The 221,030-nt window shown below is 48.7% G+C and overlaps 7 protein-coding genes and 2 long non-coding RNA genes across 31 annotated transcripts; 4 read left to right on the forward strand and 5 right to left on the reverse strand.

The window, feature by feature from the left end:
• The first annotated feature begins 23,323 nt into the window (after nt 1-23,323).
• Nucleotides 23,324-27,290, forward strand: LOC143442653 (uncharacterized). The gene is made up of 3 exons (XR_013110988.1): nt 23,324-23,461; nt 23,991-24,147; nt 27,127-27,290. It is a non-coding gene; the product is annotated as an uncharacterized LOC143442653 (long non-coding RNA).
• A 3,898-nt stretch (nt 27,291-31,188) lies between these two features.
• Hexim2 (HEXIM P-TEFb complex subunit 2) lies at nt 31,189-37,622 on the reverse strand. 8 transcript variants are annotated; one of them, XM_076935702.1, is made up of 4 exons: nt 37,296-37,622; nt 36,807-36,902; nt 35,794-35,898; nt 31,189-32,202 (listed from the first exon to the last, which is right to left on the reverse strand). In XM_076935702.1, exons 3-4 carry the CDS (start codon nt 35,854-35,856, stop codon nt 31,324-31,326), a joined length of 942 nt encoding a protein of 313 aa, XP_076791817.1. In that variant the 5' UTR covers nt 35,857-35,898; nt 36,807-36,902; nt 37,296-37,622; the 3' UTR covers nt 31,189-31,323. The 8 variants fall into 8 exon arrangements, with proteins under 8 accessions (XP_076791817.1, XP_076791819.1, XP_076791814.1 ...); XM_076935704.1 differs by having other exon boundaries at nt 35,794-35,901; XM_076935699.1 differs by having other exon boundaries at nt 36,726-36,902.
• An 11,699-nt stretch (nt 37,623-49,321) lies between these two features.
• Nucleotides 49,322-53,159, reverse strand: Hexim1 (HEXIM P-TEFb complex subunit 1). Its single transcript, XM_034507011.1, has one exon. The coding sequence runs from the start codon at nt 52,093-52,095 to the stop codon at nt 51,031-51,033; it is 1,065 nt and encodes a 354-aa protein (XP_034362902.1). The 5' UTR covers nt 52,096-53,159; the 3' UTR covers nt 49,322-51,030.
• A 4,037-nt stretch (nt 53,160-57,196) lies between these two features.
• Acbd4 (acyl-CoA binding domain containing 4) lies at nt 57,197-67,366 on the reverse strand. 10 transcript variants are annotated; one of them, XM_076935693.1, is made up of 12 exons: nt 67,246-67,361; nt 66,230-66,357; nt 65,940-65,997; nt 65,662-65,797; nt 65,391-65,509; nt 65,019-65,139; nt 64,862-64,946; nt 64,488-64,608; nt 64,157-64,243; nt 63,607-63,828; nt 62,855-62,994; nt 61,347-62,202 (listed from the first exon to the last, which is right to left on the reverse strand). In XM_076935693.1, the coding sequence occupies exons 5-12, from the start codon at nt 65,470-65,472 to the stop codon at nt 62,026-62,028; spliced, it is 1,035 nt and encodes a 344-aa protein (XP_076791808.1). In that variant the 5' UTR covers nt 65,473-65,509; nt 65,662-65,797; nt 65,940-65,997; nt 66,230-66,357; nt 67,246-67,361; the 3' UTR covers nt 61,347-62,025. The 10 variants fall into 10 exon arrangements, with proteins under 10 accessions (XP_034362966.1, XP_076791809.1, XP_076791810.1 ...); XM_076935690.1 differs by having other exon boundaries at nt 65,891-65,997; XM_034507075.2 differs by lacking the exon at nt 61,347-62,202 and adding an exon at nt 57,197-57,466 and having other exon boundaries at nt 65,891-66,357; nt 67,246-67,360.
• Nucleotides 67,367-67,383: 17 nt separating this feature from the next.
• Nucleotides 67,384-88,931, forward strand: Plcd3 (phospholipase C delta 3). Of its 5 annotated transcripts, none has more exons than XM_034504672.2 (15): nt 67,384-67,654; nt 78,649-78,810; nt 78,897-79,125; nt 79,447-79,576; nt 80,744-80,972; nt 81,250-81,451; nt 81,570-81,714; nt 82,342-82,494; nt 84,450-84,596; nt 84,744-84,894; nt 85,641-85,757; nt 87,480-87,646; nt 87,883-88,018; nt 88,091-88,240; nt 88,315-88,931. In XM_034504672.2, the coding sequence occupies exons 1-15, from the start codon at nt 67,504-67,506 to the stop codon at nt 88,401-88,403; spliced, it is 2,358 nt and encodes a 785-aa protein (XP_034360563.1). In that variant the 5' UTR covers nt 67,384-67,503; the 3' UTR covers nt 88,404-88,931. The 5 variants fall into 5 exon arrangements, with proteins under 5 accessions (XP_034360563.1, XP_034360567.1, XP_034360566.1 ...); XM_034504676.2 differs by having other exon boundaries at nt 67,531-67,670; XM_034504675.2 differs by lacking the exon at nt 67,384-67,654 and adding an exon at nt 71,154-71,259.
• Nucleotides 88,932-90,132: 1,201 nt separating this feature from the next.
• Nucleotides 90,133-125,719, reverse strand: Nmt1 (N-myristoyltransferase 1). Its single transcript, XM_034507077.2, has 12 exons — nt 125,547-125,719; nt 113,135-113,243; nt 109,934-110,078; nt 106,274-106,392; nt 103,955-104,046; nt 102,674-102,790; nt 101,657-101,827; nt 100,858-100,966; nt 98,852-99,022; nt 95,174-95,341; nt 94,284-94,421; nt 90,133-93,274 (listed from the first exon to the last, which is right to left on the reverse strand). The coding sequence occupies exons 1-12, from the start codon at nt 125,675-125,677 to the stop codon at nt 93,254-93,256; spliced, it is 1,491 nt and encodes a 496-aa protein (XP_034362968.1). The 5' UTR covers nt 125,678-125,719; the 3' UTR covers nt 90,133-93,253.
• Nucleotides 125,720-125,869: 150 nt separating this feature from the next.
• On the forward strand, nt 125,870-162,254 carry Dcakd (dephospho-CoA kinase domain containing). 3 transcript variants are annotated; one of them, XM_076935705.1, is made up of 6 exons: nt 139,126-139,209; nt 142,526-142,597; nt 155,702-155,910; nt 156,233-156,436; nt 158,938-159,025; nt 161,137-162,254. In XM_076935705.1, the coding sequence occupies exons 3-6, from the start codon at nt 155,799-155,801 to the stop codon at nt 161,426-161,428; spliced, it is 696 nt and encodes a 231-aa protein (XP_076791820.1). In that variant the 5' UTR covers nt 139,126-139,209; nt 142,526-142,597; nt 155,702-155,798; the 3' UTR covers nt 161,429-162,254. The 3 variants fall into 3 exon arrangements, with proteins under 3 accessions (XP_034362970.1, XP_034362969.1, XP_076791820.1); XM_034507079.2 differs by lacking the exons at nt 139,126-139,209; nt 142,526-142,597 and adding an exon at nt 125,870-126,100; XM_034507078.2 differs by lacking the exon at nt 142,526-142,597 and having other exon boundaries at nt 139,077-139,209.
• A 517-nt stretch (nt 162,255-162,771) lies between these two features.
• LOC117711886 (uncharacterized) lies at nt 162,772-165,730 on the reverse strand. The gene is made up of 3 exons (XR_004607162.2): nt 165,391-165,730; nt 164,311-164,502; nt 162,772-163,639 (listed from the first exon to the last, which is right to left on the reverse strand). It is a non-coding gene; the product is annotated as an uncharacterized LOC117711886 (long non-coding RNA).
• A 42,722-nt stretch (nt 165,731-208,452) lies between these two features.
• On the forward strand, nt 208,453-215,678 carry C1ql1 (complement C1q like 1). Its single transcript, XM_034507725.2, has 2 exons — nt 208,453-209,307; nt 215,033-215,678. Exons 1-2 carry the CDS (start codon nt 208,711-208,713, stop codon nt 215,210-215,212), a joined length of 777 nt encoding a protein of 258 aa, XP_034363616.1. The 5' UTR covers nt 208,453-208,710; the 3' UTR covers nt 215,213-215,678.
• Nucleotides 215,679-221,030: the final 5,352 nt, after the last annotated feature.

The raw sequence follows: 221,030 nt of genomic DNA on the forward strand, positions 1-221,030 counted from the left end.
CCTAGGCTGGCCTCTCACGGAAGAATGACAATCTTGGCTGATACTTACAGAAAGATTTCTGTGACAGTGCCCATCAAAGGTAGGTATGGCTGTCCTCATTTCAGTAATGAGGAAAGGTGCGGAAAGGGGACTTGTCCAAGGACACACAGCTAATTAGGGCAGAAACGGGCCTCTTCTGTTCATGTCCAAAATCTACATAGCCTGGGTCTCGAACTCTTATTTAGGGTGTGAGAGTGGAGAAGGGCCTTCAGGACCGAGGCTCAAACTCCAGCCTGAATTAACACCTCTAGTTCCCCACTTAATTTGTGGGGCTCTCGAGTTGGCCTCTCCCTGTACTGGCAGGCCATGGGGTGAGGTGCCCTAGACTGAGGGAGCCTTGAACTTTCTGTGTGTCAGCCCAGGGGCTCCAAATGCTTACACTAGATCATCCGCAGCTCTCAACTCAAGAGCCATTGACAAAGGATTCAGCAGGAACTGAGAAATTAATTATCTTACTCATGAAGGAAAACAGACACAAACCAGCACTGTCCCTGGCTTGACCTGATTAAAGCCTTCCTCCTGCCAAGGTCACCATCACCCCTGTCACCATGGGAGAAATACAGTCCCCATTTCATGTCCTGAGCAGGGATTTCCAGGGTGAGCCTGCTGGGAGGGTATCTGTCCTATTCCTACCGCCATCTTCCCTAGCCTAGCCCTTGGGCCTTGCCTGTGATAAGTAGCTGAGAGATATTTTTTTTTTGTTTATTTATTAAAGACTGTACTTCCTGATTCTTCCATAGCTGTCTCTTTCAATTCGTCAACAAATGTTTCCTTCGAGCCCCAGCTGCGTGCCCAGATGTCTGCTTAGTAATGATGGGGTTTCGGGGACTCTTAAGGTGTCTCTAACCTTGGACTGCTCACAGCCTAGCAAGGAACAGATTCAGAACATCTGGGAGGGAGGGTATCTGCGTTGAGGTTGCTAGTGCCCATGCTTCCTCTTGCCCGTCACTACTGCTTTGAGGGACACCGAGAAGCCAGACATTGGCCCTCTAATGCAGTAATTGTCAGCCCGAATCTTCACTGCCAACCACCTCCCACCCAAAACCTGGTGGAAATAAAACTGAAAAGGGCCTCTTGTGTGGAAAATGATCATATTAACAACCCTACATCATCCCCCCTGCTGACCAGGAATGTGGGTTACCAAAGAGATGTAATCAGTTATTACCTATTCAGTTTGGCTGGCTTCATAGGAAGCATCTTCCCAAATCATGGACCACAATGGAGAAAATTCTACCAGCAAGGCTTGGCTGTCACCTTTGGGAACAATGTTTCCATAAGTCTGTGTTGCCCCCTTCTGTGAGCAGGGGGTATGACAGGCAGGACAGACGGGCTTTGTGGTGATGGATGGAATCACAGCCAGGGTGACATTTCCGGACCATTGTCACTTTGTCATCTCTAATGGAAGGAATGTGCAGCCATTGGGGACACTCCTAACTCAGGTGACTGCGCATATATCAGTAGTCAGTAGATGTGTCTTTAAGGAAAGAGGCAGGCTCTGAATGTGGCTCTGTGGTCAAGTGCAAAGTGGTAGCACGCACAGAGCCCTGGGTTCAAGCCTCACTACTGCAAGAGAAAAAGGGAAAGGTTCCCCTTGTGAGCAGGCATGCACGTGATCTCTGCACTCTGGATCCTGAGGTGGGAGAATAGTGAGTTCTATTAAGAAAATCTAGCAAACCCTGCTCTTACAAATAAAGAAAGGCCACAGTGAGTGGTCCTTTGATAAAGTTCTTGTTATGCAGATCCTTGGCACCCAAAGGAAAAAACAAAACAAAACAAACAAACAAACAAACAAACAAACAAAAAAAAGACAGTTACAGCATTGAATGCTTCTAAGCTCAGCCAGCTAGTTTGGGAGGTTCCTGGGAGGTTTGCTGTCCAGCTGGTGTAGCCAATCAGAGAGCTCTCTCTGGGCTCCGTGAGGGGGTAAAATAGGAAAATGTAAAAGGGAGGAGGGAACTGGAGAGATGGCTCATCAGTTAAGAGCACTGTGTGCAGGCCAGGTATGGTTGTGCCCATCTTTAATCCCAGAACTTGGGAGGCAGAAGCAAGTGGATCTCTATGAGTTCAAGGTCAGACTGGTCCACATAGTGAGCTCCAAGCCAGCCAAAACTACATAGTGAGATATTGCCTCAACACCATCCCCCCCACCCAGAAAGAGCACTGGTTGCTCTTCCAAAGGACCTTGGTTCGATTGCCAGCACCCACGTGATGGCTAACATTTGTAACTCCAGTTCCAGGAGTTCTGACACCCTCTTTCTGGCCTCCACCAGGACAGCATGCATGTAATACACAACTATTCATGCAAGCAAAACACCCACACATTTAAAATATGTTTTAAAATAATAAGGCAGAAGCCTAGAAACATGTCTCAGTGGGTAAAGGTACTTGCTACATAAATAAGACTGCAGTTTGATTCCTGGAACTTACACAAAAGTTCAAGAGAACCTATTCCACAAAGCTGTTCTCTGATCACCACTTCATGGTGAACACACACACACACTAATATTAATAAAATAAGTTTAAAAATAAGGAGAAGAGTGGTCAAGGAAGACACTGGGCATTGACCTCTGGCCTCCACATGCACACACACAAGCATGCATACTTGTGCACACACACACACACACAGAGCTTAGTGTAATATCACAAGCCTATGATGTGGCACTAGGGTGGAGGCGCTGAAGATCGGGTGTACAGATCCAGCCTCCACTTCATGGTGAGTTCAAGGCCAGTTTGGGCTACATGATACCCTAAGAAAGAAAAAGAACAGTGCTAATGAATGAATCCTTCCAGAGATGTTTTGTGTGTGTGCAGTGTCCTGCTTTTTATACCTGCTTCTGCACCTCATTCCATCACTCCCTCCTCATGAATATTCATGTTATATCAGTTCATGTTGTTATTATTATAAATATCAAGCTCTCTCCCTCTTCCCTCCGAGACTGTCCTTGGACTTCCCATTCTCCATCTGCCTGCCTCAGATCCTCAAGTGCCGGGATGACAGACATATGCCACCATGTTCCTCCTGGGCTTTAAATTTTTTGACAAATATTCACTGAATTGTTCCCCCCCCCAAAAAAAAAGTTTGACCAACTTGCTGCAGCAGCAATGGAGGAATGTGGTGGCCTCAAGGAAAATGGCCCCCCAGGCTCATTGTGTTTGAATCCTTGGTCCCTCGTTGTGTTTGGCCCTGTTGGAGAAGGTGTGTCAATGGGGTGGGGTTTGAGGCTTCAAAAGCCACCAGCTATCCTCAGAGGGCTCTCTGCTTCCTGTCTGTGGACCTGGATGTGACTTCAGCTGCTGCTCCAGCACTCTGTCTGTCTGCCCATTCCTATGCTTCCATAGTGATGGATGGACTCCTATGCCTCTGGAACTGTAAGCCTCAAATGAACCTTCTGGAAGTTGCCTTGGCCATGGTGTTTTATCACAGTGGTAAAGTAACTCAGTGGGAATGCCTGTTTCTATACATCTTCACACACAGAGTGCTGAGGAGCACACTGACCCCAGGTGAGGCCTTTCTGGAATCACAGATCTATCTCTTTCTTTGGGCTTAGTCTCCAAAGCAGGGACTGCATCTTTTCTTCCCTGCATCCTTGTTTGTTAGCTTTTTGTCAGTTTGACACTAGCTAGAGTCATTTGAAAAGATAGACCCTCAGCTAAGAAAATGCCCCCATCAGATTGACCTATAGGCAAGCCTCTGGGGCCGGTCTTTCTTTCTTTCTTTCTTTCTTTTTTTCTTTCTTTCTTTCTTTCTTTCTTTCTTTCTTTCTCTCTTTCTTGTTTTTCAAGACAGGGTTTCACTGTGTAGCCCTGGCTGTCCTGGAACTTACTCTGTAGACCAGGCTGGTCTTAAACTTGGAGATTCATCAGCCTCTGTCTCCTGAGGGCTGTGATTAAAGTTGTGTGACATCACCACCCAGCATGGGACAGTTTCTTGATCAGTGACTAATGTGGGAAGGCCAACCTATGAAGAAGGAGGAGGAGGGAGAGGAGGAAGAAGAGGAGGAAGGGGAAGAAGAGGAGGCTGTTTGGGCTGTAAGGCCAAACAGGTACCTCGTGAAGATCTATGTCATCACAGAAGCAGATTCCTGATAAAGGGTGAGTTCAGTCCCCTGGTGTATGCTTTTACCACATAATGGCTTCCCCCATGTTGTAAGGCAGTAAGATGTCACCAGAGGCAGCCCCTCACTGTTGGAGCAACAATCTCCAGATTCATAAGAGATAACATTTATATGACCCCCACCTCGGGGGTTCTGTTATAGCATCCCCAAAACAAATAAGGCAGCCTCGTTGTGTTCAGATGGAAAAACTGGGGCCCAGGGAGACTGGGTAACTTGTCCAAAGTCAAGAAATGATAGATCTGAGATGGGAATGGGGAAATAGGGAAGAAATAGACCCAGGGCCGCAGATAGTGGCACATGTCATTAATTTCTGCACTCGGGAGGCAAAAAGATCTCTGTGTGTTCAAAGCCAGCCAGGTCTATGTAGTGAGTTCCAGAAGAGCCAGGACTAGAGAGAGAGAGACTCTGTCAAAAAAAAAAAAAAAGGAAGAAAGAAAGGGAAGGGAAGGGAAGGGAAGGGAAGGGAAGGGAAGGGAAGGGAAGGGAAGGGAAAGGAAGAAGAGGAGACCCAGGCCTCTCCATGAAGAGCCCCTTGCCTAATGAGATCTGTGTACCACAGTCATCATGGAGGAAGGAACACAGGCTAACTTCATACCCACCCTCACAAGTGTGGGTCCAGAAGCCTCTGAGTAAGGAACCTTAGGCATCCAGGTGCCTAGGATAGCCTATTCCTGTGCTATCCAATATGGTAGCCTCTCACTGCTGCATCTTTTGCTCGGCTCCAGGGACAGACCAGACTGGGGTAGTGAGGGAGTGAAGAAATGAGAAAGACAGACAGACAGACAGACACACACACACACACACACACACACACACACACACACACACCCAGGTTGAGGACTGGGCTGCAGAAACGGAAGCACCTTGAAAGTACTGCACATTGAACAGAGAGGCAGGGTTATTGCATACAGGTACACAAGGAGGTGGGGTCTGTGGGCTACAGGTGGATCAAGGACACAGGCTCAGCTAATCTCAGGAGGAGCCGCCTCTGAGGGGAGCAGTCTTCAGGCTGGAAATTTTGAGGGGAGAATGGTGGACATTTTCAACATACCTCACCACCACCTACACAAGGACCAGACGAGAAAGCTTTGCCATTTCCCTATAGGTCTCGGATTAGGGTCCTTGACATGGCCGTCCCCAAGGCAACAGCACACGTTCACACAGGACACTCAGGGCTTCCTCTGCTTCCCACAGCTAGCCACACGTGATTATTGAAAATTTTTAAGACTTGTTTGTTTTGCGTGTATGAGCATTTTATTTGAATGTATGTGTGTCATATGTGTGCCTAGAGCCCACAAACACCAGACAAGCATCTTGGATCCTCTGGAACTGGAGTTACAGACGGATGTGAGCCACCGTTTGGGTGCAGGAAACTGAACCTGTGTCCTCTGCAAGAGCAACAAATGCCTCTAACCATTGAGCCATCTCTCTAATCCCTGCTTATTGAAATATGAAGAATTCAAATGAAGTAAAAATTTAAGATTCAGTTCTTTAGCCAGACTATGCTTCATTTCAAGTTCTCAGTAGTCCCTGTGGTTAGTGGTACCATACTGGACGCGACAAATAGAAACCATTTCCACCATCCACAGAACTTCTGCTGGAGCCCAAAGGAATGGCACAGGCCTAGAATCTGAGTACTTGGGAGGTGGAAGCAGGAGGATACGGAGTTTAAGATCATCTTCAGTTACATAATGAATTTAAGGCTAGCCTGAGCTCTAACAATATGGGATCCAGCCCTCCCCTTCCCCCCCCCCCCAAGAAAACCAACGAATAAATTCTGTTGGACACTGGTAGTCTAGCGAGTGAAGCAGGATGCACAAGGAACTATTTATTCATGGGGAAGGATACAGTTGGCAGAACCAACAGTACCTTCCCTGTCTTGCTGTAAAAGCAGACCACACCGAGGAGGTTAGGAAGGCTTCATGGTAAGAAAGGCATTTGAAGCCTGGTGGGGTTGGGGATGGGGATGAGAGGTGGCGCATGCCTTTAGTCCCAGCACTTGAGAGGCAAAGGCAGGTAGATGGGTCTCTGACTTTGAGGCCAGACTAGTCGGTCTACAGAGTGAGTCCCAGGACAGCAAGGGATACACAGAAAAACCATGCTTCAATATATATATATATATATATATATATATATATATATATATATATATATATATATATATATATATATATAAAACGTTTGATGGAGAAGTGGCGGTGAAAGGAAGAGGAATGGCAGTTCCAGAGAAAACAGCACATGAAAAGCACAAGGGCAGCCAGGAGGTGGCGGTAGCACACACCTGTAGTCCCAGCACTCAGGAGCCAGAGACAGGTCTACAAATGGAGCTCCAGGACAGCCAGGTGACCAGAGTAAGAGGACAGAGCAAAGAGGGACAGCAAAGGATGGATAAGTGTCACTGTATAAAAAGTGATTGGACCAGCTGTGGTTAGTGTCTCCGTGCTCAGGAAGCAAGTACTGGAGAGGCAGAGGTAGGAGGCCCTTTGTGAGTTCAAGGCCCACCTGGTTCACATGGAGCGTTCTGGGCCAGCTACATAGCGAGACCCCTGCTCCAAAAAAGGTGAAGGTGGGGGGAGGGGTTTGTTGGGAGTCGACTCCTAGCAGAAAGCGGCTATCATCTTTGCAGCCATCTCGAGCCATATACCCTGACAAGAGACTTGTTTTTCAACAGCCTACAACAGCTGAGCACACTCTGATAAACATCTTGGTTTTCCCCACATATCTTGTTTTGCTGTTTAGTGACCCCAGCTGCAAGGTGCACGTGGTAGTGTCTTCAGCTGTGTTCCCCTGCTTGTCCACGGCTACAAGGCACATGGTAAAGTGTATACATACCCAGGATTTTCCTTTTAATAAACGGGACTTGATTACACACCCTGTCTTGTCTCCACTGTTCTCATCTCTTGCCCCTCCATCCCCACTCTTCTCTCTTGCTAGACCCTGTTGACTGACCCAAACAGACTGGGTCACTGAGCCCCCAGGTGTGGGGCTGGGCTGTGTGGGCCGGGAAAGGGGTCGAAGCAGGGTTTTAAAGATTTATTTATTTACTTATTTTATCTGTATGAGCACACTGTAGCTGTCTTCAGACATACCAGAAGAGGGCATCAGATCCCATTACAGATGGTCATGAGCCACCATGTGGTTGCTGGGAATTGAACTCAGGACCTCTGGAAGAACAGTTAGTGCTCTTAACCACTAAGCCATCTCTCCAGCCCGTTTTAAAGTTTTTTAAATATTCGTTTTATTCACATGTATGTGTGTATGAATATATGCTACTTCTGTGTATGCCTAGAAAAGCCAGATGAGAATGTCAGATCCCCTGGTGCCTGAGTTATCAGAAACCGTTAAGACCATTTGGAAATATTTTTTTCATTTTTTGTTAAATTAAAATATTTCTTTATTTACTTATTTGCTTGTTTACTTATGGGGGTGACAGAGAGGTGCCTAAGAAGCTAAGAACACTCGCTGTCCCTGCAGAAGACCTGTTTGGTTCTGAGTGCTCACATTGGTGGTTCATAACTGTAACTCCAATCCCAGGGGATCTGATTCCTTCCTCTGGTCTGCAAGGGACCTGCAAAACACTATACACATAAAATAAATTCTTTTTTAAAAAAAAATAAAGAATCCTTTTTATTTTATGTATGTGTATGTACCATAATGTAAGTGCAGTGCCAACAGAGGCCAGAAGGGGGCGTGAGATTCCCCAGATCTTGAAAGAAACCCAATTTACAGAGCTGGGAACCAATTCTGGGTCCTCTAGAAAGGCAATATATGCTCTTTACCACTGAGGTACCTCTCCAGGCACAAATTCCACTGTATTATTATTATTATTATTATTATTATTATTATTACTATTATTATTATTAATTTTAGTCTATTATTAAATTTAAATTATTAATTTATTTATTAATTTAATTTATTTATTTGAGACAGAGTTATTTGACCCAGGCCTGCCACCAAGTCCCAGTTTATGCAGTTCTGGGAGTAGACAAGCATTCTGCAGACATTCCAAGCACCTGTGGAAGTCTTTTTTTTAACCAAAAACTAGTCAGGAACAGTTGAGGGCGACAAGACTGGGAAAGGTGGGGTTTTTGTTTTTATGGAAAGGTGGTGAGGTACTAGAGAAACAGTAGCACCACCATGTGGACAAGGAGGAAAGGGGAGAAAATGACTAACAGAAACAGATGCCTCCACTCCAGATTTTCCAGCTCTGACAACACTGCTGAGGGAGTCTGGGCAGGAGGTGGAGCCAGAAACACCAGAGGGCTGAGCGCTGGGTGGCCGAGCCAGAGGGGGAGGGCGGGGGAGGGCTGCGGTGCTCAGGCCCTTCAGAGGCCAGGAACTGGGGTGGGTGAGAAAGGCTAGGGCCTGGAGAAGGTCCCAGTACCCAAGTCAACAGCCAGGAGAATCCAGGAGTAGTGGCCTGTGCTTGTAAACTCCTCCTGCATACAAACAGCAGGACCCCAGGGGCTTTCCGGCCACCTAGCCCGGTCCCAGTGTGGGAGTTGTCTCAAAAATTAGCAGATGGTTTCTCAAGGAAGGATTCCCAAGGCTGACCTCTGATGTCTACACGCATGCCAGCACACAGGCACGCACGCCTGCCGCTGCACACGCACGTGCACTCACACTGGCACGCCCCAAATAAGAGAAAGCCAGGCCTGGAAGCCTGTGCCTTTAATCTCAGCACTCAGGAGGCAGAGGCAGGTAGATCTCTGAGAGTTTGAGGCCAGCCAGGAGTCCCTTGTCGCAAAATAAGCAAATAAAGAAAAGGAGAAAGACGGTCATAATAAACGCACATGTGATCCCAGTCAAGCTGGTCCACCAAAGGAAATAAATAGTCTGAGAAAAAAGGAACCTCAAGGAATGGTGCCACTGGGTATGGAGAGTGGACTGGAAGTCTTAGGCCTATCGATAGTGTTAATTTCTGAAGGTGAAAAAGTCGTGCTAAAGCAAGACAAAGTTCTTAGGAAATAAATGTCCACGGCAGTATTGGCCGGTCAAGGGTCGTGTGCTCCAGGCCCTGCTGGTGATTAAGTATCCAAGGCCGGGCTCTAGTGAGTGCTAAACCCGGGCCTCTGGCTCTCCTCCTCAAAAATATTCTAATATACTTAATACACAGATAAAAGAGAATAGGGCAACACTTTAACAAAATCTTTTTTTTAAACTCCATAAACTGCCGGGCGGTGGTGGCGCACGCCTTTAGTCCCAGCACTTGGGAGGCAGAGGCAGGCAGATTTCTGAGTTCGAGGCCAGCCTGTTCTACAGAGTGAGTTCCAGGACAGCCAGGGCTACACAGAGAAACCCTGTCTCGAAAAACCAAAAAACAAACAAACAAACAAAAAAACCTCCATAAACTTCCATATCCTAATAAAAAGACTTATAAAAAGATTGAGCAAAAGGCAAGAACTTGCCACTCTAGAAGTTCACATCCTAATACTCATTACATAAAAAACAAAACAAAAAAACAAACAAAAAAACCGTATTAGTGGTGTCTGCCTGGAATCCCAGAGCTGGAGAGGAGACGGGGATCTCTGAGGCTTACTGGTTAGTTCGCTAGTCCAGACAATCCATAAACTCCAGATTCAGTGAGAGACCCTGTCTCAAAAAAATTAAAGGAAGGGCCAGAGAGAAGACTTATGAAGTAAAGGTGCCCGCTGCCAGGCCTGCCAACTTGAATTCAATCCCTGGGACCCACATGGTGGAAAGAGAGAACACTCATGCACACGTGAGCATGCATACATGCGCATGCACACACGCTAATACGCTTTGACACACACAAAAATTATCCAAGTAGCATAGGTCTGGGATCCCATAGGCTGAGCAGAACGGCTGCAAGTCTCTGGTTTATCCAGGCTATGGAGTAAATTCAAGCAACTTGTGAGACCTATCTCAAAAGTAAAAATATAGGTAGACTGCCATGGTGATGCAGGCCTGTGGTCTCAGCATTCAGGAAGCAGAGGCAGGCAGATATCTTGTGAATGTAAGCCAGCCTGGTCTACAATGTGAGTTCCAGGACAGCCAGGCTAAAGAGACTGTATATGAACTCAGCGGTACTGCACTTGCTAGCAGGCATGAAGTCCTGAGTCCAAGCCACTCTAGCCCCAAATTCTGCAAGGAGAAAAAGCAAAACAGCTATCCAAACCAGGAATCTTCGAAAGTTAGAGGATGTTATTGTTTATTTTGCCTCCAGAACTAGCCTAGAATCGGCAGTGTCCCAGGAGCACGCGGTAGAATGAGGGGCACAGGTGGCCGGAAAGGCAGAGTCCTGCCGCTTCAGAGCATTCCTTCCTAAGGCTGCCGACATTTTCTGGTCTGACAGCTGGAGTGGCCAGGGACCCAGGCCAGGAGTGACTCACCGACAGGGTCCCCGGGCTGTGGAGGAGGCCTGCTCTGCTGTGAGGGCCCCAGACGGCAGGTGGCGCTGTTGAGTCAGCACTGGCAGAACCTGACTGAGCGCCATGGGAACCTGGAGCGGGTCAGTCCTTAGATTTTCTTACAGAACCCAGGAGCTGTGTGTTGCCTCGCTCATCCTTCCCGGACCTGGCCTCTAGCTCTCCGGCTGTCAGCTTTCCTATGACTTCCCTCCCTACAGTGGATGCCCCAAGGCCACCAACCCCTCACAGGATGCCAAGTCGAGGATAGGAGGAGGCATGGGAAGGCTTCATTCAATTCCTGGCCTCAGAGTCTAAGTAGCAAATTAATCTCCCCCTTCCCTCCGCCCTATCCTCCCTCCTCCCTCCTCCCTTTCTTCCTCCTGGGCAGCTCTATCTAGTCGTTCAAAACAAACATGTTTTCAGCCCATCCCACGCTTGCCCTGCTGGAACCTATTCGGAAATGCTAAGTCCTGGCTCCAGTTCCTTCTGTGGGATCCAGGGGGCAGGGTAAACATGGGAAAGGGCTGACAGGCAGGTCTAGGTGCTGGGGTGGAGGAGGGGCAGGCAATACCCTCAGTTTTCCTGCAGGACTGTTCATTTCAGCTCTCAGCTGGCCTCCCCAAGTTCAGAGTGAAGGCGACTGAGTCCACCCACCTCTTTTGTCCAGGAAGGACTCGACGATTAGCACCTTCTACACCTTTTCAGGGTTCCCTTCTGGGGATTTACCCGATGCACCCATGCATACAAGGCCGACAAATCTTGACTGGGAGCACCAAAGGTGTCAATACCATATGATGACTTGTCCAAAGGTCCAGTTCCACCTATGCCTTTTAGTAACATTTCCCAACACGGCGGGACTCCTCATTCTTCTTTGGGATCAGCAGTATACCTGGGAGAAAATTCCCTTACTCAATTTGTCTCACCAGATCTATCCAGTGTTCCTCTTCCTGGGGCCTCACTTCCAGACTAGGGAACAGGAAGTCCAGGGCCCTGCAATAGGCTTACAGTGTGTTGTTAATGATGATGATGATGATGATGATGATGATGATAATGTTTGTTTTTTTTCAAGATAGGGTTTCTCTGTGTAGCCCTGGCTGTCCTGGAACTCACTCTATAGACCAAGCTGACCTCGACCTCAGAAATCCACCTGCCTCTGTCTCTCTGAGTGTTGTGACTAAAGGTATGTACCACCACTGCCTGGCTCTTAAAGAAATTCTTTAGGTGGCAGAACTTGTCCTTGGCATTTAAGAGGCTTCTGGGCAGAGGAGGAAAGAGGGAGAGAAAAGGAAAAATGGGGAGGGGGGGATAAAAGGAAGGGAAAGATTATTTTATCTTCTTTAAAGTCAATTTCTCATGCATAAAACACAGCATAAATATACCAGGACAGTACGCAGTAGCAGTGGTGGCGCATGTCTGTAATCACAGTACCAAGGAGGCACAGACAGGCAGATCTTTGAGTTCAAGGCCAGCCTGGTTTACAGAGTGAATTCCAGGCCAGCCAAAAGCTAACAAGTGAGCGCCTGACAAAACAGACATGAAAACCCCAGTAGCCTGGTCCTAATGGAGCTAAGGTGAGAGCAAATAAAAGATGGGTTTCAAGCACTTAGCCAGGACATTTAACCTGGTTTGGGGGGTGTTTTTGTTTGTTTGGTTGGTTGGTTTCCTTGAGACAAGGTCTCATGCAGCCTAGGCTGTCTCCAAACCACTATGGAGCTGAGGCTAGCCTTCTCTTCTGATCCTCCTGCCTCCACTCTAAGAAGGGCTGGGATAACAAGTATATACTATGATGCCTGGCTTCCCAACAAATTTAACTGTAGAAAAGAAGGGAAAGCAGTTAACCAGTCCAGGGGTTAACCAGTTAACCAGTCCAGTCCTGTTGATCTCAGCACTCACAGGCTCAGGCAAGACAGAGAGTTCAAAGCCAGCCTGGACTACATAGGAAAATAAAGTATCACTGATTTTTATTTGGGTTTGTTGTTATTTGTTTTGAGACAGGATCTCGCTCTAGCCCTGGCTGACCTGGAACTGCCATGTAGACCAGGCTGGCCTCAAACTCAAAGAGATCTGCCTGCCTCAGCTTCCCAAGTGCTGAGAATAAAAAAATGTGCAAAACCACACCTGGATTTATTGTTTTATTATTACTGTGTATATGTATGTGGTATATATGTAAATGACGCTGTGCCCATGGCGGAAGCCAGGGGACATTGCAGAGTCACTTCTCTTTTCCCACTCTGTCAGGCCAGAAAGCAGGAAGGGCCAGCACCTTATTCCATGAGTCATCTCACCAGCCCTGTAGCTATGGTTTACAGGTGAAATGTCTGCACAGGCTCCTGTAGAAGGCTTGGTCCCTCTTGGTGGACGCTTTTGGAATTAGAAGCACCTTTAGGAGGTGAATTCTACAGCTAAGGCAAGTCTGTTGCTAGGTGTATGTTTTGAAGATTATACCTGGACCCTGTTTCTGTTTTGATTTCTGCTTCCTGCCCACTGTGAGGTAAACAGCCTCCTCCTACCCCACCACCAGCAACCACCACAATGATGTTCTGCTTCCCACCGGCCCAGAACCAACAGAGCCAAGAATGATGGACCTTACGAGGTCTCTGAAACTGTGAACCAAAATAAATAATTTCTGCCCTTGAAGTTGTTTTTCTTGTGTATTTAGCAGTGCCAAAATAACGAACACAGGAGGAAACAGTGACAGCTAGACAGTAACTAAAAATGTCTGGAGCTGGAGTAGAGTGCTTGCTTTGCACGCATAAAGCCCTGGGTTTGATCCCTACCATTGCATATACTGGGCATGGTAGCACGCGGTACCATGCTAGGGTAGACTGCATGCCTGGAATCCCAGCATGTGGAACGAGGAGGAAGGAAAAATCAAAAATTTAAAGTCTTCCTTAGCTACATAGCAAGTTCCAGGCCAGCCTGAGATACAAAAGATTCTCATTCTTTAATTATATGTTGACTGTGCATGGTAGGTAGTCCAGGCCTTTAGTCCTGGCACTCAAGAAGCAGAAGCAAGAGAGTCTCTTGAGTTACAAGCAAGTCAAGAATATTGGCCACTACCATAGTTAGCCTCTCAAAAGTGGGGGAGGGAGACCTGGAGAGATGCTTCTAACTCAGCAGTTAGAAGCACCTAACTGCTCTTCCAGAGGACCTGAACTGGGCTCTCAGCACCCACATCAGGCATGAGATGCCTTTAAGTCCAAGAAATCTAACTCCCTCTGGCCTCTGAGGGTTCCTGCATGAACACGGTACACAGACTCATGAAGGCACATGCAAATATATATATAATTTATATAATATATATATTAAAGAAAGGAAGAAAAGAAAAGACAGCATTAATTTTGGATAGGTTAAGAAGCAGAGATCTACTCAGCTAGTGAGCATGGTGGCTCTGGGGCAGTTTTTGTTAGAGTTGAATATATGTCTGCAGAGACAAGATGACCCAAAATTCAACTGCTAGATATAATCCCAAGAGGGAAGTAGTCATGAGAACCAGAAAAAGAAGAATTTTCACAGCCGCACACCGTAACAACCCCAACCAGCAAGAACGCACATATCTGGCTCCTGCCTTAAAATTTCTGTTTGTTTGCTTTTGAGACAGTGTCTTTCTATGTAGCCTTACTGGTCTGGAATTCACTATGTAGACCACGCAGGCTAAGAACTCAAGACATGTACCTGCCTTTGCTTCCCGAGTGTTAGGGTTAAAGATGTGTGCTACCCACCACTCCAGACTCCAGGCACATATTATTTTTAACATACTTAATGTATTCATTGTATGCGTGTGTGTGTGTGTGTGTGTGTGTGTGTGTGTGTGTGTGCTCGTGCAGCACATGTATGGAGGGTCTCTCTTTCGACCACGTGGGTCTCAGGATTTGAACTCAGGTCACCAGGCTTGGCAAGCGTTTACCTCCTGGGCCATTTATCATGCTCAGGCAAACGAGCATGATAAATGCTCATTTTAGCATATTCGTACAGCAGAGTTCTATATAGCAATGAGCAATGAAAATGAATACACCATAGCTATTCATAACAGGGAAAAATGTCACAAACAACAGTGAAGGAAAGAAAGCCATAAGAGATGGAAATACCTTGTTTACTTTTTTTTTTTTTTTTTTTTTTTTTTGTCTTTTTCTTTTTAGGGGCAGTGTCGTTAAGTCTGAGGGAGCCAGCAAGAAGAGATAGAAGAGATGTCCCGAACGACCGACATCCCTAAGGGACCCACCACACACACACACACACACACACACACACACACACACACCTTGTTTACTTTCATAGAAAGTTCAAAACAGCCAACTAATCTATGTCAGGGATCAGAGTCCAGGTTATCTTTGGGACCCAGGGATGAAGGGCATGCTTGGGATGTTCTGGATGCTGACACTGTTTCTTCCGTAGGTATGGTGACACAGTGATAGACCTGGAAGAGTCATCAAGTTCTACAGGTGATTTATGAGTTATTTATACTTAAATTTATTTCTTTCTCCTGTGCCTGGAAACCATGAGGACCTGAAATCAATCCCCAACACTCACAAAAAAAAGCCTTGTGTGCCAGGCAGTGGTGGTGATCTCCTTATCCCAGCACTCGGGATAAGGCAGAGGCAGGGAAATCTCCGAGTTCGAGGCCACCCTGGTCTACAGAGTGAATTCCAGGACAGCCAGGGTTACACAGAGAAACAGTTAACTGGAAAAACAACAATCAAATAAATACCCCCCAAACAAACAACAATAAACAAACACCCCAAACAAACAACAATAAACAAACACCCCAAACAAACAACAACAAAAAAAGTCTTGTGCAGTGGCCTGTCCCTATAATCCCAGAAGTCAAGAGGTAGAGACAGAAAGATGCCTAAGACTTCTTTCTTATCCATGTGAATCGGTGAGCTCCAGGTTCCATGAGAGACACTGTCTCTCAGCTGAAGAGATGGCTCACCCGGTACACAAGCATGAGGACATGAGTTCAGATCCACAGACATCACAGAAGAAGCTGGGTGTGGTCACATGCACCTGCAACCCTAGGCCTTGGGGAAGACGGAGTCAGGAGGTTCACTGATGCTTGTCACCGGCCAACCTCAGGTTCAGTGAGAGACTGTCTCTACGGAATTCGGCAGTGATGGAGCAGACCATTCAGTGCCCTCCTCTGGTTCCCATGTACACAACACTGGCATACAAATGCACACACACTCGAAATTAAAATAGAATTAAAATTAAAAATAAATAAAGCTGGCCATGGTGGCATACACCTAATCCCAGTACTTGGGAGACAGAGGCAGGAGGATATCTCTGAGTTTGAAGACGGCTTGGTCTTTACAATGAGTTCTAGGACAACAGCCAGAACTGCCACACAGATGGACTTTATTTGAAAAAAAAAATCTAGATTATCTAGATGGACAGACAGACAGAGAATGTCAAATAAATAAGGTATAGTGCTGGAAAGATGGCTCAGTAGCAAGAAAACAGATTGCTCTTCCAGAGGACCTGCCTTGGGTTCCCAGAACCCACAAGGTGACTTACGAATGTCTGCAAGGAGATCTGATGCCCTCTTTGTCTTTCCCAGGCACCAGGCACACACATGACATACAGACATATAAGTGGGCAAATTACCCACACATACATATAAAATTAAAATACTTTGCCAGGCGGTGGTGGCGCACGCCTTTAATCCCAGCACTTGGGAGGCAGAGGCAGGCAGATTTCTGAGTTCAAGGCCAGCCTGGTCTTCAGAGTTAGTTCCAGGACAGCCAGGACTACACAGAGAAACCCTGTCTCGAAAAACAAAAATAAATAAATAAATAAATAAATAAATAAAATAAAATACTTTAAAAATTAAAATTGTAAAAGTAACAAGGTAGAGAGCAGCTGAGGAACACAACTAATATTACTCTCTGACCATCACGCACACCTGCCCACACACACCCCACACACACACATACACCCCCACACATACACCACACACACACACCACACACACATATACCCCCACATACACACGCACACACACACCCCACACATACACCCCACACACATACATACACACCACACACACACACCCCCACACACATACATACACACACACGCACACACCCCCCACACATACACCACACACACACATATACCACACACACACCACACATATACACACACATATACCATATGCACACATACACCACACACACACATGCTGCACACAGCTTATATTAGAGGGCAATAGAAAGACCCTAGCTTTAATCCCCAGTGTGAAACAGGTTTGTTCACACAACAGACAGAGCCAGGTCTGGTGACACTTGCCTGTAATTCCAGCACTAGAGCAATGGAGACAAGAGGATGAGGAAGTCAAGGCTACCTCAGCCACAAGTGAGAGAGAAGTCTAGGTTACCTGAGATGCTGTTTCAAAAACCAGCACTCAAGAAACAGAGGCGGGCAGACCTTTGGGCTTGAGGCCAGCCTCATCTGCATAGGGAGTTTGGGCTACATAGAGAGACCCCATCTTAAAAAATGAGAGTGAGAGAAAGGCAGGAAGGGTCAGGGAGATGGACACAGTGGCTCAGAACTGGAATTCAGGTCAAGGAAAGCTAAAGAAGAAGACACTTAAATGTTGAGAACAGTTTAGGCTATAAAAATAGGATCCTCTGTGTGTGTGTGTGTGTGTGTGTGTGTGTGTGTGTGCGTGTGTATGTATCTGTATGTCTGTGTGCATCTCTGTGTGTCTCTGTGTATGTCTGTGTGTGTTGCACATGTATACATGTGAATGCATATAAGACCAGAGATTGACATCAGGTGTCAATTGCTCTCCACTTTAGTTTTTGAGATATGGTCTTTCACTGGACCTGGAGCTCAAGAATTTGGCTAGCCTGGCTGGCTAACATGCCCTTGGGATCTTCCTGTCTCTGCGTCTCCAGCCCAACCATTACAAGCATAGGCTGCCAAACCCATCCTTTTGCAAAGGTCCTGGGGATCCAAACTCAGGACTTTGTGATTGAATAACAAGCACTTTACCTACTGACCCATCTCCTCATCCTCCAGAAACACATCTGAAGAAGATATGGTGAAACACTCATCATCCCAGTACTGAGGAGGCCGAGTCAGGATTGCTTCCAATTCCCAGCTGGCCGAGACCCTGTCTCCAAACAGAGGCTGGGGAAGTAGCTCAGTGAGTCAAGTCCTTACCATACAAGCATCAGGTCTCAAGTTTGATCACCAGCACTTACCCTATCAGAGCGTGGTGGCACATTTAAATTTCCAGTTCTGGGAAGACAGAAACAGGAGAGGCTTTGGGGTTTACTGACCAGACAGCCTAGCCTAATTGGAGAGTTCCAGGCCAAAGAGAGAGACCCTGCCTCAAAAACAAAACAACAACAACAAAAAACAAACAAACAAAAAAAAAACAAAATGAAGACGAGAGATGGTTGAGCAGTTAAGAGTGTACCATTTCTGCAGAGGATCAGGGTTTGGTTTCTGGCACCTACACTGGGCAGGCCTGTAACTTCCTGCAGGTGATCTAATGCCTCTTGCTTTTACAGGCAACTGCATGCAGATGCATACCAAATAAATAAATAAAATCTAAAACCAAAAAAAAAAAAGGTGGGAAAAAGAAAAAGGTAAAAGGTCTTGAATGAAATGAAATGACACTTGTGGTTGACCTTTTGGTCTCTAATACACACACACACCACACACACACAAACACACGCACACACACATGCACACACACATATATACAGGCACACATGCATGCACACACACAGGCACAGGCACACATGTACACACACATGCACATGAACACACACAGGCACAGGCACAGGCACACACACATACACACACACATACATACACATGCACACACATGTACATGCACACACATATACACACACATGCACACATATACACACATGTGCATACACACATGCACATACACACACTTGCACACACACTTGCACACACACACATGCACATACACACACACACATATGCACACACATTTCAAAGTAAAGCAAGCAAACCATTTGGAATTGAGCATTATTTGAGCACCTTCTTTCCTATTACAATAAAACCCACTCTGCATTTAAGGTTTTGTATGCACCTGGCACATGCACGCGTGTGCTCGTGTTTGTGGAGGCCTGAGATTGACATCAGTGTCTCTTGAATTACACTCTACCTTCCATATTGAGGCCGGTTCTGTCCCTGGACTTGGAGCTGGCTGTTTTAGCCAGCCTTGCTAGCTAGCTCCCTGTCTCCTCTGCCTTCTGTATGCTGGGAGTCCAGGCAGTCCACCATACCCTCTAAGCTTTCTATGTGAATTCTGGGAGCCCTGAGCTGCAGTCTTCATACGTACATACATGGGAAATGCTTGGCCCACTAAGCCATCTCCCAAGACACACACACAAATGCCCTCTTTTTGTTAGAAGCCTTGAGTTTGAGGTCCTTCGGCCTCAGACTCCAAGTAGCTGAGATTACAGGCCGATCACACCATATCTAGCTAAATTCCGTTTTAATTACAAAATATACTAATCAGTATTCATATTCCCAAACATGAAGTATTCAGAAAAGCAAAATGAACACAGTGCTAGGAACCATTTAGAACAAGAAATAAGGGCTGGAGAGATGGCTCAGTGGTTAAGAGCACTAACTGTTCTTCCAGAGGTCCTGAGTTCAATTCCCAGCAACCACATGGTGGCTCATGACCATCTGTAATGGGATCTGATGCCCTCTTCTGGTGTGTCTGAAGACAGCAACAGTGTATTCATATAAATAAAAATAAATAAATAATACTTTTTTAAAAAAAAAGAACAAGAAATCAAGCTGATGAAGTTAGGGTTTGTGTCTATAATGCCAGCACCAAGACAGGGGCTCATGAGTTTAGGAAGATCTGGGCCCACACAATAGGAACCTGTCTCAAAACACCATAACACACACCTTTAATATGAACACTGGAGAGGTAGAGGCAGTTCCTCTGAATTCAAGGCCAGCCTGGTCTATATTGAGAGTTCTAAGCCAGTTTCAGCTATAGAGTGAGACACTGTTTTAAAAAAACTAAAACAACAGTAACAAAAAACTTCCCCCCCAAAAAAAACTTATGTGTGCGAATACATACATACATACATGCATATTTATATATAGTGGAGGTGTGTGTGTGTATACGCGTGGGCACATATGTGTACACATGCATGTGGAGGCCAGAGGTCAATATACAATGTCATTCCCATGATGTAGGCTACCTTGTTTTTTTTTATTATTTATTTATTTATTTATTTATTTATTTATTTTTATTTTTTGAAACAGGGTTTCTCTGTATAGCCCTGGCTGTCCTGGAACTCACTCTGTAGATCAGGCTGGCCTTGAACTCAGAAATCCTCCTGCCTCTGCCTCCCAAGTGCTGGGATTAAAGGCATGGGCCACCACTGCCCGGCTGCTACCTTGTTTTTTTAAAGCAAGGTCTCTTTACTGTTCTGGAACTCCTCTAGAAGGTGAGACTGGCTGACCAGAGAGCCCCAAAGATCCCCCTGTTACAAGCACAAATCAACATGCCTGGCTTTCCTCTGTATATTTTATTAGTTGTAGTATATGGTGTATGTATGTGCACATGCGCACACAAAGGACAACTTTTCAGTGTAGCTTCTGCATGCTGTCTTCGCAAGCAGACACACCACTAGTTACAAGCACATTTTGTCTGCTACCGGGCCCCACGAGAGGTGCAGCAGCCTCTGAAAGAAGCACCACTCAAAGACCACCGAGCATGCCCAGCTCTGAGAGGGGCTTTGAGGAATACATACCGTAGCGGCCTGAGCTGCAGTCGGAGAGGGAGCTGCCGCCTAGGCATGCTGAAGGTTTCATAGGCTCTGAGAGTGATTATGGAAGAAGAGAAACAGGTCTTCCTTCTGTGGCACCTGATGACCGAATCTCAATCAGGGGAGTAGGTGGAGGGTTGTTAAGCAGTGCCACGGCCGGAGCAAGCCGTGGAAGGCCTACCACAGCACAACCATCCGCAGAGATGTCAGCCTCGCTAACCGGCGTGAAGGTGGGGTCTGCACGAGGTAACCCCAGGGAGGCAGAAGTGTAACTGTACTGAACAGTGACATATCACAATGAGCTCCCAGAGCACCCAGGCAGAGCTTCTGTGTCTTGCCCTCTGATCACCAGCAGCCTCCCTTCCAGGCAGGCTGAGATCAGTGAAACAGTTCCTCCTTCACCCATTTATGGGTCTAATATTTAAAATAAGTCTATTTGTAGGCATGTACTGTGGTACGTGCCTGTCACCCCGGTACTTGCAAGGTGGAGGCAGAAGAATCAGGAGTTCAATATTAAAAAAAAAAAAATCCCTTTTTCCTTTCTTTTTCGAAACAATTATTATTTAATGTCCATGCCATACGTTTGGCTCATTCCCTGACTAGCTTGTAACGAATTTAACCCATTCAAACTCGCTCAGCAACCCCACTCCCACTGATAGGTTACAAGATCCCTTCATTCTGAGCCTGGCTGATCTGGCTAATTCTCACTCACCTCCCAACACTACCACACTGTGGACTGAGTGTCCAGGCCATAGTTGGGCCTGGCTGATGTCTCAGAAGGATGGAGTAGGAGGATCAGAGTTCCAGGCCAGAGCTCCAGAGATGGTTCAGTGGGTACAAGTGCATATTACTCCTGTACAGGGCCTGAGGGCTTAGCACCACACAAAGCCCTGGGGTACAATCCAAGCACCCAACCAGAGACAGACGTGACCCTCTGCTTGAGCCATGAACAGGCCTGACTTGCTGTTGCAAAGCAGAGGGACAAGAAAGACACATCAGGTGTGGGTCACTGTATTGAGCTGTCTAGTAAGAGCTAACCACTGAGCCATACTGCCTGGCCTGTGGCCATCTCTCAGTAGCCACTTGGCTTCAGGCTACTCATGCTTCAACTTATTCCTTTTCCTTCTTTCAGTTATGAGACCCAGGCTGGCCTTGAACTTACCGCATAGCCAATTACTAAAGGTGAGCTTGATTTCTTTACCCTCCTGTGTCTACCTCCATCGTGCTGAGATTATAGGCAGAGCCACTATGGTGGCTTCAACCTCTTCCCTTACAGATCAGCCCTGGTGATCACATGATAAGTAGGGCACACAACCTGTACTGGCTGGCATCTAGCAAGGGCTGAATATTGATTGTTACTTGTTGCTTGTGTTACAAGTTATTCTTCATGGGTCCCTATACAAACTCATCCTGTCCTCTGAAACCCAGTCTCCCCATCTGCAAAGTGGGGACCTGCTAATCAGGCCCAAAGACACACAGAGGAACAAAAACATGGAGAACTCTTCAGAATGCTTCATAAATAAAGGATGGTGTTAAAAGGTGGTTACAAGTGGAGCTGGAAAGATGGCTCAGTGGTTAAGAGCACTGGCTTCTCTTTCAGAGAACCTAGGTTTGATTCTCAGCATCCAGATGGTGGCTCACAACCATCTGTAACTCTGGTTTCAATGGGATCTGATTCCCTCTTTTGGCCTACACAGGCACCAGACATAAGGATGGTGCACAGACAAAATATCCACACACATAAAATAAAAATTTAAATGATAAAAAAGGCCACAAGTTTAAAAAAAAAAAAAAAACTTTTAAAGTAGCTAGAAACATACCTTTGTAAAGTACTCACTACAAAAGCATGAGGCTATGGGTTCAGATCCCCAACATTCTAAAAGCCTAACAGTGGCTGGAACCTGTAACCCCAGAATGGGCTGGCATAGAGACATAAAGATCTCTGAAACTCTCAGGCTGGCCAACCTAGAGAGGTCCAAGTTCAGTGTAAGACCCTGCCAAAAAAAAAAAAAAAAAAAAAAAAAGCTAGTCTATGTTGTTTGTTTATTTATTTATTTATTTATTTATTTATTTGGTTTCTCGAGACAGGGTTTCTCTGTGTAACCCTGGCTGTCCTGGAACTCACTCTGTAGACCAGGCTGGCCTCGAACTCAGAAATCCGCCTGCCTCTGCCTCCCAAGTGCTGGGATTAAAGGCGTGGGCCACCACCGCCCGGCCACTTTATTTTTATTTTTTGTTGTTACTTTTTTGCTTGTTTGCTGTGATAGACCATGGTCAAAAACAACTTGGGGAGGAAGGAGTTCATTCAGTCACTGAGGGATGTTATGAGCTAGAACTCAAGCAGGAGCAGAGGCAGGAACCATGGAGGAATGCTGCTTGCTGGCTGGCTCCTCTTAGCTTATTCAGCTTGGCTCTTCCTCCTCTTCCTCCTCTTCCTCCTGGTTTTTCAAGATGGGGTCTCTTTAAGTAGTCCTAAATGTCCTGGAACTTGCTGTGTAGACCAGGCTGGCCTTGAACACAGAGATCCCCCTATCTCTGTCTCCCAAGTGTTGAGATTAAAAGTGTGCACCACCACACCTGGTCAGGGGTTGAAACACCTAAGGTGGGCTGGGTCCTCCCATATCAATCATTTTAAAAATAAAATTAAAAAAAAAAAAGGTCTCCACACATACATACATACCTACATACCCACAGGAATCTGACGGAGGCAGTTCCCTGAGGTTCTGTCTTCCCAGATGACTCAAAGCTAACCAGGACAGCAACTGAAGACCCCCATTGACTTCTGACCTCCACATGCATATAATGGAACATGTATCACTGCAACACATACACGAGAGAGAGAGAGAGAGAGAGAGAGAGAGAGAGAGAGAGAGAGAGAGAGAGAGAGAGAGAGATCGGTCTGGCAGTGGTTGGGCAAGCCTGAAGGGCATTTTCTTAATTAATGATTGATGGGGGAGTGTGCAGCCTGTGGTGAGTCTATTGTGGGTGGTGCTGCCCTCCCTGGGCTTGTAGTCCTGGGCTCTATAAGAAAGCAGGCTGAGCAAGCCAGTGAGCAGCACCTTCTCCGTGGCCTTTGCATCAGATCCTGCTCCAGGTCCTGCTCTGCTGAGTTCCTGTCCTCACTCCCTTTGATGATGAACTGTGTTATGGAGAAGTAAGCAAAGCCAATACTCTCCTCACAGGAGTTGCTTCTGGTGCTTCCTCATAGCAACAGAGACTAAGACAGGAAGCAGGCAAGGGGGAAGAGAGAACCAGGGTAATCAAGTTAAAATAAGGCTATTAGGGAGGGTTCTGATGAAATAGGACTGGTGTCCTTGTCAAAAGAGAGGATTTGGACACAGAGACAGATGCATGTAGAGGGAAGAGGCCCTGTGAAGACAGGAAACAGGAGGCCTGGGACTGTCAGTCAGCAGGAAAGTAGGAGTGCTTGCTTAGCATGCCTGAAGCCTTGGGTTTCATTCTTAACTGTGTGTGTGTGTGTGTGTGTGTGTGTGTGTTTTGGAGCAGTACAATTTAAGAAAGACCAAAAGTTGCCAACGAACTAACAGAAGCTAAAGAGGAGACAAAAAAGGGTCCTTTTTGTACAGATGTCCCAGGGAGCCCCTCAGACTTCCAGCTTTACGATTCTGAGACTATCGATTCTCTTCCGTTGTTCTAAGCCAGTTGCTGGTCCTTTGTTACAGCCACCTTGGGACGCAAACACACCCAGTATATTGCTGTTGGATAAATACAGGGTGGCTGCTCATATTCCTGGTGACACATGGCATCTTCTCAGTGGCAGACTTTGTGTCCTGGCAGGAACATGAGGCTTCTGTGGTACATACAAGCAACAGAGGACAGGTAAGGCAGTATTTGATGCAATGCCCATTTGAACCCTCAACCTCTACACTTTAAGTGCCTGGAGAAGTCTACTTAGTCCCAAAGAGACACCATACCCTGGCCTGCAGGAAAGGAGGAGGAGACTGGGAGGCTCTCAAAGGAAGCAAGGACAGCACTGACTCTGAAAGGTTCCAGTGGGCTCTGCGTAGCACTCGCTTCCTGGATGCCACTTTCATAAGGCCTGGGGGAATGCCCAGCCAAGAAACCCCTGAACACAAGAGCAGAAGTCACCATCAGCTGGGCATGGTGGCTCAGGACGATTTTAATCCAAGCTCTCAGGAGGCAGAGGCAGGGGGATCTCTGATGTTTGAGGCCAGCAATTACACAGTGAACCCCTGTCTCGAAAACAAAACAAAAATTTTTTTTTTTTTTTTTTTTTTTTTAAGGAATTCAGGATTTGCCTGTCTCTGGTTTTGTTTTGTCTTATATTATTTGTTTAATGTATGTGAGTACACTGTAGCTGTCTTCAGGAACACCAGAAGAGAGCATCGGATCCTATTACAGATGGTTGTGAGCCACCATGTGGTTGCTGAGAATTGAACTCACAAACTCTGGGAGAGCTCGGTGCCCTTAACTGCTGAGCCATCTCTCCAGCCCAACACAAAAGTTTTAAATACATATATAATGGAAGTTTATGAGAAATGCGGAATTTCAAGCAACAGTGAAAAGGCTTTTCCAACACTATTAGGGCTCCAACCTTATAAGCAGTTAGAAAAATAAAAATAGCCAGGCAGTGGTGGCGCACGCCTTTAATCCCAGCATTTGGGAGGCAGAGGCAAACGCATTTCCGAGTTCAAGGCCAGCCTAGTCTACAGACTGAGTTCCAGGACAGCCAGGACTATACAGAGAAACCCTGTCTCAAACAAACAAACAAAAATAAATAAATAAAAATAATAAAAATAAAAATATTTGTACAAAGCAAACTAGAAAGACAAGTAGCTTAGGGTCTTTCGTAAGGGGAGCCTGTGTGAGGCCCAGGGCTATAGACACACTCTGTGTGAGTCAGGAAAGCTGGGCCAGGGACCCAGAGAAAGAGAGACCCTTTCTCAGAGGTGGAGAGTTGAAGGACTGGACCCCTGGAGGGGACAATATCATCTCCTTGCTTGGGAGGACTCTGCTTCCTTGTCATCTGCCCTCAGGCATGTAACTGCAAATGGCAGTACAGTCGGTCTGAGGCTGACCTGAGAGTGATCCTCGGGCGTAGGAGCTGGCCAGGCCAACCTGGCCAGACTACAGGCACAACCTAAGGGAACCTGTCTGGTTCCTCCCACGGAGGCAAAGGAGCCACAGAGGCCGAGAAAGACACTGAGAAGGGAACCTGCAAAGAGCAGGAGCCATTTAAAATTGTTCAGGGACTCCTTTCCTTCCTTCTGTGAAAGCCGGGGCTATGGCCAAGGCAGGATGGAGTCTGTGTCCTCTCCTACATTAAAAACACTTTAGTAATCTCCCCCCCCCGCCCCCACCCCCCCAGCCTCTGGGGCTGGAAGGGAGCAGTAGACAGACTGACCCATCCTCCTTGCAGGAGGCTGATGCCTTGAGGGCTGACCTGGGGTATCCCATCTTGGGTGGGGTCCAGAGATGATGGTCTCAGAAGCAAGTGGTCTCTGGAATGTCCATGACCACAGGCAGCTGGGACTCAGTAGCCAACTGGGGACCAGCTGCTCAGCTTGTCCCCTACCAGGCAAACTCCACAAGGCTGACAAAGAACTCTGTGTGTGGGGGGGTAAGGGGATGGGCTTTGGGCTATGGAGAAAACAGAGGGAGGACAAAATATCTCCAGTGCTTCCCACCCAGACCTGCAGGAAGCCCTGGCCTTCTGGTTCAGGCAGCTCCTCCCAGCTCCCCAGAGGCCAGGACTGTGGGCAAAGGGGAAACCTGGAAGAGATAAGGGATGAGGGATCAAGAAGAACTCCCAAGAACCACTTCGGAATGGAGCTATTTAGGATTGCACAACGCCCAGAGAGTATGAAAACGTATGGGCTCTTCCATTAAAACACTGCACACCCGGCTGGCAATCAACTCAGCCCTTAACTTGCTCTCTCTATTTAAAGAAGGGGGAACACTGGGGTCAAGTGCTCAAACTAGCCAGAAAGAGCTGCCCAGAACCCGAGCTGCCCCTGTAGCAGGGAGTGTGGCCTTGGGGAGCTTTCTCCACCTCTGTGCAAAGGCTTCCTCATCTCAAGTGACTGACCCCAAACCTTACAGTATGAATTATACTGTCCCTGAGGCCATATTCACTGCCTGGACTTGCAGTGGGGACCCAGGAGGATAAAAGATGTGGGATATGTTTTTCAAGTTAGGTGGCAGAGCCTTGCCTAAAGGGCCCAGGATCTCAGCCTGGCTTGAAACTCCTGCCTGTATCTCACAAATAAGGAAGGTAGTCCCTGCAAACAGACCTGGAAATCAGTCAGGGATCTGCGGGCACCCGCAGGGAGACTATACTTTGGGTATGGGCATCCAGTATCTTGCCTAGGTGTACGAGGGAAGAGATGACTGCGTGTTCAGGATGGTGTGGCTGTAGACATACCATCTGTAGATTTGAGACTCCAGGCTCAGGAAACCTATTGGCAGCAGGTGTGTGGCTTTCAGGGCTGACTGAGGAGAGGCGGACTGGGATGAAGAGGACCCACTTACTAGCTTCAGGGCTTCATTTTGATGGTATCAGATAGTAGTGGGGTGCTGGGATACGTACGTATGTACATACATTATGAATGGAAATGCCACTGACTTGCTCATTTAAAGGGTACATGTCATCATTTATAAGTTTACCGTGTATTTCTGCTCTGTTGGGGGGGGGTACACAAGAGTCAGAAGAGGTGCTCAGATCTATCTCTGGATGCTGAAGTACAGAGAGCTATGACCCACTCAACATGGGTACTGGGGTCTGAATTTAGTCCCTCAGAAGAGCAGCAAGCCCCCCCCCCTTTTTTTTTCTTTCAGAACTGAGGATGGAACCCAGGGCCTTGCCCTCCACGCTCCACCACTGAGCTAAATCCCCAACCTCAGCAGCAAGCCCTTTTAAGCACTGAGCCAGCCTCTCCAGCCCTGTATCAGTGCTTTCTGGGAGCAAGGCTTCACACAGAGATGAATGTCCTTGACCTTCTAATCCTGACAAGTACCAGCCACTGTACCAGGTTTTATGTGCTCCTGAGATTCTAACCCAGGGTTTCATTCACACTAAGTATCCTACTACCTGAGCTACATCCCCAGCCTTCCTCTTGTATTTAAGATAATGGCAACTAGGGAAAGGAGCTGGGGTGGCTATTGCACAGGTGGAACTGAGGTCTGAGGATGCTACAGAACCAAGTTTGAGGCTGGGGGTAGATTTCCCCATGGCAGGGAAGGACGCTGAATGCTGCAAGTAGAAAAGCTGAGTTCCGTCCTCTGGACCAGGATACTAGGCTTTAAGCAGAGCCCCAGCTCCTGGTGGGTGGGGGCAGGGACCTCACCCTTTTCTGTGTGTTTCATTTCCAGCGCAACATCACAACCACCCTGGCACTGATGGAATGAAATCGAACATGGTTAAGTAGCAGAAGATTGGCCACCACCCACACCAGAGAAGCCAGGCTGGCACTCACCACCTCCAGGCACTGGGGAGACCAGTGGGTCTCCTCAGAACCCTTGGTAGCTCAGCAGACCCAAGGGGCAAGCGCCCCCTAGTTTGTGGAGGGGGAGGGGCTGAGGGAGCACCATGGACTCCTTTGTCAGACCCAGGAAGAAGAGTGGGGGCAGCTACAGGAAGTGGGGGGTGGGAAGCTCCCTCCGGAATCTATCCCCCCCAACCTCCTCCCCTCCTCACTTGCACAGATCTTGCACATGCTCAGTGTGCCCATGAATTGGGTTGGCTGGGGGAGGGCACTGGCTGGCACCCCCACTTAAAGGGCCAGTGCCAACCTTGCTGTTCTCAAGAGGGAGAACAGAACCAGCTACTCTCTCTCCCATACTGACTGACTTCCTTACATCTGCAATGCTTCCTCTAGACCCACCCTGGTACCTCTGCCCATTTTACTACCTTCCATATTTGACCCCACTGCAGGAAGGACCTGCCTATGGGTACTAGAACTGACACCTGGGGTCAGAGAGTCCCTGAGAAAGGAAAAAAAGAGATCCAGCCAGGCAGGCCAGCAGGCATAGTGAGAAGCTTCCCTGATCAGTCTCATGAAGGAATTGCTTCCTGGGCCTCACCTGGCCCAGCAATCAAGAGGTCAGAGAAAAGCCTGCCCCAAGCTTTGCTATGAAAGCCAGTGTTTCCCAGTGCTGAGGAAGTGGAAGTAGCTTCTGCTGGAATAGAAGAGTCCAGACCTCAGGATCTGGCTGCCAAAGAGAGAACAGCAAAAGAGCGGGGCACATGAGAGGGACTCACACCTGGGCTTCGTTTCTCCCCAGTACTGAGCTCTCATGATGACTTCCTCTCTTGATACCGCTGACCCTCACTCAGACTGGGGGACCAGCTAGAGGCGGCGGCGGCTGAGGGGACTTTCTTCACTGACCTTTTCCCTTCAGTCAAGCCTGAGCCTTCCCACATCACAGCCTTGCTTTGTCTTCTTGTTCCACCCTGTCCATTGTCAACACTCTTCCAGCCCCGCCCCAGGGAAATTAATTCACCTCTGTGCTGTCCTGGCCAAGAGCCCTTCAGCCACTGTGTGTGTGTGTGTGTGTGTGTGTGTGTGTGTGTGAAGGGTGGAGGTGGCTGGCAGCTTTCCTTCTTTCCTCACACTCCTCAGCTCTTAGACTAAGAGGGGCCAGCCTCCTTACCTGCCCTTTGCCCAGCAAACTGCAATCATACTGCACATGGACCACCCACACCCTGCTACACAACCTCCCACACACGCCAGCAGCTCTCTGGAATCTTCTCTTCCCTTCCTTGTTACACACACACACACACACACACACACAGCCTTGCCTCTGAGTAAACAACCTTGTCCTCCTGGTCCTCCCTCAGCTCCAGGCTGTTCTGAGGAATGTAGCAGCTGGAAAGCTGCAGCCCTTGGGTCCCAGACTACCAGACTAGTACACTGCAGGTCCCTGACAAGCTATCCTGGAATCTAGACAGTCACTTCCTCTCTGAACTTTAGCTTTCCCATCTGCAAAGTGGGAACAATCGTTCCTGCTGGTATTCTTGACAACACTCTGGGAATGCAGGAGGAAGAGGCAAAGCCTTTGGCCAGGGCTCTGGGGACAGATCCCTCAGCTAGGGACTTTGTTTTCCCTTGAAAGCAATCCCTCTCTCCAGTCTGTTGTGAGTCTGTTGTAGAAGGTACTGGCCAGGCCTGGGTGTGGCGGTACAGAAATAAAAGTTGTCCTGGCAATGCACGGGGTTTGTCAACATTTCCATCCTTCACAGTTCCCAGCGCCGAGCCCTTCTCTTGCCTAATGTGGTCGTTCCAAACCTCAGGGAAGGGAAAGCAGGCTAGGTCCTCCAGGTCTGTGCTCCTCCCTGTGCCTGATGGCAGAGACAGGGGCTCGCTGGTCAGCTAAATTCCTGTTACCACTGAAGTTATCCTTGGTACCAGCCAGGGACAACACGGGGATGGGTAGTATCTACTAGAGGGGTGCAGGGGTACGCTGCATCACCACATTCACTACACGGACTCCCTCCACTCCATGGTGGAGTCAGGCCTGTGGCTCATACAGGGAACTGATCACACACTTAGATCAACAGGAGGATGTGAAGGGAGATAATGACAGAAAAGCCCTACAAGGAAGCTCTGCTGAGGATCCACCTGCTGTCCCCTCTGCCTGATGGCTTTCTCGGCCAGCTGTGGATCTTGAGTGCTTATTGGTAAATGTCCTTCCCAAAGGTGAGGGGCTGAACTGTACTAACCTTCACTAGGTGAAGGGCCATCAAAATGAGAGGCTCGCCCTCTGAACTGTGATGAGAATACCCAGAATCTGGGAATAATGTCTGAACATACTCCGGGTCTGGGTCTTCTCCTCCCAGGGAAGCTTCCAGCTCCTCCAGGAGGGTCTCATTCTGTAGCACAAGCTGGTTTGGAACTTGTGATCCTCCTGCCTGAAGGCTGGAATTACAGGCATTACCCCATAACCCCACTACCATATGGCAACTAGAATATCAGGTTCTAGCTGAACCTGAAGGCTCCTGATTGAGCTCTTCCCCCACCCCCCAGTTCCCTCAGGGCAGGATGATTGCTCTGAGATGCATGAGTGTGGTTTGGGTATTCTGGAGAACCAATGGGACCCATCTAGTAGTTGGCTGTCTCTCTAAGCTTGGAGAAAGGGAAACTGAGGCCTCTCTGGTACAAAGGGCTTACTCCATGCTTCCAGAATGTTAGGCGTGTGCACTACCACCACTTACCTTTATCCCCAGCCCACAAGCTTTTATTTTGTAAGATTTTGTATTTACGTGTTTATGTGTATATATGCACTACATACGTGTGTACATACATGTGTGTGTGTGTGTGTCACAGAGGTCAAAAGAGGACATCAGATCCTCTGGTGCTGTAGTTACAGACAGTTGTCAATCACCTGTAAATAGATACAGAAAACCAAACTCCAGTTTTCTAAGAGAACAGTGAGGTCTCTTAACTGTGACCCATCACTCCTCAGCCCCAACAGAGGGGCGCTGGCTGCAGATGTGCTGCAGATGCTAGAGCTCTTTCTTAGCATTCGCGACGCCCTGTGTCTGAGCCACAGCACAACGTAAGCCAGGCATAGTGAGTGACGCACATCTGCAATCCCAGGTCTGGGCAAGTGAAGGAAGAAGATGAGGCTAGCCTCGGCTAGCTCAAACTCTCCCAAAATACAAATAAACTTTAGAAAATGAAGAGGGCCGGAGAGATGACTTGGGAGTTACGGGCACCTTCTCTTCCTGAGGACCCAGGTTCAGTCCCCAGCTCACAACTGTCTGTAACTTCAGTCCCAAGGGAATCCAAAACTCTCTCCTGGCCTCTGCACATGTGGTACACAGTACATTTTTAAAAATAAAAAAGAACCTTGAATCTCAAGAAAAGCCCTGGAGAAATCAATTCTAGCCACTCTCACTGGGTCTCACAAGGCTGTTTAATTGCTCTGCAAAATGTGAGATGACATCAAAGATCCAACCGTGAAAATGGCAGGGGAAACTCTGACCTTGTCTTAGCAGTTCTCAGTGCAGACAGGGTATGCTGGGAGCAGCTTTCATCTGTCACCTGCCTCCCTGTGACCCGGCTGGCCTGTGTGGGTCTGAAACGGGGCCTCATTCTTGGGCCAAGGGGTCCCTTCTGCGGCTCGCTTCTCCTGGTCACAATAGCTGCCCTCTCGGTTCCACATCTCGTTCTCCTGACGAAGTCGCCGGTTTTCAGTCCGGAGTCTCTCTACCTCAGCAGCTAGCTCTTCCACTTGTTGACAGGGTTGCCTGCTGGGGCATCCCTGCAGCTGCTGGAGCCTCCGAGTTTCCTGCTCAGCCTGTGACAGACGCCTCTCTAGATCCAGGTAGTCTCGCACCAGCTCCTGCTTGCTGCGGCCCTGAAGGCTCTCAGTGTGGTACCGCTCATAGGCCTCAGAGAAGTCCCTCTGCTGAAATTCCCCATGGGCTCGGCCTTGCCCATCACTGTCCCCTGCTTCGTTCTCCCCACCGGAGCCTGCGTGGGAGGGCCCATGGAGCACATCGAGGTTAGGCTCCTCAAGGTCACGGTCATTCATGAGGAACTGAGTGGTGTTGTAGGGTGCCAGGGGCTGGCCTTTGGCGAACATCTCCTCGCGGACCCGAGAGGCCCTCTGGCTCTGCCTCTCATCTCGCTGTTGCTTCTCAGCCCAGCTCAGCTCCAAATATGGCCGCCAGTGCCGCTTGCGCTTCGATGGCCGCCTACGGTGCTTCTTTCGGGCCAGCACTGCCTCCACTGAACCACCCCCTGGGCTCTGGGTTCGAGAACCCCTAATGTTACAACTTGAGCCATCGCCAGGTGGGGCAGTCCCTTCATCCTCTGACTGAATCTCTCTTCCCGGTGGCAGAAGCTGGGAACCACCAAAGTCATGAGGTTCATGGGCTATCTGGGGGCTCCGAAGACCACCGGAAGTCTAGAGAGAGGAAGGAGGGTGGGTCACAGATAGCCTTTCCCTGGGAGGGTCCTTCCCAGCCCATCCAGCCATCTCACACCTGCCTCAGGTGGTCACTATTTAGTTCTTCCCCTTTACAACAATTTACTTAGTTAACTGTCTTTCCTCCTGTGAGGGGGAAAGCACTCACTTCACCTGAGCAGTTCACTGGCACTGGCTTGCTCTTGTCTGTCTGTCTGTCTGTCTGTCTGTCTCTGTCTCTCTCTCCCCTCCCCCTCCGCCTCCCTCTCTCTGACATTAGCATCTCCATAGACCAGGCTGGCTTTGAACTCACTTGAGCAACTAAAGATGACCTTGAACTTCTGATCTGCCTGCCTCCACCTCCAGAATGCTGGGTTTCTGTAGTGCTAGGGACAGAAGCTAGGTTTTCATGTATTCTGGATCGCCATTAACGGAGCTACTGGTCATTTCAACGTCCAGAACGATACCACATCTAGAGTAGCATTCCACAAGTACTCGTCAAATGAAGGACAGGGAGGCCAGATGTGGTCGGATACCTGTAAATCCCAGCATTAGGGAGGCCAAGCAGGAGGATCAGCACTTCAAGCGGGGAACAAGGACAGCCTGGGCTACCTGAACACCTCCACAGGTACCCACACTCAGAAGGGATTCACACTCGATTTAATGCTCAGGTATCTTTGAAATTGGGGTCTTCCCAGTGTAGCCCAGGCTGGTCTCAAACTCACCATCCTCCTGCCTCAGCTTCAATAACAGGTATATGAAACTATGACTAGCTCTGGACTTTGCGTCATTGAAGGCAGTCTCACGCATGCTCAGCAGGCGATGTCATTGCTCTATACTTCTACCCTTTTAGCTTTTAGCTGAAGTAGAGTCGCACTAAGTTTTCCAGGCTGAACTTGAACTCACTCTATCCAGGCAAGTCCACCTGCCTCGGCTTCCAGAGTAGCTAGGATTATAGGCCAGGAGTTGAATTTGGTAACTTTTAAACAGAGATTCCCTGCCCCCTCCCTGAAAATCAGATAACTAATCCTGCTTGCAGCTTTTTGCATGGTGGATCCTTTCTGGTACCTCATGCTGCAGTTCTGATGCTGCGTCTTCAGTGACCCTCTCCCTGAAGATCCTCTGACAGTGGCTCTCCCAGCTCACACAGGCAGCCTCACAGATAGCGCCCAGCCTGTTACTACTTATCATCTGTCTTCATCCCTGAGAATGCAACATTTTACCCCTGTGCTCAGTGAACACTCGCTTGTTTCTCTATGTACTGTATGAGGTAGCAAGAGGGCCTAACCAAGGGGAGGTCACAGCAAGATTTCAGAGCTTTAATGAGGGAGAGAAGAATCCATCAATCCCAGGGCTTGGTGACAAGAGACAAGCAGATGAGACTAAGGCCAGCCTGTTCCAGGCCAGCCAGGGCGACAGAATGAGACCTTGAGAGAGAAAGAGGAGAGGGAGAAAGGGAAAGAGGGAGGGAAGGGGGGGAGGGAGGAAGGGAGGGAGTGCACGCAAGGGGCATCTGCTTATCTGTGTGGTGAGAGTGGGAGTCCTGGGTATGAGGATAGGGAACGAATTGCTCTAAGTTTGTGGTTTGAGAGATTTCTAATAATAACCAATGTCACTGGCATGCTGTTCTACACATCATGGCATCGGGGCAGCGTTGCTTTATACTCTTTCATTACATTTACTTATGTAAGTGTGTATACAGACACACTCTCATGACATGGCTTTTGTGTGTGCGTGTGCGTGTGCATGCACACGATTGTGTGTAGGTCACAGGATCACTTGTGGGAGTTGGTTTTCCCTTTCTGTTATACAGATCCTGGAGGTGGAACTCAGGTTGTCAGGCTTGGTACAGGTAACTTTACCTGTTGAGCCATCTTGCTGGCCTCTGAACAGGGGATTTGGGGGTCTGCTTTTGGAGACAAACTATTTACAGCCTTGTAAAAGCAGGGGTATATTGTATGAGTGTATACACGTGTTTCTGGATTGTTTGTTTTGGGGTGGACGGGTGTTTATGAAAGGGTCTCACTTGGTAGCCCAGGATAGTCTGGAACTCCTTCAGCAGCCAAACCCGGTGTCAGCAAGCCTGCCCTTAGCCCCCTGGGAAGCATCACGCTGACTGTCTTATCACATCTTTCAGTGATCCTAAGGGAATTCGGGGGTGGGGTGGGGGTGGAGATGTGTTGTGAGTTGTTTGCAGTGTTCCTTCACCTGCAGGAAGACCACCAATCATAAGGGACTGGCCTTGTTTTACTGGTGGCTTAGACCAACTAAGATAGCTCTGCTGCCCACCTCGGAACACAAAGTACAGGGAACTAAAGATAGCTTATTGTATGTTTACGGTCATTTTCCTGTTCCCAGCCTTCCCTAGAAATTCCTGCCTAAAACCATGCCAGCTCTGTCCCTCGGCTTATTCATGGTCTCCATTTTGAAGCTCTAGCCCCTTCACCACCATCGCTATAAAAGACAAGCTCGTGACCTGCATGAGTCACTCGCCCTCTCTGAACCTTCTAGCCTTGACACACCGTTAAAAAAAAACCCTGGAACAGGCTAGGAAGGATAGCTTGAAAGCCTCTCTGAGCTAAACATTGGGACACACACACACAATGCCAGTACTCAGAAAGCAAAGGCAAGTAGGACCTCTGAGTTACAGGACAGCCTGGTCTACAAAGCGGAATTTCCAGGGTTGTTATACAGAGAAACACTGTCGAAAAACAAAACCCAGCATACAACAACAAAGGGCTGGGTGCAGCACCATGATAAAGCACTTTCCCAGCATTTCCAAGGCCCTGGGTTCAATCCCCAGCGTTGCAAAACCAACAACAACGGAAACCAACTCTCTGATTTTTGGCTCTCTGCTATTGTGGGAGGGTGGTGATGGATAAGGACGTCTGACGAGAGACAGCATGGGCTGGGACCCTGTGGGTCCCTGATGTCAGCCCATAATAAGGTGCCTTTCCTGAGGACTTAGGAGTTTCCTCTCTCTCCTCTGAGGTTTTCTGGCCCTGCCTGGCTATCTGTACACCAAACATTGATTCTTGGGTCTCAGTCTAGGAAAAAAAAAATTTTTTTTTAAGGAGCAAATCTCTAACCAAGTTATTTGTTCTTGAGGTCACTTGTCATTGGGAGGCAAGGTTCTGTTATCTTAAGACTCTAAATGTAAGGTGGAATTCTGTTGCTTACAGGCTTATAGGCTGCATGACTCTGGAAAAGGCATCGCAGCTCTTAGTTTCTGTCTATTAGAAAGAACATCTACCTTGAAGGCTTTTAGGAATTCATGAGATATCACTTGAATCACACTCTGGCCTATTTCCCAGAGCACAGTACAGACCCATTTAAAACACTGGCTTTCTAGCTGGGTGTGGTAGTGCAGGCTGCAATTTTAGCCCTTGGAAGGCTGAAGAATGTTGCTGTAAGTTCGAGGCCAGCTAGGGATACACAGAAACACCCCTGTCTCAAACATACAAAAATAAAATAAAACACTGGTTTTCTAAATCTACCAACAAACAAGACAAAACAAAAAACCCTCTAGGATTTCAGCTATTTGACGCCATGATTAGGGCCTTCAGGTGGCTGGGAGGGGTGAGTACTTACCTTTGCCTCTTCCAGGGCAGCTGGTGACGCTGTATTACAGTTGGTATGGTTCAGAGTGGCCATCTTCTCCTACTTGCAGTAGATGATGCCTTTAACTACTGTCACCTGCTTTGAACAACAACAGAAACCTAAGTCCTCAGGCAGAAGCTGGTTGGTCAGGAATTGTTTGTCCCAGCAGCAGCAGCCATTTTGTGGCCCCAAACCTGCATGGCCTTCACTTTCAAATGAAGACTCCAAAGGCTGCTGCCATACCCTAGTTTTCACACTTCTAGCCAGCAAGGGACCAAAGGGGAGCTAGACCAGTCTTTCTAATCCTGTTCCTCAGGTCCCGGGCCTCTGCTCTCCTAATAAGTAAAGACCAGGCTGGCAGTTAGGAAGGTAAGCCTAAGCTCTGTCACAGAGAAAGGAAGCTGCTTGGGAAAAGGGGTGGGTCTGTAGCTCCTGGAAGCTCAATCCTGACCACCTTCAACCTCTCTAGGCTGGGACCTAGTCAGAACCTACGGTTGAAGTCTTTTTGTCTACAGGGCCTGGACGGCTACTCTCCTGCCTCAAGGGACGGGGAAATAGAGGAAAGAGGTCTTCCTACTACATGCAACTGACAGAAAAAAAAAAAATGAAATGCGAGTAAAAATGGCTTTCTTGGAAGAGGGTAAATAGTCATGGAAGGGAGGTTTAGCAAAGGTGGGACTGACCTATTTGCTGTCAAGGGCTTAGTGTACACCACTACCTCTGTGTGTCTTTCTGTGCGACCGCCTGTCCATGAAATTCTCAACGCCTCAGCCCTATCTCTTGCTGCAGTAGCAGCAGCAGCTCTGGCCAAGCCGCTCAAGCACTAAGATGGGGGGAGGTGGAGGGGCGAAGAGGACAGCCTGGCAGCGCAATGACTGCTGGGGGTTGTAGTTCTTCCCCACTAGGAAAGCTGCCCAGGATACCTTCAAGCTCCCATGACGTCAACAACCATGCCCAGGGACGCCAAAAACCTCTCTGCTTTTGCGTGGACATCCCGCGCTCACCGATCTCTTCTTTGATTGGGTGGTTTGTCTGCCAGTCTTCTTACTTTTGTCAACAACTAGCTGTGCGGAAGCACAACTGGACCCGCCCTGTCAGGACTCAATTAAAGAGTTCATTGATGGCGTTAGTCTTTACCAGGGAGAAATATAGATCCGGCTCACGGGGGCGGGGTTTACGCGCGGAGGGATCCGTAGCCTTGAGGAAGGCGACGAGCAGCTCGGTGGCCGCCGCCGCCGCCGCCATTTTGGGCTGGGAGGAGGCAGCGGAGGGACTCGCTGCGCAGTGAGAGCACCCCATGGGGGGTGGTCCGGGCGCGGGGAGAGGCCGGGCCGAGTGGGCTGCCTGAAGTGGCGGCGCCGGGAGACGGCGGGGAGTTGGGTCGGGGGCCGGGAAGGGTGAAGGTTGGCGTCTCCCCGGCCGAGCCCAGTCCTCAAACCGTCCCGGCAGCCTCGCCGCCTCGCCTTTGAGAGCGGGGTTTTGGGGGTAATTACCGCGTATTTCCCGTGATCCCAGCAGAGGAGAGGCCAGTAAGACGGCTTCCCCTTTGCTGTGCCTCCACCGGGACGTGATCTTGAGGCCGAGCTCTGCCAAGGCCTCTCCTCACCCCCACTCATCCTGGGTATGGCGGCAAGGCCCGGCGTAGCTGGACCCCCCATCAGAAGGATGAGGTGGGCGCGACGCCAGTTGGAGACATTGGCTCGCGGGGACGGGCCGAGGTTGCAACTCTGGCCACATGCCCTCAGCAGTGCTAGTCAGCTGGAGGCTCCGAGGGTGCCCGGCCGAATTGCACCCATTTCCCCACCCCCACACACCGTGTCCATCCCACCTCTCAGGGCTGCGAAAAGCAACAATCCTCTAACTTGCATAGCAACCACCAACACCCCCTGGGACCAGCTAGACCCGGGCACGTGGAAAGCCCGAGCTTAGTGCTTGGAAATTTCTGAGCTCTCTTGCCCTCAAGATTTCTCCCATCGAGCTCCCGACTCTCCCAGTGGCCTGACCTCGAACGTCATGGCCCTCCACTTTTGGAAACTCTTGAAGTGTGCTGCCCCACTTCAGAATTTTACGCCAAAGGGATGGGGTTATGCCCTTTTGCAGGGTTGGTACAGAAAATAGTTTTAGTCACCACAGTCTAGTAATAGAAATGGACTGGCCCATTTCAGATACTTCAAAAACATCTGCTTGCATTTTGAAATCTGAGCCGTAACTTAGGGGCGAAATGGCTGTGCTACAAGGGCAAAGGGAGTTAATTCCAATGTGATTTTTGTAAGCCTACAACAATGTCCCATTTAAAGGCTTGTTCCACGAACTAAAGAGTGTTTCTGTGCCACTGCATTGTTACTGGAGCCATCTCTTCTGTAGATGCAGAAGGTACTTGCGTAGAAATGGCAGTTTTGATCTATTTTACATGTGTATATACGGGAGACCTTGAATAAACTTAAACCTAACATAGTACTGCCAGCATTTAAAAGGCTGGAGTTTGTCGCAGTGTTCTCTTACTGAACTGCAGATTAAATATCTTGTTTCCTGAAGATTTCCAGACTACATTTTCAGATGATATCTTAGCTTTGTAGTTCAGCTGTCAGTTAAAATTGTGCCCGGTAAGACTCTGAAGTAGGTGGTTAACTAACCATTGGTATCTGTGAGTACCTTGTAATGAATTTTACTGCAGGTTATAGATGGTCTGACTCCTAGGCCTTTGCTTTAACAGTAGGACCCATGAAAATTTCTTCAGGGTTGAATGACTGCCCCTTGTATTAATAAAGTCTTTCCGGCTGGATGTGGTGGATCTCTTACGAATTTGAGGCCAGTCGGCTCACCATAAGAGAGTTTCAGGCCAGCCAGGGCTAAAGTCTACTGTGCAAATGAAACAACAAAGAAAAATACCCGATCACTTTTGGCTGGTTTGATTTATTTTAAGACATCTTACTCTACCCCAGGCTGGACTGAAACTTAGAGTAATCTGCCTCAACCATGTGTTAGATTTATAGGTATGAGCTAGTATATCAGCTTGTTCTTTCCCTTGTTCCTTTGAGACAGGGTTTCAGATAGCCCAGACTGACCTTAAACTCTGTAATTTAAGCTGGCATTGAACGTCCTTCCTCCACCTCTTAAATCCTTGGATTATAGGCAGGCACCACCAAACCCAGTATTTCTTTCCTTTGTGTTTACACATGCACACATGGAGGTCAGAATTTAAAAGTCTGCTCTCTTACCACCTGGGTTTCCAGGGATGGAACTCCTGTTGTCAGGCTTGGTAGCAAGTGCCTTTACACAATGAGCCATCTGGCTGCTCTCCTGATGGCTGTCTTGTTGTTATTAGTACTATGTTTGCTCTCACTAAACTCATGACCTGGAACTATCTACTTGAGCCCCTCAAGTGTTCTCAGGTGTATACTGTGTTCAGTCATGACAAAGATTAATTAGTTAACGCAGGGTCTACTGTAGCTCTTTCCAGCCTTGAACTTTCTCTGTAGCCAAGAATGACCTTAGAACTCACAATCATCCTGCCTGTACTTTCCGAATGCTGAGATTACAGGAGTGTACTATCATACACAATTTATGTTGTATTAGGGATTGAGCCCAGGGTTTTGTGTACTCTAGCCAATCCTATCGACTGAGCTACATCCCTAGCCTCTATTAAAGTTCTTAATCCAAACTGTGAACTACCTTTTTTTTTTTTTTTTTTTTTTAGGCATGGTCTTGCTTTATAGTCCAGGCTGGCCTAAAACTCGCTTTGTAGAGTTTATTGGCCTTAAATTTCACGGGAGCCCACCTGCCTTAGGGTTCCCGTCATCAGCCAACACTAACTGAAGTCACAGTGCAGTGCTCATCCTGTAGTTCCCTTTTTGTCACTTTCACTGCCCTTATCAAGAAAAGATGAAGAGCTGGGCATGGGGGCTCATGCTAATCCCAGTACCTGGGAGGCAGAGGCAGGAGGATTGCCCAAAAATTGGAGGCTAACCCTGGATACAGGTTAAGATCCTTTGTCAGGAAAAAAGATAGGGGTGTGGCTGGGTGGAAGAGTCCTTGCATAGCATGTACAGGAGTGGAGAGTCGGGGTGGAGGAGGAGGTAGGAAAGCATGACACTAACTTGGTAGGAGTCAGTACAGGAGCTGAAAGGGGTCCTAGGGGTTTCCTGTCAAGAATTTACTAGAGGAGGATCCTAGTCTCTTGTGACTCACCCTCCATTGTGAAGCAATTTGGTTAAACCTTTGGATGCTACTATACCAGGTGCAGAAGTTTGTTACTCATTTATAGATGAAGGTTTAACAGTACTTAAGGATGACACACAAATTTTTCCATTCCTTGATCTTAAATAGTTGGGAGGAGCTCAGTATAATCCTTATATACAGGAGGCTGAGGCAGGTAGATTGACATACTGAATACCAGGCTGAGTTACAGTGAGACCCTATCTCATAAAAAACAATGAAGAGAGACAACTCAGTCAGTGAGTGTTTAAGTATGAAGACCTAAGTTCTGTCTCTAGAACCCAGATTTAAAAAAAAGAAAAAAACCTAGGGGGCTAGAGCAGTGTTCAGTTAAGAGCACTTACTGCCCTTACAGTGGATCCCTGTTCGATTCCCAGCATCCAAAAGGTAGAATGTGACTAATGCCAGTTCTGTGACCCTTTTCTGGTTTTCATGGGTATCAGACATGCGTGTGGTGCACATACATTCATGCAGGCAGACACTCATAATGCAGACAGACAGACATACACAAAAGGTGGTGGGGCATTTCTTGGGAGGCAGAGACAGGCAAGTCTCTTGAGTTCGAGGCAAGTTCCAGGACAGCCAAGGCTACACAGAGAAACTCTTGTCAGGGCAGGGGTGTTAGGCAGAGACAAGCAGATTCCTGGGGTTTGCTGAGTGTACTTGACTAGTTACAGTCTACCAGTAAGAGGGTTTGCCTCCAGTAAATAAGTGCGTATGTCTGTGGGGAATGGCACAGCTAGATGGCACCAAGGATCACCCTCTGGCCTGCCTCCTAGGCATGAGTACGTACCTTCCCATGCACGTGGACCTGCATATTCACACACAAAATGAATACGAAAATATTAGATATGGCAAAGTGAGGAGGCAGGGGCTCAGGAAAACCCTAAATGCCTCAGTTCCTAATTCAGGATGGTAATTAAGTGCCTCAAGAGTGCCTTGCCACCTTCTGTACCTGTACAGACACCCTTTCTACTTTAGAAGTAGATTCTTCAGAAACTATGAGGGGTCTGGGAATAGCTCTAATGGTAGAGTCCTTGGCTAACACACGAGCCTCTCTGTCTTTTACTCGGGCACATGTAAGCCCTGCCTTACCAATGTATGGCTGGGGTATACACAAAAGAGAAACCATCTAAGGAAACTGAGTAGGATCAGTGTCTCAAGGCACCAAAGCAGATGTGATTCTAAAGTCCTTGATATTTCATAATTTACCTGACAGCCAACTACTGAAGACCAGTGACTATAAGATGCATGGGCAGAGATGGAAATGCTTCTCCAAATTTCCAAATTATTCCTTGGTGCCATGAAAATACTTGCTTCTGAAACATATGTCTGTGTGTAAGCTCTCAACTCCCATGATTTATCTTTTTTTTTTTTTTTTTTTTTTCTTTCTTTCTTTTCTTGAGACCAGGCTCACTGCATAGCCCGGCTGTCCTGGAATTCACAGTGTAGACCAGACTGGCCATGAACTCACTAAGTAGTCAAAGCTAGAGATAGATGTGTGTTTTTTCTTCTTAGCAGATTGTTTGAATGTTAGTAGGCTAAGTGACCATTTATTAAGAACTAAATGGAAGATGTTCCTTCCAATCCCACATTTGATATTCTGCTTTTGCCTGAAAGTTGCATTGGCATTATCTGGGTGTGCAGAATTACATGTTTAAAGAGCCTCCAGGGCTGGAGAGATGGCTCATGATAAAGAGTGCAAAGTACTCCTTAGGGGACCTGAGTTCTATTCCCAGCACACACATAGGGGGGCTCATGACTGCTTGTCTCTCCACCTCCAGGGAATCCAACACCTGGCCTCTATTCACACATACCCCTATACACAGACATACCCAGGCACATGATTAAAAAGAATAAAATCTTAAGGTAGGCTTCAGAACTCCCTTAATTTCCTCCTGTAGCTTTCTAGAGGCTAGAGCAAGTTATCTTCATTAGCTTCCTAGGAAGATGGTGCTTATTTCTCCCATATTCTTACATATGACATACCCCAAAATTCTTAGATTTAGCTTCATTGTAGAAGGCTGTTTTGTTTGGTTGGTTTATTTTTTGTTGTTGTTCTTGTTGTTAGTTTTGTTTTGTTCAAGACAGGGTCTCATTATGTATGTAGGCTTTACTGGGATTCACTGTGTAGACCAGGCTGGCCTCAAACTCACAGATCTCCACCTGACTCTGCCTGGACTAAAGGTGCTCTCTCCATCATGCATGATGCTTGGGTGCCTGTTGCTGTTTTTTTAAAAAAGGTCTCTATGCTCTGGCTGGCATGGAGCTCACAGATACTTGCTTGCCTCTCCCAAGTGGCTGGGATTCAGGAATACAGTTTTTGTTCATTGAAGACCAGTAATAGTTTGTATATGCTTGGAGAGATGACTTAGTGGTTAAGAACACCTTCTATTCTTAGAGAGGACCCAGGTTCAGTAAATTTAAAAGCCATGCGGTGGCTCATGACTGTGGTACTCCAGTGCTAGGTGATCTAACGCATTCTTGACCTCCTCAGGTACCAGGCATGTACATGGTACACAAACATACATGTAGGTAAAATACTTAAATAAACTTAAAAACAAACAAACAAACAAACAAACAGAAATGGGCTTGGTGGAACATGTCTTTAATCTCAGCACTCTCAAAGGCTAGTAGTATATCTCTGAGAATTCAAGGCCAGCCTGGTCTGCATATTGAGTTCCAAGCCCAGAGCTACATAGTGAGACCTCATCTCAAAACAAAAAAGGGATAGGGGCTAGATGTGGTGTCAAACAACTGTAATTCTAACACTGGGGAAACTTAAGGCAAAAGGTTCAGGAATTCAAGGGCCCACACCTTAGCTGAATGGTGAGTTTGAGGCCAGCTTGGGTGACATGATAGCCTGTCACAGCAAAGCCAGATAGAAAATAACAGCTTGAGATGAGACCTTCAAGTTCCCTCTGAGTTTTTACTTGTATATGTGTGGTGTGTGCATTTGTGTGCAGGTTGCATATGAGGCCATAGAGGTCAGGTGTCTTGTTCTTCTGATTTCCACCTTGTCTTCTGAGGCAGGGTCTCACTGAAGCCAGGCTGACATTCGATTGGCCGGCAAGCTCTGAGGGCAAAACTCTGGTTCTCCTGTTTGATAATGAACCACTTTGCCTACTTAATGATTTCCCCAGTCCTGAATTTTTACTATTCTTGAAAAAAAAAAAAAAGTTTAAGGTGTGTGTGGTACCTACTGTTTGTAATCCCAACACTTAGAAGGCTGAAGCAGGAAGATTGCTGAGAGTTCAGTGCCAGCCTGAGCCACACAGCAAATTCTAGGTCAGCTTATGTCACAGCGAGACTCTCTCTACTTACCTCTGTTTCTGGGTGTTTTGTTTTTGTCTTTTGTTGTTGTTGTTTGAAACATAGTCTCTCCGTGTAACTCTGGCTGACCTAGAACTTCCTATGTAGACCAGGCTGGCTTCAAACTCCCTTTGTCCTGTGCCTCCTGGGTGCTGGGATTAATGATGGGCACCACCTTGTTCAGTGAGGATTTGTTTTAAAAAAGGGAGAGAAGAAAAGAAATAAAAAATATTGGCACTGCTTTTGGGAACTGGGAAAATCATGCTAGGTTTTTCAAGACTTCGTACTGGCTTCCTGTAGCAGCTCCGCCTCTGAGGTTTGGTGGTGTGTAAAGGTTTTTTTGTTTGTTTGTTTGTTTGTTTTTGTTTTTTAATAGAATTAGAGTTGCCGTCCATGTCATTGGATAATTTTTCATAATTGAATTTCCTCTTTATAAGGAAAGCTCAAGAAAAAGGTTATTTAAAAGTAGTTTTAGTTTTCTGAGACAAAATCTAGTGTAGAACAGGCTGGCCTCAAATTTAGTAGGTAACTGAACCCCTGATCTTCTTGCCTCCACTTAAAATTCCAAGCCCTGGAATGAAAGGTATAGCATTCATGACCCATTTGGAGGTTGCTGGGAGATGCTGGGGAGTGAGCCTAAGGACTCCTGCATATTCCACACAGTGAACTAAATCTGGAACTACTGGGAAGATCTGCAAGAGTTAAATTACTGATCTGTCTAAAACTCAGCCTTTGTTTCTTCAAGAAGAACCCAAATGGTGCTGAGTGTAGTAGTGCACTCGGGAGGCAAGGCAGATGGATCTCTGAGTTTAAGGCCAGCCTGATCTATCTAGAAGATTCAAGGATAGCCAGGGCTACATAGTGAAATCCTGTCATAAAACAAAAAACAAAAACAACAACAAAACCAAGAACCCAAGTGGTAACCATCAGTATTCTAAGACATTTTGGCCAATGACTCAATATTTGTTTCCCAGATCATTTATTTTCTTCTGCCTGCAAAGTATAGCTGTCTTTACCCTTTGGTCAGCAGCTCCAATATTATTTCAGAGTCTAAATTTAATATTTTCTTTAATTATTTTACCGAGCCAGACATGGTGGCTCATGCCTGTGATCCTAGCACTTGGGCAGGAGGATCAGGAATTGAAGGCCAGCTTTAGCTACGTAGTGAGTTCTGAGCTACATGAGACCTTTGTCTTAAAACAAATTTAAAAATTGCCTTTCTACAGCAGGTGTACTATATGCCATGCTGCTGGGAAGGGAAGGGAAGGGAAGGTAGAGTTTTGGAGCTTAGAAATTGAGACCAGGCTGGGCAACATAATGAGGCCTGGTCACAATAAAGTGCATTAATACGTAGGTGTGTGCAGTGGTACATACCTGTAATCTGAGTACTTTGGAGACAAACATAGGCGAATCATTGTAAATTCAAGCATAGTTCTACATAGTGAGTTGTCCAAGCCAGGAAGGGCTGCATATCAAGACCCTGTGTCAAACAAACAAAGCAAAAAACCAAATCAATAGTGTTACATTTGAAAATATTTCATAGTGTGGTGGTACACACTTCTTTCAGATATCCTGAGCCAGGAATCTAAGGCAGGGTAGTTGCAAATTTGGACTATATATAGCAAGACTGTTTCAAAAATAAGCAAACATATATATTAAGGTCCAGTGAGATAGCTCCGTGTATAATGGTAGCTACCACCAAGTCTGACGACCTAAGTTGGATCTTCAGGACTTACTTGGTAAAAGGAGAGGGCGTTTGGCTTCCACAGGTTGTCTTCTGACTTTCATTTGAATGGGGTGGCATACATGTACAGATTTAGGGCCTGGAGACATGGCTGAGTAGTTACTAGAACTTGCTACTCTTTTTAGGACCTACATTTGATTTCTAACACACACACGTTAGCACAGAACCACCTGTATGTAATCAGGGGAACCTAATGCTCTCTTCTGGACTCTGGACACCAGGCATGCATGTAGTACACTTAACTTACATGCAGACACATGTACACATGAAAACAAATCTTTTAAAAAACATTACATTACTTTTCAATTTTTACACACCAGTTATTTACATTTTATGTGAGAGTAAAGTGGAATTTTTATTTCAGTCGTCTGTGAAAATGTACAGAGTCACTCCCTTCAAGAAGACAAAGGTTGAGTATGCTGGCTCAGGCCTGTCATCTTAGCACTCAGGAGGCTGAGGCAGGATTGTCCTGGGTTTGAGGCTAGCCTGGGCTAAACTGAGACTCCCATCGCACAATAGTGAAGAAAGCACACAAGGTCAAGTACACTTGAGTACAAATACCTTACTAGTTATAGCCAACTGACCACACTGAGAATATTTGTTAGCAAGCGTTAGGCATGGGAGTAGCTTAGGTTAATAATGTGTAAGTGTTTACAGTTACCTAATGTTCTGTCTTGGGTTTTGTTTTGGTTTTCAACACAGGTTTCTCTGTGTACCCTTGGTATCCTAAAACTCTATCTGTAGCCCAGGCTGGCCAGGAACTCAGAGATTTGCCTGCCATTGCTTCCCTGTGCTGGGATTAAAGACGTGTGCTACCACTGTCTGACCAGACTTTGGTTTTTAACACAATGTTTTACTATATAGACCAGGCTGGCCTTGAACTCACAGAGATCTTCCTGCCTCTGCCTCTGTACTACAGTGTGCTGGAATTAATGTTTCCTTCCATATAGTCATCCTTTGATTGTTTTAAAAAATACACACACCACTACACTGTAGATGTCTTTAGACAACACCAGAAGAGGGCATCAGATCCCATTACAGATGGTTGTGAGCCAACATGTGGTTGCTGGGAATTGAACTCAGGACCTCTGAAAGAGCAGTCAGTGCTCTTAACCACTGAACCATCTCTCTAGCCCCCAATAAATTTTTTTAAAAAGACATTTTTATTAGTTTCATACATGCATTCAATGTTATAATTTGATTAGTATCCCCTTAATCCCTTCCATGTGTTTTGTTTTGTAGTTGACTGATTCCAGGTTGTACTTTTTATATATTCATAGGTGTGGAGCCATCCACTAGAGCATGGTGAACCTGCTGGGGCTACATCTTTAATCAGTCAACAAGGCTTCCTCCTCCAGAGGCCATCAGTTGCCAGCTCTTCAGCTGTGGGGTGGGAGTATGGTCCTGCTTCCCTTTTGTGCTGGAATGTTGACCCTTGCTTTTCTGAAGGTAGACTGTTAGGTTGTGGGGCTTTTTTTGTTTTGATTTAGATTCTGTGGAGTCCTTTTGTTTCTCTGTCTCCTGTGTCTTCAGTCGTGAAGATCAAAACCGGTCTTTGTGTGTGCCAGGCAAGTACCCTACCACTGAGCCCCAGCCCGGCACAGCTTCTCTAGTTTGAAGCCACTGGGGTAAAGTGTACATTGTTTTTTGTTTGGATGCTGCTGACTGTTGACCCCAGCCTTGTGTTTGCTAGTCATGTGCTCTGTCTGCTATGCCACTGACCCACCACAAACCTTTGGTTACAGGAGATAAGCTCCCATCATGTAGTTCAGGCTAGCCTCAAACTTAGAAAACTCTTCTACTTCCCAGGTTCCGAGACTGTAGGGTGTGCTTTAAAGTGTTACACCAGCTGCTTACATTTTATGTGAGAGTAAAGTGGAATTTTTATTTCAGTCACCTGTGGAAATGTACAGAGTTACTCCCTTCAAGAAGACAAGGGTGAAGGTTCATATTTTCCCCAAGCAGAGGATCTTTATTCTGAGTGATGTGAGAGGTAAAGCCCTGATCAGAGCTACTGTTCTTGGTAGAGCCAGGAGCACCTGTCATCTAGGCTTACCTTCACCATGCTGGGTAGCAGAGGATGGCCTTAATTCCTAGGTTCTCTGCTTCCACATCTCAGATGCTGGGATCCCAAGTGCTCACTGACACATCCAAGAGAGTATCACCTTTTTTTTTTTTTTTTTTTAAGATTTATTTATGTATTTATTTATTTTATGTATATGAGTACACTATTGCTCTCTTCAGACACACCAGAAGAGGGCACCAGACCCCATTACAGATGGCTATGAGCCACCATGTGGTTGCTAGGAATTGAACTCAGGACCTCTGGAAGAGCAGTCAGTGCTCTTAACCACTGAGCCATCTCTCCAGCCTGAGGGTATCTCTTTTTAAAAGATTTATTTGTATGAGTGTTTTGTGCAACATGTGTGTATGTGTGTACACCAGGAGCATGCCTGGTACCATGGATGTCAAAAGAAGGTATTAGATCCCCTGGAACTGGAGTTATAGATGGTTGTGAGCCACCACGTGGTATTAAGAAATAGGTCTTCTGCTAGAGCAATGACTCTTAAACACTAAGGTGTCTCTCCAGCCCCCTGTATATCAGTTTTCCTGTTAGCTATCTATCTTTCCTTAATGACACTTTCCTTATATGTGTGTGTGGCAGGTGCACTACATATGTGGAAGCTAGAAGTCATATGTCTTAGTCCCTGTCTGTTTGGTCTATGTGGTGTATGTTCTTCATGTGCACATGCATGTATATGGCATATATGTGGAAACCAGAGGACACCTTCAGCCATTGTTCCCTTGGAGCCAGCTACCTGGTTTTGTTTCTGTTTTTTGAGATAGCATCTCATTATATTCCTAGCTAGCTGGCTTGGGATTTACTTTGTAGACAAGATAAGTCTTAAACTCAAAAACATCTGTCTGCCTCTACCTAGTAAGAGCTGGGATTGCAGCCATGTATCACCATGGCCAGGGTCCTTCCCCCTTTTCTAAGATGGAGTCTCTCACTGGGACTTACATATTATACTAAACTGACTAGTCAGCTAGCCCCAGGGATCCTGCTGCATCCCCAGGGCTGGAATTACAAGAGCAGGCCACCTGTTTTGTCTTTTTTATTTTTTATGTGGGCTCAGGAAGCAAACAAACTCAGGTTCCTAAGCTTTCATGGCAAGCACCTTACCAACTTAGCTATCTTCCCCAGCCCTGTCTCCCTTTTACTATTTTTGAGACAGAGTCTCATGTAATCAGGCTGGTCTAGAACCTGCTATGTAGTGGACAGTGACTTTTAATTTCTGATCCTCCTGTTTCTACTTCCTGAATGGTGGGATTACAGGTTTATCAAACCCAGGACTCTACACAATAGGAAACCACTGTACCAACTAAACTACATTCCAGGCTACTATTTAAGAGAACAATATTTTTTTTTATCTTAATCAATCTTGAATTCTCTGCTTCTGTCCTCTAAAACTCTGAAATCAAAAAAGGATTCTGCCTCTTAACAGTCTGTGTTTTTGAGTAACCCAAGTAGAGCTCTGTTTGCCTGTCTGAGTTAGTCTGGGAAGCACTTCCCCATTCATAGCCATGCACAGTACGAAAGGGAGCAAACTGAAATTGCTCACTTATAAGCAAGGTCTTTGAGCAGCTGTTGAAATGTTTGCAGAGGACTTGCGTGGAAGGCTGTGGTGTGTGTGGAGGATCATTTGTCATCACAACCGTTACTGCAGGCAACTCTGTGTCTACTCTGCTGGAGTAGTAGTCTGTGTCTCAATCTCACAAGTGTTGATTGAAGAGTTTGTGTTAATTTTTATCATCCCAACAACATAAATAGCAAAATGTTAGTGCCTTTGAAACAGTCAGAAATTTGCATAACACAAGGTAAAGCAAAATAATTTAGAGGTACTTAAATTTGTAATTTGTGTAGTTTTAAAAACTAGACTTAATTTGCCTCTTCCAAGTAGGATGTACACCTTTCCTAGTGATAAATGCATTTAAGGTCTTCTCAGGGTGGATTCTGAAAATTTTTCTAATAGTAGGAGAAATAGATTATCTCTAGTTAAATGTTTCTTAGGAGAATGACCTGAAATCAGAGGTTCTCACTGCTGCATTCTGTTGTGGTGCAGTCAGAATGAGACATGGCCATCGAGGTAAAGCCAGAGGGTACTGTGCTGCTTCCCACCAGACGGCCGGTCTTCTAGGCCTGCTGTATGATGTCCTAGAAGAAAAATGAAAAAACACGAAGGAAACTATTTCAAAATAGACATTTAATGCAATCTTTAGATCAAAGGAAAATTGATTTTACAGTTTCTGCAGTAGACCACCTGCCAGAATAGGACCAGCAGAGTTTGGTTTTGAAGGCCCCAATCCATCCTCCTGGCACAGCTTTCCTTGATTATTGATTTGTATATGCTGCTTATGTATCATAAGGAACATCTCATCCTTGACGTACAGTCACCTCCACTGCTGCCACTGAGCTGGCACGACAGGCCAAGACGCCCCCACCCCAAGGGTTTTTTAACCACCAAGGAGTTCAACAACCTCCTGAGTCTTGAACCCACTTGAATATATATAATATATTCAATATATATGGATATATTTTTTTTTCATACAATTATGTGGGGCTTGTGGACCCCCCAAAGGCCCCCTATGGTTTTAAGGCTCCAAGTTAAGGAGCCAGTGTGCTAATGATTTTAGCAATATAATTGCCCTAAGATACATGGATACAGGTCAGGCAGCAGGGCTGCATTAACTATACTGACGAAAAAGAACAATCGTTGAGTTTACAGTTTTGATTCTGTGATAAGGATTAGTCCTCAGAGCCTCCCTGCATTTTCAAGAGCAGACCTACCTAACCTAGGCAGCTGTCCAGGCAGCCCTGGAGACTGAGAATAGCTGCTGTACTGGGAACATGCAGGGTTTCTATTCATCATCTAAAGACTGCACCCTCTCCCAAGCCAGCTTTACTTGTAGACATTTCAGTCTGGAAAGGGCAGCTTTTCTTTCTTTCCTTTTTTTAATAGAAAAAGCACTTAAATATTGGACAATGATGCCGAGTCCTTAGATCACTTAACCATTTCAAGTCCAACATGTCTCTAACATGTTTTCTCACGAGTTTATCTTAGATATCTCTTGGTTGTACTGAGAAAGCAAGTTTACCCGGAGCCTTACTTACCTAGGTAGGCAAACAAGAACTCCACTGGAGTTTTGTGGGGTGGTTAGGAGTAAGCCAGGATTACTGAAAACTTGACTTGTAGAGATGGCAAGGCTTATACTTTTGTTAGCACCCAACAGCTATCAAGGCGCACAAAGCTAAGCTGCTGCCTGTAGCCACTTTCTACTCAGCATTAGGAAGCAGGCACACTGAAGTACTGAAGATAGTAACACTGGGTACATTTTACCTGAACTGTATTTTGAAGCATAACTGAAACCCATGGTGGGGGTGGAGGGGAACACACTGAATTTCTTCTATTCAAGTATTTTTGCAAATAAATTTAATAATTTTGCTATCCCACTTCAAAAGTGCACACAAACCAGCACGATTTTGAATCTCTAGAAATCACACTGAAACTGTTACATTTACAAACATTAAATTTATTATAACTAGAATGAATGTAATGGTTCTCAGATTTGGCCACCTTATAGCTCCGCTTAAGGAGGGGATTTTTTTTTTTTAAACAGGAAAATGCATTATAACTTGGTCAATTACTTGCACATTAAGAAACAACATCTAAGGAGGAAACCAAGAAAAGCAACCCTTCAGTTTCACATAATTAAAGAACAGGAGAAAGCACACAAGCCAACATCATAGCCAAATTTACCAAACCAAAGCCGGGGCGATTTTCTCTTCTGATTATGTGTCATAAAAAGGTTCACTGTCTTATATACACATGTATATAATGTTACATTCCAGCACTGTAAAAAGTCCCCTTTGCCCCCTCCCCCCAAAAGTTTTCAGTCTAGTCGCCGAACTTGGAAAGAGGCGCTCGCTCCTGCTGCCGGTGCAGTTCGTTCTCGGTCAGCAGCTGGAGGTTCTCAGCGCGCAGCCGGTCCAGCTCTAGCTCAAGCTCCCTCACTCGAGCGTCGACACCACCCAGCCTCTTGCTTTCCAGCCGCAGCCGGTTATTTTCGTCCTCCTTGCGGGAGAGGCACTTCTCCAGCTCCAGGTACTCTTTGATGAGCTCCTGCTTGCTCATGTTCTGCAGGCTCTCGGCGTGGTACCGCTCGTACGTCTCCGAGAAGTCCCGTTGCAGAAACTCGCTGCCGTCCCCTCCCATGCCATCGCTACCCCCGTCTTCCTCTCCAGCTTCTTCCACGAAATCCTCATCGCTGGTGTCGTCCGATTTGGCTGCTGCCCGCTTGGGGTAAAGACCAGTTTTGAGATCGGGCTCCTCCTGATCGTGGTCATCCATGAGGAACTGCGTGGTGTTATAGGGCGCAACCGGCTGGCCCTTGGCGAACATCTCGGCTCGAACCCGCGAGGCTCGCAGGCTCTGCTTCTCGTCGAACTTTTTCTTCTCCTCCCAAGTCAGCTTGTAGTAAGGCTTCCAGTGCCGCTTCTTTTTGGAGGGGCGTCTCCGATGTTTTTTCTTGCCCAGCTGTCTCTGTTGCTGTCCCCATGGCTCCTCGCCTCCAGCGGCAGGAGCCTCCAGATTGGTGGCCTCCGAGTCATGACCTGGTTGCACGAGGGACATCGGCTCCCCCTCCGCCGACGGGGAGGTACCACCAGTGGATACGTCCTCCCCATTCTGGCCCTTCTCGCCCTTTTCCAGGGAGCTCAATTCTGGACAGGCATTCGTCTGCAATGGGGGCAGCTGGTGCTTCAGGCCCCCGTCTCCCTCCTGCCCTGGACGGCTACCCGATTGCAAGGACGCTCTCGATTGCCACCTACTGTCCTCCTTGGGCACTCGTTCCTCCGCGCTTGGGGGGCGCTCAGAGTTCTGCTCCTCATGGACAACAGCAGCACCTGTACAGTTGCTAGTTTGAGGCTGGTGTTGATGTTCTGACAAGAGTGGCTCGGCCATGGCTTAGTAGAGTTCTCTTCTGGAAGTTTGAGAAATTCTAGCTTAAGGAAGAAGGTTTTTCTTTCTTTTCAAAATATGTCCAACAAAGTCCTCTTCGGTCAGTAATTTCTGCAGTGACGCTTTTCGTCCGTCCTGTCAGCAAACTCCAATCGCAACTTGGAATCCAGTCAATAAAGGGTTAAGCGCACACAAGCGTGGCCAGTAGGTCCAGAGGGTTCAGCTGCAGGAACCCTACGTAATATGCAGGGGAGTGGGCTTCACGCCTCCCCGCCGAATGCTCCCACAGTCGAGGAGTTGGTGGGCAAGGAGAGGAGGTTTAAGTCCAATGGGTTAAACCCAACCCCGAAAGGGTTAAAACTACCCGATGACGCTGCCTCGGAGGGGCCGAATCCACAAAGGGTTAAATCCCCTGCCGCAGAACCCACAAGGGGTTAAAGTCCCAGAGCCGCCGCCTCCCACTTCCACGGGTGTCGCTCCAACCCGAGCTCCCAGTTCCTCAGGCCGGGCCGGAGCCTTAGCCGAGGACAGACAAACTCATCTCCCCTCTGGCTCGATGCTCCGCTCAGTTCTCCTCCGCCTCCTCCTCTTTTCCTCCCTCCTCCCCCTTCAGACAGCTCTTCTTCCGCCTCCTCCTCCGGCTTCCCCTCCCAAGCTGACTTTCCACCTGCCAACTTCCAACTGCTGTCTCCTAGCCCCCGGCTCTGCTTATATATAGACGCTTGCAAGCCCCGCCCATGCGCATGCGTAACGGAGTCCCGGTGTGGGGCAGCCGGGAATCGTAGTTTCCTTCTTTCCGGCCCGCCGTCCTCGCGCGCCGTGCAACGTAGCCAATCATAGAACGCGTAGGGGGCGTCTCCCAGACCGCCTCCTTCCATCGCTTAGCTGTCGCTGAAGAAACCTGAGCAGTCATTGGGCAAGAGTTATTCGTCTCTCTGAGGAAGGAAAACCAATCACAGAGGAGATGGGGCGGGTTCTGGGCCATACCATTGTGCTTCAGGAATACAAGAAGATTCCACGACCTTTGGGAGCCTAGACAGAATATTTTTATTAAAAGGTGCGTTTAAGAAACTACTTGTCGTGTTCTGTTCTCAGCGGAAAGGTTCTGATGGCCATAAACGGTTTTCAATTTTTGCCAAAAATGGTCTGTCCCTAAAAAGTAGTCCCTAAAGTGTAAAAGAGGATTAAATCCTATAAAGAGAGTTGTTAGGCGTGATTACTGACACTGGATTCTTAAAAATTACAATAATGTCTCTGAGGTAGGTGATGGGTTTCTTGGGGAGAGATAAGCGGAAGGATATGGTGGACAAATATTTTTTTAAAAAGACGAAAAGCGCAAGAAGAAGTAAACAAATGAAGAATTAAGAAGTGCCGCCTTAAAGGGACAGTGTGATGGCCTGTTGTGCTTCAGCCTCAGACTAGGCCTCGGGAGATGAGAGGGCGGGTTCGAGTCCTGAGTGACGTCGGTCCTCAGGCTACTCTGGGGACCCTTAGGTGAGAGCAGCCACCCGGGCCAAGAGCTGTCTCTGTACTAGAAGTGAAAGCAAAATGGTCATCCGCGGCCGAGCACTCGGCCTGAGCCCCGATCGAAAGCGCGTGGTGAGGATGAAGGACTCGCCCCGAACCCCGGCTTCTGCCGAAGAAAATGGCCTCCCGGGGTCGACTTGGCCTCTTCGATAGCGATACCGCGAACCTTTCCCTAGCCAGGATAGAAGAGACTGGGCGAGTTGACACGAAGTCAGTGTTGGGGAGGGGTCCAAAAATCAATACGTTCCTGGGAGATGGGGTGTGCTGTCCACAGAGATGAGACGTGGGGGTCGGGAGAGAGGCTTCGAGAAGGAAGGCCTTTCCTAAAATGGGTGTGTTTGGCCCAGGGCCGTAGGGTACATTGGGAGTGAAGTGGGGGCTCTATTCCCCCATAAAAGGGGTCTACACTCTGTTCCCCCACTAGAAGGACCCGAAAAACTCCCCTTAATCCCCTTGGCGTAATTGCCTGAGTACCTAGTGAGCCATTCTTCTTTCTCCTTACAGCCCAGCCATAATTTAGTGAGATTCTACACATGGAAGTACTTGACCCTCGCAGCCATGTGAGATAGGGAAGGATTTAGCCTCCATTTTAGATAAAGGAAAGCTCTAAGACTTGGAGAAATAAAGTGACTTATCCAAGGTCACCTGACAACTAAGGGGCAGTTCTAACTAGAGCCTGTCTTCCTGGCATCATCTAATACCATTTTTCTGCCAAAACTACAAAGCCCAAGACCTGGAAAGCTAGTTAAAAAGACTGGCTGTTCTTGCCTTGGCCTGAGATTGGTTGGTTCCCCAGCACTCACGTGCTGGCTCAGGATTGTAACTCCAGACCCAGAGCATCTGACACCCTTTATTGACACCAGGCATATGTGGTACACACATGCAGGAAAGAAAAAAAAAAAAAAAACATCAGATATGTAAAAAAAAAATAATTTAAAAACAAAACACCGAATCCTTCCCCCACACCCCCTCAAATTTGTTTTTGTTGTTGTTGTTGTTTTTTATTTCTAGTAACTTAAAAGCTTCATATCATTGCAAACAGTTACAAACTTGGCAGTCATTTGTTAGGACAAAAAAGATAAAAAGTCTTTGAGCTTCAAGATGCCGAGACTGCACAATGAAGCCCAGCCACAGTGAGCCAAAATGTCAGTAAAGAAAATCCATGCGGCAACCTGGGATCCAGACTGCTTGGGACTTGGAAATCTGTGGACCAGTGTTATAGAGCAGTAGACCTGGAAGGGGCAGGAAGCACATTTCTGTTTTGTTTTTGAGGCAAGGCTTCAGTATATAGTATAGTCGTGCCTTAAATGCAGATCTTCCTCCGTCAGCGCCACAGTAATATTTAGGTGCACATCACCTCCCAGGTTAAAGGTGTAAGTAAAAGGATTTAGGAACTTCAGCAAGAGCGCTGGGTGGGGCAGCAACCTTAGTGAGAGACTCTCTGAGAGGAAGCAAGGAAGAATGCCCCCAGGGGACAGGCAGATGTTTTGAAAATGACCATTCTAGCTTGTTTTCCATGCACTGCCTGAAACCCGGGCTGCCTGAAAATCCTGCCTTTCTTCATTCATTTCTTAGGACACACTAGGAGACCAAGAACAAAGGGGGCACAAGGTATGGGAGAAGATGGCTCCATAGTTAAGAGCGTTTGTTCTCATAGAGGATGCAGGCTCCATTCCCAACATCCATGTGGCAGTTCACAACTGTAACCCCAGTTCCTAGGGATCCTGTGCTCTCGTCTGGCCCCCACCAGCACCAGGCATTTGTGGTACAGAGTCATATATGCTCATATACATAAAACGTATCTTAAGTGGTTTTGTTTGTTTGAAAGAGGAAAGGGGGTCTTTGCAGGCAACTTGACTGCAAGAGTCAAAATGTCCACACTTGAGGCTTTAGAGGACTTGAGCAAGCACAGTGGGGAATATGGAAGCTATAGTTGAATCTTACTGGACAGGGCTAAGCAGGAAGGTCTCGGATAACGGGAGGGACGTGCTCACCAAGGTCGTAGAATTCCAGAACTTCTATATTCTGAGTCTATTCCTAGCATTTTGCCAAGTATTTTCTACCCTCCGAGCACTGTTAAATCGCTCAAGTGCCTTATGGTGCAGAAATCGTTCCTGTTTCAGAAGTCAATCCAGATTCAGAACAGCTAATCTTTTCGTCCACACTTGCCGAGCCAGCATGGGAGTTGTGAAGCCGACTTGACTTTTCCCTGAGTCCTGGCCCCCCGCTGCCCAGCTGATGTCTCCCGACATCACAGGTTATGCTTCTTCAGCCTTTTTGCTTGTGACGCTGTGAAGCTACAGAACCTGTGTAGTGAGTGGTGGCTGTCTTTAGGGCTATCCTCCCTGCTGTTAAAGTCCCAGAAAGTACCTGTGTTTTACAGTGAGGCACAAGGATGACCAATCCTGGGGAAGTGGTCTGCCTCACAGGGTGTTCGGGAACTCAGAAGAACGAGTCTAAGGACTCCCCCAGTCCTGTCTCTTTTCCCCAAGAACAAGGAAGATCCTGGAGCCCGGGTGGTAGCAGCTGCCCATAGCCCTCGATGGTAGTAGTAGGTGCTGAAGTGGGTAGTTTAAGCTAAATACAGGTTAGTAGCTGGAGCCAGATAGGCCCAGCAGGAACGACACAGATTATCCTGCAGGCCAAGGCCGCCTAGGCAGTTAACAAAAGTTCCAAGGCCAAGCCGCTTAAGAGTTCTGTGCAGGCACCCGGTCCACCACAATTAGGGGTCCAAGCAACGCAGAACCCTGCCCCCACCCCTCAGGATAGAGGCTCAAAGTGAGCGGGCTCTGGCTTCCAAAAATTTTGGGGTGGGGGAAGAACGGTGATCATGATAGGGAATAACAGCCAACACGTAAGGGCCTGGGAAGAGGCAAAGGCATTTGAACCTAGCACTGGGTACCCCAGTCCTTACTACGGTCTGCAGAGTCAGGTCGGCAGTCCTCCCTCTGGGGCGGGGCCGACCAACGCCCCATTCCCTCCAAGAACTCCAGGCCTCCAAGCCCCGGGGCGTCCCCTGGGGCGCTCCCTGACCCCAGTCTGAGGCCTGTTTTCTCCCGGTTCCTTTAGGGAGGGAAGATATTCCTTATAAGGAAGCCCTAGTCTCTGCAGGGGTTAGTGGAGGGAGTAGGACCGGACTTATGATTGGCGCAACCCACCCAGTTCCCGCTCTTTCCATGGGTTCCCAGACGGCAGAATGAGGTTTCCTTTTGTTTAATGAAGCGTTCAATTGCACGTGAATCTTCAGTGAAGTCCAGAGCGTGATGTGTATATGCCGGTGTGTACGGGGCATCCCAGCCCCCAGCCTACACTTCCCATTCCTCCCCACTCCTGCGGGCTCCGGCCTTTCCTGCAACCAACCTTCCAGCCAATCAGTCTTCAGGCCAGGTCCAAGTCCCAACTTGCCCAAGAGCTGAGCCTCGGCAAGGAGCCGAGTCGGCGGGAGCAAAGTCAGGTGACCCAGAGGGTGGGGCCGGCTCACCGCCAACCCCAAAGTTAGGATGTGCACCAAGACTCCTTTGGAAACTCAGGGCATAGGTGTGAGCTGCAGGGAAAGATGGGTCTGTGGGCGCCCCCATTAAAGGAGGGAGTGCCAGGGTGAACGAGGGTGGGAGGGGGAATTTCTAAAGTTGTTTTCCTAAACCTAGGGAGGCTCAGGGCCCAGCAGGACCTTCGGGGACTCATCATAGTCTTCTCAGTTGCTAGAGAGACCCCCATCCTTGAGTCACCTCTTCTGGGTTCGAAACTGTCGGAAGAGCCACTGGACGACGAAGGGCCACAGGATAAAGAAGAGCAGGGTGGGAGCCGAGAGCCCTAGGAGCCAAGGCCGAGTCCTGGGCGACCTCTGCTGCCAAGAGGAAGGAGTCAGAACCCAGGTCGGGTGCAAGTTATAGCCTGCTTCCAGACTCACTGGGCCTGGCCTCCCTGAGACTGGGAAAGACCTACCCTACATCTGCTCCACTGTAGCGCACCCCCCACCCCCATTTTCTCTCACACAGTCCAATCCCACATGATAGGAAAGGCTGTAGGAAGGGACTAGCTTCCAAGCTAGCTCCTCCAGGCCTCAAAGGGGGCACCCTGATAGTAGAGTTAAAGACCCTGGGTTGTAAAACACATACCACATATCTCAAACAAGGATAGGGTACTCTGGCGATAGTTTCTAAACATCTGTTCTAGAAGGAGCCAGGACTCCTGGGAGGAGTAGCCGATTCTAGGGTTGGGGCAGGGAAGGTGAGGTAAGGCAATGTCCGATATCTTGTACTCAAAGGCCAGGAAGCCTCTAGAGATGAAATAAGGGTATTGGAAGAATCTCCAAAGTTGTGACAATGTAGTACAAAAAAAAAAAAAAAAAAAAAAAAGTAGCTGCCATTGAAATCTGATTGATCTGATTGCTGAGTTCAACCCCAGGCCTTCCGTACATACAGGTAGGAGAGCACCACCATTGGCCTGTGACTTCCACACACACACACACAGCAGTACACGGTGGGGTCTGTAACTCCACTGGATGAGCCAACCCCCTCAAGGCCAGCACTGCTCAGACATGGAGTATAGTAAACAAAATGCCCACACCCATAAAATAAACATTAAAGACAAATAAAAGGACAGAGTAGGGGCTAGAGAGATGGCTCAGGGGTTAAGAGCACTGGCTGCTCTTCTGAAGGTCTGAGTTCAATTCCCAGCAGCAACGTGGTGGCTCACAGCCATCTGTAATGGGATCTGATGCCCTCGTCCACTGTGTCATCCACAGTGTGCTCATATACATAAAATAAATCTTTTTTTTTTTTTTTTTTCGAGACAGGGTTTCTCTGTGTAGCCCTGGCTATCCTGGAACTCACTCTGTAGACCAGGCTGGCCTTGAACTCAGAAATCCTTCGGCCTCTGCTTCCCAAGTGCTGGGATTAAAGGCGTGCGGCACCACTGCCCAGCTAAAATAAATCTTAAAAAAAAAAAAAAAAAAAAAAAAAGTAGCTGCCATTGAAATCTGATTGATCTGATTGCTGAGTTCAACCCCAGGCCTTCCGTACATACAGGTAGGAGAGCACCACCATTGGCCTGTGACTTCCACACACACACACACAGCAGTACACGGTGGGGTCTGTAACTCCACTGGACGAGCCAACCCCCTCAAGGCCAGCACTGCTCAGACATGGAGTATAGTAAACAAAATGCCCACACCCATAAAATAAACATTAAAGACAAATAAAAGGACAGAGTAGGGGTACTTGCCTCGAGTGTGAGGTGCTGGATTAAATTCTCAGAACCACAAAAAAAAACCAAGAGTGTTTGCAGATGATTAAAATGATGGAGGAAGCTCCAGTCAATTCCTTACTTTAAAAAATTAACTAGGGCCTGGAGAGAAGGCTCAGTGGTTAAGAGCACCAGCACCTACATTATGAGTCCCAGCCACCCATAAGTCCAGTTCCCGGGGCTTTGACTGCCTAGGCACCAGCTCATACATGGTGCACATGTACATGCAGGCAAAATACACTTAGACATAAAACAAATAAATCTTGAACAAATAATGAAATAAACACAGGCTAGGGATGCAGCCCAGTGGCAGAGCACCTCCTAGCGTGTCAATGCCCCGAGTTCCATCCCAGCACTGTAAAAAGAAACAATAAAAGATAAAGAAGTTGGCATAGTGGCCCTTGCCTGTAATCCCAGTACTCAGGAGACTGAGGCGGGGGGGGGGGGTTAATTCCAATTCCTAGTCTGACATACATATCAGGACCCTGTCTCAAAAAAATAAAAGTGAAAATAAAAATGATAAAGAAGCCTGGCACATGCCTTTCATCTTAGCACTCTGGAGGCAGAGCTAGGTGGATCTCTGAGTTTGAGGCTAGCCTGTTCTACAGAGTTTCAGGACAGACAGTGCTACATAGTAAGACCCTGTTTCAAAAGGAGGAGGAGGAAGAAGAAGAGGGGAAATTGTGCTTTTTCTGTGGGCAACTTTGATTCTGGGAAACTCTACAGAAAACAAAATGTTAACCGTGTTTGAGGAATAAGAAAGAGAACTGGAAGATCAACTGATTTTGCTATCATTAAATCACTGGCCAGGCCACAGCGATCAGTGGTTGCCAAACACCTTATAGCAGAGTTGATTAAACTGGACATTCCCCGGCTTCAAGAGGAAAACGTGACATCATAGAGTTGGGACCATACGGTCACCTTGCATCCAGGCCTGCAGTACACTCACTAGTGGTAGAAGGCCAGATGCCACCTGTTCCCTGAATATTCCCATATTATGAACACTCTGATGTGATTTGTTGTTTCTTTGTAAAACAATAACAGCTTTATTTATTTGTGTGTGTGTGTGTGTGTGTGTGTGTGTGTGTGTGTGTGTGTTATGTGTAGATGCCTATCAAGGTCTCATTCTCTGGAGCTGAAGTTCCAGGCATTTCTGAGCTGTCTGACATGGATGCCAGGAAGTGAACCTGGGGCCTCTGGATGAATAGGAAGCATCTTAAGAGCTGATCCATCTTTGTAGCCTCTGGAGTTCTGTTTTTAACTTTATTGAGACAGGGTCTTCCTTTGTAGCTTAGCTGGCCTGGAAACTCACAGCAAAGCTCCTGTCTCAGCCTCCCAAGTACTGGGATTACAAATATAAACTACACTGGGTTGCAAAGGGAAGGAGGAAGAAGCAAAGCAAACCACCATAAGTTCAAGACCAGCCTGGTCTACATAGTGAGTTCCAGGCCAGCCAGAGATACACAGTGAGACCCTGTCTCAAACAAACAAACAAACAACAAACAAAACAAAACCCTAAGGGCTAGACAGATGACTCAGTTAAGAGAACTTGCTGCTTTTGCAAAGGACCTGGAACTCAATGTGGCAGCTCACAACTGTCTTTGATTCCAGTTCCAGAGGACCCAATACCTCTTCTGACTTCTGAGGACACCAGGCACACATGTGGTGCACATACACACGTGTAGGCAAAACACCCATACACATGCCAAAAACTGTCCAGATAAACAAAACACTAAAACCAAACACAAGTGTAAGCTACTACAGCTGGCCTCTGATGGAGCCTTGACCAGAATGTTTACCTGGGTCTGAAACCAGTCTTTGTGTCTTATACTCACTCCACAGGACACACGATATACAAGGAAGTCATACATGATTAGACCCCTGAAGGTGGGGCATTCTACATGTTCCTGTGCCGGACTACAGGCTAAGGGAGACGTTAGATGAAGACACAGATGCCCTGGGTTTGACACCTGCTTCCCAGCACAACCGACAACAGCAATAATGATGGTGAACTAGGGACAGTGTGACCCCGGACCGGATAACAGCAGCTGGAACCGGTAGTTCCAGGACAACTAGGAAAATCTGAAATTGGGCTGCATATGTGATATTAAAGAATTAATTGTAATAAAATATAGTCAGAGTGGAGTGTAAGTATAAGCATGATGATGCTTTCAAGTTAGTTATTTTTTTTTTATTTTTGGCTAGCCTGGGACTCACTATGTGTCTTAGACTAGCCTCAAATATCATGGATCCTCCTGCCTCTATGTGCAGAGTGTTAGGATTATAATATGCTGTTAACAATCTTCTTTAAAATGCTTAAAGGCGGTGGTGGCGCACGCACGCCTTTAATCCCAGTACTTGGGAGACAGAGGCAGGCGGATTTCTGAGTTTGAGGCCAGCCTGGTCTACAGAGTGAGTTCCAGGTCAGCCAGGGCTACACAGAGAAACCCTGTCTCGAAAAAACCAAAAAAAAAACCAAAAAAAAAAAAAAAAAAAAAAAAAAAAGCTTAAAATCTGTGAGATAGGTCTGCAAGAAAAGATGCTTGCAGCCAAGCCTGGTGACCCAAGAGTTAATCTCAAGGACTCATGTGTCAGAAGGAGAGACGAAATTGTCCTGTGATTTCCACACGTGTGCATGTATACATACATACATACATACACACACACACACACACACACCGCACCACCCTCTTCCCTATTTTAGCCAGGACTGACGTCACTGGCCTGTGGTTTCAGTTACTTAGTAATACTAGGTTCAAACCTTTTTGCCCCTTTTGGTGGCATCAGAGATTGAACCAAGAGCCCTGTGCTTCCTAGGGAAATGCCCTATTGCTGAGATACACCCCCAGCCCAAGCCCAGCTATTTTATAATCTATAAAAAAGATTATAATTTCAACTGAGCAACTTAGTAAGACCTTGTCTCAAACAGAAAAAGAGGCTATAGGGGTGGGGGTAGGGAATCCTTTGCATTTCAAGTGGGTAAAAGGTAAAACGGGATGGGGGTGTGGGGAGACTGCTCTGAGGGGGAAAGGTGGCAGTGTTGAAATCCTTGTCGCCAGGGCTCAGATCCACCATACCCAGTGGGTTAAAGGGTCACACCAGAGATCCCCAAATAGAGCAACTAGGCCCATTCCTGTTTCATCCACATCAGGCTTCTCTCTAGCAGACTTGGAGCCACCTGTGCTCAGGCCCTTGCTGTTTAGCCATTATAGTGATAGCAAGAGAGCCCATCTGAGGAGAGCGCTGGGTACTGGGCACCACAGAAGCAGTTCGGTAAAGGTCTCCCATGTTGTGTGCCCTCTGGTAAGCTAAATTCTCAGACCTCTGTTTCCCCTTCTGTGAAAGAGAAATAAAGTCAGGTGTGGTGGTGAACACCTGTAATTTCTCAGCACTTGGGAGACCGGGACTAGGAGATTATAAATTTTAAGCCTTTGTCCTGCCAAAAAAAAAAAAAAAAAAGACAAAAAAGCCTAGTCTGTAGGCCACATGGTCATTGAGGATTCAGAGGGGGAGGGGAGAAAAAGGGAGAGGGGAGGAGAGGAGGGGGGGAAGGGGGGAAAGAATATAGGCACATCAGCAGCAAGGCAAAAAAACTGGTCTGGATTAAGAACCACTTAGGTGGCCAGGCAGAGTGGTAACCAGGGACTGCTCCTCCTTTCCCAGTAGCCCTTCCCACACTCCCCAAGGGGGCAAATACTCCCACTGGATGGCTTTAATGCCAGCACTCTGGGGGTAGAGGCTGGAGGTTCTCTGAGTTCAAGGCCAGCCTGGTCTATAGAGGGAGCTCCAGGCCAGCCAAGGCTACACAGAGAAACCCTGTCTTGGAAAAAAAAAATTAATTAATTAAAAATAGAGGTCCTACCATTCTCCGTACAAAGCAGTGGACAGTTGGAAGTCATGGGACCCAAACCAAAACCAGCTGGGTGACAGACAGAGAACAGACTTCTGAGGTAAACTTCTCTAATCTTGACATGAAGGAGGGACTCACCTGCTCAAGGGGCTGGGGCTTGCTTTCTAGGCTCTGGAGCCTTCTGTGAACATCCTTCATGCTCTCCTGCATGGCCCGGACTGTCCCCACCAGCCATCTGTCCAATTCCTGGGGGCCCATCAGGCCGCCTCCCAACCCCTCTGTGGAGCATAAAGACACATGGAAAGGGACTCAGGTGACAAGTCGTACAAGTTGGAGCAGGAACAGAGAAGGCTAAGAATGCCCTATTCCTGCCCCGCAATGGGGCCGTCACAGGACTGAATAAGCAGTCACTGGAATGTGGCCATAATTAACTGTGTGACTCTGGGCAAATCATTCACTTCTCTGGGCCTTGTTTCAGCTCCTAAAGATGTCGTCTTCCTCACACCCTGTCTGCTCAGAGGAACCATTTAGGAAAGCACCCGCTTCAGAGATTTAGCACACAGTAAGTTCTAGACAAGTATAAGGCAAACAGAACTCACTGTCTTCCTCTGAGAATTCCAAAAGGCAGGCAGAGAGAAAGGACAACTTCCCAGTGCCATACACCTGTCTATGAGTCGCCTTTGCTGAGGGTACAGAGGCCAGCAATCTCAGGGAGAGCCAGGAATGGGATTTTGCTCACCCAGGTAGGCGTTTGGCTGCTGGGTAGCCCTCCCAGGCTGCTCTCCATCCAGCGGCCCCACTGGACTTTTACCTTTGTCCTGACTGGGACAACCCAGGGAAAGCTTAGGGTACCAAGAGCACAGTCAGGGCAGAAAGCTCACTCTTCTCACCAGGGGACTCAGGGCTATTCCTGGTGGCGAACTCTCTGCCAGCTGCTTCCTTCTGTTCTGCCCAAACCTGCTGAGCGGAGTCCCAGGTCCCAGGGGGGAGGTGGGACAACTCAGACTCAGCAGGAACAGGGGACAAGACAGGCAGTCTCACCAACTCTGGCTCTAGCTGTTCCACAGAGTCACAGAAAACCTCCAGGTCCAAGTCTCTGGGTGGCTGTGACTCTGGAAGAGGAAAAGGGGTAGGAAGGACAGATGCTCTGGGCTGGGGGTCCTTGCTCTTGGGAGGAGGAGGGAGAGTGGACCGCTGAGTGCCAAGGCCTTTCTTAGGAGACCCAGGCTTCTTCCATAACAGGTACGATGGGCCCAAGAAATGTGACCCTGCAAACAGTCTCAGAGCTTCCCCTTGGCCTCTGAGAGCACAGAAAGTCTCAGTGTCCCTGGGCATTCAATATAAAGGGGACAACGTGGCAGCCAGCTTCTCCTCTCCAGAAAGTATTCCTTCCTTCCCAGTCTACTGCCGGCCCTGTATCCTTCCTGCTCAGCAACAAACCTGGGCTTGGAGGTACTGGCTCCTTGGGGAGACAAGAAGGCTCTGGAGCAGCCTGATGGTCTCTGTGCACGCCTGGTTCTTTCCAACCTGTCAAGACATATCACTCAAACTCAAAGGTGGGGCTGGGAAAAGGCTGACATCTTCCAGTGAGAGCAAGTCCCTTGTCCCCATTAGTCATGCATACTGACTGATAACTAGCCCAACAGGGGCATCGACTGAGGTCCTCACAGAAACCACACCTAGAGCTCTTTGCTCCTGCTGCCCCGCAACTGAACAACCACCCAACAGCCTAGACCCGAGACAGGGCTCCCATCCTGGAGATCTGACTGACCTGTGACTCTTCTCAAGAAGGTATCTGGGGGCCTCGGCATGTCAGGGATCACCTGGTACAGGGGCTCGAAATAACCAAACATATCCTCCGCCACCTCGCCCAGAGGCACTGTGTCAATCACCTGTGCAGGAGGGGTTCTAATGGGGCAGGCTGGTCCCTCCCACTACCACCCACAAACCCCCTCTCCAACCTCTCCCGTACTACTTTCTTTCCATACACGTCCACCTCGTATCAATCAGGCTCAGACAGAATTGGGGGAAAAGGGCAACAGAAAAGTTATTTCCAAAAACCAATGGAGTGGAAGCACGGAAGCGCATCCCCGGAAGACTGAGGGGCAAGCCACCCTTACGGACAGAGCACAGAGCCCTCTCTACCTTCTGCGCCACCAGCTTCATCTCAGAGATGTAGGCGGACATGGCTTCCTCCCTGCTCATCTTGCCCAGGCTGTTCCAGGCATCCCTAGGAGGCAGAGGTCTGTGAGAAGTCTGGGTAACAGCTGAGGCATCTGTACCCTGCAGGAGAGGAGCTCACCACTTGTAACGTCCAATGGGGTCCCAGAACCCAGGCCGGGGGACCAGGCAGGGCCCCATGGTAGCCTGCTTGTAGTAGCTGTAGAATCGCAGCATCTCTTCATAGGAGGGGCGGTAAGAGCCTGAGTAGAGGGTTGGGAAGGGGAGGGTACCTCATCAGCCCCGGTTCCAAAAGGGTGGAGGCTGCACCTTGGAAGGGCAGAGGTGGCCCCGGGATCTCACCCATAGCATCTAAGACAGGAAGCAGAGGGGACCCCACCACAACCTAGGGAGGATCTTGTTTGTAAACATTTGCAGGGTACAGGCCCAGTTTCATCGCAGGGTTGGAGCCCAACCATCCTGAACCCTAAAATGCTGGTCCCTACAGGCTCACCATTCTTAGGCAGGTTCTGAATGACGCTGACTGCTGCCTGGAACTGTTTTTGACAGTCGGGCTCTTCCTTCTCGGTGCCCATGCTGTTCCAAGCTCCGGGGACCTACTTTGGAGAGACTCTGCAAGAGCGAGTGTCAGTGTGACCAGGCCTCATAGTCCATGGTGGCATCCTAAGCCACTGGTCCAGTTCCCAGAAGGGCAAACTAAGTCCTAAGACCTGAGCACTACCCCAGGAGGTCAGAAGTTGAGCTGAGAAAGCTCCTTCTCCTACCTCAAGGCAGCATCAACGGGGCCAGGGTGGCGAGGACCACCGGCTTGGCCATGAGTGGGAGGAGAGGCAGGTGGTAAGGGGTCTCAGAGCCACATACGTCCCCAGATGCACCTCTCTAGATGCCCATTTTCAATTCCTGAACGGGGGAATCAGCGAGCGAGCGAGGAGGAGTCAGGATGGGAGGAACAGCCTTCCACCCTGGCTCCCCGCGCCCATGTCTCTCACTCACCCCTGGGCGCCTATTGCCAGGACACCAGGGTCCTCTTCTCACTACTCACCAGTGGCTTCCGATTGAACTCTTGGTCCAGAGGGGCAGGGATAGGGCGGGACGCAAAGCTAGGAGAAAAGCCAATGAGAGGCACCGTTTCGTATTCGTCTTTTATACCCTAACCAGTCAGGAAGGCTCTTTCAAGATTATGCAAATAGTTCTCTCCTGCCTCGCCCAGTCAGGCGGGGCTAATTTATGGGTGGCACTCCGCAACACACGACAGTCCGAGGCGGGCTGCAGCGCCTCCTGGTGGACATGCTGATGGTCGCGGAGTCCTCGCGCCCCCTGGTGGAAACTCACGGGAGTGGGTCGATTGATGCGGGCCCGGCCTATCCGAGGCACCTCGACTTAACTCTTGGAACCCGTCTACGCTGGCAATAGAGAGTCCTGAAGCCCGACGTTCCGCAGAAAGGACACTGGAGCTGAGTCTTGGAAAAAGTAAGAGTAAACCAGAAAAATAACAAAAAAGAACATTCCTGGAATGAATCAAGAGATCAAGCAGAGGCGAAGGTTTGACAAATAGTAAGAAAATTCAAGATCGCAGTAGTGATGGGGACTTAAGCTAGTATGAAGAATTTCCAGGACTTGAATAGATGAGAACTGAATACAGCGGGGCAAGTAGATGGCGACTCTAGGACCCGAGAATCGCTACTTTTAGCGTGGGAAGCCTGGCTGTCGGTCTCGGCCAAGTAACAATGTACGACCAGCTCGCTGTCCCTATCACCCCGCCCTTCGCATTCACAGGGATACATCTAACATTGCACCCGTACAAGGAGGCTTTCCATGGGCTGACGTCATCAACACCTTGGCAGAGTGTTGTGCAGATCCTTTGACCAAGGATGGAGTGTCGCTCTGGGGAACCAAGCTTCTTAAGCTTGGAATCCCAGAACTAGCTTCTGGAACTCTAAACTTAGTCTCATCTTAGTCTTCAGATCGGTTAGCTGCAAGACGTCTACCTTTGAGAACTGGCTATTGGCCCGGAGTCCGGAGGTTAATTCATGACGTCACTGCCTGAGCCTCCCGCCTCCATCCCTGCGCAGCTCTGCTCCAGAATTCTGTGAGCTTCTCCCGCACCAGGACCCTGTGGCCCGGGACGATCTCCTATAGATCTGTCCCTTGTCTGGCTCCCGAAGGGACCCGGCTAAGGTGGATGGACTAGGGTCCTGAGTCGTAACGCGTCAGAGTTCCCAGAAAAAGTGTCTACGCCGGAGGACAATCCCATCCCTCCGGGGTATTTAATCCCCTTCAACAGGGACTCTGGCCACTGGTAGAGAGGAGATCCGGGGACCTCTGGGGAAATGGAAAGACCGACTCACTAGTAGGGGCAAACGCGTAGACACCGGGGCGCACAGCTCCAGGCCTGGGGTCCGGCAGGCGTCTCGCACCGCCCCAGTTTGGCCTCGCTCCGCCCACTTCCACCTCGTCCCTCCCTCTCTCCCTCCTCCCGAGGTCTCCTCCTCCTGACTCTTAGGGCGCCGCTAAGTTTCTTAGCTCGGGACCGCGCCGCGAGCTGTGTTCCCGTTGCCCGGTTCTCACGCACAGATCCGGGGCCTGGCCCTGGGTCCTTCGAGACCATGCTGTGCGGCGGCTGGAGAAGGAGCCGCCGCTCGCCGGAGGAACCCCGGGTGTCCGCCCAGGTCGCTGCGCCCCTCACGTTCCCGCCCTCACCCGCGTCGTCGGACAGCAGCACCAAAAGGCCTGGGCTACGGGCACTGAAGAAGATGGGTCAGTGACACACAAGGTTGGGTCCGGGTGGGCGCGCATTGTCTCTAGGGACAACATGGAAGGAGCGGGATGTACGGCCAACTGGCTTCCCAGGGTGCTTGGAGTTGGGGAGGATCTCATCAGGAGCACCAGCACTGTTCCAGTTGGGGTTCACACCTGGAGTGATCATCAGACTTCCAGGCTTTTCAGAATGCTTGGATGCCCCCCCCCCCCCCGCAACCCCGTGCATACTCACCAGGAGGCGCCCGCGGGGCCGTGCTGGAGTGAGAATTTGGACTAGGGGCATGGATAGGGTCGCCGGAGCGCTGGGAGAAGGGCATGAGAGATAAAGCTTGGAGTTAGGTTGGGGATACAGCTCAATGGGTAGAGCTTTCAGCTCTCGGTTAGATCCCCAGTATCACAACTTACTGTTGTTAATTTCCCAGCACTAGAGAGGTGTCAGTAGGTGGATCAGAAGTTCAAGGTCATTCTCTGCTACACAGTTAAATGTGTGTGTGTGTGTGTGTGTGTGTGTGTGTGTGTGTGTGTGTGTATGTGTGCGTGTGTGTGTGTGTGTGTGTGTGTCTGTCTGTCTGTCTGTCTCCCAGCCTGGGATATATGAGACCCCATCTCCAAAAAACTTGGGGTGCATTCACCTCTCTCCCTAGTGCTACTTGAGGTCTGTGGGCGTCTTAATAGCACCTGCTGTTCCTGACCCCGGGGAGCTGTTTACAGATGGCCTCTGGGAGATTCTAGACACCCAAGCCAGCCCTGTAACCCTCAGGTTTCCTCTGCCAGCAGTAACAAAGCCCTGGCATGACCAGGGCAATGGTGTGAAACAGTCCAGGTTCCTACTTCAGAAGTGAGGGAAATCACTAGTCCTCAAGGAGCCCTAGAGTCAGCCCAACACTGCTGTGGTTTGCAGGTGTGGTGGTAAGATCACCTTCCTGAGGTAGGTGTCCTGATCCCCATTTCACGGAGGAGGAAAGTGACTCAGACATCAAAGAATCTTGTCGAGGCCACTCAGACTGTGTGCCATCCCAAGCGACACTCTCAGAGTCTCGGCAAAATGGGACTCCCTGGGCTTGAACCAGGGGCATCAGTGAAAGCATTTTATAAACTGTAAAGTGCGGGGAAACCAAAGCAGTTTATTGGTACTGCCAACCTGGTGACAGAACTCGGGGCGGGGGGGGGGTGGTCCCAGATGCCAGCCTCGGCTTCCCTCTCAGCTGTGTCATCTTCTTCCTCATTCCACCGGAATGTATAGGATGCCCTCATTGTGAGCACTGCGCCTGAGGCAGATCCTCATCCTCCTTCAATGCATAGTCATTCAAGAAGTCAGTATTTACCTACCACCCATCAACAAACAGGGTACACACGGTCCTGTCCAAAGAGAGCTAAACAAAGCAGTACTGCAGTCAGAGGATGGACCGTGAGGGAAAGAGTCAGGGAGGAGCAGACTGTGATGCTGGCGAGGCAGAGAGGACCCCGCTGAACCCCGGAGCTGGATGGAAGCTTGTATGGAGAGGAGAGAGGTAGATGGACTCCTTAGGGTCCCTCTGTAGTTTGGATGGTGGTAAGGGTCCCAGAATGTCCACTGGCAGGAAACTGACTCAGAGAAGCAGATGGATAATAGGGTGGTCAGATAGGGCTGAAAGGAGGCAGGGGCTCATGAAGAGGTTTTGGGGCTCAGGTGTGAGCAGCGCAGGAGAGGAGGATGCACAGACACCAAGAGGAGACAGGGTGGTGGCTGTCTAATACGAAGCCAGACATCTCTGGCTAGAAGTGTCACTAGTCGGATTGGCCATGTAAGATGCCCTGCCACGCAGGCAGGACAGGACTCTCGGGAGAAGCAGCTTGAGCCATTGGCCCCTGGGGGATCGTGGATGTTGCTGGGGACAGAGAGGAAGCTGTCCCACACCAGCTGCCTTTTTCTCCTGTGGCCATTTGCTGAGCCCCCATCAGTGGCCACACGGCACTAGCCCAGGGGCTGAGGCCACAAAGCAGGACATCTGAGACTTGCCCTAGAGGTACGTAGTGTAATAAGAAGAGACTTGTGGACACGTAATTATGGGAGAGCCCAACTGAGTGTGTGTCAGCTGAGCGTGGCTGCACGGGAGCTCTGGGTAGCTCATCCTGGAACTATGTACATATCATCGTGTCATCTGTGCCCTTCCTATCACTGGCTGAGTGACTGCTGGTGACCATACTGAGTGTGTAGGGAATGCCACTTCTTAAAGCAATGCTGAGCCCTGGGATAAAGCAGAAGCAAACTCAGAATGGCTTAAACCTAGACCTGTCACCCCAGTAGCTTCCCTCCCAAGATGACCCTCACCACCCTGCTTAAGCTTAAGAGAAAACAGATCTTATTTCAGGTCAAGGAACTGGAGCAGGGAGTATCTAGGAGGAGCCCGAGGGAGGAACAGACCTGTGGAGCCACAGTAGGGGGAACCAGGCCAAGGACAGGGGAGGAGAAGAGGGGGAAGCATCTGCAGCAGGGGGCTGGGCCGGACCAGCTCTTCAGGGAATCATAATACCCTGAGCATTCTTGCCCACTGAGCTTGCCTTAGGCTTCACCCTGCTTATTTCTTAGCCATTCCTGGGACAAGTGCCTTCCTCAGTGACTGAGAGACCGAATGTGACAGGATAAAGCCATTAAGGGACCCTGGCTGCCTGCCATCACAATCACGGTTCCAAGGGCACACTTTATTGCCACAATTAGTGATTACTAACACCATACGATGGCTCCATGAGCTCTGTGTACCTTCTCATTTAGCGCTTCTGGTCACGTGAGATAGATGGTACCACAAGTGTCATTTCCCATGAGGTAACGGGCTCAGAGAGGGTTCAAGGCTAGAAGTAAGCCAGCTGTGGTGACCCATGCCTAGAATCTCAGCCCTGGGGAGATGGAGAGGCCAGCCTGGTATACAGATTGATTTCTAGGCCAGAAAGGTCTATGTATCCATCAAGACCCTGTCTCAAAGCAAAGCAAAGCAAAACAAAACAAAACAAAAACACTAGAAGTGATGGAGAGATTTGACTCCAGGTGTGTGGTCCTGAGTCTAGGCTGTATTGAGCACAGGGAGCAAAGCTCACTGGGAAAGGACCTGCTGTTCCTCAGAGGTGTCTCTCTGGGCTGCCAATGAATGCAACAGAGGATGCTACATTTAAATGTCAGGTAGACAAAAAATAATTTTGGATGTACATATGTATCTGTCTCTAGAAAGTGCATGTAAATTACATAGCCATGGTTATTATATAATGTGTGTGTGTGTGGGGGGGGGGCTGTCTGAGGATGGAACCCAAGGCTTTGAGCATGCTGGACAGGCGGGCGCTGAAGAACAGTAGAGCCCTGCGGGACACACATTAAAGAGGTGTTTGCTGTTTATCTTAAATTCACATGTAAAGGATTCCCTTCGTTTTTTTTTTTTTTTTTCCCAGCATCCCATTCAGCCCAGCCTGTCTGAGCCTGTGAGTTTAAGGCTCCGCCCAGACCCCTAATCCTCTCGGTGGGCAGAGTGCTGAGTAGGCATAATCTTGTTCCCATCTTGTTTGCTTACTCCTCTGACAAGCACCCCTGGGTGAGGAGGCTTTCCCTATGGCCCGTCCAGGATGTCCCCTGCTGGGTGAGTGGAACTGGCCTGGGGTGGAGACTGCCTGAGGGGAGCTTTAAGAGACCTTAGGCCTAGCAGGTGCCTTGACTGGGTGGTAGGGAGGGCAGAGCCGCCCCGGAGCCTCCCCACCTCACCATCCCTTGACCCCATTCATGCCTGTTCTGACCCAGCCAAGCCCAGAAGGTGCCACACCCTCAACTCCCTGGTCTACAGGCCTCTGGGGGGAAGCCCCGCCTCCCCTTCCTGCTTTTCTTGATTTTCCCAGGAATGTTATGGAAAGTATTGAGCACTCCCTCCCTCTCTGGCTTCAGTGTAAGGGTCAGCCAGGACACGGAGCTGGGCACCCTTGGTACCTGGGACAGTGGGGCTGGAAGGGATTAGGGCAGGAAGGTCATTGGAAGCATGGCTACCGTGTGTCTTTTCCAGCTCTTCATGGACACCGCCACTGGGAAATGCTGGTGGCTCCCACCCCCCTCACACACACTTTGGCAGGAGCAGTTGACTGCCCTGTTTCTGCATGTCTCACATTCCTGCCAGAGCCCTGTGTGCTTTTCCTGACTGATAGTGCAGTGCATGCGATGGTATACACACACACACACACACACACATACACACACACACACACACAGACACACTACCTCCCCACACGGACCCACCTTCCTCCTGCCCCACCGATCTAGACAAACAGAAATACACTCCTTCCCCATTACAGTCACACCTACTCTGCACACACCCCTCTGTTAAATGCTCAGAACCTTACTGCCCCGTCCTACCAGTCTACACCCGCCTCTGCTCACTATGCAGCCCCTGCCTTGGGTATCCACATTGTTTTCAGCAGTGATAGGATCTGGAGTCCTTCCTGACTGAGCGTTGTGCATCTTTACTGGTTCTTCCACGGTGTCGGTTCTGGCCCAGACAACCCCCACCCCTTAGCTCCCAGTTCTGTCCAGCTCCACCACCTGGTTAGCTCCTCTGTGCCTCCACCTCAGCAGGTTTATTGAGATAATTTATGTTCTGTATAATTCAGCTACTTAGCACACAGCCCAGCCAGGAGTAGCACATACCTGCAGTCACAGCACTTAGAGGCTGACACTGGAGGATTGCTGTAAGTTTGAGGCTGGCCAGGGTATGTGAGTTTCTGTTTGGGGGTGAAAAAGGCTACAGTAATTTTTGGTATATTATTAAAATTTTAATAATTGGGACTCGGTCGGGTAGCTCATATCTATAACTGCAACTCTTGGGGAGCTGAGGCAGGAGAATTGAGTTTAGAGTTCGTCTGTCTAGACATCTTGTCTCAAAAACATGTGAGTGTGTGAGTGTGAGAGAGAGTAAGAGAGAGAGAGAGAGAGAGAGAGAGAGTGTGTGTTCGTTCTAGGCTTGGAAATATAACTCAGTGGCACAGAATTTTTATGCCTGAAACCCTGGGCTTGAAGAGGGAAGGAGAGGAGAGGAGAGAGAGAGAGAGAGAGAGAGAGAGAGAGAGAGAGAGAGAGAGAGAGAAGAAAGGAGCAAGAGTGTGCCTTACATGGAGGCAAACAACTCTAATCTCTTTTTTTTGTTGTTGTTGTTGTTGGTTTTTTTTTTGGTTTTTCGAGACAGGGTTTCTCTGTGTAGCCCTAGCCATCCTGGAACTCACTCTGTAGACCAGGCTGGCCTCGAACTCAGAAATCCGCCTGCCTCTGCCTCCCAAGTGCTGGGATTATAGGCGTGGACCACCACCGCCCGGCTAACAACTATAATCTCAACATGCAAGGTGCTAAGGCAAAAGTTCAGGGACAGCCTGGGCTATACATAGAGTTCCAGACCAGCCTGGGCTATGCAGCAAAGAAACTTCTCCAAACAAGACAAAACCAAACCAAAAGTGAAACGCCAGGCTAGTAGCACAGATGCCAGGACTTGGGAGGTGGAGGCTGGAGGCCCAGGAGTGGAAGGCTATCCTTGGCTGCAGAGTGGAGACGCTGAGGCCAGCGTCTAAGTGGTTGGCCCCTGGCATTTTTTTTTTTTTTCCCGATGAGACGCAGGAGGAGACAAACGGGACACGGCGGGATTCGAACGCAGAGGGCCCCGCGCCCAGCCCCCGGCATTTCTGCCCACTTATATGCAGCTGTCACCATTACCTAGTTCCAAAGCTTTCTGCAGCCCGGCACAGACACGGTGTAACCATTAGGCAGTAACTCCCCGTTTCCCCTTCCGGTGATCTGATTTCTGTCTGCGAAGCTTGTGAAGCTACCTGTTCTGTGTCTGTCATGTGATCTGCATCACTTTGGGACCCAGTTTCTGTCACTGATCATCAGGTCTCGAGGCTCGCGGCCGGGTGGAGCAGATTTTACTTTCATCATCATTGTCACTGTCATCACCATTAGAGAGATGGTTTTGATATTTAGCCCAGGCTGGTCCTTTAACTTCCCATAATTTCCTGTTTCAGCCTCCTGAGAGCTGACATTCCAGGCGCGCATTGCCTCTGTGCCATGCTTGCGTCTCCGTCTCTGGTCATCTCTGATGGACTCTGGCTCTCCAACTCCTCACTCCTCACGCCCATTGTTATTTAATGAGTGGTGCCCCTCCCACACAGTTGAGAGTGGTTTGTGGGCCCAGCCCAGAATCAAGTAGAAAACCCACAGTGGAAGACAGGCATGTGAGCCTGTTCAGGGCTTGTAATTTATGAGACACCTGTGGGGTTGGGCCTGGCTGGATTTAACATCTGTTTCCTGGTGGTCAGGTCTTGGATAGCCAGTACCCAGCGTCACTGCCCTAGGTCCGGGCTTCCTGCTGGCCTTGCCCCTTGCCTTTGATGTCCCTGCTGATACCCTAGGACTCTCTCTCCGTCTTTGTGCTCATGGCTTAGGAGTGCCTACCCAGGACCCAGCCCCTCCCTGGCCCAGCTTGGTTATACACCCTCACTGTGTACTCCGTTTGGCTTTTTCTTTTTTTCCCTCTTGGTTGGGAGAAGGTCTTTTGGTGTGAGACAAGGTCTCAGTCTATAGCCTAAGCTGGCCTCAAACTTGGTAATCCTCCTGCCTTAACCCTCTCAACTGCTGAGATTTTTGGTGTGAGTCACCACACCTGGCTCTGGTTGGCTTTTCTATAGGTGTGTGGTGTAAGAGTGGTCGGAGGCCTGTGACACTCGGGTGGGTCGCTTTTCCTTCCCAACCAACTCTAGAGATCAGGGGTAAGGACAGGAGTAGGAGGCCCCGTCATTGTGGAAAGCTGCTTTAGTGCGAGCCCTCAGGCTTTACTGCCAGGCTCAATCTCAGCGGCCTGTTTGCAGAAGGCTGGGGACAAAGCAGGCCCGCTGTGACTCACCTCCATTTCCGGGCTTAGTCACTCCTCAGCCCCCTCCTCACCCCCCTGGGCTTGGCATCAGAGGACTGGCCCAGTGAGGGGAGGTGACCTCAACTCAGGAGCCTTTCCAGACTGACGGGGTGAAGGAAGGGTGAGTCCAGCTAGCTTTGGTCCCAGGCCTGGTGGCGCCATCAGTGCCCCTGCATGCCCTGCCCCTGTCCCTGTTGTTTCTCTGGATCAGATAATTCAGAGTGCCTGAATAAATAGGAGAGGGTTGGGGAGGGGGTGACTCCAGTGGTCCCTTGGCCTAGCTGCATGGAAACAGCATGTGAGCCCTTGTCCTGACCAGGGCCACAAAGAGGAACCAAAACTGAAGACCACAGTCCTCTACACCTTGAGAGGCCCCTGGGACTGTTATGGTTTCCCCAGGGAAACCACAGATACCTAAGGGAGGGCAGGCTACCCCTCCTGCCCCGGAGACCCTGATTTTCAGTCACGATCACCCTTAAACTTTAAGGTAAGTATGGGGGCTGAGGAAACAGTTCAGTCAGGAAAACGCCTGCTCTGCAGCCCACATCAAAAGGCAGCTGTGGTGGCTCATACCTATAATCCCAGTGCTGAGGAGGCAGAGCCAAGAGGATATCGGCGGGGCTGGCTGATTAGCATATGCATAATAAGATACGACCACGCCCTCTGCTTAAAAAGCCATGAAGTACAGTTTTAAAATACAGATGCCCAAGTGCCAGCTCATGCCTGCTGAGTGGGTATCTCTGGCCCCGGGAGAATCCAATAACCAGCGTGGGCTGAGAACTCAGACCCCAAGGCATCAGCTCTGAACTCAGGAAAGACTGGGCTGGGCTGGGTTGCTGGAGAATGCAAGGCATCTGCTTTGGCTTCAGAATCTTCCCGAAAACATTAGCTGGAGCCAGGCTCTGGGATACAGATAAGACTTCATTCTAAGATTGGGTCTATTAAAGTCTCCTGAGATTCGATATGGCGTGTTGTTGGTGGTGGTGGTGGTGTGTGCTCGTATGCACACACAAGTGAATGAAGATGTGCATCTGTGTGTGTTCGTGCACCTTCACACATGCTCAAATTGCAGAGGCGAGGGTCCCCCCCCCCCCGCCTTATCTCCCCAAGACGGGTTATCTCTCGGGACCTGGAGCCTGGTTGCTGGTCAACGAAGCCCAGCAGTCTCTCTGCGTCCACCTCCCAAGGCGCTGAAATGACAGGTGTGTGCAGCCACATCTGGCTTTGATGTGGGTTCTGGAAACTTGAGCTCAGTCATCCAGATTGAGCCACAGACACTCTTCCCGCTGAGCACCTCCCGCCTTCTTGGGTTTTGTTTCTTTAGGTGGTTGGTTTCCTTGAACTCAAATCCCTCTGCCTCAGCTCCCCGAGGATTGGGTGGGATTTGGGGAGATTTATAGGTTTGGGGCACATCTTTAGATTTTTCTTTTTTGTTGTTGTTTTTTGTTTTGTTTTGTTTTTATTCCTCTTGCTCCTGTGTTGTTTAAGCAAATCAAACAAACAAACAAATCAAGGTCTTACCATGTAGTTACAGCTAGCTTAGAATTTGACATGTAGACCAGACATGGCCTCAGATTTAGAGATTGACCTGTTTCTGGCTTCCTGAGTGCTGAGATTAAAGGCATGCACCACCATGCCTGCCCTCGTTTGTTTTTATGATTGATTTTATTTATTAAATGTGTGTGTGAGTGTGTGTGTGTGTGTGTGAGTGTGTGTGTGTGTGTGTGTGTGTGTGTGTGATGAGTACTTCAGACCCTTTGGAGCTGGACTTATGAGCCTGGAGCTGCCTCAAGTGGGTGCTGGAAACCAAATCGGGTGTTCTGGGTAGGAGCTCTTTCCCATCAGGCCGGCCGTGTAGGTCCTTTTATTTATGTTTAAAACAGAGTCTCATTCTATGGCTCAGGCCAGCCTAGAACTCTGTAGCCCAAGCAGGTCTTGAACTCAAGGCCTTCTTCTTGCCTCAGCCTCCTGAATGCTAAGATTGCCGGTGTGAGCCACCAGGCCCAATCTTTTAAAAGAGTAGGGTTGGTCAAAGAGGGTGAATGCTCCTTGGTGAGGACAAATCGAGAAAGGCTTCCTGGAGGAGGTGGTAGGTGAGTTTGTCCTTGAACTCAGCTACAAGAGAAAGAGAAGCAGGAGAGAGGGGTTAGGGGTTGGGGGAAGAGGCAGACAAACTCAGGTCAGAGTTTGCAGTTAGGCAGGCAAGAGCCTTGGAGTCATAAGGCAAACCCAGCATTGAAGCTTCCTGAGAGAAAGTGGGTGGGGTGGGGGTGGGTGCAGTAGCTCCTACCTGTAATACCAGCACTCCTGAGGCCTAGACAGGAGGATTGACATAATTTGAGGCCATTTTGGGCTACCTAGTGAAACTCAAGGTAGCCTGGACTACAAATTAGACCACATTTCAAAGAAAAAAAGAATTGGGGGGGGGGGGGCTGAAGGTGGGGAGGGTGTTGCAGCCAAAGAGATGGCTCAGTGGTTGCAGCCAGGCAGCGGTGGTGGACGCCTTTGGAGGCAGAGGCAGGCAGATCTCTGTGGGTTCAAGGCCAGCCTGGTCTACATGGTGAGCTCCGTACATAGTCATAGTGCTACATACCTTGACTCAAAAAAAGAAAAGAAAAAAAAGAAAAGAGAAAACAAAAAAGAAAAAGAAAAGAAAAAGGAGGAGTCACACTGTTGTTTGCCCCACCATGGTTTTGGCTTTTTGCTTTTTCAATTTGATTTAGTTGCCAATATTTAAAAAATGTGGTCACTTCCCATCCAGATGCAGATTCCTGGCTCTGGAAACTCTGGGCCCTTCTCCACTCCTGGCTGTCCCCTGTCTGAAGGGTGTGGGCTCTCCAGTGAGCCTGGTTCCCTTCTCTCCTCCTGTCCCCTCTGGCAGTAACCCTTTGGTGTCTTCCTTTGTCTCCAAATGCCTTCCAACAGAGCTGGCCTGATTGGGCTCTGGTCTTTGAGCTGGTGTGATCTGAACCCTCTGGGACAGGGCAGGGCAGGGCAGGGCAAGGCAGGCTCTAGTAACCCGGGAGTGTTGGATTGTGCAGCAGGTATTCATGTATTCTCTCTTTTTCAGCTGGAAAACAGGTTTAGAGCAGCCTCAGGATAGTGCCACCAGGGTCTTGGTACTGGGGAGGTGACAGGGTTGGAATGTTATCCCACAGAGCCTTGAATGTAAATTCTGCGCGCCCCTTAACTCCCTCTACCCAGGGTGTTTGAAGGAAGCAGAAGGAGAAATATGGACCCTGGAGAAGGGCCCTGCAATGCAATGGCCCAGGAGCCTGGAGATGAGCCACACAGGACTCCTGGAGTCCTTAACCCGACTCTCAGGAAGCAGAGTGGCCCCCTGCTGCTCCTGCTGTGGCTTTGGGAAGAAGGCAGAGGCAAGGAGCTCGGATTGCAGCAAGATTTAGGTTAGATAACAGTGTGGTGACTATTTCCTGATGGCTGAAAGTTTCACATTAAGGAAAAGACTGTCAGGTGGCTAATTCTGAGCTTGGAGGCTTTAACAGATTTTAAAAATTGTATTTACATATTTACATATGCATGTGTGTGTGGCTCAGAAGACAATTGGCTGGAGTTGGTTCTCTACTCTCATCGTGTGTGTATGTGTGTGTGTGTGTGTGTGTGTGTGTGTCTGTCTGTCTGTCTGTCTGTCTGTCTCTCCGTGTCTCTCTGTCTGTGGAATAGAACTCAGGTTGCCAGGTTTGCAGGGCAGACATTTTACCCACTGAGCCATCTCACCAGTCCTTGAGGTTTTGGTGGAGGCAGCTGGAGGAAAGAGTAATCTCCAGTGTGATTTGAGATCCAGGCCCTGTGGGAGCTGCGGAAACCACAGTATGCAGTTGTGAGCGAAGGGCCTCCTACTGATCAGCATTGAAGGGGTGCTTGGGGCTGCAAAGCTTCAAGTAGGTGACAGTGGTGATGTGGCTTGTTACAATGAGAGCGCGCAGGGGGAGGGGAGCTCGGTGGAGAAGCTCGCAGAGGGCCTCTACCTCTCTCACATCCTCCACAAGCCGGGGGACAGTGCAAAGGACAGATGGACAGGGATGCTACCCTGCACAGCCAGGCCCAACGCCCCATGTTTCCCCGCAGGCCTGACGGAGGATGAGGATGTCCAAGCCATGCTGCGGGGCTCCCGGCTCCTCAAGATCCGCTCGCGCACATGGCACAAGGAGCGGCTGTACCGGCTGCAGGAGGATGGCCTGAGCGTGTGGTTTCAGCGGCGCATCCCTCGGGCGGCTTCGAAGCACATCTGTGAGTGGGTCAAGAATGGCGTGGGACAGGGCGGTGGGGGCAGCAGAGGGCGCCTTGTCTGACGTCTGACCCTACCTTGATCACAGTCTTCGTGCAGCACATCGAGGCTGTCCGGGAGGGCCATCAGTCGGAGGGCCTGCGGCGCTTCGGGGGCGCCTTCGCGCCTGCGCGTTGCCTCACCATCGCTTTTAAGGGCCGCCGCAAGAACCTGGACCTAGCGGCGCCCACAGCGGAGGAGGCGCAGCGCTGGGTGCGAGGGCTGGCTAAGCTGCGGGCGCGCCTGGATGCCATGAGCCAGCGGGAGCGGCTAGACCAATATCCTGCCGGGCTGGGAGGGAGGACCTGTCCTTGGAGAGCTCCAGGCCTTAGACAGTTCCTGGTGTTCTGAAATGGGGTGGAAGTTCATTCTAACCTGGCCTGAGCCTCTAAGCAGGAGAGGCACTGTCCCCACTCCAGGGAGGAAACAGGGAGGCTGAACTCTGTGAAGACATTGCCTTTGTGCACTGGGAGCCCCGAGGCTAAGAGAAAAGTACAGTCCCTAATCCTGAAGCCTTCCTTCACCACTACTAATAACAACCCGTTAGTGCGAGCCAAGGGGCCTCGTCTATTGCTGGTTTATTTCCTGAGCACACACACCTGGATCCATTCCTATCTGCACCGGGCCGACTCCGACCAAGACAGTAAGATGAGTTTCAAGGAGATCAAGAGCCTCCTGCGGATGGTCAACATGGACATGAACGACATGTACGCTTACCGCCTCTTCAAGGTGACCGCCGCCCCCAGCCCGCCCCCAGCCCGCCCCCAGCCCTGCTCTGGTCTGCCCTCCCTCAGCTCTAGCTCTAGCTGTATTGTTGCTATTTTTAGATAGGATCTTACTAGGTAGTTCAGGTTGCCCTTGAATTTGTGATCCTCCTGCCTCAGCTTCTGGAATAGCTGGGATTTCTTCAGGCCTAGCTACCTCTCCAGCTTTTTTGTTTGTTTGTTTGTTTGTTTTTGTTTTGTTTAATAGGGAGCCACCTCTCCCTACAGAAAGGCCACACCTGAGCCTGGTTAGTCTTTTCCAGCCAGGTGTAGTGGGGGCACACCTTTGATCCCAAGACTCTGGAGGCAGAGGCAGGTGGAGTTCTGAGAGTTTGCCTTATTTATATAGCAAGTTCCAGGCCTGAAGAGACTACAAAGTAAGACCCTATCTTCAAACAAATAAAAACTCTTTTTCCATTCCCTGGAGCCACGGGACCAGAACTTTATATGGTGCTGAGAGGTAGTGTGACACCTTCAGAGCCATCGAGTCGAAGCAACAGAGTCGTTTCCACGTCTCTTGGGCTGCAGGGTACCACTTGTACATGGGACTGTGTGGCTTGCACGTGGGAGCCTAGGGAGACACACTGGAGTGCACAAGTGTGCATAGTGGAAGTAAAGGACCACACCCACAGTGAAGGACCCGCACCCACACCTCGTGTGCCCGTGTGGGAGCTCTGGGGTGCACAGGTGACTCTGTCTGTGCATTGATTGTGGGACATGGCAGAGACAGATGTGGATGCGCGTGTGACCAGTCTGGGCCCTGAAAAGAAACAAGGGAGTCACGTGCCTGTGTTCCAGCCCTCCTGGCTACTCTGAGAATTTCTTTCACTCACTTCTGCTCATTGACTGGGTGTCTCAGGAGGATAGTAAGTGTATGGGGAGGGATACTGTGGCATAAGTTCTGCCTCCCAAGGCCACCATTTTGTCCCAAATCTTGATCTTGATCCCTGACAGGTGGGGGTCTTAGGCTTCCTAAGACTCTGTCCCTGCAGTTCACCCAGGGGTGTGCGCTCAAGGAACTGGAGTCTTGGGAAACAAGATTTGCTGCCTTTCCAGTCGTTCAGGTCATGGAGTGTTCAGTTAGGTTTCCAGGAGCGGCCCCTCCTCTGAGCCCCGCCCCCCTATTTCCCAGGAGTGTGACCATTCCAACAATGAGCGGCTGGAGGGGGCTGAGATTGAGGCTTTCCTACGGAGGCTGCTGAAACGGCCTGAGCTGGAGGAGATCTTCCGCCGGTACTCGGGTGAGGACCGGGTGCTGAGCGCCTCTGAGCTGCTGGAGTTCCTGGAAGACCAGGGCGAGGATGGTGCCACCCTGGCCTGTGCCCAGCAGCTTATCCAGGCTTATGAGCTCAACGAGACAGGTGAGTAACCACAGTTTAGTCTCGACTCCAGGCAGCTCTGGATTTCCAGCCAGGAAGTTCTGCCGTCACTGACTGTCCCAGGCTGGTCTCCTCTCCTCTTCTAGGGTATACATGTATAATATGTCTGGCCCTCGGGGTTCTGTGGAAGATTAGACGGCATGGTGCATGCAGTCAGTCAGCAGCCTAGCTGCTCTGACTAAGTGAGCCATAGGTGCTGTTTGAACCTGGTCATGTGCCCCTGCTCCCAGGTAGCCCCACCCTCTCCTCTTCCCTTTAGCCAAGCAGCACGAGCTGATGACCCTGGATGGCTTCATGATGTATCTGTTGTCGCCTGAGGGGGCTGCCCTGAACGTGGCCCACACGTGTGTGTTCCAGGACATGGGTCAGCCCCTCGCCCACTACTTTATCTCCTCCTCACACAACACCTACCTGACTGACTCTCAGATCGGAGGGACGAGCAGCACCGAGGCCTACGTTAGGTACGGTGGTGGGGGTGGTTCCATGGAGCTCTACTCTGGGTTTACTGGCCGACCCTGCTCACTGGCCTGCTCTGTGGCACATGCACGTTGTGCCGAGCCTGCTGCCTGTCGATTGTAGGGCTTTCGTCCAGGGATGCCGCTGCGTGGAACTTGACTGCTGGGAGGGGCCGGGAGGGGAGCCTGTCATCTACCACGGCCACACGCTCACCTCCAAGATCCTCTTTCGAGACGTGATCCAGGCTGTGCGCGACCACGCGTTCACGGTAAGCCCCTGTGACCTCACGCCCAGCCCCAGGGCCTTCCTAGTGACCCTCCCTCCCCCCCTCACCCCCCCTCCCAGTCCTTCACCGAGAGCTGTGAGAATATAGCAGGCAGGGAGGTAAAATAAAGCTGAGCTGAGTCCTCCCTCCTCCCATCCTCATGGCTAACAAATGCACTGACATCACCCAATTTCCAGGAGAAAACCTTGGAACTTAGGGGAGGACAATTTAGTCCCAGCGTCTGAGTATACAATACAGCTCAGGTTGAGCAATGGGACCTGCATATGCTTTGTAGTCAAAGGTACCCAACCTCACAAACGACAGCATCTGCTACATCACCTCGGTATGGTCAGCGCCATTAACCCTGAGTGAGCATATTATAAACAAGTCATTGCCACAACTCCCAGTCTCCCAACAGTCCACCCTCTCCCTGAGACCAAGCTCTGACCACTGGCACTTCTACACACGATTGTGCCAGCATGCCCCATGCCTTACAGACTTGGTCCCTTAGAGTGGATTTTCACATCTCTGCCTTTGCCTGCACACCTTGAAAGAGGTGCCCAGCATGTGTAGGAGAGGGACCAGCAGAGGGTGGATTCTGAGCTGTTACCTGTCCCCCCCACCCAACAGTTGTCTCCATATCCTGTAATCCTATCCCTTGAGAACCACTGCGGGCTGGAACAGCAGGCCGTCATGGCTCGCCATCTTCGAAGCATCCTGGGAGACATGCTGGTGACACAGGCCCTGGACTCCCAGAACCTGGAGGAGCTGCCGTCTCCTGAGGTGATGCTCCCAGACCCACAGCCTGGGAAGTGGGTCTGTCTGACTGAGATTCACCCCCATCCCCACTCACACTACCCCTCTAGTCCCGGACCCCTCATCTCTTTCTGCCTGGACCTTTTCCTGCTCGGTTTAATCTGTCACCCAGCTGTCCTTTTGGCTGCCCTCTGCTTCCTCATTCTTGATCATACCCACCCAGCCTGTTCTCTTCCTGGGCCTTCTATGTCTAGCTCTGCCTGGCCTGGTTTGTGTCCCTTCTCATAGTGTACCCGTAGGCCCAGCCACTTCTACCTCCATGTCCTGAGTTGACACTACCTCGGCCTAGATCTCCTTCCCAGCCATCTGCTCAGGCCAGCTGCCACCTGCTTAGGACAGATAAATAGGGCTGGATTGTAAGGCTCAACAGTTCACTGGTTACCCATGATGCATGAGGTATAGTCCCTAGTACTGAAAAGGGGGCAGAGCTTGCTCCCCACTTATCCCACCATTTATCTAGAAGTAAGCATCTTCCAGGTTTTTCGTTGTTTTGTTTTTTGAGACAGGGTTTCTCTGTGTAGCCCTGGCTGTCCTGGAACTCACTCTGTAGACCAGGCTGGCCTGGAACTCAGAAATCTGCCTGCCTCTGCCTTCCAAGTGCTGGGATTAAAGGTGTGCGCCACCACTGCCCGGCTCGTTTTTTATTTTATGACAGGGTTTCTCTGTGTAGCCCTGGCTGTCCTGGAATTCACTCTGTAGACCAGGCTGGCATCCAGGTTTTTTTTTTTTTTAAGATGTGTTTATTTTATATATGTCAGTATACACTGTCGCTCTCTTTAACCACACTAGAAGAGGGCATCAGATCTCATTATAGATGGTTGTGAGCCTCCATGTGGTTGCTGGGAATTGAACTCAGGACTTCTGGAAGAGCAGTCAATGCTCTTAACCAATGAGCCACCTCTCCAGTCCCCCATCTTCCAGTTTTTGTATGTGTGAACTTTTCCATATATTCACACACCTATGTACACAATGGTTTTCTCATTTATTTACTTGTTTTATTGTTGCTGTTATTTTGAGACAGGACCTCATATAGCCCAGGCTAGCCTACAACCCTTTATGTAGCCGAGGACAACATTGAACTTTGGCATTACGTGAGCATGCTACCATTCCTCGTTCATTCCTGGTCTTACACAGTGCTGAGGATAGAACTCAGGGCACGGTGCATGACAGGCAAGCACTCTATCAACTGAGCTACTGTCCCACCCATGACTGGCTTGTATTCTTTAGCCCAGGCTGGCCATCAACTTGACATCTGGAAGGTTGTGGGACAGAGGTCTTTACTGAGACAGAAGGATCAAGAGACAGAAGCTAAAAACTAGGAATAGCGGCTCGCGTCTGTAATCCAAGCACAGGAGGTAGTAGAGGCAGGAGGATTAGGAGTTCAGAGTTACCTTTGGCTACCTGTGTGTTGGAGGCCAGCCTAGGCTACATGAGACTGTCTCGAAAACAAAAAAAGGGTACTATAATTATCTGTGCTGTAGTCATTCCTTCCTCAAGAGATCTTTCTGCACTGGGCAGTGACATTGGATACCTTTAATCCTAGCACCGGGGAAGCAGAGGCAAGCGGATCTTTGCGAGTTCCAGGACAGCCAGGGCTACACAGAGAAACCTTGTCTCAAAAAAACCGCAAACACACACACAAGCACACACACACACAGATCCTTTTGGAAGCGTGCTCCTTCCCTGTGCCTCTAAGCTGTGAGGCTGCTGTGTGGCACTCCCATGATTGGCACATTTTCAGCCACCCTCTATCAGTGGCCTCGTGGTGGGATCACTTTTCCTGTTAGAAGAAACACCACTCAGTCCTCACCGCCCCCATCCGCCCCCATCCGCCCCCATCCGTACCAGCCTCTCACAGAGGAGACTGAGCCTCCCGCCCAGGGCCGCCTGAGGGCTTCACCTGTCTGCCCTGGCCTCTACAGCAGCTCAAGGGCCGGGTCTTGGTGAAGGGGAAGAAGCTGCCAGCTGCTCGGAATGAGGATGGTCGAATTCTGTCAGACAGGGAAGAGGAAGATGAGGAGGAAGAGGAGGCAGAAGAGGCTTTGGAAGCTGCAGAGCAGAGGCGGCGGGTGAGTGTGTCCTGCGGACTGGGTCAGCAGGTTGGGTCCTGCTGCAGGGGAGTGCGTGAGGCAGCAGAGAAGGTTGGGAAGGAAAGGGAAGTGGGATTGGGGAGGGGCTCTTGAGGTAAGTGATCCCTACTGAGTCTGGTTCCCCAGGCCAAGCAGATCTCCCCAGAGCTCTCAGCACTGGCTGTGTATTGCGGTGCTACCCGCCTGCGGACCCTGGAGCCCAGTCCTGGCCCACCTCAGCCTTGCAAGGTTGGCTCCCTCAGTGAGCGCAAGGCCCGGAAGTTCACCAGAGAGGCAGGTAGGAACCAGACTGTGCATATCTGAGGACAGGAGAGCATGGAGCCCTTCAGGCTTGGGTGGTGGTGGGTGGAGGATGGGTATCCTAGAGTTGTTCTCAAGATTTCAGAGGGCTTTAAGAGGGCTAAGGACATGAGGAGGACCAGGTAAAGACTGCCTTTATGAGCACCTGGCTTTGGGCTAACTGTGGGTAGAGAGCCACAAAAGGGAGGTGTTTGGGGTTGCCTTCACCACAGTCATCACCAAATGGTAGTCAAGACACTGGCTAGCCAGTCAGGCTAGTGCCAGGGGCTAGCGGAGCCTGGAGGATATGAGACTAGGAAGGCTTCCTGGTTCATAAGAATCCGGAAGACGTCTGAGAAGACGACACTGCCGAGGAGGGAGGAAGCAGAAGAGGAAAGGACTCCAGATAGGAGGAACAGGTCATAGGAAGACCCTGAGGCATGGCTACTGCAAGGAACCCAAGGCATGGCTAAAGGTGTGGGCAGGGTGAGTGACAGGGACTGGCAGCTCGAGGCCGGCGTTCAGTGTAGGTGGCTGTCAAACATCAAGGGAATGCAGTGCCAAGCTGCGTGGCTGCCAGGTGTCCCTGCCCCTCTCTGGTCCTCACACAGAGGTTCTCACCTTAGGGCAGAAGTGAGAGGGAAGCTGGGGTGAAGCATGTGTGGGGGCGGGGCTATAGGCCTGGATCTGGGCCAGGGACAGAAGCCTGGGTCCTATCATAATCCTGTCCCAACTCTGCCCCAGGGCCCAGCTTTGTCAGGCACAACACTCAGCAACTGACCCGAGTGTATCCACTGGGGCTGCGGATGAACTCGGCCAACTATAACCCCCAGGAGATGTGGAACTCGGGCTGTCAGTTGGGTGAGCCGGGCTGTAAGCAGGGAGGTCTCTGGGTGGGGACGAGCACTTCAGCAGGGGGCAGCCACACAGCCTTCTAGAAGGTGGGAAACTGGTGTTTGAAGGGCTGTCTGAAATGTAGGTTCATTTGTTCTTGGCAATGTGGAAGTTACTTTTCATTTTGTTTTGTTGAGGTACAGTCTCACTATGCAGCCCTGGCTGGCTTTACACTCTGTCTCCCCAGGGCTGAGATTAAAGGTGTGCACACCATGTTCAGCAAAAAGTACATTTTTCTTTTCTTTCCTTTTTTCTTTTCTCTTCTCTCCTTTCCTTTCTCTTTCTTTCTTTCTCTTTCTCTCTCTTTCTTTCTTTTCTTTCTTTTCCTTCTTTTTTTAGACTGCCCTGGAACTCACTGGGCAGACCAGACTAGCCTCACCTGGCTCTGCCTCCCAAGTGCTGAGATCAATGACGCATGCTACAGTGCCAGGCCAAACGTTATATTTCTGTATGAGATACATGACTATAATCCTGGGAGGTAAAAGACTGGAGGGCAGTAGTTGGTGGTCATCCTTGGCTACTTAATGAGTCTGTGGCCAGCCTGGGTTACATGAGACAGTTTCAAAATACCTGAAAGTTACTTGTTTTTGTATGTTCCTGTGTGTGCATGCATGTGCGCATGCCAGAGGTCAACACTGGGTACTTTTCAGATCTCCAACTTTTTTGTGTAGGAGTGCTGTTGTCATGTAAGCATCTGCATCACATACGTGCCCGTGGAGGCCAGAAGGGCACTGGACTCTCTGAACTAGAGTTACACACAGCTGTGAGACACTGAGTGTGGAATGGGTTCTGGGAACTGAACTCGGATCCTCTGTCCCCAGCTGCTAAGAGTCACCTTTTCCTCACTTTAGTTTGTCAGACAAGGTCTTTCACTACCCCGGAGTTTGCTCTTTTAGCTAGACTGGTTGACTAGTGAGCCCCAACCCTCACCCAGAATCCACCTACCTCTGCCTCCACAACACTGAGCTCAGACACACACGCTGCTATGCCTGGCTTTGTCATAGGCTCTAAGGATTCAAACTTGGGGCCTCATGCTTGTCCAGCAAGCCCTTTATCCCCCTCAGCTCACACAAGTTAGATCTTTCTGAAGGTAGAAATAAGCAACTGGCTGGGGGTGGTAGCACATACCTGGAATCCTGGCATTCAGGAAGCTGAGGCAGGAGAGTTCTGAATTCAAGGCCAGCTTTGTTACAGAGGCTAACCTGGGTTATGATGTCAGACTGTATCAAAAGAAACAAAACTGGCAAGAAAGGAATTCAAAACCTTTATTTCTACACACACACACACCCACACACACCCTCCCACCCTCCCTCCCTCCCTCCCTCCCTTACCTGACAATTCTGCCAAGTAAATACTGAGATGAACAGATTCTGGGAGACAGAGTCCAGCCAAAGGAGACCATGTTCCCCTTGGAGGTAGATAAGAGCAATGCCAAGCTTTTTCAGGCCTTTGTCATCACATTCCTGCCCTCCAACCCCAGTGTGCTAGTCTTGAAGAAATGCAGGGAGGAGGGGACCTCAGGGAGGAGGTGACTGCGTGGTCCCCTCCTGAACAGGCCTTGACAGGGACAGGGCATTACCACCTAGAGGAGTGGACACTGGGCCCTCTGTCCAGCCTGGCTTTTATGAGTCTCTTGTGAGGAGAGAGCCACTAATATTCCCCTGTTCAACCCCTTCGTCTACTCCACAGTGGCTCTGAACTTTCAGACTCCTGGTTACGAGATGGACCTCAACACAGGGCGCTTCCTCATAAATGGGCAGTGTGGCTATGTCCTGAAACCTGCTTACCTCAGGCAACTCAACACTACCTTTGATCCCGAATGTCCTGGACCCCCCAAAACTACTCTGACAGTCCAGGTCAGTAGCCTGGTCCAAGCTGCCACTTCAGGTCAGGGCTAGCTCTGGGGAGGCGCCAGTCTGAGGGAAAGGACAGGGAGGCCATGAATGAGCCTGGCATGAGGGCAACCCACGTGTGGGCATTGGTGCAGGAGGGACAGTGTCAGTGTGAGGACAAGGGACTTAGAGCTCTAGAGAGCAGAGGGTGGGTATGGGTCCCAATGGGGCATAGGCAGAAACTGCCCTTCCTCCTTTAGGTGTTAACAGCCCAGCAGCTGCCGAAGCTCAATGCAGAGAAGCCCAACTCCATCGTGGATCCTCTGGTGCGTGTGGAGATCCACGGGGTGCCCGAAGACTGTGCCCACAAGGAGACAGACTATGTGCTCAACAATGGTGAATAAGCCCAGTTGGAAGGTGGGGGGACCCTCAGACCAGCGGACCCTAACTACCATCCCTGTACCCTAGGCTTCAACCCCTGCTGGGAGCAGACCCTGCAGTTCCAGCTGCGGGCCCCAGAGTTGGTGCTGGTCAGGTTCGTGGTAGAAGACTATGACACCACCTCCCCCAATGATTTTGTGGGCCAGTTTACGCTGCCTCTCAACAGCCTGAAGCAAGGTAGGTGGTGGGGAGTGGGGCGGGAAAAATGGGGTGGAGTTCCAGCCTCTGACTTCTTGCTGCCCTTCCCACAGGGTACCGCCACATCCACCTGCTGTCCAAGGATGGAGCCTCGCTCTCTCCAGCTACACTCTTTGTTCACATCCGCATTCAGAACTCTTGAGTGCATCACTGACTTACCCTAGCATCCGCAGGAGCTGGTATCGTGGCAGAGCCCTCTCTAGAGCAAAGCACCATGGGAATACCAGCCCCTCATGCCAGATGCCTGTCCCGGTCACCGGGTGCTGAGCACACCTGGATGCTGAGAGCTGTTTGGTCTCTCAGTGAGAGATAGGACCATGATTGGTATCCTGTCCAGTGGATTTCAGGGGCTTCTAACCTTGGGGCCCTGAGGTGGTCTCAGATTCCCTGGTCTTCAACTTGAGGAGCAGGACACGTGTCCCTCTGCCCTCCAGCAGGGCCATCGCAGCCTCCATCCCCCCACACTGCCTCCCTTCAGGGTGAGCAGCGCCCCCAGAGCTTCCTCCCCATAGGCTTCCCTGGCTTCTCCTTCTCTTCCTGTCTCAGGCAGCCTGGGAGGAGATGAGCCCTGGGGAAAACATAGCAGTAGGTTTGTAACTTGTGTCATAGAAGAGCCCTGGAGAGGGCAGAAGAACTATTTTAAAAAATAAAGAGAAAGTGTACATTTCCACTTTATTCCCCAGCCCCATGGGGAGAGGGACAGGCCAGCATGAGGGCCTCTCAGGCCTATCCTCCAAGTGGGATTTGGGTTTTGTCTAAGACAGCCAGAAGCTGCTACCCATACTAATATATAAGGTTTCCTCCTCTGCCACACACACACACACACACACACACACACACACACACACACACACACACACACAGCCTTAAATGGAGAGGGAGAAGGCCCAGCAGGGCACATTCCAATGACAGGGCCTAGCAAAGCAGCAGGGTACTGCCACAGTGACACTGAGTGGCAAACACCAGACATAGGATCTGAGCAAGTCCTGGACTCCGACAGCCTTACTGGGACTGTCAGGCTGTGACATTTTAGGTTCCACAGGGCAACAGTGTTAGCAATGGGCAAGGACAAACCCATTTTCCCACAGGGAGGGTGTCTTGGGGTGGGGCTGGATTGGGTCTGCACTGGCTCTAAGTCCTATAGAAAACAACACCTGAGGCTAGGGCATCCATCCTGCCACCCCAACACCCAAGCCAGGAAGTGCTGGCTTCTCCCTGCTTTCTGTTCTTAGGGAGAGGCCTTTACTTCTCTGATGGATTTGTGTTTAAAAAAAAAAATGATCATGATCTGTAGTGGCCTGGGGAGGGTGGGCAAAGCAGGCAGACTACAGCTCCTGGATCGGACACAGCTAAAGCCAAGTCCAGCTGGGATGTGCTAGCCCTACAGGATTGGAGAGGACCAAACCTGTATGGGCTGGGAAACAACAGTGAGAAGTAAGTGCAGGTTACAGGGCCTGGACACCTGTCATGTGAAAACACTCCCAGAAGAGCTTTGGCCTGAGTCTCTAGGTCAATTCACAGTACTACAGCCTGTCTCAGCTGTGCCCAGTGGGACAGGCCTTTAATCCCAGCTACTTGGGAGGCTGAAGCAGGAGTTGCACGTGCACACACACACACACACACACACACACACACACACACACACACACACACACACACACTATGCATATGGCTTGATGGCAGGGTTCTTACTTAGCATGTGGCTGGTCTTCAATATCAGTACCAGCTTCTCTGTGGTAAGTCTTGCAAAGCTGGCCTGGTGGTGGTGGTGGTGGTGGTGTTTCCCTGCCACCTTGTTGTAACCGAGCCCTAGACATGCCACCTGCCCTACTGCCACCTGCTGCTGACCAGAAGAACACTAGGAGAGAGCAGACTGTTGAACGGCTTCCTTTATTAGGAACAAGTGAGATGTCTGGAGTGGAACAGTGCATTTGGTATCTCTGCCCCCACCCCAGCAATGAATGCCCCCAGCACAGCCCAAAGAAAAGCCAAGACAAAAAAGGGAAGCACTCCCGCCCGCCCCCAGATGCAGCACCTCATGGCCACAGTTAACAGTTTAATTCAGTGAAAACCGTCCTGAATCTCCTCAGGTGCAGTCCGTCTGTAGACCTGCCTTCACTCTGCAGCAAAACACAACAGATCTCTGGTTCAAGGACAGGTGAACAAGGCCAGAGAGATACTCCAGCTCCCTTTCCTGAGAGTCTCTCTCTTTTAGATGTAGAAGCTCCAGGAAAACTGTTCAGGGCCTTTGGGCTCCCAGGTTGGTTTAGTGCTGGCCATCTTTGGAAACAATTCAAAACCACAAAGACACCTGCCTCTGGGCTTCAGAGCGCCAGCAAGTACTGGCAACAAATGGCAGAAAGAAGGGGCAAGGCCTGAGATTTTCCATTAAAAACTGAGTGTCAGCAGAGCTTGGTGTGAGCCAATCCTCAGATACCAACACCTTCTGAGACAGGCCTGAGTGGGGACAGTGAGCCCATGAGACCTCAGTCCAGAGTTAAGGCCTTTCTACTCAGCTCACTTCTACAGACTGGTGTCCATGGTAGCATGGAGGGTCAATCCAAAGGCAAGAAAGGAAAGGACACGGCAGAGGACTAGGCTCAGGCCCACAGAGGCTGCCCCAAGGCCCTTCTCGTTTGCTCCAAGCCAGTCACAGGGCTGCCATACATCAAAGACTGTGGAGTAGCTGTGAACCCCACAAATGGTGCTCTTTAGCCCCAATCCCATGAGGGTTGAATGAAGACACCAGAACAGTTTGGATAAAAACAAGACTTAAAAACAACCCCTGAGCCAACTCCTGCAGACCTGGGCAGGGCGCCCATCTCAAGGCAGCGGCAGAAGCAGAGCAAGCCACCTGGTTTTGGGGACAGAGTCCATGCCAGCAGATCTTCCAGAGCATCCCCTGGGGTTCACTGTTTTTGTTCCATGACCAGGGTCAATGAAACCAAAGCTCACGCCAGAGATTTGTGTTCCCCAAACCTCAGAAGCAGTCTGAGCTGAGGGCTGGCCCACAGCTGAGAGCATAAGACAGGAGGGCTTTCCACATTCCAGGCCTGCCCAAGAAGGAAAGACTGGAGTACTCTGTTCTTTAAAGTGTGGGCAGGGTGAGCCCACTTGGGCACTTAGGGCAGTGTCTGATGACAGAGGCTGAGGGGAGCCCCGCCTCGGACCCCTCCCTTCTGTAGAACTCAGTGCACATTTTGCCAATAACAACAGCTTCTTTGGTCTGAGTATCTGGAGTCACAAGTCAGCCACCTTCGCTGGCTCTTGCAGTTTGCAGCACAGGACATGAAGGGAAGGAAGGTCCCTAGAAGCCTCTGAGGAGAATCTTCCAAGCAGAGCTTCCGTCTCCAGCGGCAGTCTCCACAGCGGGATGCGTCCCCAGCACAGTTCCCTTCAGCTGAGGCAATGCAGCATTGGCTTCTGCAGCCCAGCACCAGACGCTACAGCGTGACTCAAACCCCTGCTCACCTGTAGGACAGCTCACAGTTCAGGGGACAAGGCTGAACCTGGCTAGTGGCTAAGGCTTCTTTTCCCTATAAGGTGCTCCTGACCCCCAAGATGCCAAGAGGTGAAACAGCAAAGAAATTCCCCACTACGTGTCACGTGGAGCTTTCTCCTAGAGCACAAGGAGGCTGGGTGTGGTGTGCTAACCGTTTAGCCCAATTCTCCCGGGCCACTTGGCTCAACACCGCTCAAGAATGCCCACACAGGCAGCCATGTGATCAGGAGCTTGACTACTTCTGGAAAAACTGGCAGCATCAATAACCATCACTACCACCACAAAGCCCACAACAGCACCAGTGATAATCAGACCCAGACACTGGTAACGCCGCCGAGTCTAGATCATCTCTGGTCACTGTTTCTCGTGGCCACTGTGGGCTGCACACTCTAGGAAGGAGACAAAGGAGCACACAAGATGGCTGACGGGTTGGAAGGCACAGGCAGGGGCTGGGATTAAAGGGCCTGGGCATCACCACACCACGACACCACGACCGCTCAGCCTCCCTGGGAACTCACTCCCTCTTTGCTCTAATATGCCTTAGACAGAGCTTGTGTTGATGTGGTCTCAAGGTCCCAGATACTACAAGGCCCAAAGTCCCTTTCAAAATGCTAATCATCCTAGGCAGTGAGGATAAAGTCTCTCAGAAAACACACACATGTATGGTTGGCACGAGCCAGCTCAGAAGCCTTTTAAAATCACTTGGTAGGATGGTGTCCTCTGGGACAAGACCCAGGAGATGGAAGAGGGACTTGATTAATGAATCTACTCCAATGATTGTCACCACTTCCTGGTCTCGAAATGCAGTAGTCTGGTATCTGCCCATGGCCAGTTCCACCCTAGAAGCTTGTCCTGCCATCCTGGAGATCCGAGCCCTCTCCTGAGCTGGCAGCCCCTCTACCTTACCTCTTTGTTCAAAGCCTGCAGAGCAGCCAATTCCAAAGGGAAACTAGGTGAGACTCCCCAGATCCTCTTTCTCCTGCTCCTGCTGACAACAGCCACCACTTCTGAACAATAATTGTACAATGCACATCTGTCTGACGCTGTCCTTGGGCTCTCATTTTAAAGAATGACTGGATTCAGCTTCTTTCTTGTTAGAGACCAAACATCCTTGTACATTTGGAACATGAAAGATATTTAGAATATTTATATATATATATAATATATATACTTTTATTATTCACCCGTTAACTCCATAATATGCCAATCACGAGCTAGGTTTCAGCAGTTACATTCCCTTGATCACGGCTGCGTGAGCGAGTTAATTCATTGAAAACAGGGAGACCAGAAACATGGCTAAAGGTGACATCACGCAGCCTACACCATCGCGATATAATTGTCAAGTTCACTGGCGGTTTGGTAAAGCCGGTTCAGTTCTGTTCTGCTTGCCAGAGATCTCACATCTGTGAAAGTTGGACCAACAAGTGGAAGGGTTCCGTTTCCTGGTTTGGATTCTCAGTGGCTTTATCCAGAATCTCACTGGCAACTGGTTACTGTAACACCAACCCAACCTAGGAGAGTGATGGGGAAAGGTCACACTGAGTTGACAATATGCAGGATTTTCCTGCCTCCCCAGGCATGTGGCTCAGGCCCACTGAAACCAGAGGAAATGTCTGTGGTGGGAGAGCAGATGCTGAGCCCGGGCCCCTCACCCAGCCTTTGCTAGGTTCTATTTCCTTCAAGGGGAGCAGCGGTGGCATCCTGAAGAACACCGGGCCCAAGGCTTCCAAGCCGTCACGGTCAGCGCTCCATAGACACTGACTGTGGCCCTGCCCGACTGCCCTGAGGTGGGGGGAGGGTAAGAAAGGGCCACACTGAGACAAGAGAAGCAGCCTAGGACAGATAGGAAAGGCAGATCTACAGACCCTAACCTCATGGGTAACTCCTGAGTCCTTCAAAACCGTGTGCCTGATGGTGCAGGTCTGGGCTTCCAGCTACTGAGGAGGCAGAGCCAGAAGGATCTTAAGTTCAAAGCCTGCTTGGGCTACAGATTGAGCCAGCCTGAATGACTGAGATCCTGAATCCAAAAAAGAAATGTCTGGAGGCATGCCTTCAGTCCCAGTATTTGGGAGGCAGAGGTAGCTAGATCTAGAGTTCCAGGCCAATCTTTCTCTACATGGCAAGTTCTAGGCTACATAGTGAGACTATGGCTGGAATTAATGTGTGTGTGCACGCGCACATGTGTGTACACACACACACACACACACACACACACACACACACACACACAGACATACATACATTTTACATTTCAAGGTACACAGTTACCTAGCATATGTGAGGCTGTATGTCCAAGCTTCAGAAGTACTAAAAGTTAAAACAACAATGTAGAATGCCCTGCTCTGACAGACAAGAACTGGACTGTCCACCTGTTGGTCTGGCCCTCAGATGAAACAAACTTTTCAGGCCTAAGCACCAACTGCTGAGGGCCTGGACTGAATCAATGCCTCTCTGCTGTTTTAGCTGGAGCCATTAGCTCCCTGACTAGCAGCTCAGCCTCTGGCTGTGACACACACATACCTTCTCGGCCCCCATGCTTGGGCATTTCCAATTGTACAGGTAATACTGCAGGTTGCCGTCCCCTATGCCGAACTTGAGTTTCTCCAGGAATGTTTTGTTCTCCATGAGATCCAGTGCATTGAATACGTCGAACCCCTTCTGCAGGGTAGCGGGGGAAATCGCAACAGGTAAGGGCAGGAAGGCTGCTTTACCTTCCTTCCCCTGTTGTCCTACAGGCAGCCATAGGGCAAGTCTCCTTCAGAGGTCCCGGCTACATCCTGGTTAGCAAACTCTGGTTAGTGCTGACTCTCCAATACGCCCAAGACCGTCCTCAGGCCACCCACAGCCTGGCCTCTCCTCAGTGTCTCCGTGAGTGGACAAAAACTGGAGGCCATTCCGAGGTCAGCTCCTAACAGCTTCCTAGCTCTAGTCACTTAACTCCAGGTTCCCAGTCTGCACAGGCTTGGCAGACTGCCTGAGGCTGTGAAGGACACTTCTAAAATCTCACCAAACTGATCTGAAGTTCTCATGGAGAAGGACTAGCCTGCCTAGAGGTTGGCCTGGGTACAGAAGGACAACAGACAGACCTACCACCTATGCCTGTCTACTGGAGTTAGCCAGTCCATTCCTTCACTAGAGCAGGCCCCAGGCTCCCTCCCATGCTCAGAAAGCCAAAGAACCCTAACCCTGAGACTGGCCAGCCAGTCAGGCCCCAACCAAGAAGTGCAGTGACTCCTGGCCCTCTTCTAGACCAGAGTTTGTGGTGAAAATGGCTGGGGCCTTGCCTGAGAGCTGGAAACTGAAGAAGCTTAAGGCCTCCCACCCTCCGGGCAGCTACCTCCTGAGCTGTGCTTGCTGCTACTACAAAGCCCCCACTTCGAGTCTCCCAAGACTGCCTGGTCTGCTCTCACCATTTTGGCTAGAACAAGGGCGTCGCTCATAAGGTCTAGAAGAGGGGTCTGTGTGTGGACGTTGTAGAAGGAGTACGCAGCTTTCAGACTCTTGTGGGTTGGATGGTTCATGATGGTGGAGGGAAGTGTGTAAAAGCTCAGGAAATCAGTCACCTCACCGTTGGCATTCTGAAGGGAAGAGTAAATAAATAGGTGGTGTCACACATGCAAAGGAACAGGCAGCCCAGAGACCATGCTACACTCACACCATCCTCAGGCAGCCATGTGTGGAAACTGGAACAGGGTATGAGCAAGAGGAAGCACACCAGCTAAGGGCTCTTGAGGACCGCCTCTTGGGGATTGGTTCTAATGCCGTGTCTTAATTCAGCTCTCAAAATCTATGTGTCCAGACACTGAGGGCCCCTGTCCCCAGTTGATTTTTGACTGACCAATAAAGAGCCAGCAGCCAATGGCTAGGCAGAAGGACAGAGGCAGGACTTTTTAGGATTCCCAGGAAAGACACAGAGGAGAGAAGGACCAGAACTGCCATGACAGGGAAGCAGAGAGGTCAGATTTAAGAGTCCACCGACATGTAAGAATCCGGGAAACTCCCCCGATTGGGTCTGAGGTAGCAGAGATAAAATATAGATCTTAAAGGGTGTTAACACAGGAATATTGGAGAGGAAAGTGTGTTAGCCACATGGAGTTAGTGAGAAGGCCACGCACTGAGCTAGTAAGACATATTAATAATAACACTGCGTGTGTGTGTGTGTGTGTGTGTGTGTGTGTGTGTGTGTATCTTTAATTCATGAATCCAGAGCTCTTGGGTGGGTGCAGAGCCGTATGCTCCTGCTGGGAGCACAGAGCTGTGTAACGATTCACTGCTACAAATGGCGCTCAACATATTATAGGCTTGTACCCACTATTAGAAATTCATTAGAGATTCTCAAACAGAATACACACGTACCATGATATAAGATTAGGAGTTAGGGAGAATTGGCTTCTTAGCAGGCTACAGATTTTGCCCGAGCCACATGGAAATTTCTTCCCATGGTTCAGAAATACTACAAAGAGTTTGGTCTCAGAGGCACAGGGAGCCCCTGCTATGCAAAGAGACAGGGTGTTTGACAGTCAGGCAGAGACAAATGGGAGAAGCTACATGTCTCTCACAATCAGATAAAGAGAACAGAGATGAATAAAATTTGATTTAATTGTTTTAAAGGATAGAAAGGAGTATAATGGTAATTGTTTTAACTGTTTTTAAGTATACACAGAATAAAGAAATCCAGGCTTTTGATCTAAAATGTAGGAATCAAAGGCACTGAGATAGAGAGAATAGAAAGAATTTTAAAAAGTGCCTTAAAGAAAAATTGAAAAAGTCTTGCCAGGGTAAATACTTGAGATCTCTGAACATGGTCTACATGGGATTTCTGGGACTGCTTAGCCTGTTGTGTCAAATTTAGAGTCTGGAAATAGGCTTATACAGTAAATAGAAGGGAGGATTTAAGTATACAGATGAATAAACAGCTTAGGCCTTGATCTCATGTAGGTCAGGGCAGGAGATACTGGGGGAACACTATCTCAACAGATAATATTTGTTTAGATTGATTTAATTACTTTGAATTGTTTTAATTATCAAAATAAGTATGGTTATGAGTTTTGTATTTATATTAAAATTCCTCGGGAAGAGAGGTCAAGCTATTAAATTAATTCAGTCTATACCTTTAATAATGTCCAGTTACTGGACCAAGGGAATGCTATTTTGGGAGAGAGGCTCTATATTTATGTTGGCAGGAAAGGAGGAGAGGCTTTGGACCCCTTCCAGAGTGATATGGATCAGATGCGAGAGGGGAAGACCCCTTGAAGATCTTGGCTACAGAAAAGAAAAATTCGAGAAAATCAAACAAGACAGGTAACATGATCTGCTGATTCCTCAACATGGAAACAGCCAAGTAACTTGGCTTAGACATAAAAATGTCTCTAGCCAAAGCTTCAGCTAAAATTAGATAATAAATCTTGTTGGTTGTGGAATCCTTAAGATTCATCGTGCCATCCTTCACATGGCATAAATGAAGATGTATTATTATAATAGGTTATTGACCAAATCAATTCATAAAAAATAGTTGTCTTTCACTTGCTCACATAAGGAACAAAACTCATCCTTAACTGATCTGTGCATCTTGCATAATCCATACAAATATCTTGATAGTACTAAAATTTTGGTCATAAGATTCCTATGTTGCAGAATTTGCAGCTCTGACAAGATTCATCCACAGGGACACTGAAAGGACCTGCTGCTCCAGCTCCCTGCTTCCTGATGCTGCTCCAGCTCCCTGCTTCCTGATGCTGCTCCAGCTCCCTGCTTCCTGATGCTGCTCCAGCTCCCTGCTTCAGGTTCAGGAATTGCTGATTCCTGATGGACTTGGTACATCCAGGCTTTCGAAAGACAGATCCAGTCATAACTTCAGTCCCAGCCCTGAGCCTTCTAAGTACAGAGAGACTGGATAACAGAAGCTGAAGCTAGCTTTCTTAAGTCTAAACAATTTTTCTAATTTTCCTGCCTCTCCTCACCCCTTTACAAATTTTCCGTCACCCCTATTCAGCAGGAAGTTGTGGAGAGTCTTCATCCTTATCCCTTGGGTTTGGGTGTCTGGTTATGGTTATTTTATAAATTATAGATAGTTTATCATCTTAAGGGATAATTTGGAAATGGTCATAATTTTGAACAGGGAGGAAATAGATGGGATGGATTACTATTTATTCTTAAGTAAAGCATTATATAGCCACAATCTTACATTGGTAGAAATCTTTATAATTGATAAAAATTGAAGGTATAGGTTTACATTGGTACAGAATTTATGATTGATGCAGATTTAAGGTTTTCATTGGTATAAATTTCTTTTATTTTAAATATTATTTATTTATTTTTATTTATATGTGTATACTGTAGCTGTCTTCAGACACATACCAGAAGAGAGCATCAGATCTCATTACAGATGGTTTGAACCACCATGTGGTTGCTGGGGGTTTAACTCAGGACCTCTGGAAGAGCAGTCAATGCTCTTAACTGCTGAGCCATCTCTCCAGCCCCCGTATAAATTTCTTATAGTGATACAAAACTTGAAACTAATGTTGTTACTCTTAGATAGGCACTGTGCCTATGTAACACTTTTAAGAATACAAGGCTTAGACCCAGTCCTTATAATAACTGCTATTACAAACTGTTTAGGATAACTAAGCAAGGCAAGTTAAGGACCAAATAGTAAACTCATGGCTATATTAGATTACGATCTAATTGTTATGTTAAGTGCTCTCTACAATATTCAAATAGAGTAGTTAAGGCTTAACAGTTCAGATACAGTTTATATAGACAGTCTTCTGCTACAACAGCCAGGCTGGACTGTAGGCTGCTACCCTGCTGGGCTTGGCCAGGGATGTCTTCATGTGGCTCTCATCCTCAGACTTTGGTGTCTAGATCACACTAGGCTGAGGTGAGACAAGAAGAGAGGCGGAGGCTCACCTGATTGAGGGGTGCAGTGCTATTTCTGTACTGAGCAGGGTTGGGAGTACAAGATAACTTTTTAACAAATGCAAACCATGACCACGATTTGTTGAGAGCCAGAGACTTCTGGAAGCCTAGCAGGGTAATCCCAGCTCTCTGCAAACCTCGCTGTTGTCTGGAAGTGGATGGCTACTCACCTCTACCACAAATGTGTCAATGATGTTCTCCTGGGGGTAGAACCAGTGCTCCACCTCCTCCTGGTTCATGACAGGGGTGAGGTGAAACTGCTTCAGGTACCTGCTGAGCAGCTGGTGCACTACTGGAATGTCCTTCTTTTCCATTGGTCGTAGCCCAGCTGTCTTGGGAGTCTGGAAGGACAGAAAAGATGGTCTCAGAGCCAATCATCCTGGACCCACCCACAGAGGCCCTTGAGAGAAACCCAAGGCAGCCTCAGCATCAGCCTGAGCCCTCTGGGCATCCAGACTCAGCCTGCCTCTGGGGTCTGCTGGCCCCACTTCTTGGTAGGGCAGAGGCTGTGGTATCCATTTCTTACCCACATGGTTCTAGTCTATCTTAAGATAGTCCAGGCCTCCCTGCCCTCCCTTGGGCCTCTCTCCACAAACCATATAAACTGCTACCCTAGGGCCAACTGGCCATTGTAGCTACCAAAAGTATTCAGTGGAAGGAAACCACATGATCCTATGGAACACATATTAGGACTAACAGATATTAGGACTAACAGACTATCTCCAGAGGATTAGTACACATAAGGGCTGGTCCAAGTTGTAAACAGCAGAGTCCCAGATGATAAACGCCTGTCTTTAGTGTGGAGCTGGAGAGATGGCTCAGTGGGTAAAAGCGCTTACTGTTAAGTGTAAGGACCTGAGTTCAAATCCCTACAATCCATGTAAAAGCCAGACTTATCAGTGTAAGCACCTGTAATCCTAGTACTCCTACAAGAGAGGCAGAGACAGTAGAGTGTGTAGAATAACTTGGGCTAGCTAGCCTGATGCACACAGAAGAACAGTAGAGACCCTACATCAAAGCAAGGCTAAAGACAGGCTAAAGTCAGAGAATGACCCTGGAACAGCTCATACATACAGATGCACATGCATAAAACTTCAGCGTGGACCTCTAGCCTCTGACTCCCTAGATCTCTCTCTTGGGGCTGCTTACTTACATCATGGCAGTCCCCACGGTGACCTCTCTAATCCTGAAATACTCCCACACTGGGTTCTCACCCAAATACAGGAAGATCTAGACATTCTTTTGGATCTCAAAGCACCTGAAGGTGGCTCTCTACATGGAATGCAGGGAGAGGTGATGGGGTGACACATGGGGAAGACATCCCCATAGCCCCTATTTTTCCCTCCCTCCCTCCCTCCCTCCCTCTCTCTTGAAAACTCAGGGTCTCATGTAGCTCAGGCTGGCCTCAAACTTGTTATATAGCCAAGACTGGCCTTGAACTACCTCCTGATCTTAGTCCTGAGTGCTGGGATCACAAGCAGGAGGCACCACACTTTCCGGCCTACGTTGGCAATATGGAACTATGCTGCAGCACTCTGTCAAGACAGGACAGTGACCCCAACCCAGTACTGCACCCATGCCAAGCTGAGTCCATGCGGATCAGAAGATCCAAGCTGCAGCCCTTGGAGCAGCAAGCACTTGGTATGAGTGACAACCACCTGGTGGGTGTGCTCTGAGGCCACTGAAGGGAATTAAAGAGTTCATGGCTCAGCATCCTGAAGGCAGGCAAGGCTGGAGAACAGGACACTTGGCGGGGAAAGTAGGCAAACTGAGATCTAGAATTGAAGATCTGGTTACTCCAGGCTGTCCAGTCCTCAGGGCCAATTCTGGGTATAGGGGAAGGGTTATAAATCTAGCTTCTCTCACAAGCTCTGTCATCTGAGAGCTTACCCACACTAGTCTCTAGACTATGTGAGACAGAGATGATGGTCAGTGAAGGGATCCATTTTCTATTCATGCCTCACTTAGGCTAACATTACAAGGAAGTGGTATTCTTTGAGCCTGTCAGCAGATAGCAGGGATACTAAGCTGGGCAAAGACTCAGGAGAGCCGAGAATAGAAAGCAAAAATAAACCTTTGTAGACAGTAAGACACAAGTGCCTGGAGACTGGGGGCTGGTAAGTGGAACCCTCCCCCATGTCACCGCTCCTGCCCACCACCCTAGAGCACCACTGGCCTCTGGCAGTCGGTAGAGCTTCATGGTGCGCTGCATAGTCATATTCCTGCTCAGGTGGGAGAACTTCACTTCAATCAGCTTCCGAGGATTTAGGGACCGATGCCAGTACCTGTAGGTTCATAAATGTCCTGGTCTCAGAGGGCTTTGGCCAGCCCACTAATTAAGAGGACAAGGGCAGGGGAGCTCCAGATGACCAGCAGGTGTCACGAGAAAGTCCCTTTCTAGAGGAACAGGCTCAGCTTCCCCCAGGGGGATCAGAGAATCTTTTCTCCCTACTTTTCAGAAGCCATTCCTTTGTTAGATCAGCCTGGGGAGCACAATCCTCTCTCCTGCAATCAGGTCAGCAGGAGACTGACATCATACCCAGAAGAGAGGCAGGCACTTCTCCTCCTACTCCCTCCCCTGCATTCACCTGCAGTTACCATTTGTGCAGCCCTCTAGGCAGAGATAATCCAATCATTTCCAACAACTTTCTAAGGTGGAGGTTATCCTTAGATTACACAGGGATCAGACAACCCCCCCCCCGATCCATATTCATAATGGAGCCCAGTCAAATCCTTAAACCCCCCCCCCACCCACACACACACACTCTAACTGGTGGCAATCCCGATTTGACAACGTCTAATCGTTCTTTCCACTCCCTGAACCATATTCTCCCTACATTCCCAAATGTTCTCCACCTGGCTCTTCTAGCCACCCAGCCCCCACAAAACTGGCCCAGAGAAGGGCAATGCTGTGTCTCAGTCCTCAGCAGAGCCAGGCACCTGCATTCCCAAGACCTGCAGGAAAAAACGTTTACCTGCAGGTGCCAACAGGCTTTGGCAATACCACTCCGGCAGTGTAAACAGCTTGGAAAATGCCCTCCAGGTGGACCCGCCGGGTTATCTCTCGGATCAGAACCGGAGCCACCCTCTTGGAGCGCAGCTTCTTGTGGACACACAGGAAGTTGATCTCCACCATCTTCTTCTCTCTGAAGAGAGGCAAACTGCTGACTGACAAGACTTTTCCCACACAACATAACAGGAATCTCGACAAGTAGGCAGCGCCTCAGGGCAAGGGCCTCACTCTGCTGCCACTCAGAAGTCACTACTGGGGAGCGCACTCACTACCATCTTCTACTTCAAAACGGAAGGGGGACGCCTTCAAATGCCTTTATCTGAGGGCACCACCAGCAGCCCTGTGGAATCTCTGTGAGTGGGCTGGAGGAGTCCCACCTGAGGCAGGCAATGAAGAAACGCCAGAGTAAATCAAGGCTCATCGAGATCTGAGACAAGGTTGATCTTGAATGTGCTACGTAACTCAAGCCAGCCTTGACCCATGAAGACGTAGCTTAGATTATAGGTGTGTACCACTACTGACAGATTCTCTAAGATTTTGGTTCCCACATGAATTTACAGCCTGTAGACCCAGAAGACGGCAACAGATTACTGTGAAACCATCTGAATCTGGGTCACACTGGCTCCTGCCCATTTCTGAAGCTGCTCAATGTGTCACTGTGTAACTGGGGCAGGAATGCAGAAGTGGATGGCCTCACTATAGGTCCCAAGGCTACCGGCTACAACTTAGAGACAGTCTCACTATGTAGCCTTGGCTGGCCTTGAACACAGAGATCCACCTGCCTCTGCCACCATGTGCTGGGATTAAAGGAGTAAGCCACCACGTATGTCAAAACACGTGGTTCCCAGGACGAGCTTCATTCCCAGCACTCAGACGACGCCTCCACTCCATGGGCCCCACCACCTTCCTCTCACAGGTGACCATGTAGCCTTCCTCTTCCAAAACCGGTAAGATGGTGGCAACAAGGGCTGGTGCTTACGTGTCATAGATGTGGATGTTTGCTGGGATGGCACTGATGAACCCAACCAGCTTCCGACTCGAGACTACTCGGACCCCGCAGTGCCACTGAGGGAGCCAGCCTGGTGGCCGGAGAGCCCTGGAATACAGATACAGACAGGAGCTGTGGAGCTGCTCACAGCGGGCTAGAGAGTGGCATAGGCTTCAGAGCTGTGGTCAGTTCTGATCTGGTACTAACACCTTGGGTTAACAGCTATATTCTCTTTAGGACCAAGACTTCCTAGACACCAACAGAATCAAGACACATTCGTTTCTCACAGCATCTTCTTGTTGTGCTGGAGACTGTGCCTAGTCTCGCACATACACTCTAGGCATGTTCTTTGGTACTAAGCTACACCCCAGCCTTTATTTATTGTTTGGTTGGTTGGTTTGTTTGTTTGTTTTTTGACACAAGGTTCTGTATGTCCCCTAGGCTGGCCTTGAACTTGTGACCATTCTGGTTCATCCTTATAAGTATGCTTATATGCTAGGTTCTGTGTTTCTGTTTTTTGAAACGGGTTCTTACTGTATGGCCTCAGCTGACCTGGAACGCACAGAGATTTGCCTATCCCTATCTCCCAAATGCTGGTTTTATAGGTGTGCGCCACTGTGCCCAGTCTTTATGTTCATCTCAGAGCTTGAGCTAGAGGACTTCATGCAGGGGCCAGTAGTCCTTCGGTTAGGAACCACACTGTGGAAACCCTGAGCTTTGTCACCCACCTCTCAGCATCTCTCCTTTCTACTTTCCCTATCTACTGGAGTGACCCTGCTCCACTTCAGTCTCATGCCTCTATCTTCTGAGATATTAACTGTAGCCCAGGATAGTAGATGGCTTACCCAGGATAGGCTTTTTTCTATAACTGAGCATGCTCATCAACTGGAGAGTAACGGACTTTTCTTTCAAATCTTAAGGTTTCTGGTCTTTGCTGGGGACTGACTCTGTATGTCTCCTTCTACTATTTATTTTAAGGAAGGTTTCAGTTCTAAACACCACTTAAAGCAAGTCTCCAGATGCACAAACTGAGGGACACAGAAATTTACCAGAGAGGCTGGCTCTTGGGAGGATGAAACTGAGTTTCCTTCTGAATCCGCTACTTGCTTTGCCCTTCAAACTAGAAGAGATTTTGGAGACTAGAGACCAGGCTATTATCTGACATGAAACCTCTGGCTCCTTTGACTTCATAGCCTCCAGAATCATGAGAAGTAAATTTCTACTGTTTCCAAGTTAAATAAAGTTATAATAAAGACACCCCTTACAACTCACCACAGAAGAAACTCTGGGGAATAGTCAAATCGGAACATGTTATCATCGTCCTCCACATAGTTCTCGTTCAGGAGGGTGTACAGTTCTTTCAGCTGCGGAGAGATAAGGTTGCTGAGGTTTTCTGCCAAATGGAGCTAACTTCAACTCCACACCCCTCCAAGCTTTGCAGAAGGACAAAATAAACTACCAAACCCACCTCAGGTCTCACAAATCTTTCATCCCAGACATGGCAAGGCTTCTTTTAAAACAAGTACCTTTGGTTGCAATAAGAAGTGAAACCACTAGAGGGCAGAGCTGCACACTTCAGTACACAGCTGCAGCATCTACAGCACCACCTAACCAACTACTTAAGATTACTCTGGTCCAGCAGAGGAAGCCTCCCACTTTCTGTGAGCATGCTTTGGAGAAATGATTTTGGGGGCTGGTTAAAGACTCACTTAACTCCCAGGACATCACTGCCATATTAAAAACAAAACACCATGATTGGATTTTTTCATTTAGCCCAACAGACAGGTGTCCTTTATCTGCCTCTGTAGTCATCCTCATCAGCTGGCCCAAGTAGGTAAAAAACTTACTATACCAGTATAGTGACCTGAGTTCAATCCCTGGAGCTCTGACATCACACAACGCTGTCCTCTATCTCCACAGGGATGGATGCTGTGGCCCACACGTGATCTTACTCATCTCCTACTCCCCGCCCTTATCCCACCAGTAAAACAAAAAACCTCTAAGGCAGGTATGGTGGAGCTGATAGTCCTTGGGAGTCTGAGCTGAGAGGATCACTACACTCTAGTTGAAGGGAGAAGGCACTTAATAAATTAAGAAGGCAGGGGTTGGGGGCGGGGCATCATCCCTTACAGAATGACAAAGAATTCTAAATTCCTAAATCCTTGGTGTTAAAACACAAGGAGAAGCAGTGTGGCAGTGCATTCTGCAAGCTCAGTGCTCTGAGAAGTGAAGCAGGAGGTTTGACTCAAGTTCAAGGCCGGCCAAGGTTACTTAATATGACTCTGTCTTCAAGGGGAAAGAGACTGGCTGGGGAAGTATGCGGCTCAGTTGGTAGAGTCCTTGTCGAATAGTCCAGTACACACAGAGCCCTGGGTTCAATCCCTAGACCCACATAATCAGGTGCTGGTGACACACACCTGTAATACGAGCACATTTCCCTAAAAAAAAAAAAAAACAAACCCTAAACAAGTGCTGGGCATGGTGTGAAGTCAAGGCCACTTTGGTCTATATAGCACGTTGCAGGCCTGCTAGGGTCACACAGTGAGACCCTTTCTCAGAACCAAACCAAACCAGAACTAAATACATGGATGCATACTGACAAACGCACACCAACAGGCACACGAGGCTCCCACTATACACACATTAAGAATATGGATAAGGCGGTAGAGAGATGGTTGTGTGGTTACGACCATCTGCTGCTCTTCCAGAGGACCCCGGTTCACTTCCCAACACCCAGATCACACGTTCACTACCATCGATAACTCCATCGGATCCATGCCTGTTCATTTTGTCAAATTAACAACCAAACGTATCTAGGGAGAGGAAATATTGGGGAAATGCCTCCGTAAGAGTAGACTGTGTCCACCCTGACTTCCCTCGGTCATGGCCGTGAGGGAGAGCTGTGAGCTGAAATGAACCCTTCCCTTCCCAAGATGCTTTTGCTCTTGGTGTTTTATTACAGTAACAAAAATCCTAAGACCCTCGCATACCCACATGTAAACTCACAGCAAATAACTAATAAAAAGAACAAGAACAATAAAGAGGCGGCTACTGGAATTGTAGCTCAGTGTTTAGGAGTGCTTCCTCACAAGACCTGGACCATTATTACTAAAAATGAGAGAGGTGCCGGGTGGCCACTGAGGAAAGGCGAGGCGGGAAGGAGCGACCCCTCCCCTCGGCAGAACAGATCACAAATCAAGCAAGATACTGACAAGAAGCCAGGCAGTGCTGTCAAATGCCAGCACTTGGGAGGCAGAGGCAGGTAGTCTCTGTGCTGGAGGTCAGCCTGGTCTACAGTGAGTTCCAGGACAGCCAAGGTTATATAATAGAGAGGCCTTGACCCTACATAAAAAACAAAACAAACAAAAGAAAACGAATGACAAACAAATAAAAAAACAAAATAAGAAAAAAAAAAAAAAAAAAAGATTTCACAACAGGTAACTCCAGAAGGCAACTTTCACCCGTACAAGTATGACCTGCTGTTACTGTATGGAGTCTGGCATGACTAGAAGGTACCAGATGGAGTCTGTTCAGCTCTCTGTGGCTCATCTCTTAAAAGTCCTGTTCCACCTTCAAGCCAGGCCTACTCACCACACCACGGTCTCCCAGGTCCAAGGCATCCCAAGTGAAGCCCTGGGGCAGGGTGTAGGGCTCCTGGCGAATGTTGTCTTTGTCAGGTTCCACTGGACCATGGGTGTTTACCACTTCACCTAGAAGAAGAACAGCCAAAGTCTAATGTCTGCCCACAGCATGCTGAGAGAGCTCACTGAAAACACTCACTAGAAGGCTAGTGAGGAGCTTCAGTTGGTATGTCGCCTTGCTTGTGTTTGTAATTCCTAGTACTAAGTAACCAGGGCAGAGTGATGCAAACCTGTAATTCCAGCACTCAGGAGAGGCAGAGGGCCAGAGCTTTCAAAGTCATCTTCCACTGCACAGTGAGTGTGAGGCCAGTCTGGGCAACCTAGACCCTGACCCAGAAAAAGAAACTTATACCAGAGCAAATGTTCCCGCCCCAGGAACACTGCAGCTGAGAAACACTCTATGCTTGGTGACTGCAATCTCTCTCCAGTCAGCCTGGCCCCTAGTTGAGGGTGAATGCACAGCAAAACCTCAGAATAATCTCTAGGATGCAAGGTGGCTCGTTTTTGGAAAGTCTTCTAACTCTCCTGTGGGCTCCTGAATGACAAACACTCATCATAGCTCATGTGGCTTCCCGTGTCCTGGCTGGTGTAAGGTGTCGTCATGTTCTAGCCCAGACACTCTTGCCTGACTGGAGATTTGTAAGGTTGCAGAAGCCTGCCTTTGTGTGGAGACCAACAACAGTGTACTGGGCTCACTCCTCAGTCAGATGATCACCCCAGCAGCCAAGGTCTCTCAGACTTCCAGCTCCAGCCTCCAGGCCTCCAGGCCTCCAGGCCTCCAGGCCTCCAGGCCAGCTAACTGCCAGGTCAGGGCGTCAGTGCATCAGTGCGTCAGTGCTCTGAGCCCTCCAAACGCCTTCGGGTTGAGTCACCCTCCTGCGTGCTGCTGCTGGGATGTCTCCCTCTGACACAACCCTCCTCTGTGGGAGAGCTCAGAAGCTGAGATGAAGGGAGGAACTAAAACCAGATGGGGCTGGAGAGGAAAGCCAGGCAGGCAAGCTCTCCCGTTTAATAGGTGCTTAATAGGTTTTGTTTATTTCGGTTTTCCCCCACTTTTTTTTTTTTTTTTTTAAATAGGAGAATACTAAGTAGCCAAGGCTGGCCTTGTGCTCACAGCAATCCTCCTGTCCCAGCCTCCCAATGCTGGATTCCAGGTATGCACCAGATACTCAGTCCTCCAAGTACCTTTAAATGACTTCCAATTGTCCTCACACTTAACTTCCTGTGTAAGAGGTGGCACACTCAGTAGAACAACCTCCCATGACCACTGGCAAAGTTGAGAACAGCATGAGGTAAGGCAGGTTATGAGCCCCAGGGGGACAGTAAGGCTGAGGGGAAGAAATCCTGCTCCCCTCGACAGGATAAGGAAAGAGGGTAACTAGACAGAATGACAGGCTCTGAAGAGGGACTGAGGGCTCACTCAGGGCACGTAATAACACACAGACGAAAGCTTCCGAAACTGCAAACTGTAACCTCGGGTAACAAAAGTCAAAGTATGGGGTGACAAGAAAAATGGGCAATAGTAAAACCAAAAACAAATTGAAAATTAAACATGTACCAAATCTTAGGTAGTTCAGGCAGTATCATGTGACTTCATTGTAGCCTTGGCTCTGAACACACATGGGCACGCTGATTGTACGCATATCAGCATGCAATGAGACATCAGTGAATCTGCCTCCGTGGCTAAGAGCACTGCTGCTCTTCAGCTGAGCTGCCAGCACCCATGTCAGCTGGCTCATAACTGACCTGGAAGGCCAGTTCCAAGGGATGTGGCACATGGTACCCTCTGCTAGCCTCTGAGGGCAAATGAATACCTAATATACACAGGTATAGGCACAGAAACATTTAAACTTACTAGTTTTTTTTATGTGTATGAGTGTTTTGCCTGCATGTATGTATACGCAGCATGTCTGGTGTCCATGGAGGTCAGCGGAAGGGGTCAGATCCCCTGGAACTGGAGTTATGGATGATTGCCAGCACCTAGTGCTGGGAACTGAACCCGGGTCTTCTATCAGAACAAGTGTTCTTAACCACTGAGTCATTTCTCTTGCTCCCACATAAATTAAAAAATAAAACCACTCAACAAGTTTTGTTTTACAAAGGCATGCCATCCCCATCTGGATTTAATTTTTTCTCTTTTATTGGTTTTTCAAGACAGGGTTTCTCTGTGTAACAGCCCTGGCTGTCTTAGAACTTACTCTACAGACCAGGCTGGCCTCAAAACTCACAGAGAAGCCTCTGCCGCCTGAATGTGGGGATTAAAGGCACGTGTTACCACACTTGGCTATGTTCACTTTATAAGTTGGTTACCTGCTCTGACACAGACCACTTTAAGTAAAGAAATGCCTGCCCGTTATGTAAGCTTCCCACCTCCATGGACAAATGTTGTTGGACACAGCTGACTTTTTACTTCCTGGTATTTGACTTGGCTCTGTCCTCCTAACCCACAGTGTACTGTAAATGTTACAATGTTTCTGCAGAATAGTAACACTGACAACTTGACCATCACTTCCATTTGGTGTTAGAACATGTGTTTTGTTTTAGAAAACAAAACATGCTAGAGAGATGGCTAGGCAGTGAACAGCACAGACTGCAGAAGACCCAAAATCACTGCCTAGAACCTGCATTGGGTGGCTCACAACTGTCTGTTGTTCGGGGTCTGGACTCAAGGCACATGTCCACATGCATACACATATTTAAAAAATAACAATAAATATATTAATACATATGTGTGTATACACACACACACACACACACACACACACACACACACACACGAAGAAAACACAGATTTACTTCCTCAGCTACAAACGTAAGAAGCAAGAATTAGGTCCCTGAATCTCTCACAGAACCTTTGTCCACCAGAGGGTTAGCCAGTCAGGTCAGCTGTGGATCAGGCCTAGCAGACCTCTCTAACTGCAGTATGTGCAGTCTTTTCTGGAATACTTTTGGGATTTCTGTCTGCCCGATCCCTTACAAGTTTATCATAGCATTTTTCAGGTTTGCTTTTTTGAGACAGGGTCTCACTCTGTAGCTTTGCTGGACTGAAACTCCCCTTGTAGACCAGACTAGCCTCAAACACAGCATCTACCTGTTTCTGCCTCCAGGTAATGGAAGCAAAGGTATGTGCCCACTCCTAACTTTACTGTGGCTTTTAACGGCACCTGATGAAACACACACATGCCCTCAGAGGTGAGCCATGACTGCTATCTGAACTTAGTAAGCAGGAACCACTTTCGGGAAAGTGGAGGAGCCTGGGACTCTCCCCAGTCCAGAGCTCACATCTGTCTACAGAACCAAAATAGCCTTTCACTAATATAAGAGGGAGGCTAGACCCCGGGCAGACATCCCCACTCATCATGTGCTAAGACGCTGTTCTCTGTAGATTTCTTTAAGAGGAGAATGGACTAAAAAGAACCATCTCTGTTCTCTGTGTGTGTGCTAAGAAAGGATAAGGTCTTAGCAACAGTCTTTTACATGCTCCTTTTAAGACTATCCTCTAGAAATAATCACCAAAGCTCCAGAACCTCATGGCCCTCCCTTATAAAACTCGCACGGAGGTGCAGCTAACACCCATTCCTTGCTTTCACCCGGGAAAGGAGACACATACCTAATTTGGGCACTGGCTGTGTATCCCAGAACTGGTAGCTTCGTTTACTGGCCTCCTCCATGGTCTTGGCGGGTCCCTGACCCACTGAGAACAGCTCAATGGCCTTCTGTATTTCCTGGATCCTCTCTGCTGGCAAAGAGTTCATCTGGGCAGGACAGTTGGAGAAAGAAAAGGCCCACTGTGTTAGCGAGACTTATGATTCACTGTGAGTTCAAGAGCTGGTGAGGCCCTGCATGGTGAAGCACGCCTTTAATCCTAGCACTGGGAGGCAGAGACAGGCAAATCTCTGTGAGCCAGTTTGGTTTACACAGAGAGCTCCACGCCAACCAGAGTTTGATAGCGAAACCCTGTTTCAAATAAACAAAAGAGTCAGCCTGGTACTGGAGTACAAGTCTGTAATCCTAGCTCTCAGGAGGTAGAGGCAGGAAGATTAGAAGTTTGAAGAGCCAGCCTTAGCTACATGAGACCAATAATTCAGAGCTATGGAGATAGCTCAGTTGGTAAAATGTGTGCCATTCCAGCAAGAGGTCCTAAGTTTGATCTCAAGCACCCATATAAATAAAAGTTAGCAATGGTGGTATATGCCTAATTCCTCTGCTGGGGAAGCAGCACTAGGAGGAGTCCCTAGGGGCCTTCTGGCCAACCAATTGAGCCAAACCATAGAGTTCCAGATTCAATGAGAAACCTAGATCAAAAATAAGGTGACAAGCCTGGACAATGGTGGCACACACCTTTAATCCCAGTGAGGCCAACCTGGTCTACAAAGTGAGATCCAGGCCAGCCAGGGCTAAACAGAGAAACCCTGTCTCAAAAACCAAAAAACCAAACCAAAACAAAAACAAAACAAGGCGGCAAGTGATTAAGAGGAAACAAACACTGACCTTGGGCTTCCATAGAGCTTGTGCAACATTACAGAACAAGTCACATGAACACAGAACCAAGAGTTCAAAAGTTAAAATACTACCCAAAACAGGGCGCGCTACTTTAGTCCTAATCCTAACAAACGGAGAAAAGAGTACTTGAGAATTAGCTACTGGGAGCTACCTATGGCATTTTGTTGCTTTGGGTTTTGTGTGTGTGCGTGTGCATGTGTGTGTTTTAGGGTTTTGTTTGGTTGGTTTTGGTTTTTTTTTTTTTGGGGTCTCACTACATGGTGTTGGCTGGCCTGGAAATCGCTGTGTAGCCCAGGATGACCCCAAACCTTGCAGTTCATCTTCTTGCCTCTGCTAGAGTTAGCAGTGTGTGCCACCACACTTGAATTTCCTATGGCATTTCTCCTGTCCCCAGTCTCATGCTGTTTATGCAAAATGTGACAGAGTCCACTGCAAAATTTCTTTCTTTTTTTTTTTTTTTTTCACTGCAAAATTTCAAGCAACGCAGAATAGAAAATACAAAGAGAAAAAGCCTACATCCGGGTGCAGTGATGTAGGTTTGTAGTCCCAGTAACTGAGAGGCCTACATATGAGGATCAGAAGTTCAGGCCAGCATGGGCAACATAAGCTACTGTCTTAAAAATACAGGGGGAGGTGTGAGTGGAGAGAGCACAGCAGTCACACACTGGGCTAGATTTCCAGCACCCATATGGCTGCTCTCAAGTGTTCACGACTCTGGTTCTTGGGGATCTGATACTCTCTTTTGACCTTCACAGACCCTATACAAGTGTGGTACACAGACATACAAGCAAGCAAAAAACCTAGACCCCCAAAATAATCAACCCCATCCCCTCAACTATGATCCTCATTATGAGTAGTTTTAATCTGAAATTTTGAGACACACACAGAACCCCACACTTCTTCGAATGGAAGGTCTAAAAGCATAGGCATTTTTTTTTCAAAAATTAAACCTGAAACTGACAAATGGCTTATCAGGTACTTCCTGCTAGGTCTGATGACCTGAGTTCAATCCCCAGGACCCGCACAGTGGAGAAAGAGCACCAGCTGCCAACACTGTCCTTGGACTTCTGCAGGGAGGCCACAGCACATGTGCCTCCCCCACATAAATAAGCATGTGCATCCACACACAGACACACCTATACCCCACACACAGAAGAAAACTGGGCGCTAGAGACATAGCTCAGCGGCAGAGGACTTGCTTTGTATGTGCAAAACACTGGGTTTGAGCCCTAGGATCACAAAAACAAAACATAAAACAAAGCAAAAATGAAAAAAAAACCATGATTACCTATTATTCTACAAGTTATTCTTTAAAAAGTATGCCTTAGGTCAGGCACGGTGGTCATACCTTCAATCCCAGTACCCTGGAGGTAGAGGCAGGAGGATCTCTGTGAGTTCCAGATCAGCCTGGTCTACACAGCAAGTTCCAGGCAAGCCAAGGCTACACATGAGACAGTGAGAGACAAAGTAAGCCTCAAACCTATGCATTAGAGGAAACCAGGGGTGTAGCTCAGTACAGAGCACAGTCAGTGTTGGGGAGGCCCCAGGCTAGATCCTTAATCCAGCAATCCCAGTGTCTTCGACCTGCGAGGTAGAAAGACAAAGCTACACACCGTGCTGTCCAATGTACTGTGCACACCCACCACCGTGTATCAACCTAGCCCGGGATTAATTCATTGAGGAGTATTCTGACTGGTTTGCTCTGTGACTGTGCCTGCAATGCAGTGATCCCCAACCTTCCTAATGCTACGACCCTTTAATGCAGACCCTCATGTTGTGGTGACCCCCCAAGCATAAAATTATTTCATTACTACTTCAAAACTAATTTTGTTACTATTATGAATCGTAATATAAACATATGACATGCAGAATTTCTAACATGCCACAGGTTAAGAACCACTTCTATAATGCCTTTCTTTTAAACTAACTAGTCTTTTCTATGTGCGTAGGACCCCACCAGGTGGGTCCAGGGGACTGAATTCAGATCATTGGCTCGGCTACGATCCAGAAGACCAAGAGCCATTGCTCCATGATGCAGGGGCTGTCACATTCCTACTCCATGGGACTCGGCACTTGCACAAGCTATATGCACCTGTGACTCTGAGGGTGCTATGCTGGGGGGTTGGATGTAACCTGCGGGGCCTTTTAAGGTACTGAGCACTGTTTATCACCAAAGTCTAAGGCACAGGGGACAGGCAGCACTGGATAGCTTCCATCTTTAAATAATACAGTGGCAATGAACACTTTAAACCGTTCTTCACACATACCTCAGAACTCATCAGTCCTAAGAAAACCGTCTCCTTCTTACCTTCACAGGCTGGTCCTGGGTGGACTCCATGTCGTTGCCTTTCTCTTTCTTCTTCTTTTGTTTCTTTTTTTTCTTTTTGGCACCGGTGTCATTGGCTGGACTCAAGCCACTGTAAGACAAAGTAAACACTGATGGAGTCTCCAAAACAAACAAAAAATCAAATGCTTTAAACCACACTGACAAAAGGCTTTTATGTAGAGCAGCCCTTCCTTAATCAAGCCTGTTGGCTTCCTCAGAAGCTGCCTAGAGAACCCAGCTCCCAGAAGGGGCACCTGGAGGACATGAGCAAGCACAGCTCCTTCTCCACTCCCACGCCTCGGCTCCCCAGGGAGGAGACACTGGGCAAGGAATGTCCTATTTATCTCAAAGGGTCTTTTCTGTTCTTGCATTCATTCATTCACTGAGACAGGGTCTCAAGCAGCCAAGGTGACCTCCAACAATGACTTTGAACTTTTGATCCTCTTGTTTCACCTGGAGAATGCTGAGATTACAGACATTCCACCCACCTGGTTTATGGGGTTCAAACCTATGGGGCTTCCTGCCTGCAAAGCAGGCATTCTACCAGCTGCACTACACTTCCAGTCCTTTCTTCTTCTTCTTTTTCTAAGATAGGATTTCTGGCTTGTTGGGGGCCGACTTTTAGCAGAAAGCGGCTATCAGCTTTGCAGCCATCTTGAGCCATATACCCTGACATGAGACTTGGATTACAATAGCCTACAACAGCTGAGCACACTCCGATAATCTTGGTTTAGATACCTTGGGTGTGTGAGATTAAAGGTGTGTGAGATTAAAGGTGTGTGACTTAAGAGTGATTTAGAAGTATAGAGATCAGATTTAGAGACAAGACCTAAGGGCATGATTAAAGGCGTGACCTGAAGTCGTGGCTTAGAAGTGAGACATATAAAGGCAGAGGCAGACAGAAGAGAGATGAGAGAATCCGACACAGCAGACAGAGGAGACAGAGAAGCAGGCACTTGGGAGAGAACTTGGAAGAAGTAACCTGGAACTTGGAGACACTAGGAACTAGGAACTCAAGACTTGGGACATGGACTAGGAAGAGAGACTGAAGAATAAACAGGATTGGAACACACTCTGTCTGGTCTCCATTCTTCGAGTCAGTCCTCACTCTCTCTCTTGCTGAACCCCCGACCTGCGGGACCGGAGCGGCAGCTTGGGCCGGAATACAGTGGCCGCCAAGCACAGTGGAGAGGGCCTCAACATTTTTGGCTGCCCAAAGTGGGGCAGCCTAGGCCCCAACACTGGCTTGGTACCTAGTATGTACCTTGGGCTGGCCTCAAACTTATAGCAATCCTCCTGCCTCAGCCTTCTAGGAGCTAAGATGATACCTTTAAGGCACCACAACCTTTTTGGGAGGTGGAGGGGTATGTACTTATTTCTTTAGATTGCCAGGCTGCACTAAAACCATGCTATCTCTCAACACTGTGTTGGTACCACCACTTCCCTGGGCCCTGAATTTAAAAGGACAGTCAAAAGACAGTAGTGGTGTTTTGGGAATCCTTTGCCCTGTGTTTACTCAGATTTTCTGACTAGACATAAAGCAGCAGACAGTATGGAAAAGAGAGCATGGTGAAGAAGCTAGCTTGACATTACTGCAGTCCACGCACCAAAACGGTCTAGGAAGACAAGGGCCTGAATTAAACATTAGTTAGCAAGCCTGAGCAGTCACTGATGGCAATCCCCGAACTAGGAATCCTGGGAAAATTCACCCACAACAGGCTCACACAGTTAATTCTGCCACAGACAGATGAAACCTCTGTGTATGTGGAAGCAGGAAGGGACATCCTTAGGCTGCTTTTCCTCAGTAAGACATGGCAAAAACAGTTTCCTAGCTACGTTAAAATGTCAAAATTAGACCAGCATGGTATCATGTACTTGTTATTAGAGCACTTGGGAGGCTGAAGTGGGGGATAACATAAAAGAGACATGGTGGTGCACATATTTCATCTCAACACACAGGAGGCAGAGGCAAGAAGCAGGTAGGTCTCTGTGGGTTCAGTTCAAGGTTAGCCTTGTCTACATAGCAAGTTCCAGGCCAGCAAGAATTAACTAACATTGTAAGACACTTAAAAAGAAAAAAAAAAGACAGAGTGGCTTTATGTTTTAACTTTATAATTCATTCTACTAAGGTACTGAGCCACAGCTATGAGAACACAGGAAGTCATCATGCTCTCACTGACAAGAGCCCCCAAAAGGGAAACACGTGGATCAGAAGAGACACCAAGGAGTCTAGTACTATCCAAGGCAATTCTAGTAACTCACTCATAAGCTACCAAGCTCAGAGGCTTTGAGAATGCACCTGCTGGAGGGATTGGAAACTGTGTAAGGCAGTGAAGGCCTACTACTTGGAAGGATGAGACAAAACTGTCTGAAGCCAGGAGATTTAGGCATGAGTCTTGGTTGACTATTCCAGGGCATGTCAGAATTTAGTAAACCGAAACAGATATCATTCATAAATACAAGCTAGAGACAGACCAGAAGCACAGCACGTACTACAGCAAACCAAAGTTTAACTTGGTCCTTTCAGTCCAAAACATAGAGCAGAGAATTGGATGAAATCTGTCCTTGGGAGGCAGGAAGCATCTGCTATGGGAAGTGAGATGGGTGTTCATGCAGAAAGGCTGCTGGTGATAGTCTAGAACTGTTTAAAGGCTTATTTATTTGATATGGATAAGTTTATTATCGGCATATGTATGTGCACCCTGTGTGCCTGGTGCCTATGGAGTTCAGAAGAGGGTGTCATATCCTCTGGAACTGGAGTTATGCATGGTTTGAATCAACATGTAGGTGCTGGGAACCGAACCCAAGTCCTCTGCAGAGGAGCAAGTACTGTTAACCCGTAAGCTATCCCTCCAGCCCACTAATCACACTGTAAAGCAAAACTGATCAACTTAAGTAAGGCTGGGCTCAGTACTTTATTCCTAGCACTTGGGAGGCAGAAGCAGGAAAATATTCAGGACAGCCAGGGGCTACATAGAGAGAGACACCCCCCCCCCCCGTGTGTGTGTGTGTGTGTGTGTGTGTGTGTGTGTGTGTGTGTGTTATCAATAACTAACAAGTATGGGATGAATTGGAAGAATAACAGATCCAGGGCAGAAGAAAAGCCATTAGGCCATTAGGAAATGTCATCTTAAGAGCTGCTGAGAAGGCTTAGCAAGAGGAAGTCCCTGGAGTGCAAGCCTAGCAAACTGAATTCACCCCTGAGATCCATGTAAAGGTGGGAGGAGAACCAGCTCCACATTGCTGTCCTCTGACCTACACACTGTGGTATGTGAGAGACAGGCTCTTACATTGTAGCCCAGGCTGATTTTGAACTCATGGTGATTCTCCTGCTTCATCTACTGGAATACTAGGATTATAAGTATAAACCACCAGACTCAACTAGAAATGTCTTTAAAACAAAACAAAAACAGGGTCTCTCTGTATAGTCCCAGGCTATCCTGGAATCCATGCTTAGACCAGCCTAGCCTTGAACTCACAGAGATCTACCTGCCTGTACTTTTCTAGTGCTGGATTTAAAGCTATGTGCCACTATACTCCCCAGAAATATCATTTTAAAATAAAGACCCTAAATTTTAAACTCAAACACACAAGAAATCTTATGGATGCTCTTGCACAAAATCAGGGCAGGAGGAAGAGATGGAGAATGAGCCTCTGTGCTTCTAAAATAGAACAGTGCCGGGTGCGTGTGGGTGGAGGGAAGGGCGAGCTGACAGAGGAGCAGAAAGAACACAGAACTTCCCGACAACATGACGGGTCCATAACACGGTCTCCTCTTCCTCTTACAAGATGAAAAACACTCAGATGTGTGCCTGGGAACTAAAATCTTTTATTACGGGGGAGGGCAAGCTGACTCCCAGGACCTCCAGCCTTGGAAAGGATCTCACAGCAATCTGCCTGTTGCTTACGTGAGGCAACCTGGTCACCAACTAGCCAACCAGTCACCAGAAACAAGCCACTCTCTAAAGACTTGGGGCCCTTTCTCCCTTGTGTTACCGTCTCATCCAGTGGTTCTCAACCTTCCCACTGCTACAGCCCTTTAATACGATTCCTCATGCTGTGGTGTCCCCCAAACCATAACATTATTTCACTGCTACTTCACAACTGTAATTTTGCTACTGTTATCAATTGTAATGTAAATGTCTGATATGCAGGATATTTGATATGTGACCTCAAGGGGAGTCCTGACTCACAGGTTGAGAACTACTGCCCTATAGGACATATCCAGGAGGCCTCCAAAGCCATGTTGTTGACTGTCTTCTCATCCAAGAGTGAAGCTTTAGTGTAACAGAGCAGGTGTTAGATGTACTGAGAGGCAGGCATGGTGGCTCGTGCCTATTGGGTCAGCACTAGGATGCTTAGGCAGGAAGACGAAGAGTTCCAGGTCAGTCTGTGCTGTGTGTGGAGGATGAGCCGTGTTTCATTCTGAAAGCCATCTCTGACTCCTCCAGCTCTCACTGACATCTGCTTTAAAATTATAATCTTCTAAAACATTATATACATATAATTATTTACATAAAATGATGGGTTTCTTTCTTTGCTTCCCAATGATTTTAAAAATGTTCTGTGTGTGGAGGCCACATCACACAGCTGCTCTTCACAGCCCCTCCCATCACCCTGCACACAGAGAGCAGTTCAACAGTTTTATGCTTGCCTGATGCTTTCTAGGCACAATGGACTAAAATAAAACTCAGAAAAGCTACAGCCCCAAAGAGGTCAGTGAAACATCTCGAGTGCTGTTTGCACAGACAGCTGGGCCAACATTCTGAGAAATCCAGGAAGTGCTGTGCTCTTCTGGGCCTTGATTGAGATTTCAACCACCAACTTCCTGACCACTGCCCCCTTAGGACGTCCAATCCCTGAGGTCAAAGCAGAGAGCACCACTGGCGCTACTCAAACGGTACTGTCTGCAACAGCGACTGCAGGTTTATAAGAACAAATCTCTAACTGTTGGTCACAAGTTTCTTTTTTTCTTTTGCGTTGTTTGTGATGGGAACTCATCATGGCAAACCTTGAACTCAAGATTCTCGCTTTTATTTTTGAGTTATTTATTTATTGAGGTATACAAGTACACTGTGGCTGTCCTCAGACACACCAGAAGAGGGCAGCAGATCCCTTTGCAGATAGTTGTGAGCCACCATGTGGTTGCTGGGAATTGAACTAAGGACCTCTGGAAGAGCAGTCAGTGCTCTTAACCTCTGAGCTCCTCAAGATTCTCTTTATGCTAGCCAGCTCTTGTGTGCCTGGGCATGTGGCTTTATTTTCTTTTTTCTTTTTTTTTTTTTTTTTTTTTTTTGATACAGGATCTCACTAAATAGCCCTGGCTGTCCTGGAACTCACTATGTAGACCAGGCTGGCCTCACAGAGATCTGCCTGCCTATGCCTCCCAAGTACTGACATTAAAGGCTTATGGTCCATGGGACCATACTTGTCTTTAATTTTTTAACTTTATGTATAAGTGTGCATGCTTATACTTGTGTGTGCCAGTGACCTCAGAGACCAGAAGGAGTTGGGAGTCCCTGGAACCAGAGTAACAAGCAGTTATAAGCCTCCTGATGTGCATGCTGGAATTGAACTCAGGTCCTCTGGAAGAGCAGGATGAGCTCTTGACAGCCAAGCCACAAATCTAGCCCCCAATTCTCTGTCTCTGAAAGCTAGAAGCTAATTCTTGGAACTATAATGTAAGTTTTCCACAGAAAGGTACTAAAATAAATCCTGACCTCTAGTTCTGATTTTGACATCAGGAGAACTCTTTGCAAATGAAGTCACCCTTAGGGCTGTGACAGAGTCCCCAGCAATCCTTGGAAGAACAGAGGGACATTTACAAAGACACTCAGGAGGAAGCCAGGTGGCATGAGTCAGTATCAGCCGCATATTCTCTGCACTGTTGTGGTTGCTGGATCACTGGATATCACACCCCAAACTCTACATATCCCCACCAAGTAGTTAGATAGGGGGTGCAGGGCACAGATGGCTCAGCAGGTGACACACCCACTGCTAACCCTGAGGACCTGAGTTTGAACTCAGGATCCACATGGTGGAATGCAGACAACTGACTTCCTTTGAGATGTCCTTTGACATACACATGTGTAACTGTGGTACATGTGTACATTCACAATTACACAAATTTTAAAAAGTAATTAAAAAACAAAAACTTAATTGTGAATCCTATATTACTCTGGCCCCAGAGCCCCAGAGGCACTAGGAGGCTAAGAAGGCAGGAACGGCAGAGGGCCGCTTTTACTGTCACCTTTGACTCTGTGGATGTTTAGCGGGTCCCTGTCATGGAGGAGGGCTGTTTGTGAGAGCTCACAAAGACTATGATATAACGGAATAAAAGCTGGGCCAGGAGGGCTAATGGAAAGCAAGACTGAATCGAGGAGATAGGCAGAGAAATTCAACAGCTTGTGTTTGTCTGATGCATTGGGACCTGGCAAGTCAAAGCTCAGACCAAATGCTATTCAGTCCTCAAACCATGTCCACTGAAGGTGATCCAGGCCTGTTAATGAGAGTTTAAAAGGCTGGCCAGCTCCACTGCTACCTAACTCCCTAGCCTGAGAAAACCCACAGGTTGCTGAAGAGATCAAAAGGGGACTCTTGCCGCTCTAGGGGCAGGAGCTGGGAAGACTGCTCAGTGGTTGTCCCTGTCGTGTGTAAGGAAGTGTGTGTATGAACATCAGTATCACCACCACCATCAACAAACCAGGATACAAAGACCATCCCCAGAGGAAAACACAGCCCCAAGTTCATCCTCTGGCGTCAGAGGGTGAGATAGAGGCTCACGACAAAATGAGAACTGGTTTCCTAAGTGAGATGACAGCTTGTCAGCACACACTAACAGTGACCACAGTCACCCTTCAGCTGCTCCTCAGTCAGCAGCACTAGACAAACTGGAAAGCTGGGACTGCTCCTGGCAAGGCACATCAGTTGTTAGTTTTAGGTGCTTACCATAGAGAATACTGCATTTCCTGCGCTTTAGGGGAACAATCACAATTCTCCTCCGAGGAATCAGAAAGAGGCTCTAAGAGAAGAGCTTGCTGAAGCAGGGATTGTGGTTCATGCCTGTAATTCTAGCCCTAAGGAGGCTAAGGCAGGAGGATCACAAGTCTGAAGCCAGCCTAGGATACAAGTTGAAACTGTCTCAATAAAACAGAATAAAATAAACAAACAAAAAGAATGGAGGTGCAGATGAGATAAAGTGGTTAGAGGTGCTTGTGGCCAAGTCTGACCACCTGAGTTTGATCCCAGGATTCTGACTCCCACAAACTTGCTATGCAGACACAAAACATTCACACAATAAGTAAATGCAGTAAATTTGTTTTTAAATAAAGATTTTAGGTTTTTAAAAAATGGGATGAAAAAAGCTACAGAAACATCTCCTTAAACCCCCTGATCTCTGAGCTCCAGAGAGAAAGGGTTAACTGGCAACCTGGCAAAGCTGACAAATTTTGTTGAGCATATTAGCTCAACAATGTGGGAGATCAGCAGAACCAGCCTGCCAGGGGCAGCCGGCACCCTGAAATAGGCCTCATTTGCTTTTAGTTTCTTTTGCTCTCCAGTTTCTTCTCTTTGAAGCAGCTCTTGATTAGTTTCTTTTTAAACTGTCATTTAATTAGGAAACGTAATTAGAATACTTATTTGATAGCAGTGATGAGAGTTCTCTTCACTTCTGCTTTGATCTAGTTTTGAAAAAACAAAAGCCAAAGAGAGAGATGGAACAAGTGCCTGAAAGACTTTCCCAAGAGCTCCGTGCAGCAAGAAGTCAATAAAGAGCCTGGACACAGCCGCTCTGAGACAAAAGGAGGAAAAAGCAAGCAAGGAAATCTTTGCAGAGTTTACCTTCTGTCCTAGTTGCAAGCAACTGTCAACCTGGCACAGCCTAGAGTCATCTGAGAGGAGAGCTAACTGGATTGAGGAACTAACTGTCTAGATCAGATTGGCTTTAGGATGTGTTCTGAGTGCTGATACAGGAGAGCCCAGCCCACTGTGGGCAGCACTATCCCTAGGCAGAGGTTGTATAAGAAAGAAAACTACCTGGGGAGCAGTGGTGTGCACTTTTGTTGTTGTTGTTGTTTTTTGTTTGTTTGTTTCTCTGTGTAGCCCTGGCTGTCCTGGAACTCACTCTGTAGACCAGGCTGGCCTTGAACTCAGAAATCCACCTGCCTCAGCCTCCCAAGTGCTGGGATTAAAGGCGTGCGCCACCACTGCCCAGCCAGTGGTGGTGCACATTTAATCCTAACACCTGGGAGGCAGAGGCAGCTGGATCTCTGCCGCATCCTTGCCCTTGGGTGACAGAGGCAGGTGGAGCTCTTGTGAGTTCAAGGTGAGCCCAGTGCAAGCTCCAGGCCAGCCAGAACTGCATAGTAAGATCCTATCTTTACAAAAGTCCTAGTGGTTCTTCTAGAGGACCCAAGTTTGGTTCTTAGCATCTGTACAGGGTGATTCTATGGAACAGATGTCCTCTTCGGGCTTCCATAGACAGCACACACATACACACACACACACACACACACACACACACAAGTGTGAAAACAGTGGAGGAGCGCTGGCTAAGCCCAAGTGAAGGAGTAAGCCCCCAGGCAATGTTCCTCCATTGTTTCTATATGCTCAGGTTCCTGTCCTGTCTTTCCTCAACAATGAGGGACCACAGTTTCCATTTGTTTAGTTATTTACATTGTTTTGAAATGGTCTTACTCTGTAGCTTTAACAGGCCTCAAACTCCTGGCAATCCTCTGGCCTCAGCCTCCTCAACACTGGGACTACAAACACATGCTACAATATACACCCGTTAATCCCAGCCCTTGGGAGGCAGAGGCAGGCGGATTTCTGAGTTTGAGGCCAGCCTGGTCTACAGAGTGAGTTCCAGGACAGCCAAGGCTACACAGAGAAACCCTGTCTCGAAAAACAAACAAAAACAAAACAAAACAAAACAAAAAAAAACCCCAACAATATATACCCGCAAATTTTCTTAAGTTTCTTCATAGGTAGCCGGGCAGTGGTGGCACACACCTTTAATCCCAGCACTTGGGAGGCAGAGGCATGCGGATTTCTGAGTTCGAGGCCATCCTGGTCTACAGAGTGAGTTCTAGGACAAGCCAAGGCTATACAGAGAAACCCTGTCTCGAAAAACCAAAAAAAAAAAAAAAAAAAAAAAGAATGTGAGTTCCATCCCTGGCACCCACATGGTAGAATGACAAAATGACACAGTAGTCTCTCATCCTCCACAGATGCATGCAGTGTGTGCATGCGCATGTGTGTGTGCGCGCACACACACACACACACACACACACACACCCCTTATGTGGCTCAGAGGGTGTTGAGGGCTCACTACTATGTGTAACTTCAGGTCCAGGGGACCGAAGCCCTTTCTGCCTCCCTAAGGTGTGTGCACACGTGCACATACACATAATTAAAAAATTTTAAACTTAAAAAAAACCCTAAGACTGGAAATGTGCCCACAATCTTAGAACTAAAGAAGAGAAAGCAGGAGAACTAGAAATTCAAGATCGTTCTCAATACAAAATGAGTTTGAGGGCTGCCTGGGCTACACGAGACCCTGAACTAACTAACTAACCTTAGGCCAGGCACTTCAATATTTGCTTTAACTCACTAACACCTACCTACTAAGCACTAAGCATCTACAGAACATAATCCTTGTTCTCACTTAACAGCCCATGAGACGGAGACCTGGACACAGTAAGTTATCAAAACATTATTCACGGCTATCATAAAGCTGCAGGAATGGCGTCTGTAAAACAAACGGAAGGCAAGCTGGGGAAAACTAGCGGGAGACATGAAGAAAGGACAGGGAGGGAGACCTACATCCAAGTGCTCCTCTCCCCTCAGAAGCAACCAGAGATAAAGAAACTTGCCCAAGATCACAACTATTGAGTACCTTAACCAGGTTTTAAAATAAAAGGTTTCATTTTGTTTTTGTAGATGAACTCTCACTATACAGTCCTGGCTGGTCTGCTACATAGAACAGGCTAGCCCTGAACTCACAGAAATCCACTTGTCTTGCCTCCAGAGCACTGGGATTAATGGACTGATTGCACCAACACACCTATAATTCCAGCACCTGGGAGGCAGACCCAGGTGGATCTTGCTTGGTGAGGACAGCCTGACCTACAGAGTAAGTTCCAGGACAGCCCAGGCTACATAGAGAAACCCTGGGGTCTGGGGGCGTTGCACTACCACACCCTGCTCAAAGCAGGTATGGATGACTCCAAAGTTCATACTTTCCCTAGGGTGATGCTGTCTCTTTACAAAAACCCCTACTTTGCTTTGAAAGTTAGAGGAAAATGTTAATTCTATGCATCAGAAGTAGATCTGCTTCTGACCAGGACCTTCATTTGTCACGTGCCACCTGCAAACTACTTCATCTTCACGGACCCCATAGATTTGGTATACTAATATAATCTGCTCACTCCAGCCATATCCTGTAATAGAACACCCCTTGGGGGGGCACTCCTAAAGATTTTGAGGAAAGGGAGCTATCACTCTCTGGTACCTCAACTAAAAGAAAGATCTTCCTGGCAAATAGGAGAGTTTTGGTTTTCATGCTTGTGACTGAACACCAGGGCCTGCGACATGGTGGGAACATGTTCTAGGGCCAAGCTATACCTCAAATCTTGGCAAAGTTTTGTAAACTGCGGTTTTTCAGCGCACAAAACCTATAAAAAATAAATAAATAAAAAGGCTAACACTGGTTAGGGTGACATTTTCACCGATTAGGGCAACATTTTCACAGAGAAAACTAGAGCAGTTACAGAATAAAGAAGGAAAAAGTTGTGCTTCCACTTCTGAAGGGACTTCACACTCAGCCCTCTCATCTGAGGGATTTTTCCCTCAAGAGGCCTGTCCTGTGTTCCTCCAGCACCTACTTCCTCCTCCTCAGCTCTTCCATCCTTCGGAATAGCTGGCTGAAAGGAGGCTGTTACAGTCGAGCTGCTGTGAACTACAGCCAGCGAACAGTCATGAAATCAAATTTGGCGAGCTTCCTTTTCTGCCACATTCTTGTGATTTTTTTTCCCCCCATACTGGTTACAGAACAAGAGGCTGGATCTTTTTTTAAGCCTAAAACTCACCATAGTCAGATTACTGGTCATTTAATCCTTTGCTCAGCCATCTTTAAGATAGAAGAATAAATAGAGTGTAGCCAGAGGTTACAACCTTTTACCTTCATCTCAACTTTAACTGGGGTAAGGGGAAAGCTAAGAGCTGCCACTTTACAGCTAATGACAAGTTGCCTATAACAAAATCTGGCTATAAAATAGAGACTACCACACACTCAGACAACTACACACCCACAAGTGTCTACACAAAAAGTATACATATGTGTAGGGTGTGGGCATTTAGGGCGGCAGAAAAATAACGTGAACTTAAATACATCACTCCCTGTGACTGGCTTATGGATGCACTGATTTAGAGAAACAAAGACAATACAATTCCTCAAATATCTGGCCCATTTCTTCTTCTCCAGTAACAAAAGACAGCAATTACTTATAGTAAGACCCTGACCTACACGGTGGCGTGTAACAGGAATCTTTACACCTGAGAGGCAAGAACATCACTCCAAGCTTGGGGTCAATCTGTTCTACATTGTACATCCCAGGCCAGTCATAGCTACACAGTGAGAACCTGTCTCAAAAGACAAAACAGAACAAACAAAAACCCGAGAAGACCCTTAAGTACAAGATGCACAGTAGTGCCCGGCAAATATCACATGTTCTCCAAGAAGCAACATCAGTTTGTTGAAGCTTTGAGGTATTTCATTAAATTAACAAAGTAAAGGTACAATGAAATTGACTCTAATAATACCCACCGATTATTTGAGGCAACAGGCACTGAATAAATCAAAACATCATCACATCGCTAATAACATAGGATTCATTGTGAGTTTATATTTTGGAGTTGTCTGGCAGTTATATTTTATAACATAATTATATACATGGCTTGTATAGCCTAGTGAATTTCCTCACTGACCATGAACTACCACGAAATGTTTTATTATTAGATTATTGCTAGTCACGTTTCTCATACGCCTTTATAAGTAACGTTCCTTCTGAGCTGCAGTTTCTAGATTGCTCTGCGTTGTGCTATTGAAACCCACCGTTCAAAATGTTCTTTTCCCTCATCGTGCCTGAGACAAGGGAGTGGTACACTACACAGAACTTTTATATAATAAAAGTATTGCATGTCTCCGACCCTTAATACTGAGCACCCATCCTGGTAAATGACAAAGGCAAAAACCAATCGCTAGGCAGGATCTTAATGACTTAGCCAATAAGAACATGGGGGTGGGGTTAGACTAAGCTCCCGGTGACTTCCCCGCACCCCAGATACCCAGCTTGTGAGAGACCGGACAGGAATTGGGCTACGATGATCTCGCTACCTCCTGTTGTGGCTGTTGTCCTCCTCGTTCTCGCAATCGCTGCAGTGCTCATGGCCGTTTCCATTCCCTTCCATCATCAGTGGCAGCGAAGGTGCCGGCAGCTTCACTGCTGTCTCACTCTCATCCGCCATCTTGAGTTGCGAGAGCCGGACTCCGCGCCCCGCTACATGGAGGGCTCCTATTGGACAGGGGAAATGCGCGCTGTGTTCTGGGTTTTGTAGTTTGTGTGAAGAAATCTGACACTAAGGGTGGCTTGTTCGCAAGAAACTGCGCCGATGTGGACTACAAAACCCAGAAATCATGAAGGAACGCTGCCTTGGGAGGAGCGGGCAGCAATTCCAGAAGCTCCTAGGTTTAGCCGCACTCTGAGACGAAGGGAGCTATACGCCTCGCAGGGTGGTCGCGGGGCATACTGGGAGTTGCAGTTCCATGTTGAATTAGAGTTTCACGAGTGAAGGGCTTGCAAAGTCCAAGGTTTGCAGCGCACCCTTGGTAATCACCGGGCCACAGGTGAGCCGTTATCGGCTACCGTTAAGAACCGTTACCATTCCTGGGTAAGTGAAAGACACGGAGGTCCATGGCTACGATTTTGCAGGAGCTCAAATGCCCTTGCAGAGGGCTTTCCTACCGGAAGCCAGGTTTGCTCTCAGCTGCCTTCCCTACTCCAGCCTTTAGGCAAACCATGGTTCTTCGGAAGTCTAAAAACCGGAGGCAGTGGATTGAGGAGTGTGGAACACTGACCCTGAGTCAAAAGACTTGATTGCTTGCAGGCGTGGCTTACCATTCCTTGGCTTCTAGTTTTGCACTGAGCTCTTTTTACATTATTCCTTTGATTCCCCACTAGAACCTTCCATTAACATGTCTCTCTTTTTTTTTAAGATTATAATAATTACATCATTTCCCCACTTCTCCTTTTCTTCCTCTAACCCCTCCTATATACACCCCCCCCACACACACTTTGCTCTCAAATACATGGCCTCTTTTTCTTTAGTTGTTGTTACATGTGTGTGTATGTGTGTGTGTTTTCCTAAATATATAAATACAGCCCGCTCAATACACATAGTTGTATGTATATGATTTCAGGGCTGATGTGCCTGGGAAGAACTATTTCTTCACCCATTTTTAGCCTTCCTTAATTGCCTGTAGTTCTTAGTCTAGGGCTGAGGCCTCGTGAGCTTCCCTACCCCCAACATGAGTCTTTAATGAGCACTTACACACCAGGCTCTAAAGTAAGGCTTTTTGTACATGAATTCATATAATTTTAACAAGCTTAGAATGTGTATGCCATTATTATTCCTTTTTCACAGATGAAAAGACTGTTCCAGAAAAGTTGGTACATTGTTTGTAGGCGGCCAAATCTGTTTATAAATCTGCACCTACCTACTCTGTGCCCTCTGTAATTCTTTACCATCACACCAGTCACAGTGTTGGATCCAGGCAACTGCCAAGGAAATATCAATTATAGGAAGGCAACTGCGACATCTGTCTTAAAATTGCCTGACTGCTTCAGTCCCTCTGGTCTTTGTCCTGTAACTAGCTAATCTAATCATAATCCTGAGAAGATAGCCCAAAGACAAGGGCTGAGAGGCTTCCTATTTGTGTTTGAGTATGGTGGGTGGTGAGAAACTAGTTCTTACCATCAGAGAGCTACACAAAGGGAAATGACCTTTGCCTTTGCAAAACTGAACAAGGGAAGGAACAATTCCCCTCTGACTCACTGAAAACGAGAAAAAAAAAAAAAAAAAACCCACAGAGCTAAATACAGCCAACTCCTCTTACTTGAGGGCAGGCCCAGAGAAGTGAATAGACTCCAGAGATGCAAACTATCCTCGGTCATGTCTGTGTGACTTTGGGAAGCAGTCAAAACTGCCCACTTGAGTTCAGCAGTCACCTATGCTCATTTCTTCAAAACCAAGACTACTCTTTAACATGGTATCATATTAGAATCAGGGCTAAGCCGGGCGGTGGTGGCGCACGCCTTTAATCCCAGCACTTGGGAGGCAGAGGCAGGCGGATTTCTGAGTTCGAGGCCAGCCTGGTCTACAGAGTGAGTTCCAGAACAGCCAGGGATATACAGAGAAACCCTGTCTTGAAAAGACCAAAAATAAATAAATAAATAAATAAATAAATAAAAATAAAAAAATAAAAAAAATAGGGCTTAGTGGTAGAGAACGTGCCTAGCATGTGTAAGGCCCTGTGTTCACCATGCACTGCTACATCCAGCATATTCCATTTATTTATGTGTGCATGTGTGCATGCTTGCACTTTGACCCACTGAGCCACCTCACCGTCTAGAGGTTAACTTTTCTATTGCTTCCTTTAACTTAAATGCTCTTGTAAAGTAGACAGGAGAGGGGGCTTGAAGGAAACAGTACATGTCCCAAACCTTACCGATGCTCAATTGCAAAGCTTGAATGAGAACCCACCTCTATTCTGAGTCCCAGTCCTGTGTTGGCTTTTGCACAGACATGTTTTATGGTCAAGGAAGAATGAAAATAGAGGTTTCTGTGGGCCCTGCCATTCTGGAGTTCACAGCTTAAGTACGGCATTTTGCCTTTCCAGCTGTGATGGCATGTTCCTGTAACCCCAGGACTGTAGGCAGAGAAGGAGGAAGATAGCAAGTTTGAGGCCACCCTGAATTCCATAGTACTTTTCTGGCCTCTGTGGGTATCAACATACATGTGCACAAACCCACACACAGATATATAAACATACACGTAATTAAAAATAATAAAATACTATCTTTTAAAGAAGATTTCACAGCTAAGCCAGGATCACAAGTTTGAGGTCAGCCTGGGCTACCTAATGAAACTTTTTTTCTCAACAACAAAAAACAGCCAGTACTGATAAATGATCACATTTTTATTTATTGGGGTTGGGGGACAGGATGACAACAGTCCCTGTAATGGAATCCAGGCCCTTAGTCTGGGGAAAGGGATCCCGGAGAAAATGACAGCCGAGCTGAGTTTTCATAAGAGAAGCACACCCAGCAGGGCAGTGGTGATGCCCTTCAACCCCATGTATTAGCCAGGGTTCTAGAGTCACAGAACTTATGGTATGTCTCTCTATATTAAAGGAAGTTATTGTAATGACTTGCAGTCTGTAGTCCAACTAACCCATCAATGGGCAGCTGTGCACAGGAAGTCAAAGGATCTAGTAGTTGCTCAGTCCCACAAGGCTGGTTTTTTCATCTGGTTTTCTGTAGAAGTAGGTTTCAACAGATGTGCTGGCAGCCGAAGAAGAGTGAGCCTTCCTTCTTCCAATGTCCTTAATGTAGGTGTCCGTCAGAAGGTGTGTCCCAAATTAAACTGTGCTTTGTCTCAGGCTGACCTTGAACTCAGAGACCTCCTTGCCTCAGTCTTCTGTGATTAAAGTTGTGTACTACCTTGCCAGGGCCTAAGCTTTCCATGGCCACTGTGTCTTAATATCTCTATGTCAAGATCCAGGTCAGAAACTTGTATCTTCCAGCCTCAAGATCTGGATCACAGGTGTGCCCTCCAATTCTGGATTGTAGTTCATTCCAGATATAGTCAAGTTGACAACCAGGAATAGCCATTATATCCTAACACTTGGGTGACAGAGGCAGGTAGATTTCTGAGTTCAAGGCAAACCTGGTCTACAGATTGAGTTACACAATAGGCAGTGCTATTCAGAGAAATTCTGTCTCAAAAAGCAAAACAAACAAACCTCCAGCATACTTATTAGGGTAGATGTTCTGGGTAGGGTAGTGCTTTATTTCACTTTCTGTGTTACATGTCTTGAGGGAGACTGCATGTATGTATGTGTGCAAATGCACACACCCACAAATGTCCATAGAGAGGCCAGAAGAGATGTCATTCTCTGTTGCTTTCCACTTTAGGCCCTTGAGAAATGCTTTCTCCCTGAACCTGGAGTTGGCTAGCTGTTGTCAGCTAGATGGGCTGGCCAGAGGGATCGTGGGATGTAAGGGTTCTGACGTTGCAGGCACACATTGCCATAGCCAGACTTTGTGTGGATGCTGTGGAATTCTAATTGGGGTCCCAAGGATTGCATGGCAGATACCCTTTTGTTGTTGTTGTTGTTGTGGTGGTAGTGGTGGTGGTGGTGGTGTCGTCGGTGTCATCGTCGTCATTTTTGCTGTTGTTTAAGATAGGGTCTTAACTTTAGAGTCCTGGCTGTTCTGGAACTCACTTTATAAACCAGACTGGCCCAGAACTCAGAGCTCTCCATGTTTCTTCTTCCAGCTGCCGGGAGTAAAGGCGTGGGCCACCATGCGGAGCAGAGCAAATATTTTTTGAATTGTCTCCCCATCCCAGGATGGTGCTTTTTCACTACCATAAGAATTGATAAAGCGCCGGGCGGTGGTGGCGCACGCCTTTAATCCCAGCACTTGGGAGGCAGAGGCAGGCGGATTTCTGAGTTCGAGGCCAGCCTGGTACAGAGTGAGTTCCAGGACAGCCAGGACTATACAGAGAAACCCTGTCTTGGAAAACAAACAAACAAACAAAAAAACAAAAACAAAAACCAAAGAACTGATAAAGCTGTAGGTTGAAGGGTGAGGAAAATATTGCAAGTCAAGACTGGAAGCTCCGTTAGTGGTACAGGCCTGTCATCCCATCTGCTGGGGAAGGGGAACCATAATAGATCAATGGCCGCCTGCCAACTTAGTGAGACCCTGTGTAAAAATAACCAATACTACTGAACTAGAGAAAGCTCAGGGTAGGGAATTTGTCTAACATGCCTGAGATCATGGGTTCGATCCTAAGTATTATGGGGGGATGAGGGAGGGAGAGAGAAAAGAGAGAGAGAGAGAGAGAGAGAGAGAGAGAGAGAGAGAGAATGATAATATTGAAAAGTAGGCAATTGTTAGGCTGAAGAGAGGTAGCATATGGACTTTATCCTAAAGACTTGGAACCAGTGATTGAGTTTTAGCTGGGGAGAGATAGGATTGTATTTTTTGTTACCAAAAAATCATATTCAAAGGTGTGAGGCTATAGTTTTAGTTGGTAGCATACTTCCAACTATCCACAAAGCCTTAAATTTAATTCCCAGCACGGTATAATCCAGGTGTGATATTACCTGGGATTCTAGAAGTGAGGACATAGGAGGGTCAGAAAGTCAAGATCACATTTGGCTACATAAAGTGTTCCAGGCTGGCTTGGACTGCATGAGGCTCTGTCTTACAGAAGATATGTTCATACTGTATAATTGATTAGCAAGTAATCTTAGGGTAGAGGGTCTCTTCCCTCCAAAGAGCAAGGCTAATTATCTGGGTGTGAAGTAAGAAGTTGAAGACAGCCCCTGATAGCTGCATATCTGTCCTAGAGCTCACTTTTGGGAAGGGGCCCTTGTTTCTTTGTGAGATACAGTCCTAACATGTGACCCAAAGAACACTGGGCCTCTGGCTTTGTCTTGTGGTTTTAAGAATGTTCCTGCCGGCCGTTCCCTAAACTTTAAAACAGTAAGTTAGGGGCTGGTAGGACAAGATGGTTCAGAGGGTAAAAGCGACTTCCAAGCAAACTTGACAACCTGCATTCTAGATCCAGAACCTATAATGGAAGGAAAGAACTACCTTCTAGACATTATCCTCTGACCCCCACATGTGCACTGTGGAACAGGTAATGAAATTGAGGGTGCATATTTCTAGGGAGGCATTGTGAAAAAAGTTTTTCAAGGGGAAAAAAAAAAGGCAGATTTATGTGTATAAGTGTTTTATCTCTCTCTCTGTTTGTGTGTGTGTGCGTGTGTGTGTGTGTGTGTGTGTGTGTGTGTGTGTGTGCGTGCGCGCGCGCATTACTTGTGTAATTACTTGTGTGCCTAGTACCCTGGGAATCAGAAGGAGAACTCTGACTTCCTGGAACTGGAATCACTAATGGTCATGAACTGCCGTGTGCATGCTGGGAACCAATCTTGGGTCCTGGGAAGACCCAAATGGTTCTAACCACTGAGATATCTTCCCCCCTTTGTTTCCTTCCTTCCTTCTTCCTTCCTTTCTTTAGACAGAGTCTTAGGTATCCTAGGCTAGCCTTGAATTTGCTGTGCGTCGAGATGACCCTGAACTTCTAATCTTCCTTCGTCTGCCTCACAATGCTGAGATTATAAATATGCACTACTATGTCCAATTTATGTGGCTCCAGAGATTCCCCCAGGGCATTGTAAGTACTGGGCAAGCACCCTCTGCAATTGAACCACATCTCTATCCCCATAAAACAGACTTTACAGTTGGCTTTTAGGAGCTACTTAAGCTCTAGATTTCCTTCATTGTAGCGTCTGGGATTCTATAGCTCCCCAACCCCCTTCTAAGCTAAACTGCAGATTTGCTTTAGTGTGTGTAGTTATACACCACAAGACCTTTTGTTGTATGAGGTGGGAGAACAGGTCGGATTGTCCTCAGTTCTGTGTATCCCATAGGCTAGCACACAACGGCCATTAAAATTTGCTGAGTGGGATTTAGTGGCAGAACCTTTGTCTAACATGTGGGAGATCCTGGGTTTGTTTTAAGTCCTGAAAAACAAAGAAACAAAAGTAACAACAGAGTTGTTAGATTTAAGCATGAGCAAGAGGCAGCAAAGAAGGGATAAGGTCCTAGTGCAGACAAGTAAAGGCCTGGCAGGGACACGGAATGCATGCGGGGCAGAGGGGCGTGGGTGTCTGTACAACACTTTCTTGCTAGCATCCCACCCTGTTGATCCCTATCACCTGCTATCATGTTTGAGCGCATCAGATTTCATTCAGTGGTCTGTCCAGTGTCCATGCTGCTTTGTATGGAGTTGGGACCTTAGATGGGACCACAGAACTGGGCATGAGAGTCATCCTGTCTGTTCTTCCTCTTGCACAGGGCATCATTTGATTAGAAATATATCTGCAGTGCTGAACTGGCCAAGTTACAAAGGCTGTGAGGCTAGCTAAGGAGTTTGGACTTTGTGAGGACGTGGGGGACAGTTATAGTTTTAGCAGCCTGCTTTCCTTCCTTCCTTCCTTCTTTTTCTTTTCGAGACAGAGTCTGGATGGAACTCAATGGGTAGCCCAGGTTAGCCTTCAACTCATGAACCTCCTGCCCAAACTCCTGAATATTGGGAATACAAACACGTACTGCCATAACCAGCTGTGGGCACTTTTAAATAAAGAATGAATATTAATGGTATTTGGAAAGTGTGGTATAAATTTAATTGTGTATTAATATTTATTTAAAGTAAACATGGAGAGTACATTTAGTTTTAGGAAATAGAAGTGGATGGAGTCGTTTCTAATGGACTCACAGGGCTGTTCTTCAGACAAAGCTTGAAGCAGTATAATACGTTAGACTAGATGCTGAATGTCCAGATGGAACTAAGTCACTGTGGGGATGAAATGAGATCATTGCCTAAGTTGGGGTCAACTTGAAGGTTATTGTCACCTTCTTGAATACTGGAAAGTAAGTGGGTTGAAAGCGCCACCTCAGAACTACAAAGGTTGAGGCTGAGGAGATGGCTCAGTGGACAGGAGTTGAGTGCTTGCTTGCTTTGCAAGCATGAGTGAGGACCTGAATTTGAATCCCTAGAATTCATGTAAAAAGCCATGTGTGGCTGCATGCAGCATTAACCCCAGCACTGTGGTGGGTGGAGAGACTGTCCAAAGGGAACAAGGGTTTCTCCCTGTCTTGGAACTCACCCTAGATCAGGCCGACCTCCAACGTAGAGATCCATCTGCCTCTGCCTCCAGAGCACCAGAATTAAAGGCGTGGGCTACTACCAGCAGGCTCCGAAAATTAACTGTTACAAGGAGGAGACTGAGACTCTAGAGCTGGCTTTATAAAATAAGAGATTTAGTCCACACACACCCCCTCCCCGTTAGGACCAAGAGCTGTTTCCTAAGGAAAAACTTTCCACTGAGAGTGAACTTCAGTGATAGCAACAATCTGTCTTGGTGCAGAGAGTTATTCTGTGGCTGTTACATTGTCTGTATTCCAGGAAATACCCCACACACATGCTGATACATATAAGCAAAGTTAAATTCTGTGAGTCAAAAGAAAAGAAAAAAGACATCAAACTATGAGGGGCTTTGTCAGGAAGAAGAAACGTTTCAGGAAGACATGGGAAAGGGCCAGCAAGATAGCTCAGAGGGAGAGGGACTCACTACCAACTCTAAAAACCTGAGCTGAACCCCAGAATTCACAGGACAGAAGTACAAGTTGTCTTCTGATGTTGAAAATACACCCCAAGTATTTCAAGAAAAACATGTTTGAGAGTGAATTCTAAGGTACTGGGCTAGATACATACATCTAAGTCTACATAGTAGAGACAATGCAGAAGGCTCAAACACTGTGTATGTGGAGCACGGGGCCCATTTGATTGTGAGAGAAATTCTTTTTGTAAGTTCAAGGCCAGTCTAGACTGCATAGTGACTCTGTTGGGGTGGGTGGGAGGATAGATGTCTTTCATTTGGAGTCGATAAGAATCCTTAGCGTGGAAGGCAAGGAGAGAGTTCTGGGAGCCAGAATTGAGATGGGCAAAAATTGTCATTTTTCCCCAACTCCCTAATTCTTTCCCTAACTTATTTATCTATTTATTTACTTATTTATCATCTACCTACCTACCTATCTAATAGACCTTTGGACACCAGGCCAAGTGTTCTATCACTAAGCTGCATTCTTAGCCCTTTAAAATGTTTATTTTGAAATGGAGTCTTTGACTTACTCAGGTTGGCTCTGAACTCAGTCTAGCCCAGGCAGACCTTAGCCTTTTGCTCCTCCTGCCTCAGATTCTCAAGTAGCTGGCATTACAGATCTGAGTTGCCAGGCCAGGCACCCTAATCTTCTAACCACCCATCTCCTCCTCCCCTCTTTAATGTGTGTTCCTTTGAGACAGAGTCCCATGTGGCCCAGAACTAGCCTGATAGCTTGAACTCACTCTGGAGTTGAAGCTAGCCTTTGAATTCCTGATCCCTCTGCCTCAGTCTCCAGAAGGCTAAAGAAAGTACAGATTCTAGTCAATTTACTCAGCTTTCCAAGGAGAGGTGAAGAAGCAAAGGCTGTGACTCAAAAGCCCATGCACACAGCATGTACATTTCCAGCCCATCTGGAACCCCTTTGTTCTATAAAAGCTCTTCTTGCCCCTCCCCATAGACATTTGAGACACAAAAGTTTCCTTAAAGCCAGCCGTGTAAAACTACTTCCTGGCAGCAATTTTTGTCACCTGTTTCTTCCATAGAGAAGTGATCCTGAACCTTATATTCCAGTAACAACCTGTGAGAGAATCCCTGGGTATAATAATGGCTACTCTATTGCAGCTGCCTGTATTTCCTGTTACAAGATAGCCTGTCAGGATGATCACCTGTCCTGTAAGTGTGGCTAGATAGCCCAACAGATGGGAACTAACCATACTTAACAACCACAGGAACTCCAATTCATACAAGTAACCTGAACTCATTCCAGATGGTAGTATTATATACCATATATATATATATGCTGTATACTACTGTCAGGCCCGGGAGGCTCTAGGAGGCCTGAGGCTCCTCTTGCCTAGCAGTCACCTTTACTGACTCTGGTATGGTGTACCCAGGGATTTGAGGTTGGTCCATTTTATCCAAATTGTTCAAAAGCTATCAGTGTTCCATGGAAACAACAGTCACAGCAGATTAATCAAAACTGGCCAAATGCTAGAGCCAAAAGAGACCAGCATTGGTGCAGGTACTAGATCAGGGATTCTAGAACAAGCTGAGTTCACTACAAATGAAGAAAGGTATTCCTTAAGTACTAGTGACTTTACCTCTGCTGTGATGACGCACCATGACCAAGAATAACCGAGGGTGGAAAGGGTTTATTTGGTTCACATATCCTATTCACAATCAGCTGAGGGAAGCCAAGGCAGGAACTCAAACTGGGTGGGAATCCAAGAGGTGGGAGCTGGTACCTGGACCGTGGAGGGGTGATGCTTACTGGCTTGTTCCTCATGGATTTCTCGGCCTTATTTCTTTGAGAACCTGAAACCATAAGACCAGAGGTGGTCTTGAAAGATAGAAAAATCATAAGTTGATCCCCTGAACCCTACTCTTAAAAGCAAAGACATAAAAACCTGTAAGTCAAACACTGTGTTGCCTCAGTCCCAGGAAATTAGCTGACCATTTGAACAGATGGCCCTAACTAAACAAACCTTAAGATTCATGGTGTCAGGATGCTATGGGCCCGAGATTAGCCTGGCCGCGCTTTGAACTAACAGCCCTGAGACAGTTGGTGCCAGGATGCTAAAAGTTTGAGATAAGCCTGACCCCCTTGAACTGGAGCTCATGATATATAGTGTGAAACTACTTCGAAATAGCCAATTATAAAGTGACACACCATGCATCTTAAGAATTTGAGATCAAATGTATCGATGACCTAGTGACCTGTTCCCCCTCCTTCCCCCTTCCCTAACTCCACTCTCAGCCTTCCCCCTTCCCTAACTCCACCCCCACCTGGTTTGTAGATTCACCCTTAAAAGCTGTAAACTTCTTTTGTTCTGGGCTGTGGAATCCCTCAGAATCCCTCGGGCCCCTGTGCAGGCTGGAAGGGAGGACAGCCCTGGCTAGCCAGTAAACCTCTTGCGTTTGCATCAAGATGTGTTTCTCGTGAGTGATTTGGGGTGCGTCTGCAGTTCTCCACGGATCGTGAGTTCTTTTTCTAGTGGGCCTTACAGTCTCACCCCCAAAGGCCTGAGTTCCCCTACATTAAATCACTAAGAAAATGCCCTACAGGCCTGCCTACAGCCTGGTCTTACAAAGGCATATTTTTTTTCTTTTCTTTTTAGTTTTTTGAGACAGTGTCTCTGTGTAGCCTTGGCTGTCCTATAGCTCACTCTGTAGACCAGGCTGGCCTCCAATTCACAGAGATCTACCTGTCTGTGCCTCCTGAGTGCTGAAATAAAAGATGTGTGTCACCACCACCTGCTCAGGTACATTTTTTTTTTTTCAATTGAAAAAAAAAAAAAAAAACTTCTCCTCTCAGATGACTGTAGCTTGTGGCAAGTTTGCATAAAACTAGCCAGAACACCTTGGAAGAGGGTTCACTTTCAAAACGAGACATACAGAGGGAATGGGTGGGAAACGCTTGTAAAGGAAACCATGTACTGCAGGAAAGGGTTAAAACACTAGAAAAACAATACAGGACTATATCCCTATATCCAAACTCAGAGGCGGGAAGAGCCTGCACTGGAACTCAGCAAGGATTATTAGACAGCATCACTGCAAATGGGACCTGAAGAAGCTGTGTGGGGACGGCCAGTGCTCCTCAGCACGGAAGCCAGGGCTGACACATGGACATCTCATGAAACACCTCAACTATGGGAAATAATAGGGCTTATAACTTAAGACAGGCCTGGCCTCGTGTTTCTGTCCTCGTCATAAATACGATTTAGTACATGGGAGAAGGTTGATTGCTGGGAGGAATTGAGAATGATACCGTGCGGTTACCTGATGTCCTCTATAGTAGAACTGCCCATTTGCCTCCTCAAGCTGGGATCTGGTATAACACCAAGATAATAGGCCAGATGGAGCCATTATCCAAAAGTAAGAGTTGCAGTAATTCAGGTTCTCCTGGAATTGGAGCTTTCACCCCACAGGAGGTGACTGCTGTGAACTCAGGCTGGCCCGATGAAAGGCTAGAGTTAAAGAATAACGAACTGTTTGAGGTGCACCCGACAACAGCGAAAGTGTTCCGTCAAGGTCAAACGACCTTGACACACAGAACACCTCATCCGATAAGGAGTGTGATGACACATTCGGAGGAACCTGCTGGGTCAGCATGCCTTTCTTGATCTGCTCCTCCCACCTCATACAGCACAGCGAGACTGTGTTCTGATTATTATTATTAAAATATCACATGTAAATATATTTCAGAGTTCAAAAAAAAAAAAAAAGAAAAAAGAAAAAGAAAAGAAAAAGACAGGTCCAGATCATGCTGGCTAGTAGTTTTGATAAGATCCAAGAGTTTGTTTTTTAATAGCTTTACCAGCTCTCCTGAACACTTTTGTCCTGCCTACTACTCAGGCCCTGTCTACATCAGATCCTAGGAATGAGCCTCCCTAGTCACCAGGGACCTTATAATAGTTAATAAATAATATGTACTCCCTGTGTGCACAAAACATGATGCTTGTTTAACAGGTGAGCTGTGGACATGATTGCTTGGAAAGCTGTGTCTGTAGAGGTTGACAGGTCAGGACTGCAGTAGTGAGCAGAGACTAAAGTCGTTTAGGCCCACAGGCTAATTACCTTATTTTGGGCTAGTTCTAACCTTCTGACATAGCCGTGCCTTACCCACCACGATGTCTGAACTAAAAACTTGATTTAAAATAAACCCTTTGGAATCTATTAACTTAGCAGCTCACTCTCTTCCACTTACCCAAAAGCTAAGAATGTCATGAGGCAGCATCTTAGGTCTAAATAAAAGCTTCCCTCTACTTTGCTGTAACCACCAATGTATTCACTGATGTATTTTAAACTTGCCTTGACTTTTGTGACTTTCTTTGTCCTGTAAAACTATTAAAAGTTTCATGAAACACTTTCCACGTTGTAACACAGAATCTGGGATAACCAAAATCTGTGTTCCTGGGCTACGGTCTCTCATATATGTTCAGAATAAAACTTTCATTTGAGATGAGAGCTGTTTCTTTTTATGACAAAGTAATCCGATTAAAAAAAAAAAAAAGTCAAGTCACTTCATTCTTCAGTATGTTGGCGCCCCGATATGAAGGGCACTGAGAATGTCCTTCTTAGTGGCAAAGGAACGTGATCCGTACCTTTAATTAGAGGGGCAGGATACAATTCAGAAGGAGGGAAAGGAGGCAAGAGAGGTGTCCATGAAGGACTAAATGCTACCGTGCTACTTCATCGGGCGTTTTTAAGTGTTTCAAGTTCTTTCAACACACAACACTGCACAGTAGTGGTTATTCTCCCCCTCTTGTAGAGTTTAGGTGAGAGGTATGGCGGAATATAGGCCTCAGTCAAATAACTTGGAGCAGACAAATGAATTAACTTCCAACCATTGGTTACTTGTGCAAAATGAGATTAACGAGAATATCCACCGTAAGGATATCCATTGTAAGGAGTGCTATAATAACCTTACAGAGTAGAGTGCTCTTAAGATCCCGTGGCTAGTGGGGCAGTGGTGCCACAGGCCTTTAATCTCAGCATTCAGGAGGGAGAGGCTGGTGAATCTCTGAGAGTTCGAGGTCAGCCTGGCCTACAAAGCGAGTTCCAGAAGAGCCAGCAGTCAAGGCTACAGAGAAACCCTGTCTCAAAAAACAAAAGGCCTGGTAGATAAAAAGTTCTGTTGCTGTGGCTACTGAAGTTACCAATGCAGAGTCATGCTTAACACTTTCTCTGATCGTTTTGTTACTGGGATGTAAAGTTCACGCTCGCTGCTCTAGGGGAAAAACTAGTAGTAGAAATTGTGGCAGGAAGTACACTTCCACTGAAGGCCTTCAAGAAAGGTCCTAATAAGTTTTAAGACAGCCAGGACCACCTCTAGCTGTCCAAAGCTCGGCCCAGCCACGCCCACTTCATCTCTTGCCCGCGGCCAGCGCTCTGCCCCGCCTTCCGGTTCCGCCCCTTCCGCTGGCTGGACGTCCGGTCCGCGTGCACGCTCACGGGTCCCGCCTGTGTGCAGCGAGCCAGCCAGTAAGCGCCGCGGAGATTGGGCTAGCGACCGAGGCTGAGGCCGAGTCGGAGCCCGGTAGGTAGCGGCGCGGGTGAAGGGAAGCCGCCAGCCCCGGGAGGGGGCGGGTCGGGCGGGGTGGCAGCCGCGAGCAACTGCTTTGTTTCCTCGGGTGGCCGGGGTCTGCGCGGGAGACCACCGCCGGAGCGCGGGATGCAGCGGCCGAGTTGGCGCATTGTGCGCGCCTTTTTTTTTTTTTTTTTTTTTTTTAAAGCACATATTTGTAGCTCACCCCTGGGATTAACGATCGCGTTTAATCATCATCCTGATAACAAACCTGCGAAACCAAGTGTTATTTTCCCCCCAAATATATCTATCCCCATCAAAGTATAGCCCTGGGAACGGAGGAACGAAAACGTTTACACCTGGAAAGGGATGGAAAATCTGAGATTCCGGCCAAAGCCTCTGTGCTTTAGAGCTCTGTGGTCGGACTCAGTTTTGATTTTTGAATCCAACCTCTGCCTTGTGCAATCGTGTGACCGTCCTCACCTTTGCCACACTTAGTTTGCTCATCTGAAAAATGGGGATGCAGCCTAACTCAAGGTGGTAGTAGATGCTGTTTAGTATTTACCATCTGATTTTCAGACGTAGTTATTCATGGCTTCCTTCCCCAGGGAAGCTAGACTAGTTGGTCGAATGAAGTCTTTTAGTTTAGTTTAGGTCTGTGGGTGGCATGAGTCTCCCACTCATCCACTAGTAAAGGCTCCCACAGAAGGATCCAGGCCAGCGTGGCTACATAATGCAAGACCTCTGGCCCCAGAGGAAGGAAGCATAGGCCTATAGCATCTCAGGTATTAACTTACACAGTTTTCACCATTATTGTTATCACCCTAAATCCCATTGTGTTTCAGTTTTAAAGGTGATGCGTTTGAATGTTTTACATTTTGGGTTCTGTTTGGGTTTGTGTATGTTTTAACCCACAGCTTGGTAAACTGGGAGCCGACCCCATATGGAGTCAGGTTAACTGAACGGGAAAGCTGCTAACAATATGGCAACCGTGAAACGTTTATGATCGGGCAACAACCAAAAATGAATTCGGAATCCAGCACCAAGTAGTAACTCCAAGGTGTTTCTGGCTGCGTTTGTTAGAATTCCGTCCTTGACCTAGCCGCAGCCTTGGTTCCCAGCACAGAGTGTGCACTTGGCTTGTACACCACAGAGCCTGCTGTGTCCACAGAAACAGTGATTTACTTACAGCAGACAGGCTTTTGTTATTTCATCATTCCTCAGCATCTATTAAATACATATATCTTTGAACAGTTTTATCTTGCCAGGCAAGATGACACACCTTTAATCCCAGCACTTGGGAGGCAGAGGCAGGTGGATTTCTTACAGGCCAGCCAGGACTACATAGGAGACCTGTCTCAAGAAGGAAGAGAGGATTTTTTTTTTTTTTTTTTTAATTTATTTTGGTGATTTGTTTTGTAACAGGATTTCATGCTGCCTAGGCTGGCTTTGAACTCATGTTGTAGCCAGGACTAGTCTGAGCCTTCGGCTTCCACCTCCTGATCCTATTTATTCATTTTGAGTTAGGGTCATCCTGGCTTCTAGCAACTAGCAGTGTAGTAGCCGAGGATGAAGTCCTGGTCCTTCGTCTTCCATCCCTAAAGCGCTGATGGGTTCAGTCACATTCATGACACTTACCGTGTTAGTGTAGGCCAAGAGGAAAGCCCTTTAACATAATAATCTCAACCATTACCTCTATATATGTACGTGTGAATATCAGCTTTCTAAAGTAAGCCAAGGGTTGTGCTCCTAGTCTGTAGTCCCAGCGCTTGGGAGAGAGAGGTCAAAGGAACAGTTCAGGAGGACTCTCGGATAGGTAGTCAGTTGGTGGACAGAGTGGCTACATGAGACCCTGCCTAAAAACCAAACAAGGAATTTGCTTTGTTTTTGAAGTACTATGGATTGAACCCAGAACCTAACCCTGAACAAGCATACTCAGTCTCTGAGCCACATATTCCCAGTTCAAGAGTGTGTGTGGGGTTGGTTTGTTTGTTTTTTTAATGTTTTCCCTTCGTGTTTGTGCACTCTAGTACTTGGTACCCTGGGCGTCAGAAGAGGGTTGGAGAAGAGGGGAGGGTCAGATCCCTTGGAACTGGAGTTATGGATGATTGTGAACCACCATGTGGATGCTGAAATTTAAACCCAGGTCCTCTGACAGCACAGCCAGTGCTCTTAACCACTGGATCATCTCTTGGCCATTGAGCAATTTAAAAAAAAAAAAACCAAAAACTTTTAATTAAATATATTTTGAAGGAAAATAAAATTTTGGAGTAAGATCTGTTCATTGTTAGGCCAGGCTTGACATACATCACTGCAGAGGTAGGATCTTTGTGAATTGGAGGCTAGCCTTGTCTACAGAGCAAGTTCCAAGGCAGCTAGGGCTACATAGACAAACTGGGGTGTGTGTTGGTGTGTGTGTGTGTGTGTGTGTGTGTGTGTGTGTGTGTAGGTGTAGGATTTGTCACTGTTAGTAGAGTCTTTGCGTATTAAACTATTAAATTTCTTATTTAATTGGAAAAAACCTAAGAGCTGAATACAGTAGGTGCCCTGTTACCTCTCTGCTGTTACATCTTGACTGGTTGGGAGAGGAGCTCATACAGCCCAGGCCTGTGTGAGGATTCTCTTACCTCATCCTCCCTAGCGCTGGGATTACCCAAGAGGCACCATGCCCGGCTGGCTACCTGTTTGTATTAAAATGGCAGAAATAGCTGAAGGGGGAAGTACGGGATGGAATTTGTAAATGTTTTGATCAAAAGCACGTTGGAAATGACTACTGACCAACAGGAGCAGCACATTCCCAGGCTTCAGGGCAGCCCAAGACCTGTGGTTCAGTTAAGACCTGGGGTTCCTTTATGTAAGATACGGTTATAAAGGAAACAGTTGCAAGCCATCACTGCTTTGTCCTACTTAGAAGGTCACATAAGGGGAAACTGTTATCTTAAAAGTTGATGTATTTTGCACAAATGAAGGTTTAAAGTGAAAAGTGGTTGCTCTTGTGTCTGTACAGATGGTTAGGAGCAGTTAACTCATGGGCAAAGTGTAGAGTTTCTAGCAAAAGTTGAGGCTGGAGGCAGTGAGCAAGTGAATCACTCGTAGGCACTGTAGCTAAAAAGTATCTCCATGTCCTAGCAAGGGCATTCAAGCTATGCCTTTAATGTCATTTGTTTACAAACCTCTGCAAAGCCCCCACTGGTTAGAAAGCTTGTTACTGTTGTAGACTTAAGGTAACTCTTGGGTGAAGTTTAAGCCGAAAGATGAAGCTGTGGTTTTGCCTGAGCAGATATCTAATTTTGTTGCTGTTTCATTATGATTTTAAACTTACTTGTAGGATATTGTCAAAGAACTCAAGGATTTAAACATGTCTCCTCTGGAAAGAAATTGTGACATCTAGTGTTACAAGGTAAAATGGAAAGTTTTACTTTAAAAGTTAACGTGTGGGGTCTGGAGATGGCTCACTGGTTAAGAGCACTAACTGCTCTTCCATAGGTCCTGAGTTCAATTCCCAGCAACCACATGGTGGCTCACAACCATCTCTAATTAGATATGATTCTGGTGTAGCTGACAATGCCCTCGTCTGGTGTGTCTGAAGACTGCTGCACTCATATACATAAAATAAATCTTTTTTTTTTTTTAAAGTCAACTTGTAGAAGAGAGTGACAGTAAACAATAAAATGTTTATTTAAAAATCTTTATAGCTACAGATGACTTTAAATTAAATAGTCTTCCTGAATTTTTTTTTTTTTTTTTTTTTTTTTTTTTTTTTTTTGGTTTTTCGAGACAGGGTTTCTCTGTGTAGTCCTGGCTGTCCTGGAACTCACTCTGTAGACCAAGCTGGCCTCAAACTCAGAAATCCGACTGCCTCTGCCTCCCAAGTGCTGGGATTAAAGGCGTGCGCCACCACTGCCTGGCTGTCTTCCTGAATATTTAATTTTATGAGTTATTGGTCATCTGAAGTCATTGGACAAGTTTCAGAACATTATTTTCTTTTTATTTTTTGAGACAAGATTTCTCTGTGCCTTGGCTGTCCTAGAAATAGCATTAGAGACCAGGCTGGCCTCAAACTCATAGAGATCCTCCTGCCTCTACATCCCAAGTTGTGGGATTAAAGGCATGCACTACCATGCCTGGCCTTTTTTATTTTTAATCCTAAAAACTGTATTGGGTTTATAAGCTATACTTATGGCTCATAGGCTGTTATCCTTGCCATCTGAGTTCAATTTTCAGGGCTGGGCAGATGGCTCGGTGGGTAAAAACACTTAACTAAGCAAGTGTGAGGTCCTGAGTTTGGATCCCAGCTGGCAGTGTGCCCAGTGCTGGAGCTGGAAGCACAGGATTGTAGCGGGGATCATTGGGGCGTGCTGCCTAGCTTGGGGTTTAGAGAAAGACCCTAAACAGGAGTAAAACAGAATGATGCAGCCAAGTACCTGACGTCCTGCAGCCTCTACTCAGTTCTGTACCTGTGTACCCTCCACAGAAAACAAACCGACTTCTTGTCTCTTTTTAGATTTAGCAATTTCATGTGTATGACTGTTTCGCTTCCATATTCATCTGTGTACTAAGTGTGGGCCTGATGCCAAAAGAAGTCAGAAGACAGTCGGATCCCCTGGAATATGAGTTACAGACTTTTAAGTTCAATTTCCAACAAACTCTAAAATAAAAAAAAAAAAAAAAAAAAAAAAAAAAAAAAAAAGAGGAGGAGGAGGAAAAGAAGGAAAAGAAAACTGGCCAGATGTGGTGGGGCACAGCTTTGATTCCACCACTCATGGAGCAGAGGCAAGTGGATCTCTGTGAGTTCAGGGCCAGCCTGGTCTTCATAATAAGTTCCAGGACAATCAGGGCTACATAGAGAGACCTTGTCTTGGGGGAAAAAAAAAATCTGCCGGGCAGTGGTGGTGCACACCTTAATCCCAGCACTTGGGAGGCAGAGGCAGGTGGATTTCTGAGTTTGAGGCTAGCCTGATCTACAGAGTGAGTTACAGGAGAGCCAGGACTACACAGAGAAACCCTATCTGGAACCCCCCCCCAAAAAAAAAATCAAAACTAACTAAATAAAAGGATCTTAACCACACGTGTGCTGCCTGTTGATGGGAAAAAGCAATTGATAATTTCAGTGTTGATAGTTTCTTTGACTTTGTTTTGCCCTTGAGCCGGTTGCATTATATAACCCTTGGCTGACTCCATACTTATTTCTTCCTGTGTTCTGGGATTTCAGCTGTGTGCTGTCACACCTGGCTTAGCATTGTTGATTCTAAAATCAAGATATCAGTCAACTTGGAAAGTGATGCTCATGTTCTGCCTGTTAGCCAAGAGAAATCCTTCTGTAAAAGTGAGCAAGCACTGTGTGCCTGTCTCCTTGGCGTACAGATTTGTTCGCAATATTTCAAGTAAAAACAAAGGGGGTGGGTGGGAGGGATGGCTAGCTCAGAGTGCTTGCTGCTCTTCCAGAGGACCCAAATTTGATCCCCACACTGGACAGTTCAGCCACCTGTAATTCAGCTCCGGAAGATTTGACACATGCTCTCTTTGGCGACTTGCACGCATATGCCATATTATATTTACATATGTATATATGTATGTATATATGTGCATGCATACACATACAAACAGGCATACACACACAAAAGGAAATAAATAGAACATAAGGATTGGAGCAATGGCTCAGTGTGTAAGGTGTCCACTGCCAAGGCTGACAGCCTGAGTCTCTGGTATCCACATGGTGGGAGGAGGAAACACCCCCTCCCGTGGTGGCCCTCTGACCACGTGTGTCTGTGGCATGTGAACACACACAACAATAAAATGTGAAAGTCTCTCGGGCAACAGTGGGGAAAGATTGATTTTTGTGTGACATCAGCCCTAGGATAGGTCTGAGGGGAGTAGGTGAAAGGTCAGAGAGAAGATCCATAAATAGAAATCAGGCAGACCCACCACCACGGCTTTGTCCTGAAAGGGTCCTAGGTTCCCACCAGAGTCTCTTAATTTTAAAACAACAAAAGCCGAGCTGGAGAGGTGGCTCTGCAGTTGATCGATTGGTATTTTTGGAGAGGAGAAGGCTTTGGTTCTCAGCACACACATGAGGGAGGTACTTTAGCTCTAACTCCAGTTTCAGGAGATCCGAGGCTCTTTTCAGGCCTCCGAGAGAACCAGGCATACGTGTTATACATACATGAGTAGGCAAAACGTTCATAGAAACCAAATATTTTGAAGCAGTTACTGGGTATATACATACCTTTACTATTTTTTTGAAGATGAATGCAAGATGTATAAGATACATGTGGTTCTTTACTTTTAGACAAAAAATTAAATCGTAATGATAGAGGTGCTTGTCGCCAAGTCTAACAACCTGAGTCTGCTCTCTTCGTCCCTACCCACCAATAGGTAATTTTTAAACTTTTTTAACATTAAATCTTAGGGCAGAGAGATGGCTCAGCAGTTAAGAACACTTGCTCTTCCAGAGGATCCGATTTTGATTCTGAGCCCCCTCAGGGTGGTTCACAAGTATCAGAATCTAATGCTTTCTGACCTCTGAACACCAAGCCACACATCTATCGTGCAAATACACACAAAATATATCAATCTAATAAAAAAATTTAAAAATAAATCTTGGATGATACTTGAAGTTTTGCAGGATGTGAATCATTTTTAATGTTTTTCAGAATTTATCATCCATTAATTTTGAGTCAGGGTCTCTCTATGTAACCTTCACTGTCCTAGAACTCACCAAGCAGACCAGGCTGGCCTCAAATGTAGAGATTGCTTGCCTCTGGCCACCAGGTTCTGGGATTAAAGAGGTGCACCATCATGCCTACCTAAAATTGTTTTTAAAGGTTTGTTTATTTTATGTGTATGGATGTATTGCCTGTGTGTCTGTATATGTACCTTGCATGCAGTACCCAAGGAGGCCAGAACAGGGCGCTGCATTCCGGGAACTGGAGCTCCAGGAGGTTGTGAATGGAGGTGTGTGCTAGAAATCAGGCAGGGTCTCTAACACAGCAGTCTCCAACCACTGGGTCTGCCTCCACCACTTTGAGTTTCTGAAACAGGGTCTCATGTAGCCTTGGCTGGCGTGGAACTCACTGTGTAGGAGTGAGCTGGCTACAGCGTTGCTTTTTATAAATAAGAGTAAAAAGTGGCAGAAAAAGTCTAATGGCTTTTTCCAGAATTGTGTCCTAGTCCCTGCCAGGAATCAATTAAAGGTCTTTTTCCCCCCCCATTGAAACTCAAAATCAACTCAACATTTTTAAGGATTTTTTTGTTTTCTTTAAAAAAAAAAAAAAAACGGGGTTTCTCTATAGTCTTAGCTGTCCATGAACTCTTTGGTCCAGGCTGACCTAGAACTCAGATCTGCCTGTCTCTGCCTCCGGAGTGCTGGGATTAGAGGCATGTGCCTCCACCCACCTAGGTATTTTGTTGTTTTAAATTACATTGTATATATTGTGTGCAGGTCAGAGGACAACTTGCAGAGGCGGTGCCTCCCTCCACCTTGTAGGTCCTGGGTATAGAACCGAGGTCATCGGGCTTGGCAGCAAGTGTCTATACACACCAAGCCCCTTTCACTGGACCAGCTTTGAACTTCGGACCTCTCAGCCTATGGCTCTATAAATCTGAGATTCCAAGTGTGAGCCACCACCCTGATTTATGCAGTGCTCGGATACCATCCAGCCCTCTGGGCATGCCAGGCAAGCAGTCTACCAACTGAGCTAAATGTTTCTATAAGCCCCTCATTCTGTTTGTCCAGTAGGAACCTTACAGCTCAGCGTGCTCTAGCCCAGGCGTGCAGGTACTGCTTGGTACTTTGCATAAGCAAGGAGTGGGTGGGGGTGGGGGTGGGATATTGAGGACCCAGAGTGTAATGAAGTCTTGACCTACATTATGGATGAACACTAAAAGAAATGCCTTGAATTCATTTTTATTTATGTTGGCCATGCACATTTATAATACTTTGACTGCTGCCCAAGTTTTGTAACCCCCATATTCAGTTACACAACTGCATATGGGTTGCTACCTACGGTTTACGTGGCTGGGTTCTAGTGAGGCAGGTATGGTGTAGTGTGTGAGTGGAGATAAATGAGTAAGTGCTGAGAAGAGAAGCACACAGGGTGCTGGGTTTTTTGGTTTAGTTTTTTGAAATAGAGTTTCTTCATGTAGCCTTGGCTGTCCTGGAACTCATTCTGTAGACCAGGCTGGCCTGGAGCTCATTCTGTAGACCAGGCTGGCCTGGAGCTCACAGGATGCTGTTTTATACACTTGACAGCAGTGAGGCAGGGAGAAGAGTTGAGTAGAGAGTGCTTGCTTGCTTTTTAATCTAATATTACTGATAAGCATGTATATGTCTGAGACTGAGGACGTCTGCTCTACAGTGTACTTAGGTCAGTCTGAGGAGTTGGTTCTCCTACCCAAGGGTTCCTGGATTATCAGACTCTGGCTTGATAGGCAAGCCCATCGACCTGCTGAAACTTCTCACCTGGAGGAATGCTTTCTCTGCTGGCCAAGCAGCTCTGTGACTAGCAGGGAGAGCTACTTGGGAGAAGAATGATGGGAAATACATTGTGGGGGCATCTTGTGCCCATGAGGCCTGTGAGGGGCTGGAGGATCCTGACTTACACTGGAGGAATTCCTGGACAGTTTGTTTTGTTTTGCTTTTCAGGACGTGGTCCTCTGTGTAGCCCTGGCTTTGCTGAAATTCAATCTGTAGACCAGGTTGGCCTCCAACTCAAAGATCCACCCTCCTCTACCTCCTGAGGGCTGGGCTTAAAGGCACACACCCTTTAATCCACTGCCCAAGTTCCTGGAGAGTTTTAAGCTGAGGGTTGATCTGAACCAGCAGGTTTGATCCCAGAAGTCCAGTGGCAGGAGAAATCCACTCCCAGAAGTTGTTACAGCATCTCCACACTCAAGCTGTGACACTCCGAGATCCCCCTCCCCTTTTCCTCCCCCTCTTTAACCTATATTTCCTTCCTTCCTTCCTTCCTTCCTTCCTTCCTTCCTTCCTTCCTTTTTTCCTTCCTTCCTTTTTGAGACAGACTTTTACTGTGTTACCCAAGAAAGATGGGAGGCTTCAGTGACTGTGGGTGACATCACATTCTGAATTGAGAAGATGAAGTGACCATGACCTCTGTCCTCTAATATAATTCTGACAAGACTTCTGTGAGAAGTTATTACTAATTCTACTTTTTACTCAATTAAAGAGAAGTTCTGAACGAGGAAGGAAATTGCCCAAGGCCTTTCTGATTACAAAGCCTCTTGGTGTGGGCCTTCCCCATGACCCCTTTTCTGCATTAATGTCTGCATAGGAATCCAGTCCGTGCCTGTTCACAGATGCTGCTTGGGGTGCTGGTTTATGATGAGACCATCTTCTCCCTTCACTGAATGCTGTTGGCCATAGGTGGAAGGAAAGGGAACTGCTTCCTGACCCCCTTTGACCACTCCCTTCAGGTAGTGCGCAGTCCAGGGAAAGTGGTGACTTAATAGACCTAGCAGAGAGGAGAACTTGGGCTCTGGTTTAAACAGCAAGCCCTCACTTATAATGACCGATTAGAAGTAGGGAAAGAGTGTAAAAATAGCGCTTAATAGTTAACCAGCAAACAATATATTTTTGCAGTCATTGGTTCCACAAGAAAATAATTGGGTCCCAAGGCAGGAATGACTCGTTTTGTTGAATGATTATATTGATCATTGGAGGAAAATGGATACATCCCTTCTGGAGAGCAATTGAAAGGAAGAAGTGGCCAGCTGGCCAGACTTGCCCAGTGTGACACCCTGAGGAGTGAGCTGCACACTAATGAGCAGCCCGGTCCTGGCAGAGGCCAAGTAGGCTGGGGCCATAGAGGAATGCCTCACACTGTGTGCAGTTTTTCCTGGGAAAGAGGGTGTGGTTACCCAAGTATCCGTTTTTTTCCTAGTTAACCCACTAAATACTTTTGAGATCAGACATCAGTCTTTAGTGTACCCCCCACCACCACCCCAGTGATTAGCTAATGGCGATCACCATGCTCAGATTACATAGAAATCAACCAAGAGACTAATTCTAGCCCCTGGTTTGCTACTTACAGAGAATGTGTTCCCAAATGTTTCTCTTTCCTGGTCATTCATTCCATAAGTAGTTGCCAGAGACTCCTTCTAACTGGGCATGGTTGTATGCACCTGCTATCCCAGATAAAGGGGATTGCCACAAATTAGAGGCTAGCGTAGGCCACAGTGGAAGACCATGTCTCACAAACAAAACATCCCCTTTACACAAAAGTATATGCCCTTAGTTCCAAATTACATATGAAGAAACTGAGTCCAAGAAAGGTTAAGTGGTTTACTGATGTTGCCCACATAGTAAATGAGATATTGAACATCATATAAGATGCTGGGGATGGGAACCAATTAGACATGGTTTGTGGCTTTGTGGAACATGGTTTTTTTGTTTGTTTGTTTTGTTTTATTTTGTTTTGTTTTTCAAGACAGGGTTACTCTGTAGACCAGGCTGCCCTCGAACTCAGAAATCCTCCTGCCTCTGCCTCCCAAGTGCTGGGATTAAAGGCGTGCGCCACCACCGCCCGGCTGTGGAACTTATTTTATCTGACACTTTAAAATAGTCATCATGCACAGGGGCTGACACATGGCCCAGGGAGCTTGTCTGGACTCTGCAAACATCCGTGCTTACATGCTCATAATTAATCTTTTAAAAGTCATATACAAAAAGTCAACAGTCCAAAGTATAAGGAGTGTGTGGAGGGAGGATGAACAGACTGCCGGGTACTGTCACTGCCTGGTGGGGCCTCAGCTGAGATCTCTCCCGTCCCTCATTCAAGACACTTCCACCATCACAGACTGTGCTCCACCCTGACTCCAGACTGAGCTGCTTGTCTGGTAGGGTCAGTTAACAGTGGTCTAAGTCAGACAGCAAGAGTTGTTGGGAATGGCCTGCATGAAGGCATGGACAAGAAGCTGTGTGCCCACAAGGAGAGGGAGGGAGGAAGAGGAGGTTTTAAGCAGGTGTAACATCAGATGGTCCTTTAGTGATGATCTTAGGTCCCCAAAAGTTAAGTGGGGACTGTCAGGTGTCAAGGCTGCGGAGTAGCCTATGGAGTCTGGCCAGCAGTGAGGCTTGTCTAAGGTACAGGGGGCAGTCCACACACTTTTCCAAAGAGAAACCTGGGCAAGTTCCAAGAGTACTGGTCCCCAAGGGGGAGCAATGGAAAGGCATGTGGAGTAGCTCAGTCCGAGAGCCCACCCTTTGCAGAGCACAGTAGTGTGTAGCTTCCTCTTGGGTCTTTAGGCTCACCACAGATTTGGGGTGTAGATGCTGCTGTCTCCGAGTCTTTACTTGCTATTTTCTTTGTATCTGTGCCTCTCCCCTGACATGGAGAAGGAGTAGGGAGGAAGCTTTGAACGTGCCTCCCCTGGGACCAGTCCTGCTTTTCTGCCAGCTTTGGCTGGTGAGTGCCATGACTGCATTCCCTCTGGACCTTCAGCTTTCCTCAAGCCCAGCCAGCTCTGAGAATGGCCTTGGGACAGCAAGGTGGCTCATTAGATAAAGGTACCTGCTACCAAGCATGACAATTGAGTTCATCCCCAGGATCTACATGATAGAAGAGAACCAGCTTTCACGTTGTCCTCTGACCTCTACACATACACACAAACATAGTACATACAACTTCTGTTTTGATTTTTGAGATAGGGTCTCATTAAGTAGTCCTGGCTGTCCTGAAACTCGTTCTGTGGACCAGGCAGGCCTCAAATTCACAGAGATCCTCCTGCCTCTACCTCTCCAGTACTAGGATTAAAGGTGTGAACCACCATCCCCAGCCCAGCACACATAATTTTTTTTTTAAAGATTGGTTTATTTATTGTGTATATAAAAGTCTCCCTGCAAATACGCCTGCACGCCAGAAGAGGGCACCGGATCTCATTGTAGATGGTTGTGAGCCACCACATTGTTGCTGGGAATTGAACTCAGGACCTCTGGAAGAACAGCCAGTGCTCTTAACCACTGAGCCATCTCTCCAGCCCATATTTAATTTTTAAAAAGAGAAATCAAGGCCTCTGTCAGTTCCTTGATTTACCAACTAAGCATTTTCAGCTGCTTTCAGGAGCAGAAGAAATTGTCCGTGGCATAGCTTCCCTCTGGATCCGATGCTAAGCTTGGCCCTTTATGGAGGCTGAAGCCCAGAAAAGACAGGACCTCTGGGGCTCCAAGTTCCTCATTTGCAGAGCACTTGCTACTCTTGCCCAGGCGTCGTAGCTCCTTGGGACATACAGATAGCTTTATAGGCTTCGAGACAGACCCACGCCTTTCTGTGTAGCCCATAGCCTTCTCTGGTTGCCAGTGTTTTGAGCCTGGCTGGTTCTATTTAGGGTTGGCCTTGAGCCTGGGTCCTATACCTTTTCTTGAAAGTTTTGTAGAGGACTCAGATTTGGCCAGGCATAGAAGGGCTGTGAAGTAGATTCTAGAAAATAATGACTTGGTTGGCAACATAGGTTGTTAAAGGTAGTGTTTGTTCACGAGCGCATGGGGCCTGTCAGTGGGTTCGAGTGGTACCTGAAGGCAATTGAGTATAAACCTGCTGTGTGTTAAAAGGGCAGTGGACCTTGCTTCAGCCTCCTTTCCTGGCAGGGCCTAATCTGTGCACTCCCTGGGGTGCAAAGAGGCTTTTGGGCCAGGCCAGGGCCAGCATCATCTGACCATCCAGCTCCCCAGCTCCCCAGCTCCCCATCGGCCGGCTGGCTCTGTTCCTCCCAGCCAGTTTTGTCTGTTCTGATCTGTCTGCACTTTTCCCACAGGAAAACCTGTAGGTTTCTATGAGTTGCCCGAGAGGTCCCTGGCACATTGCTGCAAAGCACAAAGGAGCTTAGGCAACAGCTGGTGAGGGAATGAGTCACCCAGGGCTTGCTGGACAGGAACAGCTGGTTCTTATCCATCCCCTTCAAGCCAGCAGCCAAGAGTCTCCCCATGCATGTGTTCCTTCAGTCTTCCAGCTAAAGGCAAAGTGGCTGGCTGTTTCTACAGATGGAAGTCCAAGGCACTCAAAAGGGTAGCTGTTCATTTGGTTGCCATGGGAGCCTGCACTTTACATGTGTCTTGATCATTGTGAGCAAGCATCCTTCCTCCCTTTCTGCAGAACAAAACAGTATGATAATCAAGAAACCAGCCACTGGGCATGATGTATGTGTTTATAATCCCAGTGCTTGGGGGGATCAGGAGTTCAAGGTCATTCTCGGCTAATAGTAAGTTCAGAGCTAGCCTGGGCAGGTCCCTTCCTCTGATCACTATCTGCAGCTGTAAAAAAAAAAAAAAAAAAAAAAGGCTTAGGATCCATACTAAGCCCTGCATAAACCAGAATTGCTCTATCCCCAGAGATTGCTTATATCTATTCTGAGGAGGGGTGTGGGCAGCTCTGTGGAGGTGGGTTGCAGTCAGCTTGGCTAGATGTGTTAAGTATTTGGTTAAATTTAAAAATTAACTGCCCCAGGACACATCCTGGGAGGAGCACATTCCTTAGTCCAAGGACACCCACTGGATTAACATTCAGAGGAAGAAGGGACCTCAGACCACAGGAAAGAGAGCCCACCTGCGTGTGGGGATTGCCCAGAGAATGTGTAGACACATTTCACAAGATGGGCTAACCCTTGACACTTGCAGACAAGGGAGGTCCTTGCAACCTCATTCCCCAAAGACCAATCAGTTTAAAAGTCACACTGTTCTGCCAATCATATTGTGCCTAGTCACTGTTTCTGTAGTACACCTCTTAAACTGTATACAAACTGCTCTTAACCTCAACTTGGGGTTCTCTTGCCTACAATGCAAGGGAGCCCTGGTACACCGGTATCATTAAACTTCATGTTGTTACAGCAAATCCTGTCTGTGTGAGTTTCTGGGGGAGCGCGTCCCCTGGTTTTGGATTTTACAGTCCAACAGTTGCACTTCCATTTCCCTCAGTTGATTCTGACTGGTGACTGGATGGCCCCCTTTCTTTTTTTTTTTTTTTTTTTTTTTGTGGGAAGCTGGCCCTTACCTCTTTGTTTTCCTCAAGTCCCACTCCCTGTTCCAGACTGTGGCTCAGGAAAAGAGGGACATTGTTTCCTTGCTTTAGAGCAGGGCTTCATTGTTTTCTACCCAAATCCCCTTTTCACCGGAATGTGACTCTGGGTATGTGGATATTAGTGATAATCATCAAGACATTGATTCTAAGCCGGGCAGTGGTGGTGCACACCCTTAATCCCAGCACTCAGGAGGCAGAGGCAGGGGAAAATCTGAATTTGGAGCCAGCCTGGTCTATAGAGTGAATTGCTGGACAGCCAGGGTTACACAGAGAAAACCTTTTTCGGGTTAGCACAGTCACTAAGCAAGTAAAGATGCTTAAAACACTTTTTTGGCATACACAAATCTGTACACCAGAATGTGTGTGTGAGTGCCTTGTCTGCATATGTGTATGTGTGCCAGGCCTGTGTCTGCTGCCTGCAGGAGCCAGAAGAGTTACAAATGGTTGTGAGTACCATGTAGGTGCTAGGAATCACAATTGGATCCTCTGCAAGAGCAGCAAATGTTCAAAACCACTGAGCCACCTCTCCAGCCCCTTTCTTGCTTGCTTGATTTTTTTTTTTTTTTTTTTTTTTTTTTTTTTTTGAGACAGGGTCTTGCTCTGTACACCAGGCTGGCCTCAAACTTATAACAAATGCTATGCCTCCTGAGTGCTGAAGTACAGAGTACATCTCACCCAGCAAGAATTAAATTAAATCAATGTTGAATATTTGATGTACAGGATGTAAACTATCTTCAGTTTCCTCCAGGGTTGATTGATACTTCAGCTTCCTGAGCACCAATGCTGGGAAACACTCTGATATGAATTCATAGTATAAAACGGTTCAGATATGTCGAGGGCCATTTCAGAAAGTATTGGAAATTCTGCCCTAATTCTAAGTCCAAATTAATTTGATATTTTTAAAATGAAATTCAAGTCAGCAACTCAAACAGCAATTTCAAAAATCAAACATTCTGGTAATATACTCCAACAATTCACTAATTTGATCCTTAAATGCCGAGGAATGACAGTAGAAAAATTCTCTTTTCTGTAATTAAACCACCGTGTTTCTGTATGAGTAGGTAATTTTGAGCATGGAGGGAAAGCACTGTAATTCCTAACACCATAGTCTCCCGTAGGTGTTTCCAGCAGCGTTTGCTGGCATTTGGATAGCCATAGCAGCATGGCAAGGGCTGCCATACACTGGAGCCATTTTGAGCACTGTGCTGTAGCAGTTTACGTGGGTGTTTGGGTGCACGTACGGAAGTCAGAAGACAACTCTCATGAGAGGTGGTTCTCCCCTGCCACCATGTAGGTCCCAGGGACAGGATCTGACTCAGGTTGTCCGGCAACAGTAGGCACCTTTACCTGCTGAGCCACCTCTCTGGTCCCCCGGCGATTCCTTGTAGTTTTATTTTGCTCACTTTTAGAAATAAAGTCTCTAGTCTAGGCTGTCCAAGAACTAATCACATAGCCCAGTCTTCTTGTTCTTAATGTCCTGAGTGCTGGGGTTAGACCGTCTCGCTGTCATACCTAATTGAAAAGCCGCACTTGGGGATGGCAGATCGAGACACTGAATGTGACATTCTCTGTTACAAGGGTCCTCTGTCAAGAGGGACACGACCAGGAGGTGACAGGTGACAGTACCCTCAAGCTAACTTGTAAATTGTGGCTTTAAATACACACACACACATACATACACACACACACACACACACACACTGTTCCTGTCTTCAAACACACCAGTAGAGAGCATGATAACCCAATACAGATGGTTGTGAGCCACCATGTGGTTGATGGGAATTGAACTCAGGAACTCTGGAAGAGCAGTCAGTGCTCTTAACCTCTGAGCCATGTCTCCAGCCCCAAAATTGTGGTATTTTTTAGTCTCTGTTTGAACTCCAGCTTATGCTAGATGCCCCTGACCCGTGTGAGAATGAGCTATGCACATGTAAACTTGCAGAGCGGTTTCTTGTTATCTTGTGCCACACCCAAGAGGCTGTTTCCCCTGTTGTCTGATGTGTCTTCAGGAGAGGCAAGCTCATTTCCATGTGGGCCCAGGCAAGGTATAATTAGGACTGTAAATCCTAGGTTAACAAAAGTGGTTTTGACAGATTTCAGACCCTACTAAGAAGGGCATATACACAATGTATTTAAAAATGCAATTAAAAAAAAGACTTAAAGAAACTGAGAGCGGTGGCACAGACCTTTATTTAATGCCCAGTGCTCAGAGACCTAAAGCAGCAGGATGGTGAGTTCAAGCCTGCAGGGACACACTAATGAGCCCTGGGGATATGGCTTATTAGAACAGCACTTCCCCAGCATGCACAAGGCCCTAATGTCCAGCCCATACCAGCACCCACAGTACTGGGATTTAATTCTCAGAAGCAGCCCCAGAGCTCCCCAGGAGGGCTAGGCCTTGCCCAACCTTCTGTCCACTCCCTTCCCTCAGCCCTTGTGCACACTGCTGACCAGGCCTGCATGTCTCTTGACAACAGGATTTCCCAGCCTGGTGGAGCAGCTGATTGGTGAGTGTGCCAACTGCTCTGTGCGTCCCAGCTCCTGCTCTGCCTGGCTTCTCTCTCTCCTGGGAAGATGTTCCTGGTGGGCCTAACAGGAGGCATTGCCTCAGGCAAGAGCTCCGTCATCCAGGTGTTCCAGCAGCTGGGCTGTGCCGTGATCGACGTGGACGTCATTGCCCGGCACGGTGAGTTGGGTGCACAGCAGGGTCCCCGTGCTTCCATCATTAGACTCTGTCTTTTTAGAGTGTTCAGAGAGACTTTTCATGGCTGTATTGCCCATCTCTTGTCCTGCAGACTCTTTTGCTTCTTCTTCCTCCTCAAGAGTCCAGTCATCCTAAACTCAGCTCCATCACAGGCTTGAGGGAGTCTCTGCTCTGTTCAGCCCCTTCGTTTACTTTGGCTCCAAAGGATGCATGCAGCCTTGGGTCCCCCTCAGTCTGCCTCCAGTCACTGGGGGCTTCTGAATAGCTAGAGGCTCTGGAATGACTCGGCCTCTTCATACCACAGTTGTCCAGCCAGGGTATCCTGCCCACCGGCGTATAGTAGAGGCCTTTGGCACTGAAGTCTTGCTGGAGAATGGCGACATTGACCGAAAGGTCCTTGGAGACCTGATCTTCAACCAGCCTGACCGTCGGCAGCTGCTCAACTCCATCACCCACCCTGAGATCCGCAAGGAAATGATGAAAGAGACCTTCAAGTACTTTCTCCGAGGTGAGCCTCTAGACGGAGGGGACATACATGCCTGACAAAGCAGGGGCCTTTCTCTGTTTGAATCTGGGCCAGGGCAGAGAGTTGGTTGACTAGAAGGCTTAGTGGTCTAGCTCCCCATCAGTCATAGTGTGGCGACTACTTCCTGGAGAATATGAGGACCCATTTTGGTTGTCTTCAACCAAATGTCTTGTGTAACCATTGCCAGGCCCCTTATTCTTCATGCCTCAGGTCCTCGTGTATGCAGTGGGGAATGTCCCCCTAGCTCGTCCTCTGCTCAGTACTTCCCTCAAAAGACAATGATGAAAACATCTATACTGACGACCCAAACTTGTCTCTCAGTCCCTAAAGTGCTGCAAAGGCCAGAGCTGGCTCCTAGCACCTATTTCTCTAGATGCCCTCCTCTGTTTGTCCCTGAGACACTGCCTCTGTCCTCCTTCAGTGTCTGCCAGCCCACCACTGTGCCACTGCTCCCTCTGCCTCCCTGCCTGGCAGAGCCTTCTGCCTTCATCCCTGCCCTTTGCATTTGCTCCCAGGCCAGCTCTGAGGACATTTGCAGAGCTTCGAGGCGCCGGTGGCTTCCTTCTTCTGAAATTAAGCATTGGATAATGTCACCAGCTCCAAAGCTCTCCTGTTGTGCCAGTCACCCAGCCTCCCCACCTCCCCAACCAGCACCACTTAAATAAAAGCCAGAAAGCTCTTTTCAGTTCGATAAGGTGAGAAATGGGGACGACAGCTGTGACTTCCACAGTCCCAGCTTCTCCCCGGTGAGTTTAACAAATACAACTGTCAAAGTTGGTATAATCACATGTCAGATAAGATCAGCAGCTGTTGGGGAGGTCTCTGCGTAGGCAGGCGGATGTCTTAATAGAGTCAGGATAGTCTGCAGGGCTTATCAAGCAGGAGGCGTGTGCAGCTGAATAGCCCTTCACCGGTGAACCAAAGAGCTGGCTTCCAGCTCCCAAGAGGGACCCAGGAGAAAGGACAGTGTGTGTGTGTGTGGGGGGGGGTAACAGGAAAGGGAGATAAGGGGTCCAGGGAGGATCTGGTCTGTTCTGTGGCTTGGTGCTGGAGCGGATGAGCTCGAAGGTGCAGGGTGTCAATGCCAGCTTCACTCCGTCCTCCCAGAAACAATAGCAATAACACCCACCACTTAGGGGGCACTTAGCTAAGGGGCCTGGCTTTGCTCAGTGGCTATACACTCTCAGAGCTGTGCCCAGCACCCTGTGGAGCAGGTATTCCATTCATTCATTACATAGATTAATTTTGTTAAGGACCTGCAGTCATGTGGGGTGCTGCAAACCAAGGTGTGTCAGCAGAGTCAGGACCCCAACACCCTTATCAGCCAAGGCTTCTCTTAGGCTTCCTGAGCACAGGTTGTGGGGAGCAGTAATCCCAGTAGCTGGTGCTTGGTTCTGTGGTTGAAAGTGTAGCGTGAGACACCTCCAGCCCAGGGTCTCTCTCTCTCTCTTTTTTTTTTTTTTTGTTTTGTTTTGTTTTGTTTTGTTTTTTCGAGACAGGGTTTCTCTGTGTAGCCCTGGCTGTCCTGGAGCTCACTCTGTAGACCAGGCTGGCCTCGAACTCAGAAATCCGCCTGCCTCTGCCTCCCAAGTGCTGGGATTAAAGGTGTGCGCCACCACCGCCCAGCCAGCCCAGGGTCTCTTGAGTGCCACCAGGCCTGTCCTTCCCTTCTGCCTCTTATCCCTCCCAACTTTGTTTACCCACGAAGGGCCCGAGATGCAGCAGGAGTGTATGTAACTGTTAACTGTGCCCACTCATGCTATGCTAGGACATCACCTCTCTCTGGCTTCAGCTATGGGAGGGCTCATGGTGCTTTTTCTCCATTGAGGGAATCCTGTAGTTTGCACGAACTACCCTTGCTGCTCTGGTATGGTACAGGTGTCTCGAAGAAAGCAGCAGGGGTGGCCACTGGGACTTTAAAAGGACCTTGCTTCCAGGAATGGGCTTGTCCTTTACGGTTTTTTTGAACCAGTGTGAAATGAAATAGGACAGAAAGGCCTCAGCAAATCCCAGAAACTCTTCCCAGTCTCCTACAGCCCTTGCTATGTCTCACCTCTGGTTAGAAATAACTTCTGTAGTTGAAAATGAAGGTTTACCCTGATGACCTAGTCATCTCCCGTGCACTGTGCTCCAGACTCCATCTGGTCTGCACAGGAGAACTTCCCAGCTCCTTGGGTTCTGCTGCTCCTCATCTGGAGATCCTCACCCCCACCTCCTCTTTCCAAGTAACCACATCTTGCCTGCTTTTCAAAGCCAGTGCAAATGCCAGCCCTTCTCCAAGGTCTTCCCTGATCAGCCAGCCAGAAGTTATTTTCTACAGCATTCTGCTCTGAATGGCATTGGGACTAGCTGGCACTCAGGGTATGTCTGTCCTTGGAAGGTCTCCCATCTGCTGGGGCACTCTCCATGGCAGGGCCTGGTCACAAGCATCCTTCCTGGTACCCTTACAGAATTGAACTTGGGAGTTTCCGTCCTCTCTCCAGGGTATCGCTACGTGATTCTGGACATCCCCCTGCTGTTTGAGACCCAGAAGCTGCTCAAGTACATGAAGCACACAGTGGTGGTGTACTGGTAAGTGAGGCGGGGCCTGCTCTTGGGCAGGATGTACTGGTAAGTGAGGCGGGGCCTGCTCACAGGCTGGATGTTCTGGTGAGGCGTGGCCTGCTCACAGCTGGAAAGGACACTTACTACGGTAAGATGTACCTGGAAAACATCCCTTTACACCTTTCTCATGAGGTGCTCAAGGCACAAAGTGGGTTGGGATAGTGGTACCCAAGCCTGCAGACACCAACTTTTGTACCTGGTCCTGATGCACCTGGGGCAGGTGCATAAAAGGGGCCTCAGGCTTCTCTGGTATTTGGGAAGGGTTCCCCCTGCTGGCCGTTGGAGACACTTCAGTTGAGCTGCCTGGGTTTGCTTCTGGCCACCTTGTTACTCACTGGCTCCCTTTTTCCTCCTAACGCACTTCACGTATTTTCAGACAATTTCCTTTCTTCAGCCTGAAGCACTCATGGCAGGGAGCACTTCTGACTTACAGAGGGAAAACGGGAGTGGAGGCAGTTGGAAAATTTGTTCAAGATCACCCATTGGTCCACCCACGCTCTAGAGAGCCGTGTGGAGGTGGCTGTCAGGAGTCCCTAAGGAAGGAGCTTTGTTCTCAGAACCCCCCAGGACAGGAAGCAATCAAATCCAGGTTTGGCAAACAGGAGAATCAAGCTTCCAGAGAAATGAGTCACACAGTCCCTTTGGGTGAGAGAAGATGAGGGTGCAGGGTGTGTCTGCTTCCCACAAACTTTCCAGATGTCACCCACCAGTGTGGCAGACACATAGGTGGCCTTGATAGTGCAGGTATTTTGAGCACAAGGTGGTTCTCAAGGGATTGGTGTATGGGAGGCTCCTCGTACACTGAAATGCTCAGTGCCCTGAGGATTGCCCTACCCTTACCCCAGGTCTCTCAGGGGCTGTCACTTGAAGCTCAGTCTGAATCCCCTGAGCCTGGTACTGGGATACAGACATCCTGTCAGTTTCTCCACAGGGCTGTGCTTCCCTGTGTAAACCTTCAGTCTCCCTTGTTTGCCTGGTTTTTAGTGGCTATGACTGTAGAACCCAGGGCCTTGCATATGTTAGCAACTGCTGTGATAGCTAAGCCATATCCCTAGCCTGTCTAGTTTCTTTATTCTATTGTGGAAGATACCAGCTGAGCCCAGGAGGGCCCTATGGATTTTCTGTGCTTTAATAACAAAATTAGGGGACTAGAGAGATCACTTAGCATTTAAGAGCGCTTGCTATTCAGAGGACACAGGTGTAGGTTCCAGCATTCCACATGGTGGCTCACAACATCCTTAACTCCAGCTCACAGGGAATCCGATTCCTTTTGGTTTCTGTGAGCAGCAAGCACACACCCAGCGCCCTTATATACATGTAGGCAAAAACGCTCAGAAAATAAATACATCTCTAGAAAACTCTATGTAGGGATGGAAGAGGAAGGTAGAACTGCTTGCTAGTCACCAAAAGGAGCTATACCCTGTGAGGCCCCCGCGTGGAGCACTTTTACGGAGATTGTACCTGAATGTGATCTGTGCTGTTTTTGTGAAGACTTGGGAAGGAGTAAAGGAAAACATGGCTGTAACAGAATCAAGTGTCACCGTCACAGCCCTGCATTCCAGGGCTCTCTGTTCTGCGCCACACTTTAGGAGGGTGTACACCCAAGCACCTGCCAGCCATAGACATGTGGCATCTAAAGCATGTGTCCTCTGCCCACTGCGTTCTCTATAATGCGGTTGGCTTTCACAGAGGAGGCTCCTCTCCTGTGTGGCTCTTTTCTGTTTCTCTGGTTGCAGATAAAGGCCTGGAGTGGTAAAAATTGTCACATTTTATAGCAAGGAAAACTGAGGCAGATAGGCTAGCAGAAAGGCCTAGATAATGGAGAACAAGTGCTACAGCCCTCTCCCCTTCTGCTCTTGTCAGTAGTCTAATGGTTGATAGGGCCAGGGGTCCTGCTCTACAGGATTTGTCACTGTCTGGCAGGGTGGCTCCTGTGTGGCTTCAAGAGAGGGAGTTTCTGAAGGGAAGATGCTGTCTTGGCCTGTGTTCCAAGTTGGGCCAGACCCAGCTGCCCACTCCTGAACCTTGCTGTGGAGAGGGAGGCTGGGCCCCACAGTCCACTTGTGCTCTGCCTTTAGTGACCGCGATACACAGCTGGCTCGGCTGATGAAGCGGAACAACCTGAACCGGGAGGATGCAGAGGCGAGGATCAATGCCCAGCTGCCCCTGAAGGACAAGGCCCGCATGGCCAACCACGTTCTGGACAACTCGGGCGAGTGGAGCCTCACCAGACGCCAGGTCATCCTCTTGCATGCCAAGCTGGAACGCTCCATGGAGTATCTGCCGTTGAGGCTCGGGTTCCTGACGGGCCTGGCAGGCATCGCCAGCCTCCTCTACCTGCTTACCCGTTACCTTCTCCCTTCCCCCTAGCTGGGTACACCCAGGCAGCAAGCCTCAGCCCTCCTCCTCTTGAGACCTAAGTCCGTACCATGTCCACAACACTACACTCTCTCTGACTCTGAGACTGGCCTCTGTGGTGGGCCAACTCTGGAGTGTAACCAGTCTGGGACTCAGCAAAAGAAGCCCACTGACAGTATGTACCCCTTCCTCCTCCCCCCCCCCCGCCCCCCCAGAGCCCTACCATTCCCAACTACCACCTGCAGAACAATATCCATGGTGGTAGGAAAACAGCAGTTAACAGTCTCTGTGGCTCTCCCCATGGTTACGACTATGTAGCCAAAAGTGTCTTGGGCTTGAACTGTCTCAGAGCATCTGCCCCATCATGGCCACAAACTTCCTAGTGGACTACAGCAAATCCCTCCAGACTACAGGCCTTCAACAGCACCCTATCCTGGGTGCAGTGGGAGTCTCCTCCTGGGCATGCTGTGGCTGGGTCGAGGCAGAGCCCTCTGGAGAAATCCAGCTGCTTACAGAGCTATCCTCAGCCACTGCCTCCCCCACTCTGCCTCTTGATATTCCCCAATGCTGTCTTACCTCTGTGCCTTCCCCTGATGCTCCCTGCCCTGCAGTATCTTATCCCTGGCTGCCCGAGGTCAGGCACCACAGCCCCAGACTGAGCTAGGTGCTGTAAAGATCGCCTACTGTTTGATCTTAATCCACATTAGGATAACCTGTAAACTGGTTGGGTTCTCCCAGACTGTACGCCTCTAGATGGCAGGGCTCATTCATCTCCACTCTAGTGTACTGCAGCCTGCTCTCCACTGGTGCTCAATAAATCGAATTGATCTAAAATGTCCTCTGAATTCCACTTGGCCTCTGCTCACTCTGAGGAGGCCTAAGCACAGGATGCTAGTCAGTCCTGTGCACCTCTGGAGTCGGCGGAGCTGCTGGGAGACCACATTCACTCGCCACAGGTCTGCTTTTTTTTTTTCCCAACCCAATTAGACCAGTGCAGACATCAGCCTTCCCAACTGGCGTCTGCAGACCTGCTGATGTGTAGATCTTGTTCACAGCAGCCTATTAAGGCCAGAAATGAGTGACTAATGTGAAGGCTGCGGTGGCCATTTTTAATGCCCCTTTCACAGAGCTGCTTAAACCTCAGAGAGCAGCTCGTTAGCTGCCTGTACATTGCCAAGAAGCAAAAAGGGGCTGGGACAGCCAGTGAGGAGCTGTGGGAAGGTTAAGAGCGACCTGCTCCCTCAGGTGGGTGCAGTCTAGCAGAAACCTGGTAGAGGGTGGAAATTCAGAACCCCAGCAGTGTCCTGTAGCTGACGATTGAGAAAAAGATCCTGGAATCCTGTGGCATGCGGTATGCAGACCATCAGGGGATTTGGTTTGGGTAGTACAGGTTGGTGGGAACTGCAGACTTTGAGTCCCCTCTCAAGAGGAGCAGGAGATCCAGGACTGGGGTTTTTTCCTTACCTTTGGTTTCTGCATGGTAAGTAGAAGTCAGTAAAAACCTTTTTTAAACCTTGGAATTTGAGCAAGAACTTTCTTGGTCCCTCTCTCAGCTGCATCTACAGTGATTCAGAGCATGAGAACAGGTTGGTCTGGAGGGTGTGCAGAAGCCAGTGTCACTATGCACTGGCCCTGACTACACTGCAGCTGCCCTCCTGGTCTCCTTCCCTCCTTACCACTGGCTAAGGTGGCTTTGGGGAAAGGCTGGCTCATTGGACCTGTCCACCTGGAACAGCGCCTCTCCAGAACAGGTGTCCTCCCCTGTGGCCAGCAGGTGGCAGCACTCCCCCAAGCCAGGGCCCAAGCAGCTTGCTCCCACAGAGCGAGCCCTTAACATTACCCCCCATAGCCGTAGACCACCTCAGAGCCGCTGATTCTGAGCACCAATTAAAAAGTCACAGCTGGGAATCTCAGAGCAGTAGTGCATGCTGGGAATCCCATCATTAGAGAAGCTAAAGCAAGATTACAGGGTTAGACACCAAGTTTGAGTTGCCCAGCCAGATCTTGCTTCTGTCTCTCTTCCTCCAGTCCCTGGGCCACAGTTCCTAACTTGGGCTTCATCACTCTAAGAGGAGAAGTAGGGTGCTGTGGACGCATGCTCACTTGCCTCTCGGTTGAAGGATGCAGACAGCCCCTAAAGCTGCTTCCGTCTCCTGGTCCAACTTGCCCAAGGTTTTGCACTTTACTGAAGCACAGTCTGTATCGTCTTTAAGTCTCCCAGCTCTGCAAGTGGTGTGGGTGATGTAAGGGCAGAGTTTACATGGTTTTCAGAGGGGGTGGGGTGGGTGCAACTCAGTGCTGTGAGCACCATTCTGGATTCCCAGCAATGCCATAACTGACAACTCTTCAGATGACTTCTCTATCCTTATGGGACAAGGGGCAGGGCAAGAGAAAGCCTGAGAGGATAGTGTCTTTTCTCAAGTGTCCCTTGTTTCACAAAGGCACTTGATCCCTGGGAGTGGGTGGCAGACATGGCTGCAGGCAAGGGGGTTGCATGGATGGCCAGGAGAGGCCCTTGAAGATGGCCAGAGAGGCGGAGTGAAGGTAATGAGATGTGGTGGGTTGCTTTCCTGCCCTCACAGATGGGAGAATGGGGCTGGTGGCTGGAGCAGCACCTAGCTGGGACCCAAAGCTGCTGCTCCTTGCTCTCCACCCCCTCCCTTCCCCATCACTCAGATTCCAATACAATTTCCAGCTAACCAGCATGTCGATAGAACAAGTCGGGCGGCTGGATTGCTGGCCAATTACAGGAAATCATTCTGCTCCACAGCTCAGCCCTCCGGGAAGGGGGGCTGTGGGGTGGAGAGGGAGCAGGCTTCTAACTTGCAGGCAGGGAAGGGGCTTCAGGCTGAAGGCAGGGAGCCTGCAGCAGCTTTCTACTCTCACATACATACCCTGGGGAGGCAGCACAGGAAGGGGTGGATGGGGAGGCTTTTGAGGACACCAGCCCCGGGTCCTTCCTCAGCCTCACACAGAGCTCTGTCTGGATCCTTTTTTGTTGTTGTTGTTGAGGAGATTGGAGCCCCAAGCAGGCCTACGAGGATGATTCCTGAGGTGAGGCATTGTGCTTCAAGGCATTTATTTGCCTGGAGATGAAGATAGAAAACTACAGATGAGACTGTTCTATTCCAGAGAGGACTGGAGAATAGGACGAGGTGGCACTCAGGGGAACCCTATAAAACTCCTCTAAAGGCCTGCAAACCTACAATTCCACAGCCAGCCGCAGCCAAGGAGCCCCAGTGTAGGGCTGTCTGGGGAATTCTGGAATGACTCCATGGGAGAGCAGGGGGGCATGGAATACCGGAATACCCTGACTTGGCTAAGGGGTTTAAAAAAAAAATTGCAGCCAGCTTTTCAGTCCGGAAGGTGGACCACAGAAGTGTGGGAGGCGAGGTCCTCCTCACCTCCCCAACCCCTCTACCCGGGTCCCACCTCAGGCTCCTGGGGAAGGACACCAAGTGGCCTCCACTCCATCTGCCGAGCTCTGTGTTCACTTGGATGCCCCCCGGCCAACCCATTCCATTCCTCCCTAGTTCCCTCCAGAAATGTCTTCAGCCACCCTTCCCTAGCCCATGCCACAGAGCAGAGCCTCTGCCTCCATCTCCCAGCCCCCGCTGAAGAGGCCCCCCCTTCCACCATGGGACATCCCCCAAAGTACTGAATGATCCTTGAGAGGCAGAAGCTAGTCCATGAACCCCAGTCCCAGTGAATGGCCATTGTGACTGTTTTTCTGGAACCCCAAGAGTACTATGACAAGTGACCCACCCCTTTCTCCAAGTTATAGCTACCCCCACCCCCAAAAGCGTCCCCTCCCAATTCCAAAACCTCACTTCTGCTCTCCTCCGGGGGTGGGCCTGGGGTGGATTTCACATACAACTTTTTTTTCCTAGACAGGGTTTCTCTGTGTGGCCCTGGCTGTCCTGGAACTCACTCTGTAGACCAGGCTGGCCTCAAACTCAGAGGGAGCCGCCTACCTCTGCATCCCGAATGCTGGGATTAAAGGCTTCAACCTGCAGCTCTTTGGCCCACTCAGTGGTAGACAGATGGGCAGCCGTGGACAGGGAAGATGAATCTGGGATTCTGGAAGAAGATGCAGAGAGAACACAGTTGAGGTCATCTTCAAAGTTCCTCTGCTTAGAATCATCCGGAGAGCAGGGTCAGCGCCCAGGGTCTCATCTGTAGTGTGCAAGCTCAGACATCAGGGTGGAGATGTCCGGGCTAGTTCTGTTTGTGACCATGGTTTGGTGCTCCTGGGCTCTCTGAGGTGGCCCCTCTGGCGCTGCCTCTCCTGGGCCGTGTGCCCAGTGCTCGGCGATCCGAAAGAGGGCGCCTGATCCTGCCCTCCTAAGGAGGTGCCTACCGCCCGCCGTTAGGCGCTCGGCAGCCCGCAGGCTCGGTGCCATCGATCCGGCCGCTGGGACCTGGGCGCGCTGCCTCCCCACGCTTGCTTTTCGCTTTTAATTGAAGTTTGTTTGAGCAGAGCGCGGAGCAGGCAGAAGCAGAAACCAAATATTTAGTTGCTGCAAATTGGCACCTCCAGATCAATTACCCGGCCCATGTCAGGGCCTGCGCCGCCCCCCGCGCCCCGCGGAATCTCAATGCCGCGCTGCCCCCGCGTGGGCCGCCCGCGCTGCCGGTCTCCATTCCACCGCACGTTTCTCATCATCTCCAGCCATACATCACCCGTGGCCGCCAGGGAACAGATTTTCAATGTGAAAAGTTCCCCGAGAGAGTCCTTATTGTTGATTCCCACTGTGCCCTGCGCTGTCTGGACCCTGCTTGCCACTTCTGGGCTTGGACAATGGGGACATCCTGGGGGTCGGAGTTTCAAAGGACTTTTGGTCACATGCGCCTAGCCCCAATCCTAGCAAGTCCACTTACCGGTTGAGTGATCCTGGGAACCTATTTTCTCTGAGCCTGGGTTTCTCCATCTGTGATTAAGGGGCTTAACCTTCAGCAGGCATGCATGAGCAACCTTACTGAAGTGCTGCGTCCTGCTTGGGGTTTCTGTGCATAACACTCTGCTGGGCTGTGTGCAGCTCGGTGGGTAGAGTGCTTCCCTACCATACATTAAGTCCTAGGTTCAATCCCCAGCACTGCATAAAACTAGTGGTTCTGGTCTGTTATCGCTACATTCTGGAGGCGCATGCAAGAGAACCAGAAGTTCAAGGTCGTCCTCAGTAATAGTAAATTTGAGGCCAACCTGTCTCAAAAATAAATAAATAAACAAACAAACAGTTAATGTGGTGTGTGGTGTGTGTGTGTGGTGTGTGTGTGGTGTGTGTGTGTGTGGTGTGTGTGTGGTGTGTGTGTGTGGTGTGTGTGTGGTGTGTGTGGTGTGTGTGTGGTGTGTGTGGTGTGTGTGTGGTGTGTGTGTGTGGTGTGTGGTGTGTGTGTGTGGTGTGTGGTGTGTGTGTGTGGTGTGTGGTGTGTGTGTGTGGTGTGTGTGTGTGGTGTGTGGTGTGTGTGTGGTGTGTGTGTGGTGTGTGGTGTGTGTGTGTGTGTGTGTGGTGTGTGGTGTGTGTGTGGTGTGGTGTGTGTGTGTGTGTGTGTGTGTGTGGTGTGTGTGTGGTGTGTGTGTGTGTGTGTGGTGTGTGTGTGGTGTGTGTGTGTGTGGTGTGTGTGTGTGTGGTGTGTGTGTGTGGTGTGTGTGTGTGTGGTGTGTGTGTGGTGTGGTGTGTGTGTCCCAGCCCAGGTGCCTAAATCAGGACAGGGACTGCACACTAGGCTCTGCCTTGTCCCTGGGCAAGTTACTTGGCCTCAGTCTTTCCCTGTGTAAAATAGGACCACCTCCCAGTGCCCCAGTAAGAAGAAAGGGCAGTGCTTGGTGTGAAGGGAGCCTCTCACAGGTGCGAGGAAGGGGCCTAAGTTACGCCAAACTTCCCTTCCTTCAGACACTGAACCTTCCATTCCCAGAGTCCTTTGGGAAAACTGCAGTCCAAGAGTTTGACATTTCTAAAGGCCACCACAGTAGACAGAGTGACAGGGGCTCTGAGTGGGATGAGCAGTGTGGGAAGTCTGTAGCCCCAGCCTACAGCTGGCCCTCCATACCATGCCTTCAATACCTACTGCCACATCTGTCCCTGGCCAGGACCTTTGCTCTCCCTTTGTTCCTGCCTCTCAGGGGAGCAGGATTCAGATACCCCTGGAGGAGAAACTGGAGGTGAAGTGAAGAAGGCTGACATGAAAATCAGATCCCCCAGTGAGAGGCAAATTCACCCCTAAGCCTCATTTTTCCCAACTGTGAAATGGGAGCACAAGCCCATAAGCCTCTAATTAAAATGTGTTACTTGGGCTGCTGGTTTATTATTAATCAGTTCATTTATTTGCTTTGAGACAAAGTCTCACAATATAGCTCTAACTGACCTGGAATTCACAGAGATCCACCTGCTTCTGTCTCTGCATGCGCTGGGATTAAAGGCACGGGCCACCATTCTTGGCCTGGTGAGTGATTTCTCAAAGTTACATCTATTTGCCTTTCCTCCCTACACATACTCCTAACCTATAGTCAATAGGATCACCTCCACTGACAGAAGCCCTTCTTCCAGGAAGGTAGCCCACTATTCATCAAATTAGAAAGTCCTTCTGACAATCTACCTTAAATCTCTCACTGCCGCCTCCAGAGGAAATATAAAGAACCAACAGCTAGAAGACAAATGTTTATGGATAGATAATGCCACACTATTTTAAAAAATACCCCCAAAGAGGACCAGAGGGGGTTGGGAATTACTGTCGGACACAATGCTTTTTACACTGAACATCTTAGCAATAAATATAGCTATGTAATTCTTTTTTCTCCTTGGCAGAGGGAAAGGCCGAGGCTGGGCAGAAAGGCAGAGGGGCCCGAAAATATAAATCAATATGTGACTTTAATATATGTGCTCTCGGTGGCTGTGTGTGCTGGGGGATTATTAGTAACCTTGATTCCGGCTCAGTGTCCGTGTGAGGCGGGGAGATGCTCAGCCCCCAGGGAGGAGAAGAGAAATTAGGAAGCCAAATTCTTCTCCTGATTGACACCTGGGTAAACATTATCCTGGCAGAAGGGAAAGGAAAAAAAAAGATCAATGCTGGTATTTTTATCACGTTCCAGGGACGGACGGGGAGAAATTAAAGACACAGTTCTGTGATAGCAACGAGGACTGTCATCTACAGGGCCAAGCAGGACTAGAGGTGGTAAGGGCAGGGGCGGGGTGAGACAGCAGGTGCGTCAGTGCAGGGAGTCTTACAGCCCTCGTGGACAGGTAACAAAGGAGACAGCTTTTCATGGCAGGGAAAAGGCACCGGCTCTGAAGGGGGAAAATCACAGGTCCAAGGGCTAAAGCAGACGTTCTCAACCTGTGGGTTGTGATCCCTTTGGGGGTGTTGGATGGGGTGTCGGATGGGGTGTCGTCGGATGGGGTGTCGGATGGGGTGTTGGATGGGGTGTCGTCGGATGGGGTGTCGTCGGATGGGGTGTCGGATGGGGTGTCGGATGGGGTGTCGTCGGATGGGGTGTTGGATGGCACTTTCACACAGGTTGCTTAAGGAAAACACAGACATTTACCTTACAATTCGTAACAGTGGCAAAATTACAGTTATGAAGGAACATCGAAAATAGTTTTATGAGCTGGACGGTAGTGCCATATAACTTTAATCCCAGCACTCAGGAGGCAGAAGCAGGCCATTCTCTGTGAGTTCGAGGCCAGCCTGCCACACAGAGCAAGTTTTAAGACAGCCAGGGCTACACAGAGAAACCTTGTCTTGAAAAAACAAAAAAACAGTAACAATAATTTGTTAATATCAGTTAATTAATATAATTCCATATAATTATATTGAAATATAATATAATTATTATATAGATTATATTAAAAAATTATATATATTGATGATGATGACGATGACGATGGTGTGGTTGGGGGTCACCACAACATAAACTATATTTAAGCATCACAGTGTTTGAAAGGTTGAGAACCACTGGTCTAAGTGACATCAGACCCTGGTTCCCTGGTTCCAAACCCATCCTGGAGGATGGAAAGGCAGTGGTCCCACAGGCTATTTCTCATGGAAGGAAGGTTTCCAGAGCATGGAGATAGACAGACAGTTTCTGAGGGGCCACAGAAAAGGAGGGATCCAGGGTGGGTGGATGTCAGTGTGGAGGGAGAGGTACCTCCTGCTCTGTCTCAGCTCTGGAGTCAGGAAAGTCTAGGCCTGGAACCCTGACCTAGCTATGTGACCTTGGCCAAGGCACTTGACCTCAGAGACTCAACCTCCTTGTGTAAAGCAGAAGTAGGCAACTCCACTCTCCCCCACCCCCCACCCCCCGGCCTTACAATTTTTCAGTGAGATTATACAAAACATTCCACATGGTGCAGGGACTACAGCTGACTAGCTCTGTTTGCAGGATAGGATGGTGTATTGATGTTGTCATTATAAGAAACAAAATCATAGACGGGCACCACACCAACATTTGAGAACGGTGTCAGAGGCACCCCAAAAGAGCCAGGCATGGAGGATTTTAAATTTCGGTGCTATCTAGCAAGACCCTATCTCAGACAAACAAAAACAGAACCCTAAAACATCATTTCAGACAATGCTACTGGTCACATCCCGAGTGCTCAGGAGCCACACAGGCTGAGTGGCTTCCAAGCTAGGCCAGCATAGCTCCAGAGAAAGGACCCACAGGACAGGAGCTCCTGTCCCAAGGCAGTGGAAGGGGCCCATGGAGGCCGAGGGCCAAGGTGTGCTCTTGAGACACAAGGTGAGTGCCCCTTTTGTGCTGTCGGGGTGTTTTGTGGCTCCCAAGGGACTGTAATTGCTCAACAGAGGCTTTCCTGGTGGCAGTGGTCCTATTTCAACAGGCCATCTCAGGTCACAGAGGTCCTAGGCAGACATGGGATGAACATGGGGCAGACATGAGGTGGACATGAGATAGACACAGGGTAGACATGAGATCTCTTGTCCATGGGTCTTCTGTGTCCTGGTTTCAGACTTGTCCTAATAAGAAAGGAGGTAGGAGCCAGGCGACAGTGGCGCGTGCCTTTAATTCCAGCAACTCAGGAGGCAAAAGCAGGCAGATCTCTGTGAGTTCGAGGCCAGTCTGGTCTATAGAGCAAGTTCCAGGACAGCCAGGGCTACACAGAGAAACCCTGTGTCGAAAAAGAAAAGAAAGGAAGGAAGGAGGGAAGAGAGGCATCAGGCTTCCCCCAGGACCCCAGTATACCTGTCAGGCCCCACACTAGCCTTTGCTTATATGTTTTGCACATTAGTCAGGAAAGCTAAGATATGAAGAGCCATAGGGAGCCCAGCAAATGGGGCTTATGAGATCTTATGTGCCCAAGGTATCCCTCCCACCCTCAAAGACCAAATATAGTGTTTCTACAGTTTTGTCATGGCTAGGAGGAATAAGGGACCCTGCAAGGACAGGGACAGTGCCCATAGAACACATTCTCACCCTTTGCATACATTCTCAAAATGACACACACAGTCCAGGTGTGCTGGTACATGCCTGTAATCCCAGCCATCAGGACGCAAAGGCAGGGTTGCCACAAGTTCAAGCCTGACCTGGATCACTCAGTGAATTCCAGCCTGCCAGCAAGACACTGTCTTAAGAAACAACAAAACACAAGCCAAATCTGTACCTGTACACACATATGCGGGCCAGTTACATATACATAATGTGTGCCCAGCTCATGTACACACACCCACACACATAAACAAATGCTGTCTGCTGCCTCCTGTCCTGTTCTGAGATCCTCCATCTGGGTTTCTTTGTTTCTTTGGTTTGGTTTTGGTTTTTGGTGTGTATTTGTGTGTTGTTTGTTGTTTGTTTGGTTTTTTTTTTTTTTTTTTTTGAGTCAGGACAGTTGGCACTGCCTCAGGTATCCTACCTTCCCCCAGCAAGACAACACCAAGTTTAGATAACCATCTGGGCACTGGTAAGGCTCAGGTGTTCCCCTCTCCCCAGACTTCTTACTGGGCTCCTGCTGGCCCTTCACTCTGCTCCCTCGGCCCCTCCCTTCCACCAGGGCCAGATGTCCAGAATGACACTGTCTAAGCTGGACAGACACTGTGGCTCTCCTCCTTGAACCTAGAGGCCTGTCTGTCCTGTCTCATCAACCTGGGGTCATGGGGACGGGATGTAAGGAACTACCCCTCTTTTTAATGGGGGGGGGGGGGACAGGGATCTTTTTTCTTTTCAGTCCATTCAAATAAAGACATCAGATAGACACATGTGACACGACAAAAATTAACAATGGAGAAAGTCAAAGGGGAGAGAGGTCCTGCTTCTGACACCCATAGGCTCTGTCCTCTTCACCCAGCAAAGGTCACCTTTCAAAGCCACCACTGTGAGCCCGTGCCCAGCCCATCCATCCTCCTCTCCAAGGTTTTCCTCCCTTGACAACCCACAAGGCTGTGCTCCAACCCTGGCCCTGCCAGCCCCAGCTTGCTTAGCCCAGACTCTCTCATGTTCTCTCTCTCTCTCTCTCTCTCTCTCTCTCTCTCTCTCTCTCTCTCTCCCATCTGCAACCACAGCACATCCAAGCTGTCTGATTAACTCAATTGATTAATTAAGCTCTAATGAGAGCTGTGACTCACCCCTGCAGCTGCTGACCAGGAGGCCAGCGAGCCAGGAAGGGCACTGACTCCACCGATATGGCCTTAGGAGGGCACAGAGACAGAAGGCTCAGCTGGTGCCACTAGCTGGTAAAGGTGGCACAAAGCCTGCCCGTGGCTAGGTCTCCTCAGGATCTCTGGAACGGGAGAGGGCTTTGTCACCTAGGAGAACATCACATCCTCAAACGGCCAGTCAGTTTAGCACCAGCTCTTCAGGAGGGAGAGAACACAGAAGAGGGACGAGCTGGTTGAGAGATGGAAAAAGACCAACTTAACTCCTGGAACCCAGAGTGCCCAAGACCCAGGGAATACTTCCTCCCTGGATCCTGGCCATAGGGACCAGACTGAGACCACCAGCTGCTATCTTCATGGTTCTACCCATCACAAGCCCCAGCCATGGGGCTACCCACGGCCCTCACTCAGCTGCTGCTCTGCATCCCGAAGAGCTGCAAGCCCAAGTTTCCCAGCCAAGTCTTACCACGCAACCCCCTTCTATCAGAGTCTGTCCCCTCATCCAGAATCGGGTGCCAGCCCTTCACGAACAGTAATGAGTGAGTGAGCGAGTGGACACTTCCACCTCACAAATGAATCCTTCAAGAGGGGAAGAGTGGTGTCTACTGCAGAGAAGAAGACATCAGCACCACAGCTGGCCCGGGGAAACATCTGCTTCTTCCTGGCTCTTTGTCCTTAGTGTTTGTCTCAGGAGAACACACTCTAACATGTGGGTGTGCACATGCATGCTCTCTCTCTCTCTCTCTCTCTCTCTCTCTCTCTCTCTCTCTCTCTCTCACACACACACACACACACACACACACACACACACCTCAGTGTGCCCTAGCCCTTTAACTCCTGCCTGAGGACAATAGCCATTCTGTCTGTCCTGGCCCATCCCAGCAACCATACAAGTTCAAATGAAGCAAAGGCATGAGATAAATATTTCCTGAATAAAGAAAGAAGACAAGAGAGAAGGTGGGAAGAAATGAATGAGCTATCTCGAGGTGGCAGGTATACTAAGTCCCACTCCAACACTGGGAGGAGGGGCCCCCGAGAGATGGAACTAGGCAGGGCCACTAACTCTAGGTGTCTTGGCTGTTCATGTAGCCACTATTTGCATGGATCAGTGGGCCAGAGGGTGAGCTGGTAATCCACCCCCTGTTCCTCCTTTCCTCTCCTCTTCCCTCAGATGATGTAGGGGATGGTGGGGGAGATGAGGAGGGCAAGGGAGGGTGAGGAGGGTGTGTCTCTGGATGTTCCAGCTTTCTTCCTTCAGGAAACACAGGGTGCAGGCTAGGGTGTCAAGAGTGGGCTGGAGTCCCAGCTTCGTTTGGCTCTTGAGAGACTGTGAGCCTGTAGCCTCCTTGTTTGTAGTCTGATGGCAGAGGCTCTGGGCCTGTGGTACTTCAACTGTCCACCAACCTCCCATCATCTCCAAGAGACATCTGTGACATGAGAGTGTGAGATGGGAATACACACACACACACACACACACACACACACACACACACACACACTCTCTCACAGAGCCCTTGGTAGTCAGAGTTATCACTGCCAGGAGTCACTGGTCCCCAAACCCCAGCCCCTCTGCTGCCGCCACCCCTCTGATTCAATTACCAGCTCAGCTTTCAAATCAGGCTTCAGCCAGTAACTTTTCTGAAGAAAATGATTATGTGATTATTTCAACCTTGCTCCAAACACCATTTTAATTGGATCTGGGAAAAGGCAATTTCTACAATCGGAGGGGCCACTCGAGAAAGGGAGTGGCCTGGGACGACAGGCAGGAGCCGCTTGCCTCCGCCTCCAAGGGCACAGGTACGCACCGGACACCTCCAGGACTCACTCCCCCTAAAAGCTCCTCCTGTCACTGGGCCCAGGGTGAACCTCAGAGAGAAAGAGGACATTGTAGGGGGGGGGGGGCTTCCCCAGCAGCTGAGCTAGGCAAAGGGCTGGATGAGGACAGACTCCTGGGGACCATGTCTCCACCCTAGAAAACATCCTTTTCTGCCAATCTGCGCTTGCCCCATTCCCCACTCCCTCACTGCCTGCTACCAACCCAAAGTAAACGTTTTGCTCAAACTCCAGCCTGAGGAGGCAGAACTGGAAGCATCCGATTTCCCAGAATTCTGTAGCACCTTTGGAAGAGATTTGAGAATATCTGCTCCAGGGGCCACCCTGCTGGCCAGTGGCTGGAGCCTGACAAAGCAAGTCTTCCTGAGCCTGTCATCTACCAAAGGCAGATCAAGTTCTTGGTGGTCCCCAAGCCCCTCCCAACAATGAAGCCACCTTACCAGATTTACCAGGTATCCTGGTTTCCCACCAAGCTGGAGTACTCCAGTGTCAACTCCTGTCACTTCCACTGGGAGCTGTGGGCTCTGAGCTATGTAGAATGGACCTTCTCTAGTAGCCAACAATATCCCTAGGCCAGAACTCAGCCAGATGCCAGGCAGAAAGTGGGGCTGGGCCCAGAGTGGGAGGGCCGTGCCCCAGAGGTGGACAGATGAGATGAAAACCCCATCGACAACCCCCCTTGGACTTCATCTTAGTCCCAGTCACGTGGCTTCCTTAGGGGCTGCTTCTGACTCTCTTCCCCTCCTGTGACAAACACCATGTCAATACTGTAAACGCTGTAGAGCGACAGTTCTCGACCTTTCTACCACTGTACCCCTTAATACAGTTCCTCATGCTGTGGTGACCCCCCCAACCATAAAGTTATTTCATTGCTACTTCATAACTGATTTTGCTACAGTTACGAATATCATCATGCAAACATCTGCCGGGCGGATCTGATGTTCGACCCCCACAGGGGTCACCACCCACAGGTTGAGAACCACTGGGTTAGAAGATGCTGTTTGGAGAGAAGGTACAACAGGGTGCTCCTCATTGAAAAGGCAAATGTGTCTCCCATGCCCCACTGAGACCGCAGACCTCGGCTTCTGCCAGCCGTCAGCAAGCACATCCTGGACATTCAGAAAATGAAGGTGAAGAGACACCAAGGCAGACACGAAGAACACGGAAGTTGCCGGCCGCTGAGCATTGGTTGAGTGGCAGGTGCAGGGCCAGTGTCATGTCACAAAAACTAACAGTCTGGCAGGACACCCTTTTCTCGGGAGTAGCCTGGAACCCTGAGGCATAGCAGAGAAGACAAAAAAAAAAAAAAAAAAAAAAAAAAAAAAAAAAAAAAAAAAAAAAAAAAAAAAAAAAACCACAAACCCCCAAAACAGCCAGTGCGAGTGCTCAATGGGTAGAGGCTGTTGCTGTGCAAGCCTGGTGACCTGAGTGGGATCTCTGAGACCCAAATAAAGGTACCAGAAGAGAAGTGACTTCGAAAGGCTGTTACCTGACCTCCACATCCATCCCATGGCGCGTGGGCCCCTATCCCCACTGATAGTAATTTACAATTAAAAAAAGAAATGAAGCCAGTCACTAGTCTGACTCATGGGATCAAGTCTGGGAAGGCTTCCTGGAAGAGTCTGGGTGCTTGAGTAGAGGTCATTTCGACAGCAGGGACGAAGGGAAGGGGAGAGGGGAGAAGCAGAGAGAAGGTCAGCGTACTTTTGCCTTTTATGAAGCCTTGGGAAGGAATTGCATAGACTGACAGTCCTGAGACAAAGGCCAGTCAGACACTGTCAGGGTCTGATGTGACTCAGAGGGACCGATTTCATCAGGACCCACCTGGGTGTGAGCCCTGGCCTTTCCTGACTTCTCCTCAGTCTCTGTGACCCCTGAAGTTGAGTACACCAGGAAGCAGAAGAGAGCCTGTCTGGGAGCTAGAAGGACATTTCTCTGGGACCCCAGAGGGCATGAGAATATGATGTAAGATGAACAGGACCCCAAGCCTCCCTGGAAAGTGCCTGCCTGGAGCAGGGGCTTTCAGATGCCTGGATTGTGGGGGTGGGGAATCCTATTGTCAAAGACGAAACCCAGCCCCGCTATCCCTCCTTCACTCATTAATTTCTGGAGAAGTATTAGCTGTCAGCAAGCAGCGGTCCTCCAATTCAAATTACAGAATTTGAATTCTTAATTTCTCCTAATCCATCAGTGAGCTGCCTTCCTGAGCTAATATTAGCTGCAACTGGTGAGGCCAGGGAGTGTTCGTTGATGCCCCGCCCCTCTCCAGCCTCTCTAATCGATAGGGCTGGACCCGGGCCCTGGGCCGCTCCCAGGCAGGGACCCTCTGGGTACTCCCCAACTGCCTCTACTTCCAAAATAAATAGGAAGTATTAGAAAGGTCCCTGGAGATAGAGGGGAGCCAAGCAGCAGGAAATAGAGAAAAAAAGTAGAGATTTCTCTGAGGTGGAGAGATGGACTCAGAGCCTGGAAGAAACCCACGGAAGAGGCGATTAGCAAAGGCAGGAGAGATGGAAAGCCTGAACCAGAGGCTTAAAGGTGTCATGAGCCGGAGAGGAGTGAAGCAGACCTCCAAACTCCAAAACCAGAGCAGCCAACCCCAGCATTGGCAGGAAAACAGCAAAGCAAAGCTAACTGCAGGGATTCACCAGGGTGTCTTGTGACTGGGTCCTCCCATCAGCAATGGGAGAGCATCTTCCCACGGATGTTTTGGGGAGGGGCAGCGCTCAAAAGCCAGGAAGCTCTCTTGCTTTTTCTCCATCAGTATGATCCCCTTTCCTTGAGAATTAGCAGACAGGTAGTATACTGAGGCCTCAGGGATAACCACTAGGCTAACAATTCCATATCTGTTTATTTTAAATCTTTTTAAAGAATGTGTGCATGCATGTGTGCACTCGTGTGTGTGTGTGTGTGTGTGTGTGTGTACCAGGTTTGCAGGCATGACCCATTTCATGTCTCTATTATTTATTTATTTTGTATTTATTTTGTGGTTCTGTGACTCAAACCCAGGGCCTTGTAACATGCTAGTAATGTGTTCTACCACTGAGCCTTCTCCATAGTTCTTGATTTTTGAGACAAGGTCTCACTATTCGACCCAGGTTGGGTTCAAATTCATAATCCCCCTGTCTCAGTTTCCTGAGTGCCGAATCACTCATGTACCAGGCTACCTTGCTTGCTATTACCAGGTAAGGAGACCGGTCCAGGGTTAAGTCACTTCCTCAAGGTCATGGGAGTGCTAGGATTTGTCTGACTCCAAAGGAAGATGGTCTACACCCTGTCATATAATGTTGGGGACTATGTACTGAGAAACATCGGATGTCCTTATTTAATTAGCAAAGGTTAAAGAGAACTCATGGCTTGCCCCGTGACTTCCTCACCTGACCACAGTTTTATCAGCCAATCTTAGCGAAATCCAGATGGCCTGTACCTTCCAGATGCTCATGCAGCTAACCGACTGCCTCTTCATCTCCCCGAAATGACTCTTCACCCAGACAGGCCGAGTTCAGGTCAGGCCTTCAGCTCGAAGTCCTCTGTCTCTGTCTGTCTCTATCTGTCTGTCTGTCTGTCTGTCTGTCTGTCTGTCTCTCTCTCTCTCTCTCTCTCTCTCTCTCTCTCTCACACACACACACACACACACACACACACACACACACACACACACACACGGCTTGTTCTTCCATGGTCTGTTCTTTGTCTTTTCCATACTGTCCTTCTCCTCAGTAAGTGTGAGTCTCTCAGCATGGCCACATGCCCTTCAATGTCCTAGGACTTGGCCCAGTCTTGCCCTGGCAAGTGCTCTGTAAACATCTGTGGACTTAGCAACAGATTGGTGTGGTGAAGACAGGAGAGCCAAGCTAAAGCTGAGAAGAATTGTCTTTCAGCCGGTGTCCTGGGGAAGCTAGAGATAAACAAGTAGTGGCCCCAGGTCCCAGCAGGTGTGCATGACCAGACGGGACAGTTGTCAGAGAGGGGGTCTTGGGGGTGTGATGAGGTATTAGGAAGGCAGTGTTCCAGGCTGCTCAGGACACTGCCCTGGTAGCCTTTCATCTGGGGAAGGTCTCTGCCGTCCCCCTCCCCCTCCTCCTAAATCTGCAGGGCCAGGTTTGCATGGAACTATTTCAGACCAAACCTCTGAATTATGCACAGGCTGGTCAGTGAGCTCTGCACTGCTGGCAAGTGGGGTGGGGAGAGGGAGGGGGAGTTTCACTTTCACATGTCTGTGTTTGGAGGAAGGTGGTGGTGGGGCCACTGTAGCTTTTGTGACTGAGGGGTTGTACCTATGAATGAACAATTACAGCTTCATATTCAGGGAGTGTGAGCTCCCAAGGATGGTCTCCATCCCAGTAACATAACAGGATGATGAACTCCTGGACATAGCAACTTGTGGTCCCCAAAACTCTGCCAGAGTAGATGGAGGTGCAAAATGACTGTATTGTATGTCTTGACCCTTGTCTGTCTGCCCAAGAAACCCTCAAAAGCCATCAACCCAAGCAGTGGTGTGGCGCACGCCTTGAATCCCAGCACTCGGGAGGCAGAGGCAAACAGATCTCTGTGAGTTCAAAGTCAATGAAAATAAAGCAAAAAGCCATCGCTCCATCAGACTTATCCCAGGCTATGCCACTAGGCACTTGAACCCATTAACAGAGTTGTCACAGCACACACATCCAGCAGGTGCAGTAATCCCCACTTTACTGAGGAAGAAACAAAAAGTCAGAGAGACTAAATAACAAAACAAAGAAAAAGAGGAGAATCTTGCTGGAGATGTGCACCATGGAACCAGGGGACCAGAGAGCTAACAGGCTGAGGAAGGAGTAAGGTTGAGACCCCAGAAGAGACCTGCAGCTCACAGAAGCTCTGCACCCAGGAATCTCATACAGCTCAGTCAAAGACAGTCTGGATGTATGTAGATATATGTATATATGTGTATAAGTGTATATGTATATATGTATATATTTATATATGTAAGAGTGTTTGTGTATATATGTGTATAAGTGTATATGTTTATAAATATGTATGTATATATGTGTATAGGTATATCTGTGTATAAGTGTAGGGCTGGAGAGATGGCTCAGTGGTTAAGAACACTGACTGCTCTTCTAGAGGTCCTGAGTTCAATTCCCAGCAACCACATGGTGGCTCACAACCATCTGTAATGGGATCTGATGCCCTCTTCTGTTGTGTCTGAAGAGAGCAATAGTGTACTCATACACATAAAATAAATAAATAAATGTTTCTTAAAAATAAGTGTATATATACGTGTGTATATATGTATAAGTGTATATATATGTGTGTGTGTGTATATATATGTGTAAGTGTGTATGCATATATATGCATATGTGTAAATGTGTATGTGTGTATATTCTTTGCAGTGCTGAGATGGAACCCAGGGCCTTAGCCATGTTAGGCACACAACTGAGCGACATTCCCAGTCCTAACAATTCAATCCAGTTGTGCTTGTGTGTGTGTGTGTGTGTGTGTGTGTGTGTGCATGTGTGTGTGTTATATGCATATGTGTGTGCCCATGTGCATACAAGCAGAGGCTAGAGGGTGATGTCAGGTATATTCCTCTATTGGTCTCCACTGTATTTCTTTAGACAGGATTTCTCCCTGAACCAGATGCTTGCTGTTTCATCTAGACTGGCTAGCCAGTGAGCTCACAGGATCCATTTGTCCCAGCCCTTCAACACTGGAGTTAGAGGCACCTGCTGCTGTGCTTGGATTTTATATGCATGGTGGAGATTCAAACTCAGGTCCTCATGCTTGTCCTGGAAGTACCCTTATCCACAAAGCCAGCTCCCTAGTCCCCAAATGCACCTGTAACTCCAGCTCCAGAAGATAAATGTCCTCTTCTGACCTCATACTATTGCATGCACCTACACAGACACAAACACATGTAAGTAAAAATATTAAATAAATCTTTTTTTAAAAAAGAGTGCTTCCTGGGCAGAGGCGGCACACACACTCAGGAAGCAGAGGGCAGGCAGATCTCTGTGAGTTTGAGGGCAGCCTTGTCTTCAGAATGAGTTCCAGGACAGCCAAGGCTATACAGATAAACTATGCCTTGAACCTCTTCCCCGTCAAAGGGTGCTCACTGTTCAGTGCTCTTGCAGAGGAGGAACTAGGTCCTGCTTCTGGCTTGTTATGGTGGCTCATAGCCACTCCAATTGAGAGTGATGCAGCGCCCTCTTCTGGTCACCAAGGGTTCCTGCACCCATGTATGGCTGTATCCTCTCACATATATACAAGTTTAAAAATAAATAAAATAAAATTTTTTTTAAGTACACATCTCATAAACATTCTCAGGGAAAGCTGCCAGATACCAAGAGTACATACTACATAATTCCATTTATATGAGACACTAGGAAAGACAGATCTAATCTATAGCGACAGGAGGCAGATAGGCAGCCTGGGGCTGGGGGCAGGGTGGCCGTTGACTGGGAAGGGGCACTAGGGAGCTTTTGGGGGATGATGGGAGTGTGCTCCACCTTGATTGCTGAGGTGGTTATATGTGTATATAAATTTTCCCAAATTCTTCCAACTGAACACTTAAAACGTATGCATTTTTACTGTGTGTAAATTGCATTTCAACAAAGTTAAAAAAGAAATCCACGCAAGCTGAGATGGAACCCACACTTATAACTGTTGTGAGCTGTGTCTGAGTACCAGACACCTGGGGACCCTTTAAGAAAGCCTCTGTGGTTCGTTTTGGTTGGTTTTTGTTTGCTCGTTTGTTCTGTTTTTAACGATTTATTTACTTTTATTTTATGTTTATGAGTGAGGGCCTGCATGTATGCATGTGTTCTGTATGTGGCCTGACACCCAAGGAGGTGAAAAAAAGCAGATACACTGCTGGGCCTGGAGTACCAGTGAGCTGCCATGTGGGGTCTGGGAATTGAACCTGGGTCCTCTGAGCAATCACTCCAGCTCTGGATTTGTTTTAAATTATTCAATTAATTAATTTAAAGTGTTGTTTAATCCAGACTGGCTCAAACTAGATACACATTTGAGGATGACCTTGAACTCCTGATTCTTCTGTCCCCATCTCCCAAGTGCTAGGGTTGCAGGCTTGTGCTACCATGCCAAGCAAAGATTGTCACTCTCTTGTGTGTGGTGCCAGGGACTGAAGCCAGGGACTCATGGCTTCTATGAGACGGTAAGCAAGCATTAAACCACTGAGCTACATCCTCAGCCCCCTCCCACTTTGGGACAGGGTTCACTGTGTAACTAACTCATAGTGGCTTTGAACTTCTAGTCCTCAGCTTCCCGAGGGCTGGGATTACAATGGTGTACCACTGTGTACTGGCTTGTGTACCGATTTGCTGGCAGTGGGTGGGAGTCTGTCTGAACTGGTGGGAGTAGGCCCAGGGTAGTTGTTCCTATCCTAGGAGTCTTTAGACTTGATCACCTGTGCCTACCAGGGAGAAAGCATCCCTCTCCCTCCGCCCCAGACTCCCTACAGCTTCCCCCATATCCTAAGGAACTGACCCTCCCTGGTGCTGTTGAGTCACTTACTAGGGTACCTCCATGAATGGTACTTCACAACTTCTTCAGCCAGCATCCTGTCTGGCAGGTTGGGAACCTCCAAAGGACCAAAGTTTAATTTCTTTCCATTTCCTAAAGTTAAGGCCACCCTAGTGTCCCCATGCGTCGCTGGACAGGCTGGTCTCACCTACCTCCTGGAGCATGGTAAGAAACTTCCAGAAAAGTAGAAAGGGAGAAAATGGGTTCACCCACCAAATGCACTGCAGGGTGTTCAGGAGGGCCTGGCCAGTGTGTGCGCTATCCCAGGACTTTGTCTTACTGGGTGAAGTAACCAATTGCTTACTGAATACCTGCTTTATACTGGGCTTTAAATTAAGCCCTATGCCTGCATTGCCTGCTAATCCTCCAGACAGAGGCCTCAGTGAGACCAGGAGCTACTGCTGTCCCCATTTCACAGATGAGGATATGGAAGCACGTGGAAGGGATGCAAGATCATGTAACTAGCAGATGGTAGGAAGACTGACATCCACCTGCAATAGTAATTTCCCAGCAATCCTCACACCGGCTCTGTCTGAATCCCAAGGAGGGCTTTCCGTCCCTGGTTTTGTTTTTGCTTTGAGAAAGGGTCTTACTATGTAGCCCTAGATGGCTTGGCGCTCTCTATGTAGACCAGGCTAGCCTCAAACTTACAGAAATCTCTCCATGCCTCTGGCTCCCAAGTGCTGAGACTTCACAAAGGCATGTGCCATAATTCTGGACCATCTAGGATTTTTTTTTAAACTACAGACCACATACAAAGTCAGCCGTATGGCTCAGCAGGTAAAAGCCTAATGACCTGACTTTGATTTTCATATCCTGGAAGGCAAGAACTGATTCCCACGATGAATTAGCCTCCAATCTCCACACGCACACTCCCTACATAAGTAGATAAATTCTAAAAAATTAAAATAAATAAATAAAAGCGCATTCATGCATTTCTTTTTTCAAACAGGGTCTTATCTATCCCAAGCTAGCCATGAACTAGGTAGGTGCCAGTGGGTGCCTTTGAATTGCCTCCTCCTCCTGAGTGCTAGGCTTACAGGCACAAGGCCAGGCTCCTGGCTTTTGTGGTGTTAGGGATAGAACCCAGGATTTTGTAAATGCTAGGCAAGTGCTCTTACCACCGAGGTACATCCTTAACCCCTAGGTTGCTGTGCTTTGGGGTATTTGTTTGTTGGTTTTGGTTTTGGTTTGGTTTTTTGTTTGTTTTTGTTTGTTTGATTGATTGATTGATTTGGTTTGGTTTGGGTTTTAGAGACAGGGTTTTTCTGTGTAGCCCTGGCTGTCCTAGACCAGGCAGGCCTCAAACTCACACAGATCTGCCTGCCTCTGCTTCCAGAGTGCTGGGATTAAAGACATGAGCCACGGGCCCTGCTGATTACTGGGTCTTTGTTGTGTGTTTCTTTCCTCTTGGTTTTTAGGAGTTCACTTGGGTAGATGACAAATCCTGCCCCCACCATCCCACCAGGACTCACTGGGCTCCCTATAGCTGGGAATAGGACCAGTCCTGCTGCCTGAGGCAGGTGGGCGGGATTGAACTTGGTCAGAACTGGCTGGGGTTGGGGATGGCAGGGAAATGAGATCTACAAATAGCAGCAAATTGTTCATTGATTTCTATCCTGTTGGGAAGAACCCTGGGACCAGCAAGAGCAAGACTGAGTTTGAACTAGAACAGTAGGGAGGCTCAGCCTAGGGCCGCCAAGCAAAGTCAGGAGGCAGACCTCAGGATGCCCATGCCTTCCAGGACCGTCTCCTGTGCCTACTCTGGAGATTTCTGGAAGGTGGGCAGGTTCCAGTTAGTATAACATGCAGATAGAGAGAGGGGTGAAAATGCAGGAGAAAAATTCTCCATCCCCAAATGCCTGCTTCTCCAAGAGGACCCATATTTTAAATATCTTGCGCTATTAGGCTCTTAGACACACACAAATGACTCTGCCATATGGTGAGGTTTGGGAATCAGAAAATAACTATCATGCCTTGACAGGACACAGGGCCTCCAGTGACCTGCCTTCCCAGTTTCCACATCCTGTGGGTACCCTGGGTTCCTGGAGTTGGTTGTATGTCCCCCCCACCCCGCCCATGCCCTATCCCCTCTGTGTCTTTGCACAGACAGTCCCTCTAACTCCAGTGCTTTCTCTGGGTCCTGTACTGTGCAATCCTGAAGACCTAGACAAAATCAGAAGCCCTGCTTCCTGCTAAAGCCTTCCCAGCTGCCTGCAGTCTCCTAGGCCCTTTCTTCCTTTAACTCCTGGGGTCTGGGCTGGAACAATCACACTCCTGCCTTCTGCTTGCAGCGTGTGTGTAAATGTCTCCATGTGGAGGCTCAGAGAATGCCATTCCCCTGTGGTTTCCTGGGCAACAGTTCCATCTCCTCCACTGGACAGTAAGGATCTGACTGTCAGAAACCACATTCTCACCATCTCTGCCCCCATCTTTAACCTGCAGCTGATAACATGGTGTGTGACTGCAGCCTTGGGGACATCTGCAACCAGAAGGAGCCACAGGGACTTCTTGTCTCCACCCTTGAAATCTATAAGTCTCATGACGGAGGAATTTCCCCTCACGTTAGTTTCTGCTCCATTACCTGGAAATAGTGGGATGAAAGGGACTCCAGACAGCTAGCGTTCTAGGTCCTAAACTCATCCCACTACTGGAAGAAGAAGAAGAAGAGGAAGAAGAAGAAGAAGAAGAAGAAGAAGAAGAAGAAGAAGAAGAAGAAGAAGAAGAAGAAGAAGAAGAAGAAGAAGAAGAAGAAGAAGGAGTTTGAGGCCAGCTTGGTCTACAAGGCAAGTTTCAGGACAGCCAGGACTACACATAGAAACCCTGCCTTGAAGAGAAAAATAAAGAACCCAAGAGAAGTTATTGCCATCAGCCCAGTCTTCTTGTAGTTGTGGACAAGTTACAGAGGCCTGTGGTAATGGTACCTGGGAGAAGAAGGAGGAGCCCACCACTGAGCCTCCTCACTGATAGGGAAACTGAGGCTTGGGACAATTTCCTGAGCCGACTATAGCATGTCAGAGACCAGTGCCTTCTCACCATATGGGATTCTCCTGGGCTTGGTCCATGCTTGGCACTGGACAGGGCATCACAGTTGGCATATGTAGCCCCCCTGGGCAGGCCTCATGGAGGAGAAGATAGTAAGTCTCCTAAGCCTGTAGTCAGGGCCAGACCATCGCTTCCAGGGCCAGACTGATTTCCTGTCACCTGGTCCCTGGGCCCAGAGCAGCTGCTCCCTCATTTAATTAATGGCGCTGGTTCCGAGTTTTTGATGAAGAGAGATCATGAGCTATTGTTCCGTTCAAGTCTCCGTGGGGCTTTCCATCGAGAAAGAGTTCCAGGAGGGAATGGGAGAGATGGGGACAGCTCACAGGGCTGCCATACTGAGAACTGCATCCCTTCCCAACTCTCATCCCTTCTTTTGCCCTCACTTCATCCTCCCCGCTTCCCTTTGTCATGGCCGCTGGTTTTTCATGCTCTTATGAATATTCTCCATCCTCTGCTTTCTTCCCAGAACCTACGCTTTTTCTGTAAGTCCTTAACCCAGCTCTAAGTGAGCCACCGAGTGTGGTGACTGGGGGTTTCCCCATGAGATTAGCTCACCTCAGAAACATAACTCTATGTGAACTATCACTTTCAGCACTTAGCATCCTGCCTGGGGTAAGGGATGCTGGAGTTACCTAGTGGACAACAGCTGGATTCCTCGGAGCATAACTCAGAATAATGAGGGAAGTCTTCCCATGTCAGCTCTGTACCCTGCTCATAGCTGGCTGGTATGGAAGTCAGGCTCGGGTCAGATGGAGAGGGACTGGGCCAAAGATCAACAGATCCACTCTTGGCCAACTGGTCAAGTCCATGAAGGTGGAGGAAGTTGAGGTTAGTTCCAGTCAGAGCCAGGCAAACCCAGTGGTTACTAGCAGACAGCAACAGATGATGTTCAGGGACCTTGTTAGATCTATGGCTGGAGGAAAATTATGAGACATGGTTAATTTGAGGTGCCGGTTTTGGGGGGTTCTTAATGAAGGCTCTCACTGATTGTTGGGGTGGATGGTCACGATGGCCATTTGGTGTTGAGAGGCCACTATTAAGGTATTGTATTCACTACCCAGCAGTGGTGGTGCACTCCTTTAATCCCAGCACTTGGGAGGCAGAGGCAGGTGGATTTCTGAGTTCGAGGCCAGCCTGGTCTACAGAGTGAGTTCCAGGACAGCCAGGGCTACACAGAAACCCTGTCTCGAAAAACAAAAAACAAAACAAAACAAAAAGATATTGTATTCACACACTGGTATCCGGCCACCTAGTGATGAGCAATGACACTGGGTAGACACTGGCTAGCTGGTTGAGCATGGGCCATTATTGTTGGAGGTCAAGGAAGTCAAGGGGTGACCAGGCTTGACAGATGACTAGTCTTGCATAGTTAGTGGTAGGAGGCAGGCGCTGAGTGTCAGGATCTAGATGTTGGGAAGAAGGTGCTTGGTCCCCTACATCCTAAGATGCTACACCCCCTCTCAATATTGTGTGGTGTCTAATAAGGCTCAAGCTACGATGCCCCAGGTTGCCAGCTCTACTCCATAATCAGCCCCAAGCTGGGCAACTTGTTTTGCTCAGGTCCAGCAAGTGGAAGGGGCTTGGCCTCCTGGGGTCTGGTACGTGGGAAGGCAAAGCCAGGTCCTACAAGCGATGTAGCTCCATTGGTAGAGGGCTTGACTAGCATGCACAAAGCTCTGGGTTCAGTCTCCAGTGCTGTATGAAGCCAGGAGAGGTTCGCACACACCTGCAATTCTAGCACTCAGGAAGTACAGGCAGGAAGATGAGAAGCTGGAAGTCATCTTCTGCTACACAGGGAGTTTGAAGGCAGGCTGGGATACTAAGACCCTGCCTCCAAAAACAAAGAGCAACAACAACAAAAAACAAAAACAAAACAAAACAAACAAAAAACCAGAAAGAAGTATGGGGCATGGGGGATGGGCTGTTTCGTGATACAGTGAAAGTCCACAAGGAGGGGGCCTGTGAGAGGCCAGGATACTCATTGATGAATTGATCCCCACTATTGATGTTCCTTGGACAACATTTGAAAGGTGGAGCTGACGGAGAGGATGAAGGTCCTTCAGAGAAAGGCATGGCATGGCTTGGCCACTCAGAATACCAATGAGATGCCTGCACACTTGTCTTTCACTTTCCTGTAGGGTGTGAGGGAGGTGGAGACAGTCTGCAATGAGCTACAGTTGTGAGGACTTGGGGGGCTGTGGTAAGCAATGAACTATAGTTGACTACAGCATCTTGGCCCTGGGCAAGTTACAGGCTTGCCGGGCTATCACAGAGTAGCCTAGCTTCCCAGGGGGACAGTTTCTGCAGAGAGTTGGTCATCCTCCAAAAACAGACCATTTCCTTATTCAACTGGCAGGGAGTGCCCTGAGCTGGAGTTGTCCCAGTAAAGCTGAGCAGTCCCCTCTTGAGAAAGATGACTTCTGAGTCACCCCCTCCCACCATATGTTGTCATAGAGATCTTATTCACCGTATGGATGGTGAGAAAGGGCCAGGTCCTCCTAGGGGTGTGGGGATACTTACCACAAAATGCAAAGGAATAGCTGTTAGGATGGTAGCGTGATAGGGATGCAGGCAGGCAGAGGGAAGGGAGACAGGATGAGACAGGGTGAGGGAGACAAGCCAGTTCAATGCTGTGAGGTGGGGCAGAGCTGGGATCAGGAGGAGAGTTCAGGATGGAGTCAATGCCAAATCACAGCAGCATAGGCTAGTCTGACAGAGGAGACACCATTTGTGCCTTAGATAAAAGTCCAGTCTGATGGAGAGGTCTATTCCTTTCCTAGGAGCCCCGCTGTGAAAAGGAGGCATAGACTTTGCCTCGAGGAGCCTTAGCGTGTGCCTGCCCTTAGAGCGTGACCTTTGCTTGGGAAGGGAGATGAGAGGCAAGGTGTCCTGATGGGAGAGGGACAGGGAGACCAGGCCTGAGAGGGGAGACCAGACAGAATGTTGAGGTCAGGGTAGCCTCAAAGGCATCACTGTGATGGACTGAGAAGACACAAGCTGGCTTCTTACCTCTAACTTTGCAGTGCGGCCTAATTCATCCCCCATTGTTGCACCTGTGTGTGTGTGTCCCCTGCTCTGTCCCTGATGAATTATTAAAAGCACTCGACCCAGAAGGAGGCCATGGCTGCTGCTCCTGGCAGAGAGAGAGAGGACCTTTCCAGATGTCTTTCCTCAACCATGCATGTCATGTCCCTCTAGCCCCACACTCTACTTCCTGGGAGGTATTCCTTGTCTGTCCCACCACCCCTTACTCTGACAACCCCAACCATAGACATCCCTAAGGTGACCAAGACCCAGAAGATGAGCAATGGCTTTGGTATTACTAGCAAGCGTACTCATGACAATAATTTCCTACGTGACTTTGGACACGCCCATTTCCTTCTGTCACTCTGGACATGGGTTCAACTTCATTGCCTCCCGGGTTCCTGTGCGTCCCACTCTCTGACTAACAGGAGTGCCCAGCTGAGCCTGGGGGGTGCTCACTGGAACCCCAGTGCTTGGGAGGTAGAAGAAGGAGGATCTGGAGCTCAATGTCATCCTTGTCTGGCCAGTTTGGGACCAGCCTGTGCTTCATGAGAACCTGCCTTTAAAAGAGGGTGGGTGGGTCTGGTGGTGCATAACTTTAATCCAAGCACTAAGAAGGCAGAAGCAGGTAGATCTCTGTGAGTTCGAGGCCAACCTGGTCTACATGGTGAATTTCTGTCCAGTTGGGGCTACATAGGAAGACTCTGTCTCAAAAAGAAGAAAGAAGAGGAGGAAGAGGAGGAGGAAGAAGAGGAGGAGGAAGAAGAAGAGGAAGATGAGGAGGAGGAGGAAGAGGAAGAGGAGGAAGAGAAGGAAGAGCAGGAGGAAGAAGAGGAGGAAGAAGATGAAGAAGAGGAGGAGGAAGAGGAGGAGGAAGAAGCAGCATCGCCACCATTGTCTGAGATGGTGTGATGGCACATGCTAATAATCCCCAAGACTCTGCCATTTAGCAGTGATTGGCTTCTACCTCCCAGAGCCTTTGTCTTCTGTAAAATGGGCACAAGAAGAAGGAGTCGTGGGTACAAAGAGTGAATCCCCTTTCTAAGACCAGTGCAAACATCTAAGGATATAAAGCCAGGCAAGCATTTGACTCATAGTTTATACTTAAAAATACTACTGACAGCCATTGCTGGTGGCATTTTCTTTCCCAGGAGTGGTGCTATCTTAGATACTCCTTCTTTGAACTCCATTCCTCCCTCCACTGTACCACAGCTGGCTAATTCAACACGCTCAGCTCCCACACGGCCTTCCATCCCTCTTCTGCAAGTGTCCCCTTCCCATGTCCCCCCTGCCCGCTGAGTCTACACGAGCCCCTCCGTATACACTTTGCCACCACTCAGAGGGCCCCCCAGCCGGCCCCCCTCCACCGCAATTATGTAGAGCAAACAGGAGCCGCTGATGAGAAAGGAGTTGCTATTAGCTTAACCTTTCGGGACTGGAACTGCTGGGAAGAGCCGGGGAGGAGCACAGGGAGGGGGCTCCAGTACAGGTGGGCTGGGGAGGGAGGCCAGCAAAGCAGGTGGAAGGAACAGGCTCCAGGGGACTCATGGGCAGGACGCAACCCCAGAGAAAACAGTAAGGGGACAGATGAACGGAAAGCCCAGAAGTGGAACAGGGAAACTGGAAGGCAGTATAGAAGATGTAGGCAAACAGAAGGCTGGGGCAGGCCCACAGAATAATATATGAATAATAATATATGTCTTTCTAACGTGTTATCCTACTATGTGCAAGAAGCCCCAGCACCAGAGGCTTCTTGCACATAGTAGGATAACACGTTAGAAAGACAGACACATCTACTCTGAGCGCTATGCTGAGTTACTGAGGAAGGATTGTGAGAGTTGTATGAGATCTCAGACACCACCCAACCCTGCTCTCCTGTTCTGTTTTACTTTATTTTTTTTTTTAATAGTTTCTTGAAACAGGGATTCTGTGTGTAACCTTAGCTTTCCTAGAACTAGCTCCGTAGACCAGGCTGGCTTTGAACTTACAGAGACCCAATTGCCTCTGCCTCCCAAGCACTGAGATTAAAGGCATGGGCCAGCACTGCCCGGCACTCTCCCATTTTATAAATGGAGAAACTGAGGTTAAGAGAGGACCTCAAATTCTCCAAATCATAGTGATTTGGGGTAGAACCTGTGGGAGCAGTTAGGCTCCTGACTCAGGCCCCTAAGCTCCTTCCTCATCACCTCCCATCCCTCCCTTCGTCCACATACCTGTCCACTGTCCTGTCATTCTAAGAGACAAGCTTTCATTCAGCCAGAGCTGGGCGGTGAAGAAAGGGTCCCAGCCTGCAGCTGCAAGAATTTTGATCTGGTGTCTGGTGAGAATGACAAAGGAACCAAACAGGGTCGCAAGTCCCTCAGAGAGAAAAGGTGCTCACTGACCATCACACACAATACATCCCCTCAGCAAACTTATCATCGATGTATATGATGTGAATCAGGAGGGCGTTCAGGGAAGAGCTAATGTCGATCTGGGCTTTAAAGGATGGAATCAAGGAAAACATGGCTGTTGAGACTTTTCCAGTGAGGCCAAGGGAAGGTACTGGGAAAAGCTGGGTGTTCAGAGAGGCCCTGACTGCCCCTCTTCTCTGTCCCCTGAGTTCTGAGAGGAGAGGACAGGAATATTAGAAGGTGGAGAAGAGATGGCACCTCTATGGTGGCGTTTCCCTTCTGAGGTAGAGGGGTGAAGGATGGAGTTAGTGGGAAGCTAATTGGTGTGAGGGGAGTGGGGAGGGGTTATCGACTTTCTGCTTGCCCCCACCTATATCTCCTGCCTCTGATCTCCTGTTCAGGCGGGCCAATCAGGGGAGGGCAGCTACCAAATCTGAGATCTTTGGAAGGCCTGGGTGGTTGCCCTAACACCTGACCTGGGCTTGGCCAAGCACGGCAGCTCACCGTGACCCTTCATCCTCCATACCTAACTCAGGGTGCTGAGGGGACAGCAGTAGGGGGACAGTAGGGGACGGGGAGAGGGAAGAGAGACCTGACTCACACTTAGCCCACATCCTCGGCGAGACAGCAAGGAATATTTTTAGGAGCTCATTAAACAGGGAAGAAAGAAAGGAAAGGGAAGGAAGGAAGACGAGGATTATGCATTATTTTTCATCCGAGTGACAGCTCAGAGCTCTTCCAGTGGAACTGTCACGCAAAAGAAATGGCATGTCTAATATTATTATGGAACGGGCGAGCGCCAGCCCTCGTGGATATGCTCGGCATGTGGGAGGGTGTTTTGCGCCACCAGTGTACCACACTGTGTGGTAGGGAGACCAAGGTGAGCCTGGGTATGTGACACCAGGCCAGTGCAGGGGAAGGGGGAGGGGAGAATAAGGACAGCTTCACGTGGGCATCAGATGCTTGGGATTTTAATGTAGGAACAACTCTGTGAAACTATGTGTAATGGGGCATGCAGTCTGTGTACAACTGTGTAATTGGGTGTGTGTAACTCGACTACGTGAGGTATCTCTGGGACGCTTGTGACCCTGGAGCTGGGGGAAGGGGGCATACTCGCAGGTGAGGGAGCGGCCAGAAGCAGAATTGGTTCCGAAGTAACCCCCTCTTAAGACAGTGGGGAAATGGAGAGAAAGGGGGCCTGCACCCACCTATCCTTGTCTTGGAAGGAAACCGAGCTGTAGTCAGAGGATCCCAGCTCACACCATCCTTCTCTGTGGAGCAGATACTGACCTCCTGTTTTGACTTCAAAGTTCTTGAATGGAGCTCAAACTACTTAGCAGGCACTTCCCAAAGATGGTCTCATTGGATTTCCAGAGTGCTCTGGAGAGGCAGCCACTGTTATTCTCATTGTCTGGGTAAAGTGGGCCTGAGGTCTCTGACACACCCGCAGGCTGACAATTACTTCCCTGGCATCATGGAATCGGAGTGATCAAAAGGAAGATGTGACTCTCCATGTGACTTTTTGAAACCGGTAGAGCTGAGCACAGGAAGGTGACAGTGGACACTGGGCACTGGCGAGGCTTCTCAGGACTTGTTTGGAGTTCTGTGAGGGTCTGCCTAGATGGTGAGAACCCAGAGCACTCTGGGAAAGAAGGAAGCCAGAAAGATCCAGGGAGCCAGAGCCATGCAGCAGGGCAGGAGAGGAGATTCGCTACTGTCAGCGGCTGAGCTGTGGCGCGGGCGGGCCTTGCCGACTCGGTAACTAAAGCCAACCTCGTAAGTGGCTAATTGATTTCTGTTCCCTGATTAAATGTGCAGCGCTTTACACGGCGGCAGAAGGAGGTCAGCGCTCCCCCCACTTTTCCAGCGCGCCTCGTGCGAAGAGACAAAGAAATTGATTTTCCAATCGATGCTCTGAGCAATGATTAAATGTTCTCTGCACAGTGGGCCTAATGAGTCCCAGAGGGGCGTGCCGGCCCTTTAATTAGAGACTCCCAGGGGGCCTGGGATAGGGGCTGCCCTAGAGTGAGGGGGTCCTGCCAGAGAGGACACCTAATCTCCAGGGATTTGGTGGGCTCGGCCTCTGGGGAAGCATCCTGGTTTGAGAAACGTTGTCTAAGAGGGCCCTGGTTAGGGACCCTGTGGAAGGGTCATTGGGAAGTCTCCATGAAGGGACCCTCCAACAGGGAGACCCAGTGGAGGGACTGAAGGGCTGAAGGTCCCTGAGCTGAGCCTTCCAGAAAAGACCTGGGCTAGGAGAGTTGGAGACCGCACCTCACCACCCCACACCCCCTACAGAATACACAGATCCATCCGCTTGGGCATGGTCCAGGGCTTCCACCCGGTGGGCTGGGTGCTCAGACCCAGGCCACGACCTCCAGGTAGACAACAGTTCTCCCTCCGGTCAGTCCAACTCCTTCAGTAGCAGAGACCCAGACAGGAAATGAATCCCCTCTAAGCGGCTGCTGCGTTTTCATTACCCAGCTGCCCCATTGGAGGAACCGACTAAAGACTTTAGAAATTCAAATGAGGCTCTCCGGGGAGACCCGGGCTTAAACATTCCCCTGCGCAGGCGGCTTTATTGAAGGAATAAACTATATTTGCAAAGTAAGATATTGGGGCTGTCAGTTTCTCTTAGGGATATAATGAGATCCTGGGAGGGAGGGAGGCGGCAAGATGGAGCTCCCAAGGGCGGGAGCCCCAGGCTGGAGCTCTGAGGTGAACTGGCTCCCAAAGGCCAGCTTTGCCTTTACTGTGGAGCCCAGTCCTCCTCCGCAAACCCACTGTCCCACCTCCCTACCAGAGCTGAGAGTTAGAGGCTTGGTGCCTAGGGAGAAGGAATAACATTTGCCAGGGTCTGGAAATCCCAAGACAGTGGAGGCCTCTCCAGTCTCCAGGCAGCTCTGGGGCTTACCTGTCTGCTCTCCTAGGACTGATACTCCACAGGGAAAACAGAAATGGAGGGCGGAACTGGAGACTGGCATGTGGGCTGAGGCTAGTTGTACGGATCTTGTAGTAAGAGACTCAATCTCTCCATGTCTCAGAAACATATCTGTAAAATACTAATACCTCCTTCATAGGGTTGTTGAGAAGATTGAATGAATTATTGTATATAAAGTATTGGGCATGTTATATGCTTATTGGGTAGCACTCAAAAAAAAAAAAATCTCAGCTACTAGTAAAGAACTGAGTGGGGGCAGGGCATGTGCTCCATTGGAATGGAGTTTGCCTAGTCCACACCAAGTCCAGGGCAATCCCAGAAACATAGAAAGGCAAGTGTGATGGGCCATACCTGTAACCCAGCACTCAGGATGCACAAGCAGGGGAATTGTAAATTCAAGATCACTCTTGGCTATGGAGAGAGTTCCAGGACTGACAGCTCAGGTTGAAGATGTGGGGGTGGGTGGGTGGGTGGGGGACAATAATGACCAGCCAATCTCTTTCTCTCCTTACTCTATGCAGTCTACCTGAGAGCTATTACATCACCCTCACATCCTTCATCACTGTCAACATCCCAGTTACCAGCATCACCATCACCACTCACGTTATTGTGACTCATCCTCACATATCCCTGACATGGAAGGAATGGTGCAGGTAGACCAGATGGCTGGGATGATGAGCTAGATCCCAAAGGCTTCCTGGTGGTGGTGGCAACTATATATAGTACAATTCTCTTGCAGGTGGGATGACAGGAGCTACCTGTCATCTGTCTGTCTGTCTGTCTGTCTGTCTGTCTGTCTATAAAAAGCTAAAGTTCAAGACCAGAAAAGAGAACAAGATCACTAGCTCTTCAGAGACAAAGGAAGAGGGGTGCCAACCCTTGTCTTCCTACCTCTGTGCCTCTCAGAGCCACTATAGCCTGGAGTTTAGGCCAAGGGAGGCCTGCAGTCAGATCTGGGAAGGGAGCTATCCACTTAATGGGTCAGGCAGCAACTGGGCTGTCTGTCAGTCTCACTCTGGGGCCAGAGGGGAGATTGAGTTTGACAGTGTACTGGGTCAGGAGAACAACAGACACAGAGCCTTCCCAGGATCCAAGAAGGTCTGAGCTGGCAGGACTGTGAGGGTCCATGGGCCTGTTCTTTCCAGGCTTCTTGGTAGGACCCTAACTTCTGCAGCAGGAAGACTGATGATTTGGAGAATGCAGGCAGAATGAAAGCGATAGTTGTTGTTAAAGCACCCTGAAGGCCATTTCCTGTCCTGTTAGCAGGCAGGTAGGTGGCTTTCTGATGGCACCAGAGGGGAAGAGGTAGCTAGGGATGTGACTTAGTGGCAGAGTGCCTGCTAAGTATCTTCAAGGCCAGGCATGGTCAATTCAAACAAACAAACAAACAAAAATCAAACACATGGGTTAGAAGTCAAAGGATTTTCACACCTTCCCATGTCTCTAGCAGGTCACCTGATTGCTCCGGGCCCAACCTTCTGTTTATTCAGAGTCTCATGGTGTAGCCCAGGCTTGCCTGGAACTCATGATTCTTCCCTCTGACTGTTGGGATTGCAGCACTCAGCTCCCATCTGCAGGAGATAGTACTCCCAGAACACTGTGAAAATGAAGCAAACACCACAGGACCTGGCACACAGTAGGCCCTTGGGGCTTAGCTGAAACTGAGCTTTCTTCTAGTTCTCAAATCTATCTGAGTATAGCATTCTGAAATGAATTTTCACTACTGTCACCTCCTCCACCATCTCCTCCGGCAGCAGCGACACTTCCAAGACTACCCTCACCAGTCCCATTACGGCCATCACCAGCGCCACCACCATTGCCACCATCACCACCTCCCTGTAAAGGTCATACACACGATCTCCTTTTGTACCTGAGTCAGTGTGTGGAAACAGTGATGTACTGTGTCTGGGGGACACAGGAGCAAAGTCAGACCTCCCGATCCCCTCCCAAACAATGAGAGCCCCCCACACCCCACAGTTCAGACAGTCAGAGTCAGAGCAGCATGAAACTCAGGTAGCTGGTGCCATGGAATTCTGGGTCTTCCTGCAGTCCTGGCTTCCCAAGCTTTGGCTCATAATTGCTGGCTACCAAAGATGCAGCAGATACACACAATTGGCAAAGATGGAGGTATTAGTTGGGGCCCTACTGTGTGCCAGGCACTAATTCTGCTGCTTTACACTATGGTAGCATGTAATGGATCCTAGTTACTAAATTCCAAAGAGAAAGAAGCAACTCAGAGACAGAGAGGATGTACCTACAGTCACCTGACCAATAACGGTTCAAACTGAGATTCATACCACATCCTTTTATCATCATCATCATCATCATCATCATCATCATCATCATCATCATCATCATCTTATTTTATGTGTGTGGGTGTTTTGTCTGTCTGTATGTATGTCTCTCCACCACTTGCATGGCTGCTGCCCAAAGAAGCAAGGAGAGGGCATTGGATCCCCTGGAATAGGAGTTACAAATGGTTGTGAGCTGCCATGTGGGTGCTGGGAATCAAACCTGGGTCCTCTGGAAGAGCAGCCAGTGCTCTTAATAGCTGAGCTAGCTCTTTGGCCCTCACGGCTGACTCCTGCTCCCTTTCCTAGGTGTCTTGCTCAGGAGATCCAACTGTAGAGGTCTGGTAGGGTGGAGTTGGTCCTGAGATGATAGAGGTTTCTGGACCACTTTATTTTGTGGCTTATTTATTTATTTATTTTGCACATGTGTTTTGAGTGCCCCTGAAGGTCTTATAAAGCCCAGACACATTCAAGCATGATGTATAGCTAAGGATGACCTTGAACACAAAATTCTACCGCTTCCATCTCCCAAAATGCTGGGAGTCCAGACATTTAATACTGTATCAGCATACACAGCTCCTTCTCCTCCACCTGCTCTTCCTAAAATTAAAATTTTCTTTACATTCATTTAGTGTGGGTATGGGTGTGAGTATGTGCATGTGCACACACACTCAAATACATGCATGCCACAGCATGTGTGGAAGTCAGAGGACAACTTGTGGGAGTTGGAGGTTGGTTCTCTCCTCTCACCACAAGAATCCCAAGACCAAACTCAGGTCACCAGAGTCGGCAGCAGGCACCTTTACCCACTGAGTCATCTTACTAGTTCCAATCCTTAAAAAAGACAAACAAAAGGGGCTGGAGAGATGGCTCAGCAGTTAAAAGCACTGACTGCTCTTCCAGAGGTCCTGAGTTCAATTCCCAGCAACCACGTGGTGGCTCACAACCACCTGTAATGGGATCTGATGCCCTCTTCTGGTGTGTCTGAAGACAGCTACAGTGTACTCATATTAATATATAATTATATAATAAATAAATCTTAAAAACAAACAAACAAAAGCAAACAAGCAACATCAACGACAACAAAAACCAAACCAAAAACCAGGCTCTTGTTATGTAGCCCAGGCTAGCCTTGAACTCTTATCTTTCTGCCTCTTCCTTTCCAGCGTCTACATTACAGACAGGCAACACTCCGTCATTCCATCTGGCTTTTGGATCATTTTCAAGGCTTCAGCTAGAAGAACAAGATGTCCAGGTCTCCAAGCTATGCCTTACGGCATTGCCTCTAGACCCCAGGGGAGTCACTCTGCTGTGTGGTTTGCTCATCTTTAATTTTTAACACCAAGCAAGCAGGAACCTTGCTGGGCTTTGTCATGGGCTTCCGGGACACAGCACAGGCCCGGTACTGATGAGTAATGGTGGCTGCATAAATCCATGAATGAGCCTGTGAAAGCATGAATCAATCAGGACGTCAGGACCCGGGGAGAGCCACACTGATGACCACAAAGCAGGAAAACAGCAGTGGCCACCATTTTCCCTGTGTCATCTTCTCCCCCACTTTTTTTTCCTTCTCCTTTCTGATTTTATAGAAATGGTTCTCCTCAAATTGCAGAGCACAAACTGACTGATTGATGCCCCAGAACTAATACCCTCAGACAGACCCAAGGCGAGAGGATGATTATTTAACACAGCACCCAGGGGCATGGGGTATGGGCGCATCATTCTTGTGCAGTATAAAGCAGATGAAATAAAAAGTTTATGCCCAAAACATGTCAGGCTCCTCCTCACAGTGGCTTCCTTCCCACCCCCCACTACGGGCTCTGTCATGCTCCCTTCCCTGTGTATGTCCTGTCTCATGGGTTCTGGAGTCCTGGACATAGATAGATGCTCCACGCTCCCCAAACCCCACTTGGGAGTCCAGGTTCCTGGGCGAGGTCCGTCTTTTTGGGGAGTGGGACCCTCTTGCTTTCATCCTGACCCATTCCTTCAAGGTAAGGGCAGTGCTGATCTCTGGTCTCATCTGGGTCCCTTTCGGTGACGAGATGGGCACTGATGGGTGAGCTGGCAGTCAAGCTGGAGTGGCACAGCCAGACGCCCTGGGCGCTGTCTCCCTGCTTGTCACCACTCCCGGCTGCCCAAGCAGCAAAGCAAAGCCACACTGACAAGATCCAGAGGGGAGAGGCTCCAGCTGGGGCTGTGCTGGTCTTACAGGCCACTGGAGCAGCAACGTGACAGATTCTCGTGTGGGGAGGGGGGCTTGGTCCCTAGTTCCCGCCTCCTCTGCTTCAGCCCTTGGCAGTCTCCATTTCTTTGCCTTGCTTTTTGTTTCTTCCTTCCATCCCAGACTGACCTCAACTCAAAATCCTTGGTCCTTTTCTCCTTACACACCTCCAGGAACCTCTATTAAGCTCTATTAAGACCAGAGGAAGTGACTGGGACTTGAATTCCCCGACCTGTAGGTGACTGTGAGCTGGTGTGTGTGCAAAGACATCTGTGCATCTGTGGCATCTGAGGGCATCTGTGCAGACATGGGAGTTACCGTGCATGAGCACACACAAGTGTACAAGTGAAAGTCCTTATGTGTGAGTTGGGCATGAGTGTGGCCTTAGCCTTGTGAGCCCTCAGGTGGGGTGGGTGGGGACAGAGGATAGGGAATGACTCTAAGTGTGGAAACCTAGACAGAAGCTCTGGACAGATGGGAAAATGCACTCTTTCGGCTGGCATCTCTGGATATAGAAGCAGCCAGCCCCATTGACCACCCGCTTTGTCATCCTAGACTCTCTCAAATCAGGCCAGAGAATAAGGAAGCTGCTGAGCGAGCTGCAGGCAGAGCCCCTGCCTGCTCCCTGGGCCTGTCAGCCACTGATCTGTTCGTGTTCCTATAAATATTTACAAATCCCAGCTGCTGAGGAGCAAGACACCCTGCGCCAGCTGGGGCTCCCAGGCTGGAAGCTGGTGGGAGGGATCTGGCAATCGAGGACCAGGGGAGGGAGGGTACGGCTGCTGTGGAGAGACAGGTGTTCAGGACTCCTGAGTTCAGCTTCTAACTTTGCAAAGCTTAGCCCAAGTGCCCCTGCAGATCTAGAAATATCAGCCACAGCTCCGAATCAGGAAGCCTGCCCCACTTCTACCTAATAGAGGCCCCTCCCCTTTATAGCTAACCTCCTCTCCTGCACCTACCCATGTCTCACAACTGGGATATAGGAAAGGGTCTTCTGACATCTTAGATAACACAACCCCACCCACCCACCCAAGAGGTCCTTGCAGGATACTGTCCAGGAGTGGTCTGGATTGGAGGAGGCCACTGGGCATGTAACTCTGAGTTCCTCTCTGTGGGTTAAAGCATTTTCAGCTGGATTTACCTTCTACCCCAACCAGCTCTATCACAGCTATTGCTGGGCTAGAAGTGAGTGAATTCCTGAAGGAAGACCTACAAACCCAAGCTTGCATACACTTCGGTAGGTGCTCAGGAATCATGGTGAACTGGAGAGGGGAGAACCTTTTCCCAGACAGAGAGAGAAAACTAATTCTCCATGTCTATGCCTAGTTAGCACAGTGCCAGACACATCCCAGGCCCTGGGGCAGCATGGGAGCTGTCCAGCTGCTTTGAATATGCTACATAGCTGAGGTTGGTCTCTAACTTATGATCCTCTGGGTCTCTACCTCCCAAGTGCATCAATTGCAGACTTGCTTGCATCCACGCCTGGCATCCCCATTATTTTTTTCTGCCCAAACTAGAGTTTGCTATGTAAACTGGGCTAGCCTCCAACTCCCAGAAACCTGCCTGCTTCTGCCTAATAAGTGTTGGGAACAAAGGCATGGTCACCACACCGAGCTTGCATCCCCCATGTTCCCACAAGCACGGAATGGCAGACTGCAGCTCTTAGTGGCGGAAGGCATGTGCTCAAGATCTGATATCTCAGTTCTCAAATGCTCCAGGCCATCCGGTTCAAAGGAATCCAGTATGGATCCAATACGGCTGTCTACGATTTCACACTTCTGACTGGTGAGCCCCTCTCCCCTTTAGCCTTGCCCAGATGATGCCTGTACTTCTTAGGTGTTTTCAAGGGCCCTGTAGTGAAAAGAAACATTTAAAAGTAGGCATGAGAGGACACGGTGACTCTGAGGGTTCCTGGCTGCTTGTATGAGTCACCCAACTGGACTTCTACAAGCAGACAGGGCTGTGCTCTGCCAGAGGGTACAGAGGGCCCAGGGGTTTCTCATCTTACTCTCTGGCATCCAGGTCTAACCATTCCTCATTTTTTAAGAAGAGAAGGGGGCTCCTTTCCTGCTCTAATGGGACCAGAATTTGGTTCCCGGCTAATAAGATGAGAAGAGCTGAGAAAATCCTCAGAGGGATCACTTTCGGTAGTCCAGAACTTCGGATAGGTAAAGCACAGAGAACAGGATTCAGGAGCCAGGAGTTTTCTTTGGCAAAACTCAGCCCTGACCCTTCTCAACTTGTAGGGAGGAAGAGCAGAGGCTGGGGGTGGAGGGACAGAAAGGAGGGACAATCTGGAGCTGGCCTGTGTTCTGGAAGAGAGATCTGGCGATGGCAGCGGCTCTGGAAGGGTTAAGAATATTCCTAAAATAGCTGAGCCAGAGCCCAAAGCAGCCGGCTAGTGCCTCTCCCAGAGAGCATGGATCTGCAGCAGGGAAAGTCAGCCTACGTTGGACCCTGCCGCCTGCTGCCTGGCATGGCTGCTAATTAATCTCCCAGCACCCCACCATACACACACCAACCCCTTCTATCCCAGCAGGAGGCCAAGGGAGGAGAAAGCAGAGGGGTTATATCTCATTTCCCCTAAGGACAAAAAATTCCAGCTGGGACCAGGAGTCTAATGTCCAGTGCCCCCATTTCATGTATATCCCTGGCCTTGGGCTAGGGGTGGGACACAGGCAGTCACAATGCAATGAGCTTGAAGCTACCAGGACATTGTGTCAATAATTCTTCCACTATATTCATGGTCAGCCATGGTAGGGTGGAGTCCCCAGGAAGCTCACTAAATACTCGTTTTTCTTAGATCTGTGTCCCCCTCCACTTTGGCATATTGGGGTGGTGTTGGAGAAGGGAGGGAACAGTGTAGTCTCTCCAAGATAAAACTCTATTTCTACTTTAGGGGAAGGACCAGCCAGACTCTTTGCAGAGCCTAGTGGGAAATGAAAACATCGTGTTGGTTCAAAACCTGGCAGGGATTTCAGGGTGGCGAGAACAGAGCATCAAACAAAACTCAAGTCAAGCCTATTCTGAATTCGGGGCTCACACCACCACACAGACTTCATGTCCATGAAGGCATCCCTGTTTAGGGCTTCATTTGATGAGCATGTACTATATGCCCATTCATTGCTCAGCTCCATTTGTCTGTCGGCTTTGCCGCTGAGACGATTCATTTCCACGGCCCTCATACCGCCCCCCTCTTCAAAACGAGATGAGACCCATTCTGAACACAGCCAAGAGGAGGGCCACGCTGCCTCCAACCCTGTTGGACCTGGGCTCTCCAAAGATACTGCTACATCCATCGGTTCAGGCCTCCCACCCGGCTGCCACCCTGAAACCCACCCTCCACTATCATCCTCAGAGGTCTGTGTGGACCACTCACAGGTGTCCTGTCTGCCTCTTCTCTTCTTGAGCTGCTTGCTGGCTGGTGATATCTTGGAAAATGTGTCAGGGACTTGCCATTGTTCTTCCTCAGACTGACCCTGCAACCTTGGACAAACCAATCCTTCCTTCCCGGGACTCAGTTTCCCTGTCTGTGAATGGAAAGGTCTCTAAGACTTTCAGATCCTAAGGTCTGTGTCTGTTGCCAAGCGGGGAGGGTTTTCCTTAAGAGAGAGGTGCTTTTGAGTTGGGCTTGATAACACAGGCTGATGCTCCCAACTGCTAGGGAGAATAGTAAGTTCAAGGTTAGCTTGGGCAATTTTAGCAAGATCCTGTCCCAAGATAAAAAAAAATTAAAATGTGGGCTGAAGGTATAACATCAGGAATAGAGCTGAATGGTAGAGGGCTTGCCCAGCAGGCAAGAGAAAGTCATCCTTCGTCTTAAGTCATCCTTCTTGGGAACAAGAAAAAAGCCTTCTCCCTGAGCCTCCCATCCTTAGACCCAGAAACCTCTGAAGCCCTTCTTGAGTTGCTCAGGAGTCCCAGTTTCTTCTCTATCCTGCCTTCTCCCTCTTTTCCGGTGAGGCTGGAAGAATAGAGGCCTGTGGAGGGGAACTTAAGGGGAGTCTGCAGATCACACTGACCAGACGGGTCTTTGCAGTCGCCTTTGCAGGAGGCTCAGCATAATTGCACTGCCTGTCACTCCTGCGTCCCCGATATCTGTCTCTCCAGCTGACCCCACGCACCCGCTATTATATTGGTTCCTGTTCGCCTGCAGAGGCTCATCACTTATACATGCAGCTGGGAGATGCAGACTGGGGCTGAGCGAGATGGCCCCTCCCCTCAGCTCTCCTCCACCCTCAGCCAGGGCCTCTTGAGGGCTGCCTCCCTGGAGTTGATTCTGGGATGGGGATCGACAGCTACTGATCGGCATGAGTGAGCAGGATACACAGGGCTGGGCAGGTCTCTGGGGAACTTCCCCACCCCCACCCCAGCCGAGGTCCAGGGTCCTCTCATGACAGGGGTGTAGGAAAACCTGCCAGTGAGTAACCTGGAAACTTTGTTTTTTATTCCCGGATCCCTCTGTCCTCCTTGGGAGGTAGGGCTGGAGACAGGGACCTGCAGGAGGTCTTTTTCCCAGCCTCTGAGATGGGTCAAGATAGAGTTCTGAGAGCCAGCCTGGATCAGCCTACTGAGGTATGCACCCCTCCCCCACAAATCACAACTCAAATTCTATTCTCCCAGTGCTTTCTGGCCCAATGTCATTCTTCTCCAAGGGGGAGGAGTCTTGAATTATGAAGAGCCTTTCATGAAAGCTCTGGAGATGTCTAAATTAAAATGTCATGGTGGGAATGGAAATATTTTAATAGATACCACTAGGGGATATATCCTTACTGTGAGCAACACAGCCTTCCAGAACTTTCCTGGACAATTGCTCAGCTCAGAGGGATAAATGGAAGTCCTAGCTGGGCAAAGTGGTGCATGCCTTCAGGGAGGCAGAAGCAAGCAGATCTTTGAATTTGAAGCCAGCCGCATCTACAGAGCAAATTCCAGGACAGTCAGGGCTAGATAGAAATACCTTGTCTCAAAAAAAAGAAAGAAAGAAAAAAGAAAAGAAAAAAGTTCCCTAAACACCCTATACCCATTGGTAGCCGAGCGAGCTGGGTCTCTAAGCCATTCTCTGCCTCTGCTGTCCATCTTCCTATCTAACCCAAGCCAGAGCTTCAGGGCCAGAAAGCAAAAATGTGCCTTTTATATATCTGGGCCTTGATCCTAAAGTCCTCTTTGTCTTCCCTCTCAGGGATGTGCCTGGGAGGGGTGGAGAGACGAAGGGCGGAAATCTGGCTCAAGAAGACCAGTGTCCCAGTCCTGATTCTCTCTTTTACTGGCTGCATGGTTCTTAGAAGTTGCTTAACCTGTCTGACCCTCACTGTCCTCCTCCGTGTGGGGATGGCAACACTTATTCCTTAGACTTCTAGTAAGGATTCAGTAAAGAGACTGCACTCAGAGCACCTGGTCCATCTTGGTACCCAGACAATGGTCACAGCATGTGCCATACTACATTTCTCTAATAACATTTCAAGATTCCCTCTGTCCCCCTCCCTAGCCTTTTAGTTAGTCAGTTGCTAACTTAACCGGTTGTACCTTTTGCCTGCCCAGGTTAGGTCACTACCCAGTCTCACCTGAACCATAACTGCTTCCTTTAATATATTTAATATATATATATTTTTTTTTGGGGGGGGGGTTTGGTTTTTTTCTCCGTGTAGCCCTGGCTGTCCTGGAACTCACTCTGTAGACCAGGCTGGCCTCAAACTCAGAAATCCGCCTGCCTCTGCCTCCCAAGTGCTGGGATTAAAGGCGTGTGCCACCACTGCCCGGCTCTTCCCTCCCCACAGTAACAGAGTAATCATCCTCACACAAAAATTCTGATCATACTTTTTTCCACATCCTTCAGTGCTAGTTTGTAATTGCCTTGGGATAAACTGTAAACTCTGTGACAGCCTATAGGGCCTCACGAGCTTTGTCTTTAGCACATGCTGTTCCCTCTGGCTGTACAACTTTTCTATCCCCCCACCCCCCAACACCTCTGACAACCATCCCTGGTACCTCACAATCTCCTCTTTTCAGGGCTTAATTTAAATAACACCTGGGTCAGGAAGTTTTTTCTCTTTTCCGCCTCCAGAAGAATCTTGTGTGGATGGCGCACGTTCTCACCATTCCCAGGCAGCATGCCTGTCAGGCTTAATAGCTGCTGCTTGTTTAATAGTCCGCAGTCCAGTGATACGCCGTAAACTACATGAGGTCGGAAGCCTTTTCTTGCTCATCATTATGTCCCGTGGTAATAAATTGGACCCCTAGTCAGTTAAGATTGTTCTACAGAATGGATGGAAGAAAGATGAATGGGTAGATGGACAGGTGCGAAAAGATCAAATAAAATAAAAGATGCCTTTTCTGTAATGCTTCCCTAGAGCCTCGTGGGCTAGCCAATCTTTTTTTTTTTTTTTTTTTTTTTTTTTTTTTTTTTTTTTTTTTTACCCCGAGACAGGGTTTCTCTGTGTAGCCCTGGCTGTTGTCCTGGAACTCACTCTGTAGACCAGGCTGGCCTCGAACTCAGAAATCTGCCTGCCTCTGCCTCCCAAATGCTGGGATTAAAGGCGTGCGCCACCACTGCCCGGCTGGCCAATCTTCATCTGTGCATCTCCATGCTAGTACAGACCTCTACTGGAATCTGGACCCTTAGCCATAAAACGGAGCAAACAACAATATCTGCCTAGAGGTTTCTGTTACAGAGACATATAATAGCAAGGCATGATGGTGTACACTTTTAATTCCTGCATTTAGAAGGCAGAAGCTAGTGGGTCTCTATGAGTTCAAGGCCAGCCTGGTCTACATATCAAATTCCAGGACAGCTGGTGCTATATAGAAAGAATTTATATAAAAAAAATAAAGACATTTAAAAACATTAGGGGCTGGAGAAATGGTTCAGCATTTACAAGCACTGGCTGCTCTTCCAGAGGACCTGGGTTCAATTTCCAGCACCCATACAGTAGCTGGTCACAAACATCTGTAACTCCAGTTCCAAGGTATTTGATGCCCTCTCCTGGCCTTCACAGGCCATAGAAACATACGTGGTACACAGACATACATGCAGGCAAAATACACACACACACACACACACACACACAACATAATAAAGAAGACATATAACTTTATATCCATGATAATCAATTGTTATTTTTAAAGAAAGGAATCCATATAAAGTGCTTGGAGTGAGTTCTGGCATTTAGTAAGTGGGTAAAACCCCACATTAGCTGCAATTTATGATTTCTTACGGTCTGTGTCTCCCACCAGTGCTCCTCCCTCCCCTGTTTTCATGGGCAGATCACCACTACCATCTTGTAGTACCCAGCTAGGTGTCTCCGGCCAAAGCAAAAACAGCTGAACGCAGGTCTGCCCGCTGCTGAGTCAAGGTTCAGCCCTCTCGCTCACACCCTAGACACTGCTACACGGTCTCTTACATATTTACACCCACTCACGTTCATTCAGAGCACCTCCAAACACCAGGGAAACAGCTAAGTGGTTTCCTACACGCAGCCATACATACCTAAGTTAGGAACCCTGTACCCCTTTCCCTGTGCCGTCCCTGAGCAACCCACCCAGCGCTGAGGACCACCATGAAGAGAGAAATCAAAGGCAGAGTTTCTCCTTCAACTACTGCAGAATGCCCAGCTATGGCAGGACGCTGCCTATCCTTCTGGCAGAGGCCTTACTTCAGGGCCTTCTTGAACACCTAAGCACCTAGTATTAGCTGTGGTGACACACTTTAATCCCAGTACTCAGGAGGCAGAGGCAGGCAGATCTCTTTGTTGGAGGCCAGCCTGGTCTACAGAGCAAGTTCCAGGACAGCCAGGGCTACACAGAGAAACCCTGTCTCGAAAAACAAAAAACAATCCAGAGCCAGAGGTTGTTCTGGTGATGATCCAGTGAAATCAAAGGTTCTAGGCAGGAAGACTGAGTTTAAGGCCATCCTGGGTTACATGGCAAGAGTCAGTCTCAAGGAAGAAAAAAAAAAGAAGAGAGAAAGAAAGAGAGAAAGAGAGAGGGAGGAGGGAGGAAGAAAGGAAGAAGAAAGGAAGGGAGGGAAGGAGGGAGAAAGAAAGGGAGGAAGAAAGCAAGGAAGGGAGAAAGAAAGAGAGACGGAGGGAGAGAGAAAGAAAGGAAGGAAGGAAGGAAGGAAGGAAGGAAGCAAGCAAGCAAGCAAGCAAGCAAGCAGGCCATTAAGATGGCTAAGTAAAGGCATTTGCCTTGGAAGCCTGGCATCCTGAGTTAGAGCCTGGCTCTATGTACCCGTGTACATAGAAAACCCATGTAGAAGTGGGAAAAAGAAATCCAACCCCACAAAGTCGTTCTCTGACATCCACATGTGCGCACATTGCATGTATACCCACATGAACATATCATGCACACACATGTGAGCACAAGAATGCCTGCGACACACCCATCACAAACCTTAGAGAGGGGAAACTGACAGACACACATAGGAGTGCTGGAGAGCCGGAGCTCCAGAAGCCATTACTTTCTCAGATGATTCTCTAAAGCTAGAAGCGTGCACCTCTGTCCTCTTCTCCTGGTCTAAATACAACAGTCTTCAGGGGGAAATACTGCATAATTTAGGCCAAGGGTGGGTGGCGAGAGGACTTCCTTAAGCTTGAGGTGACACAACTGTGTTAGCAACTAAGGCCTGACACTCTACATGCATACATCTCATTTAATACCCCATTACCACCCTTCTTCCGGAGGAGGGCACTGGAGGTATGGAGGCGAGGCTATTGATCTAAAAATCACCAGGTGAGATTGGCACCTAGCTCTTTAATTCCAGAATCTTGGATCCGGCTTTTGAGAATGAAGAAAGCTTGGAGCAGTTGTTTGTTTGTTTGTTTTTACGAATTAAAATGGAGAGAAGCCGTCAGTGCAGCACCTTCTCAATCGGTCAGACCTGATCTCTCTGGTAAAGGGCTGCTGAGGGCCAGGGGTAGAGATAGACTCCTATGGGACCTGGGCGTGGCCGGGAGAGCCCAGGGGAGGAGCCCAGAGGAGAAGGCGGTGGCTCAGGCTCACAGGCCAAGATGGCTGTTAATTAAAGTGCTGGCACCAGCTCCTTTCTGCAAAGTTTGAAGCCGTTATTTTCCACTCCAGCGAAGCGGGGAGAATCCGGCTGGGCTGACAGAGACGCCACACAGCGCCAGGGGAGCGGGCGCGCTTTCGGGAGCGAGGGGCGGATCGCGGTGCGGCGGCAAGCGCGCCTCTCGGACGCCCGGGCGAGCACCGGGGGAGAGGGGGCGGGGGGGACGGTGTGTGTGGCAGCCTTCGGCCCCCTCCTCTGCTGCCGCAGACTGGTGGGTTCCCCGCCCGCCAAGTCACGGCTTCGGGCAGCCAACGAACGCCAGCAGCCTAGGGGACGAGGGGCTCGAGGGCGCATCTTGGAGATTTGGGGATCTGGACAGATCATACTCGTGACTGTGCAAGTGCCCCTCGGGTCACTTACTAGCCCGGTCCTTCTAAAGGGAATCATGCCTAAGAAACTGTCCCGAGGGACCAGGAGGCCGCTGACAGCTGAGAGCTGAGGGCTGCCCGGCCTGAGTCTGCCTGGAGAAGTGTAGCGGCCCTAAGGCATGCTCGCATCACCTTGCACTTTCGATAATAAATAGGCCCCAGAGACCCTGTCGCGTTGAGATTGAAACAGCGAGGAGCAAGGCTGCAGGCTTGAATCCCATCTCCACCATATCTTACTTTCGTGACTTGGGGCAAATCTCTTAAGTTCGCAAAGCCTCTGTTCTCCATCTGTAAAACGAGAATAATGGTGGGCTTTACATCTAGATTGATGTGAAGATCACATGTGACCATACATACAAAGCATCCAACGCAGTTTGTTTTAGCTCCCTCCTCCTTGGTGATGGACTTCATGCTGACCCGGGTTAGTATTTGGAAGGTCCTCTCGGGCAGCGTCCTGCCCACCCCCACTCCTACCATTGGTTATTCTGGCGTCCCTTAGTCTCAGTCTTAGGTAGGAAGAGTCAGAGAATCAAGTGGACAGTGGGAGGCCGGCGGCTGGAGCGTGAACTGGGAGGAGTCTTGCAGGCAAAAAGAATAAGACTGGAGTGTCATTGTTTATTGTGACCAGAGACCTCGGAAAGACATAGCCCTCCTCCTCGGAAAAAGGAGGGTGAAGGAGGAACACAGCCTAAGCGGGGACTAACATAATATGACAAATATTTTGATGGAAGCAGACACATTTCAGTTTATGCAACCTAAACACTTTCCTGCACTAGAGGAAGAAGAGAGCCTCATACAACCTGATGGGGTAAGAGTTAGGGGGTCCTCTAAGGGGCTAGAGGAGATTAACCCCCCTGGTTTGGCAGCTAGAAAATACAGCACTACCCAGGACTGGTTTACATTAAGAGGTGACCTGGGAGGGGTTCCTCGGTTTTCTCAGGGTCCTTATTTCTCCCTTGTCTAGCTAGTAGCTGAGATCAGACAGAAAGCCTTGGGGAAGAGGCCACAGGTAGAGACAGCCTAGAAGATATCCCCTGGGGCAGTGGAAAAGAAGGGGCTGAAGACGTTGCCACCTGGGAGAGGATGCCCCTGATATAGTTAGAATCAGATAAAAAGTCAGGCTGCTATTAGAATTCAGAGATTTCCTCCGGGCACCCTAAAAGCAAAGGATCCAGGCGGGCTATCTGGATGCTAGGCCTGGGTGCCTCCGGAACGCCCCTCCCTAGTCTTCCTTCCAGACTTCTGCCCGCATCCTGTCCCTCTTTCTTGTCCTACTCTCTTGCTCCTCACTCTGTAACGCCCCCCCCACCCCCCCACCCCGCAACATCTCTTTGTCCCCTGAGATAGGGACAATGTTGCATCCTTCGACCTCTTGCAGGTGGTGGTCCTTTGCCCCTCTGTCACGGTTTTCCTCGGGACTGACCCTCGGGATATTTATCCCGATGCCATGCTGAGCTCTCTGCCTCTCCCTGACTCTATCCCCTTCCCCATTTCCCAGCCTCAGTCTCCAGCTCCCTCTGTGGTGCCCACCAGAGTCTCATAGGCCCCGCCCTCCCTCTTCGAGGCTTTCCGCGGCCCAATTAGGCGCCTGTCCCGCCCGCAGCCCCACCCCTCGCCCTCTCCGAGCCCCGCGGAGCGGGTGGGCGGGGCCCAACGGAGGAGGCAGTGGCCCCAGCCAGGAAAGGCGGGAGGAGCTAGGCGCAAGGCAGGAGGCGGCGGCGGCCGCGGCGTTCAGTCGGGCAGCGCAGCGGGAGGGAAGCACGAGGCTGGAGCCGGCTGCTGGGCTCCGCAGCGCAAGCAGCGCAGCGCGGCGCCCGGGCCCCGGCCCCATGCCCGCAGCCCCGCCGGACCGCCCTTGAGCGCGGGCGTCGTGCCCGCGCCCCTTACCTGCCGGCATCATTGCCCCGACGGCGCGGCCGGGTGGCCCGGCTCTCCCCAGGCTCCGCGCGGGCCGGAAGACGCTGCTGGCAGCCGCCGCGGGCGTGGTGATGCTGCTCGTGCTGGTGGTGCTCATCCCGGTGCTGGTGAGCTCCGGCGGCCCGGACGGCCACTATGAGATGCTAGGCACCTGCCGCATGGTGTGCGACCCCTATCCCGCGCGGGGCCCCGGCGCCGGCGCGCGGTCCGACGGCGGCGACGCTCTGAGCGAGCAGAGCGGTGCGCCCCCGCCCTCCACGCTGGTGCAGGGCCCCCAGGGGAAGCCGGGCCGCACGGGCAAGCCGGGTCCCCCGGGGCCTCCAGGAGACCGGGGCCCTCCAGGTCCTGTGGGGCCGCCCGGGGAGAAGGGTGAACCAGGCAAGCCTGGCCCTCCTGGCCTGCCAGGTTCGGGAGGCAGCGGCGCCATCAGCACGGCCACCTATACCACGGTGCCACGCGTGGCCTTCTACGCGGGCCTCAAGAACCCTCATGAGGGTTACGAGGTGCTCAAGTTTGACGACGTGGTCACCAACCTAGGCAACAACTACGATGCGGCCAGCGGCAAGTTTACATGCAACATTCCTGGCACCTACTTTTTCACCTACCACGTCCTCATGCGCGGCGGCGACGGCACCAGTATGTGGGCAGACCTCTGCAAGAACGGCCAGGTGGGCCATGAGGGGGCATGGGGCTGACCTGGGGGCAGGGCACCCAGGGAGCCCCCAGGAGAATGCGTATTGGATCAGAGCCGACAGGCACATCAGGCAGGCGTAGGTGGAGACCCTAAAGCGGCCCCCTTAACTATCACGTGAAGAGTGGTTGTAATTAGCAGGCACCCCTGAGTCTTCAGCCCTAGGGCTTGAGCTCTAAGGGAAAGGCTACAGGGCACCCGCGGAGTGGAAATGCGTAAAGATAAATCCAAGTAGGCAGATCACAGGGCTCTAGGGCTCACGGGCCGGTCCTTAGGGATTTGGCCCTTGGGAGGCTGATTCAGGCTGATTTCTCTTGAGAGCGAAGATTCAAGCTGACGCCGACTGGCTTTAAGGGAACAGCAAGGTTGCTCTAGGGCACGGATAAGGAGAAGCAGGCTCCGCGCCGGAGGGCGCTAAGACGAGTGGCTGTGCGCTCAGGAGGAGAGGGAGGGCTGCAGGAAATATTTTGCGCACAAAGACAGAGGGAGTTCGGCGCCCAATAGCCTTAGCTGCAGTACATCCCCGGCCCTTGAGAAGGGACCATTGAGCTGATCTAACACCCTTTGCAAGCCCCCTGGAATGCGCCACCTTTTCCCAGAGTATCAGAGCTATCCTGCGCCTCCGGGGAAAAGTTTCCTCCAGAGGCGGGGCGGAGTGGTGGAAACTGCCCTCCTTAAAGTCTCCAGGTATAGCTCCTCCAGTATCCTAGAAGACAGGGAGCTGGCGTGCACGTGTCTGAGACACGGATGCACAGCGTTGTCCTTGGAACCACCCACCGTCGGTTCCTTGCTCCCTCACCTCTGGGTTACATGGGCCCCACCCCGGGGGCGTGGTCAGTATGACCTTATTTTTTTTTTTTTTTTTTTTTTTTTTTTTTAGCCAAGGCCAGGGTCAAAACTGAGGGTAGGCTAGTGGAAGTTGGAAGGAATGCCCTACAATCGAGACTCCAGATCTTCTCGGAACTCCTCCCACTGCAGCATACCCTGCTTTGGTATCTGCAAAGTTTGGGGATAGGAGAATGGGCAGAAAGCCTCTTGTTGTGGAAGTCTGTCTTCTTTTTTGTCCTCCCAGTCCCCACTATAGTATCTGCCTCTTCTTTCTCTGTCTTCTGACCATTTCTTACCGGAATCTGCCATTCATCTCTGTCTCTCTTCTCTGGGTCCACCTCACCCCCCCCCCTTCTCTATTGCTGTGACTCTCTCCCATTTGTGTCTATCAGGCTTCTGGTGTCTCTCCTCTTTGTCCTTGGTTCCTAACCAAATGGGAAGGCTCCAGCTCCAGCATCTAGCAAAGGCTCCTGCAGACAGCCCCACAAGTCCCCTTATTAATCACCAATAAGGCACGCAGCAATGTCACCTTCATTGATGGACTGTCTTCCTTCTGCAAAGAAAGTTTGAACTAGCCCAAAGTGGAGGCTTCCGTGACTAGGGGCTTGCTGGGATTAAGAGGTCACTAGACCCTTAGATTCTGTGCCACCACAGGGCGTCACAGCAGGGCTCCAGCGACAGGGTATGAGGAGGCTCCCAAGATAGCAGGTGCTTGTAGTGGGGCCACTTGCTATAGTCCCTTGGAGGCAAAACATTCCCCAACCTCTTCTCCTCCCACCCCCACCCCAGCAGTCTGTCAGAGCCTGGTGGAGAGTTTACAAGCTGAAAGGACCACAGGCTACCGGAGATTCACTGGATGGATATTTTAGGGTTTCAAAGACTTAGCACATTAACAGGTACTCAAGATGACCCCCCCCAAAATGACAACAACAAAAATAACCCAGAAAACAATGGAGTCTGCAGCCTTTTGTGACTTCTTCCAGATTGTCCAAGAGGCTGGCTGAATCTCACCAAGTCCATTTCCATTCTAGGACTTTATGGCTTATGTCGTGGGCACAGTAGCAGTGAACATACACTAACTCAATACACACTGCATTAAAGGTGGGATGGGGATGTACCTGGCAACTCCTGTCTCCAAATGTGTCATCTGAGAGACTGATTTGGTGGGTTGGTCCTACCCTAGAAAGCGGTTTCAGAACCACTTGGCAGAAAGGAAGGGATGTCGACTGTGTTCACCGGGTTAGGAGAGACCACTGAGGAAGGAGAAGGCCACACGTAGGGGAAGGCTGCTCTGAGGTCTGAGGACATTTAACTAGGCAGAGGAAAGAATGGCCAGGCTGCAGAGTTCATGGAGGCAGAGGTGGGGACACCACTTTGCATGCCTTCAGGATCAGAGGCTGCCATGGGTTTTGAGTTCCTACTTTCCTGCTTGCAAAGAGGTTTCCAATCTGTGGTTTGGTCCTTCCCTGGTTAAGACGAGTAGAGAAAGGGACTGGCAGCCACATGCCTGGTGCCTAAGGACCCCTGTGTAAAGCACAATGCATATCCATAGGGATAGCTTTGAGACAATACTCCCAATTTGTTGGTTGCTGGTCCTAGTGCTTAGGAGGAGGAGCCTGGGGAAAGGGTTCTAGGTTACGGGCAGCTGCGTTGCCCACAACTACCTCCATGTCTATGGTTGAGACAGGTCAGGGTGGACACAAATTGATAAACATGGCTTCAGGCAGAGGCTGTATGAGGACGTGCCAGTGGCCAGTATGCTTTTTCTCCAGGGAGAGGGGTATGGAGAGGTGAATATTACGTGGGGATTAGAGATTGGAGGACGAAGGCTGACACATAAACTGAAGACTGTGCTGAAAAAAAAAAAAAAAAAAAAAAAAACCTCCTGAAGGACACACACTTTTAATCCCAGCTCTCCGCAGGCAGAGCCAGGAAGATATCGGTGAGTTCAAGGCCGGTTTGGTCTACAAAATGGGTTTCAGGACAGCTGATACTGAGGATCATTTTCTCACGTGGAGGGTGGAAAGAGACCCACCTATTCTCTCTAGATTCTGGGACCATTCTCAGCACAAAGCCTAGTACCTGGCATAGAATCGACCAAGTAAAACCTGAGTCGACAGTCCTCTATGAACCAGGCTGGCAACTTCTTGGAGCCATCCTTGCATACCCAAGACCCCAGCATGGACTGGGGACAGGAACACTTTTCCCAGCTATACTCTGGCAGCTCAGTTCCCATGGTCATACCACTGCCTCAGTTTCCCCTCTTGGCACTCCCTCCTGACAGGAAGCACAGGCTGCTTTCTGGCTTCCATGGCAACCTTGATTCCCCCATCCTTCCTTAGGGCTCCCAAGAGGAGCTGAATGCAACTGCTTCAAATCTTGGATAGGGAATCGGGACCCCTGGGTTCCATTTCAGGATCCCCTACTGCCTAAGGATGGAAGGGCATAAATTCTTGCTGCTTCCATGGATAATTAGGATAATTACAGCAACAATCATGGTGATGAATAAATAATAAACGTAAACATAATAGTTCTGATGCCTGTCACATCACCAGGAGATTCCTGTTGACGGATGACTGTGTCCTAATGGATTTGGCTATTAGAATGCACACTGTCTTGATGAGTTAAGGCTAAATTAATCTGGGTAATAAAAATAATTGTTATTAGTGCTAATTTATTAGCAAAGATAATGAAGTGCACGTGTAATAATAAATACTACCAGGATTGGGGCCCAGGGAACAATACAGAAGTTAGCTGCTAGCTTTCAGCTCCTCTCTGCTGGTTTAAAGCCCTACCAAGACTTAATTTTTTTCCTTATCATCCTAAGGCTTTTGTAACGGTGTCGGTGGTTAGATGGGACACACCGAGGGTTATATAAGCAGAGCCCCTCTGCCTTATTTCCTCCCTGCTTGTTTATTTTTTTTTTCTGAGATGAGGTTCTTCTGTGTATCTTTGGCTGAGGTATATCTTGGCTGACATTTGTCTATACTCTGTAGACCAGTCTGGCCTAGAACTCATGGCGATCCACCTCCTGAGGGCAGGGAATTAAAGGTGTGCGCCTCTACTGCCAGGCCCACTTTTAAAATGTGAGTTTATACATTTATTGTGAGGAGACATGACATTTCTTGGTGTGGAGATTCAATGACAGCTTGCAGGAGTCGGCTCTGTCCTACCTATCTCACCAAAGGTTTCTCCCGACTTTTTAAGAAGATGTTTCCTGGGTATATTCCACACCTGTCCAGTCCACGGTGGGAAGAGGTTAAGAAAAGGGATGGGGCTGGAAGGACATTGGGCGTTGGGAGGGCTGCATTCAAATGAGTTGGGCCCTCTTTGGTGGAGCAGTGCTGCTGAGTCAGCTGTTTTAGTGAGGCAGATCCACAGTTACGCTTCCCGCCTCTCCCCTCTTTCCCTCCTTGCCAGCTGTGATTTGGGTTTGGCCTAGACATTAGTCTTCTGTTTGAGGGCTACAGGAGCTGCCTTTAGGGAAACAGTGGGATAGAGGGGACTGTGCAGAAGCCCGCCTGAGAACCCCAGTCTTCCCCACTGCAAGCCATAATCCAGGAATGGCTTTTCTCTTTCTGCTTTTTTTTTTTTTTTTAATTTTTAAAAATGTATTATTTTATGTGTATGGGTGTTCTGCCTGCACGTACATATGTCTGTGCATCATGTGTGTGCCTGGTGCCTTACAGAGGCTAGAAGAAGGCTATGACTCCCTGGAGCTGGAGTTTCAGACAGTTGTGAACTGTCACCTAGACGCTGGGAATTGAACCTGGGTCCTTTGGAAGAATAGCCAGTGGTCTTAACCATTAAGCCAACGCTCCAGTTCCTCTCTTCCTGTTCCTTATCCTATCACTCAGGGAGACCCTAGATCCTAAAGCTTAGTTCTCTTGTTGCCTCAGAAATGTCCACAGATAATTCAACTACCAACACCTTACCCCCACCCCCACCCCCACCCTCCGATGTCTTAAAACTAGTCAGCGCCTCCAAAAGTCAATGAAACTTTCAAATCCCAATGCTAGTACTTCCTTGACCCATTTCCTCCTGTCCTTGTCTCCCCCTTCAAGATAAGGACCACAGAAGATGGAAGGTTTCAGTTCCTGTCTTTCCATCTCCTTCCTCTTTGCTCTCCTGTGATGAGACAGAAAGGGCTGCAAGTCCTTTGGCCAGGGCAATAGTCACAGGGATATAGCTATAACTCCCAGAGGCCTTGAGCAATGAGGTCAATCTAAGTCCAGGTGGGGAAAGCATTACCAGGCCTTAAGTCTCAGTGCTCCAGTGAGAGAGACCCTGGAATGAGCTTTGATAAGACCAAAGACCCTGGTTCTGGGAGAGCTTCTTCCTAGCAGTCTGGTGGCCAAGCTGTATCCTTTGTCCATCCATTGACGAGAGAGCTGGTGGGTGTGACAGACATGAAAACACTGTCTCTGTTGAAGCAAGAGGGAAGGGATGCTAAGGAGCAGGGAAGATCTTGCATCTCCGGTAATACAATGTAGCTCTCTATGCTCGGAAGGACTTCCAAGCTGGGCCACCGTGCAGGCACTGAGGTGGGCAGTAGGCAGATGGTAAGACCTGCAGGAGTTACAGAGTACCATTCCATCTGGACTTCAAATTCCGGACCAGATGTGCCCCGCCCTAGAATCCAGGACTGTCCTATATCCGCTCTCAAGAATGTTATGCATAATTAGAAAGGGGTAGGGTGGAACGACAGGGAAAAGCAAGCCAAGGTCCTGAATGGCTGGAAAGTTGGGTGTTAGGGCCTCCAGATCCTCACCATGTGGCTGCCTCACCTCCTTCCCCTCTCACACTGCCCCACTCCCCATCCCTATCCCCACCTTCACCCCCACCCCACCCCACCCCCGACCCTACCCCCTTAGGTGCGGGCCAGTGCCATTGCCCAGGATGCAGACCAGAACTACGACTATGCCAGCAACAGCGTGATCCTGCATCTGGACGCAGGTGATGAGGTCTTCATCAAGCTGGATGGAGGCAAAGCGCACGGGGGCAACAGCAACAAATACAGCACTTTCTCTGGCTTCATCATCTACTCGGATTGAGACCCCGGTACCCCTTTCCATCCGTGGCTCTTCATCCCTGGGCTCCCCTCTCGGGAGAGGCAAACAAGAACCCATTCCCTACTCATTTTCAAATTGCCTGGCCCAGGCTGCCGACCCTCCCAGGCTGAATTGCCCCTAGCCCGCGTCCAACCACCCAATCTTTACTCCGGGGAACACAAAGCTCCCCTCTTCCTGCACGCAGTTCCGGCCCGGGGGAGGGGGGCAGGTTGCTTTCCTGGTCCCAGCCTGCACTGTATATGTGTACAATAGGACTGTTTACTGCCTACCCCCTCCTGCCAGCCAGCCCCAGTCTGGGGGGCGGGGAGTTGGCGCGGTTGCTTCCTGCAGGGTGACCCTGCCTTGGGGAAGAGTGGGTTAGGGGTTGGATAGCTTCCCAGCACCCACAAAACCCTGGAACAGCTGCACCCGGTCTGACCAAAGCTATAATAAAAACATTTTCACCCCGTGGGGATTTCAGTCTGTGCCCTGGGGAAATCTGTAGGAGGCGCCCTGGACCTTGTCCTCTAGGCTGGCAAGGTGTATGGTAAAAGTTTCTGGAAGCAACCAGATGCAGAAGTCTTAGCTGCTCCAGGAAGGGAAGAGCCAAAAGATCTAGTGTTCACCACCGCCCAAGCGGGCAGCTGGAGTGGGAAGCAATCCTGTTGCATCTTCCATGGCGGTTAAGTGCCATTTTGAACTGCCAACATTGTGAACACCGGACAGGCAACTTTAACCGGAAGCCTATGTTCCTGAGATACCGAGTGCTAAGCAAGTCTCTCTGAGGCTGGTGAAAGCTACAGGAAGGACCAAGCTTTACACTAAAAGCTGGTTGACCTTGGTCCAGTCACTACTTCCCTGCCTCTTTTTTTTTTCATCAGTAAAATGTGGGGAAGCAGACCTACTTCACTGGATTGACGATTAAGGAGGTATAATGTACAGGCTTGAAGTGCATCCAGCTTCCCCTTTACGCATCTCTTTAAAGATTGCAGAATGCTCGCAGGTGCTCTCTCACCCAAGCTAGAGTTAGGTGAATGAGTAGGTTTTCTTCCACGGAGGTGACAGTGACAGGGTGGCTAAGTTCTGTGGTTGCACTTGAATCCAAGTCACATTGCATCTCTGGCCTGCCACCACCTCTACCAACCTCTCTGAACCGAGAGGCTGTAACACACAAGTAGGGCATTTCGAAATAATTATAGCTGATATTTAGAAAACATCCACTGTGTGTCAGACACTGTGTAGGTACCTTATAAAAATGTCCTCACGGATATGTGTGAGGTGAAAAATAGGTTCATGGACAGTGCTTCCATACCCATAGATGCTATTTTGTCCATTTTAATGAAAGACTTATTTTGTGATGGTGTCTTTCTCACCATCTTGCCCAGGTTGGTCTTGAACTCCCGAGCTCAAGTGATCTTGTTTCAGCTTCTCAGTTGGGATTGCAGGTACCCTGCATTATACCAGGCTATTTTATCCACTTTCAGGTAAAAAGAAACTGAATCCCACCGAGGCAAGGACCACGGGGCTAGGAACAGACAAATGTCAATATTTGAGCCAAGGACAGTGTTCTTATCCAGTGCTCCATATTCATAAAGAACTAGCATCTTTAAAGCAGAGCTGAGGCTGGTATTGGGGCAGCCCCACCCCACCCCCTCTCCTTCACCCAAGCCCCACAGAGGCCTGATCTATTAATAAGCATCTGCCGTGGGCCGAAGCCATGGGATGGGGTTTCTGGGGAATGCAGAGTTTCTACATTGAGGAGAGGTCCCATCTGGCTCCCCAGTCTGGCTCAGCTGGGGAGACAGGAAGGAGGGGGAGCTGCCGGTCCTGGCCAGGCCCCGTGTATGGGCCCTTGTCAGTACTGGCGGATTTGAATGGCTCTTTTTATCTTTCCTTCTCGCCCCTATTTTTCCCCACTGCCAGCTGTGGCCATTTAATAAAATTAGTTTAATGCTTGTTCCTTCCCTGTGGGATCTGGAGATTGAAATCTGCGGGTCCCCACAAACCCAATAAAACCCCTGGCAGGTCTGGATGGAACTAGAGTCCCCGTGGGAAGTGTGATTAGATTAGAAGGCACTCCTCCTGTCCCCCAGTGATGTCCACAGCTGCCTCTGATTCTTTAATAAGCACATTGACTCAGAATTACCCAGGAGCCATCGTTGGGGGGTTTCTACCCTACCCGAGAGGCCAAAGAGGCTGGCCCTAGACCTCTGTTACAACCAAAAGCATACTAATCATGTCTACAGTGAGTGCCGGGCTAGCGGGCTGATTTGCTTTCCTTTCTGGTGACTTGATAATCCTCATGTCATTTTGAGAGATGGGACTGAAATCTCCATTCTTGCTGTTGAGGACTCACAGAAGGAAGCTCATGACCTGCTTGTGGTCCTAAAGGCAGGGCATTTGTGGGCATTTGTGGGCATTTGTGGTGCAGCTGTGACTGGGCCGAAGCCAGGGAGGGTTTTTTTGTTTGTTTGTTTGGTTGGTTGGTTGGTAGTTTTTTGTTGTTGTTGTTTTGTTTTTGTTTTTGTTTTTTACCTTTGCAAAGCTCCAGGGCTGTCCTGCAGTGCTGGCTGGTTGACACCTAGGCAGCATCCCAGCTACAAGGGAATCTACTAAGGTCTCTCTTCCAGCAAACAGTGGCTCTCTAAGGGCAAAAATCTGCTCCCCCCACCCCCCAAGAGACAGCTGATGGGGCAAAAGCCCCATCTCTGCCATTCAGCCTGGGACGTTTTCTGACAGCAAGGCTTGTGTCTCCTGCATCAGACTAAGGGGACCTCAAAGTCTGTATTTTCTTTTCAAACTGTCATCTAGCTCCTTGATGAAGGGTTGTGTATGTGCTTCAAACAGTAATTTGATCCCCTGGTGTGGTAGTTCAGTAGGCAGGCACAAGTTTACTCTTCTGTTCATGGAGGCCTTTCTGAGATGAGGAGATAGTTTCTGCTGGTGACCTGGAGTATCGTTGACAAGACTGTCTCCTTTGCAGCTGGGGAGCTCCCTAAGAGCAGAGAGTATGTCTCCCTGTCAGCCTCCTCAGTTGGGGGCTCTTCAGGCACAGAGATATCCCAGGAGTTGGACTGGGTAGGAAGTAGAAGAAGGCTGGGCAGGCAGAATGTGAGTCCACTCTAGGGAATAGAAACAAGAAGTCTCCCAGGTTGCTGCCCCTTTAGAAAGATGCATGATTACTTAAGGAAGAAGACCCCATCAGGGCAGGAGTGATGTTGGGGGGTATCCCTGGAGTTCACTCACACGGGAATGGCAGTGGCCAGCTATAGATGCTGGTGTCACCCTGGTTTCTGAGGTTATGGGGTCCAGAAGGAGCAGTGGGGCCCACTGCTGGGGGCTGCCCTAATTGGATGACTTTGCAGGAAGGCCAGGCAGGTGCACTCAGCTCTCTGCTTCAGCTTCCTACAAACACATCTGCCATGTCGAGGTCTAGGGGTTAATTGGCTCCTGCCTCACTCCTGGTAACCAATATTTCATTTACTGCTCGGAGGGGGAGCTGCCCAGACAATCAATCCCGGACAAGTATCCAGGAGGTGGGGAGCTGGGCAGGCATGGGAGGAGTTTAGGGAGGAAGCAGGAGCTACAGACCTTTTCTGGGTCTCCGGTGGCCAACTACTCAAAACAACTCTGACCCTGGCTGGAGTTGTGCGGACCATGACAACAGCCCCAGGACCCTCAAAGGCTGAGAGCAAATTCCAGGGGTCCAGAGGCTCCCCCACTGCAGCCAGCCATGCTGTTTCCCCTACCCTGGTACCCTCTACATTTCCTGATCTAGATGCCCCACCCCACCCCCAGATGAAGCTGTGACAGGTTAGATGCTGTTAATAAGGCTTTTTTTTTCACACGTGACGATGGTATATATGAAAAACAGAATTGGAGGTGTGAGTTCCTAGCTCTCAGGTAACAAACCTTAAAATTCTACAAATGAGGTGATAATAAAGTGGAAGCGAGAAGTCTATACATGTGTGGGACCGGAAGGGACCGGAAGGGTTACTGAGAAAAATCACGTAGTGGCTGAAAGAGGAAAGAGACCAGAGGACTCTCCCGCCCCAGGCAGTTTGCATAGGCCACCCAGCCGCCTTACCTGATGAAACAGAGAATCAGAACCACAGAATGGGTGGCTTCCATTCCATAGCTGGAAAAACAAAAGCCCAAAGAAAGGTTGCCCAAGGCAGAGCTAGAACCAGAGGTCACAGAGGCTAGTGGATAAACGGAGAGTGGAAACAAAAGACCCAGGTTCAAGTCCTGACTGTGTTAGATGTGCTAGGAAAAGACAGTTCATTTCTCGGACCCTTTGTAACCTCATCTACAAGATGGGGCTGGATAAAACAAAATCTATGTGAAGGGCTGTCGTGAGGAAGTAAATGAGACCTGTTTTACAAATTATGAAAAAATGTGTATGTTGTAATCCAAGTCTCCTAAGCAGGGTGATTAGCTGTTTGCCGGTGCCCGGGATTGATGTGATAGCCCCTATAAGATGATAACTAGGTTGTTTTCTGGCCTGGTAATGACCAAGTAGGTGTGGAACTCTAAGGGGAGGATCCAGTATGGGGACCCAGGAGGTAGAGCTAAGTATTCAGAATGTGGTCTCTGGTCTCCATTCTGAACTCTCCCACCCTTCTGTTCCGTGGCTTCCAACTTGGGGTGAGTACAGGGATACCCAGAGGCCTCCATCTGTTCTTGTCTGGTTTTCCTCTGTTCACTTCAGCAAATGGCACCAAACACCTACCTACACACAAGGCTCAATGCCAAGAAGCCTGCTAGAACAGTGGTTCCCAACCTGTGGGTCGCGACCCCTTTCCCAGGAGCAGCCTAAGACCACTGGGAACCAGCTATTTACATTACAACTCATAACAGTGACAAATTACTGTTATGAAGTAGCAATGATAATAATTTTGTAGTGGTGGGGGGGTCACAGCATGAGGAACTGTATTAAAGGGTTGCAGCATAAGGAAGGTTGAGAACCATTGCTCTAGAGATTTACAAAACCTGTGGGGACCCTATAGACACCCACAGCATGGTGGCATCTGAGGGCAGAGGAACCTCCATCAACTGTGAGCAGGGGTTACTCTGAGACGATTATACTATGTGGGGCTTGCTTTGTTTTTGTTTTGTTTTGTTTTTGTTGTTGTTTTTCTTTTTTTTTTTTTAAACAAGTATTTTGGTCTCTAAAATCTGAGCCCCTGTGTCCAGAGTTGTTGCTGTAGTTGAAGTTTTGGTGTGAAAGTGTTTCTTCCCTCCCGGTCTGAGCAACGATTCTTCCCCTAAGTTATTTAGAATGTCTTCTGTAATGCCTCCTTCTAGCTGGTGAAGGGCAAATCTTCCCGGGTCTCCAAGGTAGAAGTCCCTTAGATCCCTTAGCAAGAAGTTCCAACCTGGACAGGAAAACCGTCAAGGGCATGAGATCTAAAGACCTCCCCATGACTGACTGACCAGATCTAGAGGCGGGCCTTCTAGGCCCTTGACCACTGCAGCTGCCTGCAGAACACCTGCTTGCTCTTCAAAGCCCAGATCCATTGCCAGCTCTTCCGTGAAGCCCACCAGGAGCCACCCGTCTCTAGGGTCAGCCCCGGGATCTTCCAAAGAGGACAATGTCTCCTTTAGAACAGATCACTGTGCCTCACACATAACCATTGTGCCATCGGATGGTGGCAGGCTGTGCCTTTCATCCCAGCCAAGGCAGAGGCAGAGGCAGGCGGATCTCTGTGAGTTCAAGGCCAGCCTGGTCTACAGAGTTCTAGGACAGTCAGGGCTACACAGAGAACCCAGTCTTGAAAGATCAAAACAAAAACCAAAACCCATTCTGCCATAATGGTAG

Source organism: Arvicanthis niloticus, chromosome 6 (assembly GCF_011762505.2).
Source record: "Arvicanthis niloticus isolate mArvNil1 chromosome 6, mArvNil1.pat.X, whole genome shotgun sequence".
Lineage (NCBI taxonomy): Eukaryota > Metazoa > Chordata > Mammalia > Rodentia > Muridae > Arvicanthis > Arvicanthis niloticus.

Bases quoted from the DNA above. Each gene is read 5' to 3' on its own strand.
- Hexim2 (XM_076935702.1), bottom strand. From the start codon at position 35,856: ATGGCCACTCTGAACCATACCAACTGTAATACAGCGTCACCAGCTGCC. The intron at 32,203-35,793 runs GTAAGTACTCAC...TCCTCTCTCTAG, and splicing joins CTGCCCTGGAAGAGGCAAAG to ACTTCCGGTGGTCTTCGGAG.
- Hexim1 (XM_034507011.1), bottom strand. From the start codon at position 52,095: ATGGCCGAGCCACTCTTGTCAGAACATCAACACCAGCCTCAAACTAGC.
- Acbd4 (XM_076935693.1), bottom strand. From the start codon at position 65,472: ATGGGCACCGAGAAGGAAGAGCCCGACTGTCAAAAACAGTTCCAGGCA. The intron at 62,995-63,606 runs GTGAGAAGAGTG...TATGCTCCACAG, and splicing joins GAATAGCCCTGAGTCCCCTG to AGGGGTTGGGAGGCGGCCTG. The intron at 62,203-62,854 runs GTGAGTCCCTCC...TCTCTTTCACAG, and splicing joins AGCCCCAGCCCCTTGAGCAG to AAGGGGAAACAGAGGTCTGA.
- Plcd3 (XM_034504672.2), top strand. From the start codon at position 67,504: ATGCTGTGCGGCGGCTGGAGAAGGAGCCGCCGCTCGCCGGAGGAACCC. The intron at 78,811-78,896 runs GTGAGTGGGTCA...CCTTGATCACAG, and splicing joins GGCGGCTTCGAAGCACATCT to TCTTCGTGCAGCACATCGAG. The intron at 79,126-79,446 runs ATATCCTGCCGG...GAGCACACACAC, and splicing joins CAGCGGGAGCGGCTAGACCA to CTGGATCCATTCCTATCTGC.
- Nmt1 (XM_034507077.2), bottom strand. From the start codon at position 125,677: ATGGCGGATGAGAGTGAGACAGCAGTGAAGCTGCCGGCACCTTCGCTG. The intron at 110,079-113,134 runs GTAAGAAGGAGA...TGTCCTGCCCAG, and splicing joins CCCAGGACCAGCCTGTGAAG to ATGAACTCTTTGCCAGCAGA. The intron at 94,422-95,173 runs GTGAGAGCAGAC...GCTACCCTGCAG, and splicing joins CCCTTGTTCTAGCCAAAATG to AAGGGGTTCGACGTATTCAA.
- Dcakd (XM_034507079.2), top strand. From the start codon at position 155,799: ATGTTCCTGGTGGGCCTAACAGGAGGCATTGCCTCAGGCAAGAGCTCC. The intron at 156,437-158,937 runs GTGAGCCTCTAG...TCCTCTCTCCAG, and splicing joins CTTCAAGTACTTTCTCCGAG to GGTATCGCTACGTGATTCTG. The intron at 159,026-161,136 runs GTAAGTGAGGCG...CTCTGCCTTTAG, and splicing joins CACACAGTGGTGGTGTACTG to TGACCGCGATACACAGCTGG.
- C1ql1 (XM_034507725.2), top strand. From the start codon at position 208,711: ATGCTGCTCGTGCTGGTGGTGCTCATCCCGGTGCTGGTGAGCTCCGGC. The intron at 209,308-215,032 runs GTGGGCCATGAG...CTACCCCCTTAG, and splicing joins ACCTCTGCAAGAACGGCCAG to GTGCGGGCCAGTGCCATTGC.